General features: G+C 46.7%; 8 protein-coding genes and 2 long non-coding RNA genes across 36 annotated transcripts in view; 6 read left to right on the top strand and 4 right to left on the bottom strand.

Moving 5' to 3' along the window:
* Positions 1-12,016: 12,016 nt before the first annotated feature.
* On the bottom strand, positions 12,017-16,313 carry FZD2 (frizzled class receptor 2). The gene has a single exon (XM_045489184.1). It carries the CDS (start codon positions 15,367-15,369, stop codon positions 13,672-13,674), a length of 1,698 nt encoding a protein of 565 aa, XP_045345140.1. The 5' UTR covers positions 15,370-16,313; the 3' UTR covers positions 12,017-13,671.
* A 19,577-nt stretch (positions 16,314-35,890) lies between these two features.
* Positions 35,891-45,667, bottom strand: LOC123603827. The gene is made up of 2 exons (XR_006715060.1): positions 45,438-45,667; positions 35,891-36,371 (listed from the first exon to the last, which is right to left on the bottom strand). It is a non-coding gene; the product is annotated as an uncharacterized LOC123603827 (long non-coding RNA).
* A 10,052-nt stretch (positions 45,668-55,719) lies between these two features.
* GPATCH8 (G-patch domain containing 8) lies at positions 55,720-157,554 on the top strand. 11 transcript variants are annotated; one of them, XM_045489176.1, is made up of 12 exons: positions 55,798-55,816; positions 82,598-82,672; positions 88,708-88,725; positions 91,039-91,111; positions 110,794-110,838; positions 112,857-112,924; positions 115,624-115,710; positions 133,170-133,313; positions 136,093-136,129; positions 146,246-146,295; positions 147,463-147,593; positions 151,312-157,554. In XM_045489176.1, exons 6-12 carry the CDS (start codon positions 112,898-112,900, stop codon positions 155,198-155,200), a joined length of 4,365 nt encoding a protein of 1,454 aa, XP_045345132.1. In that variant the 5' UTR covers positions 55,798-55,816; positions 82,598-82,672; positions 88,708-88,725; positions 91,039-91,111; positions 110,794-110,838; positions 112,857-112,897; the 3' UTR covers positions 155,201-157,554. The 11 variants fall into 11 exon arrangements, with proteins under 11 accessions (XP_045345129.1, XP_045345130.1, XP_045345132.1 ...); XM_045489178.1 differs by lacking the exon at positions 55,798-55,816 and adding an exon at positions 83,683-83,717 and having other exon boundaries at positions 82,599-82,672; XM_045489175.1 differs by lacking the exon at positions 110,794-110,838.
* A 4,958-nt stretch (positions 157,555-162,512) lies between these two features.
* Positions 162,513-176,902, top strand: ITGA2B (integrin subunit alpha 2b). Its single transcript, XM_045489172.1, has 30 exons — positions 162,513-162,816; positions 164,363-164,484; positions 164,573-164,670; positions 164,785-164,950; positions 165,226-165,275; positions 165,351-165,396; positions 165,490-165,618; positions 165,994-166,041; positions 166,196-166,239; positions 166,389-166,442; positions 166,580-166,632; positions 166,827-167,038; positions 169,811-169,993; positions 170,243-170,288; positions 170,388-170,492; positions 170,576-170,631; positions 170,725-170,876; positions 171,021-171,146; positions 171,539-171,606; positions 171,768-171,915; positions 172,918-173,010; positions 173,279-173,358; positions 173,677-173,757; positions 173,879-173,975; positions 174,079-174,231; positions 174,342-174,467; positions 174,943-175,056; positions 175,288-175,389; positions 175,603-175,719; positions 176,643-176,902. Exons 1-30 carry the CDS (start codon positions 162,629-162,631, stop codon positions 176,697-176,699), a joined length of 3,114 nt encoding a protein of 1,037 aa, XP_045345128.1. The 5' UTR covers positions 162,513-162,628; the 3' UTR covers positions 176,700-176,902.
* A 3,031-nt stretch (positions 176,903-179,933) lies between these two features.
* On the top strand, positions 179,934-189,947 carry FAM171A2 (family with sequence similarity 171 member A2). Its single transcript, XM_045489166.1, has 8 exons — positions 179,934-180,184; positions 183,481-183,708; positions 183,942-184,034; positions 186,490-186,648; positions 186,733-186,912; positions 187,030-187,146; positions 187,268-187,394; positions 187,934-189,947. The coding sequence occupies exons 1-8, from the start codon at positions 180,067-180,069 to the stop codon at positions 189,411-189,413; spliced, it is 2,502 nt and encodes an 833-aa protein (XP_045345122.1). The 5' UTR covers positions 179,934-180,066; the 3' UTR covers positions 189,414-189,947.
* A 97-nt stretch (positions 189,948-190,044) lies between these two features.
* GRN (granulin precursor) lies at positions 190,045-197,179 on the bottom strand. 5 transcript variants are annotated; one of them, XM_045489169.1, is made up of 13 exons: positions 197,055-197,179; positions 193,977-194,121; positions 193,726-193,851; positions 193,533-193,617; positions 192,936-193,048; positions 192,704-192,839; positions 192,489-192,601; positions 192,150-192,273; positions 191,763-191,860; positions 191,427-191,672; positions 190,940-191,173; positions 190,619-190,849; positions 190,045-190,522 (listed from the first exon to the last, which is right to left on the bottom strand). In XM_045489169.1, exons 2-13 carry the CDS (start codon positions 194,112-194,114, stop codon positions 190,385-190,387), a joined length of 1,782 nt encoding a protein of 593 aa, XP_045345125.1. In that variant the 5' UTR covers positions 194,115-194,121; positions 197,055-197,179; the 3' UTR covers positions 190,045-190,384. The 5 variants fall into 5 exon arrangements, with proteins under 5 accessions (XP_045345125.1, XP_045345126.1, XP_045345123.1 ...); XM_045489170.1 differs by having other exon boundaries at positions 192,489-192,583; positions 197,055-197,178; XM_045489167.1 differs by having other exon boundaries at positions 192,489-192,583; positions 192,704-193,048.
* Positions 197,180-213,901: 16,722 nt separating this feature from the next.
* Positions 213,902-218,309, top strand: SLC25A39 (solute carrier family 25 member 39). Of its 5 annotated transcripts, none has more exons than XM_045489161.1 (12): positions 213,902-214,056; positions 214,913-215,012; positions 215,146-215,205; positions 215,332-215,376; positions 215,610-215,743; positions 216,087-216,154; positions 216,298-216,422; positions 216,604-216,777; positions 217,120-217,229; positions 217,455-217,536; positions 217,616-217,696; positions 217,789-218,309. In XM_045489161.1, the coding sequence occupies exons 2-12, from the start codon at positions 214,928-214,930 to the stop codon at positions 217,902-217,904; spliced, it is 1,080 nt and encodes a 359-aa protein (XP_045345117.1). In that variant the 5' UTR covers positions 213,902-214,056; positions 214,913-214,927; the 3' UTR covers positions 217,905-218,309. The 5 variants fall into 5 exon arrangements, with proteins under 5 accessions (XP_045345117.1, XP_045345119.1, XP_045345118.1 ...); XM_045489163.1 differs by having other exon boundaries at positions 213,910-214,056; positions 215,634-215,743; XM_045489162.1 differs by having other exon boundaries at positions 213,936-214,811.
* Positions 218,310-218,959: 650 nt separating this feature from the next.
* RUNDC3A (RUN domain containing 3A) lies at positions 218,960-228,417 on the bottom strand. Of its 5 annotated transcripts, none has more exons than XM_045489156.1 (11): positions 228,087-228,417; positions 224,331-224,446; positions 223,814-223,950; positions 223,539-223,624; positions 222,505-222,594; positions 222,324-222,404; positions 222,014-222,179; positions 221,749-221,906; positions 220,867-221,004; positions 220,625-220,731; positions 218,960-219,585 (listed from the first exon to the last, which is right to left on the bottom strand). In XM_045489156.1, the coding sequence occupies exons 1-11, from the start codon at positions 228,191-228,193 to the stop codon at positions 219,443-219,445; spliced, it is 1,329 nt and encodes a 442-aa protein (XP_045345112.1). In that variant the 5' UTR covers positions 228,194-228,417; the 3' UTR covers positions 218,960-219,442. The 5 variants fall into 5 exon arrangements, with proteins under 5 accessions (XP_045345112.1, XP_045345111.1, XP_045345114.1 ...); XM_045489155.1 differs by having other exon boundaries at positions 223,814-223,962; positions 228,087-228,416; XM_045489158.1 differs by having other exon boundaries at positions 223,814-223,947; positions 228,087-228,416.
* LOC123603821 lies at positions 224,623-230,154 on the top strand. The gene is made up of 3 exons (XR_006715055.1): positions 224,623-225,691; positions 225,987-226,086; positions 228,015-230,154. It is a non-coding gene; the product is annotated as an uncharacterized LOC123603821 (long non-coding RNA).
* Positions 230,155-253,584: 23,430 nt separating this feature from the next.
* Positions 253,585-266,230, top strand: part of SLC4A1 (solute carrier family 4 member 1 (Diego blood group)) — a 15,191-nt gene continuing 2,545 nt past the window's right edge. Inside the window, exons 1-17 of one of the 5 annotated variants that reach the window (XM_045489154.1) lie at positions 253,585-253,694; positions 257,239-257,321; positions 257,447-257,537; positions 258,581-258,642; positions 259,509-259,689; positions 259,791-259,926; positions 260,375-260,501; positions 260,641-260,725; positions 260,878-261,080; positions 261,549-261,753; positions 262,178-262,390; positions 262,570-262,718; positions 262,811-263,005; positions 264,340-264,513; positions 264,955-265,044; positions 265,506-265,672; positions 266,180-266,230. The exon at positions 266,180-266,230 is cut by the window's right edge and continues 203 nt beyond it. In XM_045489154.1, the coding sequence (XP_045345110.1) occupies positions 257,307-257,321; positions 257,447-257,537; positions 258,581-258,642; positions 259,509-259,689; positions 259,791-259,926; positions 260,375-260,501; positions 260,641-260,725; positions 260,878-261,080; positions 261,549-261,753; positions 262,178-262,390; positions 262,570-262,718; positions 262,811-263,005; positions 264,340-264,513; positions 264,955-265,044; positions 265,506-265,672; positions 266,180-266,230 (2,144 nt within the window). In that variant the 5' untranslated portion in view covers positions 253,585-253,694; positions 257,239-257,306. Of the gene's footprint in view, positions 253,695-256,718; positions 256,936-257,218; positions 257,322-257,446; positions 257,538-258,580; positions 258,643-259,448; positions 259,690-259,790; positions 259,927-260,374; positions 260,502-260,640; positions 260,726-260,877; positions 261,081-261,548; positions 261,754-262,177; positions 262,391-262,569; positions 262,719-262,810; positions 263,006-264,339; positions 264,514-264,954; positions 265,045-265,505; positions 265,673-266,179 lie in introns of those variants that run through there. The other 4 variants (XM_045489153.1, XM_045489150.1, XM_045489152.1 and 1 more) reach the window with 4 other exon arrangements.

Here is a 266,230-nt window from a genome sequence, read left to right as displayed (position 1 = left end):
TCCTCCTTCACTTTCCTTTCGATTTGACAGACAGTGCTTGGGCTAGGCCTCATCTGACCCCTCTCTTGGATCAGAATCAGCATCCTGCCTGATTTCTCTGACTTTAGACTCCTCTTTCCCGCCATCCTCCTTATTGCCTCCAGAGTTCTCTTTCTAAAACACAAATCTGATCACAGTACTCACTGAGCTTAAACACCTCTACCTGTTATTTCCTGTAGGATAAAAACCAAAAATCTGAGGCTGGCACCAAGTACCCTGATTAGTCAACCTACCTTGCCAGTCTCCCCTGCCACCTAGTACTCTTAAGATCTAGCCACATTGGGAGCATCTGGGTGGCTAAGTCAGTTGAGTGTCTGACTTTGGCTCAGGTCATGATCTCATGGTTCATGAGTTTGAGCCCCACATAGGGCTCACTGGTGTTAGTACAGAGCCCACTTCAGATCTTCTGTTCCCCTCTCTCTGCCTCTCTCTCTCTCTCTCTCTCTCTCAAAAAAAAAAAAAAAAAATCCAGCCACATGGGATGACCAGTGAGTCCCCAAACATACTAGGCTTTCTTGGCCTCTCAGTACAGGTAAATGTAGATCCTACTACCTGGAAAGCTCTTCCTTCCCTTGTCTTCCTGGAAAATTCCCACCCCTTTTTCAAAAACCCAAAGTAAATGTACTCTCAATGAAGCTTTATTCATAAAGCCAGGCAGAATTATTTTTATCCCTCTTTTGTGTTGCTCAGAAACTCCGGACCTTCCTCTATTTGCATTTATCACTAAATTTTAAGAATCCATTTACAAGTTCGCCTCTCCCACTAGGCTGGAAGCTCTTCCGTGGTAGAAATGGTATCATTCATCTTTGTATTCCTAGGGGCAAAGCAGGTAGAAGTGTATTGAAAGAATGAGTGAATAAGTAGATGGATCAAGGAAAGAATTCTTTTATATCTGTCTCTTACTGTTTACATCATTTGTACCCTAGAATTTCCTCAATGTGCAGTACATTGGTTATCTATTGCTGTGTAAAAAAAAAAAAATTACCCAAAACTAAGTATTTTTACTTAAAAAAAATTTTTTTAGTGATTTTAATGTTTATTTTTGAGAGACAGAGACAGAGTGTGAGTGGGGAAGGGTCAGAGAGAGAGGGAGACACAGAACCTGAAGCAAGCTTCAGGCTCTGAGCTATCAGCACAGAGTCTGATGTGGGGCTCAAACTCACGGACTGCAAGATCATGACCTGAGCCAAAGTCGGACACTTAACCGACTGAGCCACCCAGGTGCCCCAATTTTTAAAATTTTTTTTAATGTGTATTTATTTATTTCGAGAGAGAGAGAGAGCACACACACATGCTCATGTGCAAGTGGAGGAGGGGCAGAGAGAGAGTGAGAGAGAATCCCAAGCTGGCTCCACACTGTCAGATGGAGCCTGACACAGGGCTCAATCCCACAAACGGTGAGATCAAGACCTGAGCCAAAATGAAGAGGGGGATGCTTAACCGACTGAGCCACCCAGGTGCCTCTAAAACTAAGTATTTTTTTTAAAGATTCTTGGGGGTGCCTGGGTGGCTCAGTCTTAATTAAGCATCTGACTTTGGCTCAGGTCATGATCTGGCGGTTGGTGGGTTCAAGCCCTGCATCGGGCTCTGTGCTGACAGCTCAGAGCCTGGAGCCTGCTTCAGATTCTGTGTCTCCTTCTCTCTCTACCCCTCCCTCGCTCATGCTCCATCTCTCTTTCTCCCTCAAAAATAAACGTTAAAAAAAATAAAGGTTTTTACAAAGTGTTTATTTATTTATATTGAGAGAGAGAGGGAGGGGCACAGAGAGAGGGAAGGAGAGAGAATATCCCAAGCAGGCTCCATACTGTCAGCCCAGAGCCCGACGCAGGCGGGGCTTGATCTCTTCAACCGTGAGATCGTGATCTGAGCTGAAATCAAAAGTCAGATGCTTAACCGACTAAGCCACCCAGGGGCCCCTAGAACTAAGTATTTTTAAACAACAGGCATTTATTATCTTGCATTTTCTGTGGGTCATAACGGCGAGCGCAGCTTAGGTAGGTGCTTTTGGCTCAACAAATCTCGCGAGGCTGCAGTCAACTGCCAGCTGGGGTTGGGGTCTCATCCAAAGACTTGTCTAGAACAGAGTGGGGGGAAGGGAATCCGCTTCCAAGCTCACTGACATGGGTGTTGGCAGGCCTCAATCCCTTACCACGCAGGGAGGAGATTACATAAAGACGTGAACACCAGGAAGCAGGGATCACTGGGGGCCAACCCAGAAGCTGCCTACCACATGCAGTCATGCAGTTTTTCCACTTTAAACGACATGAGGAAAAGAGAAGGACCAGACAAATTCCTAGTGCAGGATCTTGAGCCAGCCTAATACCTTTGAAAGCAAAAATCCTAACCCCTGAGAGGGTGTCAACAAAAATTTTACCTAGCTCTGATGAAAACGGATGTATATGTGTGTATGCACACACCCATGCATTTGTGTACCCAGAAGTCCTGAGAGAAAGCTAGTCATTTTTACACATGTACAGTAAATGGCAGAGATTGAAATCAAGGACTTTGTATGGTGACCCTGAGACAGAAGGCAGGTATGGTGGTCCAGAAGGAAGGGCAAGTTGAGATAGAAGGATGTCCCATTCTGCTTTTCCCCCTAGACTGAGAGTCAGCAAACGTAGGATCTGGACTTGACGTGGTGCAAAGAGACTGTGGGATCCCAGGGCTATTTGTCTAACCCTCCTGTTGCTTCACTTCTTTATCTGTAAAATAAAGGGGTTCGGTCATATGATTTTTTTAAAGATTCTTTTGTATTTTTTTTTTTAGTGATCTCTAACACCCAACATGGGGCTTGAACTTACAACCCCAAGATCAAGAGTCACATACTCCTCCAACTGAGCCAGGTGCCCCTAAATATTTTTATTTTATTTATTTATTTTTAAGATTTTATTTTTAAGTGATCTCTACACCCAGTGTAGGGCTCAAACTTACAACAGTGACATCAAGAGTTGCGTGCTCCACTGACTGAGCCAGCAAGCACCCCCAGTCATGTGATCTTGAAGAGCCTTTTAATCTCTATTATTCTACAGTATAAGGTAGAAGTTAATAGCATGAGCTCTGGTGTCAGACTACCTGAGTTCAGGTCTAAGTGATCACACTTACAAGCTGTTACATTGAAAAAAATTACTTAACTGCTCTGGTTTCCAGCCCATTCTTAGGAATAAATGAATTAATGCATGTCAAATACTTAGAATAATGCCAGATACATAGCAAGTACTTAATTAACTGAAATATTACTATCCATTTGTTTCAGTTCTCTAGTGCTGCATAACAAAGTACCCCAAAACTGAGTAGCTCAAAAGAACACCCATTTTATTATATCCCATAATTTTATGGGTCAAGAATTTGGATAAGGCTTGGTTGGGTGATTCTCCTGTTCCACAGGCATCGTTGAGGATATTTAGTGATATTCAGCTGCTAGGTGGGCTGGTCTGGAGGATTTAAGATGGTTTCACTCACCTGTCTAGTGTGTTAGTAGGGATAGCTGAAAGGCTGGGCTCAGCTAGAAATATTAACCAGAGCATCTCCATGTGGCCTCTCTAGCATGGTGGTCTCTGGAAAGCCTGACTTCTTAGATGGCAGCTCAGGAATCCTGAGGGTGAGGGTTCCCATGAACAGGCGGAAGCTACATGGGTCTTCGTGACCCAGCCTGGGATGTCATGTAGCATCACTTCCACCATACTCAACTGGTCAAAGCAGCCCATATTCAAGGTGAGGAGACACATACTCCACCTCTCAATAGGAGAGTCAAAAAATCTGAAGTTATGTATTATAGCCACCTCACTTTCTGACCCCCAAGGAAGTTTCTCATACGAATCCTACAGGGATGTCAATGGACCAACCTATCCCTCTTTCTCTGTCAAGGAATTCGGATTATCTCTCCCTTCAAGGCAACAATTCACACTCCTCCCTAGAGATATGCATGTATACACTCACACATGTATAGCCATACACACACACACACACACACACACACACACACACACAGTCACACAGGTCTGGTACATACATGTAGCCAAGGGTGCCTCCATTTGTAGCCATGTCTTAGGTCAGGGAGAGCCCAAGTACTGCCCTACAGTTCTTTACCAGGAAGTTCACTGATTATTCCTACTCCTATTGGTGTGAAAGAGGGCATTAGTAGGGATGGAGTCCAGTCATTGATTAGAAAGAGACCATGTGTGTGTATCTGTGAGTGTGTGTGTGTGTGTGTGTGTGTGTGTGTACATGGCTCTTGCTTCTGATTGGCTCAAGTCAGTAAAGAAATGAGATCTGCTGTTGAGAACAGGCAGGGGTGGCTCAGATGTGTGTTTCAGGGCCAAGCTAGCGTGAGATTGAAATTTTGCTGGGGCTCAACCCAAATCCTCACTTAGATCAGCCCTGCCACTCTCCTCTACACTCACCCTATGTTCCAGGCATGCTTCACTTCTCACTGTTCCCTGACTATGCCATGTTCTTCCATGGCTTTGCCCATGGGGTTCCTTTTGCACAGAAAGCCCTTGTCTTTTTCCCAACAGCCACAGTGTCTGTCTTTTGTATCACATGGTATTGTGATCATCTGCTTATATGGCCCCTTTCTTCAAGAGCAGAGACCATGCTCTATTCTTCACTGTACCCCCATGCCTGGCAAAGAATAGTTTTCAACACTGGTTGAACCAATGGCTGAATACCCAGCTATTGCTCCCAGATTCAGCAACTATTCCTCCTCCACATCTGTGTGCTGCCTGATTCCACCCCAACTCCCTGAGCCCCTATGAGAAGGGGTGAAGGTCTCAAAAGCTAGGGTGGAAAGTTGGGGCTGGATTCTTGAGGCCCTAGAGAGACTCTGCAAAGTCTCAGAAAACAGGAAAGGACATGGCGCTGAGCTGTAGAGGTGTGGCCAGCAGACCCAGAGGCACTCACATTCCTAGTGGGAAAAGCCAGAGAATCCTGCAAGGTTTTTCCAGTGTGGAAGAGGATGTCTTAAAGTTTTCAAGCCTCAGTTGAAATAGTCCGGAAACACACCTGGTTCTGCTGGGTTAAGTGTTAGGGTCTGTAGGGAATACTCAGACCTGGACCTGAGCCAGCACCTTCCTGGAAGATGATTCTGGCTGCTGAGGTGGGGGCAGGTGCAGCTGAGAAAAGAGGTCCCCTGGACCAGTGCTCCTTACACTTGAATGTGCAAACAAATCCCCAGGGAATCTTGTTAAAATGCAGCTTCTGATTCGGTAAGTATGAGGTCAGATCCAAGACTCTGCTTTTTTAACAAGTTCCCAGGTGTTGGCACTGCTAGGGGGCAGGGGGATGGGTAGAAAGCAGATGGAATCACACTTTGAGTAACAAAGACCCAGAAAACTGGCATTAAGATCCAGACATTGAGGGCTCAGGGCTTGGGCCTTAGAAGGAGAGGCCACCATCAGCAATGTTACAAAAATGTTCAGGAGATGATGCAGGAGATGATATAGTATAAAGTCAGCCTGACCTTTATCTGGTATGGGTGCCAACCTTTACATTCTTTGAGTCTCTGACCATGACAGACATCACTAGTGGATTCCAGCACTATCTCCCATTAAACCAAGAGGAAGCCTCAGAATCCATCTTAACACAGTGCTCCTGGGTAGCCACTACCAACGCATTACAGCTGGCATGAGAAATGACCCCATTTGCTATTTCTGGTATTGTGGTTAAAAGTCTGACTGCCTGCGCTCTTCTTGGGCTGGCTAGATGCCCTCTGAACAGCTGTTTCCACGAAATTCAGTTGCTTTAATATGCTGTAATTTGAGGTAAAGACAGCACTCATTTCGTAGTTCTTTTGAACATCAGATGCTATTATGAATGTATAGTGCTTAGCACAGTGTCTAGCACATAGAATGTCCCCTGTAAATGATGGCTACCACAAGGAGGCTGAAAGGATTGACTGCATAATTGGGGGAGATGCGAGTGGTGAGGCGGGAGAGGAAAGCAAGGGAGAGAAGCCAGAGAGCTAAGAGTGGCGAAGGTTAGGTGGACAAAGGCTGTGCCAACCCTGGGAGGGCTGGGAGATTCCTAGCTCTCTCTGGATGGAAATGGGCCCCCTCCTGGCACAAAAGCTGTTTGATCAGAAGGGTTGCATGGCTCAGGTCATCTTGAGGTATCTGAGTTCAGAACTTCTTGTCAAGGAAAATCGTGAAAGGCTTTGAAATGGTTAAAAAGATTACTCGGGGGGGGGGGGGGGGGCGAAGACTACTGCGTGTCCTTGCAGGTTATCTTTGAGTTTTATTGTCTTTCAGTTATTTTACAACTCCGGCAACTGTAATCATGGACACTATTTTTGTCCATAAAATGTAAACCGTGTCTGGTGAAGATGTAACTGATATTACCCAGTGAATATTGCCCAGTTTTACATTAAGCAAATTTATTCCAACATTCTTTTTAAGTTTGCTTGTTGTTTGTTTAGAGCGGGCACAAACAGGGGAGGGGCAGAGAGGAGAGACAGAACCCCAAGCAGGCTTTGCGCCATCAACACAGAGCCTGATGCAGGGCTCGAACTCAGGAACGGTGAGATCATGTGAGATCATGACCTGAGCCAGATGCTTAACCAACTGAGCCCCCCAGGTGCCCCAACACTGTCTTTTTTAACACTTTTATTTTTAAGTACTCTCTACACCCACCGTGGGGCTTGAACTCATGTCCCCGAGATCAAGAGTCACACACTCTTCTGACTGAGCCAGCCAGGCGCCTCTGTTTCAATGTTCTTGATGGCCTAGATATCTTTCGGTTCTTTGGATTCTCCTGAACATCTTGCTGATTACTTCATTAATTGATGAGTCAAATGGAAATTTTGATGTATTTATTGTATCTTTGTATAAGAGTAATGATTCTGTCTGGTAGAAAAAGAAAATTTTTTTAGCATTCTCATTAGCAGTGAAGATTGAGCAAGAGGCTTCCAGGACCCTCTGTCCTAGACAAGTTTTCTCATGTGCTTCAAACAACACGTTACACATGTTAAGTTTATAAGGGATTATGTCCAATTTCATTACTTGTTTTATACTATCCAAATAGATACATCATGATTTGATATTTGAACACGGACACATTCTCAAACGCTTATTTAGAGAGCTTGTTTAACAAAACATTAAAAACTCAGAAGCACCACAAAAGTACCATCTATCCATTCATTCGCTTAAACTAGATGGTTGTCTCCATGTGGGCAGGGACTGAATTTGTGCCTCTCTAGAGCTTAGCAAGTTCCTGACTTGTGGTAAGCACTGAACACACGAAATACTAACTACTGAGCCAACGCAATGAACGAATAAGCTTAACTAGCATTTATTAAGCACTTGCTATGTGCCAGGCACTGCTTTAAACATTGTACCTGAATTAGTTTATTTAATTCTCCAACCAGTCTTGCAGTGTAAGTATTATTACTATTCCCATTTACAGATAATGTACAGAGAGGTCAACACCTAGCAAGGGGCTAAGCCAGATTCAGGCCCAAGGAGACTGGCTCGGAGCCTGATGTTGGACACCCGCTATGTGCCAGGCATATTGCTAGGCTCAGGGAGAGAGAGAAAAGACTAAACACAGGCTCTCCTTCAAAGAGGTCATAGTCAAGAAAGGAATGACAAACAATACTGTGATGTGCTGTGACCATTGAGAACACAGTGTGGGGACAGGATTGGCCAGGGGTATGGCTGTCTGCAGAGGGGCCACCTGACCTCAGGGACATTCTGAGTCAACGGTAGTTAATATGTAAAGCTAGGAAAAGGGAAAGGCATTCAGGCCACAGGAACAGTACATGCAAAATCACGGGGCATGGTTGGTCTGAAAACACAAGAGTTCCAGAGGATGGCACACAGAAGTGTAGGGGAGAGGACAGTGGGAAGTGAGACTGGAGAGCTAAGAGCCAGATCCAGACCTTGGAAAGCCTTCTGAGCTGAGTTGCTGAGGGAGGGAGGGAGTTGGGACACTCTTTGGAGGACTTGTAGGATTTTAACCAAAAGACATTAAACCCAGTACACAGAATTCCCTTCAAGCCACATCCCACCCCAGAGAGTTCCCTAGGAGACCTAGACCAGTTGGGAAATGCAATAGGACTGTGGGTCACACCCAGTGCCACCTGGGAGCAGTGGCTGGGAGTACTCCCTCCCTCACACCCACAACTCCTGCTGCTGTGCTCACCCCCACACACAGCATGGCCACTTCAGGCCCACTCCCTGTCACATTCCCCCTAGAGGGTGAGGCCAGAGAGATGAGAATTAAGCACCCTCCCTTCTTACATCCCTTCCTTGCCCACCCTCTGACTCCACTATCCTAAGCAGCTGCAGAGCCTGGCACACCGTAGGCCCCAGTCAGAGGAAGAACGGGAGACTGGCGCTTCCTGGGGGGGCCAGGGCTCTGGGCTGTACCCTCCCCTCCCAGCGGGCTGAGGCTGGTGATTAGCTGGGTTAATTATATCCAAGCCATTTCCGATTGGCACAAGCCCACCCACCCACAGAGCCTGCCCAGAAGGCGTGCAGGCCGGGCCGAGGGTCGCAATGCCAGGGCGCCAGCGACCCTGGGAGGGGGTCCTGACCCTTGCAATGGCCAAAAGGAGGGTGGTTGTCCTCCCAGCTCCAGGACCTCCTGCCCTCCCCTCACCCTGAACACTTCCTACCCCATCCTCCCTTTTGCATGTCCCCGCACAAATCCCTTTCCTGCCCCTCCTCCTCCAGGTTTGGAATGAAATCATGGGGCTCTGAGTTCCGCACGAGGCCCCTACATAAACACTCTGATTGGGGCTAATTATAAGGGCCAGGTTGGGAGGCTGGAGCCTTCAGAAAGCTTGGCTCTCAAACAAAGGGCCCAGGGCTCAGCCTTCAGCCCAGGCCGGCCCCTCCCCAGGCTTCATTAGGAATAAGGAGGGTCCTGGGCCACAGGCAGTCCTCTCTGAACTCAATCAATAGTTTCTGGGCTTGTTCCATGTCCCAAGTCCCATCTTGTCCTTTCTCCAGGCATCAAATCCGGGCCCTGCCCAGATGGTTTGGAAAGGCTGCAAGCCTGCAGTGGAAGGCAAGGCAGCTGGGGAGGGGCTCTCAGGCAGTGAGGCTGGGGATGGGGCAGAGCAGGGGGGTGGGGGGGGGGAGGCGCAGGGGAAGCCAGCTGTGACAGCCCTAGCCCTAATTAGCCAGCTTCAAAGCTGGCTGGAGAGAGAGCCCGCCTGCGTGTGTGCCCTGCTCACTCAGGCGGGTAAGACATTTCTGTCCTAATCAGAGGAGAGGCCGGGAGAAAAACACTGCCCACCACCCCCAGGAGCCTCTAGACTGTGAGCTCGAACCCAGAGTCAGGTGCAAAACCTGGGAGCACAGGAAATCATTCTGTTTTGTTAAAATTATCAGCAACAATAGAGTAAAAAGCCCTGAAGAAATGCACATCCTTTGATCTAATGATTCTTTTAGGAATTAGCCTAAGTATCAGGGAGATGCTACAACTTATTGAACTTTTATGTGCTGGCTTTGTGTATACCATCTGATATAATCTTCATGGCAAGTTGCCAGACAGGTACAGCCACCTTTTTACAGATGAGGACAGGGGCTCAGAGGTTAGGAGACTTCCACAGGGCTCATAGCTGGCAATGTCTCATGCCAAAGCCTGTACTCTCTATCATGATCTGCCTGTGTGTCTCTTTTTTGCCTGCTTTTCTCCCTCTACAACAAAGGTATTTACACACTCATTCCACTCTGCTGCACTTGATAATTTGTTACCTTCCAGAGAGGCAGGAATGAGGGAATAATCTGGTTTGGGGTGTTTCTGGTTTTGTAGACCTGATGGTTTTCCCTCCTGAACTCCCCCCGCCCCCGCCTTTCCATAACATAAGTGATTAGACACTTGAGGGAATACCAGAGTTCCCCCAAGAAGGTGAAGGATGCCCACTGAAGAAGTGGAGATACCCAGTCATCAGGACTAGAAAATGTCTAAACCAGGAATTGGAAAACTAGCTTGGGGATGGGGCCATGGAGGGGGGCACAGAGAGTTCACCAGCCCCCTAAAGTTACATGCAAAATTGTTTGTTCACTAGAGTGTGCCCATTTTCTCCCAGGAAAAGCTCCAAAGATTTTTTAGGTTCTCAGATGGGTCAGTGGCCCCAGTTTAAAATTCGTTTTGAGGAAAGGAAGGGGAGTCCAGAGAAAGAAGGGACCATCTACAGTGAGCAGGTAGATGATCAAAGGCACGATGCCTCCGATATAGCAGAATCTGGGCTCAGCTTCCCCAGACATGGGCCCCATGGCACCCTGGGACAACATCTCCCCACTTCTGGAATCCAGTCCAGATCTAGGGCCCCAACACCCTATAATACAGAAGTCATCAGCCCCAGATCCTAGTGATCTTCATTCTCTGGGGATGTTCAGAAGAATTTTGTCTTAGAAAACTTTACTGTCCTCTTCTGCGGCTAGTTCTTAAAGGACAATGAGTTTGTAACTAGTAGAACCATCTTTAGGAGGGGAGGCTGGGAGCAGGTGTGGAAAAGCCAAAGTCTGATCCACGATCAAGGAGTCTGGAGGAGAAATGCCCTGAACCTAGAGAGCCTGTTGCTCCTTTGTGGGATGGGGTGAGGGTGGGAGAGCAGGTAGAAAGCAGCTGCGTCTGTGATGTGACTGGCCTCAGGTGAAAGGTCTTCCTTTGGGCCCTTGACCCTCCACCAGACAAAGCCTCTCTCTTCCAGAGGGAGGCCTCAACCCACTTACAACTACTCATAGGGTGGCCCAGAACTCTGCAAAAGCAGACCTCCGAGCCCATGTGTTTAACTGTGTTTTCCAATCAAGGCAGTGGAGACCCCTCTCCAGATATGGCAGTGAGCTCAGGTAATCTGCCTTTGGGTCTCTGCTCCAGGCACGCTCTCTCCTAAATTCCCTGCACTTTAGGGTAACACTTCCCTTCCTCTGAGAGCTGATTCATTAAAGCAAGGAGAGCAGCCAGGTGGGACATTCCCCACACTTTCCATAAGGTAATTAGCCCTTGCCCCCCTCCCCAGCCTTTGGGGAAGGGGAGGGCATCTAGAACTGTCCTGTCCAAAGGAGGCCATTATCATCTACCCTGCCCCCCCCCCCCCCACCATAAACCTATTTTTTCCACTTTCTTGGGCCCTCTTCTGCGTTGGCAGGAGACTTTCAGGGAAGGGGGTTAAGAACAGTCTTTACCAAAATTCCCTCTCTCTCACCCCCACTCAGGGAAGGAAAAGAGATCATTGCTGTTAGGCCACCAAGTGCTCCTGCTATCAGCGTGAGGGTCCACTGACAAATGTACCCAAAGCACTAAGAGCTGGGCTCCTGGGCCTTGGGGGGTGGGGATGCAGGATGGGCTCTTACCCAAATCTTCAAGAGACCAATTCTCCTCTTTCCACTGGGTTCCATCTCAGCCACTGCAACCCCCCTCCCTTTCACCATTCTTTCCAGGAAAGGCACTCACAATTTGTAATTTAACTCTTTCCTGCAGCCCTTGCGGGGTTCCTTTAGAATTTTGCAGCAAACGGAGCTCCGGGAGTGACTCCCCTGCCTGCTTCTTTGATAGTTGAGAGAATCTCATGTTGGGCCTTCACACACATCATCATTTGAGAAAGAGTTTTAACATATAAGGTTGACCACCCGCACAAACCATTTGGGGGAAGGTTATATATTTTGGGAAGGGGGCTCTGCTGAAATCCCCAGGCTTCATACAATTCCAAACAAAGCCCAACATACGACTTCAATTACCACCAAACATTTCCAGATCCCCTCCCCCAACATAAACTAACACACACAAACACATCAAAGTAGGGGTTCTAACTTACTTTCTCCCTTGTCCCAAAGACTGCCAACAAAGGGTGGTAAGGCACCATTTCCCCCATCATCATTTAGCTAAAAAAACAAGGTCTGGGGGCAGGGAACCTCTTCTCCACCCCACCCCCAACCAAGTAGGCCAAGGGGAGAGGGAAAGAGGGGGTGTGGTTTGGTTAAACTAATAAAATGTTACAACCCTGTTAAATACAATTAAAGGGCTAGATCTCTAGAAGATAATTAAATGCGCTTTATTATGATTATTACCTTTTAATTTGCACTATTATCAAGAAACAGGCGATGGTGAAAAACTGAGTTATGTGGCATAGTTGTTCCACCCTACCCTTTGGTCTTCAATCCTTCGGAATTAAAATTCTAAAATATTCCAAATAGTTGAGGGAAATGATGTGTATTGGATACGGCAATTCTCTTACCAGCGTCAAAAATACTTTAAGAAAAGTGTTGCCTTTTATTTTGGGGGGGGCTTAGGGGGAAGATAAGAAACATCTGTTATAAACATTCTATCAATCTTGTGATATAGAATGTCATGTAAACACTCAACCCCACCCCCACAGCACAAAGAGCCTGCCCAGAGCCTCCTTCCAAAGCAAAGATACCCACCTTTCCCTACCCGGCCTTTCTGGACAAGTTTGAAAAGAAACGTCTTTTGTTAAAGGAAAACTAAAAATCCCACCAGTCCATCAGTCCCCTCCCTCCAACCCAACCCATTTTTATTGCTTTTGGGGAGGAAAATTGAGGCAAAACAAAAAAACAAACAAAAAAAACCCAAACCCCACACAGAACACACAAACCAACCCGCAAACTTCTAATCTGAATGCGAGAGAAGATATTCGGTTTGGGGGAGTTGGGGGGGGTGCCGCGGAAGGGGCCGACTACAGGGGAGACGGGGGAGAGAGGCAAGGGCATCTCCAAACGGTTGACTTTTGCGAACTAATGCTCCCCCTGAAAATGGAGGCAGTCAGGATTGATACTCAAGGTAGCAGCGGGGTGGGGTGGGGTGGGGTGGGGGTGAGGGGTCGGGAGTGGTTTTGTTTCAAAACACTTTTCACAAAGCACTACAAAGCACTTTCTGCCCACTCCAAGCGCCTGGGGGCAGCCAGCTGAAAAGAAGTAACGTCAAAGAGGAGAAAGATCTTCCGGCTTGCAGGGGAGCAGGCCACAGGGGTGAGGGTCATTCCACACCCCATCTCGCCCTATCCATCCCCACCGTCCCAGTCCCACTGGCGGGTTTGGGTCCCCCCCCCCCCCCCCCACGTCTTCATCTCTTTTAGGAGTGCTCCAAAGATGGAGTGAAGGAGACAGGGCACGTGGGGAGAGAAAGGGAAAGGGAATAAAACAAGAAGAATCCGAGGCTTGTTCAAAAATACCCAACAGCTTCCACAGGCCCAGCGTCAGCGAGAAGGCTCACGTATCTGGCTTTGGGAGTTGAATGTAACCAACTTCCAACTCCTCGCGGCACACACCTCTTCCAGCAGGCCCAGCCCTGCCAAAACACCACAACACTAACCCAAGTAGGAGATGGTGTTTGCAAGGGCACTGAAGAAAGGCGAGGGCCCCCTTAAACGCCTCCCTCCCCTCATTCCTCAGCCCTGGCGCCCCTTCCTGCTCCTTCTCCGCCCCCCCCCCGTTTTTCTTTTAAATAGAAAATATATAATTAAATTTACAGACTATTTACAGTTTTAATTACAAACCTGATGGGGGTGTTGAACAGAGAATTCTCTTTAAAAAGCAACCTAAAAAAGAAATGGTTTCGATTGTTCTTTATTTAAAAAAATAAAATAAGGAGTCTGTAGGAGGCCCCCCCGGGCAGAAGCAAGCGCGGCGCGGGTGGCCTGGGGACGCGCGGCGGCGCAGGGACACCCCCTCACACGGTGGTCTCGCCGTGCCGGCTGTTGGTGAGACGGGTGTAGAACTTCCTCCACGAGTGCAGCGTCTTGCCGGACCAGATCCAGAAGCCCGACGTGATGCCCACGATGAGCGTCATGAGGTATTTGATCATGTAGACGGTGAAGTCGGGTGACATGCGCGGCGTGTAGTGCGCCGGGCACGGGATGGCCAGGCTCTTGCAGTGCTGGCTCACCCACGAGCGCTCCCAGTGCTCTCGAAAGGCCTGCTCGTAGAAGTAGCAGGCGATGACGATGGTAGCAGGCACGGTGTAGAGCACTGAGAAGACGCCGATGCGCACCATGAGCCGCTCCAGCTTCTCCGTCTTGGTGCCGTCGTGCTTCATGATGGTACGGATGCGGAAGAGTGACACGAAACCAGCCAGGAGAAAGGACGTGCCTATGAACAGGTACACGAAGAGCGGCGCCAGCACGAAGCCCCGCAGCGGGTCCAGGCTGTTGAGGCCCACGAAACACACGCCGCTCAGCAGGTCGCCGTCAATCTGGCCCATGGCCAGGATAGTGATGGTCTTGACCGCCGGCACGGCCCACGCGGCCAGGTGGAAGTACTGGGAGTTGGCCTCGATGGCCTCGTGGCCCCACTTCATGCCCGCCGCCAGGAACCAGGTGAGAGACAGGATGACCCACCAGATGGAACTGGCCATACTGAAGAAGTACAGCATCATAAAGAGGATGGTGCAGCCCTCCTTCTTGGTGCCCTGCACCACTGTGCGGTAGCCGTCCTCGGAAAAGCGCTCGTTACACACGACGCGCTCCTGGAGCACGAAGCCCGCGATGTAGGCCACCGAAACCATAGTGTAGCAGCCGGACAGAAAGATGATGGGTCGCTCCGGGTAGCGGAAGCGCTGCATGTCTACCAGGTAGGTAGTGACGGTGAAGAAGGTGGAGGCGCAGCACAGCACCGACCAGGTGAGGATCCAGAGGCGCGCGAAGCGCGTCTCCTCCTGAGAGAAGAACATGGAGCCGTCGGGCCGCGCCGGCTCACAGGGCGCCGCGCAGTCGCGCTCGCCCAGAAACTTGTAGCTGAGATAGGATGGCACCTTGAGGACGCGCGGGCAGTGGAAAGGGTGCTCCAGCGTGGCGTAGCGCGGGGGCGAGCCGCCGCCGCCCGGGCCGCCCGGGGTGCCCCCGGCACCCGGCTGCAGGCCGGGCGGAGGCGCGGTAGTGAGCAGCGCGGGCGTGCCATCTTCGGAGTGGTTTTGGCCCACGCAGATCTGCTCCGCGCCGTGGCGCGGAAAGTGCTCGCAGCGCAGGCGCTCGGGCCACTGGAAACCGAACTTGTTCATGAGCGCCTCGCAGCCCTGGCGCGCGCGCTCGCAGATGGAGCGGCACGGCGGGATGGCCTGCTCCAGCACGGTGCACACGGGTGCGTACATGGAGCACAAGAAGAAGCGCAGTTCGGGGGAGCACTGCACCTTCACCAACGGGTAGAACTGGTGCACCTCCAGGCCCGCGTCCTCCTGGTTCGTATGGCCCAGAAGGTTGGGCATGATGGTCTGGTTGTAGGCGATGTCCGTGCACAGCGGGATGGAGATGGGCTGGCAGAAGCCGTGGTCTGGGATGGAGATGCCCTTCTCCCCGTGGAACTGGGCCGGCCCGGCGGCGGGCAGCAGCAGCAGCGGCAGCAGCAGGCGGGGCAGGGCGCTGCGGGGCCGCATGCTGGCCGCCGCCCCCCACTCGGCTCCCGGGCGCCCCCCCGCCCCCGCCCCCAGGCCGGAGACCGCGCGCCTTCCCAGCCGCCGCCGCCGCCTCGCTGCCGCCTCCCGCGCCTCTTTGCAAAGTTTGCTGGCGGCTGCAGAGTTGGGGAGGCCGGGCGGGGGAGGGGGGCGGCGCGCCTGCCGGCTCGCTAGCCGCGGTCCGACTGAGCCGCCGGAGACACCGCGCGCTGCTTGCCCTCTCTCCTCTTCTTCCTCCTCCTCTCGCCTCTCCCCTCCCTTCTCCGCCCAGCGACTCCTTTGTGCCTTCCTCCAGCCCTCACCTCGGCCTCTCCGATCCCAATTAGTCGGTTTCAAGGGGGCCCCCGCCAGCGGCCCCGCCCTCCTCTCAGCCCCCCAAAAAAGGGATCCTTGAAACCGCCCCGTCGAGCGCTAAGCACCATCCCAAAATGTGCTCTCGGCCAATCAGATTTAAACTCCAGGACCAGCCCCGAGGGCTGGATTGGTCGACCACAACATAATGAGATCAGAAACCAGATGCCAACAAAACTTCCCCCCCCTTTTTGCTTTTTAAAGAGACAAGCTATTATTATATTAAGGGCTGTTTGCCCAGCACGGGATTTCTCCGGAGTCGCGGCGGCGAGATCCGGAGACACACATTCTCCAGAACTGCGGCAGACTCAAGCCACTCAGCCCTGGATCATTCTTCTTCTGGGGGGCCAAGGCGGTCTCCGGCGTAGGGCCACTTTAAATCCTTACCTCCGCCCCTGCTCCTAGAACCCCACCTATTCCAGTCCAATTTTTCAAATCAACTGAAAAATCTCAAGTTTAAAGTGTTTAAAAAGAGAGAGAAAAACTTAAGAAACTAGCAGTTCACAAAGACTTTTCTCTCAACCCCGTCTCAAGGAATCCAGACAAAAGTTTCACTTCACGCCTTACGTAGACCCCAAGGAGTTTGCCTTGCCCCTCCCCCCCTTAAACACACCCTTCAATAACCCTCTGAAAAATGAGAGCCTGTCTCTTTAAGAGGCTCTTAAAGGGGCCTGGACTCCGGGGCGTAATTGCCCCGTAGCGAGCACAAAGGAGCCCATTATGGTTCTTTGTGTTCGGTGGCACCTCAAAGTGAGAAAACTCAGGAACTTAGAGGCCCAGAGCTGGAGGATTGGGGCGGGGGTTGAAGGGGGCGAGGTGAAGGAGAATGGCCCAGAGCTCCGGCTTCTCCCTCCTCCTTCTTCCGAGGCAAATCTTAATTATGCAAAGTAAAGTTTAGTTGCCATAACGAGGAGGTCTTAATCGAAAGTTAATGGTGGGGGTGGGGGGTGACGGGCAGTTTTGAGTGAGGAGATGACTCTCTTAGACCGTTTGGGGGAATTTTCCTCCTTTCTCCCTACCTCTGCCTCCGCCCCCTAAAAGCTTCCAGATACAGTCTCCTGGGAGAGAGGGAGCTTTACCCAAACCTTAAGTGATTCCACACTAGAAAGAGGTGGCGTGTGTGGCGAGAGAGAGGCTGGGGGCGGAGGGGGGGTGGCGTTGTGGCGGATTACCCACCCCTCCCCCCATCTCTCACCTGGTTGGGGATGTGTAGTAGTAGGCTAGAAGGGTTCCTACTAGTTTAGCAAGGTCTTTTTTTTTTTTTTTTTTCTCCTTCTAGGATGTTAAATTTGGGAAGAGGTTTGGGGGAGGATAGGGGGGATTTGCATGTAAATCTCCAGGGCCTGATGCTGGATGATGGATCAATTATTTCTGTTGTCTCTCCGGAGGGAAAGGCGGGGCGGGGGGGGGGGGGTGGCATTTAAAAAGAAGAAAGAAAATTGAGTTTTGGAAACCCTTTTGCTTCTCAGTACAAACCAAATCCTCCCAGCCTGGCGAGCTGTTTCCTGCTCCGTTCTAGAAAGGGATTGCTTTAAAAACAACAACAAAAGAAATTTGAGAGACGGAAAGAAGAAAGGAATAGGTGGGCAGAAGAAAAAAAATTCTAAGTAGATACATACAACACATCCAGGTCTGACAGGATTCTTTTTTTTTTTTTTTTTTTTTCTGGATTGAATGATAAACAGATTTTCAAGTTATTTACAACATAAAAGTGTTCCTTATCGGACCCTGGAGAAGTTGCCTTTTCGCTACTTTAGGAAGAATATTTTCCTTCAGAATCAGAGGCATGCACCTTCACTCTCCATTCCATTTCCAGTCCCCCCCACCCCCCACCCCAAGACCACTTGGTCGCAGAGCTGGCTGGGGATGGGACAGTTGTACTCTAGGAGACCGGAACCACGCCTGAGGCTCTGCTCCTTCGGATCTCCGCTCCTAGTGTACATCCCAGCACATCTCCAGAGCTGGGACCAAGCCTGTGAGCAGAGCAGTGAAAACAAAAATGAGTTAAGACAGGTTCCTACTCTCCACTCAGGAAGCTCACCGTCTGATAGGAAATTGAGAGTAAATCTCCAATAGAAACGCGGCATCTTCAATTTCCTTCCACGACAAACTTGTTTTCCTGCCCTAGGGCCAGTTTTGAGTGACAGTTATCCCTTCGCCAGCCGCCCCCACAAAGGGGGAGCTGGAGGTGGAAAAAAGAAATAATAATAGACACTCTTTCATTTACCCAGAAAACCAGTCATCCCTTCAACACACTTTTATCGAATCTTCTAATTTCAAACCACTGTGGGAGGTGTTGTAGGCAACACAGGAGAAAATGGCAGCAGCCCTTTGCCCTTCAAGAGTTTATGGCGTCTCGAAGGAAGAGTGATTCTACTAAGACCTTACATGTAGCTAGCATTTTTCCATGAAATAAGAAATCGCGACAATTCATGATTACTCTTGCCTTTCTCCTGAAGGTCTGGAGTGTGAACAGGACCAGAACCTGTATCTTCAGATTTCAGGTGTGTCCACAGCACTCTCCCGTCTACCCACGGGTCTATCCGTACAGCACTTACTATATACAAACGTTTACACAAAGCTACCTTTCAACTACAGGAGATTTGTAACTAAAAGAAATTAATAGATTCTCTCAGTTTAAACACTATATGATGTCATTTGATAGATACAGCACTTAGTTCTGATTGCTTTTTAATTAGCTTGAGCGTGGACCTGATCCCTAACTCAGATAGTCATTTTACTTTTTTGAACCTTAGTTTCCCCATCTGCAAAGTGGGAATGAGTCAACAGATTTTTAAAACATGAGACTACACATCCAAAGCAATTTCAGAATGACAAGAATACATTTTGTAATCATTAAGAACCTTTCAAAACAAGAAGTTACATGAATTAAATGTTTATTCAGCAAACATCCTTGGAGACACAGGGTAACTGCTACCATTTATTGAGCTCCTACTGAGCACTGCACATACATTATGTGTATCCCTACAAAGTAGGTATTGCATTCTTTTTATGGATGAAGAATCTACAATTAAAAATAAAATAATTGGGGCACCTGGGTGGCTCAGTCGGTTAAGGGTCAGACTTCAGCTCAGGTCATGATTTCATGGTTGTTGGGTTCAAGCCCTGCTTTGGGGTCTGTGCTGACAGCTCGGAGCCTGGAGCCTGCTTTGGATTCTGTCTGTCTGTCTCTCTCTCTCTCTCTCTGCCCCTCCCCGGCTTGTGCTTTGTCTCTCTCTCAAAAATAAGTATTAAAAATTGTTTTTAATTATTAAAAAATAAAATAAAATAATTAATTAATTAAAGATGAAGAATCTGACCTTAGGTGAGATTTGACAACTTTCTCAAGGTCCCACAGTAAGTGTCAGAGCTGAGATTTAAATCCAGGCCTTCTTGGCTCTTAAAGCTGGCTACTGTCTCCTACACCACACAGCCCCTAACATGTATAAGAATTGTGTGCTTTTATGCACTTAACAACTATGTATGAAAAACAACAACTCTGTATTGGTCACCAGGCCCAACCCCTGTTCCTGTGGAGCTTCCGTTCTAGTGGTCAGCACTCACATTTATCACATAGTCTCTTACATGGATGCAAAATTGCCACAGGATTCACTGCTATGGAGGGAAAGTCTATGCTGGGATAGCACCATGGAGGAGGGAATCTGAGTTGGGGAGGGCAGTGGAGGACTGTGTAATTGTGGGGAGGATTAAATAGGATGAGGTAAAGACAGCCCAGATCTGCAGGGCCTTGCAGACCATACGTAAGGTGCTAGGTGTAGAAATGTGAACCCACCATCTCAAGGCAGGGATAGGCATTGCAAACAGAGGGAATGGCGTGTCCCAGAGCGTGGTGGAGGACATGGCAGGAGCACAAGTATGCACATATTTTGGCCCTGTTAGAGCCCTGTGTACATCTGTGTGCATCACATCTGGGAGAGTGATGGCAAAGGAGATAAGCAGGGACCTTAGATATTGTGCACCCAATCTGGACTCCTGCCGATGGAGATGCTCTGAAGTGTGGGGAAGGGAGACAGTCACGCTTAAGCTTTAGATAGTGCATTTGGGCAGCCCTGGGCAACATGACTTGGCTGAGTCAGGGATACCAGTTAGGAATAGATTGCAAAGTCCAGGCAAGAGATGGTGAGGGCATCATTTGGACCGAAGCGGTGTCATTGGAGAGAAGTAAGGGAGGAGGCCCACCAAGGTTTCTGACCTAGATGCCCTGATGTCGTTAAGGAGGCTCAGAAATGCAGGGACCGGGTGGATAATGAGCATAGTCGAGCCAGTCCAAGCTGATGGTCCAAGGGAAGGTGTCCAGAATGCAGGTGGATATTCTAAGTCAGGGCCCAGGAGGGAGCTCTGGGCAAGATTTAGATCTGGTGGCTGTAGCCTATGATTGTGGCTGTGAGAGTAGTTGAGATCACCTAGGGGAGGCAGATTGGATGGGAAGACCGAAATTTCGGAGATGCCAGCGTTGAGGACCATGGGCTGAGGAGGAGGGAGACTGAGAAGGAGTGGTGGGGCCAGAAGAGAGATTCCAGCCAACATGTGAATGTCACAGATTTGTTTCTTCTGAGCCTGAGAGCCTCAAGTCAGAATTTTTGTTTACCTTGTTTCAGTTGTGACAATGAAATGAGGTAGAGCATGGCACTAACTTGACCTGGTGCTAGGCTACAAGCTTGAAAAATAATAGCGATTGTTTTTAATTCAACAAATTATTGAGCACCTACTATATGTAAAGCAGCCGATGTCTGTAGAGACCTATGCTCCTGCTTCAGGAAACTTTGAGTCTAGGGGGCAACAGTCTGTCTGCCATCTGCTGCTGAGCGGGACTGCTGTTCAGCCCTGAGGAACATTCTGGTTGGTCTTGGGCTCCTCCTGTAGGCCGGGAGCCTAAGTGTCCCTAGTGCACAGTGCCAGTGCCGCTTCTCCAAATCTTGAGGCACTGCTGTGCCTCAATCGTCTCTCCACCTACAAATCTGATATCTGGAATGATTGTTGAGTGCCCCCGCTGCAATGACACCGTGCACCCCGTTTCGCGGGATGGTATGCTAGAGCAGAAATCTCAGCCTGGTGGGAGAACAGAGCACATAGCCAGTGGAAAGGAAAGAAACCTGGTCTGGGGCTCAGAATGTCTGGGCTCCAGCCCATATCTGCTGAGTGACCTTGGGTAGGTCACCTTTCCTTCCTTAGCTTCAGCTCCCTCATCTGTATAAAGGGATCATAAAAACATTTCTTGATTTTACCTTTGAGCCAGATATGGGGAGCTGTGGGAATAGTATGTTCGGATCATGGAAACTGCCCTCACGCAAAAGGCTTGTGTGTTACAGACAAGTGAAAGACAGCCAGTCGGCAATATCCAACACACTGCAGGCCTGCTCAGAGCACAGGGATCTTCTCTCAGCTAAGGAAACCTTAGCTCATCGGCCCTGGTAAGGTTAGGCATCTTTTCCTTGTTTCCTCAATCCTGTTTAGGAGGGAAGGGCTGAGGAAGAGAACACAATTTTAAATACTTTGAATCCTCAACGGTTTTATTCTCTAAGCAAAAATACTCCCGATGGGGAAAACAGGTTTGAGCTATCAGAGTCTACTTGGCCACCCCTCCCCCAACCCACAAAGTATTTGTCTCTGCTGTGCAAGAATCTTCCTTTTCTTCCTTTCTCCCAGAGTCTGGCCACCAAGACCTGGAATCCACCTTCAGGTGAGACGCCAAATTTCCTCTTCCAGAACTTTGTTCTCCATTTAGCTCTTAGGGAACCAGCCCTTAGAAATGGGCCTCAGAAAAAATCAGGCCTGGGACTCCCAGAGCCCCCATTCCCTGCCCACTTGGAGGTCCCCTTTTGGGGTACTTCTCCCCACCCCCTGCCAATTTCCAAGGCTGCTCCGGGCTCTGGGGACAGAGGAGGAGGGCGACATGGCAGAGTATAGCTGTTATGCCCTTTATCTCTCTAGCACCCTTCCCCAAGGTCTCTGGATGGCAAAATGGACCATAAAGGATTAAACAGATATAACAGATGATCTATTAATTAAGGACTTTAATTCGCCCAGGCCTAGGCCAAGCAAGAGTAAGGTGCCGGCGGCTGCTCAGAGCAGACTGGGGAAAATGAAGCTGAAAAATCAGTGCTGAGTTTGGTTAGTGCGGTTCTTGGGGGAGACTCTGCCTTCTCGGTCCAGGAAATAAGTGTCCCTGGGAATGAATGAGTCAGATATTTTGTCTCCTGGAACCTTCTAGAACCTAATGCCAAAAGGAGAGGAATGGGAGTGCCTGAATCATAGACTTGTGGATGTGGAGGAGTCAGTCATCAGGGTGATGGGGGTGGGGGATGCTCACGTGGGGAAGGATGACCAAGATAGGTTTGCTTCCCAGGTGGGGTTCCCTCTTGTTCCCATAGGGCACACGTTTCTGTTACTGGCTGCACCCCATCTCCTAACTTCCTCTATCTTTTCCCTCTCATTCTTCCTTTCTTTTCACTCTCCCTTGCCCCCTTCACTTCTCCCAGAATTTCTCTCATTTTCCTCCAGGCTGGGCCACCTCACCCCCTCCCCCTTCTCTTTCCTGTAACTTAAGCTGTAGTTGGGAGTTGGAGGAGCTGGGCTGGTTTGAAAGGAGGCCCCACTGCTTTTCAGGGAGGAATTGAAACCGTGGAGCTGGGGGTGAGGGGGTGAGGGGAGGCAGAGGGGGAGGGGGCGGCTTGAGAAATCAAAGCGGCTGCAGCTCCATCTGGGAAACCAACTTTGATTTACTAGCAAGGACCTGGCTCTCTAACACCGCCCCCCCTTTCCCTGGACTTTGCTCTGTGGTGATGACTGGGGGCTGGGAAGTCTGACTCCCTCCCCCAGCCTGAAAGCCTGTTCTTCTCCTGGGAGAACCAGCCCAAGGAGGAAGGCCCAGGGGACCCTGGCTAAATAGGGCTGCTGAAGCTTCTAAAGGGGGCCCTGTGTGTCAGGAGCTGGGTGTGGAAGGGTACCCCTGGGGAAGAAGGAGGAAATGTCCTCAGTGCAAGCTGTGAGCCCCACAGACTTGGCCCCGCTCTGGCTCGAAGTGACACTCTCCCCAGAGATGGGGCGCTGGGCTGGGGGCACTGCCAGGAGAAGGCCAGGTCTTCTTCATGTCTGTGGCCTTGCCCTCTGAACTGGCTGGGGGTGGGGGTGGGGGGGAGGCTGGGGCCTGGGAGTGGTGAGTAAGAACCAGGAAAAGAAAACCAGAAAGAAAAGGAAAATCTATTTTAATAGATTGTTTTGTGTTGAAATTCAGTGTGGGTTATGGACACTGGCTTCGAGTGGGGACTCCAGGCCACTCTGGATGGCAGGGCCAGCCAGCTCTCTCCTCCCTCTCCTGTCCCCTGTTTCTGTTTCAGCTTGCTCCTTTTCTGTCAAATCCTTGAACCCCCCAGGGTTTAAGGCACTGTCTGACCTCTGCTATCAAAATAGGGTCCCAAAGGTCCTGAACACCAGTGCCGGGGGCTGCAGGGAGAACACAGTGAGCCACAGCTCCAAGAGATGCTTGTGCTTGTCACTGACTGACCACCTAGTTCTTCCTGGGTGGTTTTTTTCGGGGGTGGGGGATGCGTTAAATCCCTAGACTCCTGGGTTCCAGCAGAGCCCCCTGCCCCTGCACTCCCACTATCACTGGTATTTTTCAGGGTTCAAGCATCCAGTCTTTAGAACTAGCTCTCAGGAAGGAGAAGAAGGCGCTAACTGGGCTAACTGTGCCCCAGACAAATGGAACCTTTTCAGAGCTCACTGTACTATGTGGAATTGCCCATCAGAGCTCCTGTCCCAGGACAATGTTCCTGAAAGCCTAGGGTCCACGTGCATCAGAATCACAGAAGAAGGGGCACTGGGGCAGGATTTGCCTATTAGAAATACAGATTCCTGGGTCCTGCCGATGATCAGAATTGATAATCCCCAAGTGATTCTTATGCACACGCCAGAGCTTTCTGCTTTCCAGAGCCCTCAATTAGCTTTCAGAGCCTTGCTTCATCTTGGCAGCTGCCCAGTCTTGCCCCGTCCCCCACTCCAAACTCATTCAACAACCTTTCAAACTCTAACCCCAACGTAGCTTTCCAGCATTAACTTCTACCCCCACTGCCCCAGTGTGTGGACAAGATGGACCGGCCCCCAGCATCCATTCCCACCTCCTTCTAGTACCTTCCAGCACTTGCAGAGGTTGGAAAGCCAAGAAACTCATTTCTTAGCTTTCCTCGCAGCTAAAGGTCTGGATGCAAAGTGCATTGTTCAGGACTTGAAAGTTGGGAGGGTGATGAGACCGCGTTCTTGTTGCTCTGCTATTTCTGCTGGCAGGCCAGCCCCTGGAGATGGGGTCTTCCTGCGGCAGCACCCACAGTGTTCAGTGTCTGGGACGGTGGTGGAAGCCTGGCACCGATTCCTGTGGAGCTTTGGGGTTGCATCCATGATATTAGTTCCAGCCGTAGCCTCTTCATTCTCCCTCCCCCGCGACTGCGGCAGAGGTAGGGGCTCCTACTGGACCATCGTTTCTGGGGCTTCATTATAAGGTCCCGCTTTTCCAGTCCATCTAACAATTTGGCAGGCACCTATTTCCCCGGGGTCTTCGTCTGCTTGGACCGCCAAAACCAAATGCCATAGACCAAATGGCTTAAACAACAGAAATTTATTGTCTTTGTTCTGAAGGTCCCAGATCAGGTTGCCACATGGTTGCGTTCTGATGAGGTCTCTCCTCTGGCTTGCAGGTGGCTGTTTTCTCCCTGTGTTCACAAGGCCTTTCTCTGTCAAGAGAGAAAATTTAAACTTAATTACCTCCTGAAAGCTCTGTCTCTAAATATACTCACACTGAGGGTTAGGGCATCAACATACGAATGAGGGGGCACAGGTCGGTTCATAGCACCTTCTACATAAAGCACCTAGGGGCACCAGGGTTGCTCAGTAGGTTGAGCATCTTTTCTTTTTAATTTTTTTTAATGTTTATTTACTTTTGACAGAGAGAGAGAGACAAGAGCATGAGCAGGGGAGGGGCAGAGAGAGAGGGAGACACAGAATCCAAAGCAGGCTCCAGGCTCTGAGCTGTCAGCACAGAGCCCGACGCGGGGCTCAAACTCACAGATCGCGAGATCATGACCTGAACCGAAGTCGGACGTTCAACCGACTGAGCCACCCAGGCGCCCCTAGGTTGAGCATCTTGATGAGGTTTTGGGGTGAGGACGGGGGGCGTCCGGAGTCGAAGGCCAAGAAACAATTCTTGAAGACGTCTTTGGTGCAAAAAGGTGATTTTATTAAAGCTCGGGGACAGGACCCATGGGCAGAAAGAGCTGTGCTGGTGTTGTGAGGGGTAACTTGTTGTATACCCTCAGGTTGTTAGGTTGGGTCCCTCAAGGTTAGAGACACCGTAAGTCTCTAAGGAATTTTGGAAGCAAGGTTTCTAGGACCTTGAGGGTCTAGCTGTTGTAAGGAAGATGCCATTTATTACCGTTCAGTAAAACCTCAGTCATGAGACCCTTCAGACGTATATCAGAGTGCCATAAGCTTGGAGTATGATTGCCAGCATATATCTTGGGGGAGTTGAGATAAAGGAAGTTTCCAGAGGAATTTTTATATGTTGATGTAGACTTACAGGATCCTGGGGGAGGGGGTTCAGGATAATGTTAAGCCAAAATTCCCTTTTGCCCTTGCCCATAGCGAAGTGTCATCATTGAGGCAGCTGAACTCCTAGAGGGAGGTCTCTCTGCCTGTTTCAAGGACTCGTCAGGGGCTGTAGGCAGTAAGGGAATTTAATTTTTCCATTACCTTTGTTTCCCACATCACCATGGCAAGCACTCCAACCCCCTTCCATCTTGATGAGGGTGATATTGGGGCTCTAGAAAACAGAGTCTATAGGTTTCTGGAGATTAGGCTATGGATAAGGTTGCCTTTCTCTTACTGTTTACTAAGTGATCTGTAAACTGAAGGAGACTCCTGTCCTGCATGACCGTGATCTCTATCAGTCAACCATTTGCTATCTTTCCTTGCTCCTGTTCTTGGGCAGCCAGGGGTGTGCCACATATGACACACATCCCACGGGGCAGGGGTGGAGGTGCTGTTAGCCTGTGCTTTGCCCTCAGCTTGCTCCAGACTCCCTCATCAGTCTGACTCTTGATTTCGCTCAGGTCATGATCTCATGGTTCATGAGTTCCAGCCCCACCTTGGGCTTTGCACTGACTGGGCAGAGCCTGCTTCGGATTCTCGGTCCCTCTCTTTCCCTGCCCCTCCCCCACTCATTCTCCCTCTCCCTCTCTCTCAAAAATAAATAAACATTAAAAAAAAAAAACCCTCCTAAAATGGTCTTTGTTTCTTGCACCAAATCCTGCCTTCACCTATGAACTAGACAGAACAGCTGGAACTTTCATACTCTAAGTACTCGCTCCACTGGTTCCACCCTTGTAAATCCTTTAAGATCCCTTCCTGTAGCACTTCTCTGGGTGACTGTTTATCTTGTGGCATTTAGCACTTGGTATGTCTGACTGCCCCCAACTCACAATAAGACAGTCTCTTGAGGGCAGAGACTGTATCTTAGTTTTTGTGCATACCCTAGTGCTTATAAGAGGTGGCATATAATAGGTGCTCAGTAAACATCTGTTAAGTGAATCGATGCCCTCTATAAATAGGACAGGGACTGAAGAACTCCCTAAGGTGGGCAGTTGAGAGATCCAAGCATCCTGCCTGGACACCAGTCCAATGCCCATAACCCTGACTGCTTTGCCCATCTCTGGAACCCACATTTAGGGAGGCAAGAAGCTAAGCTCTGAGGAGAAGTAAGCAAGCCAGGTTTCTAGGTCCAGGTTTCCATCCTCCAGTTTTGGCAAGATTATCCAATTTCTTGAAGCCATACTGAATTGTAAATATGTTCTGGTCCCCAATCTGAGAAGTGAAGGTAAAAAAACAAATTTGATATAATGGTGGGAACCCATGAAGCGGCCCCGGGGAGACGAAAGTGCTCAAGTCCTGGCCTTGGTACTTACTACCTCTCTGGCCTTCAGTGAATCATTTTGCTTCTCTGAGTGTCAGTTTCTCTATCTGCAGAACGGGTACAATAAATCTGCATTGTTCCCTTGAGGCGAGGATTGAACAAGAAAATGGATCTGTATTGACAGCTGCTTTGGGAAAGGAAGTTTAGGGTGGTACGTGCTATTTTGTAACCTGGAAGCAAATGTCAAACATAGATCACCCAGAGAGGCCTGAACACAGGCACATGAGACAGACTTACTCATGGGGCAGCATGCTTGGGGCCGAGCACTGGATTCCACAGGCGGAGAGAGGAGGTTTGAATCTCAGCTCTCTACTTCATTACTACCTTCCCTGGACAGGCCACTTGAGCTTTCTGGAGCTCAGACTCTTCATCGGAAAGAGAGGGGTGTGAATCTGCTCTCTCAAAGGGTTGGGAGGACCAGTCATAAGTGAGCAGTAACTTCACTCAATGGACACTCAATACAAGTCTTTAGTATTTATTTTCCTCCTCTCCCTAGATGAGGTAGAGGCGGCCAGGAGGAGAAAAATTGGGGCAGGTGTCAGACTCCTAAGACCTGAGGGGTTTGGGAGGCTTCCTCCATGGCTGGGTCATCTCTGAGTAACCCGTGAGGAATTCTGTGGCCTAAGATCTGGCAGTAGGGACACATACTGGAGGGACACATACACTGATGCTGGATTCGGCAGAAAACCTACGGCAGATTTCAGTTTGGGGGACAAAGTAACAAGTCTTCTTTGAGGCTGGTTCTGACTCAGTCACTCTCCAGGCATCCCTCTTTTGATACTCTCCCCAGCTCTTCCGGAGGGTGAGCACCCCAAAAGGCAAGAAACTCATTAGGAAGCAAAGAAAGAGATCAGACCTCAGCTGAGCCCTCCTCTGAATGTCTCCTTTTGTTGGGAGGGGCACTAATGTGGAGGCAGCTTGAGGGAGGGGGGACCCCAAGGATGGAATTGGGAGGGGCAGGTCCTACCTTGTGGATGGGGGTCATTGGGAGGAGAAACAAACACTTCCCTCCTCTCTCCAGGAAGCTTCCCTTCCCCGCAGCTGGTGCCCCAAGGATTCCCCCCGCTCCACCCCAGGCCCTTCCCTTAGAGAGAGCCTGCTGAGCCTGGAATGAGAAGAATCTGAACTACAAACAGACCTCCCAGAGGCACCCCCAACTCTCCCCTAACCACTTCAAGCCAGCGAAAGCCTGGCTTCCTTGAGTGGGAGGCTGACTGAGAAGGAGGGCTGGGGTTTGGGCTACAGGGAGGGGCTGAGGTGGTGGTGGTGGGGGGGGCAGGGGGACTCTTCCTGGACAGGGAGAGGAGGGAAGGGTTGAGGGCAGGGGAGGGACTAGGCTATATAAGGACTATATTTTCCAAACCAAAAATCAGAATTGGTAAGAGTATACTTGCAAGGGCCATGGGATTGGGGGCGGGGGGGGGGGTAGGGATTGAAGTCAAGCCTGTCCCAGAATAATGCAAATTCTGAGGCCCCCACTCCAGTCATCCAAATATAACCCTGGAGGAGAGAAAAAAAACCCAGTCTGTCCCCTCCCCCCAGTGCTCTCTTCCCCTCGATTGGCCTCTGTCTCTGCTTATCTGATACAGTAGGTTATGGTGAGCCAGGGAGGGTCTTTAGGCTCTCCAGGGGTGAGGTTCTCCCAATCCTTAGTCTGGGCTGCAAACTGAGTCCGTGGAGGCTGTAAATGAACTTGGAGAAGTGGAGGGCAGAGGCTAGAATCAGAGGAAAGATGGAGGGACCAGCCAAAAGGACCAAAGGCAGAGGGGCCTCTCCTGTCTGCCACACTTCCCCAGACCCTGGCCTCCTGCCCGCTGTCCCCCTAGCATTCCTACCCTCACCTGGACCCAGCCTGGGGCTTTGATGTGAGTTAGCAGGGGCTGTCCATGTCCATGGATGCCCAGCCAGTGAATCAGATGGGGTGAAACCCTTAGGAGGTGACCAGGGAGGAGAGGCTGCTGGAGCTGGAAGCTGCCTTAGGCACGATGACCTCTTTGCAGGGGCGCTCTCTCCAGCTTGTATAACACAGCTCCTGCCAAGGTTGGTATAGAAAGGCACAGAGCCCACAGCGGGCTGGGGAAGGCCGCTGAAAAGGCAGCTTAAGGGCTTCCTGCTGGGTGAGAGGGATTAGGGGCCTGTGGGGAGGGAGCCAGGCAGCAAGAAAGGCACTGGCCCAAAGCCAGAGCCCCTTGGCTGTAGGCCCTCTGGGATGAGGATCCCCAGGGTGTCTAGCGGGCTGGGGTCAGCGCTCTCCACCTGGATGAGGTGCTGGGAGAATAGGGATTCAGCCAGGGCAACATACTGGGATGAGGAGATTCCATGGAGCCCCCAAAAGGAAGGGAGGAAGGAAGGTTAGCCAACACTCCTGGATGAACTAGCACACTTTTAGTCAGAAGGGGGAAGGAGGGACCGAATGGACTACCCAGCTATTTTGTCCCTTGTCCCCTCCTGGGCTGCCTCCCACATGCAAGGTTTCATCTCAGAGGCTCCCAAGCTAGGAGGGGACAGCTCTCTTTTTCTCAGGACCTCCAATGTGGAAGAGAATGAAGGGGCCCCACATGGTCCGAAGTTCCCACAGGAGCATGGATTTAGGGGAAGAGCCCAGGAGGGGCTCTTGTCACCTAGAGACCCTGGGCAGAGGCCTGGATGGGGACAGCCAGGGCTGGTCTCACCCTGGCCCTGGGCTCCACTGTCTAATGTGTGAGTTGGGATCTTGGAGGCCACACTGTGTGGGGGAAAAGACCTGTTCCACTTGTGCTTCTTGTCCGAGAGCTGACACATGCATTCTGGAAACTGTAAAGTGCTATATAAATGTGAAGTACCCAGACCCCATCATCCCTGGAGTGTGTGTGTGTGTAAAAGGATGGGTGTTCCCATTGAGAACTGGGCACTGCCAAGCCAGGTGCTTTGCATGTCTACAACCTCAAAAGAACTTTAAGAACATTGTATTATTGTTGCCCCCATTTTATAGATGAGAATACTGAGGCTTATAAGGTAATGCAATTTCACATCCAAGTTTATAGAAGTTTATAAAATGGTGCATCCAAATTAGAAGGCAAGATTCTCTGGTCTTTAAAAGGTTACCTGGCCCCAGGGTTCCTACATTTAGAGGATTTCTTCAGAGGTTTGAATCCTTCTCCTCCCTGGTTGGGCTCAGGCTTAGATCCCCAAGACCTTTCCCACTCCCACTCCAGAACAAGACCTTGAGAATGCTGGAAAAGGGGATGAAGTCTGAAACAGGGCCCAGCTGACCAGATAAGGTACACGTGGCTACCAGGGCTATTTTCTGGGAAGGGGCTCCAGCAATGGGTACTTCAAGCTCAGGGCATCCCTGGATCAGAGCTGCCCTGTCTCCCAACTCAGCTGGGCCAGCCCCCTTCTTTGTGCTCGGTTTTTTCCCACAGCCCCGCAAGGGGGGTGCTGGGATCCCAGGCCCACCCCCTCCTGCTGGGCAGCACCCCATCAAGCCCCACCATAAAAAGCTCGGCCGTGGAGGAGGAGGGGGTGTCCTTACTCGGAGAAGCCATCAGTGCCCTTCTCCCTTTCTGGGGAACAAGAAGCTTGCTAATGGCTTGGGCCCCTTCCCCAGCCCCTGGCCCCAGCCCTGGCTCCCCCAGACAAAAAGCTGCTTTACATGAGAAGAGCAGGCTGGCCTGGCCTTCCCCGGGCACTCAAAGAGGCGGTAGCCCCTGACAGCCGAGAGACTGCCCCTTCCCCCACTCCGAGGCCTCGTTTAGTTGCAATTAGCAATTCTTTGCAACCCACGGGGCTGAGGGGGGACGAGCCCCTCACCTCCCAAACCCGGCCTCCACGCCTGGGCTCCCTTCCCCTCCTCCCTCCCCACCAGTCTCCTCCTCGCTGCCCCACCCCCAGCTCACGGCTAGTCTGTCGGCTTCCTTAGAGTTCTCCAAGGAACCCAGCAACCAGAGGGGTGCTTTGGGGTGGGACAGGGTTTGTGAGGGCTGGAGGACCCCTTTCTCAACCCACACGGCCCCTTGCCTCCTCTCTTCCCACTTGCCACCCCTCTCCGAGTCAGGCTTAACTCTTGGATCAGTAGGAGGGGTGAGAGATGGAAGGAAGAGATTTTAGGACCAGGAGAGTGTGAGCTGGTGGCGTAGGGCACAGGGTGCTGAGGGAGGGGAGGAGGCCCTGGCTCCGGGAAAGTCTTCCCTGGTTGACCTGACCCTTGACACTGCAGTGGGCTCCCCCTTTCACTCAGGGCACCGCCATGTAGGGCTGGGAGCCCAGAGCCTGGACTCACCTCCAGCCAGGCAGTGGGAAGATGGTGCCATCTGGAAAATGAAATGGGGAGAAAAAGAATTTCAGGGCCCTTTTCTAGGCTCACACAAATCCACTGCTTGGTGTCCGGTCCCTGTGAAGGGTGGGGTTGGGGTACGAGTGAGAGAATGGGGGGGGAGAGAGATCTCCAAGCCTTTTAGCCCCATTAGTAGTTTCTTCCAGGGTAACTACTTTCTGCCCAAGTCTCTGGTAGTCTCTTCCTGACGCCACCAGGGGGAGCCCTAGGCACAGTGGGCGCTCCAGACTGGGGAGAGGTGGTGATGTTGTCCTGCTGGGTCTGCACTATAAGGCCTGTCCTTCCCTGAACCTACAGGACCTTTCCTCCTCCTTGGATGGAGAGTGAGAATCCCTGGAAGAGAAGACTGATCCTCTACGGGAATTCTGCTTCCGGCTTTAAAGAGTATGTGGAGGGTGGGACAAGATACCAATATTGTGGTTCAGATGGTGATCAAGGGACAAGGCCAGGTAAAGGGACTGAGGCTCCCCTGGGGTTCTCAGCTCTCAGTGCAGCTGCTTTGGAGGAGTGCAGGATTTCTGGCTGGTGTGGTCTTTTAGAGGTCTCCAGGATTTAAGAAAGCAATAGGACAGGGGTGACTTAGACGCAGAGCCCAAGGTTTGCAGCAGAGATGAGCTGGGTTGTTTTGGGGCTCCTCCATTTTAAGTACTGATATTACACCACCCACACAAATGTGTGGGGAGGGCATGGTTTAGGCTTGGGAAATAACAAAGAAAAATCTGGCCCCTTTTACCAACCTTCAGTGGACTCTCAAAACTCCTATCCTTGGATCCTGGTCTCACATCACAACCAGGGAGGAAACTGTAGACAGAGGCGCCAGGTGTTCTAGGGAAGGAATCACTTAGGATTATTTCCTGTGGAATTTGCACGTAGGCCCCTTTTGCATTCGAATCCCCCAACTTCTGTTTGGGGCAGGGGGTGGGGGGGTGGGGGAGAGTGCCCCATAAATGAAGAAGAGATGTGAGTTCCCACTCAGAGCTGAAGGGCCCAAAGGAGTAAACAGACCAAAAGATAGGAAAGCTGGGTCCTTGCCCCCAGGGGAGGAAGGCAGGGTCAGCCCCTCCAGAATCTGTCCAGGAGATTCACTGGGAGACCTGAAATCCAGATTCCTCAGAAGGGCTGGGGGAGGTGAAACGTCGGGACACCTGGGATCTTGCCTCTTCTTGCTGCTGAGGTGCTTGGGTCTCTGGACCTGAGAAGCCTGTGAGGTCCTCCTGGCCACCCACTGCCCCTGGGAGGAGGAAAACATTTAAGGGAGGTCAAGTGTTGGGATCTCTGGGCAGGAAGCCTTTGCGAGCCAAGCCGGAGGCAGGAAATGCTCCCCAAGAGTTATCCTCCCACAGCGACCTCCTCTGAGGAGTCGGGTCACTGCATTCCCCTCGGGGAGCAGCAAGGCGGAGGGTGGCAGACCTGCCATTCGCTGCCCTGCCCCCTTCCTCCCCCCACCCTGCCAGAGCCTCCCTGCTGGCCATTTCCCCAGTCCCCACAGGCCCTCCTCAGCTTTCAGTTTTTGGAGCTCCGTGCTGCCAAGAATCTTGGCCCCACAGTCAAAGCCCCTCCCCACCCCCACCCCCAAGTCGGAGGTCCACTGGCCTTGGCTCCCCCAGGAGCACTAGATGTCCCAGCCTCCCTGGTGGACTTGGGGTTCCCTCTGCTTTGCTGCTTTGGCACTTGCTGTCCCCACTGCTTCTCTCTGCGGGGTGGAATCCTGCACACCTCTGGAATTGTCACTCTGTGCTGGAAGCCTCCCTGGGCTCCTATACCACCTTGATCTCACTTCTCAGAACACACACCGCGTTTTCGCTTGGTTTTGAATTGTTTGAGATCTTGTCTGTCTGTCTGTCTGTCTTTCCACTGGGCTGAGAGATCTTATAACTCTGCCCTACAGAAACAGAAAGTGAGCTGGCTATACCATTTGAAGTGTTCTTGTAACTGTGTTAAAAAGTAAAAAAAGGACGCCTGGGTGGCTCAGTCAGTTAAGTCTCCGACTGACCCAGGTTATGATCTCACAGTTCGTGGGCTCGAGCCCCAAGTTGGGCTCTGTGTGGACAGCTCAGAGCCTGGAGCCTGCTTCAGATTCTGTGTCTCCTGTTCTCTCAGTCCCTCCCTGGCTCTTGCTCTCTCTTTCTCTCTCAAAAATAAATAAACATTAAAAAAAAAAAAGTAAAAGAAACAGGTGATGTTAATTTTGATATATTTTATTTAGCTCAATATATTAAAAAAATCACTTCTATATGTAATCCATATAATAATTTTTTAAAAATATTTATTTATTTATTTATTTAGAGACAGAGACAGCACATGAGCAGGGAAAGCACAGAGAGAGAGAGGGAGAGAGAGAATCCCAAGCAGGCTTCATACTGTCAGCTCAGAGCCCAACACGGGACTCAAACTCATGAACCATGAGATCATGATCTGAGCCCAAATCAAGAGTCGGATGCTTAACTGACCGAACCATCCAAGCACCCCTCGATATAATTATCAATGCTATATTGTATATATGTATTTTTTTTTCAAAGTAAGTCTTTGGAATTCAGTGTGTATTTTACACTTATAGCACATCTCAATTTAGATGAGTCATGTGCTCAGTAGTCATGCGGTTAGTGTTACCATATTGGACAGTGAAGCTCTAATCAGAGATGGAGCCCCATGTCTGTACTAAAAGTAGAGATAGCATGTTGTTTAAGAAGCCCAGTTGTTTGAACCAGACTTCTTGGTTGAATATTGGCTCAGCCACTAGCTGTGTGACCTTAGACCAGTCCCTCAACCATTCTGTGCCTTGTCTCATTTGTAAAATGGGCCTAACAAGCCTTATACGTTATTGTGAAGAGTATGTAAGTGCTTAGGACAACATGTGGCACATAGTAGTATTTGCTCAATCAAGGCTGGCTGTCTGGATCTCTGCATGATGAGAACCTTGGCCCCAAACAATTGTTAGCTGAGAGATTGAATGAAAGAAATAGTCCTTTGCCCTGCAGCAGAATGAAGCAGAAGCTGGTTGGGGTGAGTGAGTTTTGTCTGGAGAAATTGGAACAGGACTGGAGAAGAGAAGGCTGTGGGTGGCTGGCAGAAGGCCCTTCAGAGGGCCAGACGGAGGTTTATAGCTGTGCTGCCATGGAATTTGGAAACAGTAACAGAGCAGCATAAGGCCGATATGATTCATTGCTGAAATGAAGCTTCTGGGGTTCTAAGAAGGGAGGTCTAGAGCTCTGAAGCCTTCAAAGAGCAGGGTGAGGTTTAGAAAACCAGCCAGCAGTGGGTGATGGGGAGTTTGCTGAGTGCTTGGAGAAAGGGACGAGTTAGGGCAACTAGTCAGGCCCACCCCTCCAGCAGGTACCCTCCCTCCCTGGCGTCTGGCCTCTAGAAGGCAGCAGTTAACGGCTGCGGGCTGCATTTTGAGGCCACAGCGCCCTCTGCTGGATCTGGGGGACCTGGGGCAGCAGCAAGAGTAAAGGGTACTGGAATTTAGGGGAAGGGGTGACAAAATGCTGTGCGCGCCAACTTCTGTACCAGATAGAGTCCTTCCTGATCCCCAGATACCCCCGAGGAGATCACACAATCAGAATCCCTTGACGAGGATGGAGGAAGTTTATGGAAAATGATCAACTTCTGGGACACCTGGGGGGGCTCAGTCGGTTGAGCGTCCCACTTTGGCTCAAGTCATGATCTCGCGGTTTGTGAGTTCAAGCCCCACATCCGGCTGCTCTCAGCCTGTAGCCCGGAGCCCCCTTCCCATCCTCTGTCCCCCTCTCTCTGCCCCTCCCCGCTTGCGCTCTTTCAAAAATAAACATTAAAAAAAAGAGAGAGAGAGAGCAACTTCTGAACCTCTGAATTGTAAGTGTCCGTCCTTTATTTGCTCAGTTGGTATAAATGTGTACTATATTAATTTCTAGGGCTGAGAGTTAGAGGCAAGTAATAGTAATAATAGTATAATAATAATAATAATAATAATAATAATAATAGAGGCAAATAATAGTAATCATCATAATAAAATTAAAATAATAATATTGCTTTTGCAGCTAATGCTTATATAGCCCTACTATGTGCCAGGTGCTATTCTTCGACACAGCTGACAGACAGCGGAGCCAGACGGAACTGAGCAGCATAAGGCTCACCATAAGTCTGACACCAGTGTGTTTACTGAAACTCCATGAGATCTACTGCTTCTCAGAAATAATCAAGACTAGTTTTCTCCTTTATGCGAGATATAGTGAGGCCAAGCGCTTCAGGTATCTGGACGTTTCTCTTTTGGTTTCTGATTCTTTGACGACTGCTAAATAATTTTGGAGAAATTTGAGTTAACATTTATTGATTTGTTGTGCACTAAATGTATGCCAACCACTGTGCTAAGCCCACTGTTGGATTATCTCACTGAAGCCCCACAATAGCCCTATGAGGTGACTACTGTTATTTCCCCCCTTTTACAGATGGGGAAGCGTATTCGTTTTCTATTGCTATAAAACAAATCGCGTCAGGGGTGCCTGGCTGGCTTAGTCAGTAGAGCATCTGACTCTTGATCTCGGGGTTGTGAGTTCAAGCCCCACATTGGGTGTAGAGATTTCTTAAAAACAAAATCTTACCATTTTAACAACAACAACAAAAAAAAACCCTGCAAACCTCATGGCTTAAAACAACACACATTTAGGGGCGCCTGTGTGGCTCAGTTGGTTGAGCATCTGACTTCGGCTCAAGTCATGATCTCGCAGTTGACGAGTTTGAGCCCCGCACCAGGCTCTGTGCTGACAGCTCAGAGCCTGGAGCCTGCTTCAGATTCTGTGTCTCTCTGTGCCTCTCTCTCTGCCCCTTCCCCGCTCGTGCTCTGTCTCTCGCTGTCTCAAAAATAAACATTAAACAACAACAACAACAACAACACACATTTATTATCTTATAGTTCCTATGGGTTAGAAGTCCAAACATGGTTTATTGGGCCATGGTCTCACAAGACAGCAGTCAAGATGTCTGCTGAATTGTTTTCTCATCTGGAGGTTTCACTGGAGAAGAGCCTGTTTCCAAATTCGATCAGATTGTTGGCAAAATTCATTTCCTCCAGGGTACAGTACCGAGGGGCCCGCTTCTTGCTGGCTGCTGGCTGCAAGCCACATGGGCTTTCCCAATGTATCAGTCAGTGTCTTCCGGAGAAATAGCACCAGTAGGATGTGTGTGTGTATGTATGTGCGTGTGTGTGTATAAAGACATTCATTCCAAGAAATTGGCTTACATAATTGTGGGGGCTGGCAAGTCTGAAATCCATAGGACAGACTGGCAAACTAGAAACTCTCAGACGGGAGCTGATGCTGTAGTCTTGATGCAGAATTTCTTCTTTATTCCTCAGGAAAACTGGTTTCATTTTTAAGGATTTTCAACTGATTGGATGAAGCCCACCCAAATTACCGAGCTTAATCTTTACTTAAAGTCAACTGCTTGTTGGTATTAACCGCACCTACAATTTACCTCCATAGCAACACCTAGATATGCATGTGATTGAGTAACTGGGGACTATGGAGCCTAACCAAGCTGACACATAACACTCACCATCACACCTAACGTGACTGCTTGCTTCACCAAGCCAGCAAAGAGCGTGGGTTGGCTAACAAGAAGTCATTTTGTATGACGTGATCAACCATGGGAGTGACATCTCATCCCCTTTGCCATATTCTATAAAGTAAGAAGCAAGTCTTGGGTTCTGTCCACGATTAAGGGAAGAGGATCACACAAGGGTGTGAACACGAGGAGGTGATCTTAGAATCTGTCCACCATGGAAGCTAAGGCTCACCGAGGTTAGGGGAAAGGCCCAGCATAAGGCAGTGGTAAAGCTGGTGGCCTGTAAACCAGAAGCTACCCTGCTCTGCTCTTTGCTGGTTCTGTTTCCATGTGCTAGCCCAGACGTTGTGCCCAGGTTCCTAGCTTTGCCACATACTCTTTCCACAAAGAACTTGGCCTCTTGTATGTTTAACCATCACATACAGGCTGAGGATGCCAAATCTGGGCCTCCCGGCTCCAGATTGTCTGATTCTCATCTGCCTGTATTTCCACTTGGGTGTCGGCATGTCTCAAACAGTGTGGTGGAAAGACCCTGGTCTGGTCTCAGCCTTGGCTCAGCCGCCAGCTCTTTGAGGACGCTGGCAAATCCCTGGACCTCTGCCTCTCAGTTTCCTGGACTCCTCCCTTCTCACACCCCCAATTACTCTCTCTCCATTTACTGTCTCTCTCACATCTGGCCACCATGCTCCAGCCTCACTGCCTTTCAGTGAAAACCCTGGAGAGGCTCTCTGCTTCCACCATCTCCTTCCAATCCATTATGCTCAGCAGCTGGCATGATCACGTCCCATCCTGAAAACTTTTCAATGACTTTTCCCCGCTCTTGGCATCAACAGTGAGCTCCTCAGTCTGACCTGCCAGTCCCTGGGTGGTAGGCTCTGGTTCGTATCTCCACCCCCTTTCCTGGCCACGCAGTTCCACGAAAGCAGAGACTATGCACCCCTGTGGCCCCAGCACCTAGCTAATCACATCTTACAGAAATTATGTATGAAAGAGTAGGGTGAATCAGGCAACCCTTAAGGTTCTGTTTGTGATTCTTTTCTTCTTCTTCTTCTTCTTCTTCTTCTTCTTCTTCTTCTTCTTCTTCTTTTTTAAGTTTATTTATTTTGAGAGAGACAGATAATGAGAGAGAGAGAGAGAGAGAGAGAAAGTGAGGGGGGGCAGAGAAAGAGGGGGACAGAGGATTCAAAGCGGGCTCTGTGTTTAGAGAGGCTGATGCGGGGCTCGAACTCATGAATCGAACCATAAGATCATGACCTGAGCTGAAACCAAGAGTCGGACACTTAACTGACTGAGCCACTCAAGGGCCCCTGTTTGTGATTCTTCTAATCTGCCTGCTTCATCGAATAACACTAATCTCAAGTAGCCAGGTGTTACTGTAAATAGATTTTACTGGATCCCCAAAGGGGCCACACTAGGCCTTATTGCCATTTCTGTGACTTTGTTTCTATTCTTTTAGTGATGACGCTACAAATTACATCTTATATTTACATATAGGGCATGTTGTTTGGACCCGTCTCCTGAAAGTTTCAGTGTGCATCAAAGTCTGAAGTTAATCAATACCTTTAAAAAAAAATTTTTTTTAATGTTTATTCATTTTTGAGGGACAGAGAGAGACAGAGCATGAGCGGGGAAGGGGCAGAGAGAGGGAGACACAGAATCCGAAGCAGGCTCCAGGCTCCGAGCTGTCAGCACAGAGCTCGATGCGGGGCTCGAACACACGAACTGTGAGATCATGACCTGAGCTGAAGTCGGATGCTCAACAGACTGAGCCACCCAGGCATCCCTAATCAATACCGTTACTTACCTTTCTCCTGGACCGTGGAATACTTTAATTTCATTTATCATTTATGTTGCACATATATATATTTTTAAATTTACATCCAAGTTAGTTAGCATACAGTGCAACAACGATTTCAGGAGTAGATTCCTTAAGCTCCTTACTCATTTAGCCCATCCCCCCTCCCACAACCCCTCCAGTAACCCTCTGTTTGTTCTCTATATTTCAGAGTCTCTTCTGTTTTGTCCCCCTCCCTGTTTTTATATTATTTTTGCTTCCCTTCCCTTATGTTCACCTGTTTTGTATCTTAAATTCCTCATAGGAGTGAAGTCATATGATATTTGTCTTTCTCTGACTAATTTCACTTAGCATGATACCCTCCAGTTCCATCCATGTAGCTGCAAAGGGCAAGATTTCATTCTTTTTGATTGCCGAGTAATACTCCATTGTATATATATACCACATCTTCTTTATCCATTCACCCGTCGATGGACATTTGGGCTCTTTCCATACTTTGGCTATTGTCGACAGTGCTGCTATAAACATCGGGGTGCATGTGCCCCTTCGAAACAGCACACCTGTGTCCCTTGGGTAAATACCTAGTAGTGCAACGGCTGGGTCGTAGGGTAGTTCTATTTTTAATTTTTTGCGGACCCTCCATACTCTTTTTTCCAGAGTGGCTGCACCAGTTTGCATTCCCACCAGCAGCACAAAAGGGATCCTCTTTCTCCACATCCTTGCCAACATCTGTTGTTGCCTGAGTTGTTAATTTTAGCCATTCTGACTGGTGGAAGGTGGTATCTCATTTGTACTTCCCTGTATTTAATTTGTATTTCCCTGATGATTTATTTTTTTATTTTCTAAAAGATTTTATTTTTAAGTAATCTCTACACCCAACGTGGCGCTCAAACTTATAACCCCAAGATCAAGAGTGGCATGCTCTACCGACTGAGCCAGCCAGGCCCCCTATGTTGTACATTTTAAATTCTCCTTTTTAACCTCACTGGGCATTAGTATTATTGTTTACCCCGTCAATGCTTTTTTCGATTATGTACATATCTTTTCACTTTTTTAAGATTTTTATTTTTTTATTGAGATATCATTCACCCCTTAATTAATTAATTAATTAATTTTTTGAGAGACCGCACACAAGTGGGGGAGGGGCAGAGAGAGGGGGAGACACAGAATCCGAAGCAGGCTCCAGGTTGCAAGCTGTCAGCACAGAGCCCAACGTGGGGCTTGGACCCAAGAACCTTGAGATCATGACCTGAGCTGAAGTCAGACGCTTAACCGACTGACACACTGAGAAGCCCCTCATTCACCATTTTAAATGTGCAACTCAGTGATTTTTAGCATATTCACACAATTGTACAACCGTCACTGCTATCTAATTCCATAATATTTTTGTCTCCCCAAAATGAAATCCTGTACTCCTTAGCAGTCATTCCCCACTCTTTTCTTCCTGTAGACCCTGGCAACCACTAACCTACCTTCTGTCTGTCTCTGTGGATTTGCTGGAATCACATGATATGTGGCCTTTTGTGTTTGGCTTCTTTCATTGAATATAATGTTGTCAAGATTCATCCACGTCATAACATGTATCAATACTTAATTCTTTTTGTGACCAATTCCTTTGTATGGACAGACCACAATTTGGTTACGAATGCATCAGCTTATGGACATTTGGGTTTTCACTTTTTGGTTATTATGAAAAATGCCGCGATGAACGTTCATGTGCAAGTCTTCACTCCTTGCGTCTCGGACCTTCCATGTTTGATCACTTCTGTCTGAATTGCATCCTTTAGAATTTCCTTCTGTGAAGCTCTGCTAATGGCAAATTTTCTTAGTTTTTGCTTGTTTGAAAATTTACTCTTGATCTCTCGGTCAGAAGTTACTTATTATTTTTTTTAAGTAATCTCTATGCCCAATGTGGGGCTCGAACTCAGGACCCCAAGATCAAAAGTCGTGTGCTCCAACTGAGCCGGCCAGGTGCCCTAGAAATTATTTTCTTTCAGCATGTTCAAGATATCATTCCACTGTCTTTTAGTTTCCATTACTGCTGGTGAGAAGGCTGCTCTTAAGATTTTCTTTCTTTCTTTGTCATTCTAAAGTTTCACTGTGATATATCTACATGTGCATTCTATTTTATTTGCTCTGCTTGGGATTCTCGGGGCTTTCAGGACTTGTGGATTGATGCCTCATCAGTATTGGAAAATTCTTTGGCATTACCTTTCAAATCTCGCCCTTGCCACATTCTCTTGTCATTTCCTTCTAGAACTCAGATCAAGTTTGGTTAAACATTTTCAATGTATCCTCCACGTCTCTCAACATCTTTTCTCATTTCGCCTCTCTTTTCTGCATTCTGGGTCACTTCTGCTCCATATTCTAATGCCTTTCTGGGATCCCACTCTCTCTTAGGCTTTGCCATGGAAATTTATAACTCTCTTGTCATATATTTGTGCTATTGTTAAGGAGATTTAAAAAATATTTTATAAAGCATTTGCAGTTGCTTTCAGTGGGAAGGTTGGTCTGAATAACTTAGCCCATCATTACTAGAAATGGAAGTCCCACTGGCCTCTTTATTCCCTCCACTTGGTATACGTTCTCCCTTCCCTGCTGACTCAAACTGGAGCCATTCCCCAAAGACGGCCTCCAATTCCATGTCTTCCAGCAGCCCCGTTCTTTCCTGCCCCCTTAGAGCCTTCTTACCCCACAGCCAGAAGTGATTGTCTCCCGTTCAGTGGCAGCACCTTGGGGCTTCTCCTGAATTGTTTACTTATCAGATAAATTTATGGATTGATTTATGTCTCCTACACTAGATGACTGGTTCAGGAAATGCAGGAATTGCCCCACCACAGGCTCCAGATCCTGGCAAATCAGGGTGTGTGGTGGGGATGGGAGAAATTCAGGTTCAGAAGGGTTGAGGTAGTTTCTGATTCTGACCAGGCATCTGGGGGTGCATTCTAAGACTCCTCCCTCCATGGAGCACGTGGGTGGCTCACTTGGTTAAGCCTCCAACTCTTGGTTTCAGATCAAGTCACCATCTCACAGTTCCTGAGTTCGAGCCGCTTGCTTCGGGCTCCGCGCTGCCTGTGGAGAGTCTGCTTGGGACTCTCTCTCTCTCTCCAAATAAATAAATAAACTTAAAAAAAAAAAGGACTCCTCCTACCAACTGCTTCATTAAACCCCTGTTGGCCCTTACACATCTCCTCCTCAGAGTTGGAGATTGATTGGAGAGGGAGCCTGGGGTCTGGAAACCAGGATCTGAGATCAACTTGGGGCGGGCCAGGAAACTCGAAGGTGACTGCATTCTCTCATCACGTCAGTAGGTGGCAGCACACACATACCCATTTGCAGCCCTAGTAGCTGCTTGCACACTTCCGGGTCCACCGGGACCTAACTGGGCACTAGGAGTGTGACTGCCCTAAGTTGGACATAACTTAAGTGCCAAAACAGGATACGGTAAAGAACCTCCCCTCCAACCCTCTCCCTGTTCCCTCTCCCCTTGGGTCCCCAGCTACAGGATACCCACCACACTCCAGTCCAGTGTTTCCTGCCGGCTTAGTCTTTGCCCTTGCTGTACCTTCTGAAAGGCTCTCCCTTTCAATCAGCTCTTCTAACCATTCTCAGCTCAAAAAAAGTTTTTTGAATTGGGTTACAATGATCTTAAACTTTATATATGATAACGAGAGCCAAGGAATGTATGGAAAGAACAGAGTGAGGAAGGACTTGTGTGTGACTACCACAGTAGTGGTAGTCTTGGTAGGAAGGACTACCAAGTGTGAGAAGAGACCATGAAGGCTCTGTAATTAAATTGATACTGCATTGATATGGGAGTAGACAAATCGATCAGAAGATCAGAACGGAATAAAGAATCCAAAAATAAGTCCCACAATATATGAAATTCTAATATATAACATAGGGGGTGGTTTAGTTAATTGGGAAAAATATAAAAATGATTTCCCAATAGCATGCTTTCCAAATGGAAGAAAATAAAATAAGAGTTTCATCTTATATACAACAATGAGGCTTAGGTGGATTAAAATTTTAAATGTAAACAATAAATTCATCTCACAGCTAGTAGATAAGTTCTGGAGATCTAATGCACAATATAGTTATTATAGTAAGTGGTACTGTATTATAAACTTCAAAGTTGCTAAAAGAATAAATCTTAACTGTTCTCAACTCAAAGAAATGATAAGTATGTGATACGATAAGGTGTTAGCTAACATTGCTATAGTAATCATATTGCATACATAAATGTATCAAACCAACACATTGAATGCCTTAAATAGCATGTCTGTTATATCTCAGAAACATCATAAAATCTTGTATGAAAATCTAGGAGTCTGCATGCATGATGTAGAGTGAGAAAATATTGGGGCCCCTGGGTGGCTCAGTCAGTTAAGCATCTGACTTCATCTCAGGTCACAATCTCACAGTTCATGGGTTCGAGCTTCACATCAAGCTCTGTGCTGACAGCTCAGAGCCTGGAGCCTGCTTCAGATTCTGTCTCCCTCTCTCTCTGCCCCTCCCCAGCCCACTTGCACTCTCTCTCTCTAAAATAAATAAACATTTAAAAAAATTTTTTAAAAAGAGTGAGAAAATATTAACCAAGATTGAAAAACCTGGAAGCTGTAATAGAAAAAAACAAATAAGGGTGCCTGGGTGGCTCAGTCGGTTAAGCGCCAACTCTTGATATCAGCTCAGGTCATGATCTCACAGTCTGTGGGTTCGAGTCCCACATCATTGGGCTCCGCGCTGATGGCACAGAGCCTGCTTGGGATTCTGTCTCTTCTCTCTGCTCCTATCCCACTTGTGCACATGTGTGCATGCTGTCTCTCTCTCTCAAAATAAATAAATAAACTTAACAAAGAAAAAAAATAAATTGACTATGTAAAAGTTAAAAAGGAATCGTTTTGCAATTATATGTATAGCAAATCACCATGTCATATACCTTAAAATTATACAATGTTATATGTCAATGATATCTCAATAAAGCTGGAAAAAAGTTAAAATGGTTTGGGGATGGGAAAATAGAACATAAGCACAGTTGTTAGGTAAATGGTAGATTTACTTATTTTTTTCTAATAAATATTTTTATTTGTCATTACTTTTGAGAGAGAGAGCGCGCGCGTGCAAGTGGGGGAGGAGCAGAGAGACACACAGAATCCGAAGCAGGCTCTAGGCTCTGAGCTGTCAGCACAGAGCCTGATGCAGGACTTGAACTCGATAACTATGAGATCATGACCTGAGCCGAAGTCGGATGCTTAACCAACTGAGCCACCCAGGCGCCCCGGTAAATGGTAGATTTAGAAAAAAAATTGTAACACAAATGGCAAATCATGGGTTAATAGTTCCGCTATGCAAAAAGATTTTACAAATCGACAAGAAAAAGACAAACAACCCCATAGAAAAATGGCAAGGCCAAGAATAGGTAATTCATGGAAAAATAGTAATTTTTTTTTTCAACGTTTATTTATTTTTGGGACAGAGAGAGACAGAGCACGAACGGGGGAGGGGCAGAGAGAGAGGGAGACACAGAATCAGAAACAGGCTCCAGGCTCTGAGCCATCAGCCCAGAGCCTGACGCGGGGCTCGAACTCACGGACCGCGAGATCGTGACCTGGCTGAAGTCGGACGCTTAACCGACTGCGCCACCCAGGCGCCCCGGAAAAATAGTAATTTTTAAAAGACTCAGATTCACAAGTACACAGGGAAATGAAACATTAAGTAACAATAAGTTGTCACTTTGTACCCACCACACTGACCAAAATTAAAGGGAGCAAAGACACTTCCTGGCAGGAATATGGAGAAAGGTGCACTCTTGGGTATTATTGGACACTATTGAATGAAGGAGGTGGTGCAGCCTCCCTGGAAAATAACCCAGCAACATTTATTAAAATTAAAAAAAAAAACCCCTCCTTTAACTGAGCAATCCCAGCCTTGGGAATTTGCCCCATGGAAACAGGACCACCCATACATAGGAAGGAGAATACAAAGATGATCAATGTAGCATTAGTTGCAAAGACACTGGAAACAATGAATGCCCATCAGTGAATGGTTGAATAAATGTCCATCAGCAAATGGTTGAGCAAATGGTGACATGGCCATACAATGGCATATTATGCAGTCTTTAAAACAAAAAAAAAATGAGAGCCGTTCCAATAGTCTTGGAGAGATTTTCACAAGGTATTGTTGAGTAAGATAAGCAAGGTGCAGGTGTGAATAATAAGATACTGTTTCTTTAAAACTAACAACAACAAGGGGTGCCTGGGTGGCTGAATCAGGGTTGAGCATCTGGCTCTTGATTTCAGCTCAGGTCGTGATCCTAAGGTTGTGAGACTGACCCTCATGTCAAGCCCCATATCGGCCCCACTTACGATTCTCTTTCCCAGTTCCTGAGTGGCTCAGTCGGTTAAGTGTTCGACTTCAGCTCATGTCAGGATCTCACATTTCCTGAGTTTCAGCCCCGAATTGGGCTCTCTGCTGTTAGTGTGGAGCACACTTCAGATCTTCTGTCCCCCCTCTCCCTGCCCCTCCCCTCCACTCTCTCTCTCAAAACTAAATAAATATTTTAAAAAATGATTCTTCTCCCTCTCCCCCACTTGTGCACGTGCTTTCACTCTAAAATACAATTTTTAGATTTTGGAGACTGTGGGGGTTTTATCGCCATGTTCCTGTCTGTGGTCACCTAATCTTAGCGGATCCCTACAACTAGTTACTTGAGTGACAACCCATGGCATACTTCATGACTTACGTATTTATTACAGAGATTTATATGAACTTTGCATAAGAAAGATAATAAATTGATACTTTCTTTTCTCTTTCAACCTTTCCTCTCTGAGAAAAAGTTGCCAAGAGCAAGTCACGAACCATTCTGGTGGAAATGCTGAGCCAAGCTGGGACGGGTTACTCCCTCAACACTAAGAGAAGCCGACTCCGGGAGAAACTGACTCTCCTACGTTATGATCTGATTGTGAAAACAAAAGTCCTCTTTGTGGAACAGAAAAACATACACTCCCTCTAAACAACAGATTGAAAATGAATTTGATTTGTAAATGAGAAGACTGAGGGCGGGATACTGATTCAGAAATTCTGCAGCGTGTAATAGAAGAAATGGCAGGGAACCACTGCCTCCTGTGATTTGAAGGCCACTGTGAAGGAAAACAATGTACTGAAAGTTTTTCATATTAGGACATATATCATTGCATCACATTCATTTATCTTTCTGGATATTTTCATAGCCCTTAATAAAAAATATTAAAATAAAAAAAGGAAATAAAACACAATTTTTAAAAATTGCTTTAAGGGACCCCGGGTGGCTCAGTCGGTTAAGCCTCCGACTCTTGGTTTCGCTCGGGTCATGATCTCGGGGTTTTGTGCGTTCGAGGCCTGCATGGGACTCTGTGCTGACAGCTCAGAGCCTGCTTGGGATTCTCTTTCCCTCCCTCTCTGCCTCTTTCCTGCTCCGGGGCATGCAGGCTCTCTCTGTGTCTATCTCTCAAAATAAATAAGTAAACTTAAAAAAATAAAACCACACCAAACTTGTGTGCATTAAAAAATTGTTTATGCTGATATGTGGAAAAAATAAGCAAAAATAAAGAGAAAAAAGAGGAAAAAATCTAGTTCAGATCTTCCATGTTCTTTCACATCATCCCCTGTAAAGGAGAGTTGGCCTCTTCAGAGTTGCACCCTGAACCCACACTGTGCCCCTTACAGGCTCCTTCCTATCCCTATACCTGACTGGTGGACATTGACAATTACATCTACTATCTGTCTCCTTCAACGTCTGGTTGGTCCTGGGGGTCACAGATCATTCTTACTAAATGTCCTAGCATGGTAATCCCCAGGTTAAATATTCAAGAAGTCTCACTAAGTGACTGTTTCGTCACTCAGCCTGAAGAATCTGCAGAAGGAAAGAGGATGCCTTGGCCCCTTTCCTTGAAGAAATTCTTAGAACAGTTGGCCTCAAATATTCATGAGCATCAGAATCATGTTTTGGCAGGTGGGTGTGGTATTTTGATTTGGCAGAACTGGGGTGGGGCACTGTAATCTGCATTTTTAACAAGCACTCCCGTGTTATTCTGACCCCATTTTGAGAATCTCCTCTAAAGTCAAGATCTGCATAGACAATTGATTTCATTTCCATTTAAATTCTCAGAGACATCTCAGACTTAGCAGGTCTAAAGTGCAACTCTTGGCCTGCTTAGTTGGTGGAATGTGACTCTTGATCTTGAGGTTGTGGGTTTGAGCCCCACATGGGTGTAGAGATTACTTAAATATAAAGTCTTAAAAAAAAAAAAAGTAAAGTGCAACTCTTGATACCCTCCCAAATTTTTCCACCACCCACACAACCTTCCCAATCTCAGCAAATGATTCCACATTCCACCTAGTTACTCACACCAGGAATCTTGAAGTCATTTGTTTCTTATTTTATTTTATTTTATTTTATTTTATTTTAGGGAGAGAAAGAGCACGCAAGCAAGGGAAGGAGCAAAGGGAGAGAGAGACAATCTTTTTTAAAAAATATTTGTTTCATTTTGAGAGAGAGAGAGAGCCCGTGCACATGAGCACAGGGAAGGAGCAGAAAGAGACGGAGAGAGAAAATCCCAAACAGTCTTTGCACTGACACAGCGTGGAACCTGACCCAGGGCTCAAACTCAGGACCATGAGATCATGACCTGAGCTGAAGTCAAGAATAAGATGCTTAACTGACTGATTCACCCAGGCATCCCATCACTCTCTCTTTTTAAAAGTTTATTTATTTATTTTGAGAGAGAGAGAGAGCACACTCTCATGCATGCTCGAATGAGTGGGGGAGGGGCAGAGAGAGAAGGAGAGAGAGAGTATCCTAAGCAGGTTCCGCACCATCAGCACAGAGCCTGATTTGGGGCTCAAACTCACCAACTGTGAGATCATAATCTGAGCCGAACTCAAGAGCTGGACGCTTAACTGACTGATTTACCCAGGTGCCCCCCCACCCCGCCCCGCCACCCTCTCCCTTTTAAAGTAAGCTCGATATCCAGTGTGGGGCTTGAACTCATGATCCCTGAGATCAGAGTCAAATGAGTCACATGCCCTACCAACTGAGCCAGCCAGGCACCCCTGAGGGATCTCTTGGAAATGTAAACAGGGTCACGTTGCTCCTCTTCTTCAAATCTATCAAAGCTTTCCCTCTGTGCAGAGTCCAGCTCCTCGCTGTGACTTCACGGCCCTCCTTGGTGAGTGGTTCCTGCCTCTCTTTCCACTTCACTTCTAAATCCTTTTCCCTACCCCTTGTGGTCCCTCTGACCTGGACTGGCTACAGAACATGCAGGGCCCAGTGGAAAGTGAAAATGCAGAGCACTTGCTCAAAAGTTATTAAGAATTTCAAGATGTAACAGTTATACCAAGAATGGAGCATCAACCCGAGGGTGGAGCCTTTCCGAGGACAGAGCTTTGTGCTACAGGCCCTGCCTCTGCCTGGAACTGTCTGCCCCAGTTTATAATACCCAGCTCTCAGCTCAAATGTCACCTCTTCAGAATTGTCCGCTGAATTTAAAGTAACCTCACCCAGTTCCTCTCAATCATATCACATCACTGGGTATTATGATCTTCTCTGCACGTGGCCCTATCTGAAATGATCTCATTTGTTTACTTGTATATTTTCTGTGTCTCCCTGCTTCCCTCCGCGCCCCCCCCCCCCGACCAGAAAAAAGAAACTCAATGAAGGACTTTTCCCGCCATGTCACTTCTGTATCTCCAACACCCAGAGCAGGGCTGCTTCAAGACTAGGCACATGATAAATGTTCGGTGAATAAAACAAATGACTATGCTGAAGAATGCACTCCAGGAAGCTGGTGAAGCATACTGGCCATCTACCACAGGGGCATCCTACAGCCAGCAGCATTTTTGCTTTTGTTTTTTATTTTTTTTTTTAAAGATTAAAAAAAATGTTCATTAAGTAAACTTTACTCCCACCGTGGGGCTCGAACTCACAATCCCAAGATCAAGAGTCGCATGCTTCACTGACTGAGCCAGCCAGGTGCCCCTATTTTTTTTTTTTTTTTTTATTTGAGTCGCATTTGAATTCCTTCAGGCATCCTTCCCACTGTCTTTTTTTTTTTTTAATGTTTATTTTTTGAGACAGAGAGAGAAAGAGCACAAGCGAGGGAGGGGCAGAGAGAGAGGGAGACACAGAATCTGAAGAAGCTCCAGGCTCTGAGCTGTCAGCATGGAGCCTGAAGCTGGGCTTGAATTCACGAACCATCAGTTCATGACCTGAGCTCAAGTGGGATGCTTAACCGACTGAGCCACCCAGGTGCCCCTTCCCACTGTCTTAAATCCTATCCCAATTTACACACTTCAGTTCCTGTCTTTTCTGTGGTTGAGCAGGGATGAACACATCACTTTCGAATCTTTTTAGTTATGTGACCAAGAACAAATTACTTGATGTCTCTGAACCTTTCCTCTTCATCTGCCCAATGAGGACAATTGTGCTATCAGCTATTTGAATTGAGATTAAAGGAAATAACACCCATACATTGCATGTAAACACTAAAATGTGTATAAGTGCTGCTGTTACAAGTTTAAGAGAGGCAGTGGTGAAATGGGAAGGACACGGCATTCTGGTTCTAGCTCTTCACCTACTACATGTATGACCTTGGCCATGTGACACTACCTGCCTTAGCCTCCGTGTCGTCTCCCACAAAATGGTTGTGTTAGCAGTGACAGCTATGTTACAGTATTGTTGGGATTATCAGAGAAGGTTCGAGAAGAAAGTAGGAGTTACTCTTACCTTTCCCTGAAAGAGCAGGGGGAAGGAGCCATTGGAAGAGCCCCGGGACAGTCCCTCGTGTAGCCAGCAGGGGTCTGCTCTCCCTCACATTGTACCCAGGACTCCTTGGGAGACACAGCTGGGTCCACAGGGCCCAAACAGAGGCAGCTCTTGGTTTCACCATCCCAAATGCCTGTCTCCATAATGAGAAAGGAACAGAAATCTGATTTCACAGATAAGCAAGGCACCTCCCCCAACCATGCAAAAACAAACAAGTAAATAAATAAAATAGCTACCCTTTGTGCCTTCCAAAATGTGCGGGTTCCAGCTGATGGAGTTCAGGACATGCAACCCCCAAATATGGCACTGTGACATGTTGAATGTTTCAAGCTGAAGAAATTTAAGGAATCATAGATGCAGAAAGGGCTTTCTAACTCCCTGAAGCATGTCAGAAAACTGTCATGTGAGAAGTGCTCTCTCTATATCTGGAGAGAAGAAGCACCCTTATCTCTGAAGACTGAGGGATACAGGGAGGAATCTGAATGAACAGGCCTTGCTACATTTCTCCCAGTTTACTATATTGTTCTATCCTATCTTTCTACAGTTGGGTCCTCATTTCCTTATGAAGGCTCCCATGTCACTTAAAACTTATACTAAATAAATCTGTATGCTTTTCTCTTATTAGTCTGTCTTTGGTTACAGGAGTTCCAGTGGAGAACCTAAAAAGGTAGAGAAAAAGGTATTCTCCCTCTCCTACACAGTCTCTATCATTACTTACTGACCCTACACTCTTGCAGGCTGGGGCTTCATAGATCAGTCCCACTTTTGCTGCTTGGCTACCAGGAGTCTGACCTTGGGTGAGGGTGGGATTGGGGAGGTCTGGAGGAAAGGAGGGCCTTCTAAGACTGTCCCAGCTCCTTCCTCCTTTGCCTTCAGTGCCCCGCCTTTTCCTGTTCCCATCAGCTTCAGCCTTCACAGTGCCGGCCTTTCCCTATGCTGGTTCCCACTGGACAAATGTCTAGTTTGGCATCTGGGAGTAGAGGTTTAGAGGTGGGGCTCTTGACCCAGGCAGACCCAATTTGAATCCAGACTCCACCTCTTACTAGGAGTTTGGCCTTGGGTAAATTCATAGAAGCCTCAGTTTCCTTACTTGGGAAATAGGAAAAAACCTAATCATAGTACCTACTTCATAGGGTGGCTGTGAGCACCAAATGAGATAATGCACGTGGAGTTATTAGCTTGCTGCAAGCACGGCCCATAGTAAGCCCCACCCCAAAGGCTGCTAAATAGGGATAAACTTTCAAAATATCTAACAACTGTTCTCCTTGGCCAAGTATAGAAAAATCCGAGGGGCTGCTGGGTGGCTCAGTCGGTAAAGTGTCTGACTCTTGCTTTCGGCTCAGGTCATGATCTCACAGTTCATGGGATTGAGCCCCGAGTAGCGCTGTGTACTGACAGCATGGAGCCTGCTTGGGATTCTCTCTCTCCCTCTCTAACCTCTCCCCTGCCCACAAACATCCTCTCTCTCTCTCAAAATAAATAAACATTAAAAAAAATCTGAGTTATGTGATACTCTTTTCTATGTTGTCTTATCCCTGCAAGAAGTGAAAGAATAGAGAATTGGCTGGTATGGACCTTTTTTTCAATCACTAAATTGAATTTTTGGTTTTAATTGAAGTAATATTATTTCCATAGGCTAAAAAGTCAAATTATTCTGCATGACTTTTTATGAAAAAAGTCATCTCACCACTAATTATTATTTGGAGGCAGCTGCTTTCAACTCTTTTAGCTCTTTCTTCCTTATTTTTAATCATGCCTCTGTCCAATATTTCTTCATTCTAAATAATATGCTCATACTAATATTTCTTGATTTTTTTTCAAATGTAGACATTACCTATTGAGTTCCCATTATGGAAGAAGACTTATATCTCCCAAACTAGCCCCCTTTCCTTTCCTATAATCTCACTATATACTTTTGTTAAACATTTTTATTAGATCAATATTCAGGTTTTTTTTTTTTTTGGTTTTTTTTTGGTTTTTTTTTTAGAGAAAGAGAGGGTGCAAGTGAGCAAGGGGCAGAAAGAGAGAGAAAAGTGGGGCTCAAGCTCACTTGAAGTGGGGTTCCTGCTCACCAGAAGCAGGGTGCAACCTCACCCAAGCAGGGCTCGAGCTCATCAGATGTGGAACTTGAACTCACGAACTGGGAGATCATGACCTGAGCTGAAGTCAGATGCTTAACAACTGAGCCAGCAGGCGCCCAATATTCAGTTTTTATATTACTGTGATTGTAGGTATTTTTCACAGTTAAGCCATGTTACAGAGTAGAATTACTATCTTTAAATTTTTTCCTTATAGGGGGTGCCTGACTGGCTCAGTCGGTGGAGTGTGTGACTCTTGATCTTGGGGTTGTGAGTTCAAGCCTCATGTTGGTGTGAAGATTGCTTAAAAAACTAAAACCTTAAAAAATTCTTTTTCCTTATAATATTTTCCCTTGAAGTTTTTTGTCTTTCTTTCTTTCTTCCTTTCTTTCCATGGTTTTCTATATTCTTGTCACTGACTTCCCCTGTATACACTTTGGAGAAATGAAAATGTCCCTTTCAGATCCACTAGTATCCCAGCAATATTCTTTCTGGCTTGCCCCTTCTTGGGGCCTCTGTCCTCCTGTGTCCTCTTATTTTCATCTGGATTGTGTGTTTTCAGGCCTGCTGCACACTAGTCATCCTGGAGTGTCTCCACACGGTTACCCTGGGAATCCTTTCGCTTCTTCCTCAGGCTGGATTTGATTTCTGGACCTCAAGTCTCCCTCTTTATTGTTTTACTCCTTTGTTTTGCTGTAGAACTTCCCTTAGTGTCTTCCAGAGAAAGAGTCCGTGGAAAATAGATTTTTTTTTTTTTGACAGCTTGCAGGTTGAAAAATGTCATTCTCCCCTTTTACAGTTGAGTAATGATTTGGGTGGATAAAGATTTTTTTCTTTCCTTTTTTGGGGGTAGGTGGGTAGGTGGATATAGATCTCTAGGTTCAAACTCTCCTCTCAGAATTTCTAGGGAATTACTCCTTAGTCTGGTGTTTTGGAGAGATCCAAGATCATTCCAATTCCCAATCCTTCATTTGTGACCTATTTTTCTTCTTTGGAAAGCTGTAAGACCTTCTCTTTATCCCATGTGTGCTGAAATTTCACAACGCTGTACCAGGCAGCAAGCTATTTTTTCATCCATTGTGCTGGGCCCTCTCAACTTGGACATTCAGGCTCTTAGAACCAGAAAATGTTATTTCTTCAATATGCTCTTCCTTCCTTTTTTCCCCCATTCTTTCTGGAAATTCTGCTATTCAGATGCTGGACTGACACTTACATTTTCTTCTCTGTTCTTTCCTATTTTTCTTCTCACCTATTCAAAAAATCTTTCTTTAGTGCCTATTATGTGTCATTCATTATTCTAGGTGCTAGGGATATAGAAGGGAATAGAACTGGAAAAAAAAACACCTCTGCTCTAATGGAGTTTACATTAAATATTAGAAAGTGTAACTACTATGGAGAAAAATAAAATTAGGGAAAGAGACCAGGATGTTCAGAATACTAAGCTCCGTGATTTTAAATAGGGTTATCGGGGAAGATCTTACTGAGGAACTAACATTTGAATAAAGCCCAGAGGATGAGGAGACAAACCACATGGATAAGTTATCTTGGGAGGAATGAGGCAAAAGGAACAACATATACATTAGCCCCTAAGTAGGGCAGACTGAGGCAGGAACAGGTCTGGAGGATCAAGGTATAGCCAAGAAGCCAGTGTGCCCAGAGAGGAGGGGCAGAAAGGAATGAGGTCTGAGAGGTGAGGTGATAGTGGTGAATGACAGGGAAGGCCACTGAATGGTTTCAGCAGAGGACTAATGTGCTCCAATTGACCTCGTAACCTTATCACCATGCTCCTTGGAAGACGGTAGGGGGTCAGGGTGGAGGCAGACACTTAGTTGCTATTGCAATGATGAGGGAGAAAGTAAAGATGGCTTGGACCAGGGTGTCTTTTTATTGTTTTCTGGGAGATTTCTGCAATTATTTCCTAACTCTTCTATTGAATCTTTCATTTCTGCTTAAAACATTTTAACTTTCAAAAGTTATTTCTTAATCTCTGAATATTCTTTTTTTCTCTTTTTGGCATCTGATGCTTCCTGACGTGGTCCCTTATTTCCTGAGGTAATATTACATTTCTGTGGCTATTGATTGCCATTCTTTTGATGGTTTCTTTTATTATTTCCATTATCTCTGGTCCCTCTGAATTCCCCTTCCTGTTTTTTGTTTTGCTTTGGGGTGGGGGTGTCTCTGTCTTACAGGTTCCCTTCAATGTCTGGTTATCTTTGGCTATCCATTCATACATAAGAGCTAAGTGGAAGCTCTGTGTGGATGGGGCTTCTGGAATGATGGACTTCTCTGCAGGATATCTGGGCTGGAACATGACCTTTATATGTTGGGGAGACCTCACCCCTACTCCCATTTTTTTCCACCAAGTCTGACCACAATGTTAGCTTCTACCAACTCTTCTCACTTTCGGCATGGTACTTCTTTCCTTATCTGTGCCAGATATGTTAAAGTCTCTTTGTTCAGTCTTTCCGGAGGACAAAGGAATTTATAGAGTCCATTTCTTAAACTGCCTTGTAACCAGTCCTGTTTTCAACTCTCTCATCTTGGTACCTGGTGATTCCAATTCCTGAACCTTTCTGGTACACCTTAGCATTAGTCAACTAGTTTCCTTGGCTTCTCCACTCCAGTAATTTGTTTCTTCTATTCTACTAAAGCCATTTCCATTTAAATTTGTTTCTTCTATTCTACTAAAGCTATTTCCATTTAGCTATGCTTTCCGGCTTCCAAAATCTTTTCTTTACTTTTTTTTTTTTTTAATCTTTTCTTTTTTAAAAGATTTTATTTTTAAGTAACCTCTACACTCAATGGGGGCTCAAACTTACAACCCCGTGATCAAGAGTTGCATACTCTACATACTGAGCCTGCCAGGAACCCCTCCAGCTTCCAAACTGTTGTTTACATCTCTTGCTTGCTGTTGTTCCTTCTTCAGGCCTCCTTGTCTATGTGAGTTTACTGCCCTTCTCATCCTCTTATTGTCATTTTAGTGGGATTGGGAGAGAGAGAAGGGGTGTATCTGATTCAACCTGCAACATTTTAACTCTCTAGTCTCTCTACAATATTTACATTCTGTGTTCTGCCTCTCCTTAGATAGAGAGTTCTTTTCACAGCTTAAAATTGTAATTTGCTTGGACTGGGGTTGGGTGAGGCACAGGGTAACAAAGGAATGGAAGATACACATCCTTCTTCCAAAAACTTATATTCCACTTGACTCTCTCAGGGTTGGGAAGGGCTATTTTCCATTTTATGATTTCTGTCAACTACTCTTTTCAAAAGCAGGGAAGTTTTCATGTCTCTCCTACATTTTGTGTATTTTGGCTAAGGGAGCTGGAGGCTGGGTGGGGTCCTCAGGAAAGCCATAGGATGGAAAAACCTGATTCATAACCCACACGAAGTCATTGCCGGTCATGGGCAGTAGAGATTACCAAATTTAATTTCCTTATTTTATAAAAAGGAAACTGAAACCCAGAGAGCTTTAGTTGATTTTGATCAACTTTGGTCTCCTTAAAAAATATTTAATCTCTTAAAAATGCCAACTCTTGGGGCACCTGGGCGGCTCACTTGGTTGAGCATCCAACTCTTGGTTTCAGCTCAGGTCATGATCTCACAGTGTCATGATCTCACAGTTCATGGGATCGAGCCTCAAATCCGGCTCCAAGATAACCGCACAGAGCCTGCTTGGGGTTCTCTCTCTGCCCCTCCCCTGCTAGCCTGCACTTTCTTTCTCTTGTTCTCTCATTATAAATAAATAAACATTAAGAAAAACAAGTCAACTCTTAACAGTTAAGGGGCCTTTAGGTCTAACTTTCCCTTCCCTTTGCTCCAAGCCTGCGGGCGCCTTGCTGTTCCTAAAGGTCAAAGGTCATTTTCGAGGTCTCTGAAATGCACTGTACCTTGTTTTATTTTTTGTAGCACTCGTTAATTTTTAAAATTATGTAAATATTTTACTATTTATCTGATTTTCTCCACTGGAACTTAAGTCCTATGAGAGAAGGTCTCATTCCTGTCTCGTTAGCCGCTTAATCCTCAGAGCAAACCAGGATTTGAAAGGAGCTAGTCTGGTTCCAGATCTGCGCTTTCAACCACGATATTACGTTGCTATTCAGTGAATAAAGCTGAGGATGAGCTTCTACACACACATGGAAAGAGGGTAAGAAAATATATCTCACTCGTAGAAGCGAGCAGGTGGAAAACATCCGGACCCAAGCGCATTGTGCCCCCGTGACCTTTCTCTCCGGAAGCGCTTGCTGCTCTCGGGCGCGAACGCGCACGCGCGGCCGCCGGGGTCGCTCTGGGCCGCGAGAGTGGAGGGGACTTAAGGGAAGGTTCCGCCTCCAGGGCCGAAAGGCGCCTGCGCTGGAGGGGCTCCCTTCTGGACGCGACTTCTCGTTTCCTCCCTCCCTGCCTGCGCGCGCCGGGTGGGCGTGGGAGGAGGCGGGGAACTGGGGAGGCGAGCGAGGGGGCGGGTGTCGCGGGAGGGAAGGAGCGAACCCGAGAGCTTCGTCCTGAGAGGAGCGAAGGCGGCAAAATGGCGGATCGCTTCTCCCGCTTCAACGAGGACCGAGACTTTCAGGTAAACACGGGCGTCGCCGAGCATCCGGGAAGGCGCTGGCCGAGCCGGGACCTCCTCACCCCCCGCTCCCAGCTCTTTTCCTTCAGGCTCCGCTCCGGATTACGAACCGGCTCGCTCTGCTCCCGCCTCCCAATTCTTCAGGGGGCCTCCCAGCTTGAGGCGAGGCCGTGTCTGCTCTCACTTCTTATTCTCTTACCTGTTAAACTTAGGCCGCGGGTTTGCGGCTTCGGCCTGCTTGGGCGGGTTTCGGAAGCCCGACCGCACACTGGGGTCTGTGCTCCCCTCGGGTCCGCCCGGCTGCGGAGGCGACGGGCGGGCTCCCCGGGGGAAAAGAGGGGTGGGTTGGGAGGGCTTCGGGCGGGTGTTGCTGAGACTACCGCTTCCGAACCCCTGGGTTTTGCTCGCTCGGCTCTTCTTGGGGTCGTCCTTCGTCCATCCTCACTAGGGTGAATCCCTTTCATTGTCTTTTCATTTCTTCCCATGGAAAGGGTGCTTTAGTTACCAGACGCCTTCTTGGTTGGTCCAACATTGAGATTTCTCCGGGCGTGAACGTTGTTGTTGTTGTTGTTGTTATTAGGCCGTTAGTTTTGCTTGGCAAACCGTAAGTTGTAGGACTGTGGTCGACGTAAGGTTGGCCCCCACCTACCTCGAAAGATTTTTAAGAAGCGTAATGATCATGGACTTCCTAAGCGTTTGATAACTAGCGCCGCAAGCTTTTTCTTTCTTTAGTTGCAAGTGTTGTAAGGAAAAATGTCCTCGTGATAGCAGGCATTATTGAGCAAAAAATAAAGGCCAAATTAGAAGAACTCGTCTTTCGGGTGTTTAAAATACCTTCCAGTTGAGCATTATTACCGCAGAAATCTCGGCCACTAAAAGGGATTTACTAGAGATTGCCTATTTCTAGGGTAAAGTACATCCTTGGAGTCTCAGAGAAACCACTGCATTACTACCGCATATCCTGGCAACAGCAATTTGGGTCAGGGGATGAACATCAGAACTCAAGTTTTTATCCCGCTGCAGATCTTTCTCTGAATATCAACATGGGAGACTCTAGACATGTTTCAGAAGGCGATTTGAAGGGTTTGAATTCCCCGAAATGATTGGGTTGGTTAATAAACAGGTAAAGCAGTTAAACCAACACTGTTAACAGTGTAGTGCATAGAACGCTTGTGAGAAGTTTTGCAGCAGTAAGGGATCTGGGGGCTGTTAAAAAGCCTTGTAATCATGCGCCTGCTGTGTAGCTGCAGCACAGAACTGGATCTCAAGGTGTTTAAGAATATAATGCAGGGCCTGGGAAGTTGAAGCAGTTCCTGTATAACCATTTGCTTCCTGAGAAAGATTGTTTTTTAGTGAGAACTATAAAACGCGTGTAGGCTGAAAGATGCGTGGGCTTTATTGGTAATTTTTAAAGAGACATGTCGTTAAACTAAAATCCTCAAGTGCTTTTTCAGAGGAGAGAATTTCAAGGTGACCTAATAAAATTGAAAATAGATAATGTGGACAATTAAGTTTTGAGGGAAAATGGCTGTCAACCCCAGAAGTTCAGCAGGCTTAAACAAAGAGCATTTGCAGAGCCCTGAAAGAAGAATTTGAAAACTGGATAGCAGATTATAAGTGCTGTCACTTGAAAAAAATGAGAAAGCCTCTACCTTTCAAGTAAGAGTTCTTTCTCTTAGGCTTTGGTTGGGTTTATGTAAAACCTGGTTGCTAGTCCTTTGAGGAGAGTACGTTTATTTGAAGTTTGTTTCCTGCTTGTATGTTGGAATAACCAACTCCTGCAGTATTGGGTCAGCCAGGAAAATGTTGGTTTTTAAAAATTCAGATGTCCTAATATTAAGGGTAAAATAGGGTGTTGGGAATGAAAACCTTTTAGACAATTATAAGATGTTACAACTTCTGTAAATTATTGTACTACATTTCTAAAAAGCATCCATTTAAAAATATTTAATTTTTTTTTTTCAACGTTTATTTATTTTTGGGACAGAGAGAGACAGAGCATGAACGGGGGAGGGGCAGAGAGAGAGGGAGACACAGAATCGGAAACAGGCTCCAGGCTCTGAGCCATCAGCCCAGAGCCTGATGCGGTGCTCGAACTAACGGACCGCGAGATCGTGACCTGGCTGAAGTCGGACGCTTAACCGACTGTGCCACCCAGGCGCCCCATTTAAAAATATTTAAATGGGGCGCCTGGGTGGCTCAGTCTGTTGTGTCTGACTGCTGATTTCTACTCGGGTCATGGTCCCAAAGTAATGGGTTCAAGCCCAGCGTCAGGCTCCATGCTGAGCGTGGAGTCTGCTTAAGATTCTTTCTCTCCCTCTGCGCCCCTTTGCTGCTCTCTTCTTTCTCTAAAATAGAAAAAAATACATAATAAAAATACTTAAAGTAGTAATTTTCTGGATATTATGGTAAAAGGAAAAATAAAAATTGATTTTCATTAATATGGTCTTTCAATTAAAGTTACTGAGAGGAAGTGTAATAGCATGCTTCTGAATATAGTATATCTGAAACAAATTTCAGGGTTGGGTTATTCAAAATTAAATGTGGCCTCCTTTTAAGGTTTTAAGTGATAAATGAGGTGAAGGCATTGAATACAGTTGAAAACAAATCCCAAGTAGGTTTCCAAACAAAGTGCATAGATCCTGTTGCTTTAAACAGATCTTCTTACAGCAAGAGAAAATTTTCTGTGCTGTCTTCTCTGGTAAGTTCTAGATGAGTATCATTTTCTTTGCCTTTAATTTGGCAAGATAATTTAGAAGTATAAAATTACACTCTTTGCCAATTTATCATCAAGTGCAAATTTTGAAGAGTTTGTGGTATCTTGAACTTAGTATTGAGTCAGAAGTGGGTTCACTTATTTGTAAACACCTGAAGTTTAAAGGTGTTTTGTGTAATACGGTGAGGAGCTTAATTAACTGTGGTATGCCACCTGGAGCACTTATGACTAGAAGGGGTAATCATTATCAGGGACATTTAAACATTTTCAGTAAGTTCATTTTATTTATTTTTGTTTTTTAAAAGCTTATTTATTTTGAGAGAGTCAGAGAGAGTGTGCACGAGTAAGCAGGTGAGGGGCAGAGAGAGAGGGAGAGAGAGAATCCCAGGCAGGCTCTACGCTGATGGGGGCAGGGGGAGGCTTGAACCCACGAACTGTGAGATCATGACCTGAGCTAAAATCCAGAGTCTGGTGCTTAACTGACTGAGCCACCCAGGTGCCCCTCGATAACTTCATTTTAATAATAAACAGGTATTACTCTACAGGCTTTATGTGTATTATTAGCTAATAATCTTCACAATAACCCTATGAGGTAGGTACTATTAATGCCCATTTTCAAATGAAGCAGTTAAGGCACAGAGAAATTTTTTTTTTTTTTTCAACGTTTATTTATTTTTGGGACAGAGAGAGACAGAGCATGAACGGGGGAGGGGCAGAGAGAGAGGGAGACACAGAATCGGAAACAGGCTCCAGGCTCTGAGCTGTCAGCCCAGAGCCCGACGCGGGGCTCAAACTCACGGACCGCGAGATCGTGACCTGGCTGAAGTCGGACGCTTAACCGACTGCGCCACCCAGGCGCCCCAAGGCACAGAGAATTAAATAGCTGGCCAACCACATACAGTGGATAAATGGCAGAGCCTAGATTCACACTGGCTCTTAGACTCTTGAACCTGTGCTCATAATCATTGTGTCTACTGGTAATTACATATTTTCTGTATCTGTAATTGAGTCATCAAATATGGAGGATAAACTTCTAGGTCACAAAGAGTAAGTGAGCTTTTAGAGAGATTACACAAGTACTTTTTACTGTGTTCTCTTTTGTCCAGATCTGTTTCTTGGTCTCTCAAGGACTTCTAAGGAGACTTCTGACAGTGATGAGTTATACTCTCATAGAGGATATATTAACTTAGTTTAGGCATTCTTTTGTGTAGTCTTTTTAAGTGATATTTTTTAATCTTTGGAAATCTTTGTGATTTAGGCTGATGTATTTATTTTTTTTAATGTTAAGTTTTGACTACAGCTTTAAGAATCTGACCTCAATTTCTGAATGAGACATGACTTCTGCCTACACTTACCAGGTTAAGGCATATTTGTTCACAGTTTGAAATGTTAACACAAACTAATGGAAAATATATAGTATAATTTAAGATATAGATGTATTCAGTACTTTGGATTACAGGTTCTCTAAAGAAAGTTTTGTTTGTACAGTGATGTGCAACCATAAGATCTGCTCAACATTTAGTGGTTGTGCAGCTATTAATGGTGACACTGCTGAATGCTATGAGGAAATACGTTCTTTAGTTTGTGTTCTTGCAGAGGACTGGTGATTTAAAGTAGCCTCTCGTTACTTTTTGTTCTAAATATATTCTGCATTAGATTTCTTTTTCAAAAAAATTCATTTAATGTTTATTATTGAGAGACAGAGACAGAGCGTGAGCAAGGGAGGGGCAGAAAGAGAGAGAGAGAGAGAGACAGACAGACAGACAGAAAGAATCTGAAGCAGGCTCCAGGCTCTGAGCTGTCAGCACAGAGCCCGACACGGGGCTCGAACTCACAAACTGCGAGATCATGACCTGAGCCGAAGTTGGACACTTAACCGACTGCGCCACCCAGGTGTCCCTCTGTATTAGGTTTCTAGTGAAAAGGAGCTATGATAATAGATAGTTGAGTAATAAAAGAATGAGAGAAGTATCTTAAAGTTCATAATAGAAATAAAATTACCCAAGGATTTTCTATAATCTATGTAAGTAATCATAGTGGTAAATAGCAATAAATCATGTATTACTTTTATGTAGCATGTTGGTAGGATTCTTCTAGGTGTTTCACATGATACCAGGATGTGGCCTTCACTTAATTCTGAAGTTGACCATTAAGTGAGGAGGTTAAAGTTTTAAAGTACTTAGGGCACAGAAGCATGTAAGTATATTTTCTGTGGTGGTGTCTTGTAAAAAAGTTTGCATTCTAATGCAGATATGGCAGAGACATGGGCAAGTGTTCTAATCTCTGTTTTCTAGGTCTCCCATCATCTGGAAGAGATGCCACTAGCTATGAGAATGAATGTCTGCTTTGCTTGGGATACTGCAACTTATGCAAAATTATTACTGTTCCTTTTCTCAACATATTATGTGATAGGTGGAAAGGATTGGAACCAAGGCAGTACCAGTTTCAAAATACTGATGATAAATTGGCATGGTTATTAGCAAATGCAAAATTATTGGTTAGTATATTCTCAGGGGATCAAGAATTACCATGTCAGGTCAGCTTAAGGGAAAGCTCTCTGGTGGTGATTTGAAGGATACAGGGTATATATTCAAGATAAAAGGTATTTGAAAAGGGATATTTTAAGGAAAAAAAAATCACAGAGAAAGACATTTATGAGTTTCATTGAAGGGAGAATGGGTTTGACAAGAATTGTGATCACAGGGTTTTGTGTGATGGTATGCTTATTTGTTTTAAAAGTAGGCATGGGAGACGAAGAAGAAACAGATCTAGAGGAATATAGTATCAGGCTGATGATTTACAGTGCTGTTCTAGTACCATGAACATAGAAAAACAGGTGTGTTGTGTTCTTTTATCCTATACGTATCACACAGTTCTCATTAGCGTACTACAGAGGGATTCTTTTATCATGTTTTATCAAGTCTTTATGATAAATTATATAACCAGGGTGCTTGGTGGCTCAGTCAGTTAAGCATCTGACTCTTGATTTCAGCTCAGGTCATGATCTCAAGGTTCCTAGGTTCTAGCCCACTGACGGTGCAGAGCCTGTTTGGAATTCTCTCTCTGCTCCTCTGCTCTCTTCTCTCTCTGCTCCTCTCTCTCTGCTCGTGTGTGCATGCTCACTCTCTCCCAAAATAAATAAACTTAAAAAAATACTATAAATTACATAACCAGAACTAAAAACTGTGACTTAAAAATTTTTAAAGATCTATATCATTAATTATCCTGATTCTGCTGCTTTGTAGCTGAGACACATTTCCATGTCCTTTCCATCTGTTTGGGTACATGATAAAATGAAAAAAAGGACAGTGTTTTCTTGGCAAGATTTCCATTTTCTGGGGCACCTGGCTGACTCATTTGGTGAAGCGTGCAACTCTTGATCTCAGTGGTGACTTCAAGCCCCACGTTGAGCGTGGAGTCTGGTTAAAAAAAGAAAAGGAATAGAAGTTCATGAGATCTTGAATTATGTATTTGAAACCCATGTAGAGATTTCATCTTTTTTCTTATGACTTGATAAATTTCTAATATTTTATTAGTGAAAATGGGTTCCAACTTGAGGTTAACATCCTGTTCTTGAATTCTATTAAAATTCCTTCCCTGAAAACTGCTTGGTACTTTTGCTTGTGTGTCTGGCATTATATCTCTTTTTCATATTAGCATTGCCATTTAGCATTAAGCAAAAGCTGACTCATGTTTAATTACCAGAGGAATTACAAATGAGCACCACAAATACTGAAAGAAGTCATTGATTTGATATTGCAGCAAATACCAGAAGATGTTGTAATGATTTTCCAGTTATAAAAAGTGAATTGTCTGTTTAACTGTAGAAGTCTAACCGAATGTGCTTAATGCATTGTATTAGTCAATGCAAAAGTTTAAATATATCCAGCTGAAAGAACGTATCGTATTGTCATGCTTATACTAAATGATTTCTTTGGGATTTAACAAATGCATTTGGTATCTTATACTTAATATAGGAATTTATGGAAGGAAAAGCAGCTAAAGTTGCTTTGGCATTGTACATAGGTTATAGCATGTATTTTATTTATTTTTTTTATTAAAAAAATTATTTTAGTTATGTATTTTGAGAGAGCACAAGAGCTTGATCCGGGGAGAGGCAGGAAGAGGGGGAGAAGAAGAACCCCAAGCAGTCACCACAGAGCCTCATGCGGGGCTTGAACTCATGAACTGTGAGATTATGACTTGAGCCAGTCAAGAGTCTTGACGCTTAACTGACTGAGCCACCCAGGCGCCCCTTGTGACTGCTATTTTAAATAACGATCATTGGAGAAATCAGTACTCCTGTGTTTTGTTTTGGGTAACCTTTTTCCAGTGTTGATTAGGGAGGAGAGGCTTACTTTTTCACCCATTTTGTAGGTAGTACTGATCAAAAATCAAGAAATTAATTTGATGTTTTAGATCTGGACTATGCAAGAAGCTAAAGTTGATGCTTACGGGGGCAACTGGATGGCTCAGTCGGTTAAGTGACTGACTTCGGTTCAGGTCATGATCTCACGGTTCGTGGGTTCGAGCCCCATATCAGTCTCTGTGCTGACAGCTCAGAGCCTGGAGCCTGCTTCGGATTCTGTGTCTCCCTCTCTCTCTCAAAAATAAACATTAAAAAAATTTAAAGCTGATGCTTGTGGATTATATGCTGTAGTGTCAGTAATTTCCCTTGTTATGAGTAAACCTAGAAGTAAAATTATGAGATATCTTAAAAGGAGCAAGAGTGGTTGAAAATTTAATTGGTTTAATAACTACTTTAGGATATCATCTACACAAGAGATACCGAGGGGTATGTTTACCTTCAGAATATTTTCTAGTATATACTTATTTTTAAGAAGGTTGTTAATAAAATAATATTTGAATAGTGGCTGTGCTAAAGAGTATGTGTATATTTGTGGAAGAAGCTTTGTTAATAAGTGGTGGTTTTCAAGGAACTTTTGTTCCAGATTGAGAGATAATAAAGAAAATAATATTTATTACTCATAAGACCAGCATGATTATCAGATGAATAGTATACTAAATAAATACAAAACTCAAAGTAAATGACAGAACCCTTAAAGTGGGATAGTTGGGCATGCCTTTATGAAGAAATTAGCATTTAAGCTATATCTTGAAAGATGGGATTGCATCTTTGCAACGAAAAGAATGGGAGGGATTCAGTTGGAGAAAACAGCCAGGGCAAAAGTTTGGAAGTGGAATAAGCAGAATTGTTGGGGTGTGTGTGTGTGTGTGTGTGTGTGTGTGTGTGTGTGTGGTTTTTTGTTTTTTTGTTTTCACAATGATTAAACTATTGAGCATAGGGAAAAAAGTAAAAGCTAAGGCTACAACAGCAAGTTTTATTTTAATGTTCTATGCTGGAATATTCTACCTATTTAAGATGTTTAAATGGGGGATAGACATCAAAACAGTTTTTCTTATTTGAAGATTAATTCAGTTACAATGGTGTTAGATGTGCTATACATACAGTTAAAGCTGTGATAACCAGTCTCCATTAACCAGAGTTAATGTGGGGGGGGGGCAAGAGAGGGGTTATAATGACTGATTTTAAGCTTAGTAGGGGGATAAGTAAGGACTTTTGGGGTGGAGGGAAAAGTTGGATCAATGGATTATAAACTGATGGGATTTAAAAATTGTTGGAGAGATGGGAGGTGGGTGGAGGGTGGGGAAAATATAAAAAGCATTAAGAATATACTTACCCTGATGAGCACTGAGTAGTGTATAGACTTGTTGAATCCTTGTACACCTGAAACAAATATAACATATGTTAATTACACTTTAACAAAACAAAAAAGAATTTTTGGAGTAGAGGTACTGGAGTGAATGAGTGGGAAAGACAGAACGTTGTGGTTGGGAGAGCACAGTGTTTGAAATAGAGATTATGGAAGGGTTGAGATTATTGGTAATGACCATGAGAATGAAATGGCTAAAGTAGTTTGGAGGACAAGATCATAGGAAACGAAGTTAGGGAAGTAAGACACCAGAGTTTTGTAAAATCATCTAACTTGGATGTTAGAATGGTAATATTGTGTAGTTATATACTGCATGGTTTAATAAGTGCCCTCATACACACTCTTATGTAATTCTTTTGGCAACTCAGGTAGATGAGGTAGAAATTCTGTTTTGGAGATGATGAAACAGAGGTCCAGATATTTTAAGTATTTTGCCTAATACAGAGCTGGATTTTGAACTTTAATCTTCTGATTCTTTTGGTAGTATTCTTTCTGCTGTGTTATATAGATTGGCCACTTTTTGAGACGAGTGTTGGTATTGTCTACAGTACACAAAGCATTGTTTTGTTTTGTTTTTAAATATCTTTTTAATGTTTATTTTTGAGAGAGACAGAGACAGAATGCGAGTGGGTTAGGGGCAGAGAGAAAGGGAGATACAGAATCAGAAGCAGGCTCCAGGCTCCTAGCTGTCGGCACAGAGCCCGACATGGGGCTCAAACTCACGAGGTGTGAGATCATGACCTGAGCCAAAGTTGGATGTTCAACTGACAGAGCCACCCAGGTGCACCAGCCTTGTTTCTTTTTTTTTTTTTTTAATTTTTTTTTTTTTCAACGTTTATTTATTTTTGGGACAGAGAGAGACAGAGCATGAACGGGGGAGGGGCAGAGAGAGAGGGAGACACAGAATCGGAAACAGGCTGCAGGCTCCGAGCCATCAGCCCAGAGCCCGACGCGGGGCTCGAACTCACGGACCGCGAGATCTTGACCTGGCTGAAGTCGGACGCTTAACCAAGACTGCGCCACCCAGGCGCCCCAGCATTGTTTCCTTTTAATACAAGGTCGCATTTTCTACCAGTTAACTGGTAGGAAATAGTTGGTATGTTTATCATTAAATATTATATTTTTTTTCTGGAAACATCTTGGTGTTATAAACTTAATTTGGTTATTTATGACTTCTTGCTGGCCTATTCACTGTGTATATAGGTCTACCAGACAATTCCATTTCCCAAACATTTATTGAGTGACCATGTGTTAGCATCATAAAGAATAAGAAACGAGATAAGAAGAATAGATGGGGAAAGAGAATGGTACTTTTACTGGATACTGTCAAATTAGGGTACTATAAACTTATCCTTGACCACTACACCATCAAAAGTTGACTGCTGTGATATCTAGTGATGGTACTATCAGCTGCTATTTGTTGGGTACTTATTACATTCCAGGCCCTGGGCCAAGGCATTTTAGAGATATTTATGTAATCTTAAGTAACCTTTTAAACCAGGTGGTGGTATCTCTATCTTTTTTACAGGTGAGAGAACTGAGGATCAGAGAAATCGAGACCATATAGTTAGAAAACTCAAATTTGAACCTTGAATGCTCCTAAGATAGTTTTTTTCTCTTGTTTCTGATTTCTCAAGTATCTGATTCAAATTCACTAACTTATGTTTTAAGACTTTTTTTTTTTTTAATTTTAACACTTAAAAAAAGTTTTTGTTTATTTTGAGAGAGAGAGAGGGAGAGAGAGAATCCCAAACAGTGTAGAGCCAGATGTGGGGCTTGAATTTAGAAACCTTGAGATTATGACCTGAGCCAAAATCAAGAGTTGGACACTTGGGGCATCTGGGTGACAAGGTTGGTTAAGTGTCCGACTCTTGATATCAGTTCAGGTCATGATCTCACGGTACTGAGGATTTAGCCCCATGTCGGGCTCTGTGCTGACAGTACAGAGCCTGGAGCCACCCAGGTGCCCCAGGTGTATATCTTCTTTTCCCTTCTTTGTCCTGCCATCCTACAGTTTCTGTTGTTATCTGGACATGCTAGGCTCTTTTATTATTCTTGTTTTTGCATATACTCTAACCTGCCTGGAATTCCTACTGCTGTACTCAATTTTGTACTCAATTTTGGTGTCACCTCTGACATATTCCTTAGGCAGAGTTAGTTACTCCATTTTCTGTGCTCCCACAACACTTTCGTAATATTTCAGTATTACATTTACTTGTAATAGTAGCAGCTAACAGTATACAGTGCTTCCTCTGTTGTGTGCACCATTATCTCATGTAATCTCCCACTAATGCAGGTCCTATTACCCCCATTTTATAATGAAAAACTTAGCCAGATCTCATGGCTGGCAAGTTGAAGAGGTAGCTTTCAGGTAGTTTTTGAACCAGTCGCAGCCTTTAATCACTGTGCTTTTATCTCTCCTGCTGTATACTTCTTATAATTTATCTTATCACACTGGACTTAGAATTCCTTGGGGCGCCTGGGTGGCTCAGTCGGTTGGGCATCGGACTTGGGCTCAGGTCATGATCTCGTGGTCCGTGAGTTCGAGCCCCATGCCAGGTTCTGTGCTGACAGCTCAGAGCCTGGAGCCTGCTTCAGATTCTGTGTCTCTCCCTCTCTCTCGGCCCCTCCCCCGCTCATGCTCTATCTCTCTCTGTCTCTCAAAAATAAACGTGAAAAAAGAATTTCTTGAATGCAAAGTCTTTGTTTTATTCATTTTTCTAGCATTGAGCCAGGGTATGGCACCTAAAAGTTGCTCAGATATTTGAATTAATGGTTAAGTAAAGTCAGGTATGTTAAGGAGAGGCTTAGTCTGAGAAGAATGTAGACTTGGGGACTTAGCTTCCTGCTGTGCTGTGGATTATCTAGGTTGAACTGTTATTTTCTGTGGTATCTTATAGAGCCAGTTGAGAGATATTTCAGGTATGGAGGCTGTATTATGGTCATTTATAGTTTCACTTTATTACATATTGTATATAACCACACCAATCATCTTTTAATTGTGAGTTTAGTTTCCTTTTCTGTGACACATTGTACGTATACTTGTTTTTCTGTGGACTAGGGCAGAAATTCTTTCAAACTTCTGAAAAGAGATCTATCATACCAGCCAATGGTAAAAGAAATAATATATGTTACTGTGGGTCCCAGATGAATTGTTTATTATCTCCCTATCTTTTTGAATGCCTCAAGAATTGTTTGTTGTATTTTCATGCATTTCTGAAAAACCCCTATGGGTTTTTTGTTTTTTTTTTAAGTTGGTAATTTTTCTGTGTTGTGCTTTTTTTTTTTTTTTTTTTTTGGAAACCATTTCTTTCTTGTTCTAGTTGAATTATCCAGAAAATTTGATATGTCAAACAGGTGTGCATGTATTTTTAGACTAGTATGTGATATGCTCATACCCTTAACCCAGTGTAATATGTTTTCAAGTTCTTAGTTGTTTGCTGAGATTGCTAGCCAAGTAGCTTTCCTACCAATTTATGTAGAATTAAGTTTAATAAATGAATTTTTCTCTGGGTATTGACTGGTCTCAACAGTGCTTTAAAATAATTATAATTTTTTTCCTCTTTAAACCTCACAATCTATGTAGTAATGCTGGATTTTACAGCTGAGGAAACCAGCCTAGGCCTGGACAGAGGTTTAGTAATATGTCCAAGGTGATACAGCTAGCAGATGGTTGTGATTTGATTTCTGGTGTCTCTGATATCAGACAGAGATCTTTGGTTTTATAATTGCATACTGGAAGCCACTGTACATTAGACTGTATGATTATGAAAACAATACTAAAGAATTGGGGGTTTTGAGGAGTTGACCACAATGATGTTTCTGTCGACTAAGTGGAAATAGACTTTAAGTATACTAATAAAATGATACAGTAATTCCCTAGAATGTTCATTTCCTTTTGGATAGGGTTTTTCCTCCTAAGACATTTTTATTCTGAATTGTTTAGGATAATATTAGAATTAGTTTTTTTGGAATGAATAGAGAGGGGGACGGGGATGATGTCTCTTATTTATTTGGTGACAGAGGAGGACTGGTTGTGTTCATAGATGGAATATGAAGCTATCCTGTATGGCTCTGTCTGCTAAACATACCATTTTTTGTCCATGGTAGGTGAAATCAGCATCATTATGTGTTTTGAAATTAGAAGGTCCAAATTATGAACAAGTATGTTGCTTGAGTTGTAAGGTCGGGCTATGATTAATATTTCCTCTTAGTGACATTAGATTATCTCTAAGAGAATAATAAGTACAGTACAACGGATAAGTTTTGCTTGGGGACATTTGAAGCAGAGAGAGACAGGAATGTCTATAATATGCAGCCTAATAACCAGAGCCAGGTGCTAAAAGATAGGGCTAGCATTGAGTGGTAGAATATACTGCCAAAGATAAAACTACTTTAAACTTGGCTCATACCTAGTTTACATGGGAAAAGTCAGACAGGATTTAAAACTTTAGTTTGCATAATCCTTGTGTTAAATAATTGATTCATCAGAGATCTTGGATCCAGTGACTTTGACTATGAGTAATATTTTTTCATTAGTTTTTTGGGGGAAATTGTGTTAAATTTTAATAGTCATTGTCAGATGGAAGAGAATATCACCTCTTTATGTCTGAAATATTGTGTTTTGTTATTTGAGATTGTGATGTTTATTGTGATGTAAACAATTTTTTTAATGTTTATTTTTTGAGAGAGACGGCAAGAGTGAGCACGCATGAGTGGGGGGAGGGCAGAGAGAGAGGGAGAGAGAGGGTCCAAAGCGGACTCCATGCTGACAGCAGAGAGCCTGATGTGGAGCTCGAACCCATAGAACCATGGGATCATGACCTGAGCCGAAGTTGGATACTTAACCAACTGAGCCACCCAGGTGCCCCTGTTTGTTGTGATTTTTAAAGAATTGTCCTGATAATTTCCTCTTCTCTAGTTTTAATTTTCCCTATGGGATTGTATAAATTCCAAAATAGCACTGGTTAGCAAATAACAAGTTTCCATTTATATGGATAAATTTAGGGCAGTCCCTGTCTCTATTTATATTTAAATGATCATCACAGCTAAATTTGTAATAGAGAAGTTTCCACATTTGTCCTGTGCTTGGAAGCAGAATCCTTGACCTATAAGGAACTAGAGCTACTGTGTATTTTAATGACCTGCAAGTCAGCCAGGTTCTATTCATTTATTATTAGATCTACCACAAGTTGAAGCTTTTTTTTTTAATTTTTTTTTTTTAAACATTTATTTATTTTTGGGACAGAGAGAGAGCATGAACGGGGGAGGGGCAGAGACAGAGGGAGACACAGAATCGGAAGCAGGCTCCAAGCTCCCAGCCATCAGCCCAGAGCCCGATGCGGGGCTCAAACTCACTGACCGCGAGATCGTGACCTGAGCTGAAGTCGGACGCTTAACCGACTGAGCCACCCAGGCGCCCCTGAAGCTTTTTTTTTTGAGAGAGAGGCAGTTGAAGGAAAGTCTGTTGGGTATATGTATACATCTGTGTACATTTTAACATCTTTTTTTTTCTTTAAAGTGAAATTGCTTCTGAGGTGGCGGGGTGGCCTGTGTCTCCCTCTCTTTCTCTGCACCTATCCCTCTTGCACTCTCTCTCTGAAAAATATATAAACATTGGGGCGCCTGGGTGGCGCAGTCGGTTAAGCGTCCGACTTCAGCCAGGTCACGATCTCGCGGTCCGTGAGTTCGAGCCCCGCGTCGGGCTCTGGGCTGATGGCTCAGAGCCCGGAGCCTGTTTCCGATTCTGTGTCTCCCTCTCTCTCTGCCCCTCCCCCGTTCATGCTCTGTCTCTGTCTCCCAAAAAATAAATAAACGTTGAAAAAAAATTAAAAAGAAAAAAAATATATAAACGTTAAATTTTTTTTATTTTTTAAATTTATTTTTTTTAATGTTTATTTTTGAGACAGGGAGAGACAGAACATGAGTGGTGGAGGGTCAGAGAGAGAGGGAGACACAGAATCTGAAGCAGGCTCCAGGCTCTGAGCTGTCAGCACAGAGCCCAACGCGGGGCTCGAACTCACAAACTGCGAGATCATGACCTGAGTCGAAGTCCAGCACTCAACCGACTGAGCCACCCAGGCGCCCCTAAAAATTTTTTTAAAAAGTGAAATTGCTTCTAGTCCGATCCTTTTGAACTTAAATTTCTTTTATTTATTTAAGATTTTATTTTTAAGTAATCTCTACACTCACGTGGGGCTTGAACTCACAACCCTGAGACCAAGAGTCGCATGCTCTACTGACTGAGCCAGCCAGGCACCCCTGAACTTAAATTTCTGATCACCATAAATGAAAAACTATATTTCAACTATGAAAGCACATAATACATAGAAAGGAAGAGTTGATTTCGGCATTGGAAGTGTTTCAAGCAGTCATTAAAAGTAAATTTTAGGGGGCGCCTGGGTGGCGCAGTCGGTTAAGCGTCCGACTTCAGCCAGGTCACGATCTCACGGTCCGTGAGTTCGAGCCCCGCGTCGGGCTCTGGGCTGATGGCTCAGAGCCTGGAGCCTGTTTCCGATTCTGTGTCTCCCTCTCTCTCTGCCCCTCCCCCGTTCATGCTCTGTCTCTCTCTGTCCCAAAAATAAATAAACGTTGAAAAAAAAAATTTAAAAAAAAAAAAAAAAAAGTAAATTTTAGGGGGCGCCTGGGTGGCTCAGTTGGTTGAGCATCCGACTTTGGCTCAGGTCACGCTCTCATGGTTTATGAGTTCGAGCCCCCACATGAGGCTCTCTGTTGTCAGCACAGAGCCCACTTTGGATCCTCTGTCCCCCTCTCTCTGTACCTCCCCTGCTCCTGCCCTCTCTTGAAAAAGCAAACAAAAAAAAAAAAAAAAAAAGAAAAATTTTAGGAATACTGTAACATAGTGATCTGTGATTTTTCGCTAGGATAACTATGTTGTGGTTTATGTCTTTTGTCCTGGCATATTTAGTCTCAACACTCCTTTTTACTCTCAAAGTGCCCTGGTTTGCTTGATAACATTTTGTGATCATCTTAATTCTGATGGGGTTTGAGAAGTCTAAAGGAGATTTTGAAAGTAGGGTAAAGCAGAAGAAATACTTCTCTTAAAATCCCTGTTGAGGCCTTCACATAATCAAAGGCCATATTGACTATTTTTGGAAAGAATGATTTTTTTTTTAAGTTTATTTTTGAGAGAGAGAGCATGAGCACAAGTGGGGGAAGGGCAGAAGGAGAGGGAGGAGGAGAGAGAATCCCAAGCAGGCTCTGCACTGTCTGCACAGAGCCCATTGCGAGCCTCAAATTCACAAACTGTGAGATCATGACCTGAGCTGATGTCAGAGTTGGGTGCTTGGGGTGCCTGGGTGGCTCAGTTGGTTAAGCCCCAACTTCAGGTCATGATCTTGGGGTTCATGAGTTTGAGCCACATGTTGGGCTCTCTGCTGACAGCTTAGAGCCTGGAGCCTACATCAGAATTTGTGTGTGTGTGTGTGTGTGTGTCTGTATCTCTCTCTCTCTCTCTCTCTCTCTCTCTCTGCCCTTCCCCTGCTTGAACCCTCTCTCTCTCTCTCAAAAATAAATAAAAACATTAAAACATTAAAAAGTCGGATGGTTAACCAACTGAGCCACCCAGGTGCCCCTCTTTTTCTTTTTCTTTTTCTTTTTCTTTTTCTTTTTCTTTTTCTTTTTCTTTTTCTTTTTCTTTCTTTTTCTTTTTCTTTTTCTTTTTCGCTTTTCCTTTTCCTTTTCTTTGCTTTTCTTTCTTTTTTTTTTTTTAAACGTAAACTCTACCCGTAACATGGGGCTTGAACTCAAGACCCTGAGAACAAGAGTTGCATGCTGATGGGGTGCCTGGGTGGCTCAGTTGATTAAGCCTCTGACTTTTTTTTTTTTTTTTTTTTTTAATATTTATTTATTTTGAGAGAAAGAGATAGAGTACAAGCTGGGGGAGGGGCAGACAGAGAGGAAGAGAATATCCCAGCAGGCTCTGCACTGCCAGCCCAGAGCCCGGTGTGGGGCTCATGAACTATGAGATATGTGACCTGAGCCGAAATCAAGAGTCATACTCTTAACTGACTGAGCCACCCAGGTGCCCCAAGCCTCCATCAACTCTTGATCTCATCTCTGGTCTTAATCTCAAGGTTGTGAATTAAAGCTCTGCGTTGGGCTCCGTGCTGGAGTGAAGCCTACTTAAAAAAAAAAAAGTCTAAGTCTTAAGTTCATCAAGATGACTTGGGGCGCCTGGGTGGAGCAGTCGGTTAAGCGTCCGACTTCAGCCAGGTCACGATCTCGCGGTCCGTGAGTTCGAGCCCCGCGTCAGGCTCTGGGCTGATGGCTCAGAGCCTGGAGCCTGTTTCCGATTCTGTGTCTCCCTCTCTCTCTGCCCCTCCCCCGTTCATGCTCTGTCTCTCTCTGTCCCAAAAATAAATAAACGTTGAAAAAAAAAATTAAAAAAAAAAAGATGACTTGAAAAAAAATTGAGGGGTGGGGGGTGGGAGGGAGGGGTGGGTGGGTGATGGGTATTGAGGAGGGCACCTTTTGGGGTGAACACTGGGTGTTGTATGGAAACCAATTTGACAATAAACTTCATGTATTGAAAAAAAAAGAAAAAAGTTGGGCACAAACAGGGAAAGAAGCAGGAAATAAAATATTTATTACTGTTATCATAATCATCACCACCACCACCACCGTTACTATTATTACTTATATTTAAACCCTTGGGGGTTTAAAGTCAATTTTATATTCCTTCCTCTCCCCCCCTCCCTTTTTTTGCTTTTCTAGTACAACATTTAAAAGGGACAAATGGATTCAAAGTGAAAAGTAAACCACTTAATTTTCTCAAAGACAACCACTATTTCCAATTACATGTGGGTTCTTTTAGACATACATAATACGTATACATACAGGCATTCTCCAGTCTTCTCCTTCCCCAAAGGGTAGCATGTAAACACATCTTTCGGCACTTTGACGTTTTTTTCTCTTAATGCTAATATGCTGAGATTATTGCATAACTAAAAGGTTTTTGTTTTTTATTTTTAAGCAAGGGGTTTTTTTATGTTTATTTTTGAGAGAAATCGAGAGCAAGGGGGAGGGGCAGAGAGAGAGGGAGACAGAATCCAAAGTGGACTCTGTGCCAACAGCAGAGAGCCTGATGTGGGGCTAGAACTTATGAACCGCGAGATCATAAAATCTGAGCCGAAGTTGGATGCTTAACCGAGTGAGCCACCCAGGTGCCCCTATTTTGAGCATTAAGTTTTATTTATTTTAAAAAAATGTTTATTTTTGAGAACGAGAGGGAGAAAGAGCGCATGCGTGAGTGAGGGGCATAGAGTGGGACAAAGGATCCTAAGCAGGCTCTGTGCTGACAGTAGTGAGCCTGATATGGGGCTGGAACTCACAAACCAGAGATCATGATCTGAGCTGAAGTTCGATGCTTAACCTGACTGAGCCATCCAGGCATCCCAAGCATTAAGTTTTAAATTCATGGAATAGTTGTAAATATAGAGTTTTGGATTACTACTCACTCAGCTTTCCCTATTACAATAGTTGTACAGTAACCATAATATAATTATCAAAACTAGAAAATTAACATTGGTACAGTAATATTAACTAAACCACAATCCTTATTTGAATTTTACCACTTTTATCCACTAATGTTCTTTTTCTGTTGCAGGATCCCACCCAGGAATTTGAATTGATTGCATTTAGTTTTTCTTCATCTCCTCTAATCTGTAACATTTCCTCAGTCTTTTCCATGTCTTTTGTGATAGGAAGCAGGTTTTGACTAACTGTTCTCTTTATGGAATATTGTTTCAGAATTACAGAGTCAAGGTTGTTTATTTTTAATCTTTTGAGTTTTGTATAGTATAATACATTGGCAGAAACATGGGACTAAGAAGATGCATATCACTAGGTTGCACACCTGAAACTAATGTAACATTGTGTTTCAACTATACTCAAATAAAAATAAAACAAAATTACATTTATGCCTACCATCTACTCCCCCACCCCCAAAGAATCAGAAGCCTTTAAGAATTAAGGACAATCTGTGTGTCGGTTTTCTTATTTGTGAGATAGGGATGATTAAAAAAAAAAATCACCTAGGGTTGCCTGGGTGGCTCAGTCCGTAGAGCTTACAACTGTCTTCTTTGTTTTTGTTTTTTTATTTTTTATTTCTTTAGTAGGCTTCATGGCTAAGCGTCTGACTCTTGATTTTGGCTCAGGTCATGATTTCATGGTTCACGAGATGAAGCCTCTCCCCCACTTGCGCACATGCTCGCGTGCTCTTTATCTGTCTCTCTGTCAAAATAAATAAACATTTTTTTTAATCCCCTAAATTCAACTGATTGCCAAATCCTGTGCTATCTAATAAGTTTGTTGCGATAAGGTTTCTGAAGATATTTTATAAAACTAAAAGAACCTACACATGTCTATGTATATGGGGTGGTATTAGCCATTCTCAAAACTTTGTTTTAAATAAACCTTTTAGGGGGCGCCTGGGTGGCTCAGTCGGTTGGGCGTCCGACTTCAGCTCAGGTCATGATCTTACAGCTTGTGAGTTCGAGCCCCATGTCGGGCTCTGTGCTGATAGCTCAGAGCCCGGAGCCTACTTCTGACTCTGTCTCCCTCTCTCTCTGCTCCTCCCCTGTTCACTCTCTCTCTTTCAAAAATGAATAAACATTAAATAAACCTTTTAGGACAGTTTTAGCTTAAAGAAAGATCACTAAGATAGTACAGAATTCCCATAGATATGCACCCAGTTTCCCCTGTTATTAACATCTTACATTAGTGTGGCACATTTGTCACCATACTAATGGACTCATTGATACCTTAATATTAACTCAAGTCTATAACCTATATCCTTAGTACTCCCCTCATGTCCTTTTCTGTTCCAGGGTCCTATGTAGGATACCACATTACATTTAGTTGTCATGTCTCTTTAGACTCTTCTTGGCCGTGACAGTTTCTAAAAACGTTTAAAGGGTAAAACTTTAATGTTGTAATTGCTATTAATTTGGGGTCTAATTTACTATTTGTTTATTGTAAGAACTTATATATGTTCTATAGCACAGAAGGACCCTATGTCTAATTTTTATTATATATTTGTTTGATTTTTAAAAATTTATTTGAGAGAGCGTGTGAACATGAGCTAGGGAGGAGCAAAGAGAGATACCTAAGCAGACTCCATGCTGTCAGCGCAGTCGTGCTTGATCCCACGAACTGTGGGACTATGACCTGAGATGAAATCAAGAGTCGGATGCTCAATGGACCGAGCCACCCAGGCACTCAACTCTTCTTTCTTTAAGGAAGGAGCTATTTAGTCTTTAAGGCAATTTCCTCCAAATGTCTATTATCTTTGATCTTTTCCAACAGTTCTCCCTTTGTTTTCTGTATATTTGCCCCCCTTTATATCCTAATATTTATTATTTTTATTATTTTTTAAATTTACTTTTGAGATTGAGAGAGGGAGCATGTGTGGGGGCGGGTGGGCGGGGTACACAGAATCTGAAGCAGGCTCCAGACTCTGAGCTGTCAGTGCAGAGCCAGACACGGGACAAACTCGTGAACTGAGATCATGACCTGAACCAAAGTCAGACACTTAACCAACTGAGCCATCCAGGTGCCCCTATAAGCAGTTCTTATACTTTTCACATGTTGCTACTAATTGATTTGTTTATTGTGGCAAATCAAGCAGACACTCATAAATGTTAAGAAGTAATCTCTGTTCTGGATGCCTGGGTGGCCTAGTCGGTTAAGTGTCTGACTTCCGCTTGGGTCATGATCTCACGGTTTATGAATTCGAGCACAGAGCCTGCTTGGGATCTTCTGTCCCCTTCTTTCTTTGCCCTTTCCCCAATGGCACGCATGCTCGCTCTTTCGTTTTCTCTCTCGCTCTCTCTCACGCTGTCTCTCGCTCACTCGCTTGCTCTCTCTCTCTCTCTCTCTCTCACACACACACACACACACACAATAAATAAATAAAAAGAAAAAGTAATCTCAGTTCACTAATTTAGTTATGGTTGTGGAATATTTCTAGGCTGTTTAAAGTCAACTTCTATCACTAAAATAATATTTAAATTAAAACAATTAACTTTAGATGTTTGTTAGATGTTTCTTCAGATGTTTATCAGTTCCTATCACATTTTCAGAACACCACTCAGTTCTTGTCCACATAGTCTTACACAGTTGTAATTAGTGAACTACCTTTTTGATTTCTTCCTCCTTCCATTTAAACGTAACCTGTTTCTGCATAGTTTTAAAACTTTTATTGTAACTCCCTAATTGTGTTAATAAAATAGAATTAAATTAAACTCTTCCTCTATTGGACATTTGCTTCTAATTTTTTAAAAATCTATTAGAGAAGTGCTACAGTGAATATTATCTGCATTTAAAATTCGCAGAAGCTATGGAAAATGTGGTATCTGGAACCCTGTCTCCCAGTGTTCTTCCTCCTGCCTCTTCCTCCTGGAAAAAAAAAATCACAAAGTAGCATACCAGAAAGAACATGGACTTTGAAGTTAATAATGACTTTGGGTTTAGAATTTGGGCTTCTTTACTTACTGTTTAAGTGAGTAGATTTTGTACTTACACCCCTGAATTCTTCATCTGAAAATGGAAATAATGATACCTACCTTGTTGGATCATTCAGAGGATTGAGATCATGCCTGTGAAGCACACAGTTCCTGATACTTATTAATAGGTTCTCAAAAGATAGCTGGTACAAATGTACTGTTTAGCAAGACCATGGGAGTAAACTGTTAAAAATGAGTTCCTGAGTTCTTCTAAACAGTATCTAATTTAGACGGTGAATTAGTTATACCAGCAGAGTATTTGTATTTTTTAATGTACATATTTGTTGGTTTCATTGAAAAGATCATTTGGTTATCATTTTTAAATTTCTGAGTTCAAGATGGGAGCAAGGGGAGAGTGGGTGATGGGCACTGAGGAGGACACTTGTTGGGATGAGCACAGGGCGTTGTATAGAAACCAATTTGTGAATAAATTATATTAAAAATTTCTGAGTTCACATAGCTTGGTGTCTTTCATGATTATTAATTTTTTCTATTTAAACTAGTTTTTTAAAATTGAAATGTATTACAGTTGGGATTACATTGTGGATGATTAGTCGATGTCTTTTTTTTTTTTTTAATAGTCAACCTCTCAGCAGCAGAAGAGCAACTCTGGTGTCAATAACTGAGAAGACTGGCAAAAAAAAAAAAAAAAGGAGCTGAGCTTATAGCCTGTTATGTCTGATGTATAAGCTTTTTTTTTTTTTTTTTCCTTTTTCAAGCTTATTTATTTATTTGGGGGGAGGGAGGGAGAGAGGGGCATAGAGAGAGAGAATCCCAGGCTCTGTCAATGCAGAGCCTGACTTGGGGCTCAAACCCACGAACTGTGAGATTGTGACCTGAGCTAAGACCAAGAGTCAGATGCTTAACTGACTTGAGTCACCCAAGTGCCCCTGATGTATAAGCTTTTTAAAAAAAGTTTCAAATATTCAATTGGAAATCATGATTTCATTTTATGTTTATGCTTAAACATTTAAAATTAAAGTTAATATTTTTGAATCAACACCACTTTAAAATGTGTTAAACATTTTAAAATAAATTCATCAGAAATTTATTTTGAATGGCATTGATTAAGCATTCAAAGATAAATACAAAATGGTTGTGATTTCTATTAAATACAAAATATGTATGATTTCTATTAGAGTATTTGAGTATTAGGGAATTTAAGTATAAAATTCAAAAGGAAAAAACACACAGTTAAAAACAGAGCCTCCCAGGGGCACTTGGGTGGCTCAGTGGTCGAGTGTCTGACTTCAGCTCAGGTCATGATCTCATGGTTCCTGAGTTCGAGCCCCACACATGGGGCTCTCTGCTGACAGCTCAGAGCCTGGAGCCTGCTTCAGATTCCATGTCTCCCTCTCTCTCTGCCCCTCTTTATTTGTGCTCTTTCTCTCTCTCTCTCTCAAAAATAAACATTTAAAACAACAAAAGAGCCTCCTTCTCATTCTTGTCTCTTAAGCACCCGGTTTTCTCAGAGTTCACCGCTAGTGTCAGCTTCTTATGTATTCTAGAGCTGTCTATGCATATTTTTTAGTTTATTTTTATTTAATAAGTCGTACAGTAATATTGACTTCTATTTTGGTGTTTAGTTCTATAAATTTTAAAACATGTATAGATTCCTGTAACCATCACCATGTGTTTACACAATAGGATTTAAACTTTCTTAATGCTTAAAAAAGTATTTTTAAGGGGGGAGATGTAGAAATATTGGCTTTTTCCTTTTTTATTAAAAAAAAGTATGATTAAGATACAGGGTAATTCATTTTAGTGTACAGTTCTTCGAATTTTAACAAAATATAGCGTAGTCACCAGTGCGATCAGTATATAGCTCCTGGCAACCGCTGATCAGTTTTCTTTTCTCTGGTTTTGCCTATTCCAGAATGCCATATAAATGGAATTATACAATGACTTTTGAGTATGGCTTCTTTCACTTAGTGTAATGCGTTCGAAATGTTACTGCTTATATGAGTACTTTTTATTGGTGAAGAATGGTTCGTTGAATGGGTGTATCACAGTATTTTAATCTATTTCTCAGTTGAGGGACATTTGATTGGTTTCCATACATTCACAAGACAGGATTTTCTGTGAACACAGGTTTTCCTTCTATGTGGACAAATACCCGGGGATGGAATTGATGGATTTTATAAGAACCTGCCAAACTGTTTTCTGAAGTGTCTGTACCATTTTACACCCCACCAACAACCTATGAGAGTTTCCATGCAATTTCTGCAGCACTTGTTAGTTGTTTTGGTTTTTGTTGTTGTTGTTGTTGTTGTTGTTGTTTTAAGCTGTTTTAATAGAGGGGCAACTGCATGGTGCAGTTGCTTAAGTGTCTTACTCTTGATCTCAGCTCAGGTCATGATCTCACAGTTTGTGAGTCTGAGCCCCATGTCGGGCTCTGCACTGATGGCACGGAGCCTGCTTGGGATTCTGTCTCTCCTCTCTGTCCCTCCCCAGCTTGTGTTCTCTCTTTCTCTCAAAATAAATAAATAAACTTTAAAAAAAAAAAAAGCTATTTTAATAGATGTGTAGTGGTATTATCTTGTGGTTTTAGTTTGTATTTCCCTAGTAATGATGTTGAGTGTTTACTTGCCATCTATGTGTCATCTTTGGTGAAGTCTGTTAAATCTTTGCCCACTTGAAAAATTGGGTTTTCTTATTACTGTGTTTAGAAAGTTTATTGTATATTTTAGAAATACAAATCCTTTATGAGATATGAGAGTTGTGAATACTTTCTCCCAGCCCAGGTTTTTTTGTTTGTTTGTTTGTTTGTTTGTTTTAATAAGTGTAGGCTGTGTGCCCAGTGTGGAGCCCACTTGGGGGGCTTGAACTCACAACCTTGAGGTCAAGACCTGAGCTGAGATCAAAAGTTGGACACTTAACTGACTGAACCACCCAGGCGCCTTGCAGCCCAGTTCTTCAATTTTTTTCTTTTATAGATTGTGCTTTTGGCAGTGTAGCTTAAGAAAGCTTGGTCTAGCCCAAGGTTACAAAGATTTTCTTCTATGTATTTCCTTCTAGAAAAGCTTGTAATTTTAGGTTTTATATTTAGGTCTGCGATACATTTTTAAAAAATTTTTATTGTGTGCAGTATGGATTGAGGCTCATTTCTTTTCTTTTCTTTTTTTTTTTTTTTTGCATATGGATACCGAATTCTATGCCATTTATTGAAAATGCTATTATTTCTCTATTGAATTGTCTTTGCATCTTTGTTGAAGATCAGTTATTCATTAATATATGGGTCTTTTTCTGGACTCAAACTATATTATTAATCCTGTTTTGTATTGTGTGTGATAGATCCAGAATGATTTGACAACTTAGGCGGCTAGTTTTAGCAATTTGTAAAGCATGGGGCACCTGGGTGGCTTAGTCACTTGAGCGTCTGACTCTTGATCTTGGCTCAGGTCTTGATTTCAGAGTTGTGAGTTTGAGCCCCGTGTCGGGTTCTGCAATGACAGCGTAGAGCCTGCTTCGGATCCTCTCTTTTTCTCTCTCTGCCCCTTCGTGCCCTCTCAAAAATAAGTAAATCAAGCAAACAAACAAACATGGTTGTCCTAAGTTTAATACTCTAAAGATTTACTTTCAAAATAGTATCCAGTTATTGTTGGTATTAACACCAATAGTGGTAGTGGTAGAAACGATTAAGTAATTGTTTCTAAACTTTTAAATGTTGCTTTAGAAGTTAAAATAAGAGGCAAGTGTTAAAGAGATTGTTGGACAAAATATTGGAGATTAAGAGAGACTTTTAGAGATTGTACCTATTTTTCATTTTTAGTATTTGTTGATGATTGCTTTTCCTCATTTTTTAAAAAAGTTTTATTTAGGGGCGCCTGGGTGGCGCAGTCGGTTAAGCGTCCGACTTCAGCTCAGGTCACGATCTCGCGGTCTGTGAGTTTGAGCCCCGCGTCGGGCTCTGAGCTGATGGCTCAGAGCCTGGAGCCTGCTTCCCATTCTGTGTCTCCCTCTCTCTCTGCCCCTCCCCCGTTCATGCTCTGTCTCTCTGTCTCAAAAATAAATAAACGTTAAAAAAAAAAAAGTTTTATTTATTTTTTGACAGAGATAGAGACAGTGCCAATGTGGGAGGGGCAGAGAGGTGGGGGAGAGAGAGAATCCCAAGGAGGTTCTGTGCTATTAGCGCAGGGCCCAATGTGGGGCTTGAACCCATAAAACTGTGAAGTCATGACCTGAGCCAAAACCAAGTCAGATGCTTAACTGACTGAGCCACCCTGGCACCTCTGCTTTTCCTCATTCTTGGAATGCCTGCTCCTCCATTTTTAAGATTTGCTTTTTGTCTTTGGAAAACCTATTCCTGTCCTGTTACTCCTTTCTTCTTTTGGATATACTCTACTACACAATTTTATTTTTATCATTTTTATTGTGCTAAGATACATACAACGTACAAGTTACCATTTTAATTATTTTAAAGTATACAATTCAATGGCATTAAGTATATTAACAATGTTGTACAACCATTATCACCACCACTGTCTAATTCCAGAACTTTTTCATCACTACCACACAATTTTAGCACCTAATTGTTTTCTAATGTTTAGCCACCGAGTTAAGTTTTAGGGTTGTAAGAGGTAAACAATATTTAGTTCTTGTTCTTAAGGACTTTACAGTCTGATGAAGGAAATAAGTAACCTAGTAGTTTTGATACAGTGTGGCAAATTATATGTTTAGGATCTCTATGATTAAGATTTATTCAAGTAAAATTTTACCTTGAAAAAGTAAAATAACTTTTTGTTAACATTCACGTTGTCCTACCACTCCACACATTGGATTAACATAGGCTAGACTGAAGTCTTTCCTCTTTTGATTTAGGTCAGGTCAGGACTTACAAATCATCACGCCCTCTATTTTGTAACATAAAGGGAACCAGAAAGTTGGTATTCTGTTTTAAAGCCAAATTATGAACTATTATTTGCTAATAGAGTAGGGAGATCAGAGAAAACCATGATTAGAGAGAATTTCCTAGTTGTCTCCTCCTATCCTCAGTTGAACTATTTTGACTTACTCTGGTTGCAGTGACTGCTTGCTTATGGTCAAATATGGCATTATACAGACATGTTTATCTCTTGGCAGATCATTTGAGGAATAGCTGTATTTAGAATACTGTGTCAAGAGATTGTGTTTTTAGATTCTCTGAAACTTGGGAGTTAGCAACTTGATTTAAAGTCCAGTGTTTTAGCAGTTTTAATTTAAAAGCAATGTTACCACCATTGAACAGTATTATAACAGATTTTTATTTGCATTCTTCTATTATTATGATTTATCTTCTTTAGTGCAAGATTGTTTATGAAAAGCTAAAAAACATGGCTTTTTTTTGTTTGTTTATATATTTATTTTGAGAGAGAGAGCATGCACAGGAGGGGCAGAGACAGAGAATCCCAAGCAGGCTCCACACTGTCAGTACAGAGCCCGACGTGGGGCTCAACTCACGAACAGTGAGATCATGACCTGAGCCAAAACCAAGAGTGACACTCAACCCACCGAGCCACCCAGGCATTTTTAAGATTGTGGAGTCTCCATGATACCATCAGTCAGATAAGGAGTTGATAATCCCAAATGGTTGATAGTATTTTAGTTAGCAATTTCAATGTGTATCAAAGGGAGAATTCCTATTACTAGGCCTAGACTTCTGATAAATTGGTTTTTTTATAGATTTAGAAAAGTCTGAAATTGTGGCACAGTTTTGATTGTCTACTGAAAAAGAACGAAAAGTTAAAAATAACCCCTAGCTGGATTAGATTATTCATATTTTGGCATTTATTACTTTTGAAAAATAACTGTAGTCTTGTTTTTTCAGGGTAATCACTTTGATCAGTATGAAGAAGGACATTTGGAAATTGAACAAGCATCACTTGACAAGCCTATAGAATCGGTAAGCCTATAGATCAGTGCTTAATTTTGGGTCATAGTTAGTTAGGTAGTGTTCGTGTGACACTTGATGTGAATGAATTTAAACTTATTAATAAGTTATAGTACAGTTTAGAGCTGTTTTATTGCATGCCCTACAGTAATCAAATAGAATTTGGGATGTTATCTAATATTTAATATTTTGGGAAATCAGTCTGAAAGATCTAGAAACCACTTAGAATTTGATGGAAAATATCATTTTGGCCCATACTGATATTCTGTTAAAGATAGCAAGTTAAAGTTCAGTGTTTTTGTAAATTGAATAAAGGAGTAAAATGTATTTTGATCCTTTAAAAGCTACACCTTTCCTTGGCAGCACAATTACGTGTGAAATGTTCCATTAGGAATAGTTAAGGACTAATATATTTACCAGACACTTATGAAACATGATAAATTTGGTAGCTTAAGAGATGTCTGGTTTTTGTGAAAAGCTGATTCTTTCTATCCCTTTACATGACTTAGTTTTGGATATTGATATAAAGCAATAGAACAAGGAGATTTATTTTCCTGGCTCTTAATTTTTTAAAAAAATCTTAATTTTTGAACACCATTTTCATTTTGAAAAGCTCTTTATTTTTAAATTACACAGTGCATTGTTAAAATGTCTAAACTTGTCAGTATTGTCAGTATTTAATATTTGTGCTTAAGTATACATATTTAATTAGGGTCTCAGTGAGTTATTGGTAAACTTGAGTGAAAATGATCGAAGAGGAAGTCTTAATCTTAATAGCAGTGAAGACATCTCCCTTCTTCTTTAAGAAACACTAGCTTCTTCTCCTCCCTCAGGAAAATAAGACAGTTTAGAGAGCACAGACATTTTAACTTTAGCTTTTATTTTCAAAACTATAACATAGTAAAGGATCAACATATATTTATGTTCCTAATTAGGTTGGTGTTGTGTGTGTGTTTGTGTGTGTGTTTAGATGTTTACAGAAATTTACACAACTTGGGGTGTTCGACATTTTTCTTCCACAGCAGTTGGCCCATATTAGCTAAGCAGCCATGATCTGGTTTGTATTGCACGGTCTGCCTTTTTTTAATTTCTTCTCTAGGGTTTCTTTCTCCCCCACCTCCCCTTCTTATTTCTGTTCTTCTGGTCCAGTGAACACTGCATATAGTACCTTCTGTCTTAATGTGCTGGCATGATGCTAGACTTAGGCATGGCAGTAATTGATGACGCATGTGATAATGCTGCAGAGGGAGAATTCACATCTGATCTTGAGCTGAAAGCCCAATCTTGTATTTTGACTTGAGGATAAAATGCCAAGCCCACATTGCTAAGTTAAAAATCACTGAAGTTTGTGCCTTGTTCTATGTCATCTGGGGAGTTACCACAAAGCAGAATTTTATAATGAAGTCTGTAGGCTGGCTAAGCTAGCATTTTGTACTTGAAAAATGATTCAATTTTTTCATTTTATTTAAATGTCTCTTTGGGTCATAGTTTAAGAACAGATAGTTGTCAGAAGCAAGACCCAAGTACCATATCTACAAGGTACATGATTAATATTCTTAAATAAGCTATAAATCTGTGGGTACTCTGATTCAACAGTAGTAGGGAATTTAATTAGACTAAATTTGCAGCTTAGTATTCATTATTACTATACTCAAAAGATTTTTAAAAAGCTCTAAAGTAAATAATATTTAACATTTTTAAAGCATTTTAGGGCTGTATTTTAAGGTTTTTGGAAAATTCATTCCTTCGGCATGTGAGACTAATGCTATTTTTCCTCTCACACTGTCCAGGATTTTTTCTAGCATATGTCATAGAAAGAATGCTATCAGAAGACCGTCTGAGTGATCATTGTTAAGGAATCTCAAAGAGTAGGAGTGGAATTGATAATATGCCTTATTTATTGAATCGTATTATCTTCTCCACTTAAAATAGTGAATGACATAGTGCTCAGACTGGATATTTAATTTTTTAAATAAATAAGTGTATGTTCAGAGATGTATATTAATAAATTATATCTCTAATGAAAATTTACTCCTGAAACATAAATAAATATTATTTGCGTTGTGGTAGTTTAGGTAATAGGAGGAGGAGCTTCATAGCCTACATTGCTTTAGGTAGAAGTGGGACACACAAGACAGGAAGGATTTTATTTCTCTTATGAATCACTTGGGAACAAATAGAAAGTTTTTAAAGGTTTTAAGGAAACTTTTACTAAAACAATTGGCGTGAAAGTTGGTAGTGCGGTATCAATCTCCCCCTCCCCTCCAAAGGGAAGAACCCTATCATCTAAGGAATTCCCACCAAATAAATATATATTGTATCACTGGCTGGCTATATTGAGCTCTCTTGTTCTTAGGGGGAAATGGCATTGCTTTTCACACATAGAAAGAGTCTCTGCTGAATTAAAATCTTTCTCTGCAGCAATATCTATTGAGAGGTGCTGACTGTTTTGCTACAGCATGCAACTCAAAAGTGGCTGGAAATATGCAGCTTTGGGAGTCTACAGATCACTGCAGGAGCTAAAGGTCTAGTCATTTTTTTTTTTAAACAAAGGTAATCTGCAGCAGCTGGTAACCGTGGAAATCTCTGCACAGGTTTGTGCCAAGAAATATGCCTGTGTGAAGGGTTATTGTGAGTATAGGATTAAGGTCTTTTCCTTTGGTAATAGGGTAAATTTGTTGTAAACTGGCAAGATGGGGAATGAAATACAAAGACTCAAGTACAAAGATTCAATAATGCATTATGCTTTAGTAAACTTCTGAAGCCTAGACTTGTTGGTGAGATAGATGATCCACATTTCAGTTTCAGTCAGGAAGTGTTGAAAACACCTCAAAATCCAGCATTTGTAAAGTATTTCATAATCTTTGTTGCAAAGTTTTATTTCCCCTGCTTTATTTCAGTCAACCAAATATCTTTCAATGAAATTTTTGGTCAAAAATAAAACTGTTCTAAGAAAATTATGAAAGAATTGCCAGACAACTTGATTATCTGAATTACAGAGAAGATGGAAAGTATTAATGTTTTCCCTTATTACAAAAAGAAAAACAACTTTATAGAACGTGAATTTTAAGTTACTGTTTCATGATTTTTTTAGGTCGCAGCCATTACATCCTCTACATTTTTTAACGACAAAGTATTTAGAAAGCAAACCTTAAGTCTAAAGCCAAAGCTCACTTTAGAATTCCACCATAGTTCGAAGAACTGTTTGGTGTGATTTATGATATATGGTTTTTTATGACCTTTGTCATACAATATGAGAGGTGAGATGGGGGCATGATTACAGCTATACAGAAGGCAAAACACCTACATCATAGTAAAATATGTTGTCACTGTTGCAGTTGGAAGTAAAACTACCCATCAGCCATTAGTTGGTCTTTGTTCTACCTGAATAAGATCCTGTCTTTATAGTTGTTAGGTTGAGTGAGAGATTTTTAAAAATTAATGTAAGTTTTCAAACTCCAGTTGCTGATGTTTACTTTGCTTCTCTTGGGATTTAGAAGTATATGTATAATTGAGTTCATGTTGCATATCTGTTTAGATCTGTGGACTCCACTAGTTCCAAACTGTAACTATAAGACTGCTGATTTGACATTTAGCAGTGACCATATGTGGACTGCACTATAAATAATGTGCTTCTTGGAGCTGAATGGTGTAGCATTACTATATGGCTTTTCTCTCTAGTCTTCATTGTGTCATCTGTAGTGAGCTATAGATTTTTTGTTTCGGGAATTTTTACAACTTGTTGTTTGCATGGGTTCACCTAGTAGCATTTGGTTTTTGCTTATAGAGTCTTTAATACACAATCAGCAAAGCTTACAATCCACTCAAGAGACCTACCATTTTTGTCACTGTTGAAAATGGGCAAATGGTGTAAATTGAATGTGGCTGTCAACTAAAACAAAATTCATTGTGGAGTTAATATTCATCCAGTCACTGACATAATTGTAATACAGTTTTCTCTGGAGACAGAATATTCTGTTTCCTGCTATAAAAACTGGAATCAGCCTCATACAATAAAGTAAATTTTAATCTATGTTTTGGCAGGCTCCCACTGTACAGATTGGTGGTGCTATTGCCAAAATGATCATTGTTACTATGACAGAATACAGCTTTATAGAGCAGAGAAAACTTCTTGGGAAAATTTCTAGTTGATAGTTAATAAGTAAAAATGTTGAGGAATGGCTGAAACAATAATGAGGCTTTTTTTGTTGTTTTTGTTTTTTCTGGTATTGTGTTTTAGCATGTTGATAGTTTATAATACTTACATTTCTTGCTTTCAAAGATTTTCCCATTTAAAAATTATATTTTCCTTTCTTACACATGTAAAAGAAGGGAACAGAGGGTAAAAATGTAGCATTTTAATTATATATTTAAGTTTAGAAATAGGGGGGAAAAAAAAGGCCAATTGAGGTAATCTAGGTGTAAAAAAGTTCGAGTTTTCAGCTCAGCCTTGTGGTTTGACCAGAATTAAAGAACTTCATGCCTAACCAAAGAAAATGCCACACTGCCACCATTTTGGTCTTAAGAACATAGAGTAACAAATAGCTTGTGGGAACTCTGTGAATCAAGTGGAAAACTAGTTTGTTTGCCTGTTTCCCTTGGGCAAAGTTTAGTTGGTTTGTCAATTAATTTAAAATTAGTATTTGTCTTGGGGCACCTGGCTTGTCCATGCTCTGTTGGTAGAGCGTGAGAATCTTGATCTTGGGGTCGTGAGTTCAAGCCCCACATTGGGAGTAGAGTTTACTTAAATAGGTAGGTAGGTAGGTAGGTAGGTAGGTAGGTAGGTAAGATGGGTAGAATTTCCCTGCAGTTCTTCCATGTGCATTTAATTTATAAACAGCCTGTCATTGTCGTGCCCATTTATTAGTTATAAACCAGACAGTGTTAAAAAGTTTTTTTCAATTACTTACTTTTGGTTCTACGAAATTAAAATATAAAGTTTGAGGTTGAATTATATTTTAAAATAAAAAACAAAGGTTTTTTAGTTACGACTATAGTGACTGAAATAGTAAATTGTTAAATAGTAAATTTACTTCAGAGGTAAATTTAGTTCTTGTTACCCTCATAATGTCTAGATTACCTGTTTGGGCTTTACATTACTCCAATTTACTGTTATAAATAACATCCATGGGAATAATTTGCAAAATCACAATTCCAAACAGAGTAGATTATTATTTTCACAGGCTTATGAGTGACTCCCTTGTTCTTTCACAGTGACTGTTCAGTGAACATTTTGATCATTTCAGGGATAGGCAAGGCTACTTTGTTGTACTTTGTTGTGAGGTATTTTGCTGTGCCTTCCCTTGTGTTACCCATCATCCCTAAGCCTATTGAATTTTTGACAAGTGTTTATAAAACTTTTTTTCTTTTTTTGGTAGGAAAAGGGACCATACTGAATACTAGCCCTTTCTGCAGAGTCACAGAGGTGCCTTTTTTCCTACAAAAGCAGGTAGTCTGGAATGATAGGAAAGGTCCAGATTTTCTGTTATTAGTCATTCACTTAATCTCTGAGGTTGGTGAGGGGAAGAGGTTCTGGGAGGTATGTCTGTTGTTTCTGTTGCCTTTGTTATAATCATAAGGACATAAAGTGGCATATTAATTTTAATACAGACCCTGACATTTCATTCCTTATCCATACTTAGGAAAGTAGAGTTAATTAAAGGACAGCTTTCATCTAAAGTTTGAAAAATGCCACTACCATTTTGTATCAGCTTGCTTTTTTTTTTTTTTTTTTTTTTTGAGAAGGTGACAGCTATCTTGAGTGGTTTTGTAAAAGTGGTGCTAATGTGTATAATCCTAAAGTTTTCTTTTTTCTTCCTCTCCCTTTAACATTTGCTTTTCCTTTCACTGTTGTCAGTCACAACACGCTGCTCTTGAATCTCTCAGCTGGTCTTGACTCGTGAATTTACTTATGCTTTCACTCTTCTTTAATAAATACATTAATTGCAAGCAGTGAATTGAAAACAAGACAAAAAAAAAAAAAAAAACGACCATTAGTGATTGGACAGTTTCTTACTTTGTGTTACATTTAACTGTTCTTTTGACAGCCCAGTTTTTAAAGCCAGGTTCGTATGGAAATGCTTTCACTCCACTTGCACTGCTTTTGGAAATAGCATACTGCTTCATCTGTCTGTTTATTTTAGTGCATTCATAATATAACACAGTCAGCATAATGTCTCATCTCCACTTAGCCAAAGATTGAATTTTCTTAAATAAAAAAAGGGAGCAACAGTTTTTGTCAGCATGGTTTAATATCCTAAATCTTTGTGCCAAGTAGAGTTATAACATTAGCCTATTAAAAGATTAAATGATAATTTAGTCAACTATATAACCTTAGAGTCATTCTGCTATCCGTGTCCTATAGTTCTTCAGGTGTAAGAGTTATGATATAAAGTAAGGATTTTATGTACAGGTAAGTTTATATTCATAATAGTATAATAAAGTCCTCTTTTTCATTTTCTGCTAACATTGCTTATAGTAAGACTTTATCATTTGTTTTTAAGTTTTTGTGATGTCTAGTAATATGGAAGTTACCGCCTCAGATTATACATAACCATGGCATTTTCTAATTCAGTTCCTGGGAAAAAGTAATTTCTAGTGACCTTTTATTTCATTTATTTATTTTAGAGAGAGAGAGAGAGAGAGCGCACAAGTGGGGGAGAGGGGCAGAGGGAAGAGAGGGAGAGAAAACCCCAAGCATGGAGCCCAATTCAGGGCTCTATCCCACGACCCTGGGATCATGATGACCTGAGCCAAAATCAAGAGTCACTCAACGGACTTTGCCACCTGGGCGCCCCTATATATGTTTAAAACAGTAGTATCTTTTGTTTTAGGAACAGGTTATTTTCCTCCTTCTCCTCCTCCTCTCCTTCTTCTTCCTCTTCTTTTTTAGAAACAAATTTTCCATTATTGTTTGCCTCATTTTTGTTTTTAAAAAGGTATCCTGATCTTTATTCTGCCCTGATCAGTGAATAATCAGTTGCTCAGCTGAGTTTTCCAGTTTGCCTGCTGTCATAAACTTGTGGAAGGAAATTGTCCCCCCACCACCTCAAAACAGAACGTTGGAAGGCTTAACCTTCCTCTTATAACTTATTGTCAGAAAAGATAACAGTAAAATTAATTGTTTTCTTCTATAATTCTAAAGAACATTTTATCATTGAATATGGAACTAGAAGATAAAAAGCAGTTTAATAGGAGATGTTTGGTTTTAAATAAGATTTATGGCTTTAGCTTTATAGATTGATTTCAGGAAATAATGAGATTATTTTCAAATGGTGATAACTAGATTACTACTGTAAATTACATTTTAATGCATATAGAACACTTTGTGTTTATAATTTTAAAATGTTTCTCTTTGGAGGAGTATAGCAGCATTTTATCTGACGTAGTTAATGGTTATTTTAGTTTTGTCTTCATATTTCACAACGTTTGTAAAAAGCGAATGGGACAAAGATATGCAGAGACTTCTAAGACCTTGAACCCTTAAAAGCTGACATTAATTGTTGTTTCTGGTGTCTTTATGTACAGTTTTCATTGAAATGCCTTTTCTGGTGTGCTCCTAGGAAGATGAGACATTATGTATATTGGTTTTTCCCCCTACATGCACTAATGGTTCTTTACTGTTAACTTATTGCTAGGCCTGTTTCATTCTAACATTTTAGCATTTTTGTTAGATTACATGTTGAAATGCATCACTCAGTCTGTGCTTGAGCTCATTTTATTTTTCTGTTTAATCAATTTAATTTCTTGTTTTACTAACCTCACTGTTTTTTCAGTTTAATATTGGCTGCATGCTAGTTAAATATTTATATTTTATATATATATACATATATATTAAAAAAACCAATCAAGTCTAGCCTGGATTTTGCTCTGATTGTGTTTTCATTTCTAGTGGTGGGGCAGTCTTACATTTACAACTTTGTATCATGAAAGCCTGACACATAAGCAAAATAACTAAACACAATGTAGATTTTCTTTAAAACAAAAAAACTTCAAGTGGTGCTGTCTAGGTGGTGGATATGATTGTATAAGTACCTTGATTTTATGCTTTTTAATGTTAGTTTTAAATTTCATAAATGTATTCTTCCCCCTTTTCCCCCTTCCCCTTTTTCTCCTTTTTAAAGTGTTATGTACAAAAGTTGCCCAGCACACCATCAGAAAGGACCCTCACCCCTATGTTCTTCCCATATAAAATACTGGCCAGCATTTCTTTTTACATTAATGCCCCTTTTATTGGGCACATTTACCCTATTATTAGCACTTTTTTGCATGCATATATGTAGAATTATCTCTTGCTCATCACCTGTTTAAATGTCACTAGGAAGGGAAGAATATATTATTGGAATATTTTTGGTTTGTCTCTCTGTTCTGTCTGTCAGGATAATATTGGACATCGCTTACTCCAGAAACATGGGTGGAAGCTGGGCCAGGGATTGGGAAAATCTCTTCAGGGTAAGTTTTTTAAATGTACAAAAAGAAAGAAAGAAAGAAAACAATGTTTCTGATTTGATCTTATACCTGAATATAGTTGTTATCTTTTTAAGAAAAAAGTGTTTGGGCTTTCCCCCCTGCCTTTTCTCCCCTAGAATAGTCTATATTTTTCCTGTAACTGTATTTTAAGTCACTATTAAGATCATAAGTTGCAAGAGTAAGCTGCTGTGTCATGAATACTTTCAGGTCAAACATATTGTGTGTGTATGGCTCAATTGGTTTTAATTTTTTTGATGGGGGTGTGTCATTTAGCAATATTGTATTGTGGCTTCAGTATTATAAAGGGAACCATTCAGTGGCAGAATTTAATTTTTGCCCTTCTGAATTCTCCCTGAAGCTGGTGATTGCCCTGGCTCTTTTTCTCTATGGTCAGAACCCATGTAGTAGTAGAGAGAAGAATTAACCCATATAAAATGTAAGATGAAAGCAGAGGATTGTTTCCTAGGGCTCTCTGAGCAGAGAGGTCATTTCTCAGGTTCATATTAGGCTCTGGAAAATATATGGCTTGAAGTTTCCATTGCATTCATTTTTCTTTTAACTATAGTAATCATTTGGGTAAAAACAAAATACTAATATTTCTGCTTTTGAGGCTCTGGAAAATATATGGTTTTGTTTCCATTGCGTTCATTTTTCTTTAATCATTCCAGTAAAAACAAAAATACTAATATTTCTGCTTTTGAGTTCTTGCTAGTTGGAAACGCAGCTTCATTTACCTTTTAGCTCCCTCATGTTCGAGAGCTACTTACTATTCTCGGTAGTGTTCTGTGAACACTGCCTCAGAAATGATGGAAATCATTGCACTTCTACTTCTGGTCACGGAGGGTCTCATATAAGGGGATCTTTGGGGGAGAGGTGTGCTTCTGTTGACTAATTCTTTGATTTTTGGAAATAGATTTCCACAATGGGAATGGGAATCTAGCCAATTCCAGTGTGTGTGTTAAAGGGGATAGGTCAGGGCATTAAGCAGTTCTAGTTAATGTTCTAGTCTTTAAAAACGTTTGCTTTTTAAATGATAATTCTACAAGTTCTATTTAGTGGTGACACAAAGGAGATGCTTAATAAATATATTTCAAATTAGTATTTATTAATAAGCACTAACCTATTTTGGGGGGTAGGAAAAAGATTTGATTATCTTTAAACTTGTTTTCTGGTGGCACAGGAACTCATTGCAGTTGATACAAAGAGCTGTCTATAATTAAGAGCCACTTATTTGTATGGTGTAGCCCATGGATTTGTAAGAGTCCAGAAGAAGGGTATGGGTAATCAGGACTGAAAGGATAAAATTTGCCCCAGTAGGTTATGTAGTTGTGAGTGTGGGGTTGAATTGAATGCAGGTGATTGCTCAGAGGATGGTCTCAAGACTGCATTTGATCTTTCTCTATTATATTTACCCTCCTATTCAGAGATTCCCAGGAGCATTGTTGATTCTTTTTTTTTTTGTTCAGGCACACAAGGGAGTAGAATTTGGGGGCATTCCATAGGAGCTAGCAAATCTGTTTGAATCCCAGAATTTTTCATTTGTAAGCATCAGAGTTTTAAAGTACACCTAGCAGAGGAAGAGTGAGAAAGAGTGGCTTTAAGAAAGGAGAAGTAATTGGATACTCACTTGTTTTAGGGTGATAGAAAAATTTAATTTTATTTTAAGAATATTTAGAATTTTGGTTCTGTTTTTATCTTTGAGCTCTTTGAAAAGAGGAATTAGGTTTTATCCATATTTTAACTCCATCTCCATGGTTGCAGACATATAATAAGCATTCAATAACTCATAAGTCCTTTATTCATCTAAAATATAAGGGGAATTTGAAGCCTATCCCTTTTTTTCTTTTCAATGGTGATAGAAAACACATAACATAAAATTACCATCTTAACCATTTTTAAGTGAACAGTTTAGTAGTGTTAACTAAATCCACATTGTTGTGTAAGGCCCATCTGTTTTGAATGGCTGGTACAGTATCTTTACTCTTGAAAAGAATGGAACCTTATTCTGTTGCCAACATTAAAGGCCAAGTTTAATTGTCTTGTCAATGGCTCTTTATTTTTTTAGTGTTAGATTCATCAGTGTGCATGTTTCTCTTGCATAGTTCTTTCTGTAATACCCACATGATCTGACCTAGAATGTAGCTACATTTATGGCATGTTGAGGTCATTCATGACAGATTGTTTTCATTGTACCAAACCTTTGCTATAGATAACCACTGAAGAAAGTCCTCGTGATCTGATGAAAATGAAAATGCCTTTTTAGTATTTTATAGACTAGTCACTGCATGTAATTTCTGGGCTCATAGCTTTGTAAATCCTTTCAGTTCTCCTTTTTATTTGCTTTTAGGGCTCTAACATCTTTAACATGCAACCATCCACTAAAATTTAAGCCTCATCTCTTTAGATTTTTTTAATGTTTATAAATGATTTCAACCCATCCAAGGTTTTTACAACGAATGTCAGTCCTTGGAGGCTACGGTGCAACTATCTTGTTACTATATAGATTGGGGAATAGGGTATGCTGACTCTAGAATGAGATTATCTGTGGCAGGATAGAAAATTGTACTTTGTAAATTGGGTTTATTTTTGTACTTGAATTTTATTTATTATTACCATTTATTCTCCCTTAGTATTAAAATATTTCAAAAGTTAGAAAAGAACTTTAAAAAGGACTTTTATTGTGTATGGCAGATAAGTGATTGCTAGTGGTTTAGAAAAAAAAAAAAAGACAGGGTTGCCTGGGTGGCTCAGTCAGTTGAGCGTCCGACTTCGGGTCATGTCATGGTCTCGTGGTTTGTGCATTCGAGCGCCACGTCAGGCTCTGCGTGGACGGCTCAGAGCATGGAGCCTCCTTTGGATTCTGTGTCTACCTCTCTTTTTCTCTCTGCCCCTCTCTCTCCCAAAAATAAATTTAAGAAAACATTTAAAAAATTGTTAAAAACAAAAAAAAGACTTGTAGTGGAAAAGATATGTTGATAAGGTGTCTGAAGGGAACAATACAAAGACCTGTTGATGAGAGATATTATGGAGCATTGCTTATTATAGAGGCAGAGGATGTATTTAAATTGGAATAAAGCAACAGTGAATGATAGTTGTATTTTGTGGAAGTTGGATTAGATTTGGTTCTTGAAATTGTTTTATAACCTTCTAGCAGCTTTTCTTTTTTTTTTTTTAGGTTTTATTTTATTTTGAGAGAGAGAGTAAGCACAAGTGGGGGAGGGGCAGAGAAAGTGGAAGAGAGAATCCTAAGCAGGCTCTGCTCTGTCAGTGTGGACCCTGACGCGGGCTTGATCCCATGAACTGTGAGATCACGATCCCAGCCGAGATCAAGAGTTGGATGTTTAACCAACTGAGCCACCCAGGTTCCCTGTGGCAGCTTTGAAATGAAATGTAGTTCAAAGTCTTTATTTTGCCGTGAAATGTTTAGTCAGTAGGTGTAGCCTAGAAGTGGAGTACCTAAACTTTGTTACATTGTCTAGGTGCTTTTTGATGGTTTGGCTGCTTTTTTTTTTTTTTTTTAAATCATAAACAAAAGTTCAGCCTGTGGAAAAAATGGATGGGGTCTGATACTCTTTCATATCTCACCCTGTCTAGAAGATTCAATCAATAACAGACATCCAACAAATATTTACTGAGCTATTCAGGCTGTAAATAAGCATAGCAAACCATGGACAAAGTAGGTAAGACATTGTCCTGTTCCCCAAGACTTGCAGGCTCCACACTGTCAGCATGGAGCCCAAGGTGGGGCTTGAACTCCCTAACCATGAGATCATGACCTGAGCCAAAATCAAAAGTTGGGCGCTTAACTGACTGAGCTATCCAGGTATCCTAAGTCTTGCTTTTTTAAACTGCTGTAGACCTTTGAAGATTTCTTGAAGCCAGGGTCTACGTTTTATACTTTTATGTATTCTTTCCATACTTAGAATTAAGTATGTGATCAATCTGAATATATAATTGACAAATCACTCCAAGTTCCTCGAAGGTAGGGATTTTTGTCTAGTTTTTTGTAAAAGTACTTGGTGTAGGATGTGAAGGAGGTGTGAGCAGCATTTAGAAATATAAGATACAGGGGCGCCTGGGTGGCTCAGTCGGTTAAGCGTCCGACTTCAGCTCAGGTCATGATCTCGCGGTCCGTGGGTTCGGGCCCCGCGTCGGGCTCTGGGCTGATGGCTCAGAGCCTGGAGCCTGCTTTTGATTCTGTGTCTCCCTCTCTCTCTGCCCCTCCCCTGTTCATGCTCTGTCTCTCTCTGTCTCAAAAAATAAATAAACGTTAAAAAAAAAAATAAAAAAAAAGAAATATAAGATACAGATAAGAGTTTGGCTCTGCCACTAACTTTAAGTAAAGGGACAAGTTACCATCACTGAATTTTTTTTGGTCCAATAAATGGGAATTAAAATCTCTGCTCATTTTCTCACAGTTAATGGGGATGAAGTAAATTAAGTGAAGTCACTTTATAAAAACTATAAAATGCTGTATAAATGCTTATTGCTATTAATATCTCTTGTGTATATTTAGATATTTTAACTAAATTGGAGATAATCCATCTTTAGGTCTTTTTCCTTTTTTTTTAAGTTTATTATTATTTTTACTTTTTTTTTTTCACTTTTTTTTTTTTTTCAACGTTTATTTATTTTTGGGACAGAGAGAGACAGAGCATGAACGGGGGAGGGGCAGAGAGAGAGGGAGACACAGAATCGGAAACAGGCTCCAGGCTCTGAGCCATCAGCCCAGAGCCCGACGCGGGGCTCGAACTCACAGACCGCGAGATCGTGACCTGGCTGAAGTCGGACGCTTAACCGACTGTGCCACCCAGGCGCCCCTATTTTTACTTTTTAACGTTTATTCATTTTTGAGAGACAGAGCGTCAGTGGGGGAGAGGCAGAGAGAGAGAGGCAGACACAGAATCTGAAGCAGGCTCTGGGCTCTGAGCTGTCAGCACAGAGCCTGGCGTGGGGCTCGAACTCACAGACCAGAGCTGAAGTTGGACACTTAACCAACTGAGCCACCCAGGCGCCCCTGTTAATTTTTGTAAAGATGATTTTTTTAAGTTTATTTATTTTGGGGGGAGAGAGCACAGTAGGGGAGGGGCAAAGAGAGAAGGAGACAGAGAGAATCTCAAGCAGACTCTGAACTGCCAGCACAGAGCCCGCTGCAGAGCTTGAACCCATGAACTGTGAGATCATGACCTGAGCCGAGTCAGACACCTAACCCGTCCAGCAGACTTTATTTTTAAGTAATCTGTCTACCCAACGTGGGGCTCAAACTCCCAACCCTGAGATCAAGAGTCACAAGCTCCATCGACTGAATCAACCAGGCACCCACCTTTAGGTCTTAATAAACCTAAATTTATGGTCATAAAAACCATAAATTCAGAAGCCCTGTCTTGTTGCTGTTTCCCAGAATTTACAATATGGTTCTTATATGTGCTCACTCTGTGCTAGATAACTGACTCCTGGATCTGTGTTTTTAATGCTGTGTGCATTTTAGGGGTTCCTAAACCCCTAATTTTCGTGTATTTTTCAATGATTCTGAGGTCTGTAGTTTTTGCCACTTCTGAGCCTAATTTACAATACCTAACAGTCCCAATCACTAAACTGTGGCATTGGGAAAACTGGATAGCAACTCAGAAACGAGGTTGGATCCACACTGTCATTTCTTACCCCAACATATATTCCAGATGAATAAAATATTTAAATGTTAAAAAAATCTTAAGATCACTAGGGTGAGCAATGAGATAATTATTATTTTAAAAATAATGTTGATGGGGCGCCTGGGTGGCTCACTCAGTTAAACGTCTGATTTCTTGATCTCAGCTCACGTCTTGATCTCAGGGTCATGAGTTCAAGCTATGTGTTGGGCTCTGTGCTGGGCATGAAGCCTACTTAAAAATAATAATAATAGGGGTGCCTGGGTGGCTCAGTTGGTTAAGTGTTCAACTTTTGGTTTCGGCTCAGGTCATGATCTCATGGCTTTGTGGGTTCGAGCCCCACGTTGAGCTCTGTGCTGGCAGCAGAGAGCCTGCTTGGGATTCCCTCTCTCCCTCTCTAGCTGCCCTTCCTCCACTCATGCTGTCTCTGCCCCTCTCAAAATAAATAAATAAACTTAAAAAATTAAAAAAAGAAATAATGTTGGAATGAGAACATCTTTTCTAGATTTTACTGCAAGCCCAGAAGTCTTTAAAAAGGATACATTTTACTATTTCATTGCAAATAAAAAAGAAAAAACAAGTAACAAACTGGGGGAAATATTTGCAATATCTCCTTATAGACAAAGGAAAAATTTCCTTCATGTGTTTATTACCTAAAAGAACTTACTACCTAAAGAGAAAAGGGAACATGATATGAACACTGTTTATAGAAAAATAATGCAAATGACCTTTAAGTGTATGAAAATATTTTCAGTCCTTCTTATAATAGAAATATTCTTTATCTAATTATTCATCTATGTATTTTTAGAAATATGCATTTATAACCACAAATACAGTTTTTCACTTTTGCTTTGGAAAGGTTAAAAAAAATTAGCCTGGTCATATTTTGGGAAAACAGGTATTTGCATCATAGCCAATGACAATGTAAATTGGTAAACCACTGCAGAGAACAATTTGAATTACTTTAAGATTAAAATGCATGTTTCCTTGGGGCCAGCAATTCTAATTTTCTGTTCTTCGTTACTCTTTGAAATGCACAAAATAATGTATGATTGAGATTATTATATTATTTCACGATAATTTAAGATTGGAAACAGTTGGCCATATTTTATTGATTCCAAGACATTTTTTGCATATTTTAATAAAGATAAAATCAGATGCATCTTCTTAATGGCATTATAGTTATAATTGGAAGCTTTTAAATTTTTTTGTGGCACATAAAATGTGTTTTATGGTTAATGACCATTTTGGATTTGAAGAAATAGACCACTGAAATTGTATAAAGGGAAACCATGCAGCTTTAAAATGATTGAAGTACATTAGTATGTATTCAGTATGTGTAGAACAATTTCCATGGTACCTTAAGTAGAAAAGGTACAGAACAGTGTGTGCTATATGTTAAAACTATCATTGGTGTTACATACATAGATATATATAGATTGTGTTATATACATACTTATACACATATACATATGTGTGTGCATATATAGACCGATAGATACACGCCTCCTGCTTAAAATCAGTATTTTGTTTCCCAGATCAGATGATCTGTTTGAAAGCTTTACTTGAGCACCTATTTACATTATTTAAAATGAGTTACACGTCAACCCCTAACCAATTTTCAAAAACACAGCTGCCTATCTGTGAATTAAAAGAAAGTTGTTGGGATATAAAATACTTACACATTTCTTTTTTATTACAAAATAATTAATATGGTTGTTAACGAACAGTTGCTTTCTGTGTAGGAACATGTCTGTCCCTTTTGTTGATATGTAAGAAGCTTCTCCAAAGTTCTACTAGTGTATATGGAATGTATTTCTAGATTTCTCATGTGTCTTTTTCTGAAAAATATTGAATTAGATTTTTGAGAATGAAATATAAACATATTACTGTGCAAAACCTTTGATTGAAAAATATTGTGTCAAGAGCCATGAACTAAGGTATTCCACTGTGAAACTTTAAATGGGCACACTCTGAGATATGCCTATATATTTGTTTGTATTTGCCTATATATTTGTTCGTATTTGCTTGACTATGCAGAAAAAAATCCTTGTAAAGGTAGATTCTGATGGGAAACTGAGTTACTTTTCACTGTATTCTCTCTTTTTTTTCAATGTTTATTTTTGAGAGAGAGAGAGAGAGAGAGAGCAAGTGGGAGAGGGGCAGAGAAAGAGGGAGACACAGAATCCAGAGCAGAAGCAGGCTCCAGGCTCTGAGCTGTCAGCACAGAGCCTGACACGGGGCTCGAACCCACAAACCACGAGATCATGACCTGAGCTGAAGTCAGATGCTTAGCTAACTGAGCCACCCAGGTGCTTGGCTTTTTACTATATTCTTTTAAAATTTGATACAGTATACTTACATTGCTATTTAAAAATACAGAAAATTATTTTGAAAAAGAGTAGGCGGAATTAAAGCAGAGTAGAGCAGGGTGTGTTTCTTTGGTTTTATATATATGCGCCCCCCATACCCTTTGGCTTGCAGTTTCGGTTAGCAAATAAATGATGAATATAGTTGGGTAGGGCCTATATTACCTAGTAATAACAGTGTTATTACTACTTTTATGAGTGAAGGAAAACTAGACTTGGATTGAATACAACAGAAATATGTAGTGTTATAATTTAGACTTTATTGTTAAATTAGAATGTTGATCTTTATTTATTTTTTTAGTGTTTATTTATTTATTGTGGGGGCAGAGAGAGAGAATTCCGAACAGGCTCTGCACAATTTGCAAGGAGCTTGACGTGAGGCTTGATCCCATTAACAGTGAGATCATGATCTGAGCCAAAACCAGGAGTCAGATGCTTAACTGACGGAGCCACCGAGGTGCCCCAGAATGTTGACCTTTTAAAACTTCACTAACGTCCTAAGAAAAATCATTCTTTGATTGAGAAAAACGAGCTTTCCTTTATTTTATATTTTAAGTAAACTGTACCCCCAACGTGGGGCTCGAACTCATGACCCTGAGATCAAGAGTCATGTGCTCTTCTGACTGAGCCAGCCAGGCGCCTCCATAAATTTTCCTTTAATATTGTAATGATATAGGTAAATTTTATGGATAGGGTCTTTGTAAAATCTAAGTTGCTATCTTTCTATGTTAGTTTACTTTTGAAATTTATTTTCCTTTAGGAAAAGGAAATTACATTGAGTACACATTATATGCAAAACACTGATATAGAATCTAAATGTTTTGTATGTTGCACTTAATGATATAGGTATTAGTGTACTCATTTCATAAATGAAGAAACAGTTTTAGAAAGGGCATACAGCTACAGAGTTTCTGCCATTCAAGTATAAGCACAACTTTGAAATCAGTGGTTTTTTATGTATACCTTTGCCTTTCTCAGAAAAAGCTGATAACTGAAAATAAGAGTAGTTGGGGGAGGACAGACATGTAGCTCCCCCAAATCACAAAGGTATGGATTGCCATACTTGAAGTGGGTCTAGCTGAAGGAGCCTGTAGCTGAATTACCTCTTTTTCCTGCTAATTAAATGATCTTCTCAATCTTTACACAGTTGCCAAAAGCAAGCATAATTTTTAGTAGTTCATGTATCACATTTAGTAAGATAAAGATTCTATAGAACCTATGACCTTCTGAATGAAATTTCATTAATATAAACAAAAGAGGAAGCCCATTCAGTAAATAAAATTAGAATTGGCAGTCTGCAAAAAGAGGTCTGGGTTTTAAGGCTAGACTAAAAAGGAAGAGGGATTAGGGAGAGAAGAGGAGATCATGAGCTCAGTTGCTGTATAGACTGTCTCAGTATAGAGATTGTCACATTTAAAAGATACATCATAAGACATTAAATATATGTTAAGTTTGTGGCAAAATAACAGGAGAAAAGTGGCAAGTTTTTCAAATGAATATTTGGAACAGATAAGTTACAGAAGTCTATTTTATCATTCGCGTCCCTTTTTTTTTTTTTTTTTTTTAAACTATGAAAAGATAGAGTGAACCAGTTACAGAAGCAGATTGGACATTATCAAGGAAGATTACTTTACTTTTTTTTTTAATGTAAAAAAAATTCATTTTTGAGAGAGAGAGCATGAGTGGGAGAGGGGCAGAGAGAGGGAGACACACAAAATCCAAAGCAGGCTCCAGACTCTGAGCTGTCAGCACAGAGCCCGACACAGGGCTTGAACTTGGGTACTGCAAGATCATGACCTGAGCCAAACCTGAAGCTTAACCAACTGAGCCATCCAGCATCCCAAGGAAGATTACTTTTTTTTTTTTTTTTTAAAGGAAGATTACTTTAAAAGAGGAACTGGTGAAGAATTACATGGAATTATTTGCACGTTATTGAATACTTTGTTCAAGAAACCATATAATGAATATATATAATACTGTAAAGACACTACCCTTACTCCTAGAGTTTGCTGTTTATTTTCGGAGTTAAATGCGGGAAATCTTAAAGAGTAAATGCTGTAAGTCCTCAGAAGAAGGAATGACTAGGGAAGACTTCACTGTGAAGTCTTGAGGAAGGAGGAATGGATATTACTAAAGATAGGAAATACTTGTGTACACAAGATGATTGCAGTTGGCCAAGAGTAGGCATGACTGGTTGGAGTAGAGAATGCCCATAGAGCAGTGGATTTTTTACTTTTTTTTTTTTTTTTTCTTTTAAAGAAGAACCTTTCCACGTATTTTTTTCATGTTGAACCTTAATATATAAAGGCAGGGGTCACCTGGGTGGCTCAGTCAGTTAAGGGTCAGACTTCAGCTCAGGTCCTGATCTCACGGTTTGTGAGTTCAAGCCCCACATCAGGCTCTTCACTGACAGTGTGGAGTCTGCTTGGGATTCTCTCTTTCCCCTCTGTCTCTGCCCCTTCCCCCCTCCCCACCCCTATATAAATAAACTTTGAAAGGATAAAAGGGGGGGGGTGGATGACACAGTTGTTTTGGTTGAAGCAGAGTCCTGGGTCTCCAGAAGCAGTTTGGAAACCATAAGTAGACGGCAGTGATAGGAAAGTGGTTTGAATAGGCACAAATCAAATACTTATTGAGTGTTTACCATGTGCCAAGCACTTAAATAGTTAATTCTTACAAGTCCGTGAAATAATTATTGTTATTTTCAGTGTGCAGGAGGAGAAACTGAGGCTTAGAGAAGCTTAGTAAATTGCCCAAGAATAAGCAACCAGTAAACAACAGTATCAGAATTCAAACCTTGGTTTTTCACACTCTAAAACCATGCTCTTAACTACCCACACTGAATGCGAGGCTTTAATACTATACCAATCTAGTATACCAATATAGTATACCAATACTATACCAATTTTGTAAACCAAAGGCAGTTTTTGATCAGAGGAGAGACTTTCATAGCAAAAAGAGATATTAAAGATAATTTTATCTAAAATTCATTTTACAGATGGAGGAATTTAGGCTTAGGGTTCTAAAATGTCTTTGTAATAGTGCTGAAACCCAGCCCCAATTCTCTGATTTATGATCTAATTTTCTTCCCAGTATACCAGCCAGGATATTTGTGGTGGAATTTAAGTACTAGAATGTTCATGATATGTCTGAAGATGAATGGAAGACCATTTAGAAAGTTGTCACGGCATAAGATGATGAGGACTTAGAGTGATAGCAATGAAGAAGATGTAGGTATGAAGGATGATAAAACATCAACCAAGAAGCACAGTGTACAGTTAGTTCATGCATGCATCTGACTAGCAAGCCCTTGTTCACTGGGTTTAGTGATACTCCTTTATAATAGCTACTAGCATTTTATTAAGTGTTCAATGAGTGCTTGCATATGGATTCTCTAATTTAAATGCTCTTTGAGGTAGATATTGTTCCTGTGTTTCAGATGAGATAATTCACATTCTGAGCCATGCTTTACCCAAGACCTGGTAGTAAATAAGTGGTAGAATAATGGTGCCAAAAGTATGCTTTTAATCAGTATACTATAATGTACTTAAAGTCTATGTGGTGGCTCACTTCTCTGTTCTGGAAAGATACAATGGTGGTGAGAAATGCAAGTATTACAGAATTGAAACATGTAGTGGTTATTCTGGCCAAAAAAATTCACAGGTAGCTGTGAATGTGGTATTTTTTTCTTAGGGCACTTTAAGGGATGGTTGTTTATTGGTTTTTATAACTTCTGTCTTATTACTCTAATTTTCTCCCGTATTATTCATATTTCTCTCCTGTAACACTTTTAATATTCTTATAAATAGTGTTTTTGTGTCTCTTAGTCCTCATTAGACTATAAACTTTTGAATGATAATAATTGTGCATTTACATGTTCTCTGTTTTCTTTTTTAATTCTGCATAAATTTATTGAATCCTTAGAATATGCCAGATTTGTACTAAGTCTTAAGAGTTCAAAGATGGGGTGCCTGGGTGGCTTATTCAGTTAATCATCCAACTCTTGATTTTGGCTCAGGTCATGATCTCATGGTTGTGAGGTGGAGCCCCACATCAGGCTCTGTGCTAACAGCACAGAACCTGCTTGGGATTCTCTTCCTCCCTCCCTCCCTCCCTCCCTCCCTCCATCTCTCTCTCTCTCTCTCTCTCTCTCTCTCTCTCTCTCTCTCTCTCTTCCCCACTCATGTGTGTTCTCTCTCTCAAAAAAAAAAAACTTAAAAAGTGTATTAGTGATTTGGGGTCTGAATTCATATAATACTGTTTATTTTTCTTTGTAGTCTTTTTTTCTTTTGAGAGAGTGCATGTGAGTGGGGGAGGGGCAGAGAAAGGGGGAGACAGGATCCAAAGCAGTTTCCTCGCTGCCAGCAGTGGGCCTGATGCGGGGCTTGAACTCCTGAACTGCGAGATCTTGACCTGAGCAGAAGCTGGACACTCAACTGACTGAACCACCCAGGTGCCCCTATTTTTTCTTTATAGTCTTATTCTTAGCCTGATTTTATATTGTTTCCTACTGCATTACTTGTGAACTTCTTTGACTAGGTTAATTTGAATGATTAAAATGAAACTGGTTTATGTAGAAATTGGGTTACTTATTTAGGCAAGAAAGTGGAGTGTCCAAGAAACTTTTTAAATGAGCAATATAGAGCATACAGTGATGATGCTGTTTTTGTAAATAGACTAGTCCAACCAGGTAGAAATACTTGAAATTATAAACATTCACTAGTGAACCAGTATTTGATAAATAGGAACTAAGAGGAAACAAAATTGCTTTCAATGCTATATGGATTCATAGAGTTTAGGACTGTAAAAAAAAATTTTTTTTCTAGGGATGCCCTAACATCTCTGGACTCTTAGCAGAGAGTCCAAAGGAAATAAGGGAGAGTTTTGAGTAATTTCAATCTACTTGACATTCTGAATTCTTATATTCCATGCAGAGTTCATCTATTATAAATGGGACATACCATGGATTAATATCTTGCTATTCAGTACACATACATAGCCACTATTGTCTTCCTCCACATGCCAATAAATAGTAAAACATTTTGACAGTGTTTATTCAATTTTTCATAAGCTGAATAATTTATTAGATGATTTGAACTATATGTTTAATTTGGAGAAGTTCTTGCTAAAATTATGCTTCTTTAAATTTATACTTTTGGCTTGGATTTAATATTTGTGTAACATTGCTTTTCAAACTCAGTCTCATTTTGTTAACAGAATTATATGTGGGAAAGATTTTTGGGTAATACTTGGGTTATTGGTCCTGGATAATCACTTTGTCCCATCTGTAAATAGGATTGTTTCATTATCACCAATTTGTATGTAAAACATTACATTTTTGTCACAGCTTCTATTTTAGAGCATCATTCATTTTATTTTGGAAGTGAAAGGAAAACAAATGATTTTAATTTTCTGAAGCCTTAAGGAGGTAAATGGTTTAGAGTCCAACAACATCCTACATGGTGATTTATGGTTTCCAAAGCTTCTTCTGTTTGTTATATCTTGATCTGCATACCGATCCTGAGACCTTAGGGGAGGCTGTGGAGACTCAGGCTCTGGTTGTCAAAGGTGACACAAATGCTTAGAAATGATCTCTTATTGGAGAACTGAGATTTTTTAGCCCAGCTTTTTTTGGGACTACCTAGAAAAATATAGAAAGAAAAAAATTAAAGATGAACTGAGGAGAAGGTAATGTGGAAAGTAAAGGAGGAGAAGTTTAAATGAAGGTGGAAAGTCTTTTTTGGGTTATTGAGTGATCCTGGAATAGTAAAAAATTCTCAGTGTAGTTATGGAAAAATAACCAATAGTAAGAGAATATAACTCCAATAGGGTGTTGGATTGTTGGATTATTAGAGTGCCATAGGACTCGCTACTATCCACATAACTCTCCGAAATATTTTCTACTCAGATATTTTCCACTCCTTATAGCTTAAGAATTGAAGTGAGCCGTGGTGCCTGGTGGGCTCCATCAGAAGAGCATGTGACTCTTGATCTTGGGGTCATGAGTTTGAGCCCCACATTGGGTGTAGAGATTAAGTACTTAAATAAATAAACTTGAAGTGAGCCTTAGAGAATATTAAGTCTAACTCCTTAAACATGTAATGCCTGTTTCTCCCTGACTGCTAACGAGCGACAGTAGATAAAACAAATTGAACAAGCCTCTCATGAACAGTAATGCAAAATTCAAATATTTCTTTGTAATAGCTTACATATCTTTTGAGATATGGAAACCTGTATAATACGGCCGTGTGTTCTATTTGATAAAATAATTACTTGATTACAAGACAGTAAATTATCAGTATTTTGTGCATTAAGCAGAAAGCACCATGATGACTAAATATATAGACCTGAACAAGTCTTAGACCCACTATGAACATGTTCATTCTTTTGAGTCAACAAATGCTTTTTAATTGAACACTGCTCTATCCCAGATCCTGTGTCAGTTATTCAGGATACAAACAGAAGTAAAACTCAGGGCATAGAAGTGTTACCTAATTTTATTTTTTTTAATGTTTGTTTATTTTTGAGAGCGAGAATGAGAGAGAGTGAGCGCGAGCAGGGGAGGAGCAGAGAGAGAGAGGGAGACACAGAATCTGAAACAGGCTCCAGGCTCTGAGCTGTCAGCACAGAGCCTATCCCGGGGCTCAAAAACTCACAAGCTGTGAGATCATGACCTGAGCCGAAGTTGGGCACTCAACCAACTGAGCCAATCAGGTACCCTTAACCTTTTTTTTTGTTTTGTTTTAAACTAAGGACCTAATATTCTTTCTCCCTCTTCCCCCTGAGCCCCATGTTTTGGGTTATTTTAACCTGAAATTGTATTTATTAAATTGATTTTCCCATTTAAAAAATTTGAATTGATCATAATGGTTAGCATGAAACAACCTTCAGTGAGTCAAGAGATTTTTAGCCCAAACAGGGGTGCCTGGGTGGCTCAGTCTGTTGAGTGTCCAACTCTTGACTTTGGCTCAGGGCATGATCTCACAGTTCGTGAGTTTGAGCCCTGAGTCCAGCTCTGTGCTGACAGTGTAGAGCCTGTTTGGGATTCTCTTTTCTCCACCCTCTCTCTGCCCCTTCCCCACTCACACTCACAGGTGCGTGCACATGCTCCCTCTCCCTCTCCCTCTCCCTCTCCCTCTCCCTCTCCCTCTCCCTCTCCCTCTCCCTCTCCCTCTCCCTCTCCCTCTCCCTCTCCCTCTCCCTCTCCCTCCCCCTCTCCCTCCCCTCCCCCTCCCCCTCCCCCCTCTCCCCCCTCTCCCCCCTCTCCCCCCTCTCCCTCTCCCTCTCCCTCTCAAAATAAGTAAACTTTAAAAAAAAAAATTAGCCGAAGCAATCTTACCTGGAGTAAAAGTTTGATTTTCTTTAGGTGACTTTTTTTTTAATTGAAAGCATCTCACAGTTCCCATTTATTAATCTTTTCTAAGGGCTTGTGTATCTCATGTCCTATGTGGATGACATGTCCTTTTCAGGTTTAACATTCTGATTCCATAAAATGTTTACTGAACCTTTTTTTTTTTTTTTTAATTTCTTTGTATTGTTTTTTATTTATTTTTGAGAGATCAAGCACTAGCAGAGGAAGGGCAGAGAAAGAGGGAGACACAGAATCCGAAGCAGGCTCCAGGCTCTAGGCTCTGAGCTGTCAGCACAGAGCCCTATGCAGGGCTCAGACTCACAAATTGTGAGATCATGACCTGAGCTGAAGTTGGGTGCTTAACCCACTGAGCCACCCAAGCACCCCACTAAAGCCTTTTGCCCTGTCTTTGTCCTCATTTACATTTTTTTTTAATTATTAAAAAATAATAATTTTTTTACAATTTATTTTTGAGAGGTAGAGAGCAAGCAGGGGAGGGGCAGAGAGAGAGGGAAACACAGAATCCAAAGTAGGCTCCAGGCTCTGAGCTGTCAGCACAGAGCCCAATGTGGAGCTTGAACTTACGAATTGCGAGATCATGACCTGAGCTGAAGTCGGTCATTCAACCAAGACACCCAGGCACCCTATGTCCTTGTTTAGTAACATTTAATAGTAATAGTAATTTTTATATTAATATATATTTATAATATATTTTAATTATTAATACTAAATTATTAATCACAGGCTATGTGATTAAAATTTAACTACTTTATCTTGTAAAGCTAGCCCTGATACTTTAGTAAGATGGAAGGATGGGGATTCTTTTAGGTCACAGTTAAATTTCTGTGCTTAGAAAACATCTGTATTTGAAAATCAAAATAATCTGGTTGTTGTATAGATCACTAAACAGGCTATGGCAAGAATATAGTTAGTTTGGTAGTATTGGAGAATTTGAATTCTGTTGAGTAGGAATTCCTTTTCTTTTTTTTAACGTTAAAGTCTATAGGAATAATATGCTTGATGTTTCCAGTTAATGTTTGCAGGGAGATGGCATATATCATATTAGAGTTTAAATGATGCTGAAAGTAATCATTCTTTTTATGATACCAAAGACTATTCTTTTCAGAAGAAATTTGCAAAAATGAAACTTTGGCTTGGAAATAGATATACCATTTTTTCTCTGTTTCTGAAAGCTGTATGTATCACTGTTTTAATAATGAAATTATATTTAAATACATTAACATAGCTTAGTATATAGAGTCCTTTTTTTTTTTTAAGTTTATTTATTTTGAGAGAGAGAGAGAGAGAGAGAGAAAGAGAGAGAGAGAGAGAAAGAAAGCATGGGAGGGGCAGAAAGAGAGAATCCCAAGCAGGCTCCTCAGTGTCAGCTGTCAGCGCAGAGCCTGAGAACTAGGAGATCATGACGTGGGTTGAAACCAAGAGTCATACACTTAACTGACTGAGCCACTCAGGCACTCCTAGAGTCCTCTATTTTGAATAGTTTCGCAAATCAGAAAATATTTCATACATGTGTTTGAGTTGCTTAAAGTAAGAAAGATGTCAAGTTAGGTTCTTGGTCTTAATCAGTTTAATGGCCCTTTGGAAGTGAATATTGTGACTTTTGATGGCTTTTACTTATTTCTGCTTTATTAGGGTCAGTCTTTAAAAACAATTGTAGATATCTTAAGATAACTTAAGATATTTTTAAGCTTTTTCAGATATATACATTTAAACTTTTTCAGATATATATATAAATGTTCTGTTCCCCGCCCCCATGCCAGAAGTTTAAGTTGGTAAGATAATTTTGTTTAATTATAGGTAATTACTGGGGTTTAGGACTTTGTTGATCATTGCCATTTGCCCAGTGCCTTCCAACAGTGTAGTAGCAATTCAACAAATATTTGTAATTAATATTTGTTGTTGAATGAATCTTAGTAAGGGGAAAGACAGCAGAGAGAAATTGAGGTGTTCTTGTATCTGTTGACTATCCAGCCAGTGTTTTAATCACTTTGGAAGCTTCTTCATTTCTAATTTGTTTCTGTAGGGAAATCCTATATGTCTTCTGATTCTGATGTGTGACTGATTACCAAATTATGGTTGTCCTTTAATATTTTCTTCTCAATTGTTCTATTCCTTGAGTTTTTCTCTTTAAAAATAGTGTTTCTCAAAAAAGTATTTCTCTTCAGTCCAGTTCTTTGGGCCAGTTTTGTAGATTAATATATCTTTAATTATATTAAAATCAAAAGTGATTCATGAGGGATTATTCTCAGAAACAAGGTGGCTATAGTTAATCAGTGAATTTTTGTATTTGGCCTTATTCTCTTCTCTCTCTTTAGTTATGATAAGTCATAAGAGCTTCACGTTTTTTAAACGTTTATTTGTTAGAGCATGAGTAAGGGAGGGACAGAGAGAGAGAGGGGGATAGAAAATCTGAAGCAAGCTTTATGCTCAGCATAGAGTCTGACACAGGGCTCGATCCCAAGACCCTGAGATCATGATCTGTGCCGAAATCAAGAGTCCGATGCTTAACCCAGGTGCACATTTTAGCAAGAGATGCTTATGTGCACATTTTAAAGTTTGATTTAGAAAATATGAATATCAATTTTTCCCCATCATATGAATACATTAGTTTTGGCATATTCTAGATCTGGTAGGGTTCCCCCCCCACCCCGCCCCACTTCTCCATTTGGCCGGATCACAGAGTATTTATTGATCTTTGGCTGAGGAGGACAATTTCTTTTATAGAAAATATTTAGTGTTCTGATTGAAGTTGCCTCCTTTGGAGTGAAATAAGTAACAAAATGTTAATTTAATGAATCTTAAGAGATATTTTCTCCTTTAAAAGAAACAAAGAGTAGGGAACCTGGATTTAGTTCAGTTTTTAAAATTTTATTTTTATTTTTTAAACATTTTATTTTTAAGTAACCTCTACACCCAACATGGGGCAGGGACTTAAAACCCTGAGATCAAGAGTCACATGCTGTACTGACTCAACCAGCCAGTAGAACCCCTAGTTCAATTATTTTAAAAAAGAAGTTGAGTTTTCCAGAGAATATCCTATCAGCAAACATTTGGTTGCTACCTACCTTTTGAAAAGTCATCACTATAAGTTGTTATTCGGGTGTTCCACAGTAGTGTCTTTATGATGGGATTTGTCATTAATCACGAATGAATGGAGAGGATTTTTTCCTTGGTTTGGACCCTCTTTAATAATGGAAAGAAATTGCTGCTTGGCCCAGGCAATAAAGTCATCTTCAGACTGTTTTTTGTTTTGGGTGTTGTTGTTGTTGTCACATATATGTATAGATATTTTTTATAAGTAAGCTCTACGCCCAATGTGGGGCTTGAGCTCATGACCCCAAGATCGAGTTGCATGCTCCACCGACTGAACCAGCCAGGCACCCCTGTATTTTTTTTAATTGAAGTGTAATGAACACACAGTGTTATATTACTTTCAGGTGTGCAGGATGATTCAGCAGTTAAGTGTAGTTCCCTGCTGTCACCAAACAATGTTCTAACAATACCTTCAGATTATTTTTGAAGCCAGACTGTTTGTTTTCTGTGATGAGTTACCTCTGAGGGGATTAATTGTAAATGTGACAGCCATCTTGATGCCACTTTCTGGAGTCCTGGTCTCCTTCAAAGCTGGGCTTTGTTGTATGCAAAAAGATGTTGGCAAGCCTGGGAACACTTCATTAAAAGGAAGCAAATTTCTGAGGAAATTTACTTGAAGAGTTTTATTCATTCATATCAGAACTCTAATGCACATAAGTTTTCTAAGCACTTAGTGTACAAGGTTATTTTCCAGACCTCTTATTTATTATATATTTTTTAACCAAGGTCTTGATGATTCCCCTCCCAACCCACAGATCCTCTTAGAGTTCTTTTACTGAAGGAAATGACTTGATCACTGTCCAGTTGATCTGTCTTTGATGTTATTTCTTCAAGAAGTCTGAAGTTGGGCCCTGAATACTGATTTACCAGAATGAATAGTTAAGTGAGAGATTGGAAGCTAGAGCGAGTTCTCGCTGTAACATGCCCCCCTCCCCCCACTGCTCCCTGCATTATTAAAGAGGAGGTTGGACATATTCCCAAGTAACAGCGCAAAAATCTCACACCCTGGTCAGACCAATGTGAAAACAACTGCTGGAGCTGGAAGTGTCCTTCCTCTGTCTGCAGCTGAAATTGGGGGAGGGACAAACCAATAATTATTTTACCCCTCCTTATCTGCCTGCTAGAAGGCCTGTTTCCTGCCCTCATGGTTTCTGCCTAACAGATGGTGTTTCTTTTTTACAGCATTATGATCCTGGACTTGTTGTGGTGATGGTAAACTTAGCAGTGGTAATTTTTTATTTTCAGACTGAATTACTCCTTTTGTCATCAGTGCACCAATATGTTAGGCTTACTTTCTCTGTTGTAGCCTTCATCCTTCTGCTTGGTCTTTTTCATTTTCCTTTCCTTTCCTTATGCAACTTGTCTGATCCTTGTTCATTAAAGGGTAATGTTAAGAAGGGATGTATCTGTTTGTGTTAGAACTGCCAAAAAAATCAGTTAAAACATTAAATTCTAATACTGTCAAAAACTTGATTTCCCCACAATGTAATGGGCACTAGCACTTGCTACTGCAATTTATAAATAAATTAAAACAAACTTTGACTGCCTTAGGAGGCAAAAGTACTAATGCAGAGTTTATAAACAGGGGTTTACAGAGGTAATGAATTTGTACCAAAACTTTCTTGATTCTTGCAAAACAAATTCTGACAGACTGAAAAAACCAAAACAAAACAAAAAAAAAAAGGAAATTTCTTTGACATTTCTTTTCAATTCTTTCATTGGACCATTTGTGTATTTTACCAGTAAATCCCTGATTGAGACGTTATGAAAGTGATATTGCACCTAGGAAGTCATTTTTATAACCTGTCTTTAATTTGGTCCTTTTGCTAAAGATTGCAGTCACTGCTTATTTATTATACCATTGGGCATAAGGTAGTAATGCATTTTCATTTTGTTTAACTGGCAGTCTTTAACAGTATCTAAAAGAAGTCTGTATTTTAGAACTTTTTTCTCTTTTTTTTTTCTGGCATGAAATGGTCTTTATTAACTTCAACTTTCACTGTTAATTATTCCTAATTATCTCCTTATTTATTGTTTGAAAACAATAATGAGATATTGGTGATAAGTAAACTTCTGAATTTGTTTTTCATTATGTTTTAAAGACAAAAATTACAAGTATGGAGCAACTGGATATGAGTTATTTATTTATTTATTTATTTATTTATTTATTTATTTTTAATTGGTTTTGGTAATACCTCAGATTTAGCCTGACAAAACTCATCTTTTAGCCCAAAGGTATAATACATATGTGTGTATAACAACAACAAAAACACAAAAAAACAAACAAAAAAACAATTGTTTACACCAGCCTGAGTGAAATGATGAGGGAAGTAAACATTGTGTTTTTTCACTAAAGGTGTGCAACGGATAAGGTAAGTAAGTCCTCTTTTCAGTGGGCTTACATCACAATAAAAAGCGCAAGTTGTGATGTAAAACAGCTGTGGTAGTAAAGTGCTTGTCTGCCCCATTTTGCTTTGTTTGGCTGGTTATGAGTGGATTAAATATACATTAAAAAAAATCTCCAGCATAGATTGATTAGTTAAAAGTCAATTTTCTTCGCAACTAGTCCTTTTCACAGCTTACCAATTGCTATAGCCAGTGTTAAATCCACTCTGGAAAATGGGATCTCAGAGCACCAGTTTAAAAGTAAAATTTGTCCCTAAGGGCAACTAACTGTTGCTTTTTATTTAAAAAATTTTCACAGCCCCAGTTAATGGTAAAACATCTTTTGAAAACAAAAAAATACTAAACATGCTGAGTTGCAGTTACCTAGTTGCAGGTTTCCTGTATCATGTTTGAAACAGTGCCCTTTTATTTAAGCATGTAATTTGAAGTATTTATTACTGGGTTTAAAAGTGTATGTGGGGGGATGTCAGTAGATAGTAAGAGTGAAATGATTCTTAATGGAAAGTTATTTGGGGGTCTTTTTAAAAAAGCAATTTCTAAAGTTTTTGATTTTAAATCTCCTGGTGCCATTGCTTAGAAGTGCTTTGCATTATTTATTTAATTTTGCCATAGTAATCTGGAATTATTTCCAACTGGAACGTCAACCAAGGTGGTTAGTTGGGCTTAAACTGGGAGAGGTAGGTTTGGTCGTAAGCTGTGAGAATGGCTTGTGTTTGGTTCACTGTAGCTTTCTGGTCTCTGCACTCCAAGGCAAGATCTCTAACCACCCAAACCCAATGTATGAAGTGAACTGTTGGCTTAGCTTTGCCTCTTACCTTGATTATGTGTTCCTATTACAGGGAGAACAGATCCCATTCCGATCGTCGTCAAATATGATGTCATGGGCATGGGTCGCATGGAAATGGAGGTAAATTGATCTCGTTAGTTTATTTTTTTTAATGTTGTATTTGTTGATATTCCAAATTCAGATGCTAATGCAAGAATACATTTATCACAGTACCCCAATGTTTATAGCAGCACTCTCAACAATAGCCAGATTATGGAAAGAGCCTAAATGTCCATCAACTGATGAATGGATAAAGAAATTGTGGTTTATATACACAATGGAGTACTACGTGGCAATGAGAAAGAATGAAATATGGCCCTTTGTAGCAATGTGGATGGAACTGGAGAGTGTTATGCTAAGTGAAATAAGCCATACGGAGAAAGACAGATACCATATGTGTTCACTCTTTTTTTTTTTTAATTTTTTTTTTTTTTTCAACGTTTATTTATTTTTGGGACAGAGAGAGACAGAGCATGAACGGGGGAGGGGCAGAGAGAGAGGGAGACACAGAATCAGAAACAGGCTCCAGGCTCTGAGCCATCAGCCCAGAGCCTGATGCGGGGCTCGAACTCACGGACCGCGAGATCGTGACCTGGCTGAAGTCGGACGCTTAACCGACTGCGCCACCCAGGCGCCCCATATGTGTTCACTCTTATGTGGATCCTGAGAATCTTAACAGGAACCCATGAGGGAGGGGAAGGAAAAAAAAAAAAAAGAGGTTAGAGTGGGAAAGAGCCAAAGCAATAAGAGACTCTTAAAAACTGAGAGCAAACTGAGGGCTGATGGGGGGTGGGAGGGAGAAGAGGGTGGGTGGTGGGTATTGAGGAGGGCACCTGTTGGGATGAGTACTAGGTGTTGTATGGAAACCAATTTGACAATGTATTTCATATATTTAAAAAAAAATACATTTATTAGAATGTAGTTTTAATATTTTTCTTTGGTCATCTAAAAATATATTGTACATTCTGGGGTGCCTTAGTGGCTCAGTTGGTCGAATGTCTGACTCTTGATTTCAGCTCAGATCATGATCCCAGAGTCACAGACTCAGCACTGAGCATGGAGCCTGCTTAAAATTCTCAGGGCACCTGGGTGGCTCAGTCTGTTAAACATCTGACTCTTGATTTCAGCTCAGGTCATGATCTCACAGTTACTGAGTTCAAGCCCCGCATCAGGCTCCTTGCTGACGGTGTGGAGCCTGCTTGGGATTCTCTCTCTGCCCCTCCCCACTCACATGTGTGCTTTCTCTCTCAAACTAAGTAAATAAACTTAAAATTTCTCGTGGTACCTGGGTGGCTCAGTTGGTTAAGCGTCTGACTTCAGCTCAGGTCATGGTCTCACAGTTTGTGAGTTTGAACCTACATCAGGCTCCCTGCTGTCAATTCAGAGCCCGCTTTGGATCCTGTCTCCCTCTCTCTCTGCCCCTCTCCCGCTTGCACTCTTTCTCTCAAACATAAAAATAAACCTTTAAAAAATAAATAGAAATTCTCTCTCCCTCTGCCCCTCTCCCGCATTCATGTGTTCTCTCTAAAATAAAAAGTTAAAATATATATATTTTTAAATTTTTTAAAAATTGATTTATTTTGAGAGAGAGACAGTGCAGGTGGGGGAGAGAGAGAGAGAGAGAGAGAGAGAGAGAGAGAGAGAGAGAGGAAACCCCAAGCAGGCTCTGGACTGGCAGTGCAGAGCCTGATGTGGGATTCGAACCCATGAAACCGCGAGGTCGTGACCTGAGCTAAAACCAAGCTTTGGATGCTTACCCGACTGAACCACCCAGATGCCCCCCAAAATATATATTTTTTTTTACATTCTCACCTACTGCTGCTTTTGAGGCAGGTAGATGACAGATAATTCCCCTATTTTTTTTTTTTTTTTAATTTTTTTTTTTTCAACGTTTATTTTATTTTTGGGACAGATAGAGACAGAGCATGAACGGGGGAGGGGCAGAGAGAGAGGGAGACACAGAATCGGAAACAGGCTCCAGGCTCTGAGCCATCAGCCCAGAGCCCGACGCGGGGCTCGAACTCACGGACCGCGAGATCGTGACCTGGCTGAAGTCGGACGCTTAACCGACTGCGCCACCCAGGCACCCCAATTCCCCTATTTTAACAGAGGCATAAAGAAGTTGGATGTTGCGGTTTCGTTTTGTTTTGTTTTTTGTTTTTTTTAGAAGAAAGCGCTTGCAAGCAAGGGAGAGGCAGAGGGAGAGGGAGGGAGAGAAGCCCAAGCAAGCTCCATGCTCAGCACTGAGCCCTACGCAGGGCTCAATCTCATGTCCCAAGCTGAAATCATGCATTGGATGCCTAACTGACTGAGCCACCCGGGCGCTCCACGAAGCTGAATGTTTTGCCCAGGGTTGTACCACAAGGCAAGATCAGACTTCAGACCCAGACCCTGGTGCTCATTTCATTAGCCATTGTTGTTCAACTCTAAAAATGTTTGTTGTGGTAGAAGCTTTGCCCATGTGTACAGCTGTCATCTGTGATACCTTCTTTTCATTGCCTAAAATCTTTTCTCCATTCATTCCTAATTCTTTGGCATTAAACGTTGAAGTAAAGTCTGTTATTATCAAAAATGTGCCTGTTGGGAACCACCAGCACAAAAGGATTAATTAGCTATTTTGCACACATATTTCTTGTGAGGTGACAATAAAGCAAGAGGTGGCTGAGTATAATATGAAGTTTTTAATTTTCATGCAATACTGTAGTTGTACAAATGACTTTTTAATAGTTAATTGGGGGGTTCTTTAGGAATGAAGACTAATTATATCTATTTTTGTGAAGCTTGATTATGCTGAAGATGCTACCGAACGGCGCCGTGTCCTAGAAGTAGAAAAAGAAGACACAGAAGAATTGAGACAGAAGTATAAGGTACTTAAATGAAGCCAGTCTTGCATGTTGGGTGCTCACACTGAAAGAGGTACTTGTTTCGGTGAAGAGGATCTCTTTTGATTACAGCATTTATTTGACATTTGGTGATGATTAGTAGTAGGCCTCAGGTTTCTGTTACTTGCCTATTTGTTGCCTTTGTAAAAACTATAGAGCTAACACTCTGTTGGGATGATTGCATTTGTATTTGAAAACACAGTGCCTGGTACACAGTAGGTGGTAGTAGCAGTAAAAATTGTTATTTAAGATTCCTTTGGGAACTTGAAAGTATTGCTAAGCCTTTTATTTTTCAGCGGATTAGGTATTTTAAGAATAATAAATTGAGAACTTTAGTATTTTCCTTTTTAAAGGATTAGTTATAGAAAACTGCAGTTTAAACCATATTGTAAGTTAGCTTTCAAATAGACTGGCCAGGGAACATGCCTTTCAAGATGTACTATGCCCAATCCTACCAAAAAAATAGGTAAATTTGAAGATAAGAAACAAGATTATTGGTCATGATCCTTAAAGTGGGAAGAGGGAAAAAGGATTTATTTTTAAAAATCTGTTCTACCATACAAATATATACAACACAAAAACTGACAACTGTAAGGAGCAATTTTATATTTACCACAATAGTGGGAGATTTTAATGTATCTCCTTCAGTAACTGATTTAAAAAGTAGGAGAAAAAAAAAATCAACAAAAGACATTTGAAAGATTTGAATAGTACATTAACAAATTTCACCTAATGGTTGGTATAGAATCCACAATCACTGAAAATCAAAAATTTTGAACATATATGGAACATTTATTTAATCAAAATTTTCTACCATAATCTGTGTCATAAATAAAGTATCAACAATTTTGAAGAATTGAAATCAAGCAAGCCACAAAGCAACCAAGTTTTAAAAAAAAGGTATGATTTTAAAAAAACAAAACCAAACCCTGTTATATTTTGAGAAAATTGTTAGTTTCCAGTCAGTGGAAGAAAAATTCACAGTGGTAACTGGAAAATATTTTGAACTGAAAGATACAAATACTGTATTTCACAATTTATAGAAGTAGCCTTAAGTAACATATTTTAATTTTTTTAATTTTTGATGCATTTATTTACATATTGTTATAAATATGTGCTTCATTCACTAATTTACACACTCTTTTTTAATTTTATTTTTTTAGTTTATATCCAAATTAGTTAGCGTATAGTGCAACAATGATTTCAGGAGTAGATTCCTTAGTGCCCCTTACCCATTTAGCCCATCCCCCCTCCTGTACCCCTTCCAGTAACCCTCTGTTCTCCATATTTATGAGTCTCTTATGTTTTGTCCCCCTCCCTGTTTTTATATTATTTTTGCTTCCCGTCCCTTATGTTCATCTGTTTTGTCTCTTTAAAGTCCTCATATGAGTGAAGTCATATATTTGTCTTTCTGTGACTAATTTCACTTAGCATAATACCCTCTAGTTGCATCCACGTAGTTGCAAATGGCAAGATTTCATTCTTTTTGATTGCCGAGTAATACTCCATTGTGTGTGTGTGTGTGTGTGTGTGTGTGTGTGTGTGTGTGTGTGTGTATCTTCTTTATCCACATACCACATCTTCTTTATCCATTCATCCATCGATGGACATTTGGGCTCTTTCCATACTTTGGCTGTTGTTGATAGTGCTGCTTTTAAACATTGGGGTGCATGTGTCCCTTCGAAACAGCACACCTGTATCCCTTGGATAAATACCTAGTAGTGCAATTGGTAGGTCATAGGGTAGTTCTCTTTTTAGTTTTTTGAGGAACCTCCATACTGTTTTCCAGAGTGGCTGCAACAGCTTACATTCCCATTTAATTTTTTTTTAATGTTTATTTATTTTTGAGAGAGAGGGAGTATGTATTTTGAGAGAGAGGGAGGGGCAGAGAGAGAGGGAGACACACAGAATCCGAAGCAGATTCCAGGCTCTGAGCTGCAGCACAGAGCCCGATGCGGGGCTTGAACTCATGAACCATGAGATCATGACCTGAGCTGAAGTCGGTCACTTAATCAACTGAGCCACCCAGGTGCCCCCATCAAGGTAATATATTTGATAGCAGATATATATCCTTAAATGCTGTGTTAGAGAAAGCAAGAAATGAAGTAAATGTTTCTCTCAGGAAGTCAGAGAAAGAATAGCAAAGTAAACACAAAGAAATAATAAAAGATTAAGAAAACAAAAATGAAGCATAAAACAAAGCCAAAAGTTAGCTGTTTGATGTACTTGTGATATTAAGAAAGAAAAGAGCTTAGAAAACCAGTATCCATAATGAAAAAAGACATTATTGCAGATGTAGTAGGCAGCACTAAAAGATAAAAATATTATGAATAACTTTATTCCATTGAATGCAAAAATAAGATTTAAATGGACAAATCCCTAAGAAATAGAACTTGCTAAAGTATACTAAAAAAAAAAAAGAAAAGAAAGAAAACTTCAGTAGTCCTGTACCTATTATATAAATTGAATCTGTAGTAAAAAAGTCTTTCCAGAAAGCCCAATTAACTTCACTTAGTGAATTCTGTCAAAATTCATATAGGAAGTCACTTCAGTCTTAACCAATAATTTCTAATCTTCCAGAGAATTGAAAATGAAGAAAAAACTCCCCGCTCATTTAGTGAGAGTCTAGTACCACCTTGATGCTAAATCCTGACAAGGATACTTACATGATATTCTGATTTATAATACAGATGCAAATCTTAAAACACGAGCAATTACCGAACCAATTTAGGATGTATCAGTTATGCCAGGAATGCAAAATTGATTTAATGTTAGAAATACAGTCAGCCACATTAAGAGATTAAAGGAAAAAAAACTATATGATCATCTCAATAAATGTAAAAAAAAAAAAAACAGTATATAACATTCTTCATTCACGCATGATGAAAAGTCTTGTCCAAATTGATAAGAAAGAACCTTCCTTAACCAGATAGAATGCTTACAAAAACCATATAGGAAACATCATACAGTCTTTAATTGGCGGTCTCAAAATATTAATACCTGACCTAGGTGTTCGTGCTGTGAATAGAAAGTGTAAATCCTTTAGGTCCACCAGTGAAACTGGTCTGAAATTCCAATCTCTTATTTGTTTATATCCTGATAGATGGCGAGTTTCTTGATGCGTTTAAGAGACAGCAGGTAATGATAATAGTGAAATTTTTTTAGTTCCTGTTTCAAGGATGAAGACAGCTTTTTTTTTTTTTAAATTCTTATTACTATTTTTTTTTCTTAATGTTTATTTTTTGAAGGAGAGTTCACACGAAGGAGGGGCACAGAGAGAGGGGAGACACAGCATCTGAAGAGGCTCTAGGCTCTGAGCTGTCAGCACAGAGCCCGATGCAGGGCTTGAACTCATGAAACATGAGATCATGACCTGAGCCGAAGTCGGACACTTAACCAACTAAGCCACCCAGGCGCCCATATTTATTTATTTTTTTAAGTAATCTTTACACTCAACATGGGGCTTGAACTCCCAACCCCAAGATCAAGAGTTGCATGCTCTATGTTGGGTTCATGGGACAGTGCATACACTGGTGCTATTACTAATATGTTCTCTGCTTTTCTATATGTTTGAAGCATCTTATAATTAAAAACTAAAAATAAATAGATAAAAAGAATCAACATACATGGAATAAAAAAAAAAAAAAATTGCATGTTCTATCAGCTGAGCCAGCCAGGTGCCCCATGCAGAGAACTCTTCCTATTTCTGAACTTTTCGCAGGGAGAGCTTAATTAGCCTCTTACCATCAAGGTCCTGAGGCCTAATCTTCAAGCATCTAGGGATTTCTCTGTCTTGTTGAGCTCAGCTCTATGTTAAATTTTTTGTGTTTTGGGGTGTCTGGCTGGCTCAGTCGGTTAAGCGTCCTACTTTTGGATCTTGACTCAGTTCTTGATCTCAGGGTCAGAAGTTCATGCCATGCATTGGGCTCCAAACTGGGCATAAAGCCTACTTACAACGGGGGCGCCTGGGTGGCTCAGTCGGTTAAGCGTCCGACTTCAGCTCAGGTCATGATCTCGTGGTCTGTGAGTTTGAGCCCTGCGTCGGGCTCTGTGCTGACCGCTCGGAGCCTGGAGCCTGTTTCAGATTCTGTGTCTCCCTCTCTCTCTGACCCTCCCCCATTCATTCTCTGTCTCTCTCCGTCTCAAAAATAAATAAACGTTAAAAAAAATTTTTTTTTAAAGCCTACTTAAAACGAATGAATGAATGAATAATTTTTTAATGTTTTGTTTTATCCAGAATTATAACATGGTGAAATCATCTTCATTCCCTTCCTTTTTTCCTCTCGTAGTCTCTTATCCCTACCCTTTCCTTTATGCACTAGTCAACCCTTTTGGACTGGCTTTAGCACTTTTCACTGAACCACTTTATTCAAGGCCACAAAACACCTGTTTTTGCTAAGTCCAGTAGACTTTTTCAAACTTGTATTACATATTTAAAAAAAAAATTTTTAGTATTTATTTTTGAGAGAGAGGGGTGCAGAGTGGGAGCAGGGGAGGAGCAGAGAGAGAGGGAGACAGAGAATCTGAAACAGGCTCCAGGCTCCAAGCTGTCAGCACAGAGCCTGACGCAGGGCTCAAACCCATGAACCATGAGATCATGACCTGAACCAAAGTCGGACACTTAACCAACTGAGCCACCCAGATGCCCCCAAACTTGTATTCCATTTTGTTTCTTGGCAGCATTCAATACAATTGACCATTTTTTCCTCTTTAAAGCCTTTTCTTTTCTCTTGTTTTTGAAGATTTTATACTTTCCTAGATTCCTCCTTCCTATCTCCCTTACTGCTTCTATATAGATTCCTTTTTGGTCCCTTCTTTTCTGCCTGAACTTTAGATGTTAGAGTTCTTCATATTCAGACCTGGGCACTCTTTTTTCCTTTCTAACACTGTCCTTAGGCACTGAATGGTTATGACATTATGTTTCGTTATCTTTCATTTGGTTCTGTTTTCATCCTTTAGGTTCTTTTTTATCTTTAGGTGTTAGCTTAGAAATCTTCCCTCATCACCCAATTTAAATAAATCCTCCACTGTACCTCATTCTCTTGTAACGCTCTCTTTTATCATTTATAATTATAAAATTTTGTTTGTTCACTTTCTTATAGTCTGTCTACAGTACTGGGCAGAAGGGGCCTTGAGGAGAGAGACTGTGTCTGTTTGCCCGTTTATATACTGTATTCAACATAATGCCTGACACATAAGTAGTCAGTAAATATGAGTTGAATAAATAATTTCTTTGAAATAAGGGGAAAAGCCAGATTTATTTGGTATACTGTCCGAAATAGAAATATTCTAGGGATGTCTGGGTGGTCAGTACATTAAGTGTCTGACTCTTGGTTTTGGCTCAGGTCATGATCTCACAGTTTCATGAGTTCAAGCCCCACATCAGGCTGTGCTGGCAGCACAGAGCCTCCTTGGGATTCTCCTTTCTCCCTCCCTCTCTGCCCCGCCCCAACTTGCACTGTCTCTGTCTCAAAATAAAGAAACTTAAAAAAAAAGAAATTCTAAAGAATACATTTTATGTATTGTTTTCAAGTAGAAGTCTTAGGCAGATGTATCTGATGGGAAGATCATATGTCTGAACCCTGGGTTTTTGTCTTTTGGGTTTTTTTTAAGTTTATTTATTTATTTTGAGAGAGGGAGAGCGTATGTTCGTGCACACAGGGAACGGGCAGAGAGAGAGGAAGAGAATCTGAAGCAGGCTCCTCACTGTGAGTGCAGAGCCCGACATGGGGACATGGGGCTCGAATTTACAAACCCTGAGATCATGACCTGAGCCAAAGTTAGATGCTTAACCAACTGAGCCACCCAGGTGCCCCAGAACCCTGGTTTTAAGGGAGGTTGAGAAAGTGAGTTTTCTGATTTCTATCTTGGGAAAACCAGCACTGATAAAGAAGGCTATCCACAAGTTGCTTAACAGCCAGACAACATGAAACTACCCAGGCTGCTTAGCAGAAATGATGCTGAATGATTGAATATGGCAAAAATTACAGTGTGCTGTATGTTCACTTTGTAGTTTTAATAAATTTATCCAAACTAGTTCAATACTGACATTCTACAAAATACAGCAACCTTTTCTTGTTTACTGATTAAGTAGCTTATGTGAGAAATGGTAGATGATAGAACTGCCTTAAAAATGTATCCAGAAGTTGGGGTGCCTGGGTGGCGCAGTCGGTTAAGCGTCCAACTTCAGCCAGGTCACGATCTCGCGGTCCGTGAGTTCGAGCCCCGCGTCGGGCTCTGGGCTGATGGCTCAGAGCCTGGAGCCTGTTTCCGATTCTGTGTCTCCCTCTCTCTCTGCCCCTCCCCCGTTCATGCTCTGTCTCTCTCTGTCCCAAAAATAAATAAACGTTGAAAAAAAAAAAAATTAAAAAAAAAAAAATGTATCCAGAAGATACGAAACTGAATAGAAGGCCAGTGTCAGAAGGCTTTGAAATGAGACTTATCTTTAGATCTGTTAACTAGAGGAGCTACTAATTGTGAGACTAATATATCTACCCTTGCTGTAAAAGGCTAACAAGTAATCATTTGTCTTTTTTTTAATTTTATTTATTTTAGAGAGAGAGTGAGAGGGAGAGAGGGGCAGAGGGAGAGACAGAATCCCAACCAGGCTCCACTTTCAGTGCGGAGCCTGATAGAGGGTTCAATCCCATGACCGTGGGATTATGACCTGAGATGAAATAGAATCAGATGCTCAACTGAGTGAGCCCCCCAGATGCACCAGTAGTCATTGATCATTCCTTATCTATTATATATTCTTAAAGTAAGCTAGAGAAAAGAAAATATTAAAATCATAAGAAAGAGAACACAGGTGGCTCAGCCAGTTAAATGTCCAACTTGGGCTCAGGTCATGATCTCATGGCTTGTGAGTTTGAGCCCCATGTCGGGCTCTGTGCTGACAGCTCAGAACTTGGAGCCTGCTTCGGATTCTGTGTCTCTCTCTCTCTCTGTCCCTCCCCTGCTCACTCTGTGTTTGTGTGTGTGTCTCTCTCTCAAAAATAAATAAACATTAAAAAAATTTTTTTAAAGAAAGAGAAGATACATTTACTGTACTATACTGTATCGGTACTATGAGTTGATGTTATCTGTTTACAAGATGAATAATCTGTCAGTACCTACCTCAATATTGTCTTATATGACACACAATGTTGTAGCTGTTATACTTATTATTAATACTGTAATCAAAAATAAAAAAGGTAGAGGAGCCTCGGTGGCTCAGTTGGTTAAGCCTCTGACTCTTGATTTTCGCTCAGGTCATGATCTCATGGTTCATTAGTTCAAGCCCCACATTGGGCTCTGTGTTGACAGCACGGAGCCTGCTTTAGATTCTCTCTCTCCTCTTCCTCTGTCTCTGCCCTGCTCTGCTCACACTCTTGCTTTCTCTCAAAAATAAGCAAACATTTAAAAAATGAAAAGCTAACATGAAAAAGAAATTATAAGGATTCATGTATTGATAATGAAGAAGCAGTAGTATGATTGCTTTATGGTGGCCTAATCAGTGCAGTTACTTCACAGTAGCCTAGACTATACACTAATGAATGCTTATAAAATTTTTATGGCATACCACATGTTCATAATACATTACTGAAACATTGTTACATTAAAAAAAATATATATATATATATATGTATGTATATATTTCCCTGAGTTGATAGGTTGATACTCAGCTTCTCCAGCTATAAGAGAGCCATACAGTACATAATATAATTCTTTGAAAGCAAAGTTATAAAATAGTTAAGAAAACCAACACATTATTACTTTCCATCAAGTGTTACTTACCTTATTCCTAAGTAAGGATAGGCTGTCCACTTCCATACAGTCTTGCACAGGATGTCCTACATTATGAGTACTTGGGAAATGATGATGACATAAAAACGTCTCTCAGAATTCTTGTCATATAGTTACTAGATTTTCACACAAAGACAGTAACACACATACACAGCAGATAAGTTTATTAACTATATGGCATGATGATTATATTACTGTTCATTAAGTGGAAGTGGATTATGATAAAGGTTTTCTTCATCTTCACATTGAGAAGGCTGAGGAGGAAGAAGAGGGGTTGGTCTTGTATCAAGGGTAGAAGGAGGTAGAAGGGGAGGTAGGAGAAGCTGGCACACTTAGTATAACTTTATGGAAATACGTCATTATTTCTTATTTATTCATTCATTCATTCATTCATTTATTCATTTATTTATTTTGCTTTTTCATTTTCAAAAAAAATGTTTCTATTCATTGTCTTCCGCCATTTGCTTTAATTTCAGTGCCTGTGTCCTAGATGGGTCCATGTGGTAAAAGAAGTCAAAAGCAGTCTTGAATAATCAGAACCCTTCTTCCAGATAGATTACTGCCAACTTGTTCTCTCGCACTGCTGCTTCTACATTTTCTTCCTTATTGTCTGGCTCTGGTGTGGAAGCAGTTGTCTCCATTGAGTTGTCTTCTGTTAATCCCTCTGTTAGCTCTTGAATTTCTTCAAGATCCATATATTGCACCCTTCCCCACCACCATCACTTCCCCTCCCCCCCATTTACTATTTCTTCTGTGATTTCTGTGATTGGCTCTATTATAAATTCTGTGAAATCATGCACAACATCTGGACACAGTTTTCTCTGGCAGGAATTTATTATTTGGAAATGTTATGGCTTTCACGGCTTTTTCTGTAACAACAATGGCATCTTCAGTGGTGTAATCCTCCCAGACTTTCATATTCTCTCTTTTGGGGTTCTCTTTCATAGTGTTCACAATCCTTTCTGTAGTGTACTGTGTATAATAACCCCGTGATCTAGAGGCTGAATTAAAGACCTTGTGTTTGGGGGCAGAAAGACTACTTCAGTGCCTTTGCTGAATTCACCAGGTTCTGGGTGGCTGAGGGATTGTCCAGTATCAGAAGAACTTTAAAAGGCAGTCTGTACTGGCAAGGTACTTCCTGACTTCAGGGACAAAGCACTGATGGAAGCAATTCAGAAAAAGCATTCTTCTTGTCCAAGCCTTCTTGTACAACCAAAAGACTGATAGCTGGCGTTTATTTTTTCACTTTAAGGCTAGGGGTTGGGGTAGGGGTGGAGGTGGAAGTTAGCTTTATAGGTAAAGGCAGTCCTGATCGTAAACCCAACTGTATTTGCATAAAACAGTAGTGTTAGCCTCTCCCTTCCTGCCTTAAATCCTGGTGTTTGCTTCTCTTTCTTGCTAATAAATGTCATGTGTGGCATCCCATCCCCAGAGTAGGACACTTTTATCTGCATTAAAAACTTGTTCAGACAGATAACCTTTTTCCTCAGGGATTTTCTTAATGGCATCTGGGAACTTGTCTGCTGCATCCTGGTTGGAAGAAGCCGCTTTTCCTGTTATCTTGATAGGTTTTGGCCAGACCTCTTTATAAAATTATCCAACCATCTTTTGCCTGCATTAAATTCTCTAGCCTTAGATCCTTCCCTTTTTGCTTTAAGTTGTCATATAATCACTTCACTGTTTTTTAACCGTATCAGTGTCCGTATGTATTCCTTTCTTATAGCAATCCTAAACACACAAAAGCTTCCTTTTCAATACGAGATTGAAAGGTTTTGCACAAAAAGTGCAAGGTTTTTGCACCGGCTAATTCAGCTGCAGTGGCAGCTTCACAGGTTTCCTTTTTCTTCCTTCCTTCCTTCCTTCCTTCCTTCCTTCCTTCCTTCCTTCCTTTCAATGGTCCTTACATTGGATTCATTTATCTTCAAATGTCAGGCAACCACTGTTGCTTATGTAAATCTATGGTATTTATCTAGCAGTTCACCTTTTTCTTGTAATGTCATGACTTTTTTCTGCTTGTGAGCATTTACAGCATCACTAGTGGCACTTTGTGTGGGTCCTGTGGTGTTATTCAAGGTTTACAGTATTGCACTGAACATGATGAAAAATACACAAGAACTAGGAGAGATCACTTTTTACTGCAGTACCCAATTTGCTAGAGAGATGAACTGCTCATGCAGAGATGATTAACATCACACAGCATTTTAAGTGGATATTCTCAACACTTGAGCTCACCCCAGCAGCAACAGGAGATAGCTGTGAAATTATTACAGTAGTACAGCATGTACTACAGTTCTTTATGCAGTTATGATTTAATACATCATCTTTACATTTGTTCACATTTCTCTCTGCCAGTGGTACCATTTAAGGTCTGTAAGTGTGTACATAAGTTTTGATAAATTTTAACGTTTTGTAATAAGTTTGCATGTGTTTTATGGTAATAAATGATAAACTAGTATCTACAAGTGTTTTATGCATTAATGACACACTTTTTTTCTTTTTTCTTTTTTTTTTTTTTCTTTTTGGTATTTTTTAGACTATGTGGTTTATCTGCAAATTTTTTCAAATTGTTGCAGATCTCCAAAAACTTTCCAATACATTTATTGGAAAAAATCCTCATGTACGTGGACCCATGCATTTCAAATTCATTCAAAGATCAACTGTACTCAGCTTGTTTTGAGATGTCTTTTGATGTCTAGCTTTTAAATGGAACTGCTGAGGCAAATTGGACCACCTTTTTGGGTCAGTCCCACAGTTTTGAGCCAAAACCTCATTAAGACCAGTGGATAACCAACATGTCTGTGTTGGCTTTTCAGATTAGCAGTGCAGCTTATTTGGAGAATAGCCTCTTAATATTTAATTCCATAACTGGCCACAGTCTCAAGTAATGCTTTTGCCTTAAAGTCTAAAAAAAGATGGGGTGCCTGGCTGGCTCAGTGAGTAGAGCATGTGACTCTTGATCTTGGGGTCATGAGTTCAAGCCCCACATTGCTTGTAGAGATTACTTAGAAGAAAAAAAGTTAATTAAGTTGAGTATTGATATAGTTGCTCCAGCTTTATTTTGGCTAGTATTTGCCCGACATATATCTTTTTCTGTCCTTTAACTTCCAACTTTCTGAGTTGTTTCTTGAGTTTGGGGATATCTCTTGTGATCAACATGTAGTTGGATTTTGTTTTTCTGGTGATTTTTTTTTAGTACATCTACATTTCTTTTTTCTTTTTCTTTTTCTTTTATTTCTTTCTTTGTCTGTCTGTCTTTCTTTCTTTCTTTCTTTTAATGTTTATGTATTTATTTTGAGAGAGGGAGAGAGAGAATCCCAAGCAGGCTCGATGCTGTCAGTATGGAACCTGAAATGGGGCTTGAACTCAACAAAACCATGAGATCATGACCTGAGCCAAGATGAAGAGTTGGACGCCTAACCAACTGAGCCACCCAGGGGTCCCAGTACCTTTACATTTCTTGTGATTTCTTATCTGCCTTTTTACTTTATATTTTGCTGATTTTTCTGTCCTGTCTTACCTTTATAAAATTGAAGTTTTCTTATTTTTTTCCCTTCACTATTTCTGTTCTTCTAATAATTACCCTTGGGAGTTTAAATTATGCTTAATTTAACAAAGTCTAAAGTTAACTCCATCTCATTAGAAGGACTCGAGAACATTTAAACTTTGAATGCCCTCTTCTGTTACATTTGGCTATGTCAGCTAGCATTTTGGTTTTTATCCTTTTTCAGTCCTGCGAAGTAGGTATTGTTTTTGTTATTATGTGTATATATATGTGTGTGTATATATACGTATATATGTATATATTTATATAATTTTTGTTATAATGTATTTTTTTGTTTTTGTTATATATTGTGTGTGTGTGTGTGTGTGTATATCATATATTTTTATTGCTTACCATTTACTTTCAGTATTTCAGACCTTTTTACTGGCATCATTTTCCTTTTTCCCTAAAGTATATTCTTAAGGAAACCGTGACATTCAGGTCCACAGTTAGAAACATGTTTAATACAGGGCTGCCTGGGTGGCTTGGTTGGTTGAGTGTCTGACTCTTGATTTTGGCTCAGGTCATGATCACAGGGTCATGGAATCGAACCCCGCTTCGGGCTCTACACTCAGGGTGGAGCCTGCTTAAGATATTCTCTCTCACCCCACTAAAAAGGACAACTATAGACTAATTTCCCTGATGAACATGCATGCAAAAATCCTCAACAAGATATTAGCCAACTGGATCCAACAATGCATTAAAAAAATTATTCACCACAACCAAGTGGGATTTATACCTAGGATGCAGGGCTGGTTCAATATCCACAAAACAATCAACGTGATTCATCACATCCAATAAAAGAAAGGACAAAAACCATATGATCCTCTCAATAGATGCAGAGAAAGCATTTGACAAAATACAGCATCCTTTCTTGATAAAAACCCTCAAGAAAGTAGGGATAGAAGGATCATACCTCGAGATCATAAAAGCCGTATATGAACGACCCAACGCTAATATCATCCTCAATGGGGAAAACTGACAGCTTTCCCCCTATGGTCAGGAACAAGACAGGGATGTCCACTCTTGCCACTGTTATTCAACATAGTATTGGAAGTCTTAGCCTCTGCAACCAGACAACACAAAGAAATGAAAGGCATCCAATCGGCTAGAAGAAGGTCAAACTTCCACTCTTTGCAGATGACATGATACTGTATATGGAAAACCCAAAAGATTCCACCAAAAAACTGCTAGAACTGATTCATAAATTCAGCAAAGTTGCAGGATATACAATCAATGCACAGAAATGAGTTGCATTCCTATTCACCAACAATGAAGCAACAGAAAGAGAAATCAAGGAATCGATCCCATTTACAGTTGCACCCAAAACCATAAAATACCTTGGAATAAATCTAACCAAAGAGGTAGAAAGTCTATACACTGAAAATTATAGAAAGCTTCTGAAAGAAATTGAAGAAGACACAAAAAAATGGGAAAAGATTCCATGCTCCTGGATAGGAAGAACAAATATTATTAAAATGTCGATAGTACCCAAAGCAATCTACATATTCAATGCAATCCCTACCTATCAAAATAACACCAGCAGTCTTCACAGAGCTAGAACAATCCTAAAATTTGTGTGGAACCAGAAAAGACCCTAAATAGCCAAAGCAATCTTGAAAAAGAAAACCAAAGCAGGAGGCATCACAATCCCAGACTTCAAGCTATACTACAAAGCTGGAATCATCAAGACAGTATGGTACTGGCATAAGAACAGACACTCAGATCAATGAACAGAGTAGAGAACCCAGAAATGGACCCACAAACATATGGCCAACTAATCTTTGATAAGGCAGGAAAGAATATCCAATGAAATAATGACAGTCTCTTCAGCAAGTGGTGCTGGGAAAACTGGACAGTGACATGAAGAAGAATGAACTTGGACCACTTTCTTACACCATACACAAAAATAAACTCAAAATGGATGAAAGACCTAAATGTAAGACAGGAAGCCATCAGGATCCTCGAGGAGAAAGCGGGCAAAAACCTCTTTGATCTTGGCCGCAGCAACTTCTTACTCGACACGTCTCTGGAGGCAAGGGAAACGAAAGCAAAAATGAACTACTAGGACATCATCAGAATAAAAATCTGCACAGCGAAGGAAACAATCAGCAAAACTAAAAGGCAACCGACAGAATGGGAGAAGATATTTGTAAACGACATATCAGATAAAGGGTTGGTACCCAAGATCTACAAAGAACTTACCAAACTCAACCCCCAAAAAACAAATAATCCAGTGAAGAAATGGGCAAAAGACATGAATAGACACTTCTCCAAAGAAGACATCCAGATGGCCAACTGATACATGAAACAATGCTTAACATCACTCATCACGGAAATGCGTATCAAAACCCCAATGAGATTTACCACCTTACACCTGTCAGAATGGCTAACATTAACAACTCGGGCCACAACAGATGTTGGCGAGGATGCGGAGAAAGAGGATCTCTTTTGCATTGTTGGTGAGAATGCAAGCTGGTGCAGCCACTCTGGAAAACAGTATGGAGGTTCCTCAAAAAACTAAAAATAGAACTACCCTACGATCCAGCAATTGCACTACTAGGTATTTATCCAAGGGATACAGGTGTGCTGTTTCAAAGGGACACACGCACCCCCATGTTTATAGCAGCACTATTAACAATAGCCAAAGTATGGAAAGAGCCCAAGTGTCCATTGATGGATAAATGGATAAAGATGTGGTATACATCTACAACGGAGTATTACTCAACAATCAAAAAGAATGAAATCTTGCCATTTGCAACTACGTGGATGGAACTGGAGATAGTATTCTAAGCGAAATTAGTCAGAGAAAGACAAATATATGACTTCACTCATATGAGGACTTGAAGAGACAAAACAGATGAATATAAGGGAAGGGAAACAAAAATAATATAAAAACATGGAGGGGGACAAAACAGAAGAGACTCCTAAATATGGAGAACAAACAGAGAGTTACTGGAGAGGATATGGGAGGGGGGGTGGGCTAAATAGGTAAGGGGCATTAAGGAATCAACTACTGAAATCATTGTTGCACTATAAGCTAACTAATTTGGATGTAAATTTTAAAAAATAAAGTTAAAAAAAAATTCTCTCACTCCCTGTCCCCCCACTGTGACTCTTCCCTGCTCATGCTGTCTCCCTCTCTCAATAATTAAATATGTTTAATATTGCAACCACTTACAACTGAAACAAAAGTTTTACAAGACAGAATTTACCCTTATGTGAACTATATTCTGTATTTTTCTGGTTTTGGGTTTTTTTTTCCTTTTCTGTGCCTGCTATAATTTACTAAACTAATGTCATGACTTACTGGTGAATTACAATCTATGATTTCAGAAATACTGCTTTATTAGGAAGGGTTTTTTTTTTTTTTTTTAAATCTTTTTATTCATTTTTGAGAGAGAGAGACAGGCGTGTGAGTAGGGGAGGAACAGAGAGAGAGGGAGACACAGAATCCGAAGCAGGTTCCAGGCTCTGAGCTGTCAGCACAGAGCCTGATGCAGGGCTCGAACTTGTGAACCGCGAGATCATGACCTGAGCTGAAGTCGGATTCCCAACTGACTGAGCCACCCAGGTACCCCTAGGAAGGTTCTTTTTAATGAATCTCTTGGTGGTAAAACTTTTTTATCTGGAAATGCCTTAATTTAATCACTTCTGTAAAATAGGTCATTTGGTATACATGTGACATGTATTTTCTCTAAGCACACTGTCTTCTACTTTACATTGCTTTTGAGTCTGCTGTCAGTCTGATTGTGGGTAATCTTTAAATTTTTTCTGGGTATCTTAGGATTTGATGGTCTTTAGTCCTTTTGTAGTTTCATTGCAGTATATCTAGGTGCACATTTTTATTTAGCCTGTGTGGTATACTTTGTGCTTCCTGTATCTGTGGAGTTATGTCTTTAACTAGTTTGGAAAAATTCTCAGCCTTTATATCTTCAAATATTTTTCTCTCATCTATGCTATCCTGTTTTTCTGGGATTCCACTTGTACATGTGTAAATACTATATACTCTATGGCTTCTAAACCTCTTTTGCATATTATCTGTCTCTGTACCTCATTCTAAGTAATTTCAAACTAACTTCTCTACCTCTTTTAGTTTACTACATCTTTTTTTTTTTTAATTTTTTTTTTTTTTTAACATTTATTTATTTTTGAGACAGAGAGAGACAGAGCATGAACGGGGGAGGGGCAGGGACAGAGGGAGACACAGAATCGGAAGCAGGCTCCAGGCTCTGAGCCATCAGCCCAGAGCCTGACGCGGGACTCGAACTCACGGACCGCGAGATCGTGACCTGAGCTGAAGTCGGACGCTTCACCGACTGAGCCACCCAGGCGCCCCTACTACATCTTTTTTAAATTGACATATAAATTGAATACTATAAAATTCATCTTTTTAAAGTGGCTTTTAGTATATTCCATAAGCTTGTACAACCATTGCTACAGTCTAATTCCAGAACATTTTCACTTCCCTACTGCATCTTTTTTGAGGTGTGTCTGGCCTGTTTTTTTCATCCATCCTCTAGGTAGCTGATGAATTTTTTGGTTTATTTTTTACGGTTCTTATTTGGTTCTTTCTGCAGTCTGCCTAGGTTTTTTTGTTTTGTTTATGTTTTGTTGTTTTATTTTGTTTTAAGTAGGCTTCATGCCCAACATGGGGCATGAACTCACTACCCTGAGATCAAGTCACATGCTCTACCGACTGAACTCGCAAAACCGCGAGATCAGGACCTGAGCAGAAACCAAGAGTCAGATGTTTAACCTACTGAGCCACTTAGGTGCCCCACTGAGAGGATTTTTTTTTTTTTTCCCCTCTGCCAAGATGCAGAGGTCTTAAGTACTCTCCAGCCCACTCACAGGTTCTTTCATTTATTAATGAGGCTTCTGTGATCTAGCTCCCCCATCTTGCTCAAACCCCAAGTTCCTGTGTCACTACCCACATGTCCTAAGGAGAGCCTTTGCCCATCACAGCCTGATACCAATTTCAGTTATTTGATTTATTTTCTATTGCCTCTTTTTTTTTTTTAACTTTTTTTTTTTTTTTTAACATTTATTTATTTTTGAGAGAGAGACAGAGCATGACCAGGGGAGGGGCAGAGAGAGAGGGAAACACAGAATCCGAAGCAGGCTCCAGGCTCCAAGCTGTCAGCACACAGCCTGATGCGGGGCTTGAACTCACAAACTGCGAGATCATGACCTGAGCCGAAGTTGGATGCTTAACCGACTAAGCCACCCAGCCGCCCCTCTGTTGCCTCTTTTGAGGATATTTCTATGGTTCCTTACACTGCAGTACAAATTGTGTTTTTTATTTCTGGTTGTTTGGGGGGTTTTTTAGCCAGGGGTAGGAGTAGGGGATGCCACCATATGCTAAAAGGCAAAGTAAAATTAAACTCTTTTTGGGGGTGTCTGGGTGGTTCAGTTGGTTAAGCATCCCACTTCATCTTAGGTCATGATCTTGAAGTTCATGGGTTCGAGCCCCGTGTTGACTCTGCTGACAGCTCAGAGCCTGGAGCCTGCTTCAGATTCTGTGTCTCCCTCTCTCTCTGCTCCTGCCCTGCTGTGCTCTCTCTCTCAAAAAATAAACATTCAAAAAATTTTGTTTGTTTCTCATTTCTGGTTGCTTGGGTTTTGTTTGTTTGTTTGTTTGTTTGTTTGTTTGTTTAGCCAGAGGTAGGAGTAGGGGATGCCACCATAATGCCAAAAGGCAAAGTAAAATTGAACTCTTTCAGGGGGGCGGGGGGCCACTGGGGTGGTTCAGTCAGTTACTCATCTGGTTTCGGGTCAAGTCATGATCTCATGGTTCCTGAGTTTGAGCCCCGCATCGGGCTCTGTGCTGACAGAGCTCAGAGCCTGGAACCGGCTTTGGATCCTCTTTCGTCTCCCTTTCTCTGCCCCTCTCCTGCTCACGCTCTGTCTCTCTCTCTTTCTCAAAAATAAATAAACATGGAACTCTTTTTGAATGTTTATTTATTTGAAGACAACTATTAGTACACACAAATTACCCACCTAATTGCCACTTGTGTTCCATCTAGTTTTTACTAGTACCGCTAAATAACCGTCTTTATACCATTCACTTAAAATTCTAAGTTCATTTTTAGTTTGTATTTTGTGGTTCTTACAGGATTATGTTGACAAAGAGAAGGCCATTGCCAAAGCACTGGAAGACCTCAGAGCCAACTTTTACTGTGAACTCTGTGATAAGCAATATCAGAAACATCAGGAATTTGACAACCACATCAACTCCTATGATCATGCACACAAGCAGGTGAGGAATAGTTGCTTGCTAACAAAACAATACTTTATTTGTTAGAATTATTGAATTTTATAAATGTACCCCAAAAATCTTGGTGACTATGGTTTCTTATATCTGCCAGTCTTTATCTGAGGTCTATCTGACTTACTTTTTTTTTTCAGTGACAAGTCCTGACATAGACCTCCCTCTTCCAAGAATTTATGTAGAGAATTGTGAGCTTCATAAATCTTGCATAAAGTTTTTGGCTTTGATTATTTTCTGAATTTGTATTTAATTTGGTAGTTCAACTGAGGATCACTAGGAGTTTTATTTCCCTTTCTCTCTCTTTGTGAACATGTTAAACTTTGAATAGTTATCCCAGACTGTGGGTGCTTCATCTTCTATATACAGGAGTTCATGCTTTATTGGCTACTATTTCCTATCAGTAAGTTATTTTGTTATTTGGTATACCTTGGAAACTAGATAAATCTTGAGAAGGAAAAAGAATTAGATGCTGTCCTAACTTTAACAAAAACCTCTGATGCTGCATGTTGGAGAGCTTGCTAAAAAGTGAATTATACTTTCTTTGCAGTCTTTTTTGCTTTCACTGACTTAGAAAATAAAATTGTACCTAACTAGATACTGGCATAAAGAAGGTGGCCCAGGGGGGATTTCAGAAGAAAAAAATGGATCGTTAAATTTCTGGCTTATTGAATAATTTTGAGCCATTTGATGTTGGGTGATTTTAGCAGAATTTACTAGGTCTTTGAAGGCATAATAGTTGTATTTGTTAAACTTGTAAGATTTATGAGCATTGCTGGAATGCTGTCTTAAGGATCTGTTGAACCAACTTTTTTTTTTTAATACCTTTGCTTCGTCTTTCAACCAGCCATAAGATTTCAGTGCACAAGTAAAGAGCAAGCTTTAAGCTTTACTAGCACAAGGATAGTTTGTAAACTGTTACACTTTTTGCAACAATCTCTCTCATGTTTAACCACACCTAACCAATATAAGATGCTTCCACTGATAGAATTGTATTCAAGACAGCTTTTGAACTTTTGATACACCTTTGGACATTGTGTATTATCAAGGTTTGCTTAATTTGAAGAAGAGAAATATAGAGAGGATATATATGGACAAGATATATACTGGAGTTACTTTACTTTTTCAAAGAAACATCTGTCAAGAAAGAGTTACAACAGCAAATATTGCTTATCCAGTAATTTTTCTGGCTTCTCAGTGTATACATAATTCAAATTTGGGGGTTATTTTTTATGGAATTGAGAAAGACTTGTAGCATCTAAACACACAACCACCTTTTTGGGCTCTAAAAATTTCTTCAATTAAGAATTGTCTACGGGGGACAAAATTGTCTATGATGGGGCGCCTGGCTGGCTCAGTCGGTGGAGCATGTGACTCTTGATCTCAGGGTCGTGAGTTCAGGCCCCACGTTGGGCTTAAAGCGTACTTTAAAAAAAAAAAAAAAAGAGTTGTCTGATAAATTAGGACTCCAGAAGAAACTTTAGGCACCAAAAGGACATTTAGAAAGGTTACATTTTTAGTTGATGAGAAGTCTCTTGAGTAAAGTTTCTATTAGAAAAAAAATAAACCAGGAAAAGTATAATTCAGACTTGAGCAATGTTTAGATTGCTTTTTAAGGGAAAATATTCTATCCAAGCAACAGAATTACAAATGAAATCTGAGCAGAAATGCAGAACTAGTGAAATTCACATCAACAGCATTAATGTGAGGGATGATAATGTTTTAGTGATGCTGCTTTCAACTTGAGAGTAGTAGTAATTGTTACAGCTCTGGTTCATTCGAATTTGACATGTCTGTTCTGTGCACCTTGGGATGACTTCATTCTCTCTCCATGTTTCTCTGTTGCAGTGGTTTTCCACATGGGGAGTTTTGTCCTCTAGGGAACACTTGACATTGTTGATTACCACAATTAGGAAGATGGTGCTACTGGCATGTAGTGGGTAGAGGTGCTTCTAAATATCCTACAATGCACAGGAAAGCTCCTTGCAACACAGAATACCTGGCCCAAAATGTCAATAGTGCTGAGGTTGAGAAACCCTGTTCTATTAAGACTACTGAAAAACTTTCAAAGACATATGATATTGCAAAATCATTTGGCCTTTCCTTGGTACAAACAAATCACTGTCATTTTAAGTCCCTAGTTATGTTATAAACATTTGTAAAGTGCTCATCTAGATGATCCCAAATACTCCTATTTTTTAGATTATCATTTCATTTAAAAATGAAAATACAAAATTAAGGGTTTCTTATAAGGAACTTATGGACTACCTTTCTCCATTAACATAGAAAAATGTCTGCAGTCCTTGGTCTGGGAAGAAATCTTTAGCTGGTATGGTTAATGAATGCATGTGAGCCTGTTTCTTCACCATGCTCAAAAGCCCATCTTGGGTATTAAAAAAAGAATGAATGTAGTGTGAGTTTGTTTTCTTTGGTTTTGGCGGAGTGTTCTGTATTTGGTTGAAACAGGCTTTTTCATCTTTCTTTATACTGCCCTCTTAGTGCAGATAGAGTAGAATCTTGAAACAATGCTATAAATATATAAACAAAAAAGTGCACAGTACTAAATTTTTTTATTGTTCTCTTCCCTTTACTTAGAATTTCTAAAGAGCCTTTAATTGCCCTTGGTACAACACAGCTAAATAACCCCTAAGAGGAGCTATGTCCTGTTTTTCATTCCTCTTTGAAGGACATGAACTTACCATACAAATGGAGCTACCATTTTCCAAATTCATGCTCTAAAATCATAAAGACACCCTGTCTTGTCTTCCAGGAAGGCACACAGGATTATTATGAATCTGAGATAATAGGTAAGTACATTCAACCCCTATATTAGTAATCCCTAGTTTGCATCTTCCATCAAATTTTTACTATTAAAATTTCCAGAGAAATAATCTATCCTGTTAGTGGTAAAACTAGTAGTATAGACAGGATTCTGAACACGCCCTTATCTTTATTAAGCACAAATAATCTCTCAAAAAAGGGCTGTGTGGTCACCCACGTTTTGTGGTGATTTTGGGGGGTTGTTATGTGCCTCTCCCTATTCACTAGTTTTCTCAAAATTTCCAAGATTTTTGTGAAGAAAGTCACTAACCTGCAAATATGAAGACCCAGCTTTTTTTAAAGATGAAAAAGCTAATTAGACATTTTGGCTCTTTTCAGCAGTTTAACTCTCATTTTAAGGTGATAATTTCAATACATTTTGAAGGGTAGTTCTCTCCATTCTTCAAAAGCTAGCCCAATCTGAGATTCCTTTTTATGTAAGTTAGTCCTAATATGCCTCAGAGCTTAATAAACATTAGTATCCATCTTGTATTCCTCTTGGCTTAATTACAGTACAGTTAAGGTTACTTTGAAACTAAACATTTTTCATCTCTACCTCCTTGCATCTTTGATTATTTTGCATAGCTAAAAACATATCTACTAGTGGATATGATCATGGAAACCATTTTCTTGAGCTTTTCAGAGGGCCTAAATTTCAAACTACAAAGAACATTGTTTCCCAGAAGTCAATTTGTAGCAACACAGTAATAATAGTACCTTATTTTAACACTGGTTTTTTTTGTTATTGTTTTGCTTTCTTTGGTGCCTTGCTACCTAGTCAGGATTCTCCCAATCTTACTCTCTTTTATTTGTGCCACTAAGGGTCCTCTTCACCAGCCTCCAATACATAAACCAGAGGTCACAAATTGTCCCACAGATGTATTTTGTCTGGTCTTTGTAGTGTTAGATTTTTCCCATTTAATTTTGATTGGTTCTCTGTCTTTTAAAAATGAGATTTTATAGAATTCAGGCTTTGTCTTATCTTGAAAAATTGAAATACCTAAGAACATTGGGCCTGCATTTTAACATAACAGTTGGCTAAAGCTGAATAGTTGCTATCTCTTTAGAAAGTCACATGCTCACTCTTCAATTAGATGTCTCTTACATCAACCTGTGTGATTCACTATATTAACTGCCAAATCCTTCTAAACATTTGAGTTTGTGACCCAGGCCCAGACCTTCCTTTTCTCTCCACACACACGGTTCTAATTGACAGTGGAGAAGCAGCACATTGAAAAGCTGCCTCCTTATTCATCTTTAAGTGTTAGGTCCAACTTCTTTGCAATTTCAAAACCATCTGCAGTAGTCGCATCCAGTTTATCAAAATCTGGTACATATAAATTAGCAGCTTTGAGAGATTCTTTTTAGAAAGAATCAGTGTCTTGGTCAGAGGAAAGAATGCTTTCAACCTGCTAAAATAGCTTCAGTGTGAAAACCCCTTTTACGTTTCTTGAAAAGACTGAAGTTTCATTTAATACCAAGGTCTGTTTCAACAGTAAAAATAGTGGTTTTATGAGCTTTAAATAGCTGAACTAAAACAGATGAAGCCTATAGTAAGTACCCCTCGATGACTGCTCTGTTCTGAATTGTACACAGTGGGATCTGTGACTGTGTGATTTAGTTAACTCTGTCTAAACTGTTACAATTATTTTTGGGCAGTATTGCTTACTTTTCGTTGACTGTTGTGTATATCTGGTATTACCAAGGAATAGAAGGCTTAGTTTTCCTCATGACTCAGAAATGAAATAGGTTCTGTGTTGAAGTATTTTCTGAGAAATTCCTTGGTGATGGAAGGAATGATCATCTTTGGACTTCACATGGACTTTGTTCAGATTTGGACTGGCCACTCTCCACTTGGAGTTGCACTGCTTACTGTTGCAGTTTTGCCCTCAAGATATTCTACTGTATTTGCTCCTCTGTGTGCTTGGCACACGGGGCATCAGGACAATAAGCACATCAAAACCAATTGGACCTCTGGCAAGCCACTACAGGTTTGAGGAGCTTCAGACTGGGTTCCCTTTCTTCAGTGCTACTTTGATACTCATTGCAAGGGAAACACAAATGGAAATGTTTAAAAGGCAATAAAAAGTAAATAAAATAAGAGAGAAATAATTTTAGGGCTAAAATACAAAAGAAACTGAACTCTTCTAAAAGAAGTGTAACCACAGGGGTGCCTGGCCAGGTTAGCCAGTGGAGTGTGCACCTCTTGATCTCATTGTTGTGAGTTCAAGCCCCACATTGGGGCGTAGAACTTACTTTGAAAATAATAATAATAATAATAATAATAATAATAATAATAATAATAGAAGCGAAACCACTTAGATACTACTGAAGATAATCTACACATATAATCTATATTTCATGTGTTTCTGGAGTGTTTATCCTTAGAAAACCGTAAATTGATTATTATAAACAGATTAGGAAAGCCGTAAAGTATTTATGAATCCCAAAGCTTTGTAGATGTTGACTTAAACAGCATAATTAGCTTCTGAAGAGATTATGCCTGGAGAAGCAAAGCAGATATGAAGAGGAATGCATCCTAAGAACTTGAGACATTGTAGTTTTATTTTAGTAACCTGTAGCAGAAAGATCAAAGTTTGTTACTGCTGTGTGTGTTATTTTCTTTGAAACTGTTTTGCTTAATAAAAGAATGACATTATTTGGCTAGTCCTCCAAAAACTGAGCATGTTTTGAGTCTGTACACTTGTTGAATCTTATGTACTCACCGTCTCTGCTCTTGTTGGGAATAGACTTCTTAAATCCAGCTATCACAATCTAGTCAACCTTAGAAAATTCTTGTTTCTGTTTAGGGAAACCATCTGCTTTTGTGAGCAGGCAGGGATAACCCTAAACAGACCCTTTGGGAACTTCATTTGCTGGTAAACTCTGTATTCTCTTCCTGTGAATTTCTAACTCTGTTCTTCATTTTGATACACATTCCCAATATGAATTAAAATGATTCTACCTTATATTCTGCAGTTTTCAACCTGTTTTCTGGCCCTGCACATTTACATTTATTACAGTGATACATTGTGGTGGAGATTCATATATGAGGCTATATGTTCTGTTGTAGTCTGAAAAGGTAAAGCAACCTAAGAAATAATGGTAGTCTGTGAGTGACAGTCCTGAAAAGAGAGCTCTGAACTGAGATGCTGCTATTGCATTTGCTTTAGGCCTAAGCAGTTCTTATGAATTATGCTCCTTTAAATTTTACAAAGAGGTCAAACCTTTGCCTCCAGATATGATTTTGAGGGCTATATAGTTGTATCTATTTTTTTTTAAGTTTTGATTCATTTATGTTGAGAGGAAGAGCAAATGCGAGCAGGGGAGGGACAGAGAAAGAGGGAGAGAGAGAATCCCAAGCAGGCTCCACACTGTCAGAACCCAGTGTAGAGCTTGAACTCATGAACTATGAGAACATGACTGGAGCCGAAATCAAGAGGTGGATGTTTAACCAACTGAGCCACCCAGGCACCCCTATATAGTTATATTTAAGACTCATTATCCACAAAACCACAGTAGTTTACCACTTCACACATATTAGGATGGCCAAAGTTAAAAAGACATCGTAACATATGTTGGAGAGGAGATGGAAAAACTGGATTACTCCTACATTGCTAGTGGAATTGTAAAATGGTGTAGCCCCTCTGGGAAACAGTTTGGCAGTTCCTCAAAATGTTAAATATAGAGTTACCATATGACCAGTGTATACCCTTGAAAAATGAAAATATGTGTCCACACAAAAATTTGCATAAGATTGTTCATAGCAGCGTTATTAATAGTACCCCAGAAGTGGAAACGGTGCATATATCCAACAACTAATGAATGGACAAACAAAATGTGGTATATCCATACCATGGAATGTTATTTAGCAATAAAAAGGAATGACTTAGTGATAAACACAACATGCACAAGTCTTGAAAATATGCGAAGTGAAAGAAACCAGTCGCAAAAACCCCCATATTGTGTGATTATATTTACATGGAAAGTCTAGAATAATCATATCTATAGAGAACATATATTAGGTTTCCAGGGACTGTGTAGAAAGGAGTAATAGGGAGTGACTGCTCATGAGCATGGAGTTTCTTTAGAGGGTAATAGAAATGTTCTAACTAAAATTAGTAGTGATGATTGCATAGCTCTGATAAACCCACCAAATTTTACACTTTAAATGGGTGAATTTTATGCTATGTGAGTTGTATCTCAATAAAATTATTTTTTTAATCTCATGATCCAGCTTAAATTTTGGTGATGGTGACTGTGTGTACATATACATACATGTATGTGAAAAAAACATGTTACAGCAGGCACAGCTTGGTACTGTAAAAATATACCACACTTTGAAGGCTTTTTGCTGACTTCTGAAAATACCAAAGCAAGTATTTAACAATAATTTTATGACGTATTAATTTGATATTCACCAAATGATAAGTATGGTCATAAATGACTAGGACTACTCTTAGCAAAAAGAATGACTATTTCTGTATTTCCCTCTGATTTTTTTCAGTATCTATAGTCGGCATTAATGTTTAGTTTTCTCTGTTACTGAATAAAATTTATTTTCATCACTTACTGATAAACATGTGCTAAAAAGAAGGACTTTACATCCAATGTCCAGTAACTTTGTTTCCTTAACCATTCAACTGTAATCTTCCTTCCCTGAGTAGTTGAATGCTGAGGCTTTCTGTGTTCTTTCCTGGTACTTTTCCTTCTTCACCACATGGTGATGTTCTGGATGGTCTCATTCAGAAGCATCAAACACCAAGACTTGCACCCAGGTAACCTGGCCATGTAATAGCTAGAGCGTGATTACTCCAGTTTGGGAAGGGAGAGGAGATTAATGTTGTGTTGTGAAAGAGAGGCAGGAAATGGTGGGGAGAAGAGGCTATGGATTTGGGGTATGCAGGATTGTTGACATAGGGGAAAGAAAGTGGTTGAGGTTCAGAGAAGGCTGAATTAGGGACACCTGGCTGGCTCACTTGGTGGAGCGTGCAACTCTTGATCTTGGGGTTGTGAGTTTGAGCCCCATATGGGTGTGGAGATTTACTTTAAAAAAAAAAAAGGTCGATTATACTTAGAAAAAGAGAGTGCAGTACAGTTTCTTTACTATTCCCTGTCACTGTTCATTATCAACAGATAATACATGAAGTATTTAGATGTGTTCCTTCTCCCGATTTATTTTAAAACTGAAATAAGTTATTGAGCATCTCTTGTGCCATAGACAACTGTATGTGCATTGCAGGGTTAGTTACAAAGACTAAGCTTTAGTCTCTGTTCTGGGAGAGGAGCGTTGTTGTTGGTGAGAAGAAACCGTGGACAGTCTTTTGACCCTACAGAGACAAAATCAGGTTTTCTCTTGAGAGTTCAGTAAATATTAGAACATAGGATTGTTAGTGGCAGTAGGAAATACTCTGCCTGTTTTTTGATGTCTGAAATTCCCTTCATCTGGAAATAATAGCATGTTTCTTTAAATTGAGATAAAAGATTTAAAATACTTGAGAAAAAGAATAATCAGATTTATTCCTAGTAGAATATACCCAAATATAAACTTCTAGCATCAATTTTTGTTAGAAAAGAGTAGTACCAAAAGATAACAAATATTTTACTAATTCAAAAGCTTATTTTGTTATTAGGGAAAATTATGTGGAGATGTATCTTTGTCTCATTCATTCCCAGGTCAAACGCCATGCCACTCCTTGCTAGTCACACTCCACATTATTGATAGTGTGGGCAAATTTATCACTCACATTAAAAATCTGGTAAGATTTACCAGATTCTCAATTCTCTGGTTTAATTTGTTCAGAGTTGGGTAGTGGTGCAGGAGTTTGCAGAGTTGGGTAATCGTGGAGTAGATATTTTGCTGCCAACACAGTGCTATTTAAGCTGCGTTTTAAGAACTGGAATGTCCTGGGGCGCCTGGGTGGCTCAGTCGGTTGGTTACGTGTCCGACTTCGGCTCAGGTCATGATCTCGTGGTTAGTGAGTTCAAGCCCCGCGTCAGGCTCTGTGCTGATGGCTCAGAGCCTGGAGCCTGTTTCAGATTCTGTCTCCCTCTCTCTCTGCTCCTCCCCCGTTCATGCTCTGTCTCTCTCTGTCTCAAAAATAAATAAACGTTAAAAAAAATTAAAAAAAAAAAAACAAACAAACTGGAATGTCTTTACATTGAAGTGGTCTTTAGCACAAAGAACATGGTTATGTGGGTGGGTATTTCAAGCGCTGGATTATTTCTTAAGGTCTCTCCCTATATTGGTCTTTGGGAAATTTAATGGAAACTACAGCTACCATGTGATTGAGAATCAGTGAGAAAGAAATGGCCACTGTGTTCTATGCCACAAATGTATATGCTTTTTTGGAAACATGCCATTGGTTTTTCAGAACAGGATCTTCAAACCCTTTGATTTTGAATGGGGTTCAGTCTCCTTTACCTTGAATGAAGTTCTGCCCAGCTGAAAAATGTATTATATGACTTAAATTGTTACTAATAAGCTTAAATAGTTCAGTGAAGAAACAGATTTACTAGCAATACTTCAGAAGGCATAATTTATAATTTTCAGAGACAAGGACATAGTAGCTTTGGAGTTAGCTTAAATGATTAATTATATCCACTCAGATCAGACTGTATCCCAGTTTGGAATAGTCTAACTTGAATTTTTATGTATGGAATGGAATTTGCTTGGCCTTTGAAAAGTTTTTGGATTGATGACACGTCAATAAATATTTTTCCTTGCATAAGCTCTGTCTCTTCATTTAAAAAAAAATGGGGGAGGGGGCACCTAGGTGGCTCAGTCGGTTGAGTGTCCGACTTCAGCTCAGGTCATGATCTCACAGTCTGTGAGTTCGAGTCCCGCATTGGGGCTCTGTGATGACAGCTCAGAGCCTGGAGCCTGCTTCGGACTCTGTGTCTCCCCTGTCTCTCTGCCCCTTCCCTGCTCATGCTCTGTCTTGCTCTCTCTCTAAAAAAAATAATAATAAACATTAAAAGAAAACTTTTTTTTTTTAACATTTATTTATTTTTGAGAGACAGAGACACAGAGAATGAGTCAGGGAGGGGCAGGGAGAGAGGGAGACACAATCCGAAGCAGGCTCCAGGCTCTGAGCTGTCAGCACAGAGCCCGATGTGGGGCCAGAACCCACGAACCATGCAATCATGACCTGAGGTGAAGTCAGACATTAAACCGACTGAGCCAGCCAGGCACCCCGAGCTCTGTCTCTTCTTTGACAGGCAGGTATGTTGCTCCTCTGTTCTCACCTTGAAGAAGTTACCTGAAGTTGTCTTCCTCTTTAGAATTTAAGAGGAAAGTAAAAGTACAGGACACAGAATTTCATATGAGCATTTAGTTGCAAATGAGCCAGGCTTTTCCATGGACTAAAATAACCAACTCTGGAAAACCTGACTCTGAATTAGGGACTTTTGCCTTTATAAAAATTACTTTTTAGGAGCACCTGGGTGGCTCAGTCTGTTAAGTGTCCAGCTCTTGGTTTCAGCCCAGGTCATGATCTCACGACTTCCTGGGTTCGAGCGCCACATCAGGCTCTATGCTGGCAGCATGGAGCCTGCTTGGGATTCCCTCCCTCCCTCTCTCCTTCTCTCTCTCTCTCTCTCTCTCTCTCCCTCCCTCCCTCCCTCCCTCCCTCCCCCCCCTTCCCCTGCTTGTGCTGTCCCTGTTTCTCTCAAAATAAATAAACTTAAATTTTTTTAATTACTTTTTACATAGGAAATTGAGAACTTTCTGATAACCTTTTTGCCATTTGACCTAATTCTTTTTTTTTTTTTTTTTTTTTAATTTTAAGTAATCTCCACACCTAACATAGGGCTCAAACTCATGACCCTGACATCAAGAGTGGTATGCTGTACCAACTGAGCCATCCAGGCACCCATGGCCTAATTCTGTCCAGAAGTAAGGGGCTTAACATTTTAGGCTTTTTGATTCTCTAAAGAATGAGACTTCTTGCTGGATGAGAGTAATAGCTAGGAAAACCATATATCTCATATAACTTGACTATGTCCCTAATAGAGATAGGAAAATATTTATCAAACTTTTCTACAAGTGGTAAAGAATTTATTTGGGAAAAAATCAAGGATCCAGTGTTTCAGCCAAATTACTCACCAAGCATTTACCAGATGCTTTCTGTAGACTTAACTACTGTTCTGTGCACTACGGTGTTGATTACAAAGATCAGCTACGTGAGCCCCACATTGAGTGTAGAGATTGTTTTTAAAATAAAAATTTTTAAAGGAGGGGCTCAGCTGATAAAGAATGTGACTCTTCATCTCGAGGTTGTGAATTCAAGCCCCACATTGGGTGTGGAGATTACTTAAAAAATAAATAAAAGTGAAGTTTAAAAAAAGAGCAGCTACAGTCTCTGCCCCAAATAAAAGAACAGAGACAATATTGAACTTTTTTTACTTATGTTTGAGAGAGAGGGAGAGAGTGTGAGCAGGGTGGGGTGGGCAGAGAGAGAGAGGAAGACACAATCAAAAGCAGGTTCCAGGCTCTGAGCTATCAGCCCAGAGCCCAGTATGGGGCTCAAACTCACAAACTGCGAGATCATGACCTGAGCTGAAGTCGGATGCTTAACCAACTGAGCCACCCAGTTGCCCCAGTATTGAACAATTTTGATACATAAAGTGCTTTATATTTATTTTGACACTTAACCTCATAAACCTGCTAGAATGGCCCTATTTTTCTCATGGGGGAAACTGAAGCTCATAGAGATGAAATCATCACTTGCTTGGTAATTAATGGATTTGAGCACAAGTCTTTCTGACTCAAACTTTACACATACTGCTTTTCTGAAAGGCGAGAATAAGTATAGACAGAGCAAAGTATGATGGTTGCTAGATGAGTACTTAACAAAATACTAAGTTCAGAAAGAAGAAAAAAATTTTATGAGGTATCAGTAAAGACTTTGGAGGGGGATTTAGTCTGACCTTGGGTAGAATCTGTTTTTATCATCAAAATACCCTCACCTGAAAGACCTCAAACATACATTTTGGGTTTGGGAGAGTTGCCAAGCCCTATCTCTAAGGTTTGGGTTAGAACTCTGGGGTTCCCAATTTTACATTTGAGACTTCAGAGTTTGTAAAGGTGATTTAGGAATGTTTGCTACACCCTGTTTGGTGTATAGCTTCACCTAGAATGGGGCTGCACTCAGATTTGTTTTACTGACCTCATCCCATTTTCATCCCTCCCTACCTCCAATTGTGTTATGGTAAGAATTTGAGATACAGCGTCTTCAGGATGATGTGGACATAGTCTTATCCCTTCAACTTCAAGGTTGCACCAAGTGGTTGCTGAATGATTGGAAAGCCTAACCTCTGTCTGATTTAGCTTGGAAACTCCAGGCTTTGATAAAATGCTCATTCTTCTAGAAAGTATCCTGTAGTTTGGGAAATAACTCCTAAAAGTAATCAAATATTTGTAGGAAGGAAGGAAATGACCAGGCACTGGGAAATTTTGCAGGCCTGTGGGGTGGCTAGAGTGAAGATGGCAGATATGAGAAAAACATATGTTCTATTTAAATTTTGGCTAGAGCGCCTGGTAACTGTTTGGGGCAGAAAAAAACTAAGTTTGTAGCCTGAAATAATGATACAATAGTCCTGACAGGCTCTTTCCGTCTCATTCTCCTTGAAAGGAAGAAATTGGAATTCATATTTATTCAAGATAGTTGATCCACCGTCTTGAAGTGGTTTTTATAAAATTCTTAATTCTGGATAGCCAGCTTTAGGAAAACATTTTGCCAGCTGTTGGTTACTTGAACATTCCCAAAATAAAGGTAAATGAAAATAAGATAGACGGTTTCTAGGTAGCAGTGGTCTTTCCTGAAGTTCTGTTAACTATTTTTCCTGAATGTAGACAGGTCCATGTATCCAGGAGAGATTATTACTGTGTCAGTCTCTGTGTATGTACACATATATGTGTTGTACAGGTGCTTCCCTCTCCCCCACCCTTTTAGAGTTGATGGCTTTGTCCCTGATTGTTCAGTATAATAGTTTGCAGATTCACTAAGAGAGCCTGTGTAGTAATGCTTGCTTTATTTTTTTTTTCTCTTCCACTCTTGTTTTATTTTTACTTTTTTTTCTTTGTGATGTGACATTTTCAGCTGATGTATTGAAAGCAAATCCTTCTAATTTGGGAGCCCAGATCACAAGAGTGAGTTTTTCTACTAGTGTCTTTAGCTGTATATCTTTTTTTGTGTGTGTCTTTCCACCCTTTTCCCTTCCCAATTCAAAAATATTCAAAACACATTTCATAAATATTAGATATGAAAATTCCTCTGTCTGTTGAACATCATGCCCTTCCACAAAGCAATGTCCACTTTATATCGGGTCAAATTCCTTTTCCTAATGCTATCGTAAAAGCATAGGCTAATGTATGTGTTTTGTTTTGGTTTGTTTTTTATATTATCTAGTGTGTTGGAAATAATTTTAGTTCTGTCTTCATTGCAGATATGTCTGGACTTTGTCACCAGTGTGTCATCAGCACTGTTCTTTTTTGGTTGTTGTTGTTTTGTTTTGTTTTGTTTTAAGGAAAATTATATACTAGTTTCTGAGAATAAAAGATTCATTCTTTTATCAGGATTTTAAGTAATAAATCCTTTGACTTATCTCTGTTCTCTCCTCATCCCCTGGATGTTCCTCTCAGGGCCATGAAGGAATGGAAAAGCTATACATATTACTCTCTAATTTCAGCAGACTGACCAGACGCAAGTGGTCAGACTGGTGAGCTCTGAACATGCTAGCATTGGAAGATGGTTTGTGTGATAGTCACAGGAAAACTTCATGCTGAAAAGAAATAGCACCTTTTTATGGTGAAATAAAAGTATGCTTTCTATTTGTTTTGATTCACGTAACCTCCCCATGTAAGCTGTACATTGCTTTTTAAGATCTTACTCCTGGGTAATTTTCTGTACTAGCCTAACCCCTTTCTGTTCTCTTTGGCTTGTGTTATTACAATTTATCTCATGTTCTGTTTGTTTAGTTTTGCATCCTGGAGGAGCAGGTGATTAAATAGTCCCTTTTTTTTCCTCCTAATGTTCTAAAATGTGCTTGTTGTATCTGAAAACATTTAATTTTGCCCAGTAAAGTAAATGGTATGCTGTCCTAATTAGAAATGCAGGTACTCCAAGTGTTTTATCCAAAGTAATCTGCCATTGTGGTTTCAGTTACTGAGAGTATTAAACAGTGTGTTCTACGCGAGCACTATAACCATTGATTGAGGGTAAATATTCTAAAGGCCTTGTTTTCAGGATCCCCAAATTATTCTAAATCACCCACCCTCTGTTCCCTTTGTTTTTGTTTGTTGTTGTTGTTACACCAGAGATTGAAAGATCTCAAGCAGAGAGAGTTTGCTCGAAATGTCTCTTCAAGATCCCGCAAAGATGAGAAGAAACAGGAAAAAGCCCTTCGGCGGCTCCATGAATTGGCTGAGCAAAGGAAACAAGCTGAATGGTGAGGATATGTTCCTTTCTTTTCTTTTTTTTTTTTTTCCTCTCGAGTTTTTATTTTTATTTATTTTTTTGAGAGAGCACGACAGGGAGGGACAGAGAGAGAGGGAGACAGAATCCCAAGCAGGCTCTGCACTGTCAGTACAGAGCCCTCTGTGGGGCTCAAACTCACGAACTGTGAAATCATAACCTGAGCTAAAAGTCACGAGTCAGATACTTAACTGACTGAGCCACTCAGGCACCCTGAGGATATTTTCTCCCAGAGGGTTCTACAGATAGTTATAATCCTTAAGATTTTAGATTATAATTTAAGATTTAAGAATTATAACGCTTGGGGCACCTGGGTGGCTCAGTTGGTTAAGCATCTGACTCTTGATTTCAACTCAGGTCATGATCTCACAGTTGTGAGATCAAGCCCCTTCTGGGGCTCTGTGCTAGGCATGGAGCCTGCTTAAGATTCTCTCTCTCCTTCTCCCTCTGCCCCTCCCTCCTGCTCACTCTTCCTGTCAAAAAAATAAAGGAATTACAATACTAATTAGTGTATCTTTCTTTCAAACTGAAAGCATATCTGTAATTAGAGTGCAATATACTGATGAGGAATATGCACTTCTGAGGCCCTATCCTACCTTCTGTCCAACCTTAGTTATCTAAGCTCTATGCCTCAGTTTCCTTATCTGTAAAATGGAGATGATAATAGGAACAATTTACCTCTTACAGTTGTGAGGAGTGATTATCTTTTCATCAAAAGTGCATTATAGGGGAGCCTGGGTGGCTCCGTCAGTTAAGTGTCCAACTCTTGATTTCAGCTCAGGTCATGATCTCATAGTTGTGAAATCAAGCCTCACATTAGGCTCCACACTGGGCATGGAGCCTGCTTAAAATTCTCTTTCTCCCTCTGCCCCTCTCTCCTGCTCATGTTCATTCTCTTTCTCTCTCTCTCTCTCTCTCTCTCTCTCAAAAAAAAAAAAAAAAGACCTTAGAGTGCCATGCCATAGAAGATGCTCAGTAAATCGATAAATTCTACAAATATTTTTCCCATTTTTCAGCATTCTTGTGTAGAAAAGCACATATATTACAGTATTCTGTTTTATAGCTAAAAAGTACTGGCACAAAGATTCAAGTGTTATAACTTCCTTTTAAGTACTATACAGTTAGTAATAACCACTAAAACCTAAGTATTCTATCCATTTATTTCTCTGCAGGTTCCTACCTTCTTGAGTGCTCTTTTTAATCTTCCTTCATGGTTCTTGATGATTATCAACTTGGGAGTTGGTATTTAGCGTTAGGTGGAATTTACCCCACCTGGGGCGGAATTTCCAAGCAACTAGACTTTGGGGACCCAAAGCATCTGAGGATTCATGCAGTATGTGCCCTGATCAGAAAGACTTAGGCCCCCATGTTTGTTTGTTTGTTTGTTTGTTTGTTTGTTTTCAAGTTTATTTATTTTGAGAGCACAAGCAGGGGAGGAGCAGAGAGAAGGCAGACAGAATCCAAGCAGGCTTCGCGCTGTCAGCGCAGAGCGCAATGTGGGGCTGAACTCATGAACCATGAGATCATGACCTGAGCCAAGATCAAGAGTCAGACGCTTAACCAACTGTGCCACCTAGGTGCCCCCCATGTTTGTTTTTAATGGCTGTCCAGGATCAAAGGAAGTAACTGGTTACAGTAGAAAGAAACTATGACTATGTTTTTTGTTTTTTGTTTTTTTTAACGTTTATTTATTTTTGAGACAGAGACACAGCATGAACGGGGGAGGGGCAGAGAGAGAGGGAGACACAGAATTGGAAGCAGGCTCCAGGCTCTGAGCCATCAGCCCAGAGCCCGACGCGGGGCTCGAACCCGCGGACCGCGAGATCGTGACCTGAGCTGAAGTCGGACGCTCAACCGACTGAGCCACCCAGGCGCCCCTGACTATGGTTTTTAAAAGTTTACAGCCAAGTTGGGGCCACAGATACCAAGTTCCTGGACTTACTAGGTTCATTTTGTCTCTGGATCCTTTTTTTACTTACTTCTCTGAGTGTTTTGGGAAAAGAAGGAAGGGAGAGAACACATAGTATAAGTTGTGAAACAGAATTAACTGCTGAGCTCTAATGTTGAGTTAAACTGCCTATAAACTGGTTCTGATTCCTTCTTTGGGCAGCTTTTTATATAGTAACATGTTACTCTTGGGCATATCACAAAGCTATCTTCTCAAAAAGTATATACCAGGTCATTTTCTAATTTAGGACATATTTTAAGACATGTTTTTCTTCAGAAGTGTCTTGGTAGTTGTCAGTTTCATAAGCAAACAGTTAAAAGATGCCAAGTAATCTCTTGGGAGAATAAAAGAAGGTTTGACCAATCATCAGGTATTTCATTGTCCCAGAATTAATAATGCATGACCCCATCATATGTATTATTGAATTGACACGGTAAAGAGTAAGCAAAAGAACAAAATAAGATCCCTTCTTATTCACCTAGAGGGTCTCTTTGCCATGAGGTAGGTTTCGTGGCACAACATGTCTCTTGCTATCTAAATCTTTTGGGTTCCTGTCTTTCATTAGCAAGAGTTTTTAGAGAACAAGGGATAACATATCATCCAAATATATGTAGCCCCTGAATTTAGGATAGCTTGTAGTTAGGGATCAGATAACAAGACTTCATCTAAATAGATACCTGATAAGTTTACCTTAAGTTTGGCTTGAAAGGTACCTCAAGTGTATAGTCCACACACTGTAAAAATTTCAGACATGACATGAGTTTAAAACACTGGCTTTGAAGCTTCTCTGTGTTCCTTTTTTCAGAGCTGAGAAAGTGTTAGGTAGCATCATGATCATTGTACAGAATGTCCAGAAATCAAAAAACCAAAGCAAATGCCAGACATACTAACCAGAGACTACCATAGAGTAACACAGTGGAAGTTTCTGACTGTGATAAACTCAGAAAATATCCACATTTTAAAAAGTAAAATTTGAGGAGCAACTGAGTGGCTCAGTCGGTTAAGCGTCCAGTCTTGATCTTGGCTCAGGTCATGTGGGTCCTAGCCTCGAATCGGGCTCTGTGCTGACAGTGTGGAGCCTTCTTGGAATTCTCTCTCCTCTCTCTGCCCCTGCCCCACTCAATGCTCACTCTTTCTCTCAAAATAAATGAATATACTTAAAAAAAAGTATAATTTGAAAACAGGAAATTAGAGGGGTTTTTGAGCTGAATGAAATACAATCTTTGTGAATAGATGTTCAGCCACCCATTTGATGGCATACTGATGGGTGGGATGATTCAGTAAGAAATGAGAACAGGAGTGCCTGGCTGGCTCAGTCAGAAGAGCACACAACGCTTGATCTTCAAGCCCCACACTGGGTGTAGAGATTACCTAACAAAATAAATAAACTTAAAAAAGAAATGAGAACAAATACAGGATGGGTCAGCTGTACCAGGTGGTAATGACAGACTATTTGAATTGTGTAATAAAGCTTTACTTTTTAAATTCTAGACAGCTTAGGAAGAGATAGTATTAACTGGCTGGCCCTGGGAGTACAGCTGATTAGTATGTTAACAGTATGAGACTTTGCCTAAACCCACTGAGCAAGTATCTCTTTTTGGCACAGGGCTGGGAAATGACCACCACTCAGTGTCTTCGGGTCCAACCTGCAGTGAATGGTGGAACATGAGAGAGAAGTGTTATATAAGAAGTATGAAGTGTATACCTCTAACCTTTTTTGTTATTTTTCTAAACCCTTGTGCAGTGCACCTGGAAGCGGTCCCATGTTCAGACCAACCACAGTGGCTGTAGATGAAGAAGGTGGAGATGATGATAAAGATGAATCAGCTACAAACAGTGGCACAAGTGCCACAGCCACTTGTGGCCTGGGATCTGAATTCTCCACAGATAAAGGAGGCCCTTTCACTGCAATACAAAGCAGTAATACCTCTGGACTGGCACAGGCTCCTGGGTTAGCCTCCCAGGGCATCAGCTTTGGCATTAAGAATAATCCAGGAACTCCACTGCAGAAATTGGGAGTGTCATTTTCCTTTGCCAAGAAGGCTCCTGTCAAACTCGAATCAATAGCGTCAGTGTTCAAGGACCACGCAGAGGAAGGACCCTCTGAAGATGGAGCTAAAGCTGATGAGAAAGGTTCTGACCAAGGATTGCAGAAGATGGGAGAATCTGATGGTAGCAGTAATCTTGATGGTAAAAAAGAGGATGAAGACCCTCAGGATGGAGGGTCCCTAGCCTCAACATTATCTAAGTTAAAAAGAATGAAGCGAGAAGAAGGAGCTGGGGCTGCAGAGCCAGAGTATTACCACTACATTCCCCCAGCACACTGCAAAGTAAAACCAAATTTCCCCTTCCTACTCTTTATGAGAGCCAGTGAACAGATGGAAGGTGATAATAGTATGCACCCAAAGAATGCCCTAGAGAGCAAAAAAAGCAGTTCTCCCAAGCCTAAAGGCTGTATCAAGGTGATAGCAAGCCAAGGAGCAGAAAAGACAGTTGATGAAGTCTCTGAGCAACAGACAGAAACCAGTACCGCAGAGGCCTCAGAGCCTGGAAGCAAAGCTGAGACAAAGAAGACCTCAGGAGGGGATGTAAGTGAGCAGAGTTTAGAGAGTCCATGTCAGAAGGCTTCAGAGAATCAAATATGTGAGTCTAACCCCTCTAAAGAAACCTCTCAGATCACCCCAGCAGGGAAAGAAAGCCAGGAGGGACCCAAACATCCTACTGGTCCCTTCTTTCCAGTTTTGAGCAAAGATGAAAGCACTGCCCTCCAGTGGCCATCGGAACTCTTAATTTTTACCAAGGCAGAACCCTCCATTTCATACAGTTGTAACCCTTTATACTTTGACTTTAAACTTTCAAGAAACAAAGATGCCAGAGCTAAAGGGACCGAAAAACCAAAGGACATAGGAGGCTCCTCAAAGGACCATCTCCAGGGCCTTGATGCTGGTGAGCCAAATAAAAGCAAAGAGGGTGGAGAGAATGTAGAACATTCCTCAGGAGGCAGAATGGATGCACCTGCTTCTGGGTCTGCCTGTAGCAGTCTGAACAAGCAAGAACCTGGAGGCAGCCATGGGTCAGAGACGGAGGACACAGGGAGAAGCCTTCCTAGCAAGAAAGAACGATCTGGGAAGTCCCACCGACACAAAAAGAAAAAGAAGCACAAAAAATCCAGCAAACACAAACGGAAACATAAGGCTGACCCAGAAGAGAAAAGCTCTAAGACAGAGTCTGGGGAGAAGTCTAAGAAGCGCAAGAAACGAAAACGAAAGAAGAACAAGTCATCAGCCCCCGCGGATTCTGAACGGGGACCCAAACCAGAACCCCCTGGGAGTGGTAGCCCTGCACCACCAAGACGACGGCGGCGAGCTCAAGATGACTCCCAGCGGAGATCCCTCCCAGCTGAAGAAGGGAGCAGCGGCAAGAAGGACGAAGGTGGAGGTGGTGGCAGCTCCCAGGATCATGGTGGGAAGAAACACAAAGGTGAGCCTCTAACTTCATCCTGCCAGCGAAGAGCTGGCACCAAACGGAGTAGCCGGTCCAGCCATCGAAGTCGACCCAGTAGTGGAGATGAAGATAGTGATGATGCTTCGTCACACCGGCTACACCAGAAGTCTCCGTCCCAGTACAGTGAGGAGGAGGAAGAGGAGGAAGACTCAGGCAGTGAGCATTCCCGGAGCCGTTCCCGGTCGGGCCGGCGCCATTCCTCACACCGTTCCTCCCGGCGTTCTTACTCAAGTAGCTCCGATGCTTCTTCAGACCAGAGCTGCTACAGCAGACAGCGCAGTTACTCTGATGACAGCTACAGTGACTATAGTGACCGATCTCGAAGGCACTCCAAGCGCTCCCATGACTCTGACGACTCAGACTATGCCAGCTCCAAACACCGGTCCAAACGGCACAAGTACTCCTCTTCTGATGACGACTATAGCCTCAGTTGCAGCCAGTCCCGAAGCCGGTCTCGGAGTCATACCAGGGAGCGCTCAAGGTCCCGGGGCCGCAGCCGCAGCAGCAGCTGTAGTCGCAGCCGGAGCAAACGGAGAAGCCGCAGCACCACGGCCCACAGCTGGCAGCGGAGCCGAAGTTATAGCCGTGACCGCAGCCGCAGCACCAGGAGCCCTTCCCAGCGATCAGGTTCCAGGAAGGGATCATGGGGTCACGAAAGCCCTGAGGAGAGGCGTTCTGGTCGTCGAGACTTCATCCGCTCTAAAATCTACCGCTCCCAGTCTCCCCACTATTTCCGATCAGGCCGGGGAGAAGGTCCTGGGAAGAAAGATGACAGCAGAGGAGACGATGGTAAAGGGACAGGCCCGCCCTCCCAGAACAGCAACATTGGTGCCGGAAGGGGGTCAGAAGGTGACTGCAGCCCCGAAGACAAGAACTCCGTTACTGCCAAACTGCTCCTGGAGAAGATTCAGTCAAGGAAAGTGGAGAAGAAACCCAGTGTGAGTGAGGAGGTGCTGGCCACCCCTGCTAAAGCTGGGCTCAAGCTCAAGGACCCCCCACAAGGTTATTTTGGGCCCAAGCTCCCCCCATCTCTTGGCAATAAGCCTGTTCTTCCATTGATAGGGAAGCTCCCAGCTACCCGAAAGCCGAACAGCAAGAAATGTGAAGAGTCTGGCTTAGAAAGGGGGGAAGAGCAAGAACAGTCAGAGACAGAAGAAGGGCCTCCAGGGAGTAGTGATGCCCCATTTGGACATCAGTTCCCCTCAGAGGAAACAGCTGGCCCCTTATCAGACCCACTCCCAGAAGAGCCAAAGTCTGAAGAAGTTACTGCTGATCACCCTGTTGCTCCACTAGGCACCCCAGTGCACTCTGACTGCTATCCTGGGGACCCCACCATCTCCCATAACTACCTCCCTGACCCCAGCGATGGGGACACCCTAGAGTCCTTGGATAGTGGCAGTCAGCCAGGCCCTGTGGAATCCAGCTTGCTGCCTATAGCGCCAGACCTTGAGCACTTCCCCAGTTATGCACCTCCCAGTGGGGATCCTAGTATTGAGTCAGCTGATGGGGCTGAGGATGCTTCCCTGGCCCCCCTAGAGAGCCAGCCCATCACCTTCACCCCTGAGGAGATGGAGAAGTACAGCAAGCTCCAGCAGGCCGCACAACAGCACATCCAGCAGCAGCTTCTAGCCAAGCAAGTAAAGGCCTTTCCAGCCTCGGCTGCCCTGGCCCCAGCCACTCCAGCCCTGCAGCCTATCCACATTCAGCAGCCAGCCACAGCCTCTGCCACCTCAATCACAACTGTTCAGCATGCCATCCTGCAACATCATGCAGCGGCAGCTGCCGCCGCCATCGGAATTCACCCCCACCCTCATCCCCAGCCACTCGCCCAAGTGCATCATATTCCCCAGCCCCACCTGACCCCCATTTCCTTGTCCCACCTCACTCACTCAATCATCCCTGGCCACCCGGCCACCTTTCTCACTAGCCATCCCATCCACATCATTCCCGCCTCAGCCATTCATCCTGGGCCCTTCACCTTCCATCCTGTCCCACATGCTGCCCTCTACCCTACCCTGCTTGCTCCGCGGCCTGCTGCAGCAGCTGCCACCGCCCTCCACCTTCACCCACTACTTCACCCCATCTTCTCAGGTCAGGACCTGCAGCACCCACCTAGCCATGGCACATGAGTTGGGGGATGGGAGCCCAGGTAGGGCCAGGGAAGGTGACCCATATATCTTCCCTCGGGGGTGTTGAGCCATTAATACCAGCAAGTAGAAGCTGGGATGGGCAGTGTCTGACAGCCAAAGAATCGAGTTTTGGCTTGCAGGGGTGGTTTTAGATTTGAGGTTTGCTTTGGGTTTACTATCAGGGATTTTTTTTTTCCCTTCCCCCCTTTCTGTTTGTCCCTCCCTCTCCTGTGTTTCTAAGCTAGGGAACACCAGTAAGTGCTACCCGCCCCTCTGCGGCAACATCTCCAAACTGTCAAGTTTGGATATTCCTCTCTTCCCTCTACTTTTTATCCTCCACTCTTCCCTTCTGTAAATTTTAAAACATTTTTTCCTCTCTGGCCGGAGGTTTGTCTATCTGGTCCTGCCCTCTCAGTGTCTTTGACCATCCCTTGGTGACCTTATGCTATCCCGGGTGAGGTGGAAAGGGAGTCTGACCTGGAACCAGATGCTACTCAGGCTGTTACTCAATCAGTCCACTTCCCACACAAACAGAAAGCCACACATTTGGCACTGTTGTCCTCATATCCCTCATCCCAGAAGAGGTATCTGCATATCCCAGAAAAGAAGATCCTATCATGAATAGAAGCTATGCGGAACATAGAGTCGCCCGTGTGCTTCCCCAGAGAGGAGCTCATGTGTCTGAAGGGTGTATTTTCTTCTGTCATGTTGATGTTTCCTTCTTAATTTATAGGATTTTTTTTTTAATGTAAAAAATTGCACTGAACTCTATAAACGTAAATGCTGCTTTTTGTAGCTCATATTAAAAAAAAAGGTTCCATATTTGTAGTATACTGCAATAATATTTTTTACATCCAGCTCTTTAAGTGATCCTTGTTCTGGTGGCTTTGTGTAAATATGTTTGCCCTAGTTGAACTAAGAAACTTTAAAGGTTATAAAATGAAAACAAAAAATAAAGTATCTGTTTTCTGCTAGATGCAAAAATGACTAAGCATGTATATTTTATCAAGCTCATGTATTTTTTGAAGTTATGAACTATAAAAATGTTAAAACAAAAAAAGAACAATTGTTTAACATTTTTTGCTGGGACAGAACTTTTAGTTAATTTGCAGTAAGTGGTGCCCCCAGCACTGGGATTTGGTTGTTTTTTGTTTTTTGGGTTTTTTTTTTCCAACTAATGGGCAGCAGTCAGCTGGGGGTGTCAGAGGGGTCTTCAGTTATGACATCTCCCTCATGTGCTTTGCAGTTTTATACAGAGAAACAGGTGAGCCCACAGAGGAGGAGAGAGAAATTTGAGAGCTTTGTTCTCTGGAAGCAGGGAGATTCAGAGTGATTGTCTGGGGGATTTCCTGGGTTTTCTGGGGACCTTGTTCCGGGCAGTCCATTTGCCTTCCTAGTACTTAGCCCCCCTCTGACAGTTTTTGTTGTTGTTTTTGTTGTTGTTTTTTGTTTTGTTTTGTTTTTAATGTGCCTTCTGGGTTGGCTAGAAACAGAGGATGATGAGAGTTGGGACAGTTTCTTCCCCTCTTGTTGGGAGGTGAGCATATTTATAGATACTGCAGATTATTTTGCTTCCTAGTTTCCATGCCTTCTGCCCAGCTTAGTTTAAGCAGTGAAGTTTTTTTTTTCCTTTTCTCCCATGACACCTACCAGAGGAAGTACCACCTTCATTCCTCTTCTTCCTCTTGCCTTTCACCAGGGCTCTCAGACCTAATTCACGTACTGGCCCAAAGGTGTTTATATTGCAGGTCTCATCTTTGGTGTAGTTAGCAGTTCTCTATCTGGCATTTCCCTACCCATTCCTGTGGCTGGAATTGGTTGGGTGGTTACCGGACAGGAAAAATCAAACCCTACTCACTTGGGCCAAGGCTCTGGGTTCTGCCTTTCTTCTCAGATTCCCAAAAGAAAAAGGTTTTGAGTTTATGAGAAGCAAGTGCTGGGCAAACAAGGCTCCTGCCTGAGCCTCCTACCTGTTCAGTGCTCCTCCTCTGATTCAGAAGCATCACTTTGGATAACTAGCACTGGAAAAATGAAATCATCTGTTTGAAGTGAAGGGACTCATTTTTCTTTGCTTTCAGCCCATGTAAATATTTAAATAATACAGTATTAACATTTTTGTGCTGCTTCCCATTAGCTTGTAGATAGAGCCATACTCTGGCTGCCTCTCTACCTTCCTGGGGGCAGTTTTCTTTAACTTTCAGAATAGTGATTTTAAAACTTAAAAAACAAAATAACCTATCCTTACTTACAAACATTACAGATTGTATTTAACTTTATCACATATGATAGAGATATATATGCTGTAAAATTAGGGAAAGGAACTTTCTAATAAACCAATGATTTGTGGAAACTTAGCAGAGTCTGTCATGATTGTTGCCCCATCCACTCAAGTTGGGAAGGGATGGAGTTGTGGGTTACAAATAATACCTTGTTTGAAGTGATCAAGGAATAGAGTCTTGTGAACGAGTTACTTATGATGTTTGGAATTGAGCTTCTCAAGACAGGCTGCCCACGTAGCAGCAGATTGTGCTGTAGGAGGAAATAATAGTGGTTAATTTTCTTTTAGTCTTAGGTGGATGTCTTGGAATATGCACCTCGTTTCCACACTTTCCCATGAGAATTGTCTTCTATGTCTACTTTTTTGCTCAGTTGAAATACAATCTCTGTGTAGTAGAATGTGTGGCATGTAGGTGCTCACTAAACGGCATTGGAATTTCTGGCTTCAATTTTCAGGATTTGGAAAGCACTTCAGGGGCAGTGGGATTACAAGTCATCTGCCTGGACTTTGCCTTCCTGATGGAGTTTTGTATACCCGAACCAGACTTGAGTTATTCTTCTTAACCTCATAATAATAACAATGCTTCAGAGCTGCGTAGTAAAAGGAAATGTGCCCTAATTGTTACAGCAGATAAAAACCTCTATCTACTCTTCTGTATCAAAAAAATGACAAAAGGCAGAGGAAGTTTAGTTTCAAAAGCTAACCATAGATTTGTAATAATAAATTGAGATTCCTCTCTTTTCCTCAGACTTTCAGGAAGGAGGAGTACAAAGTCTGTTTCTTTCCTAATCTCTCATGCAGCTGTGTTCTCCCTAGACAAAAGAGAAGCTATTCAATTTGAACCTTGGGTTGGATGCTCAGATCTTCCTACTTTCCTAACTGAGCAAAATCCCTGCCCAGAAAGAAGGAATGTTACAAAGTGAAAGTGAAGGACGCCTGGGTGGCTCAGTCAGTTGAGTGTCTGGACAACTCTTGATTTCGGCTCAGGTCATGATCCTGGTTAGAGTTCGAGCCCCACATTGGGCTTGTTTGCGCTGAGGGCACAGAACCTGCTTGGGATTCTTTCCCTCTCTCTCTCTCTGCCCCTCCCCCCTACTCATCCTCATGCGTGTGCTCTTTCAAAATCAATTTAAAAATTTTTAATTGAAAAAAGTGACTTTCTGAGCAGGCAAAGGTGTGCCTACTGGCCTGTAGAGAGTGCTATGTGAGGGCATGTGCAGCCGATTCCAATAAGGGTTCTTTCAACCACCTGCCTCAGCCACCTATACTTGCAACCTGGAAGTACTCCCCTTTCTACACCCTGATGACTAAATCAGGCCTTGTTGACCTTCCTATTCTTATTTGTCAGAAATACCTTCACCTCCCCCCACCCCCTTATCAGCTCATGTCTGAATTATTGCAGCATATTTCTGGCTGGGCTCAGAGTCCTATGCAAGCTTACTGGCTTTTCAGAATCTGTGTTGGGTTCATTTTATGTACTGCTTCCCAGTAAAATGCTAAGCTTGGAGAGGACACAGACTGATTTCTATACCTCCTTTTTTTTTTAATCCCTTAGAATGTTTTACATAGAGTTGAACGCATAGTAAACATTTTTACTATATGTTGAAAAATAGGAACAAAAAATACTGAGGATTATGCAAGGATTAAACAAGGAAGCATCAAAGATAATGAAGGATTTTTCTCTATATATCCTCCATGTCACCTACCTCAGTGCCAGGCACATATAAGTTCAGTCATTGTTGACTGAAGCCTTAACAGAACTCTGGATTCATTGAGGAATTCTAGGACTCAGGGTTGGTGGGATGGGAAAGTGGGAGCAGTGTGTCAGCACTCTGCCTATTATCTCAGAAGGGACATCAACCCAGCTCTGGCCCCAAAGGAACACCCGTGAGAAACAATTCTTGAATACCAAACTCTTTCGTTCCCAAATCTGATCCTTCACCTATTTCTAGTTGTAGCTGATGGTACAACTGTCCTGACAGCCATGCACCAAAGCTGTAAATTACTTGTGACACCTCCCTACCCCAGTGTTACTGATTGTGTAACCTCTGCTCTCTCTTTTGTTCCTATCATCAGTATCCTGGTTCAGACCTCACCACCTTTAACCAAAAGGATTGCAGTGGCCACCCATCTATCTGACCTTCCCGCTAAGTCCTGCGTTTCTCAGTTCCTTCTATCCACAGCCAGTGTAATCATCCAAAAGGGAGCACAATTGGTCAATGTATCTCTTATTCCCTGACTTTAAAAATCTTTGGTTCTCCAACTCCTACAGATTAAAAATTCAAATTCCTTGAGGCATTCAAGGACTTTCAGTGATTTGATCCTAGCCTTCCATTTCATTCTCGTGCCCCAGTCCTCCCCTTTGAACATCGTACGTTGAGTCGACTACTTGCCTTTCCCTATAATTGACCTCTATGGTCCGCAGCTCTCTTTTCTCATGTTATTTCCTGTGCCTAAAAAACCCTCATTCTCAGACAAAAGGCACCACGGTGTACTGGTTAGGAACACGCAATAAAAACAGGTGGGGCAGGGGGGGGCACCTGGGTGACCCAGTCGGTTAGGTGTCCGACCTCGGCTCAGGTCATGATCTCACGGTTAGTGGGTTCGAGCCCTGCATCAGGCTCTGTGCTGACAGCTCAGAGCCTGGAGCTGCTTCAGATTCTGTCTCCCTCTTTCTCTGTCCCTCTCCCACTCGTGCTCTCTCTCAAAAGTGAATTAGGTGTTTAAAAAAAAAAAAAAAAAAGATTTTAAGACTGATGGATTCAAGCCAAACATGTTTGAATCCTTGTTTTGCCACCCTTTGGCCATATAAATTTGGGCAATTTACCTAAAACTCTACCACGGTTTTTGCATCTATAAAATGTGCATAACAGGGGCGCCTGGGTGGCTCAGTCGGTTAAGCATCCGACTTCGGCTCAGGTCATGATCTCGCGGTCCGTGGGTTCGAGCCCCGCGTCGGGCTCTGTGCTGACAGCTCAGAGCCTGGAGCCTGTTTCAGATTCTGTGTCTCCCTCTTTCTCTGACCCTTCCCTGTTCATGCTCTCTCTCTGTCTCAAAAATAAATAAATGTTAAAAAAAAAATTTTTTTTAATGTGCATAACAGTACTTATTTCATAGGGTTGTTATGAGCAGCAAAGATATAAACGACTTCAGTTAGGCATAATGTTAGTCTACCCTTTCAAGGCATTCTTTACTGTCCCTCTGCTGCATATGTGTGTTCGTGTCCTAATTCTGGGCTAAGTTCTTTAACGATCCCTGACAGTTATCTTTGTATCCCTCATCACTCAGTGCCTTGAACAGAATAAATACCCATTAAAGACTTCAGTGGGATGTGACAATATTGAGCTATGCAGTCAGTATACCGCAGTAATGTAATACCATTTGGTTGAAGACCAGAAGAGGGTAGAAGGTAAGTATAGGACAGGGTTAAGTATTCATTCCAGCAAATGTATGCCTATCGTGAGCTTAGCACTGGGGATTCAGCAGTGAAGAAGATCCAGACTGAAGTTCAAGGAGGTTCCTCAGGGCGCCTGGGTGGCTCAGTCGGTTAAGCGTCCGACTTCAGCTCTGGTCATGATCTCATGGTTCATGGGTTCGAGCCCTGCATCGGGCTCTGTGCTGAAAGCTCAGAGCCTGGAGCCTTTTTCAGATTCTGTGTCTCCCTCTCTCTCTGACCCTCCCCTGTTCATGCTCTGTCTCTCTCTGTCTCAAAAATAAATAAACGTTAAAAAAATTTGTTTTAAGTTCAAGGAGCTTCTAATCTAGTAAGGGAGAGGACTTTGAGTTGTGGGCCAAGGTGGTGAATTACAAGGGGAAGGGAGGAGCTGGAAGGATGGCACAGGATAGTTGGGCAGGATAAGATAGATGGTGGTTAAGTTTGATTAGAAAATATAGAGCAAAAGGAGGACGTGGCAGTCTTCCTTTACCCCTAGCAGATCTTTTGAATTTCCTTCCTGAGAGCCTGCTTTTTGGGGGAAGACCTACAGTGCCAATAAGACTTGGCACTACTCTTCCTGTCATCCAGAGAAAATTGCCTTGCCTTTCTGCTCAAATTATTCCTTCTCTCCACTGTGTGACTCCATGTTTGCATCTTTCCTCCTCAGTGCATGCTTCCATTCAGTCTGTCTGTCAACGACACATACTACACGTTAGGCTCTTGGCTAGGCCCTGGGGCTGCAAAAAGGAACCTTGTTCTCAAGGGAGTCATGGACACAATCCAGTGAATGGACCATGACTAAACAGTGTGATCAGTGCTGTTCCCATGTGTGCCAACTCCAGGGTGCCAGCCTGAGGAGTTGAGGGAGGCGTCCCCTAGGCAGGGAGCCCACTAGAATCAAGTCTTGATTGGACAAGAGCTCTGTCGCCCAAGAAAGAGGGAGGGTCTGCCTTCAAATGAATAGCTGGCATATAGTCCCAGAGCCTGTGAGCCAGAATATCCTGGACTCCACTCTTTCCCCATCTCCTTTCCCCTTTGGCCAAGATCCATTGGCCACACATTTCGCCAGCACCAGCTGCACTGCTGTGGCCACATTAAGATGTGGCCTGAGATGGAGGGAGAGTGAAGAAGCTTGCTACACCAATATGGCTGACCAAAGCTCTGGAAGCAGGAAGTGGGTAAGTGCCTTATCCAAAAGGATATAAAAACCTCAGTTCTTATCAGGAGACAGCAGCTTCCTTCCTCCTTCCTCCACCTCTGACCAAGTCACACTGGGCGATTACAATGTAGACAGTTGTGGGGGATGGGGGAGGAAGGGCTGTAAAACAGTTAGAATGGAGGCATATGGATCAGTTAGTTCATGATTACCCCAAGCAGATAGGAATGGTGGCTCAGACTAGAATGGTGGTAGTGCAAATGTGAAGACTCAAGAGACATAGTTGAGAGGCAGAACCAACAGGACTTGGTGATAAACTACTCTCAGGAAAAGGGAGGAGTCATGGCTTTCAGCCATTAGCATCCACCCCCAGGGTGGCTTCACCCCCTTTCTGGCAATCCAAGAAACCATATGTATCCAGGGCTTATAGCCCTTTCCTCTGCCCACTGCTCAGCAAGTGAGTTCCAGTTTGATAAGAAAAGCTTTCCGGTGGTAGAGACTGAAAGGAAGAGGAAGAAGCTAGCCCATTCCTGCCTAGGAGGTGGTGGGAGAAGGAAGATGGCCAGAGCTGTGCGTCCACTTCATGCCCTCTGGCTTCTGGAGTGGGTGCAGCTGCTCTTGGGACCCGATGCTGTCCCTCCAGCCTGGGCCTTGAACCTGGACCCAGTGCAGCTCACCTTCTACACAGGCCCCAATGGCAGCCACTTTGGGTTTTCGCTGGACTTCTACAAGGACAGCCGTGGGAGGTGAGCCCGGGAGAAGTTTGAGTGTTGGGAGAGAGAAGGATTCTGTGCCCCCGTCACTGCTTCTGTGAACCTCAAGCTCCCCATTTGTGATAGAGGTTGAGCAAAGCGATTTCTAGGCTCTATTCAGACTGAGTTCTTTTTAGGAATACTGGCAGAACTGGCTCAGGTAAGAGTGTCAGGGAGGGGCACCAAAGGGGAGGTGGGCACCAAAACTACAGCAAGAACAAAGGCAAAATTTGATGCCGTAATTTTCCCCCCAAGGGTCAGTTGTATGACCTACTCCACCCTCACCCCTTAAAACACATTTATTAAATTGACTTGCAAAACCGCGAAATTGTCTACCCACTCCACCTTGCTTTTCTACTCTATCCACCCCCATCCCCATCAAAAGTATAGATATTTTGAAAAGAAACAATAGAGCATTAATGGTTGGAATTAATCAGCTGCAAAATCAGACTTCCAAGATTAGAGTCCTGGTTCCTTGTCTTTATAGTCACTACCCTGCACTAGTTACTTATTGTGTGTAGTAGATGCTGTGATGCTCACCTTCGGGGAGTGGGGATGGCAGATGGCCTTCAAGTATCTGCCTCTTGGGGAATTTTCTCTGGTGAAGAGTCACCTCCCCCCAAAGTCAAGTCCCCTTTCCAATGTGGCCTATAACCAATGACTGATCATGAGGAGTGTGGAGGGAGGAGAGAGGTGTAAGGGTCCGATGTTCTCACCTCAACTTGGGATGGTTCTGAAGGGTCCTTGTAGCTCCAGAGCTCCCAGGGTGCTGGCCCGTGACTGTCACTGGGCCTGAATCTGCATTTGACTCCTTTCTCTTCCCATTCTTGCTTCTTTCCCTTTGTTTCTACAGATATTGGCTTCATAGGTATTACTTAATAAACATCCTACGAGATGAAAGAAAAAAATTAATACTTTTTTTTTTTTAGTACTTGTTATGTGTTATTTGGCTGGCACCATGCAGAAATGTCCCTCATACATTTATTTCATTTACTTCTCCTGACATTGATTGGTAGGTATTGTCCCCAGTTTATACATGATAGAGTTGTTATTTGAACCTAGATCTACTAAGGTCCTCAGCAATATCAGTACCTCACTTTAGAGGTGCCCAGTAGCCTCCCTAATTCTTCACCATTGAGACTACTTGTCAGGTAAAGGTCTTAAGCTCTAGAGGGCATGGAAATCCCTGGCTTTCGGTGTGGGGCGTAGAGGTGGGGTATATGGAGTTTGGATGATGTGCAAAGCTTAGGAGGTGTTTTTCAGAAAGGATAACAAACTCCTCATATTCAAATCAAACCAAACGGTTATAGTACCAGATTTACCTTTAACTCACTAGGTTACTTTAGGCACGTGATTTCTCCCACTGGGAGGCAGTTTGGCCATAAAAGGTTGGGCTCCACGGTCTGTGATATCTCGTTGAGGAAAGATGACCCAGTGCCCTCCAAGGCACACAGCCCTTCCAGGTAGTGCTCTCAGCGCAGGTGCCGGGGCGTGTGGTGCCCGGGAATCCGCGCCACACTCACCCAGCTTTCCATCGCAGCGTGGCCATCGTGGTGGGCGCCCCGAGGACCCGGGGCCGCAGCCAGGAGGAGACGGGCGGCGTGTTCCTGTGCCCCTGGAGGACCGAGGGCGGCCAGTGCACCTCGCTGCCCTTCGACCTCAGTGAGTCCTGCTCAAGGAGGCAGAGGGAGGGGTTACAGGGAGCGTGGACAGCCGAGCTTCAGCGCCCCATCCTTCTTGCGCCCTCCAGATGATGAGACCCGACACGTAGGCTCCCAAACCTTCCAAACTTTCAAGGCCGGGCAAGGACTGGGGGCGTCGGTCGTCAGCTGGAACAACAACATTGTGGTGGGCGCCGCGGAACGGGGAACAGAGAGCAGTCGTGGGCAGGGACACGTGGTGAGGGGCGGGGGGGGAATCCGAATCCCGCCGGTTCCCCACTCTCCTGTGGCCCTGCTCCAGGCCTGCGCCCCCTGGCAGCACTGGAACGCCCTAGAAAAGACAGAGGAGGCTGAGAAGACGCCCGTAGGTGGCTGCTTCGTGGCTCAGCTCCAAACCGGCTACCGCGCGGAGTACTCGCCCTGTCGGGCTAACACCATGAGCCGGGGTTACGTGACAAATCCCTTTAGTGAGTTCAGCTCTCCGTTTTGTCTCCATTCCCTCACGGCCACCTAGCTCCCTCCTTCACCTGATACCTCCCAAGCGCCCTCCAAGCCCGGCTTCCAGTCCGGCATCCCCGTGGGCCCAACTCCTGGGCCCAGCTTCTAGCCCCGCCCCGCCTGGCTCAGACTCAAGGCCACGCCTCCATATTAACCCCGTGGCCCCGCCCCTACCCCGCCCCAGGCTCCCACGCACAATTCTTGACCCGCCCCTTCGCTGACCCCTCCTCTTTGCCTTCTCTAGCCCAAGACAAGCGCTACTGCGAAGCGGGCTTCAGCTCCGCGGTCACTCAGGCGAGTAGGGAGCATAAGCGGCGTGGGGGCAGCTCCCAAACAGGGCCCCTCTCACCTCCAGGGTTTCCCTTTCAGGCTGGAGAGCTGGTGCTTGGGGCCCCTGGCGGCTATTTTTTCTTAGGTACGTGCCCATCCGTACACCTCCCTCCCTCCTCTTGGCCTGGGGAGACCCCAGTCGTCACAGCCCCCACACCCGCTGTCCCTCGCGCCCTAGGTCTCCTGGCGCGAGCTCCTATTGCCGATATCGTCTCGAGTTACCGCCCAGGCACCCTCTTGTGGAACGTGCCCACCCAGCGCTTCTCCACAGACTACAACAACCCAGTGTACTTCGACGGCTACCGGGGTAACCCTGGCCCCTCCCTTCTAGACTTCTCAGCCCTCTAAGTATCACCGCCCCCTCCGCCGGTCAGGTCCTGCCCCTGCGGGAGCGCCCTCAGACCAACCCCCCTGGCCAACTCCAACCCCAGAGGCATCGAAGGCGCCTCCACTCTCTGCTCCCACAGTTTCCCCGCCGACCGCCCAACTCCCATATGCCCCACCTCGCCTTCCCCGCCCTGGATTCGCTGGGCCGCCTAGGGCAGGTCTTGGCCTCTCGATGGCCTCAGTTTTCCCATCTACGCGATGCAGGGTTTGGGTCTCTGGGTCCCCTTCTTCCTCGCCCTTGGCCCCTCTCCCTGCTTCACCCTCCCAGAAAGAATAATTCGTGCCGTGTCTTCAGGGTACTCGGTGGCCGTGGGCGAGTTCGACGGGGATATCAACACTACAGGCAAGAAATCCATTTAGGGGCAAAGGTTGGGGAGCCCAGCCCGGGGAGGAGCACCTCCACTCCCCGCCACGAAATCTCCCCTGGGTGGCAGAATGGCGGGCGGGAGGTGGGTAGGTTGGAAGGACCTCATTAACTGGGGTCCGGCTCTCCCTAGAGTATGTCTTAGGCGCCCCCACCTGGAGCTGGACCCTGGGAGCGGTGAGTGCCCCCTGTCCCGCCACCGGGCATCCCAAAGCTCTCGGCCCCATTCCTCAGCCTCACAAGCCCCCTACGCCCCCCCCCCCCCCCGCCCTTTCTGCCCTGGAGCGGGAGCAAGAATGATGAGCGCCTGGGCGTTGTCCGTGCAGGTGGAAATTTTGAACTCGTACCACCAGACGCTGCACCGGCTGCACGGAGAGCAGGTGGAAACCGGTCCCGGTGGGGGGTGGCGGACGCTGGGGAACTGGAACCCTAGAATATTCCGCGGAGCGTGGAGGGCAGTGTTAAGAGCAGGTGTCGGCCTGGGGGCAGGAATTAAGCAAGTCTCGTCTTCCTGCAGATGGCTTCGTATTTCGGGCACTCGGTGGCCGTCACTGATGTCAACGGGGACGGGTGAGGGGCGCCCCATCCCTACGGACTTGAGTCCCCTATTACCAGAGAGGTTGACTGCTCTCGGTCCCCTCCTTTCCTCGCCCGTTCCCATGTGACCACCGAGGGGCGCGGAAGGGCGAGAATGAGCGAGATTTGGCCCAGGCCCGCAGCATCCCTCTCACCCACCCCCACGGAACCGCCCGTCTGGCCTGCAGGAGGCACGACCTGCTGGTGGGCGCGCCACTGTACATGGAGAGCCGCGCTGACCGCAAACTGGCCGAGGTGGGGCGTGTGTACTTGTTCCTGCAGCCTCGCGGTCACCACCCACTGGGCGCCCCCAGCGTTCTGCTGACGGGCACACAGCTCTACGGGAGATTCGGCTCCGCCATCGCGCCTCTGGGCGACCTCGACCGGGATGGCTACAACGGTAAGGGAAGAAAGGTGCCCCACTTGCTGCAGAGGGGTTAACAGCCGCAACAAAGACTGTGGGTTTAAGAGTTGAAAGAGATCAGTTAGGATTTGTTTGCATTGGTCTAGGCAAGAGATGGTGAGCACTTGGGTGTGGATTTCGGCAGTGGAGTTAGAGACAGGGGTGACTTCACAGGTATCCAGAACCTGGACTATTGGGACTTGATGGGTGACTGGATGTGGAGCTAAGAGAGAGGGAGTCATTGGTGGAGAGGGGTATTGGTGCCTTCACTGCCTGGAACTCAGACCAAGCAGCAGGTCTGGCAAGGTGAAGTGGGGGGCAGAGATCAGCAGCTCAGCGCTGGGCCTGTTTGACCTTGAAGGGCTTGGGAGCAGTAGGCAGACTTCCAGAGAACAGTTGGGTTCCCCATTCCCACCAGAGCGGTCTGAGTGAGAGACAGAGGCCTGGGGAGGCTGGATGAGGTCCTGGGCACCTGTGAAGTGAGAAGAGGCAGAGGACAAAGCCCTGGGGAGCAAGAGCATTTAGGGGACTCCCAGATGAAGTGAGTCTGGAAAGGAGACAAAGGAGTGTCCAGAGAAGTAGTAGATCCAGGAGGTCTGATGGCCCAGAACTCAAAGGAAGAGAGCCCTTTGAGCAGGAGGAAGGGGATCGGTGATTTCAGATGCTGCTGAAAGGCATACTTAGATGGAGCTGGAGAAGTATCCATGGACTTTAGCAAGAAGGTCATTGGTGACAGCGGTAAGAACTGATTCAGGGCCGGGTAGAGACAAAAGTCAGAATGCCAGGGGGCAAGGTATGAATGGAAGTGAAGAATTGGAGGCAGCCAGTGTAGACAGCCCTTTCAGTTTGTGAAAGGAAAAGAAAGAAAGAGAGAAAGAAAGAAACAAAGAAAGAAAGAAAGAAAGAAAGAAAGAAAGAAAGAGGAAGAAAAGAAAGAAAAGAAAAGAAAAGAAAAGAAAAGAAAAGAAAAGAAAAGAAAAGAAAAGAAAAGAAAAGAAAAAGGAGAGTCCTGAAAGGAGATGAGGGTCAAGGGAAGGCTATTTTAATTTCAAAGCATATGGAGTAGGTTGAATGTGGAGGGAATGATCTTGTGGGGACACAGGGTGGGGAGGGAAGTGAGCTGGAGGAGGGTCCCTATGATGGGCCACAGAGAAGACCGGGCTGAGATGTTTAGCCTGGTGGCAGGGTAAAGGAAGGCAGAAAAGCGGGTTTGGACTGATAGCACAACAGTTGGGCTGCTTCTCTTTGTGAAGGAAGTGGGGGGCTGGGAACTTGACAGAATGAAGAAGGTTTGAAATAGGCGCTGAGCAAAGTGGGGGAGGGGGCTGAGCAGTGCCCCCTCAGAACAGTTGGGCAGTACCTCCATCTTCCACCTTCCTGGTGGTCAGGAATCCCTGGGGCCCAATCTGGTGAGGTCTGGCTGAGGACTGGCAGTGGGGCAAGATGGCTGAGGATATGACAAGGGTGATCGAATGGTCGGAAGGAAGTAAAGAAAGGAAGGTGCTAAAGATCAAGAGAGAATGGAGGCCCAGAGTCTGGGCATGAGACTGTGGTCAGAGTGGTCTTATATGGATGAATTCTGTGTAACTCAATCAGAAAAATCGATAGAAAAAAAAAAGAAAGAAAAATCAATAGGTTTTTTAAAGTTTATTTATTTTGAGACAGAGAAAGCATGGGAGGAAAAGAGAGGGAGAGAGTGAGGGAGAGTGTGAGGGGGGAGGGGCAGAGAGAGAGAGAGAGTGTGTGTGTGAGAGAGAGAGAGAGAGAGAGAGAGAGAGAAAATCCCAAGCAGGCTCTGCACTTTCAGCGCAAAGCCTGATGCCAGGCTCGAACTCACAAATCATGAGATCATGACCTGAGCCCAAGTAGGACCCACTGAGCCACCCGGGCACCCCAATCAATAGATTTTTAAAAGAAAAAAAAAAAAGCTGCATAGAAAACAAAGTCAGAAGACAAAGGAAAGACAGTTACAACATATATATAAAAGATCTTAATTCTTGTCACATGTAAAGAACTCCTACAAATTAATAAGATTATGATGATTAACAAATACATCTTCAAGAGTGATCTTACAAGTTCTTAGTGATGACAAGCCCATAGTGTGGCTCTGAGTTTGCATGGTGGAATTGAAATGGGGTGAAGGTCCCTAGGGGAAGAGGGAGCCATTTCTTCATTGGTCTTGATTATTTACTCTTCTGGGACTCAGTTTTTCCATCTAAAATTAGAATAATAATGCCTGGGGTGCCTCGGTGGCTTGGTTAGTTAAGCATCCAACTCTTGATTTTGGCTCAGGTCATGATCCCATGATTCGTGGGTTCAAGCCCCCCATCAGGCTGTGTGCTGACAGCTCGGAGCCTGCTTGGGATTCTCTCTCCCTCTCTTTCTGTCCCTCCCCTGCTTGTTTGTGCTCTTTCTCTCCCTCTCAAAATAAATAAATAAACCTAAAAAAAAAAAAAAGTAATTTCTCATAGTCTTTAAAAAATAATGGGAATAATAATGCCTAATTCAGGATTAAATGAAATCATGTCAATAAATTTTCTCAATAGCTATCAAAGGCTGCTACTGTGTTTATAATAATCCTAGTTGATGGGTCTCTTTTGTACTCACTCATAAACTCCTGGAGGGGCAGGACAACTGCTTCCTTGCACCAGACTTTTGTATCCCTCTCACGGTCTCCTGCCGTCTGCCCAGAGAAGGAGCTCAGGGCTGCCTGGATAAGAAACAAAAATTGGAGAAAATTGTAACAAACAGCCCCTCCCTTTCTTCCAGATGTTGCAGTGGCCGCCCCCTATGGGGGTCCCAGTGGTCGGGGCCAAGTGCTGGTGTTCCTGGGTCAGAGTGAGGGGCTTAGCTCACGCCCCTCCCAGATCCTGGACAGCCCCTTCCCCACAGGCTCTGGCTTCGGCTTCTCCCTGCGAGGTGGCACAGACATCGATGACAACGGATACCCAGGTGCCCCTGGAATGCCTCCGGCTAACCAGGAAGGGCCCTTGGGCATTAGCTGGACATGCTGAAAAATACAGTCAGGGGCCTGTGCCCCACTGAGCGTCTGACCCCTCTGTGGGGCTGGGAGGCCAGGGGAGGCCAGGCGAGGCCAGGCCAAAACTCAGTGGAGGCAGTGGTGTGGGAAACTCTGGGAAAGAGGTGATGAGCACCCTTGCCCCCTCTAACTGCTGATTCTGACCCCTCCAATATCTATAGACCTACTGGTAGGAGCTTATGGGGCTAACCAGGTGGCTGTGTACAGGTGAGTGCTGGCTCTAGGGGCATGGTGGCGGAGGGCCCACACCATCAGAGGATACCAGTTCAGGAGGGGATAATGGCAAGCATGCCCCCATCCCACCAGAGCTCAGCCAGTGGTGATGGCCAATGTGCAGCTGCTGGTGCAAGATTCACTGAATCCTGCTGTGAAGAACTGTGTCCTGCCCCAGACCCAGACACCAGTGAGCTGGTGAGGAGACGGAGGGCAGGGCCCAGGCAAGGTCTGGGACCTTGAGGGATCCTAGCCCCTGAGCCCAACTCACATCTTTGCAGCTTTAACATCCAGATGTGTGTAGGAGTCACTGGGCACAGCATTCCTCAGAAGCTGCGTGAGTGTCGTGGTGGGGACAGGAGGGAGGTGGTCCGGGGCTCCCCTGGAGGCTGGCCAGGGAGACTCTGACCCTCCCCGCTCGCCCTGCCAGCCCTACTCGCTGAGCTGCAGCTGGACCGGCAGAAGCCTCGCCAGGGCCGGCGGGTGCTACTGCTGAATTCTCAACAGGCGGGCACCACCCTGCATCTGGACCTGGGCGGGAGGCACAGCCCCATCTGCCACTCCACCATGGCCTTCCTCCGGGTACGCCAGGCTGGGGATGGGCCGGGCTGGGTGCGCCAGCCTGTTCGTCCAGCCCCGGGGCACGGGCTGAGCGCTGTGGGTACGGGGGTGGTCAGTGGGACACGTATAGCAGGGTGCACAGTCTGACTCTTGTCCCCTCCCTAGGATGAGGCTGACTTCCGGGACAAGCTGAGCCCCATCGTGCTCAGCTTCAATGTGTCCCTGCAGCCGGAGAAGGACGGAATAGCCCCCGAGCTCGTGCTTCACGGGGACACCCATGTCCAGCAGCAGGTGGGGGTGGGCGGGAGCAGGCAAGGGAGGTGCAGGACCCCTGCTCAGGGTTAGGGTTAGTGTCGAAGTCATAATGTGAACCCCACAATCTTGACATCACCTCTCATCTGTGCTGTCACGCCAAACCCTAATGAAAAACCTCCAAATCTCAAAATTCCCTAAACCCCGACACAGGTCCCAAGTGTTGTTGATGTTACCTCTAAACACTGACAAACACATGAACCTTGATGTCACCATCCTGACATCGTCCCAAACCCTGATGCAAATCCCCAAGCCCTGACGTCAGCTCCAAACTCCTTTTCATTCTTGGACCTAATTCCCTAAGTTCCGATGTGACCCTCAAACTTCCCACACCCCCAGCTCACCCACACATCTTGACATGCCTCTTTTAGACCCGCATCATCCTGGACTGCGGAGAGGATGATCTGTGTGTGCCCCAGCTCCAGCTCACCGCCAACGTGTGAGGAGACCGTCTGCCCCGTGACACCCCTTCACCCCCCCGCCCCTGGGGGGCCTGATACTCTGTCCTCACCCCTTCCCGGATCCTGGGCCTGGACCTAGCCTCCTCTGCTTTTTTTTTTTTTTTTTTTTTTTTTTTTTGTAACTCCTTTGTCCTCACAGGATGGGCTCCCCACTCCTCATTGGAGCCGACAATGTGCTGGAGCTACAGATGGATGCAGTCAATGAGGGAGAGGGGGCCTACGAGGCCGAGCTGGTTGTGCACCTGCCCCCAGGTACCCACTACATGAGGGCCATCGGCAACATTGAGGTGAGGCCCCACCCAGGGGCACTGCTGGGGACCTGGGAGGTGCAAGAGCCTTGACTCTCATTTTCCACCTGAGACCCCCCCCTACACTTCTCTTATGCATTGCTGTAAAACTGATTTTTTTTTTTTTTTTTTTTTTTTTTTTTTTTTTTTTTGCTAATGGCATAAAATCCAAGGGCTCTATTATAAAACCCAAACCCCAAAATGGCTCAGGTACGAAATGTTAGCAGAAACTTCTGTTAACATTTGGTGGATTTCCTTTCAGTCTTTTTTCTTAGCATCCACAGGCACTTAACATGGGCATGTATTTATTTTTTATTTTGTTGATGTAGTTTCTAGCAATGGAAGCATCCTGTATGTAATGTTTTTGTATTTTTATTTCCCAAAATTTCATTAAAAATAATAAGTTGCCCAGGGTGCCTGGCTCATTCAGTTAAGCGACCAACTCTTGATTTGCACTCAGGTCATGATCTCATGGTTCATGAGTTTAAGCCCTGCATCAGGCTCTATGCTGACTGTGCAGAGCCTGCTTGTGATTCTCTTTCTGCCTCTCTCTCTGTCTCTCTCTCAAAAATAAAATAAGTAAACTTAAAAAAAAAATGATCAGGCGCGGGGCGCCTGGGTGGCTCAGTCGGATAGGTGTCTGACTTCGGCTCGGGTCATGATGTCATGGTTCGTGAGTTCGAGCCCCGCATCAGGCTCTGTGCTGACAGCTTAGAGCCTGAAGCCAGCTTCAGATTCTGTGTCTCACTCTCTCTGTCCTTCCCTCACTTGTGCTCTCTCTTTCTCTCTCTCAAAAGTAAATAAACATTAATAAAATTAAAAAAAAATGATCAGGTGCTACTGTGAGACACAAGGAAGAACGTGACAGTCCCTCAGACTCCCACCCCAAGGCACCCCTCTCTGCACCCTTGCACACAAGTCTCTTCCAGACTTTCCAAGGGAGCTTAAATATATATGGGATGCTCTGCAACCATCTTCTTTCTTGAAACTACCTTCCTGAAGGGCTTTGAGAGACTCATCTGTAACCAGAAGAAAGAGAATGAGACCAAGGTGGTGCTGTGTGAGCTGGGCAACCCGATGAAGAAAAATGCCAGGGTGAGGCACAAGTCGTGGGTGCTTGGTCTGCTCCACCAGAGGCTCATACACAGCCGAGCTTTAGGGGCTGGGTTTGGAGTCATATAGCCCCGGGCTGGAATCCTGGGCCTCACACTCCCTGCGTTCTTGGGTGAGTGACTTTCCCTCTCTGAGTGGGCTTCTGAGATAACAATGGTGACTTGGAGGATGGAAACTGGAGGCCACATTCAGGACAAGGCTGCCCAGAGTGGGCATTTGGGCCGTGACTTTGGCCCTCCCTCTCTCTCAGATAGGAATCACGATGTTGGTGAGCGTGGGGGACCTGGAAGAGGCTGGGGAGCATGTGTCCTTCTGGCTGCAGATCAGAAGGTATGGGCAGGGGAGCATTCCTACCCACCACCCTTCCCCTATCTGATCCCGATGCAGAGACCCTGAGATGCTCTCCTTCCAGAAGGGTCTTTTGGGATGCCTGCTCTTCAGACGTCCTTGTTCCCTTTCTTCCCCCAGAGACTTGTTTCTGAGTCTTGGAGCCCTAGAGGAAGTTCTTACCCAGGTCTAACCAGTGTGGCATGCTGCCTGTGGAGTTAGCGCTTCCTGAAGCTTCTGAAATTCTGGCCCCGTCCAGAGAGTTCTGATGTTCACTGGGCTGGTGTCCCTGACATGCTTCTCCTGTCCCCTCCCCTCCAGCAAGAATAGCCAGAATCCAAACAGCGAGGCTGTGCTGCTGGAGGTACCAGTCCGGGCAAAGGCCCACATGGAACTGCGAGGGTGAGACCAGGGGTAGATCAGGGAGATGGCGGGCAGGACCCGAAGGTTCAGAGGGCCTGGGGGGAAGCCCTACAGGCAAGTCAGGTGCTCAAGCTCACCCTGGGGGCTTGGGCCCCTGCAGGAACTCCTTTCCAGCTTCCTTGCTGATGGTGGCGGAAGAAGGCAACGGGGAGAACAACTCGGACAGCTGGGGCCCCAAAGTTGAGCACACCTATGAGGTACCAAGGACCACCTGGGACCCAGGCTGGGGTGGGGGGTACCCAGGAGCTACGCACTCACTAGGTGCTGAGCTACCTAACATCTGCCATCACCACCCACCAGCTCCATAACAATGGCCCCAGCACTGTAAGTGGCCTCCACCTCAGCCTTAGCTTTCCCAGCCAGTCCCAGCCCTCTGACCTGCTCTACATCTTGGATATACAGCCTCAGGGGGGGCTTCAATGCTCCCCACAGCCGGCTCCTAACCCCCTCAAGGTGAGAGCCTGGGTGGAAGGTGAGGCCCCAGCCCAGCAGCCAGGGACCCTTTGGGAGGGTGGGGAGATGATCGGTGCTCGGGACCGACTGACTGCTCTTTGCCTCCCCAGCTGGACTGGGGGCTGCCTACCCCCAGCCCTTCCCCCAATTACACGGGGCATCACAAGCGGGACCGCAGACAGGCCCTCCTGCCAGGGTCCAACCAGCCCTCCAGGCTTCAGGATCCCGTTCGCCTGGTGAGCAAGCTCTGTGGTCTCCAGCTGGGGCTTCTTCCCTGGGGCCCAGGGGACAGAGGCTCTGGGAAGCAGGGAGAGCGGCTGGCAGTGTGATGTGGGCCTTGGATGTGCCACCTTGGTCCCACGGAACACTCCAAATGAATATGAAGGGTTGAGCTGGTCTTGTGTCTGGGCCGGGTGGGAATATTTGAATTTTCAAAGGTTCCTGGTACATTAAAGAAAATGGAGAAATGCCAAAGTAGAGTTACAAAAATTCTGGGTATTGAACACTATATGATGACCCACTTCTTCTCGGCCCTTCCTCGCATTTCTGGAACGATGTGAGCAACCCCATTTAGAGACAACGTCAGACGCTTGAATCTGAGGCCCTTCCTGAGAGGGAGCCCGGAGCTCCCTGCCCCCCTGCCCCTTCCTGTTGTTGGGTCCTTGGGGTGAGGGATCAGAGGGGCTGGGAACTAATGACTCATCCCCTTAGAGCTGCGACTCAGTGCCCTGTACAGTGGTGCAGTGTGAGCTACAGGAGATGGCACGAGGGCAGCGGGCCATGGTCACGGTGCTGGCCTTCCTGTGGCTGCCCAGCCTCCAGCAGGTGGGGGCAGATGCTGGAGGGCGGGGCTTTCTGGTGGTGGGGACCAAGTTCTGGGGAGAGATAGGGCACGAGGTGGGGGGGGCGGTGGTGAAGAGAGAGGGAAGGCAAGGCTTATTTTCGAGGAGCCAGGCTTAGGCCAAGGGCAGAACTCCAAGGTAGAGGGGAGGCTGGGGCCAGGACTCCTACAACCAATAGACTCATGTAAATGGCTTTCACCCCCACCCCATTCAGAGGCCACTGGATCAGTTCGTGATAAAGTCAAAAGCTTGGTTCAACGTCTCCTCCCTTCCTTACTCTGTGCCCGCCCTCAGCCTGCCCAGTGGAGAAGTTGCGGTGAGTACAGACCCATGGTGACAGGGGACAGGAGCCCTGAGGACCCACTGTCTTCCCAAGTGTCTGCACCCTGCAGGATGGGGGCAGGACACCCCTGGGTCCGAGGGGCGGCACAGGTAGGTGGCTGGCTCAGAGACGCGCATCCCACAAGTTTGAGTCTTTGGGAAAGACAGGTGTCAGAGTGACTGAGGAGACACGTGGGTTTGCCCTCAGGTCGAGACGCAGCTGCTTCGTGTCTTGGAGGAGAGAGACATTCCAATCTGGTGGGTGCTGTTAGGCGTATTGGGCGGCCTGCTGTTGCTCACGGTCCTGGTCCTGGCCATGTGGAAGGTAAGTCCTGAAGGGAGAGTGGGGTCCCCAGGAGGGCACACAGTTGGCCCTGCCCTACCTCACAGGGAGGCAGAGAGAGATGGCGACTTAGGGTCCATTCACATCTCTACCATTAGAGTCTCATTCTCCAGAGGACCTCTTCCAGGGCACAGACCTCTGGGAGAGGTGGCCCCTGAAATCCTAAGGCCTTTTCAGTCTGTTCCCCACTGACAGGAAGAGTCACAGGGAGTGAGTCCTGCCTTCAGGAATTCCCTGGCTGCTGAGGAAGACAGGGCTCACCTCCTCCTGACTCTGTCCTTCCCCCTGACTGAGGTGGGAGACCCGGGAGGCCCTGGTGGGTCACTTCCTCCTCTGTGCCAGGAGGGCTGTTCTCAAACTCGCTCAAGTGTTCAAGCTCTGGGAAGCCATGGTACTTTTAGGGAAAATCATGCATTAAGACTTAAAATCATCAAATACATATTGTGTGCTAGAGTCACAGAGAGATACACAATCGCCAATATTTAAGAAAAAGTCAAGAGTGGGGGTGTCTGGGTGGCTCAGTTGAGTGTCTGACTCTTGATTTCAGCTCAGGTCATGAGGTCACAGTTTGTGGGAATGAGCCCCATGTCAGGCTCTGAGCTAACAACACAGAGCCTTCTCGAGATTCTCTCTCTCTCTCTCTCTGCCTGCCCCCCTCAAAATAAATAAATAAACGTTAAAAGAAAGGATAAAAAGTCAAGGGAAAAAAACAAAAAAGCAACTCGTTACATGTATTCTCTCTGAGTGGGGACGGCGGCCATCTGTGTTGGCAGTGGGATCCGATTCTGTGCTGGTCCAGGGACAGGACCTCGTGCCTGGCTGCTTTCTGGAATTCTTCCTCAACTGCTGCTCTGGGGCCCACCCATCATTTTTACACCCTGTCCCCGGCCCTTGTGCGCCCCCAGGTTGGCTTCTTCAAGCGTGTTCGGCCACCACTAGAAGAAGATGAAGAGGAGGAGTGAAGGGGCAGCGTCGCTGTGTCCTGGGAGCGTCCTGGGAGGGAGGCGGCAGGCGTGCCCGCCCCTCCCCTTCTTCAGGGTGCACCCCCAGCTCTAGTCACCCATGGGTTGGAGCTGTCCCCTAGAGACCCGACATTCTCCCCTCCAGTGAGAGCTGGCCACTCCCTTCCCTGCTGGCAAATAAAGAGGCTGAGCCCCAACCCCCAGCACGCTGTCTCCTCTTGGCTCAGTGAAGAGAAGGGACCGGGCATGAGGTGATGTTTGGAGTGAGGGGCTGGGGCTGGCAGAAGGGTGAGTGGAGAGTGTCTCTGCCAGGCAAAGGTGGCATATTATCATCTTTGGGGAGTGCCTGGAAGTGGAGAGTGGGGTGGAACAGGGGAGAAAGGGTGACAGAGCTTCCAGGTGATACTGGAGAAAGATGGGATGTCTGAGGGTGGCTGGGTGGCGTGGAGATCGGGGGCATCGGAGAAGGCAGGCTGGTCTCTGGTGGACAGCTTTAAACAGTATTTTTTTTTTTTTTTTTTTTGAGGGATAAGACTCAAGTTGACCTGAGATTGGGAACATAACATGCTCTTCCCACTCCTGTTAAAGAAAAGAAAAGAAAAGAAAAGAAAAGAAAAGAAAAGAAAAGAAAAGAAAAGAAAAGCCTTTAAAGCCATGTTCAGATTGCGGAGGGGCAGGGGAGGCTGACTAAACCCTCAGCCTGAGGAAGGCAGCATCACACCAGGGAGAGGAGATTAGGCATTGCTGTCCAGCTACCCTTCCTCCTCATCAAGGAGAAGGCTCTTCAGTTAGGAAAGAGGCCCCAGGCAAGGAGTTCACGGGCCTAGGAATGGAAGATAGCTCTCCCTCCGCCCGCTGAGACTGGAATCCAGGGATAGCCGTCAGGATCCACCAGGAGTCCTGAGAAACATGTTGATTTATGGGTTCAATAAATATTTATTGAGCGGCCACCATGTGCCCAGTGCTCTCCCAGTGCTGAGACGGGGTAATGAACAAAACAAAGTACCTGTCCTTTTGGAACTTACATTCAACCTGGGGTAAAGAGGAAACAAGTGAATAAATGTATGGTCAGTGGTGGTCAGTGCTGGGAGTAAAAATAAAGGTAAAGAGATTGTGATAGAATTCTGTGGGAGAGGGCTGCCATTTTAGGTAGAGTGGTCAGGGAAGGCCTGTCCGATGAGGTGAGGAGAGAGATGGATGGAAGAGACAATGGCTGCACAGGAATAACATGTTTTGGACAGAAAGAGCAGCCAGTGAAAAGGCCCTGAGGTGGGAGCAGGCTTGACGTGTTTAAGTAAAAGCAAGGAGGCCCATGGATTGGAGGCAGGCATGGGTCCAGTTGAGGTCAGGGCTGGGGAGCAGGCAGGCAGCATCTTTCAGCCATGGGTAGGACTTTGGACTAGATGCTAAGTGTTGGGGGAAGCCATTGATGAACAGGCTTACTTCACAGGAACTTCTGGCATTTGATTTTACCCAAATAGGTAAAGGTAAATTTTGAAAAGAAAACAATTTGACATCCATGCATGGCAAGTTCCAGAACAGGTTTTTAGTTGGGTGACTGTGACTGCTTAGGAAAAGATTAGGCTGCTGTGATCCTTAAACACCAGCCAGACTCCCTCTCCACTCCACCACTGCAACTGGATGGGCCCAGACAGTTTATCTTGATCCAGCAAAGCGTTTGGCAAGACAGAAATGTGAGCTGGATTTAAAACTGAAGAATTTTGATAAAGCTGAAGAAGATTTCTAGAAGGTTGTTCCTTCTACAAGCCCCATCCTGGTTCTGAGCTGCCTGGTATTGTCATGAGACCCCCGAAAGGAGGCAGGGAAGCTGCTCTCCACCCCGCAGGTGGCTGCTGGCTGTGAGGGAGCCCCAGCACAATGGGTGACTGAAGCCCATTCAAGGCAGCCTTGACAGATTGTAAAGTTGGGTGGAAACCAACAAGATGAAACTCACCAGGGACGAATGCTAAATCCTGTGTTGAGGTTGTGAAAAATTGGTTACATAAGAAGACTGGGAAATCTGGTTAGATGGAAATTTCTGAGAAAGAGGGAGGAAGGGGGAGAGGGAGAGACAAAAGGAGGGAAACAAGAAAAGAAAAAGAAAAAAAAGAAGGAAAGAAGAGAAGGGAGAGAAGGTAGGAGGAAGGAAGGAAGGAAGGAAGGAAGGAAGGAAGGAAGGAAGGAACAAGGAAGGGAGGGAGGGAGGAGGGAGGAAAAAAGAATCTGGTATCACAAACTCATAACAAGGTTCTTTAAGTCAGAGGATCAACTAGGAGACCCAATGAGGAGAGAATCCTGTTGTCCTCTGGGGGACAATGTCCTTGCTCTAAGTATCCAATCCCTTTTGGGACACCACACTGTGAGAAGGAGAAGGTGAAAATCAGAGAAAACAAGAGAGGGATACCAGATTAGTGAGGATTTGGCCACCCAGAAACTACATAATGATGACAACCAGAAACTGGAAAAAAATAGAGCTTGGCTGTGAGGATAGGGAAGGCTTCAAATGTGAGGTTCAAATGTAGCTAAGGAAGAAGGAAAAGACTGCCATACATGAACCAGTGGGGCCGATTGGTGATTCCCAGAGAGAAACTGCTTGCGCCTCTAGAAGAAATTCCTAAGCATTATGACTGCCCAACGATGGATCTTATCTGAGTGGAGGTGAGCTTCCACTTCACCCTGGGCCAACAATAGCACCATTATCGCGCCCTTCCTCGTCAAGCATATGCTAGATCCTTTATATCATTATCTCAATTAATCATAACAACAGCCACACGAGGTAGAGATTATTACAATTCTCACTTTAAAGGAAGGCTGAGGACCAGAGGCGAAGTAACTTGCTCATGGCTCAACAAGCAGAAGCTAGAGACCAGGACTGACTGATTCTCATTGCGTGGGTGTTTGTGCAGGTAGAACTGGGCAGTTTCTACACTTTTTGGAAACACTCGTGACGGTCTCACCTCTTTGAGTGTGTGGTGAGCCTTTCTCCCTCCCAAATTTTGCACCAAATTTCAAGGGCTCTGGACCTCCAAGAACCCGGGTGATTGGACCCTCTTCGTTGCACTCCCTTGCAGCTCTAGGTCTGGGAGCGCGGGGTCGGGGCTGCAGGGTGAGCGGAGGGCGGGCAGGGCGGGCGGGCGGCGTGCGGAGCTGGGCGGTGAGGGGGCGGCGCCCCAGGCCCGCGGGGTGGGGCGCCGCCTGCAGGGGGCGCTGGCGGCGGCTCCGGGCGGAGACAATCGCGCTGAGCGGCCGCCGCAGCCAGAGCGGGAGCCCGAGCAGCGCGGCGCGGCGCAGAGCTGGGGCTGAGCGGGGCCGGCCGAGCGGGGCCGGGCGGGAGCCATGGGCCGCTAGGGCCCCGCCGAGCCCCGCGATGCCGCCGCCGAGTGGCCCCAGCGTCCTCGCGCGGCTGCTGCCGCTGCTGGGGCTGCTGCTCGGCGGCGCCTCCCGGGCTCCCGGCAAGTCGCCGCCGGAGCCCCCCAGCCCGCAGGGTGAGTCTCGGCCAGGAGGGGCAGCGATCGCGGGCCTGCGCCCCCTCCATCGGGCCCCCGCCCGCCAGCCCCCTCTTCGCGGCGCTCGTGAATTGGGGGGGTACTCTGTTCCGTGGGTTTGGGTGGGGGGAGCCAGGCGACTTCGGGTCGGCGCTTACGGGGGAGAGGAGGAAGGGAGAGGGAGACTGCCAGGGCGGGGGTCTCGGGGAGACACAATGGGGAGAGCGGGGGTCCCCAGGCTCCGCGCCGCCTCCCCCTCTTGCCTTGTTTTTCTCTCTCCTGGTCCGCGAGGCGCTGCTGCCTGAGCCATTGTCTACCGAAGACACCCGCCCAGGGGCGGGCTGGGGCGGGCGCCCGCTCCGCAGCCCCCTGCGGGTTCCTCGCTCCCGACGCGGGCTGGGTGGGGGCGCCAGCATCGGCTGCCACCTTGGACCCGGACGGGGGCTGGGCGCCTGGAGCTGGGTTGGAAGGGGGGAGGGGAGAAGGGGGAGTGGGTGAGGCGGTGGGCGGATTGACTGCTCGAATGGGGTTCTTCGCTCTGGAGCCTGACAGCCCCCGGCCGGCCCCCCAGGTTCAGAATTGGGGGTGTACCAAAGAAACGCTGTCAAACATTGAGGGGGGAGGGCATGCAGTTTGGGGGGATCTGGAAAAAGGGGTTCGCGGTGATTCCCAGCCAAAGCGCATGGCAGGGCTGTGGTGGCGGAGCCATGCTGAGCTGGCTAGCTGGCTGTGGGCTGTGCCGGCTAGGAGGGCAGGTGCCTGGGTTCCCGTCCAGCAGGCCTCCGGCCACTCCTATCCCCAGCCCTCCCCCAGGTCACCCCTCCTCATCTAACCTCTCCATCGCGGTGGAGGAGAGCCTCCCGGCGCCTCACGGGCCCAGGTGGGTGTGTGAGGTGGGGGGTGGGGTGGTCTCCTGCAGCGGGAGAGGGTGGGAGAGCTAGACCATGACTCCCTACCGACGCCTGGGTTCTCGGGGCCTCGCCCACTCCAGCCCTGCGCCCACCTTCCAGCCTCCTGCCCCACCACCCCAGCTACTGTTCCCTCTATCGCCTCTGGGCCCCGTCCCTGCCCGAAACGGTGCTCTCCATTCCTCATCTCCCCACCAAGGAGCTGACAGGAAAAACGGGGGGTGGGGGGGGGGCGTCTGGATGAGGGAAGTGGGGTCCGGATGAAGGCAGGGGGTCGGATTTCCTCCTGGAATGAGGCAGGGCTGAAGCCTGGAGAGGCGGATACTGTATGGAATGCCAAGCTTGAGAAATGGGGAAGGCTCACCTCTGGCCTCAGTCTTCCCTGCTCTCTGCGGGAGGAGAAGAGGGTTTGATGGATAGGAAGGGGCCCTGGCTTCTCAAGAAGCCTCTCCTTCAAGTCCTGTACCCCAGGGCAGGGGGCCCAGGGCATTGGCTGGAATAGAGCCAGGATAGAGGGCTCTCCCAGGCCACTGGCTGAGAGCCCAGGTTGAGGGGAAGCGGGGAGAGAATCTGCTAGGCACCTGCCCACCCCTTCCCACCAATGTCTCCTTCAGGCCTACCCACCCACCCCCGTCGTGTTCCTTGGGCCCCTTCCCCTCATCTGAGGCTCTGGCCCTTGAACCCAAAGCATTCCCTCAAATGACCATATTCCAGACTCCTGGGTCCCTTCTTCCCAGCTGCTCCATCCAGCTGCTCCTAGCCGGGGGTAGGGGTGGGGAGTAGCCAAGCCCCTCTGGCTTCTCAGAATTCCTCCTGAGTGGTAGTGGAGGAGGGGCAGGGAGACTGTCAGCTACTGGGAAAAGCAGAGTAGGAAAGAGTCAAGTGTGTGCACCCACCCTGCCAAGTTGGGCTTTGGCCTGGGAGGGGTGAGGGAGGTGGGTTCAGGAGAACAGCTGGATGGGATGCCAGGGCCAGGCGTGTCGCTGGCCTTGGGGTTGGAAGCCTGAGATAAGACACCTGTCACTGTTGAGTGTCAGGCTCCACCCATGAGTCCCCCTTACCTCCCCATGCCCTGCTGCCCTGAGCTTCCAGGGCACTTGGACTCTCCTAGGTTGGACTCTCTAGCACCTAACCCACTCCCCACCCATCTTCTGGGCCCTGCAATGAGGCCTCTGTACTTTCTAGGTATGGAAACCTCCTCCCATTATTAGCAGCAAGGTAGGGGTGAGGTATGTTCTTGAGGGAGGGACCTTGCAGAGTGGAGAGAGGTAGATGGTAATACGGAGCAGAGAGGCTGCCTGGGGAGTCCATGACGACAACTCCAGGCCTGGTCCCTACCGGGTCACTCTGTCTGAGCTCAGGACACCTGCAGACCCACCCTGGACAAGCTGTCCTGGGTCCAGGGGCAGAGGTGGCTGGAAAGCAAAAAACTTGGACTTCCCTTCTCAGCCCTCTCCACACCAGTTTCCCTTGGGCCTGGGTCAGCCCCCCCAGATCTCCTTCCCCTTGCCAGGGCCCCAGCTCTCTGCCCATCTCCTGGGAGGAATGAGGGCGTTGCCATGGTGACTGACTTGTAGCTGACCAGTTGGGAGGGGGCAGGCAGTACTTGTGAGGGGGAGGGGGTAGGGAGGTACTTGGTTGGGCTTAGGGCTTGGGGTGAGTCCCTAAATCTGAAAGGAAACAAGCTTTTGCAAAGGATTCTGGGAAGAGAATGAATGAGGGGAATGACCAGCTCCCTAGTGTCCCCTTTCTCAGCTTTCTCTTCAGAACCAAAACTCTGACCCAGCCTCCCTCCCTCCCCTTCTCATTGGCTGAATCTTGGTCTCTCTCCTCTCCATCTGCAGACCCTTGGTCTTCTGCTTAGTCCTCCTTTCTCAGCCCTCATCCCTCTCCCCTCCCTGACATGTGCCCCATAGGGTCCAGTGGTTAAGAACTTGGGTCTAGAGTCATACTTCCAGGTTTGGATCCCAGGTCTCCCGTTAACTGCAGTGCAAGTGTCTAAACTTTGAGTCTCAGCCTCTTAATCTGTAAAATGGACTAAGAACATATTTGATGGAGTCTAATACATCATTGACTGTAAGATGCACCATTATTTCATGTACCAGTAAGAAAAGAAAAAATGCTGCCTATTGCAATTATGACATCATCAATCGTAGGCATAATCTGAGTTCAGAAATGTTAAAATGTGGGAAAAGTGCATGTGTTAGCACCCCCTACCTCACAGGCTGGTGTGAGGTTTAAATGAGGGCCCTACCAATGCCGACTCTTAGGAAACCTTGTCTCACCTGGACCCCAAAGCTGCTTCTAACCCACAGCCCCCTCCTCTGATCTTGGGGCTCCCTCCAGTTCTCTTTCCCCCCGTTCCTCCTCACTCTCCTCACCCCACAGAGATCCTGATCAAGGTGCAGGTGTATGTGAGCGGGGAGCTGGTGCCCTTGGCCCGGGCCTCAGTGGATGTGTTTGGGAACCGGATGCTGCTTGCCGCTGGCACCACGGACTCAGAGGGCGTGGCCATACTGCCCCTCAGCTACCGTTTGGGCACCTGGGTGCTGGTCACTGCTGCTCGCCCTGGCTTTCTCACCAACTCTGTGCCCTGGCGTGTTGACAAGCTGCCCTGTGAGTGCAGGGGCAGGTGGAGGGGGGGTGGGCAGCAGCTGACCCCATCAGCCCCTTCCCAAAATAGTCCCTGGGGGTGGAGGGGGCAGACTTTCCAGCAGCTGCTGCCCGGGCTGGGGTACACAGAGGGGGCTGAAGGAAGATGAAGTCACTGGGATTCAGATGGAAGGAGTGCCCGGCCTTGGGGTTTGGGGGGAGCTTTCTCTGGTGCTGACAGGCCACCCCTCCCACAGTGTATGCATCAGTCAGCCTCTACCTGCTTCCCGAGCGGCCGGCCACCCTCATCCTCTATGAGGACCTGGTGCACATCCTCTTGGGCTCTCCTGGTAAGGTTCCTCTTTCCCCCCTACCTCATACCAGCTCCTCTTCCTCCCCCCCTGACCTGGGTGTAGAGAGCTCCACTCTTCCACAGATTAGCTGGATGCCCTTGAGCAAGTCCCTTAACCTCTCTGAGCCTTAGTTTGTTCCTCTGTAAGATGTGGATATTGATAGTATCTATGTGATCAGATTGAAGTAAGGATTAAATATCATCAAACATGCAAAAAAAAAAAAAAAAACAAAAACAGCACAGAAGGTGGTCAATAAATGTTTATTATTACTGGGGCTTCTCGTGATTTCTATTCTCCCTCTACTCCTACCATTAGAATCCCCACTCCCTGCCACCTGTTTCACTGGTGGATCTATATGTACTTCTTGTGCACCTACTGGGTGCTTGGTTATGTTAGAAGGCCGCGAGGGGGTCATTCCATAGCTATTGGACAACTGTCAAGTGCAAGGCCTGGAGAAATCCCACAGTGGTACCTGTCTACTCATGGCTTCAGTCTCTGTGCTGCACCAGGCATTGTGTCTGGTGCTGGGGAACAATGGGAAGAAAGAACCCGCTCCCTGCCTTGTGGAGTTCACAGACAAGTAGGAAGACAAACAGATCCCTGCTAACCCTGAACTAATTACAAAGCAGGTAGCGCAGTGGAGTAGAGGGCAGCCGCCTTTAGTATTGAGACAACTCTACCCTGTGAGTGTAGCAGGGCAAGAGAATTTGGGGACGGGAGCTATGGACCATGTGGGCTTGGGAGTTGAAGGAAGAACAAGGAGGTGCCCTCACTGGAGAGGAATCCAGATGCAGGGGCAGAAGTGGGCAGTGAGGGTGCAGGGAATGCTCTGGTCTGGCTCTGCAGGTGGTGTGCCTGGTGCAGACTGGTTGATCTGGCTCGTACCAGGGAGCCACAGTGGATTTTGGAGACAGAGGACACCCACCCCACCCCCCTCCAATTTATATTCTTAGCTTGTGCCCTTGTTCCCAAGTTACTTGTTTGCTTACCTTCATTTCCCTGGTCCTGAACCAGAGGCTCCTAAAAACTGTCTTTGGAGGTTTGTAAAATGCACACAAGGGGCATCTGGCTGGCTCAGTCGATAGAGCATGCAACTCTCGATCTCGAGGTCGTGAGTTCAAGCCCATGTTGGGTGTGGAGTCTACTTTAAAAAATAATTAAAAAATAACAAAATGCCAAATTATCTCTTTGTTGCCCCCTAGTTTACAGCCCTCCCATGGCTCCCACTGCTTTCAAAGTCAAGCCTCAAGTCCTTCACAAAGCTGACTGTGCCCTGTGGGGCCTACGTGCCACTCAGTCACCTGGGGTCCCCAGCCAGCACACTGCCCCATGCCTCTGGGCCTTTCTCTTGTCCGTTCTCCTGGAGGCCCCTTTATATCCTATTGCCTGGTGGAGTCTTACTCACCATGCAAGACTCCACAGGACCTACCCCAGCTGGGTGGGCCGAGTGGCCTTTGTACCGTATTTTAATAGCAAGGTATGATGTTAAGGGGCTGAGAAGTTGGGCTGGCACCATGCTTCCTGGGCTTCAGTTAGGCTCCAGGATTGTGACCTTGGGCAAGTCACTAAACTTCTCCTGCCTCCATTTCTGCATGTATACAACAGGGTTGATAATGAAAGCACCTACTTCAGGGGCTGTTGTACTAATTATAGGGGTTAACACTGATTAGAACAGTGTCCAGTATATCTTAAAGCTTAATAAATGTTAGCGACGACCACACTGTACTGGAATTCTGTTTATATGCCCCCTCCACCCCAAAACAGGCAGACAGACGCGTGCACGCACACACACACATACACACACACACACACACACGACCTAAGCTGTGTAATGTAGTAGTCAGTAGCCACATGTGGCTCTTTAAATAGATTAAAAATTCATTAAATTAAAAAAAATGAAAAATGAATCCAGTTTCTCAGTCACACTAGCCACCTTTCAAGTGCTTAATAGCCATGTGTCTCTAATGGGGACTGTAATGGGCAGCACAGAGAACATTTCCATCCATCACAGCAGAAAGTTCTAATGGGTACCAAAATGGACAGTGCTGCACCAGACTGTGAACTACTTGAAGGCAGGGAATTGCGGATTGTGTTTTATTCAACTTTGTATCTCTAGCACCTAGCACAGTGTTGCCACACAGTAATCAATAGTAACTGTTTGAGGACCTGAACCTCAGCATTTTATGGGTTAATGAGGAAATAGTGTTTCAGAGAGAGCAAGTAACTCGCTCAGGGTCACACAGCCAGGACTAGATTTCAGGTCCGTATCCTTTTTCCTTTCCAGGTTAACATTCTATGAATGCCCAGTTCTCTCCCCAAGTCACAACCCTCCCTGACCTTCCCAAGTGGCCTGACCCAATAGCTCCCTTCTCCTCGGATACTTGCTTTCTGCTCTGGTCCCTGGGGAACCTGGTCCCTGGCCAATCCACAGGAGGCCCCCCTCTCCATCCAGGTGCCCGCTCCCAGCCGTGGGTGCAGTTCCAGCGGCGGGCTGCCCGCCTGCCGGTCAGCTCTACCTACAGCCAGCTCTGGGCCTCGCTCACACCCGCCATCACCCAGCAGGAAATGCGTGCTTTCCCTGCCTTCCTGGGCACCGAGGCCTCCAGCTCAGGTATGCTGGGTGTCAGCATGGAAGGGATGTCCTCCTCCCATCAGGACTCACCCCTCAGCCCTTGTGTCTCCTTCCCCCACCCAGGCAATGGCTCCTGGCTAGAGCTGATGCCGCTGGCTGCTGTCAGCGTGCACCTACTAACAGGCAACGGAACAGAAGTGCCACTCTCAGGCCCCATTCACCTGTCCCTGCCCGTGCCCTCCGAGCCTCGTGCCCTTACTGCGGGCACCAGCATTCCAGCCTGGAGGTTCGACCCCAAGAGTGGTGAGTGCCTCAAGGGGTGCAGCTGCTGGAGTTTGGGGAAAGAAAGTGGGACTTAGCTGGGGCGGGGGGGGGGGGGGGGGAGTGGCATTGAGTTTCACGAAACTCCCGCCTCTCCAGGGCTGTGGGTACGCAACGGCACTGGTGTGATCCGGAAGGAAGGCCGGCAGCTTTACTGGACCTTCATTTCCCCCCAGCTGGGGTACTGGGCAGCTGCCATGGCTTCCCCCACCACTGGTGAGAGATGGCGGGACAGTGGGGACAGGGGGCAGTGGGGGAAGGGGAGATTGGGAGCATAGACTCCTGAAAGGCAGGAAGGGCGTCCATGCCTGGAATGCTAAGCCCTTGCCTGGCACAGGACTGGTCACCATCACATCAGGCATCCAGGACATCGGCACCTACCACACCATCTTTCTGCTCACCATCCTGGCAGCGCTGGCCCTGCTGGTGCTCATTCTGCTGTGTCTGCTCATCTACTACTGCCGGTGAGTGCCTCCCAATCCCCCAACCTCCCCTCATCCCATGCGGACAGAAGCCTGCTCTGTGCCTGGTGTTGGGCTGGGCGCTTGGGCCCCAAAGATGCATAAAATACAATTCCAGTCTTCAAGGCACTGACAGGAAAGGACCGCCAATGCACATGCACAGACCTGAGAGACTGGTGGCTGAAGAGACGTGGGGGGGGGGGGGGGGGCGGGGGGAAGGAGGCAGGACCCACAGGCCAGACCCCTCCAAAGGGATGGTCGGCAGCCGCTCCCGCCTCAGGCTAGACGTGGCCCTGGTTGGCTTACGTGCTCCCCCCAGGTTCCCACAGCGCCTCCTACAAGCGAAGGACACCCACAGACACCCAAGCTCTTTCCACAGACCTCTCCCCAGGCCCACCTGGGTTCCCCAGCATTTCTCCTGAGTCTCAGGCATTCTCCCCACCCCTCCAACTATATTCAACCCTCGCCTTGCAAATATGGGGTGAGGGAGCAGCTCAGGCCCCCAACGCTTTCCTGAGGTCCCGCCCCCCCATACCTTCCAGGAGACGCTGCCTGAAGCCGAGGCAACAGCACCGCAAGCTGCAGCTGTCCGGGCCCTCTGATGGGAACAAACGAGACCAGGCCACCTCGATGTCCCAGCTCCACCTCATTTGTGGGGGACCCTTGGAGCCCGCCTCGTCGGGAGACCCTGAGGCTCCGCCCCCAGGCCCCCTGCACTCGGCCTTCTCCAGCTCTCGGGACTTGGCCGCCTCCCGGGACGACTTCTTCCGCGCCAAGCCGCGCTCCGCCAGCCGCCCGGCAGCCGAGCCTGGGGGCGCCCGCGGGGGCGAGGGCGCGGGGCTCAAGGGCGCCCGCTCCATCGAGGGTCCCGGCGGGCTGGAGCCAGGCCTAGAGGAGTACCGGCGGGGGGGCTCGGCGACCCCCGCCTTCCTGCAGGAGCCGCCCTCTCCGCCGCCGCCCTTCGAGCACTACCTGGGCCACAAGGGAGCAGCCGAGAGCAAGCCCCCCGACTTCCTCCTGTCGCAGTCGGTGGACCAGCTGGCGCGGCCGCCGTCGCTCAGCCAGGCCGGGCAGCTCATCTTCTGCGGCTCCATCGACCACCTCAAGGACAGCGTCTACCGCAACGTCATGCCCACCCTGGTGATTCCCGCGCACTACGTACGCCTCGGCGGCGAGGCGGGCGCAGCGGGGGCGGGCGACGAGCCAGCCCCGCCCGAGGGCACGGGCCCCGGCCCCGCGCGCCCTTTCCCCCCGCCCGACCCCCAGCGCCCGCTGATGCAGGGCCACTCGAGCGCGGGCGGCGAGGGCGGCGGGGGCGGCGGCGGCGAGGGCTGGGGGGGCGGGCGCTCGGCTCCGGTCAGTGGCTCGGTCACCATCCCGGTGCTGTTCAACGAGTCCACCATGGCGCAGCTCAACGGGGAGCTGCAGGCGCTGACCGAGAAGAAGCTGCTCGAACTGGGCGTGAAGCCTCACCCGCGCGCCTGGTTTGTGTCCCTGGACGGGCGCTCCAACTCGCAAGTGCGCCACTCCTACATCGACCTGCAGGCGGGCGGGGGCGGCCGCAGCACCGACGCCAGCCTGGACTCGGGCGTCGACGTCCACGAGGCGCGGCCTGCGCGCCGGCGGCCCCTGCGCGAGGAGCGGGAGCGGACCCCGTCCGCCGCCCCGCCGCCACCTCCGCCGCCGCCGCCGCCGCCCGCGCCCCCGCGCCTGGCGCTCAGCGAGGACACGGAGCCGAGCAGCAGCGAGAGCCGCACGGGCCTCTGCTCCCCCGAGGACAACTCGCTGACGCCGCTGCTGGACGAAGTGGCGGCGCCCGAGGGCCGGGCGGCCACGGTACCCCGGGGTCGGGGCCGCAGCCGCGGGGACAGTTCCCGCAGCAGCGCCAGCGAGCTGCGGCGCGACTCGCTCACCAGCCCGGAGGACGAGCTGGGGGCGGAGGTGGGCGACGAGGCGGGCGACAAGAAGAGCCCTTGGCAGCGCCGGGAGGAGCGGCCGCTTATGGTGTTCAACGTCAAGTAGCGGCTCCGCCTGGGCCGGCCCCGCCTCCGCCCCCGCCCCTTCCACCCGGGCCCGCCCCCAGGGTGCGTGCCCCCGGGGCCCGCGGGGGCCCTCGCTCTTAGTCTTCAGTCCCCTTCCTGGAGAGGTGCCCGGGGGCCTGCGGAGCTGTCCAGTGGTATGTACTGGGTAATGTTTCGGGAGGGACCCGTGTCGACCTCCGACCGGGAGGTGGGAGGGGTCCAGACTCCCATTGGGAGGTGCTGGGGAAGGAGGGCTGGGTGGGGGGAAGCAGTGCCTGTATAAACGTGGCTGTACATAGAAAGATCTATTGTGGGAAAGCAGGAGGGGCAACCGGCCTCAGCAGCTAGTGTGAGGGCTGGGAAGGGAGGGGGCCTTCTCTGTGGACCCCAGGGAGGGGAGGGGATGCTGCTTGCTGACTAGCCCACCTCTGGGCTACGAGGTCACAGGGCTGGTGGCGGGGGCGGCTCTGGGGACTAGGGGATAATGTGATGGGATTGCTGTGGGTAACGGCAAATATAAAACTGGTGAGATTAACTCCGTGTGGGTCTTTCTGTGGGGTTGGGGAATGTGGACAGGGGATGGGGGCCCTTGCTCATGGTGGGGCAGGCAGGGTGGCCAAAATCAGACACTATTAAGAAAGTGTACAAACTTTACTGCAGCGCGCGCACACGTACACACACACAGACACACACACACAAACACACACCTGTGGATAGGGAAGAGCACCTGGCCACAGGGTTCTTGGAAACTGGGGGAGGGGATGGCAGCTTGTAACATGGCTTTCGCCACAGCCCTCCCCGAGACAGGGAAGGCCTTAGATTGAGGCCCCACCTCCCATGATGGGCGGGGGACTCAGAATCGGGGAATCGGGAGAATCTGGTGGGGGAGAGGTGCTGGGGAGGCCTGAGCAGTGGGTACTCTCTGAGCAGGATCCCGAGGGCTGCAGAGTGTCTTCAGTCCTCAGTCTCTCCTCACAGAAGCTGTCTCGGGGCTGGGTCCTTCAAGGGCATGTCCCAGCTCAGGCTCTTCCTGCGCAGACACTTGATTCCCTTGGCCCCACATCGGAAGCCAGCAGGGCAGCAGTGACGCTGATCTGCACAACAGATTCCCTGGACGGCCAGAGGGGGGAGTCAGACTTGGACACAGCAGGACCCAGCTCCCGTGGATACCCAGCCCCGTGGGGGCAGGAGGGGGCTGGCACTGACCTGGCGATAGGGACAGCAAGCCCAGCCCCCTCGGCTATCTCGGCAGCAGGTCTGGTTATTGTGGCAAAAGCGCCGGGCCCCACATTCCACGTTCCCCACACCCACGTGAGGGCCACGGGCCAGGCGGGCAGCAAGGTGGGCAGAATCTGCCTCCTTCTCACAGGATCGGGCCTTCACGTTGCAGGTGTACCCAGCCGGACAGCAGTGCTGGCGGTCCTCACAGCACACGGCCTGGGAGGGACAGAGTGGCTTTAAAGGCTCTCCCCCCTCTCCCCAGGAGGGCTCTGCTCCCCTGTCCGAGGTAGGCGGGAGGGCACTCACGTGAGGCAACTGGCAGCAGGCCCAGCCCCCACTCAAGCTTGGGCAGCAGGTCTGCCCCACTGGGCAGCTGGTGTGCTGGTCACAGCCCATGTCTCTGTGGTGAGACAGGGAAGCCCGGCGGGCAGGCATCTTCTCCAATCCAGTCACCACCTTGTTCCCCCTCTGACACTGCCCCCCAGCCAAGCACGTGTAGCCATGGGGGCAGCAGTGCTGGTGGTCTGAGCAGCAGACAGCCTGTAGGGGGATAAGGGGAGTGGCAGATAAGGATGGTCTAGGAAGCTACTATGTGGGACGGGAAGCCCCCTGCCTACCCGGACTCCCTCTCCTACTCCCAGCTCCTCCGGCTGGGACACAGTCTCACAGAGCTGGTGTGCCACCTGTGGGCCAGACAGGCGACAGAAGAACAAAGCCAACAGGAGTCTACCCGCCCAGGCCAAGACACTGTCCCCCCCCCCCCCCCCGCCAAGCTATCCCCCTACCCACACACCTCTGGGGCAGGACAGCAGCCCCACTCCCCAGACGTGAGTCGACAGCAGGTATTGAAGGAGGGACAGCTAGTGATGTTATCACAAGGGACATCGTTCTCCATGGCTTGGGGTTTCGGCAGGCGGAGGCGGGCTAGGGCCTGCATCATCCAGGGCACCTGCTGGGCCCCCTGTTCACAGGTACCCTTTGCTGTGTCACATTTGAAGCCAGCCGGGCAGCAGTGTACGTGGTCCTCACAGCACACAGCCTAGGGCAGATGGACAGGGGACGGTGGGCACCGGGGCCTAGCTGGCTGCCACCTTCTGCTCAGTCCAGCCCACCCACTACTCCTGGGTACCTGGGCAAAAGGGCAGCAGCCCCAGGCCCCCGACTGTAGGCGGCAGCAGGTGTAGCCGTCTGGGCAGCTCACCTCCATGTCACACTTCACCTCCTGCACTGTGACGAATGCAAGGAGAACAGGTCAGCAGTGGCACTGGGAACCCTTGGGGTACCCAACCCTTTGCTGGCTCCGTAGCTAGAACCAGATGCCGAGGATGGGGAGTACATTTAGGATCACAGCAGTGATCCTAAGGCAATAGCCAGTGTGGGGGAAGAGGCCTGTACCTGCCCTGTGGCGCCCTGTGGCCATCAGCCCCCCACCCCCGTATCTGTTGCTGGAACAATTTGGTGGAGAGCTCCTGCGCACGGTGCAGGCGGAATGGGGTCTGTGGCCAGACTCTGGTACCTGCGTGCGCCGGCAGCTTGGTGAGGAGGTCTGTAGCGTTCTCCTTGGAGAGGCACTTGCTCTGGACCAAGTCACACACAGTGTCCTGGGGACAACAGTGCAGGTGGTCCGAGCAGCAGACGGCCTGGGTGGGGGTGGGAGAAGGTCTTTGTGACGTGGAGTCTCCGTCAGCTCGGGGAGCAGCCAGGAGACAGCGGACGCTGCCTCAGTCTCCCACTAGGGGGTGGCATGCGTCCTGAGCCGCCAGGCTCCCAACAGCCTGCCGGCCGGCCGGCCCCACCCCCTGGAGTGCTTAGGTGTCCAGGCCAGGTGGCTGTGGGCACACAGCCCCTCACTCACATTAGGTATTGGGCAGCAGCCATACTTCCCACTAGGCAGCTCACAGCAGGTAGAACCATCAGGGCACTGGGACTGTGCATCGGGGCACAGGACCACTGGAAGGGGAGAGAGGCCTGTGGGCAGCCAAGGCGGTGGGGAACTTCTCCCCAGCTGGGAGCCAGATGAGGCCTTGCCCCACTTCCAACCCCCAACCTGATGCTCTCCCATCCCCTAACCTGCCCGGTTACTCCTCTGTGCAGGAATCTTCTTTGCCAGGGGGTGGGTCCCTGTGGCCGTGAGGCAGCGGGCATGAGCCAGGTCACAAGAGGTACCATGGGGACAGCAGTGCACCTTGTCTTCGCAGCAAGAAGCCTGATAAGAGATGGTTCTGATTCTGTCTTGGCTCCCTCCAGTCCCCTGCTCTGCCCCTACTGCTCCCCGCCGCCCCCCATCTTCCCAAGCCTGTACCTGGGGCATGGGGCAGCATCCCCAGGAGCCATCTAGCATAGTGCAGCACGTGGAGGAGTTGGGGCATTCGAACCGGCCATCAGGGCACTGGATGGCACCCAAGGGGTTGGTATCTGTGGACAGGATGACCCAGGATTCCACCAACCCAGTCAGTGAAAGCCATTATCCCATCACTGAAGGAGTGGCTGGCACCAGGGCCTGCGGGCTCGGGGGGAGGGAGGGGACTAGGGGGCCGGCACTGGGGCTGGGTGTTCTCCCAGGCACTCCTAACCCACTCTCCGCACAAGCCACTCATTGCCTCAGCAACACGGCACAGGGCAGGGGCATCCACTGCCTGCGTTGGCCTTAAACCAGCCCAGCTTGGCGTCTCTCCACCCTCACAATGCCTGGCCCTGGGCCTGGAGGCTGGCATTGTCTCCTGCCCCTTCCTAGCCTAGTGTGCCCTTCTGTCCAGAGCAAAGGCGTTGCTTAGTACAGATGCCACAGGAATGAGGGCACAAGGTCAGGAATCAGGTCACCCAGATGGCTGGGTTCCTGGGCAGTCCAGCCTCCACAGACCACCCATCTGCCCACCCTCCACCTCCACCCCTGCCGCACCTGGTCTTCGGAAGCAGGACTGCCCGTCAGCGCTGCAGTGGTAGCCCCGTGGGCAGCAGTGGCGGCCGTCACCGCACGACACAGCCTGCGGGACAGAGATGCCTGCATTGGCGAGGACTTTTTACTTGGGGTGAGTGGAGGAAACGTCTGTATGCAGACTTGAGCCCCTCTTTTGGGCTAATAGCACCCTCACCTCTGGGAATGGGCAGCAGCTGGAGGTCCCCAAGATGGTGAGGAGGCAGGAGTAGCCAGGAGAGCAATGGGCATCTACCTGGCAGGGTCTGCCCAGATGCCTGCTCAGCGCTGTGGGCCCCTTGCCCTGGAAAGTGAAGAGGAGGTGATACACTGAAGGACCCAAGCTCGGCCCCCTCCTCTAGCCAAGCTAAGATGACCCTTTGGGAAATCCCAGGCTGCCAGCTCTCACCTGGGCAGAAGGGCACTCACCAGAACAGGACTGCAGCAGCTATAGCCGACTCCTCCTGGGTCCAGGCAGCAGGCCACAGGGCAAAACTGACCATCTGGGCACTGTGTTCCAGCTACCAGCCCTGCCACTAAGGCCACCCAGCTCACCAAAGTCCACATGGTCTGCCTGCAAAATACCAAGAGGCATCTGGCAACTGGCTTGAGCCCAGGTGACCCTTGATTCTGGGGCCAGTCCAGCCCAGGCCAGATACTGCCTGAGCTTCTCCAACAATTCCTTGTCCAGGAGGGAAAAAAGACGTGCGCCCTATATGTGTCCTGTGTATGTGTCACACGTGCACCAGCACACGTACAGCGATGAGCATGAATACTGATGCAGGTACATGTGTCAGCCTGTGTCCCCTGGGGCACCCGGTGGCTCAGTCAGTTGAGTGTCCGACTTTGGCTCAGGTCATGACATTGCGATTTGTGAGCTCGAGCCCTGTGTCGGGCTCCGTGCTGACAGCTCAGAGCCTGGAGCCTGCTTTGGATTCTGTGTCTCCCTCTCTCTCCGCCCCTCCCCCACTCACACTCTGTCTCTCTCAAAAATAAAAACATTAAAAAACAAAACCTGTGTCCCCCAAACGTGGCCAGATGCCTCAGTCTCTGTGGGTAAGTGTGTAAAGATGTAGGTGTGTGGGGGCTTAGTCGGTAGGGCATACGACTCTTGATCTCAGAGATGCAGGTTCGAGCCCCATGTTGGCTGTAGAGATTACATAAAAAAAATAAATAAATAAAGTCTTAGGAGAAAAAAAGATGTAGGCATATGAAAGGAAAATTTGGGGATCTGATGGGTCACCTCCAGGGGATAAGGAGGTGTCAGTAGTCATGGGAAGACTGAGCTGGGGAGCAAAGAGGGAGTCCCCCCTTGAAGAAAAGCAAGGGTTCCACTTCCCCAGCCAGACCCTCCAGATGCCTCCTTGTCTGATGCTGTGGTCACACCTGCCAAGGCCTGTTGGGGGCAAGGGAGGGGGGTCACATGATGACATGGGAAACCAATGAGTTGAGAAAGTTGTGAAACGGGAAGTGTGGTAGCCAGTGTAATCTGAGCTGCCTTCCCCAGAGGCCACACCTGCCCACTGACTGTCTCCACCCCACCCAGGGAAGGGGATGCACAGACTGGGCCAGCCTTTGAGACACCTGTGTTCTAAGGGGCCACACAACACCACTGGACCCTTTCAGGCTCCTCAAACATACCACTTCCAACCCCTGCCTCTCCCCCTACCCCAAAGCCGAAACTCAGCAGTTTGTGGAAAGGACCCCATGTGCCCACCCAGCTGCAACAGTGGAAAAAAACGATCATCGATCTCTGCGGGGCCTTTCACTTCCTTAATGACTTTTCCCCAAGCTCAGCCAGCCCTGCTAGGTCAATGGGATGGGCCCAAGAGATGTTACCCTGCCTAGAGGAGCAAAAACAGTAATGTTTGTTGACCCTCTCGTGCACCAGTTACACTATATTATTTTCTTTCTTCTTTGAAACCACCATCCAAAGTAGTAATTATTTCCTTTACTTTTCAAAGGAGGAAACTGAGGCTCAGAAATGTTTAGTAACATGCCCATGTCATATGTCAAGTCATGGAGATGACAGGCTTTGATGGCTCCAAAGCATACTGGACCTGGGTTTGTTTCACAAAGTGGCACCATGGACAGTGCCCAGGAATGGACCCCCCCCCTCCCCCCCAACTCCCACCTCCAATCCCAGGAGACTAGAGGCCTGGGGTCCAAGCAGAGGAGGGAGACAAGCATTTTCTGAGCAGGAGGACAAGACAAAACAGAAACGACAAGTGCAGGGGCTGCCTGGATACTGCACTTGAATGCTAGTCCTAGAATTGCCACCACTGATTGTGAGAGCCTCAAAAGTAGCTTCCTGCCTTTGGGCCTCAGCTTCCCCATGAGTCTGTGAGTGGACATTGCACACTATGGGTGGCAAGGACTTACACTCGCCCAGTCACTGGCACCCTCTCTCCCTCACCTGGCTTTCCTCGGTGCCCCATTCCCAGTTCAAAGACCATTTCCAGGGGGCCATTATCTGGCTGATCCTGGACCTTGGCCCCTTTCACCCTCTCACCAACACCCACAGCTCCCAGGCAAGGCATCCATAGCTGGTCCCACCTGCTTCCTGGGAGTCCAACCTCAACCCCTCATAGGCCGTCCCACTACCCTGGCTTAAGCCAAAAGGGGTGCTGTCTGCACAGATCTCAGACCATTGAACACCCTAGTGATTTATTTACACATACTTTCCGTCCTTGGTATCCTAACGTTAGGGAATATAGCGAATGCTTCTAGTGAATACAAATGTACAGACGCGCGTACACACTCAGGATCAGGGATGGGGGAAGAAGGGGCCTAACTCGTCTCAGTAGGGTTCTGAATGGCAGCCTCTCTCACCCCCAGCCCACAGTAGAGAGGGAGGACAGGAGCCTGCCTCTTCAAACCCCCAGCTCTGCCATCTTCCACTAGGTGGCAGCCCCCAACTCCGAGCGTCAGGAGAGAGATTCCCAAAAGGTGAGGGAACCCAACTGCGAGCGAGCAGGAAAAGTGGCCGAGAGAGGCGGAAGTTAGCTGGTTCCACCCCGCTCCAGAGGAAGTAAGGGAGAGTCAGACACAACCCAGGGGTTCAGTCACCATTCCCAAGTCCATGCTATCTTTGAAGGAACCAGGGTCTCCAGCCCACTCGCAGCTCTCTGAGCTCCCGGACCAGGGACCGACGCCTCTCTCATTCCCAGGCGCCCAGGGGCCACCCACCAACACCACCACCAGCCCCGGGACGCGGCCGGAGCCGGCTCAAGAATAGAGTGGCCCCAGCTTTGGGGGAAAGGGCTGCAGCTCCCGAGGATGCTGGAGAGGGAGAGAGCCCCATTCTCACGTGGGTCACTGCAGTCACTGCTTACTCCCACCCCCTAAAACTGTCTCCAGTGCATCGGAAATCCCCAAAGGAGTTTCTCTAAGCCAGTCTTCTCTTGCCTCCCGGCTGAAACTCTGGAGGAGTCCCAAGCCTCTCGTCCGCTTGGCCGAACCCCTGGGAAGAAGCAAGCGAGAGATCTGCGCGGCCGCCCTCCTTACCTGCGACTCGCTCCGCGCTCTCTGGGTAGCCGCGGCCGGGAAGCTCCCGGACTTGGGCCTGGCAGCGCGATGGCCCGCCCACCTCAATTTCCATTGGCCAGGTGTCCTGAATGTCGGGCTTCTACTGGCTATTGGTCGATGTAGAGGCGGGGCCAGCCTGGAAAGCTGTGCGGCTTTCTTACTCAATTCTCTTTCCCCCCTCCCTACGTCTCTCTTCCCACCCTCCCCCACTTTTTTGCGGGATCATGTGATTGGACAATCATGTGACGGCCGGGCCCGGCTCGGCAGGGTTGCGGGCGCCTGGTAGAGTTTGCCCCAAGGTGGGACAGTGCCTGTCTGAAGACATTGACCAACAAGGGAGCTACCCCTTACACAGTGCGTTCAAGGACGTTTACGGGATGTCAGCTTCTGGATTAGGGACGTTCGTGCACCTGTTTCTATTCTGTTCAACAAATTAAATGCTGGGCAGCCAGGCCCCAAAGGAGTTGAAAGAGAGTTGAGAGGGCAAGGATAAACAGCTCTCAGTCCCCTTCCCTAGGGCGCTGGCAGCGGGATGTGAGTGGGTGGAGAAGGTGAGACAGGCTCACGTTAGATCTAACGTAAAATGCAAAGTCGTGTGCCAGGTGTTACAGATGTGTGTAGGGAAGAGGTGATAGGCTGGCTCTCGGCAGGGAGGAAAAAGATTTAATTCCACCTTAAGGGCACCTTTTTGAGCTGAATCTGGGAGGATTTTAACTGGCAGGTGGGGAGGGGTTGGAGAAGTGCCTAGACAGGGGTGCGGGGGTGGGGGTGGGGGGAGAGCTTTAGGAAACCAGATGGGAAGAGCAGCCTTGGGCAGGGATTAAATGCCAAGTTCAACGTTGTGGGCTCGAGGAGCTGTTGGGTGCCTGGCACAAGGCTGGGCTGGGGGTGGGTGCATAGTAGAAATGGATTCCTTGTTTGAGTCAGCCCTGCCTTCCAGGAACTGACATGGCCCGTGAGGAGAGAAGTGGACCACATGGAACAGATTAGCCAGCAAAAAAAGCCAGGCGCCCAGTGCCAAAGGACCTGGCTCAGGCCGAGGCGGTTGATAGATGCACCAGGGGAGAGGAGAGGCCCAGAGAAAGCCTCGTTCCAGGCCTGGGAGGAAGGGCCATGTTTGGTTATACAGAGTGGGGCACTGCAGGGTAAACAGCTTGAGCTGAGTGCGAGGCAGGGAGAGGGGACAAACAGCCCAACTTAGGGGTGGTGGCAGTCTGCCGTGGGGGAGTGGCAGGGTGGAGGGATTGTGTAGCAGCGGTGCTCAGCCTGGGGCTAGAGGTCTGGGGAACGATGGAGGCTCCTGCTGAGAATCAAGACTACTCTTTGCCTGCTCGTGGCCTTTGTGCAGTTTCCTCCCTGTATATCCTGAGGCAAAGGAGTATAGCTCACGCTTCCATTAACAAAGCACGTGCACGCACACTTTTCATGAAATGTTAGGCTACTCAATAAATGAGCCTCTTAATCACAACTACACAGAACCATGTAAAAAATAAACGCGGGAGGGAAAAAAATAGAGTGATTGAAACGAGTCTCACGAAAAATATCCTTAAAGGAGCGATTTGCACACCAGGGTCATTTGGCAGCGTGCGGAGACATTCTGGGTTGTTACAACAAGGGGGAGGTGCTCCTGGCATCTGGTAGGCGGAGGCCAGGGATGCTGCTAAACATCTTCTAATGCAAAGGACGACACCCATCACAAAGATTATTCTGCCTGAAATATTAGTAGTGTTGAGGTTGAGAAACCCTCTCAAAAGGATCATAAACCGTCTCCATGAAAGAGCTCAAAGTTTCCTTCACACAGCTTCTTTTGTCTTATTTTATATATGTATATGTATACATATATACACATACACATACACATACACATACACATACACATACATACACACATACGTGGGGCTCTACAGCACCCTAAGATCAAGAATTTCATGCTCTACCAACTAAGCCAGCCAGGTGCCCCACTTATCTCATATATTTTTAATAAATGTTACCCGACTTCCCAGAAACAGTAGATGACAGAAATACCAGGGGATGTGTGCACGGAAGTTTCTAGAAGGAGTCACTTGGAGTTGAGCATGGATTAAAAGCATTCAACAGAAACAAAATGCAAAAGACGGACTGAAGGACTTAGAAGCTTAACATCCTGGAGACACTGGGTGTAGGGGCAAACGGTCCTGGATAAGTCGGTGCGCCCTGTGGGTATCACTCTCAAAGGACAAGGTAATTAATAATCAACGTATGAGTCCAAGCTTTAGAAAAATCTGATCACATGCAGTTATTGTGATTACTATGGCAAAGAAATGTGAAATATATTTACTATAAGCAAAATGCATTTACTTGTTAAAATGGGTGCAGTGAAATTCCACTTCAGTGGATAGGGTACAGTTCCCCCCAAAACTGCAGAACATCTTTCACATTCTTCAAGAAATACTCCAGTGTCTTTAAGCCCTCCAATTTAGGAATCTCTCTCCCTCTGCTTTTTGCTTTTAAGGAGGGTGCATCATTTTTTGAACAGGGAAGACTGAAAAGAAGCAACTGAAAAGAAACTTCCAGAGTCACAAAGAGATATGACATCAAAGAGATATGACATTTGTCCCGTTCCCTGAGCGCTCCCAGGCCCCTTTGGCCAGACTTTGTGATTTTTAATTTTGATAAAATCAATTGAGGGGCGCCTGGGTGGCTCAGTCGGTTAAGCGTCCGACTTCAGCTCAGGTCACGATCTCGCGGTCCGTGAGTTCGAGCCCCGTGTCGGGCTCTGGGCTGATGGCTCAGAGCCTGGAGCCTGCTTCTGATTCTGTGTCTCCCTCTCTCTCTGACCCTCTCCTGTTCATGCTTTGTCTCTCTCTGTCTCAAAAATAAATAAACTTAAAAAAAATTAAAAAAAAATAAAATCAATTGACTGTAAATGTGAGGGTTTATTTGTGGACTCTCAATTCTATTCCATTGGTCTATACATCTGACCTCATGCCAATACCACATTGTCTTGATTACTACAGTTTTGTAGCAAGTTTTGAAATTGGAAGAAGCGGGGGTCTTCCAACTTCTTTTTCAAAATTGTTTTGGCTATTCTGGGTCCCTCAAATTTCTATGTGAATTTTAGAATCTGTTTCTGTTCTGACAGCTGAGATTTTGATAGGCAATGCACTGAATCTATAGGTCAATTTGGGCTGCATTGCCAACATAATATTTACTAAGTCTTCCTATTCATGAACATGGGATGGCTTTACGTTCCCACTATAGATGCTACATAGTTTACTTAACCAGTCTCATTTAAGGGGACTTTGTGTGTTTCCATTTTTTTGCAGTTACAAATAATTATGCAATAAATATGTGTGAACATGTTTCCGAGTGCTCGAATGGAGGTTGAATCCCTAAAAGTAATATTGCTAGGTAAAGGATGTGCACATTTGAAATGTTGCTGCCAGATTGCTTTAATTCTTTTCCCGTTTACACTCCCAGTCACACTATTTGAGGGAACTTATTTTTGAGATACTCACCAACATTGAATATGCCAGTTTAAATTTTTTTTTAACGTTTATTTATTTTTGAGACAGAGAGAGACAGAGCATGAACGGGGGAGGGTCAGAGAGAGAGGGAGACACAGAATCGGAAGCAGGCTCCAGGCTCCAGGCTCCGAGCCATCAGCCCAGAGCCCGACGCGGGGCTCGAACTCACGGACCGCGAGATCGTGACCTGAGCTGAAGTCAGACGCTTAACCGACTGAGCCACCCAGGCGCCCCTGAATATGCCAGTTTAAAAGATGTTTTGCCAGGCACCTGGGTGGCTCAGTCGGTTAAGCATCTGACCCTTGATTTTGGCTCAGGTCATGATCTCATTCACGGTTTGTGAGCTTGAGCCCAGCATTGGGCTCTGTGCTGACAGTGCAGAGCCGGCTTGGGATTCTCTGTCTCCCTTTCTCTCTGCCCCTCCACTGCTTGCTCGCTCTCTCTCTCTCTCTCTCTCAAAGTAAATAAATAAACGTTAAAAAAAGATGTTTTGCCAATCTAATGACAAAAGATATTCCATGGTTGTTTTATCTGCATTTTCTTGATTTCTAGGGAAGCTGAGCATTTTTTTCATATGCTTATTCTGCATATGTATTTCTTCTGTGAATTGCCTGTTCTTATTTGTATTAGGTTCTCCAGAGAAACAGAACTGATTGATGTGTATATAGAAAGAGATTTAATATAAATTTATATAGAATTGACTCACGTGATTATGGAAGCGAAAAGTCCAAAATCTGAAGTGTGGGCCAGCACTGGAGAATTTCTCGTTGTTTGGAAAGGACAGTTTTTTGTGTTCTATTCAGGCCCTCAACTGATTGGATGAGGCCCACTCACATTATGGAGGGCAACTGGCTTTAGCCAAAATCTATCAATTTCAATGTAAATCCCACCCCAAAATATCCACCAAGTTGACACATAAAACTAACCATCACATTATTCTTTGTTTATTTTTCTTCAGTGTTTGTCTTTTTCCTGTTGAACTGTGGGAGCTCTTTATGTATTCTGGATATTTTATATGTTGCAGATATCTACTCTCAATCCGTCATTTGTCTTTTATCCTTGTTTATGGTTTTTTTTCTAATGTTTGTTTATTTTTGAGAGAGGGAGAGAGAGCAGGGGAAGGGAAGAGGGGGCGGCGACAGAGGATCCGAAGTGAGCTCTGCGCTGACAGTAGAAAACCCGAAGTGGGGCTTGAACTCACGGACTGTGAGATCATGATCTGAGCTGAAGTCGAACATTTAACTGACTGAGACACCCAGGCACCCCGGTTTATGTTTTCTTTTGTGGTCACAAGTTGTGTCTTTGTTATGTCATCGGAAATCTAGTGATCGGTCTTTTCCTGTGTGGCTTCTGCCTTTCCCCTTTCCTCTTGTTTAAGAAGTTATAGATATGTTCTATAAATATGGTCTGTTTCTATTCTTACTACAGCCCCAGCTGGATGACCTCAGGTGCTAGTGTTGAGGCACCGAAGGTGACAGGAGGTTCCACTGAGAAGTCTGGCATGGAGAGGTCCCTGGGTGTATCTCCCTGGTGAAGAGGTTCCTCCAGGCCAGGCCCATGGCTGTTTTCAGAGGCGATGGTCTGGATAAAGGACTGGGCGCTTCCCTCTCTTTCCTTCCTTCCAGTTCTCTCAGTCTCTCCCTGATTCTTCCAATCACCCTGCAGGATTTTCTTCATTTAGAGTTACTGTTCTGCCCCCACAGAAGAGCCACAAGGGCCCCAGGGATGGGGCCTTTCACCCCCAAGCTCTTGAGTTGCCAGATAAAACATAAGATTCCCAGTTAAATTTGAATCTCAGAGTATAAATGAAATTTTTTTATTAAAAAAAAATTTTTTTAGGGGCACCTGGGTGGCTCAGTCGGTTGAGCGTCCGACTTCAGCTCAGGTCATGATCTCGCTGTCCGTGAGTTCGAGCCCCGCGTCGGGCTCTGTGCTGACAGCTCAGAGCCTAGAGCCTGTTTCAGATTCTGTGTCTCCCTCTCTCCCTGGCCCTCCCCCCTCATGCTCTCTCTCTCTCGCTCTCTCTGCAAAAATAAACTTTAAAAAAGAAAAAATTAAAAAAAAATTTTTTATGTTTATTTGTTTTTGAGAGAGAGAGAGACCGAGTGTGAGTGAGGGAGGAGCAGAGAGAGAAGGAGACACAGACTCTGAAACAGGCTCCAGGCTCCAAGCTGTCAGCACAGAGCCCAACCTGGGCCTTGAACTTGCAGCCCACGAGATCACGACCTGAGCCGAAGTCGGACACTTAACCGACTGAGCCACCCAGGTGACCCAGAAATTTTTTTTAGTATAAGTACATCTCATGCAATATTTGAGACATACTTACACTTAAAAAAAATAATCACTGTGTGTCTGAAATTCAAGTTTAACTGGGCATCTTACATTTTTATTTACCAGATCTGGCAGCCCTGAAGATTAAGTTTGGAGTGAGGGCACAGAAACAGCCTCTCCTCCCTCACACCTACTCCTTCCCCTTCCTGCCTGAGTCACCTTGGAGTGAGCAGTTGTTGGCGCCTGCCCTCATCATCAGGCACCTGACTGGTGAGCCTATGGAACTCTGCTAGGCCCTGCAGGCTTCTGGATAGTGTGGGGGAGGGGACCTGGGACCGGGTCAGTGGCCAGGCCAGAGACTGTGGCAGGATGTTTGGCAACAGAGCTACTGGAGGAAATCAGGAGACACGGGTTCCTGTCCCAGCATAGGCATAGGCTGTAACTTGCCCAGTGCCAGTGGGCAGGTCACTTTCTTTGTTGCTGTGTTTTAATCAGTTACTATGTTTTTAAAGTAATCTCTACATCCAACTTTGAGCTCGAACTCATGACCCCAAAGTCAAGAGTTGCACGCTCCACCGACTGACCCAGCCAGGCGCCCCAAATCAATTATTATTTTTAGCAAAAAGTAGCATGCATATAAATGTTAACCAAATGGTAGCACAAAACGGTCCTCTTGTCCTGTTTCTTTTCCTGCCCCAGACATCCACTTTCAAACCCTTTAAGTTTCTTCTGTGAGTTTCCCTTGCATTTCTTTTTTTTTTAATGTTAGTTTATTTTGAGACAGAGAGAGAGAGAGAGAGCACGCGCCTAAGTGAGCATGAGTGGGGGAGGAGCAGAGAGAGAGAGAGAGAGAGAGAGAGAATCCCAAGCAGGCTCAATGCTATTAGCACAGAGCCTGACTTGGGGCTCAATCCCACGTACGGAAAAATCACGACTTGAGCTGAAACCAAGAATCGGAGGATTAATTGAGCCACCCAGTCCCCCACCCCACCCCCGTATTTCTAAATCAGTGTGCATTTGGGAATTCTTGCTTCGCCTCTGGGCTCAGTATAGCCATCTGAGCAGTGAGTGAGCACTGCCCTGCTCCCTGTCCACTGCGAGATTCCAAGTCTACAGGGAGCTGTGACGGCCCCACTGACCCTGGGGAGAGTGATGCTAGGTGGTACCCTCAAATCCAGTTGTGGGGTGGATGCAGGATGGGTGGGGGGAGGGGAGGGATGAATGGGGGAGGGGAAGGCCGGTAGAGGAAGTGGATTCCTTAGCTTTGCAGGGGCCCTGGCTGGAGGGGCCTTCGGGGATCCGGGGATCGGGGATCCTCTAGCCCGTGTTCTCGATGCCAGCTACCCTTTGGAATCAGCTGGGGAGCTTTTGCAGCTGAAGATGGCTGAGGTCTGAGACCCGCTTATCCTGCTCAGCCCCCTTTTTATGGAACGAGGAACCTGGAACTCGGCGAGGAAACTCTTCTCCACTTCTTCTTCCTCTTATGAACTGCGTGACTTATAAGCCCGGCCACAGAGTCCTGATGTGCACATTGCAGACACTGAGACTGAGGCAGTTCCCCCATCAGAGTCAAGTAATGCCTGCAGAGCGCTCAGCGCACAGCCTGAACCAAGTACGCGCTCAGTTAATAGAACTGCCCCCATTGTGGGGATTCTTCCCCTTGGGCCCTCCCATCGCACCGCCACCCCCACCCCCACTTTAGCTTGGGAGACTGTCGCCTGCCCCTCAGCCCACCTCACTCTCTCCTCCCTAGTCCTGGCCCCCCCGGGGTTTCTCCTCCCAGAAACCCACCTGGTTCCCCACCGGGGCTGCACCCTATCTCATCCTGCTGGCCCCGTGTCCGAAACTCCATCCCCCTCCACCGCCCCCCGGGGCATCTGGTCCTGACTCCTGTGCAATCACGAGATTGAAAACCATCAGGTTCCCTCAGCCAGACGAGGGCAGAGGTGGCCAAAGAAGAATCAGTCCCTCCGAGATGGGGTCAGGGTGGGACGTGACACGGGAGAGGATGGGCTGACTTCTCTTCTCCTATCCAGATATGGAAGCCAGCATCTGCCTCCTACAGGAGAGGAGGGGCACATTCCTGGGTTAAAGTTTCGGTTTTGTATATCCTGAGAGCATGGTATGTTCTGGAGGTGAACTTCCACGGCAAGGACTGGTCCCGGGAGTCTACAGGAAGCCAGAGTGGCCTCTGGGACAGGCGGGTGGCCGGTGCCAGGGGACAAGAGTCAACTCTTTCCTGGAAATCAGGACAATGGGTTGGGATCTGAGCAGCGGCGGGCGGGAACTTGTCACCGTCTGCTGATCTCGGGTTACAGCTCTGCCTCCTGCCTGTGGGGTGACTTTGGCTTACTTCTTTGACCCTAAATGTGAAAGATACTAACTGTAGTTACCCAGTAGGGAGTTCAGGAGGATCAAATGTGTTAACACGTCCATGTAAAGGGCCAGGCACACAGTTGTTCCTCAATAAATTGTCATTTCCTTCTCCATCATACCTATGTTCGAAAGAATTTGGACAACCAAACTGCATTTATCTAGGACCAAAGAGTTCATTTTTCTGTTAAATTTTACAAAATCAGGGGCACCTGGGTAGTTCAGTCGGTTACACGTCCAACTTCAGCTCAGTCATGATCTCACAGTTCATGAGTTTGAGCCCCATGTCAGGCTCTGTGCTGACAGCTCAGAACTTAGAGCCTGCTTCAGATTCTATGTCTCCCTCTCTCTCGCCCCCTCCCCTGCTCGCTCTCTCTCTCTCTCCAAAAAATAAACATTAAAAAAAATTTTTTTTTAATTTACAAAGTCAGTGATGTAAAATCTGACCCCACTAGAGTGAAAAAATTTAAAAATGCAGCCAAAGCCAAGAGAGGGGCTCAGGTCTTTCAAACCCTTCCCCAGCTCCCCTGGGCCCACATGTAAAGATGTCCAGTCCCTGCCCTGGGAGGGGGTGGACCCTGAGCTGCAAGGCTTGAGAGAAGCTGGACCCCGTTGGTGGTCCGGCCACTGTCATGCCACTCAAGGTACGTGGAGTGCCCTTCCCACCCTGTGCCTTTTTCTGAACTTGAGAATCCCCTGGGGGCAGCTGTGCTGGGCGCACGGCTGATGGCCTCCAGGAGCTGGAGCCCAGAGTTTGTCAAGGGCAGCAACTGAACAGGTTGGGTGGTAGACATGGAAGGGCAGTTTGGGTTGTTGACTCATTGACCACTAGAGCTGGGAGGATAATGAGCTTAGAGACCCGGGGGCAGAGTGGAGCCCAGAAGAATCAGGACAGTGTTTTGAATGCCTGTAGCCCATCACTGAGTTCCTATAACAACACTGCAGAGTGGTATCTCCATTTCACAGATACATGACACGCTAAAGGCCTTGTCCAGGGTCACCCAGTCCCAAGTGGTGGGGTCCGTGCTGAGTCCAAGTCAGTCAGAGCTTTTGCCCGTAGCACCAGGCTCTACTGGATGTTAACACCAGCTCAGCCCAGTCCTCCCTCCCAGTCCTTCCAGCCCACTGAGCACTGCTGGCCCTTCTCCAGGCAGACACCGTAGAGGCCAAGAAGTACCCGCTTAAAGTCACTTGGACAGGTCACTTCATTCCTCCAAGATTCAGTTTCCTCATCTGTAAAATGGGTCCACAATAACCCCGACATGTGAGATTCATGTCATGTGAGGTTCAACAAGAATGATGGGTTTGAAGAGGCCTTGTAAACTGCCACATTAAAAATGGGAGGAATTCTTTTTAGGACATCAGAGGGATTCCTCTTGTTAATCTGATGATCTAGCTCTGAAGCACCAGGCCAGGGCCTAGGTGAGGAAACCGCTCTCCCCAAACAGCTCAGAGAGGTCAAGTCACAGTCACCTCCAGGAGCCTAAGGAGGGGCAGAGAGGAGGCGGCTGCAAGGAAGGAAGGCGGGAGGGTGGAAGGAGCCACCCATCCCCAACCCCAGCACCCTTTCCTGGTAACAAATCCCTTTTACACATTTCATCTGTCTTAACCACTCAGGAGTCCTGGGAGGGAAGTAGGGCCCGGAATATTATTCTATTATAAGGATGAACGAGCCCAGGCCGAGAACAGAGACAAATTCTTCCAACAAGTAAGCAGAGAAATCTGTACTCAAGTGCCCTTCAGGGGACTTGCATTCAATCTTGTATGCTAGGATGGTCGCTGGTGTACTTGATTTCAGTGTTTTAAGAAAGCAGGTCCTGTAGGGGCGCCTGGGTGGCTCAGCCGGTTGAGCGTCCGACTTTGGCTCAGGTCATGATCTCACGGTTTGAGAGTTCGAGCCCTGCTCCGGGCTCTGTGCTGACAGCTCAGAGCCTGGACCCTGTTTCAGATTCTGTGTCTCCCTCTCTCTCTCTGCCCCTCCCCCACTCACACTTTGTGTCTCTTTGTCTCAAAAAATGAATAAACAAAAAAAAAATTTTTTTTAAAACAGTGGATCCTGCTAACGTTCTGTCGAGTTTCACACAACCTCTATCGAGGTTCTGTACAAGCTTCTCTTTTCATCTTTAACATAACCGTGCGAGGTAGGTACAGTTATTACCCCTGTCTTACAGTGAAGAAAGGAAGACTCAGATGTTAAGCAACTTTACTGGGGTCATGTCGTTGGGAAGGGGTGAAGTCAGAAACTGAATCCACGGCTGATCCAGAGCCTGTGTTTGTAACTATCACAATATTCTTTCCATGGAAGTTACTGCGACATCCCTGCCCCCCACCTGGGCACTTCCTTTCATCCCAGCCTGCTCCACCTTCCCTCGGTCCTCACCCGGGGTCAGTCTCCACTGACCCCCTAGTTCTCCCTTTCTTTGGACCATCTCTGGCCCTCTCTATCACGTGACTTGTTGTATTGCCCTCAGGAGTTACTCACTGTCTGCAATTGTCTTAATTTACTCATTTGTGGGGCGCCTGGGAGGCTTGGTCGGTTGGGCGTCCGACTTCGGCTCAGGTCATGATCTCACGGTCGTGAGTTCGAGCCCCGCTTTGGGCTCTGTGCCAACAGCTCAGAGCCTGGAGCCTGTTTCGGATTCTGTGTCTCCCTCTCTCTCTGCCCTTCCCCTGTTCATGCTCTGTCTCTCTCTGTCTCAAAAATAAATAAACGTTAAAAAAAATTTTTTTTTAAATAAAAAAAAAATTTACTCATTTGTTTGTATCTCCTGCACCAGAAAGTGTGAGCAGGGACTTTATGTGGCTTGGTCCCTGCTGTATCCCAGTGCCTACAACACTAGCTGGCAAGAAACAAATACACAAAAATAGCTAAAAAGAAAAAAAAAAAGAGAGAATAAATAAAAAATTTTAAAAAGGAGATGCACACAGTCAGCCCTTTGGTCCAGGCCCCTCTGGGATGGCTCCGCCTCCGTTTGGGCTCAGCTCTGGCGTGGCCACTCTGGTCTGGTAGCCAGTGTACCCTAGATAGCATTCGTCACACTGAGAGGCAGAACATGCGGCCCCCAGAAGGCGATGATACCACATGAGGCCGGATCGTGCTTGGTAAGCTCTCAGGGTCCTTTCTGAGGTTCTCGGTAGAAACAGATCCAAAGCCTGCTTTTGGTAATATATGTTTTGCACCCTCCTTTAACAAATTTTCAGAAATGAAATTCATAGATAATACCATTTTCCTAGGCACGGTGTCGTTAGAAGTGTATATAAAGTTCAAAGTGGAATACAGAGGAAAAACAAATAATTAGCAACAAATAATTTAGAATAAAATAATACGCGTTTCTGCGTGTGAAAGCTCAGGCTTGACTCCATGAGAGAACAGAAGCTTGTAAATGCACAGGAATCCCTGGCAATGAATCACTGGCAACTGTAAATGGAGACTCAGTGCTGGAGTGTCCTGTTAGCAACTCAGCTCACACAGGCCAGGTGGCCAAGGAGACAAGATTTTCTGAAATGGCGAATTACCCTTGATAAAGTTCTAATGGAGACAAATAAACGTTAAAATGATTTTATATAGCCAAATCTTCTGTAGGATTGCAGGGTAGTTTTATTCCTGGAAAACTCAATATATTTTAAAAGCATTTACAAAAGGGGCGCCTGGGTGGCTCAGTCGGTTGAGCGTCCGACTCCCGCTCAGGTTGTGATCTCGCGGTCTGTGAGTTCGAGCCCCGCTTTGGGCTCTGTGCCGACAGCCTGGAGCCTGTTTTGGATTCTGTGTCTCCCTCTCTCTCTGACCCTCCTCCCTTCATGCTCTGTCTCTGTCTCAAAAATAAATAAATAAATAAATAAATAAATAAACGTTAAAAAAATAAAAAAATAAAGCATTTACAAAAGATGTGGGTGAGGGGCGCCTGGGTGGCGCAGTCGGTTAAGCGTCCGACTTCAGCCAGGTCACGATCTCGCTGTCCGGGAGTTCGAGCCCCGCGTCAGGCTCTGGGCTGATGGCTCAGAGCCTGGAGCCTGTTTCCGATTCTGTGTCTCCCTCTCTCTCTGCCCCTCCCCCGTTCATGCTTTGTCTCTCTCTGTCCCAAAAATAAATAAATGTTGAAAAAAAAAATTAAAAAAAAAAAAAAAAAGATGTGGGTGAAATAGGGCTGGCCTCTAGGTCAGATAATTATGAATGTGTTTCTAATGTATGTGGGTGGCCAGAAAGACAAAGGAAGATTGAGTGGTGTGCAGGACAATTCCTGGTTGCGTCAGGATATCCTTCCTACACTTTATAGGACATTTAGCATCTCCCTCCTGCCTTCTATCAAACTCCAGGAGCCCCAGTCTTGTGATAACTACAAACGGCTTCATAAATTCACAAGATGTCCCCTAGGGGGCGGTAGCGCTCAGGACGAGAACAACTACCCAATACATTCTCCAGCCCTGCTTTTTAATTTAACTCTGTCTCTGAGCTGAGCAGGAGAGAGCCTGTCCCTAAGAGCTCTGGGAGTCGGGCTGGGATAGGGGTGGAGGGAGGCAATTCTGGAGGGTCTGTCAGGACTCTTTCCCTCTGGGGCCATTTCCTCAGACTACACCTAGGGTCCCTTCAATGAAGCCTTGGGTGTCCAGAAACTCCCCAACTCACCCTCTCGGGCATGGGTGCTGGAGACGGCAGTGGTGGGGGACGGAGAGGTGTTGTGAACAGATGCCTTTCCCCGGGTGGGTTGATCCTAGCTATTACGGGTATCTTTTTAACCTCCAAAAAAAAAAAAAAAAAAAAAAGACAGCTTTGGGGCACCTGGGTGGCTCGGTTAAGTGTCCGACTTCAGCTCAGGTCATGATCTCACGGTTCGGTTCGGCTCATGAGTTTGAGTCCCACACTGGGCTCTCAGCTGTCAGCACAGAGCCCACTTTGGATCCTCTGTCACCCTTTCTCTCTGCCCTTCCCCCACGCGTGCTCGCATTCTCAAAAATAGAAAACAGTTAAAAAAAAAATAGATACTGTTAAAAAATTTTAAAAAACAAGGCAGGTTTGCTGCTTTCTGGCCCTTTAAGTATTTCAGAGGGAGAAATCCCTTTCCCCACCAACTTTTTGTTTTGAAAACTTCAAAAACTTCAGAAAAAGTGCCTGAATGGTACAATGAGGACCCATATGCCCTTCGCCTTGCTTCACTGGTTCTTCCCATTCTGCTACATTGGTTTTATCTCTCTTTATTCTTGCTGAGCCGTTTGAGACTACATTGCACATGTTCACCCCTAAACACTTCAGCGTGTGTTTCCTAAGAACAAGGGCATTTTCCTACGAAACCACAGCACGGTTAGCACACTCAAGAAATTTAACACCGATGAGGTAATATCTACTATACGGGCCTTACTCAATTTTCTCCGACTGGCCCAATATAGTTTTCTGCAACTCACCCACCCCTTCCTGCCCTCAAGGTCCAATCAAAAATCTGACTTGGCATTTAGCGCTGAGCCTGGAGTTTGGATTTCTCTCCAGCTCAGTGGGCCTGCAACTGTGGGCCCGGCCTCCAGGAAGACAGCTCCAGGTGGAGATAGGTGCTGGCTATGAGCTCATAGGTGCTGGTGGGGTCCATGGGAAGGACATAAGCATGACTTAGGCCCCACAAATGTCTTCCCAGATGCCGGGGGTGGGGGTGGGGGGGTGGAGTGCAAGCTTGGGGGGTGTGTGGCACTGTCCCCCTGCAGGGCTTGTATGGAAGAATTCAATCTCACAATAAACTACCTTCTGTTGATGTCACTCCCCCAGGGCCAGGCAACGACTTATCCTTCAGTCCCCACAACAGCTCCTAGGGCTGTTTTCTTTCCTTTTATGATTGAAAGGAGTTTCTGTTTCTCCATCTGATGAGGAGGCTGGTGATGGCCATGTGGGGCCACATGCTGCCTCTGGAAGGATTACTGCGTGTGTGGTCAGTGTGAACTGTGGCCAAGTCAGCCAGGACAATGGCTGCTTCCTCCTCAGGTCTCTGGGCAGGTGAGTCTAGCCAGGGCCCCAGAGCTTCATGGGCATCTCAAGGCTCCTGATCCGCCCTGCAGCTGCCACAACCATCCTTGGGAGATGCATCCAGTAGCTTGAGTGGTGCCTCATTGCCCCCGGATAAGCCCTCCCACCTGTCCAGACTGCCGCCACTGCACTGGGCTTTGCTCACACCAATGATGTCCCAAGGTTTTCTCCGGCTCAAAGCATTTACCGGTGGGGGAAGGCAGGGACCGTGATCTGATCAACTCAGGGATCCTGTCAGGAGCCACAGAACCATTTGTCGACTCTTCACAGGGCTTTCACAGATGTGACTTTAGCTAGGAGTCTGTAAGTTAGGCAGGACGAATGACATCATTGTTATTTTCAGATGAAGAAACTGAGGCATAGCGATATATCTCACAGGCCTCCTCTTGCAAGAAGAAAACCAGAAATGGAATGCAAGCCCCTTATTCTACTGTGGGTGGAAACTGAGGCTCAGAGGTCACCAGGTTTGGTTCTGACTGCTACTTTGCAGCTGTATGATTTTGGCTCTGGGCAAGGAGGTGTTTCAGGAATTATTACTATCTGTGTCTGCATTTGGAGGCAGAGGTAGAACCAGAACTTGGATGCTCTAAAGGCTCTTTCTAGAACATTCTATGCCACAGGTCCTGGGGATGGGCAATCAATAATAATAGTCATTGAGTGCTTGCCATAGGATAGGCAAGGGTCTAAGTATTTCACAGCTATTAACTTATCAACTTACTATTAACTTATTAAATCCTCACATAGTGTATTATGAGGTGGGTGCATTATTATCCCCATCAGCTCATTTTATAAAGGGGAAAGCTAAGGCACAGAGGCTTTAAGATATTTGCTAGAGGTGGCGCTGGCCCCTGCCTCCCACGTGCTCTGATCTTGAGGCACAAGCTGCATTTCTTGGATTTCTTGAGCCCAAGGCCTGAGTAGATAAAACCTCCAACAGGTGAGCAGGTCACTGCAGGGAGCAGAGAAACTTGGTTCTGAACGGGGTGGGGTGAGAGCTCCTCTGGACTCAGGCAATTGGGGGTTTGAATTCTGGCTCTTTCATTTGAGTGACCTTGGTGTGATTTTGACCTCTCCCGCCTCCATTTTCTTATTTGCAAAATGGGAGGTTGCTGAGAGAAGTCTTGGTTCTACTCCACGGTAGGAGCCATTACACACAAGGCCCTCAGTTTCTTCCTCTGTATCATGGGAGAGTAATCTCTTGGTTGTTGGCTGGGAACGTGTTTGGGTAAACCGTAACTTGGAGGCTGTGAAAGACCTTAATAGAAGCTTGGTTCTCGCCTTTACATACATACAGTTTATAAAATGATTTTGTGTAATTTCAGACCTCCTCTTGACGGGGGGTAAGGGAATGTAAAGGCACCTTCTCCCCTGCCCTTTCGACCGGCGGCCACTTCACCCGTTAGAGTTTGCACTCTCCCGCTCCTAAACGTGAGCTTTCAAGCCTCTCGGAGCCCCAAAGCCAGTTTCAGGGAAAGCTGATGGTTGGCCCCTTCGAATCCACGTGCTAACCTCGCGTGCGCTGGCTGGCTGGGCGGCTTCAGGTCCAAGAAGCTGGTGACGTCAAAGTCACGGACTGCCCTTCTTAAAGGCGCAGGTTTGCACTCCGTGTTCATTTTTCTGTGTTCGGACAAATAATTACGACTGCACAAAAGTTTTAAAGGCAAGGCAGGTGGTGGGGGCGTCTCAGGTGCGGGGCTTGCAGGGGAGATACGTGTCTCTCTGAGAAGCGGGATCAGAGACGTCAGCGCAGGATTTAAGCCTACCTGTCACCCAGTGCGGCACCCCCCAGTGCAGGGGGAAAGTACCTGGAAGGCACTTAACTTTGAGCCCCAGTTTCCTCTTCTGTCAAAAGGGCCCAAATAATAATACACTTCTAAAAACTTGGGGACTTAGAAAAAATAACGTGACAGTAGCCAACGCAAAAATGCCGGTCCCCTTCTTTCCTACTCAACCCTTTCATTGTGCGAAGGAGGAACCCGAGACCCGGAGTGGTGGTGTGACTTGCCCAAGGTCACACACGGTGGTGGGATGCAGCCTAAATGGAGTCCGGCGGACCCTGTGTTTCCTGGCTCCCGGGCCAGCGTTTTCTCTGTCCAGCCTGCCTGGTCCGAGTCACAGCTCTTCTAACCCCAGCGCCCACGCGCACGGTACCCAGCAGTCTGGCAAGAGGTTGTGGAGCAGCGCCTCAGTCGATTATCTGTAAAATAGGAATAATGCTAATTTCTGTTCCGTAGGTCATCACTAAATTGGAAAACTTCGCAGGGAGCCCGGCGGGTAAATATATGCCATCACTATCTGATCGCCCCGTGGCCTTGGAAGAACTGATTCAAATCCCTGCCGGCTCCGCAGATGAGGACACCGAGGAAGAGCGGGAGAGCGCGTTACCCACGCTGGTCTGGAAAGTTAAGGGAAGAGCTGGGACTCCCCGGGCAGCGCTCGGCCAGCGTACTGGTGGGATGGAGTTTGTAAGACCACGCTGTTAAGTGCGGTGCTGCCTCCGTCACGCTCGACGTGGAGACCCCGCGACCTTGGGGCGCTGGTCCGGCGGAGAACCTGCGGCGCAGCCTCCCTCGGCTGGGGGACTGGGGCGCTGCGGGACCCAGAACCTCTGCGGGTGGGCGGGGCCGGCGGCACTCCGGGCGTGCGGCAGGTCGGCCGGCGGGGGGCGGGGCCTCGCGGCGCGGTCCGGAGGCGGGGCGGGCTCTGCTGCTTTTCGAGTCGGCCTTGGTACGGGTCGAGCGCGCGCGGACCCTGCACCGGCCGCGGAGCCGCCATGGGCCCGCTGGGCCCTGGGCGCCGCGCAGCGCGAGCACCGGCCTGGAGCCAGGTGGGCGGAGCTGGACCGGGGTTGAGGGCCCGGCTCGGGGCGGGGGTGGAGGTGGGCCTTCCGAGGTCCCGGGGAGCCTGAGCTGGGCTGGGGGCCTGGAGTCGTGAGCGGTCGGGCCGACCTGCTCGGTCCCACCGGGCGTCCGCTGAGCGCGGGACCGGCGTGCCCGAGGAACAAGGAGAGATCCTGTCTCCCCAAACCTACTTTCCGCCCTCTCGGCCGAACAACCCCGCCTCTGTCTTGGGAAGAGAGCAGAGAGATTGTCCTTCCCATCTAGGCCTGGGGACTGGCCCTTCCGGCCTCGGGGGGAGGGTGCGGGGGAGGGCCTGGAACCTCGCCTGCAGTCCCGAGAGAGCGGACGGTCCTTTCGTGACCATCAGATTTGTTTACACGTTTCCCTCATTGCTCGGCCCCACCTTTCAGGCCCGGTGACTCGGAGCTCCCAAGTGCCTGCCTCGAGAGGCAGGGGCTTTGGGGATCGGCTCAGACGTTTTGATCTTTGGGTCCCCAGGGCCAAACCAGGTGCCTGCCCCGAGGAGGGGGCACGGTAATTCCGTGTTGCTTAGATGAGGGAATGGCAGTGGGCCATTATTGCCTCTTAACCAGTGAGTAACTCCCCAGGCTTCCCTCCTAACTACTCCCACAGTGACCTTGGTCAGGTCACCCTACCTCTGTGAATCTGTTTCTCAATTGACAAAGTAGAGCTGACAACTGCTTTAAAAGGTTATCGTGAGGATCGTTTGAATTCATGTTAAGTGAGTGAATTGGGATGAAGGGCTGGGTCAAATCCCTTTCTTCCCTTCCCACTGACTCGTGTTTTGTGAGTTGGGACTCCAGTTGACTGTTTATTTTTCAGAATTGAAGCTACAAGATGGCTGACCAGAACCCTGGGGGCATTAGCCCCCTCCAACAAATGGTGGCCTCAGGCACCGGGGCTGTGGTCACCTCCCTCTTCAGTAAGATCTGGGGAGGTGGGGTAGGGGCAGCTGGGGACTAGGGCAGACCAAAGATTGGAGGGGACCTGGTCCTGGAGGAGGGGTCAGGGTTGGGGTCCTTAAGGAGACTTCAGACCTGCTGTCTTCCCCCCAGTGACACCCCTGGACGTGGTGAAGGTACGCTTGCAGTCTCAGCGCCCCTCCGTGGCCGGTGGTGAGTGCCCGACCCTGGAGCCAATATGGGGGGTGGTGCCTGGATAAAACAAGGGTCTTCCAGGGATGGGGTCCCTGGAGCGGGTGGGGGGGTTCTCCTGACTTAAGGGACTGCCTTGTATTTTAGAGCTGATGTCTTCCTCCAGACTCTGGAGCCTCCCCTACACCAAATGTGAGTTCCCCAAGCCACAGGGAGCTTGTGAAGGTCCAGGGGAGGGAGTGTCCCCAGGGGACCCGAGAGCTCCACAGCCCTAGCACACACTTCCAGGTCCTGTTAGCGAGCCCTCTGTCAGGAATGTCCACCCAGGGACCACGGCCTCTGCTGGCCCTCTAGGCACGGGGGCTCACCACCTCCCTGCAGGGTTCCAGAGCATAGTCATCCTAACACCCCCTCCCCTTTCCCAGTGCCCTCCTCTCTCCGATCCACAGGGAAGTGCCTCCTGTACTGCAATGGTGTCCTGGAGCCCCTGTACTTGTGCCCAAATGGTGCCCGCTGTGCCACCTGGTTCCAGGACCCCACGCGTTTTACGGGCACCTTGGTGAGTTGTGCCCTCAACCGTGTCTCTAGGCATTCCTGAGGGCTTTGCATTGGTCACGCTGCAGACTCAGAAAAGAATGAGCGACGCAAAGCAAGTAGGGGTGGCCGGTTCAGTTTGGGAAGGGCTTCCCCGAGGAGGTATCGTCGCTATGAGGTTTTGAAGGGTGGGCAAGAGTTCACTTGGAGCTAAGTGGGTGATTGAGTGTGTGGGGGCCTGAGCGACTACCGCCAGGACTCCGGGCAGTGGGCAGAGGTGAGGGCATCAGGCTGGGGCCAAGTATGGGCTAGCCCCCTCATGGAGCTTCTTCACCTTCCTCCTTGCGGACTGGTGTCTGCTTGGCCAGGATGCCTTTGTGAAGATCGTGAGACATGAAGGCACTAGGACCCTGTGGAGCGGCCTCCCAGCCACCTTGTGAGTATCCCAGCTTGTGTATTTGCTTTTCCTTCCTGGACTCCTCTGACCCGTTCCTCTCCTGTTGGCTGACTGGGGCAGGGGAGGCCTGGGAGGTTTGGGAGGCTTTGGGAGTCCCAGCTAACCTCTGTTCACACTCCCAGGGTTATGACTGTGCCGGCCACTGCCATCTACTTCACCGCCTATGACCAACTCAAGGCCTTCCTTTGTGGTCGAGCCCTGACTTCTGACCTCTACGCACCTATGGTGGCTGGCGCACTAGCCCGCTGTGAGCACAGCCTTGGGCCCTTGATCTCTCTCTCTGACCCCCACCTGCGCTTGAGTCCGGTTCTGGCTTCCAGCTCCAATGTCTGGCAGCTTAGGGGTAGAGGGATCTCTTGGGCCCCCAGATCCTGGGACAGGTTGCCGTTGGGCCCTGTGAGCTGACCTCTCCCCACTATTCCCCCCAGTGGGAACCGTGACTGTGATCAGCCCCCTGGAGCTGGTGCGGACAAAGCTGCAGGCTCAGCACGTGTCATACCGGGAGCTGGGTGCCTGTGTCCGAGCTGCCATGGCTCAGGGCGGCTGGCGCTCGCTGTGGCTGGGCTGGGGCCCCACTGCCCTTCGGGATGTGCCCTTTTCAGGTAGGAATCAGGGGTGCAGGGGCTGGGGTAACGGAGCCTTTGGATGACTCACAAGAGTTCTGCAGTTAAATCCCAGTTGTGCTATTACTGACTTTGAAGTCACCTGACTTCTCTGGGCTTTGAATATCTCATCGGTGCAATGGGGCCAGCAGGCAGGGTATTCACCCAAGTTTTCAGAAGTAAATTTCTGCAGAGGGCCCGTTACAGAAACTGGCACGAAACGAGCTGTCTTGGTTACCAGGAGGGAGGGCTTGTCACATTGTGCGGCAGTGGAAAATGGGAGGTCTGGGGCCACCCTGCTGTCCTCTCCAACTCTAATGAGCGTATCCTTGCGCCCCCAAGCCCTGTACTGGTTCAACTATGAGCTGGTGAAGAGCTGGTTGAGCGGGCTCAGGCCAAAAGACCAGACATCCGTGGGCATCAGCTTTGTGGCTGGCGGCATCTCAGGGACGGTGAGTTGATCGGACAGGGAGTGAGGCCAGTGGATGTGTCCTTGGGAGGCCTGAGGGTTGTTGGAGGTGCTCAAGAGAAGAGTGCTCGTGTAGCAGCAGGTGGCTGCCTGTTGAGGAGCAAGCTCGCCCTCCTGGTGAAATCCTAGTTAAGGTTGGCAGACCCTGGCTGGATGCGAGGGATGGGGGTCCTGGGAATGGAGACCAGCTCTCTCCCTACCCCACCAGGTGGCGGCCATCCTGACTCTACCCTTTGACGTGGTGAAGACGCAACGCCAGGTCGCACTGGGAGCGGTGGAGGCTGTGAGAGGTGAAGGTTCTGGCTGGTGTGGGGCCAGGCAGGTGGGGGCCCAAGCGGGGTCTTACTGGGCTGTGCCTTACGTTTGCAGTGACGCCCCCACATGCCGACTCCACCTGGCTGCTGCTGCGGAGGATCCGGGCTGAGTCTGGCACCAGGGGACTCTTTGCAGGTGAGTGTCTGTGTGTGTTTGTCCAAACTTGGAAGGATTGGGCCCCTCCCAGGACCCTGACCTCTGACCCTAATCTCCGTCTCCCATTGCAGGCTTTCTCCCGAGGATCATCAAGGCTGCCCCCTCCTGTGCCATCATGATCAGCACTTACGAGTTTGGCAAAAGCTTCTTCCAGAGGCTCAACAGAGAACAGCCTCTGGGCTCTTAAAAGGAGCCAGGGGACAAGGACCCTATCTCTTCCATGGATGGGGGTGGGGCGGAAGGAGACTGAGCCAAGTGCCTTGTCCTCAGCACTGAGGGGAAGGGCCTCATTTCCCTTCCCTCTCAACTATGAGCTCCAGGGGTTGGGGCTACCCCTCTAGGTCTGCCAAGGCCCCCCTAAAACAGCTTTCTTCCTGCTGTTCCTCATTCCCAAGTCCCAAGGATAATCACTTTTCCAGCCCCCCTGCCCTGACCAAGTTCAAGACCAAATCTGATAACTGCCCCCTCCCTTCCCACCATTTCCCTGTGTTTGCTGTAGCTGGGTCTGCTTCTGGGAGCCACAAAACCCTGGGCCTGGTGTAGTCTGCACCCTTCCCTGTTAATTCCTTGAGTCTAAAGATGATGAACTTCTCTCCAGTGCCTGTGAGTGCAGGGGGGTCGGGGTGGGGAGGGAACTGGAACTTGGTGAGTGATTTGCACAGAGGGGGCCTGGAAGGGACCTTGACAGCGGCTTTTACTGCCCAGGTGGTACCCATATAAAGCACCCCCCTCCTTATTTAGTGAGAGCTGGGTCAGTGCAAGGACCCAGAGTTGGGGGTGACAGGTAGTGTTAGGGCCAGGGTAGAAGGTGGTGCAACCTCTCCCCAAGGGCACACTTCAGTGACAACAGAGGAGGGAGGTTGCTTCTTTGGGTCTGCAACTCTGGGCCAAAGCTGAATTGCTCAGGGTGCCGGAAAGAGAATAGGGCCCTGCCAGGGCTTGCCTCCTCCACTTGCCCCCAGGATGTTCAGTGTCTTCTCTGCTTGGGGCTAAGCAAGTTATTAAGAGTATTAGGCTGAATGGGGGCATTTACATGTCTGCTGGGGAAAGGCCTAACATTTAGGACCCTTCTCAGGAAAGCCACCTACTCCTGGCATTCTTCTGACAGGTCTGCTCCCGTGGGGCACGCACCCATTCTGTCTGGTCTAGCATCACCTTCATTATGGGCCCGGCACCGGCTCTATCAGATTATGCCACCTCAGGACAGTGTCCAGTCCCAGCCCCCCACAGACAAAGTTGCCCTCAGTCTTCTGGTTTTTATTTGCCTGATCCCCTCAGAGCCCCTGCCCTGGGGACTGGGAAGGGAGGGACTCCAGGGAATACACAAGGACAGACTGAAGAGGCATGGGAGGTGGGGGTGCTGAGGCTGGGCCACCAGCTCCTGAGGAGGGTGGTGGGGATGAGCGAAGAAGAGTCCAGTGGGAAGCCAGCCAGGCGTCAGGGTCACCAGAAGAATGGAACAAATTTTCCCAAGGATTCCCTGTGGCTGCAGTGCCCCTGTAGCCTGGCCCAGCCGACTCCCCTTTGCAGCTCCTGCTCCCTTGGGCAGAAAGCTAAAACTGGCGAGAAGCAAAGGGTGCCTTTCGCAAGAGACCCATGGCTGGGTGGGCAGCGTTCCCTGGAAAGGTGGCCTGGACTGGGGGACTCAGGAAAGGCGGCAGGTGTCTGTGCCCCTGGCCAGGGTGGGGGTGGGGGGGCTGGCGTTGGTGCTGCCCACACCGCTCCTCAGCTGGGGCTCAGTGCTGGGCTGCCCTCAGGACTGTCGCTCACCAGGCACTCGTTGGATTTGAAGCTCGCCAGGGACTTGCAGCTGGGGATGGAGGCCAGGGAGCCGCAGAGGCCCAGCATGGAGGGCGTGGGGTCCTTCCCTGGGGAGAGAGGGCAGGTGAGGCCAAGCCAACTGGTCTGCCTGTGTGTGAGTTGGGGAGGGGGGTACAGGTGAACGCAGTGGAGGGGCAGCCCTCAGGTGAACCCCCCCTCCCCCAGGAATTTTTCCTCATTTCTGGAGCATTTGCCATTTTCAGTTAAACCTTGATAAGCATCTGCCCATGCCATGCACAGTGCCAGGGACACTGTATTGTAATCGTCAGTTTATGTCTCTGTCTCCCCCTGAGGTTCATCCTCTCTGTCTGTTTATTAAACACGCGGTGAGCACTTGTTCCGTTCCAAGCACTGGGGATACAGAGAACGGACGAGACACGGTCCCTGCCCTCACGGAGCTCACAGTCTGGTGGGGAGACAGACACACGGACAATCACAAACACAGTGTGGCGGGGTTCCATGTCCATAGCCTGCCTTGTCTCAAAGAAGATCTAAAATCATCCAGTACAGTGTGGTTTTTAGAAAGAAAAGGCAGAAGTCCAGGCACCGGGAAAACTAGGGCGGGGAACCAAGGTGAAGCCAGGGGAGGGCAACACAAAATGCATGCGTTGAAGTCCTGGACATTCGCTTGAAGAGAGCCACTAATTTGGCTCTGAGCTTCCTGGCAGCCAAAGAAAAGGGGGAAACAATGGTCAGGCAAGCGGTTCGCAGAGTGCATGAGATAAGAGCAAATCAGTTAGGCAAAGAATTCCCCAAGAATCTGTGAGCCCCTTGAGGATGTCATCATGCCAAAAAGCCATTGAGCCCTCACCATATGCCAACATAGGTGGTTATTTTAATCAGCATCCCCATTTTACAGATGGGAAGTGCTCAGCCAGGTGAAGTGACTGACCGAGCTGGCAGGGGAGGAGGCACAGCTAGTTTGCCCTAGGGTCTGCCCAACACCCCCAAACCAAACTTAATTGCTGTGCTAAGCTCTCTGGAAGGGCTGAATGAAAGAGGGAATTGGCCAGGGCCAATTCCATAGGCCCTAAGGCCTGGCCTCAGCCCTTCTTGGAAGAGTTGGGTGCTGGATCGGGGGCTCACCGATGGGGCCCCAGGGCTCCTCATCCCGTTTGCCCTCTCCCAGGCGCTGGGAGTCCGAGCTCAGACTGGCTTCAGCTGACAGTGGCTCCGTGCTCATGAAACTGTGTCTGTGGCAGAGCAGAGGGCTGGTGTGCAGGCAGAGGCCTACAGCTTCCCCCCCCCCCCCCCCCCCGCCCTCCCAGTGCCCCTCTTCCCAGTAAGGGCCAGCACTCGGGCCCAAGCTGAGCCTGGCTGAGGCTTACCTCCGGTAGAGCTTGGGGTTGTTGGCACCCTCTGCCCCATTGAGCGTTCCTAGTGACGGCCATTGGTTGACCAGGGGAGTAGTGAGCTCTTTGGAACCCTGGGCCAGGGGAACGTGGTCACCGGGGATCAGACCTGTCCTGGGATGGGGAGGAGGGGTCAGGACTGGCTAGGAGAGGGAGTAGAAGTGGGGAGGGTGGGGCGAGCTCAGAAAGAGGTGGTGGTGGGGTTAGGAATGAAACCTGGGTAGCAGAAATGGGGATAGAATGTTGAGGATCAGTAGGGCAGATCCTGGGAGTCAGTGGAAGGTACTGGGGGTTAGAGAGGTGACGGGGATTTGGTGTGCTCCTACTGGGGGATGGAGGGGACAATGGGGTGTTTGTGGGACTCGAGTCAGTGTGGAGTGGATAGAGAACAGAGTGGGAATCCTGAAGGTTAATGGGGTATCTTGGGGACTCCTGCTGGGAGGTCACAGGGTAATGAAAAGGTCTAGGGGGGGAGCTATTGGGGATGAGTAGCAGTGAAGTCAGTGGTCACCGTGGGGATGATGGTCAGTGGTTGCGGATCAGAGGGCTGTTGAGCAGAGGGAATAACGGGATCGTGTTGAAGGTTGCTAAGTAACATTTGAGGTCCTTATCAGTAATGTTGGGGTCCCAGGAGTAATGTTCTATAACCATGCTAGCTGACGGATGAAGTGGGGCGCCCAGGATCTTACGTTGGGGGTAATTTAGTTCGCTGGGGACGGGAGCCTGGGGTGGAGGAGGTGAGGGGATCAGTGGTTTGATGCTGGCGGTTGGTTGCTGTTATCAAGGAAGGTGACGTTAGACTCTGGGGGCGATGTGGTCGGGGTGGCCGGGACGGGGAAGGGCGGCGGCGGCGCTCACAGCTGCTCCTGCAGCTCCAGGATCACGCCTTCCAACTCCCGCTTCTCGCGCTGGTTCTGCGCCGCCGCCTCCTCCAGCTGCAGCTGCAGCCGCCGGTTCTCCGCCTCCAGGTCCTTCAGCTGCGACTCGCGCAGGCGCACCAGCTCCTCCAGGTAGCCCTGCGGGGCGCCGGCTCAGCCCGGGCCGCGGGACGCGGGGGGAGGGTCCCAGCGGCCGCCCGCCCCCCCTTCCCCCAGCCCGCAGCCCCCGCCGCGGCATCACGCACCTTCTGCGCGTAGACGATGCGGAACTTCTGTTCCATCTTGTGCCATTTGCTGTACCAGCTGTCCTCGTCGGTGACGAGCGGCAGGTACGGGTGCTCGGGCGAGTTGTCCTCGCTGGTACTGCTCTCGGCGCTGTGCCGCTCCTCCTCGTCCGTCAGGTAGTCATAGCTTGGGGGAAGGAGCGGTGGGCACGGCCCGCTCTGCCCGCCCGGGCTTCCCTTGCCGGCCCCCTGGGGCGGAGGGACCCGGATGCCGGCGCAGCCTGCCCCCTGCCCGCCGTCCCCCACCCATCACAGCAGTCCTGCTTCTCACCTCTGGGTGAACTTTAGGTAGGGTGTGTAATCGATGACCACGGGGGTCTTCCCGTCCAGCACTTCGCCCTTTAGGCAGAAGCTGGGGGCAGAGGAACCACAAGGTTGGGGGCGGGTAGGAGGAGATGGGAATGTGGACGTTCGCGGCTAAACTCCCTCCGCCACCTCCATCCAGACCCCACCTGAAGTCTATGGCGCTCAGTCCGATCAGCATCCCGGTGAGGACGGTGGCTTCCTCCCGAAGCATGATGGCTCCCGAGTCATAGAAACGTCTGCGGGGCGGGGGAGGGAGGGACTGATGGTGCAGCATCCTCCCGCGGGGGTGGCGGGTGGGGCACCCCTCAGGACTTCTCTTGTTAGCTTACTACAGACCTTTCCTAGAGGAAGGAGGGGTCTTTTTCCTGCTCACCTCTCAGATGTGGATCTGGTCTCTCCCTCAGAGTGGGGCCCACTGTGTCTCCCACCTATTAGAACGTGTGTTCCCTGAGAATACTTTCCTCCATCCTCTGAACTACCCCTTTCCCGCAAAGCCTGGAGTCATCCAGAACGGTAAAATCAGGAAACCAGTTCTAATCATTAGTGCTTGGCATGCAGCAGGTGCTCAAAAATATGGTGATGTAAACTCTGACATGTGAGGACAGACTAGAGATAGAATGGAGTAAAAACATTGGGTTGTATGTGACCACTGGGTTGGTGGGGAGAGAGACATGACCCTGACCATACTCAGCTTCACGCACAAATTCTGCCTGTGATCCCTGCCCCTGAGACTCATTCTCTCTGCAAACCCACGGTGCAGGGACTGAGGCTCGGCACACTGGGACTCTGTCGTCCATGGGTAGCAAATACAGACTGCTGCCACTGTTTGCGGAGTAGGTAGGGCTCTGTGTTATAGGTCATGGAACAAGGTTAACATAGTTGAGGCTTGTTCAGAGGTGTGTCTAAGGTTAGGGCTGTGCATGAGGTCAGTGCTGCCGAATAGTGGAGAATAATTAATCTGACTTGGAAGAGATGGTGGTGGTGCTAAAGGTGTGTTCCAGGAGGGCAGGCGCTGTGGCAGAGGATAGTCTGGGAGAGGGAAACTGGCAAGCTAGCAGTGCATGCTGGGAGTTGTAGTCCAGGTACCGAAGGTTGCTCTAAGAATTGAAGGATCAAGTATGTTTAGGCAATGAGCGTGCACACTGGGATCTGTGGTCCGAGCTGACTGAGAGGGTCTGACCTGGTGGTCCGGGTGTCCCGCAGAGCTGTGGTGATGTATTCCGACATTCGCTTCTCCATCAGTGCCACTCGGATCCATGCCCGGCCCTGGAAAGCACACTCACCTTTATTTGTTGCCCTGAAGGGACCCATGAGTGCACTATTGGGTCTAGACCTCCTGTGGCTCTTCTACCCAGTGCCTGTAGGCAGGGGTGAGGAACAAGGAGCAGGCAATCCCCCCCTGTATTCCCCTGCAACCAACAGCTGCCCTCGCCCTGCCCATCACAGGCCCCTCACCTTGGCTCGGGCTGTGCTGATGTTTTCCATGTTCTCAATGCTGCTCACACAATTGTTGGGCACTTTGCTGCAGGCCAACCGGATATAGTCCCAGAAGCCCCGCTGCCCGTCTGAGCTGAACCAGCTCACCGGACCTGCTGGGGCACAGGCTGAGCCAGGGCAGGGAAGCGGCTCAGCAAAACCAGGGAATTTGTACAGGATCCATGTAATGGGGTATACACATGCATAAGTATAAGCAGCCACACCCACACATGGTGCCTCCCCCAAACATATGTGCACACACATGCATGTGCACAAAGGGCTCGCTAGCATAAAACTGCATGCCCGTTGATTGGGCTTGTGGGCACCCACTCAAGTGGCCAGAAGACCCCGTCCCCTCTTCCCAGCTCTGTGCATGGCCCAGAGTCAATGATGGGGTTCAGAAAGCCACAGGGGAGATCAGAGTGGGTGGCTGGAAGCTAAAGGCTGGGAGTTAGGAGGGCTGGACAACAGGGGACAGGGAGCTGGGCCCGCCCACCTTTGAAACGGTGGCTGAGGATCTGCTCTAAGATGGCTGCAAAATTCACAAACTCCTCGGATGAGTCATCGATGGGTTCTGCCGTATACTTCTCCAGCAGCGTTTTCACAGAGAACCTGGTGAGGGGTGGGAGAGGGGGAAGTGGGGGGTCCAGTGAGACAACAGGGTAATGGCAGTAGAGGAGGGGTGTTAGGCAAAGAGAGGGAGAGAAGGACAGAGAAGAGGTCATGAAGAGCATGGGTGTGGTGGGAAAGGGAAAGAAGGTGAAATACGGAGGGATACACAGTGACCACAGAGGTGCTGTGACCTGGGAGTGATAGAGTGGCAGGTGGGAGACTGATTGACATATAGGTGATAGGAGAGGTGACAGCTAGAGAAAGGAAACTTCAGGAATAAAGTATGAGAGGGGATAGAACAGGTAAGAAGATGAGACACCCGGAGTCAGGGGTCTTTCCCAGAGCCCCTTCCTTCTTGCCCATCCTTTGGAGTTGCATTTTCTATGTGTGTGGGTCAGAGGTCAGCTAGGAGTTAGAAGTGGGTTTGTACCCCTGCCCTGTGCTGTCTTCTGCTATTGCTGGAACAAACTTCAGTCCCTTCTGGGGGCGGCGGGGGGTCACCTGTGCCAGGACATGTGAGTTGGCACTGAGCACATGGAGCGTGGGCATGCAAGGGTGGCCAGGTGGGCTTTTAGCACACGGATGCCCCCCTTTCCCCTTCTCCTTCCTAGCCTGGTCGCCCACACACCAGCTGCCCAGAACCAGGCAGTGCAGAGCTGGGCTGGGGCGTTGTGTGTGTGTGTGTGTGTGTGTGTGTGTGTGTGCAGGTTGTGGGTCTGACACACATTGGGTGTGTGTGTGCGGGACATTGGCAGCAGATCTCTGGAAGGGGTCTTAGAGGTCCAGACACCTGGCTTCTCAGAGAGGAAGGGAATCAAGGGAAGCCAACAGGGCTGAGAAACTGGAGCCCAGCAGCCCCCGTCCTTCTCTGCAATCCTGCTCAGAGCCTCAGCTACCTCTGCAATCCCTACCCCTGCAATCTCCACCTGCCATCCCTGCACTGGGATGGGGTAGGAATGAGGACACAGCTCCCAACATCCCATTATTACCCTATTGTGGGTAGCAGAGCAAGAGTGGGTGTTGGGGGATATGGGGGCTGCTTGGAACTGCCCTTCCCCCGCTAAGCTTATCAAGCTCTGTATTGTGTCAAGCACTGTAGTTTGCATGTATTAGCTCATCCATCTTTACAACAGCTCTGGGAGGTAGGTCCTCTTACTATCATCATTCCCATTTAACAGATAAGGTAATTGGAGATTCAAGAGGTGGACTGATCTGTTCAGAGTCACACAGCTAGTGAGGAGTCAGGTAAGTATGTCTGATTCCAAAGCGCTTCCTCTTTCTGCTACATCTTGTGGCCTCCTGGTGGCCATCACGATTCCCAAGGCCTGGGAGCAGCCCCTGCCTCCTCTGCCTTCCACTCTGCAAGCTCCAGCCCTTACGCACTGTCCTCTGAGGCTCTCAGACCAATGGCAGAACTGAGCCAAAGGCCCTCCCTCCCTCTCTTTGGGCTTAGAGCTGGTCTGGCCCGAAATCAGAGCCAGGTCAGTGTTGGGGTCGTAGTAGATGGAAGCAGCCTGATGGACTCAAATCCTGTTTCCAGGTGATATCCATGTGGCCTTGGACAGGTCATTTAATCTCTCTGAGGCCCAAACAGGAATAATAGAGTACCTGCCTCGGGCTCCAGGAAGGACTGGAAGAAGGTAAGTGTGTATAGGCCATTGGGCAGGGGTGGCGAGGAGCAGGGCCATTAATGGTAAGGTCGACCCTGCTGGAAGGAGCATGTGTTTAGGGCATTAGCTGGGCTTCATTATGCAGCACGCTTCATCCCCTGTGATATTTTCTGGTCATCTGGGTCAGCCCTCAGTGGGGGCCTGGGGCTCGTTTCAGTGTGGCAGCCATCTGCCATCTATCCTCAGGGGTGTCGCCGAACTGGTCATTGCCCCCGGGAGCCCCATGGTGTGTTCCTTGTTAGGAGGTGCAGTGGCTGCTGCAGGTTACCATGGAGATGGGGAGGCCAGGGCCCGGGGGAGCCCTTGGCCTGCTAAAGGGAACTGTTCTGGGAGCTGGAGGCGAACCACATGACAGTGATGAGGTGGCAGGGGCCTGAGGGGTTTCTAAGTCTTTGTCATGCCCCCAACCCCCTCCAAAACTCTGTCCCTCACACCCCAGCTCTAAGCCCACTTCTGAACCTCCAGAATCTCTGCTTCTCCAGCCTAGGCCAAAGGGAGATTCCCCGCACCACCCCCCCTTTCCCCATGCACTCAAGAGGCTCAGTTGTCCTAGCAGGCAAAGGAAAGAAGAAGAACCTTCTTCTCAGAGACAGGAAGGGTTCCATCAGGAGAGGGCTATTTTCATGTGCCAGGCGTGTGGTCCTACATAAATTATGCCATAACTATTCCTTGGTGTGGCTGTTACATTGACAGTGGGGATGATGAGGCACCCAAGGCCCAGAATGGTTGGGAGACTTCCCATGGTTGTACAGCAAATAACTGATGAAGTCAGAGCTTGAACCTAGGACCCTCTGGTCCCAAAGGCAGAAACCTTTGTTTTATACCATAGTGGCAGGGGCTGAGAGGTGAGGGTGGAGGCAGCAGCCTGCACTTTGGGCTGGGGCAGATGCAGTGTGGTTGGGTGTGTGCTCAGGAACCTGGAAGGAGCTATGGCGGGCAGGAGCCAGGGCATCAGGTGAGTGCTGATTCCTGGGGGGAAGGAGCAGGGCCAAGGCCTGTGTGTAGGCAAGGTGGGGGCGGCAAGGCAGGACAGCTGAGCCCGGCACTTGGAGTGCCTGCCCTCAGAGGTGGCATGGGGGGTGGGGAGGTTGCAGATGGAGAAGGCAGCTGGTGGGGGGTCCTAGAGGGAGAGATGAGGGCAGGTGAGGCTGAGGGACAGTGGCTGGGCAACTGGCCACTCCTGGCTCAGGGCAGGGCAGTGAGGGTGAGTCACTGCAGGGCTGAGGTGGGAAGGTTCATTTCCTGGGCCCCCCAAAAGCAGATGAATCTTCCCAACACTGCGACAGCCCCACCCTCAGGGACACATCTGCCCTCCCAGTCTCCTCCCTGGAACCCAGGAGACCCAGGCTTCTGTGGTCAGACCCCCCCTCCTTCCCACGGCAGGCACAGCGTCCCTCACCCTTCACTGGGTGGATTCAGGGGCTTTGCCCACACCCCTAGTTGATCCTGCCACAGGCTGCAGCTGCCCAGAGATGGAGGAGGGCACCATCTCTGCTCCCGGATTTAAGCCTGGGAAATCTCCCAGGAAAGCCCCACCCCTGAGAGGCCAGGATGTCAGGGGTGGGAGTGAGGGTATGCTTGGAGGGCGTTCAGGCCGCTACCTGTCAGTTCTTCTCTGCCCACCTCGCCCCCGCCCCCAGCAAGGGAGCCAGCCATCCCCACCCCTCCCCCTCACACACAATGTCACTTCCTGGTTTTCACAGGAAGCTGCAGTGCCAATTAAACACCCCTCACCCCCAGGCCCCGGACTGGGCATAGGCCTGACTTGGCCTAGAAGGATAGGGACCAGACCTCCAAACCCCCTCCTGGTCTGGGCCTGAGAGGAACAGTGGACGCGCTCCTCTTAACTCTGTGCTTCATCCCTTTTCCTCCGTGGCTGCTGTGCACCCTCCCCGCAGGCACGCTCGGTCCGTATTTCCGCAGCCCGCCCCGACGCCTCTCCCTGACCACCCCCCGCCAGCGGCGCCCACCTGCACACGGTGATCAGGTTCCTACGCTCCACGGCCACATTGCGGGAAGACGCTTTCTTGGAGGACAGCCCCAGAGCCATGGTGGTCTGGACAAAGCTCGCTTCCATCCAGATGTGCGGCCACTGCTGCCGCCACCAGCTGCCCCCCACCCCGCCTGGAGCCCCGGCCCCCCCCCCGCCGGATCACGGCTGGGCCCTCTGCCCGCCGGGGCCCCTCGATCCCTGCTCGGTCATCCCCCTGCCGCTGCTCCCGGTGCCCGGCCCCCTGGCACCCTCCCCCGGCGGCGATTCCACAGCAAAACAAGGCCGGAGGGAGCTCTCCGAGGTGCTGAGCCGGGCCCGTCACCCCCCTCCCTTAGACGCCCGCCCCCCTCGGCTGGTGACGTCAGGGCCCTCGGGCCCCGCCCCTGGCAGGCCGGGCACCAATCCGCAGAGGATGCAGAATTTGGGGGTGGGGGGGGGGAGAGGGCTGGGTCAGAGGGAGGGCGGAGGGGGTCCCCGGAAGAAGCAGCGATTGGAAGGAGGAAGAGGGGGTATCTGGCCTGTTGTCCATTCCCACACTCAGGGCCCTGGACCCCTCTCCTCGCGTCTCTGAGTTCCAACGACTGAACTCCCTGGTTTCTGAGCTGTGATCGGTGGTGTCTCAGTTTTCCTCCTGCTGCCGGGGAAAGGAGGTCCTCACTTCCCATACCCTCATCGCAGCCCCGTCCCACACCCAATCAGTATCTTCGTTCTCAAGGAGGCCGGGATCAGGTCTGCCTCCAGAGAGCGCAGGTGGCCCTATGCGGTAACCTAGGAGGCCAAGGAGCAGTCGGAGAGACTATGTATCTGGTGTTTGGCTTGTCAGCACCGGCTGGTGGATTCAACGGCTCCTAGGGTGGGGGATGGGAATCCAGAATAAGCCGTAGGAGCCTAGCGGCTTGAACCACTCAGGACTGTGAGACTAGACTGGCAGCTAAGGGCCAAGGCACTGCTCTCTCTCTCTCTCTCTCTCTCTCTCTCTCTCTCTCTCGGAGTCCTACTACACCCTCACACCATCCCAGGGCAACTGGCTTGAGGGTTAACCCCCTGGCTATCAGCACTGCTGCATGGTGCCATCAACTCATTCTGCAAGGCTAAGAGAGCCCCCAAAGCTGATCACATCTTTTAGGGTAAAGTGAAAGAAATGGATGCATTGCCTGGCTTTCCTGTCACCCTCTGCCTCCCAGTTGTTCTCTCATCCCTGCTTGCACCTGCTCCATTCCTCTACTCAACCTGTTCTCTTTCACACTCCGAAATCTCCAGCTCCCACAGAAATCCTTCTGTGTTAAGGTGGGGTACACCCAATTTTCCCATTTGGCTTTAGGAATGTCCATCCTAGGGCTCAGCTTATGTGTATTCACCAACTCTGTCCACCTCCTGGATTTACTCCACTTTACTAGTGTATGGTCATATGTCCCCACATGGATTCATATGTGCACCAACATCTGAATATGATCAGCAGGCAGGGACCCTCTGTTAGCACAAACAGAGGAGGAAGAGATTAAAAAAAAAAAAAAAGGCCTATGCAAGCTCACAACCCCGGTCTCACTCCCTGGGCACTCCCAGCAAAGATCTCATGTCTACTCAACCTCAGCCTCAATTCTTGGCTTCCAGGACCTCAGACTTGGTCTTTTCTGTTTCTCCTTTGCCGTTTCCCTCTTCCCTCGCTTCTAGAAGGCCCTCTTGTCATCCTCCTGCCTCCAGCTAGATAGCCAATGCCAATCATGATATTCTTTTGTTTTTCAGTTGCAGGGTACGTCATGTGAACAAAAGAGCATGTAAAACACATAGGTGCAGTTTAAAGAATATTTACAAAACAAACACCTGTGTCATTTCCTTAAAGATCAAGAAATAGAAAGTTGTCAAGAACCCAGGACTTCCCAAACACACACAGATCTTCTCTTCATCCATCCCCCCAAGAAACAACCACTATCCTGACTTTTGTGATAATCATTTCCTTGCTTTTCTTTATAGTTTTATCACCTATATGTCGATCAATAAATATATAGTTTAATGTTTCTTTATTAAAAGAAAATTTGTTATTTTTCTATTCTTTCTGCATTATTTTCCTCGTATATGATTCCAATACATGTCAATACTACAGTTTATCTATTCTGTCACTGAGGGTAATTTTGTGTATCCGAAAGGGCCTAGTAAGAAAAATGGAAACCACATTATGTATTTCAGATAGAAGGGATTTAATACAGGGAATTGGTTACACAGGAGTTAGAAGACTAAAAGCGAAAAGACAAAGAGAACACTGGGGCGACATGGAACTCATAACCAGATGAAGCAGCGAGGGCTGAGGGAACAAAAGAGAAGAGGTGGGATTGCTACACCCAAAGAGACCACAGGTAGGGCCCTACTGAGTTGGGGCTCAGATTCAGGCAAAGTCACCAGCAGGCTGCTGCTTATTCCTCAGAGGAGCTGTTTACAAAGCTGGTTCTTGGCGTGCAGAATGAAGCTGAAGCCTGGAGCCAACTTCCAACGACAGAGCAACTCTGAAAAAAAAACAGAAATATGGGGAGATAGTTCCTTCTTTCTTCCTCCTGCCTTCCATCTCTCTGTAGTATCTCTTATTAGCAGAACCTAACAGAACGCCAATTAGTAACGGAGACTGGGAAACAAGTTTGCAGAGTCAGATGCACTCAAATCAGACAGCAGAGACACAAATAATGGATTTAGAGCAGAAAGGCAAGAAATGAATAACTGACATTAGTCTGCCTCTCTACCTGCTCAACATTTATATACGTCTTTTTTTTTTTAAGTTTACTTTTATTTATTTTGAAAGAGAGCTAGGAGCAAGCGGGGGGGGTGGGGGGTGGGCAGAGAAAGCGGAAGACAGAATCCCAAGCAGGCTCTGCGATGTCAGTGCAGAGCCCCATGCAGGGCTCGAATTTGTGAACCAAACCATGAGATCATGGCCTGAGCTGAAACCAAGAGTTAGATGCTTAGCCACCCTGGCGCCCCTGTACACATCTTTACGTATTTGAACAGTAACAGGGGTGACTGGGTGGCTGTCAGTTAAGCATCAAGCATCTGACTCTTTGTTTCATCTCAGGTCATGATCTCATGGTTGGTGAGTTCGAGCCCTGTATCAGGCTTTTCACTGACAGCTCGGAGGCTGCTTGGGATCCTCTCTCTCTCTCTCTGTCTCTCTCTCACTTTCTCTCTCCCTCCCCCACTCACTCACTCACTCTCTCCCCCTCCCCACTCTCTCTCTCTCTCACTCAAATAAATAAACTTAAAAAAAAAAATGAACAGTATGGGGTGCCTGGGTGGCTTAGTGAGTTAAGCGTCTGACTTCAGCTCAGGTCATGATCTCACAGTTCATGGGTTTGAGCCCTGCATCAGGCTCTGTGCTGACAGCTCAGAGCCTGGAGCCTGCTTTGGATTCTGTGTCTCCCTCTCTCAAAAATAAATAAACATTAAAAAAGAAACTTAAAAAAATGAACAGTAATGAACTTCATATGTTCGCCTCGCAAGATGCAGTTGTCCTTTGTACAAACGAAGATGCTCTGGTTCCCACTCCCAAAAGTGGAGCTGCAAAGTCACTACGGTAACAGTATCCATTTCTGGGTGATGCTAATACCTCACCTAGTTCAGCCACATTTCCTCTAGAGGATTCTGTAAACCTAAAGGCTAAATTATGAAGTTCATTATCAACAAAAAACCGCCTATAAAATAATAAGGGAAAGAAAGGAGGGGAGAGATTAATGTGTAGAGATTAATATGTAGATTAATATGTCATTATTACATACATAATACTATGTATTATTAATATGTATTAATAATACAAAACAAGCAAGAAAGAAAATACCTATGGCTTCTACAATCCTTATTCCTGTAACTGTCACAAGTTTACCTTTATAACTCTCCTCTTCCGTTACTCATTTCATTTTCACTTTGCCTGTAGCCATAACCTCAGCTTGTCAATTGTTTTTTTTTTTTTAAACCAGGTCAAGTGACCAAGCCTTCATTCTTGATGATTCTAAATCCTCAGAATTGAGTTCCTGCGTTTTTTCTTTAACTTTTGCTATTGGACATGGAAGAAAGGAGAGGCACACCAGAGAATCCCATGGGTCCTAGGCATAGTCTTCCCTACCTTCATGGCATAGCTGCAACCCAATATCCCTTGGAATTTGGGATAGTCACCCCATAGTAACCTTCTGTGCTCTGAGCCCAGGCGAGCCTCGATCTCCAGTTTAGTGGACCCACTGTTGTATCTGGTGAAAGGATTCCTCCCTAGGTGTAGTAAATGTTGTCAGAGCTCCTCCCACATTCGCTCAGCTCTTGGGTACAATGGAAGAACTGCCAACTGCCAAAAAAACCCCTGCAACTCTTTCCCCAAGGGCTCTCTCTGGCCACTGGAGTCTGCTCTACTCCAACAAACACTGGGCAGGCTGAAAGTTCTGGGGAATTATACTTCCATCCAGAGCAACCCTGAGGAAATAACTGATGGGGATTGGTGAATAGATACCCCAGCTCCCACAGCCCTCACTTGGGATGGTCCTGAGGCTCACATTATTATTGGTTCCCTGAGTGTCCCAACAGGATTTTAAGCTCTAGCTGGTAAACACTCTTAATATATATATTTTCTAATGTTAGAAAGAGAGAAGACATGAGTGAGGGAGAGGAGCAGAGAGAGAGACAGAGACAGAGAGAGAGAGAGAGAGAGAGAGAGAGAGAGAGAATATCAAGCAGGCTCCACACTTAGCACAGAGCCCAATGCAGGGTTTGATCCCACGACCCTGGAATCATGACCTGAGCCAAAAGCAGGAGTTGGACACTCAACCGACTGAGCCACCCAGGAGCCCGTAGCTGTTCACACTCTTAACTTTCTTGAGGGCACGCCCTTATTAGCCTCCTCTCCTTCCCCGTGTTGCTTTCTCACTTGCTTCCTGGTGGTTCTTAGCATCATTTCTCAAATAAAAACTTGCCTTTGAATCCTTTCCCTAGGTTCTACTTCTAGGGCAACTCCCCAAAATACAGCTGGTATTTTAAGTGGTCCTAGGAAGCAGGTTCTCAGGATAGGATTCTGGAATTGTATTATGCACCATCCATATGGCAACAAGGGTTACTTTGCTGAGGTAAGTGGAGTCCTTAGATCCACTAGAGTGCTGCACATCATGATTACTTTCCCCTTGGTGAATACAGGGTGTACGGCCTGTGAATATCTCTAGTACTTGAGACGTAGGAGGGAAGTGGTCATTATAAGGATGGCAGAGTTGGCCGGTTGTTAAATGACATCAAAGTGCTAAAAGACAAAAATGAGAGACTCACAGCCAACTATCAACTCAGGGTTCAGGGTGAGAGCAGGAAGGCCTCTATGGCAGCATTTAAGGAAACTCATCTGCAGCCTGTGCTGAAAATCGATCCCATAATCTGATTGTGAGAATAGCAGAATTATGTCTTTAAAGACGCAACAAGTCAGGCCCCTGAGATCTGGTATGGGATCATCTGTCCTGGGACCCTCAGATTTTTTCCCTGAACCTTTTGGGGCAGCAGAAGTGGCCTCTCCTTGCCTGGATACTATGCAAAGTCCGCATCTGAGGCAGATGCCCCATAAGATGATACCTACCCTCTTCAAGATCTGACTCTTGACTCCCTCCATGATTCTAAAAAAAGTTTCTTAACATTTATTCATTTTTGAGAGTGAGAGAGACAGAGCATGAGCGGGGGAGGGGCAGAGAGAGAGGGAGACACAGAATCAGAGGCAGGCTCCAGGCTCCGAGCTGCGAGCTGCGAGCTGTCAGCACAGAGCCCGACGCGGGGCTCGAACTCGTGGACTGCGAGATCATGACCTGAGCCGAAGTTGGACGCTTAACCGACTGAGCTAGCCAGGGACCCTCCACGGTTCTAGACCCATAACTTCGGTTAAGTGTCACCATGCACCAAGAACCAAGCGGGGAAGTACTATCCCAGCGACAAGAAAGGGATTATTCATCAGAAGACTGCAGGATCTGACTGGCTAACATGTCGCAGAAATTGGGAGAACGTGCCTCTACTTACCCCATGAGAGTGCTGGATGGGGGCCAGGGGGTGGAATATAAATAAGTCTGAATAATGGAGAGTTTATTGATCTGGGATACTCTCCCAGAGCCGAGGAGTTAACATTTTAAAGCCTTGGCAAGGACAGCTGAAGCCAGTTGCAAGATGCTACTGGCATAGATCTTCAAAGTTTAGGAAAATCTACGCATTACGGCAAATGAGGTGGAGAGGCCGGAACTGAGTGGCAGAATACTGGGGAGGGGGGTTCAAAGGCAGAGAGGTGGGCACACCAGAATGAAACTATAATTGTATGTGATCAGGGAACCCTCCAGCCCGCTGTATTCTTCATGGAGGCCCAGAGATACTTCCTCAATAAAGTGATAAGAAACGGGCTAGATGTTAGGGGACCCTGGCACTCTTTACAACTCGGTAGTGGTTCTGCTCTGCAGGCGAAAGTCGGTGGTAGCAGAAGCTGCTGTGGAAGGGGGCTTCCCAGAGTCAATGTGTACGACGGGAGCCCAGAACACAGGCCAGGCGATGGCACTTAGTCAGCAGGGTCAAGGTGGACCCTGTAATGGGCAGAAAGGCCAAAATGGTCACCTGGGATCTACTGTGAGTGTTCGCAATTCTTCCGAATTGCTGTGTCGTATGGTTGGTTATTCTATGCTTCACTTGCTGAGGAACAAACTGTTTCCACAGGGGTCGAGCAATTTTACATGCCCACCAGAGATATACGAGGGTTCCAGTTTCTCCACCAACACTTGTTAATTTTCCTTTATTTTATTTTGTTTTTTTTTATTTTGAGAGAGAGAGAGAGAGCACAAGAAGGGAGAGGGGCAGAAGGAAAGAGAGAATCTTAAGCAGGCTCCTCACTCGGCTTGGAGCCTGATCCAGGGCTCGATCCAACAACCCTGGGATTATGACTTGAGCCAAAATCAGGAGGCAGGCACTCAACTGACTGAGCCACCCAGGCGCCCCACTTTGAACATTTTTTAAATGAGTTGTCTGTCTTTGTGCGATTGACTTTTAAGCCGATTCTACTGATTTGCTGAAAATTTCTATACGCTGAAGTAATTAACCTGTAGCTTCTTTTGGATTTTCTTGATACACGATTAGGTCATTTGCAAAAACAGGTTTGTCTTTTCCTCACCAAATAACAAGCATCCTTGTTCTGTTTTTGACCTCAGAGGGAAAGATTTCAATATTAAGTGTGATGTTTGCTATAAGTTGTTTTTTTTTTTTTTTAATTTTTTTTTTTCAACGTTTTTTTTTATATTTATTTTTGGGACAGAGAGAGACAGAGCATGAACGGGGAAGGGGCAGAGAGAGAGGGAGACACAGAATCGGAAACAGGCCCCAGGCTCCGAGCCATCAGCCCAGAGCCCGACGCGGGGCTCGAACTCACGGACCGCGAGATCGTGACCTGGCTGAAGTCGGACGCTTAACCGACTGCGCCACCCAGGCGCCCCTGCTATAAGTTTTTTGTAGGTATCTCTTACCAGGTTACAGAAGTTCCCTTCTATTTTAGTTTGCTCAAAGTGTTCATCATTAATGGGTGACAAATTTTTATCAAATGCTTTTTCTGTTTCTGAGATGAATATTTGGTTTTTACTCTGTCTTTACGTTCATGTGGAGGATTACATAAATTGATTTTTTCTAATGTCATCAAATTCCATTTCTAGGGTAAGCCAATTTGGTCATGGTATATTACCTTTTTTATATATATTATTGGCTTTAGTTTGCTAAATGTTTTATTCATTTAGGCTTTTAAAATTTATGTTCATGCGTGAGATTGACCTATTATTTCCCTCCCTTGTACTATCCACGCCAGGTTTGGGTATTAAGATTATGCTGTTAAATGAGTTAAGACATGCCACCTTATTTTTTATGCTTCATCACATAATTTGTGAATCTTTGGAAGCATTTGCTTCTTGAATATGTGACTGAATTTAGTGATGAAGCTATCTGGTCATGGAACTATCTTTGCTGATTCAATTTCTTTAATCGTTGTGCATCATTTGGGTATTCTATTTATTCTTTTTTTTTTTTGTCTTAGTTTTTTTATTTTGACTTTGCCATCTGGTTCTCCATTTTTATTATTATTATTTTAATTTTTTTAATGTTTATTTATTCTTGAGACAGAGATAGAGCATGAATAGGGGAGGGGCAGAGAGAGAGGGAGACACAGAATCTGAAACAGGCTCCAGGCTCTGAGCTGTCAGCACAGAGCCTGACGTGGGGCTTGAACCCACGAACTGCGAGATCATGACCTGAGCTGAAGTCAGACGCTTAACTGAGCCACCCAGGCGCCCCAGTGGTTCTCCATTTTTAAAACTCAACAACACCGAAGAATAATTTACACACAATAAACGGGCCCATGTTAATTTTACAAGTCAATGAGTTTTGACAAATGCATACACCCACTATCAAGATATGGAATATTTCCATCACTAAAAAGATTCCTTTGTGGGTCTTCCCAGTCAATCCTTTGCCTCACCCTTGTCCACAGGCAACCATTTATCTACTTTGTCACTGTAAACTAGTTTTTTTTAAAGAATTTTATTTAAATGTAATCATATAGGATGTATGTGTCTAGTTTCTTTCACTTAGCATAACATTTTGGGAATGTATTCATGTTGTTGCAAGTATCATTAATTCATCCCTTATTTATTATTATTATTATTATTATTATTATGTTTATTTATTTTTGAGAGAGAGACAGAGAGCAAAGGAGGGGCAGAGAGAGAGAGGGAGACACAGAATCCGAAGCAGGCTCCAGTCTCTGAGCTGTCAGCACAGAGCCTGACGCGGGGCTCGAACTCACACACTGCTAGATCATGACCTGAGCCAAAGTCGGGCGCTTAACCGACTGAGCCACCCAGGGGCCCCAATTCATCCCTTATTGTTGCTGATGGGGATTGGTGGATAAATACAGTGGATAAAATGTAGTATCCCACTGTATAGATATAACACAATTTATTTGTCCATTTACTTACTGATGGATATTGGGATTGTTTCGATTCTGTTTACTATTTCGGCAAAAGCTAGGACAAATGGTATTGTATAAATTTTCAATACTTGTAATCAAATATTTTCATTTCTCTTGGGTATATACCTGAAAGTGGACTTACTAGATCACATGGTAAGTATATGTTTAACTTCATAAGAAATTTCCAAAGTGGTGGTACCATTTTACATCCCCATCACCAATGTATGAGAGAGCCACTTGCTTCTTATAGTAGACAACATTCAGTATATTTATTCTTTTTAATTTTAGCCACTCCGGTGGGTGTGCGGTGGGACCCCAATATGGTTCTTCTTTACTGAGGTGGAATTTACATACGGCAAAATGTTTAGATGTCAAGCATGGCATCACTAATTTAGTAGATACGTGCACTCATGTATCCCACATAGCAGTTAGGGAACAGAACATTTCCACAACTCCAAGGACATTCTCCTGTGCTTTGTCCTAGTCAGACTCCTCAGAAGCAACCACTGACCCGATTTCTAGAACCATAGATTCGTTTTGCCTACTCTAAAACTTTATAGAAATGGAATCACACAATAAATACTCTTTGGCACTGGTTGTTTTTCGTTCAGCACGATGTTTTTGAGATTCACTGATGTTGAAGCGTCTGTAAGTAACTATTTACTTTTATCGATGAGATAAGAAGTATATTACAGTTTGTTCATTCTCCCGTTGATAGACATTTGAGCTGTTTGTAGTGTTTGGCTATTATGAAGAAAACTTCCAAGAACATTCTCATTCAAGATATATTTCAGATCTCTGGGATAAATATCTAGGATTGATTAAATGAATCATAGGATAAGTATATGGTTAACTTTTAAAGAAACCGCCAAGCCGATTTCCAAAGTGGTTGCGCAATTTGTACGATATATAAAAGTGTAAGATTTCCAACGCTCCACCCCCTTTCCAACACTCAGTGCTGTTGATCTCTGCATTTTATTTTTTTTAATTTTTTTTAAGTTTATTTATTTATTTTGAGAGAGAGAGAGAGAGAGCACAAACAGGGGAGGGGCAGAGAGAGGGAGAGACAGAATCCCAAGTGGGGCTCGAACTCACGAATTGTGAGATCACGACCTTGGGCTGAGATAAAGAGCCAGGTGCTTAACCTACTGCACCACCCAGGCACCCCTGTTGATCTCTGGATTTTAGCCGTTTAACTGGGTAGGTAGTGGTATCTCCTTGTGAGCTTAATTTTTTTTTCATTTCTCTAATGACTAATGATGTTGAGCTTTTCAACGAGCTTATTAGCCATTTGTGTGTGTGTGTGTGTGTGTGTGATGTGTCTGTTCAAGTCTTTTGCAAATTTTTTTCATCGAGTTGTTTGCCTGTTTCATCATTGAGTTGTAGGAATTCTTTACATAGTCTAGATGCAAGCCTTTGTTCAGATATGTACGTTGCAAACATTTTCTCTCAGACCATGACTTACTGCATTACTCAAGGTGCTGAGTTTTGTTTCCCAAAATGCTGGACTTGGCCCTATCGGGCAATTCGTTAACTTACTCATGAGAAACTCAATTCTTTTGAAACTTATTTTTAAGGTGTTAGGGGAGGTCTAAATGTGCCTTTACTCTAACGCTACAGTAGCCCTCCTACCAAGGTGTTTGTTACCTTTCTAGAGCCTCTCCTGAGTGCCCTGGGTGTTTTAACAAGGATTCTCCACTCTGGGTGGCCGGAACTTAACTACGTCCTCTGGCAAGTCTTTCGCTTACAGCCTGCCACTGCCTTTCTCAGATGGGTGGAATTTCACAATCACATACATGGCTTAGTATTCAACGGCAGTCTCAGGGACACTCTGATGCATATTTCTGGAGCTCTTTCTATACATAGCTCCTTTATCTGTAATATTCCATTTTGCAAATTCCAGTCGTGAAAGCCTCCCTAACCTCTGACCTCTTGTCTCAACCCCGGCAAACCCCGCTGCTTTGGGACAACTTCCCAGCGCCGAAGAGGCCGTGCCTCCGGGCAGAAACTGGGACAAGCATGGGGCTTACTTTGTTTGTTCCCCTTGTCTTAGAGATTTCAGCCCTGCACCGCCCATCGTCAATGTCTACAACGGTTGTTTCATACGACTCGTCTAGTTTTCTAGTCGTTTACAGCAAGACAGCCAGTCCAGTCCTTGAAGCTCCATCATGATGAGGTAGAATTCCCTTTTGGCTTCTGGAGAGGGTATAAGTCATAGTTTTCTAAGACTCTGCCCATTTTATTGAAAATTTTAAATTCTTGGCATAAAATAAATTTATCCATAATATACTCTTATTTTTATTTTATTTTTCTTAAGTTTATTTTTTTTTTAAGTTTATTTATTTTGAGAGAGAGAGAGAGAAAGAGAGAGCATGCGAGCGGAGCAAGGACAGAGAGAGAGAGGGGGACAGAGGACCTGACGTGGACTCTGCACTGACGGCAGCAAGCCCCATGCGGGGCTCAAACTCATGAACTGTGAGATCGTGACCTGAGCTGAAGTTGGCCGCTCAACTGACTCAGCCACTCAGGCACCCCCTCTTATTTGTAATGTCCTTAAAAATGGTAGTGAAGTTCACCTTTTGATTTACTTCTTAAAGGTTCTTTATTTTAAGTGATCTCTACACCCAACGCAGGGCTGAACTCACAACCCCAAGAACGAGTCACATGCTCTTGCGACTGAGCCAGCCAGGCGCCCAGTCACTTTTTCATTCCTGACGTTTGCCGAACGAGATCTTTGTTTTCATAAGTCACACTAGAGATTTTTAAATTTTATTAATCTTTTAAAAGAAGTAACTTTGTTGTTATTGATTCTATGATAATTTATTTTGTGTTTTATGTATTTTTACTCTTACTTTTTTCTACTTTTTTTTTTTTTTTAATAGTCAACTTAGTTAACATACCGCGTAGTCTTGGCTTCAGGAGTAGAACCTAGTGATTTGTCTCTTATATATAACATCCAGTGCTCCTGGATTATATGAAAATTGCCCTCCTTAATGCCCGTCACCCATTTAACCCACCCACCCCACCCTCCCCCTCCAGCAACCTTCAGTTTGTTCTCTATTTTTTTTTTTTTTTTAATTTTTATTTTTTTTTTTTCAACGTTTATTTATTTTTGGGACAGAGAGAGACAGAGCATGAATGGGGGAGGCGCAGAGAGAGAGAGGGAGACACAGAATCGGAAACAGGCTCCAGGCTCTGAGCCATCAGCCCAGAGCCTGATGCGGGACTCGAACTCACGGACCGCGAGATCGTGACCTGGCTGAAGTCGGACGCTTAACCGACTGCGCCACCCAGGCGCCCCTGTTCTCTATTTTTAAGAGTCTCTTGGGGCACCTGGGTGGCTCAGTGGTTTGGGCGTCCGACTATGGCTCAGGTCATGATCTCACAGGTTTGTGGGTTCGAGCCCCGTGTCGGGCTCAGTGCTGACAGCTCAGAGCCTGGAGCCTGCTTCAGATTCTGAGTCTCCCTCTCTCTCTGCCCCTCTCCTGCTTGTTCTCTCTCTCTCTTTCTTAAAAATAAATAAATAAAAGGTTAAAAAAAAGTCTCTTATGGTTTACCTCCCTCTCTGTTTTTAAAAAAATTTTTTTAATGTTTATTTTATTTTTGAGAGAGACGGAGCATGATCAGGGGAGGGGCAGAGAGAGACGGAGACACAGAATCCAAAACAGGTTCCAGGCTCCAAACTGTCAGCACAGAACCCGACGCGGTCTCCAACTCAAGAACCGTGAGATCATGACCTGAGCCGAAGCCGGACACTTAACCGACTGAGCCACCCAGGCGCCCCAGGTTGTTCATTTTCTTATTGTTGAATTTTATGACTTCTTTGCATATTTTCGATAATAGTCCATTATCAGATGTATCTTTTGCAAGTATTTTCTCCCAGTCTGTGGCTTGTCCTCTCGTTCTCTTGGCATTGTCTTTCATTCGGTTCAAAATTTTTTATAATTTCCATTTTGGTTTCTTCTTTAACCCTTGGGAACCAGGAGGGCAGATAGAGACATACAGAGATGTATAAACATATATGTCTCTCTGTGTACATATGTATGTATATATATGTTTATATATTTATAAATATATTTTAGACTTGTATAGATAAATGTTTATTAGTAAATAATAATAATAAATTATAATAAATAAATAGATAATAAATAATAAATTGCTTTATTGCCGAGAAATTGGCTTACTCAGTTGAGGGGGTGCTGATTAGCAAGTCCAAAGTCTATAGGGCAAGTGTTGACACTTCAGTCCACAGGTAGAATTTCTTCGTCATCAGGGAACCCTTACTTTTGCTCCATAAGGCCTTTCAACTGATTGGATGAGGACCATCCATATTATCTTTTACTTAAAGTCAACAGACTGTAGATGTTGATCACATAAAAAATACCCTCAGAGAACACCTAGATTCGTGTTTGATTGAATGACTGAGCCCTGTAGACTAGTCAAGTTGGCATGTAGAATGAACCCATCACCCTGCTTTATCGGCTTCTGATGTTTCTCTCATGATGAGACCTGAGGTTATGAGTTGCAGGAAGGGAGATCATGGAGTCCCTGATTCATCCCACCATATCAAGTGTACATACTGTTAACATAACTAACAATGGATAATGTTGATCCTGCTCCCTGGCTGAGGTAGCATTTATCAGGTTATTCCACTGTAAAGTTATATGTGTCCCTCCCCACACACACACTTTCCAAATTGTACTCTTTTGAAGGGAGTCACTAGGCATAGCGTACCCTTGAGTAGTGGAGGGGGGTATCAATATGTAGTCTTTAGAATTCGTCCGTATGGGAGATTTATCTCTTCTCCTCCATTTATTAATTTATTCAATCATTTAAATATATCAATATGGACTCATGGATATTTAGTTTCTACTTTAGGTTATAATCCAATTCTACTTTATCTATTTATTTATTTTGCTCAAATTGTTCTCGCTTTGGCCATTGGGAGCTGCATGATCTGCGTTTTCCCATCTTCTTACCTTCACCTTTCAGCATTCACAATCCACAAGCGTTTATTGACGTCTACTGTGTGCCATGCCCTGCGCTAGTCATTCACGATCTACATGTGGTTTAGTGCGTAAGTGGAGAGAAGGAACAGGAAGAAGGACACTCGAAGTTAGAACTGTGAGATTTGAACAGGAGTAAGGAGCAATAGGCTCCGATTTGGGCTTTAGAAAGGTCATCAGTTATGGGGAAACCTATGAATGGCTCCTTGGTGATTGGCCAGAGAAGGTGGAAGTTTTGCAGTTACTGCCAGGGTTTCTGGCTTGAGCTATGGGTGGATGGGGGTGTCACTGGCTGACAGAGGGCAACTTGGAAAAGGACCAAGTTACAAGAGTGTGCACAGTGAAAAGAGAAGATAGGAAAGACAGACTTTGGGGAGCACTGACATGGGGGGAGGTGATAGGAGGAAGGTGAACCAGCCTAGAAGATAGAGAAGAAACCATCAAAGGAATAGGGGAGGGGAACTGAAAGCAGATATTTCCAAGAAGGGAGAGAGGCTGCACATGTCAAATGCTACAGAGAAGTCCAGCTGGGGAGCTGGAAAGTGTCCATTAGATTTAGCAACTAATTGGTTATTAGTGGAAAGGGGAGACAGGGAAGAGGCTGGACAGTCTTGGGCAGAGGAGGGAACAAGAGGCAAGGAAGAGGAGTTGAGCTGTGAGGGGAGGAGAGCAACAGGGCAATCATGGTCAGGTCAAGAGAAGATTGGTTATTTTAATGGGATAGGCTTGAGTTCATTTAGGGCTGTAGGGAAGGAGCCAGTGTGTGCGTTGGGAGAAGTGGGCACACAGTGAGGGAGGACGACGGAAGTGATGGGGGCCAGGTGGAGGGCTCAGGAGAGGTAGGGAGTCACTAGGAGCAGCCTGGGCCCCCTGGAGGGCAGGCGGTGTCACTACAGACAAGTTTACAGGCGTCGGGGTAGGAGAGGCTGTTTACTAAATTCTTTAAAGTCCAGGGGCCTTTACTGAGGAGAGAAATCCTCACTACTTTGCGAACTTGGTTTCATGTCCCTTTTACTAACTTTCTGAATCTACTGAGTAACTGATACTGCTTTAAGCAATCAACATCTCTAATTAATTTGCCCAGCACATCCACCCCAATGAGGAATTTGACAAACTAAATTTCTCTAAACATTTTAAACTTGAGTTGTCTTTTGACAATGACAGTAAAAAAATAAGTGGGGCGCCTGGGTGGCTCAGTCTGTCGAGCGTCGGCTCAGGTCACGATCTCTCGGTCCGTGGCTTCGAGCCCCGCATCGGGCTCTGTGCTGAGAGCTCGGAGCCCGGAGCCTGCTTTGGATTCTGTGTCTCCCTCTCTCTCTCTTGCCCCTTCCCCACTCACACTCTCTCTGTGTCTCAAAAATAGATAAATAAATAAATAAATAAATAATTTAAAAAATAAAAAAAAAATAAAATTGCTTCCGAACATACTATGTCTGGTTACCAGGCAAACCGAGGCTTCTTTGCAATGGTTATTTTCCAATGATCTAAAGTCTCTCTTTCTTTCTTTCTTTCTTTTTTTTCATGTTTATTTTGTTTGAGAAAGAGAGCATGAACGGGGGAGGGGCAGCGAGAGAGGGAGACACAGAATCTGAAGCAGGCTCCAAGCTCCGAGCTGTCAGCACAGAGCCCGACGCGGGGCTCAAACTTGCCACCGACGAGCTCACGACCTGAGCTGTAGTCGGACACTCAACCGACTGAGCCACCCAGGCGCCCCTAAAGTCTGTCTTTAAAGTACAAAATGAGGAGAGGGAACTTAAAGCCACTGTGTGGAGGCATCTCTCATGTCCTTGCTTATTTTTTGCTCTCATTTTCTGCCCCTTTGATCACACACGAGGATGGATGGCCACTGGGGCAGAGGCCTGTCCCCGGCCAGGAGCACATTCTGACTCTCTGGACTTTCTGTTCGTGTTGCCCCGCCTCTTTTGCACACCTGGCTTGTTTCAAGCTCGCCTAATTACCCTTACTTGCCTGGTGCTCAAACCACGCCTGCCCAGCAGAAGGGCTTCTCGGCACTGCCCTGAATGTATTCCTGCTTCTTCAGGACATGAAAGCCGCTATCATCCTGGGATTCTTATTCCCTTTCCTCTGCTACATCACAGGAAGGAATCCCTGCTCATCCTGAGGTTTAGAGGCCAAAATGATGTGACTTAGTGCCTGCGAGGCTCCTCCCATGGGTTCTGGGCTGCTGCCTTTGCACTGTCCCAGGATGGGGGAGGGGAGTTACTCTCTCCCAGACTTGAAGGCCCCGGGACCCTCAGCATGGGTTTCAGGCTTCTGTATCTCCAAGTACCTAGCATGGTAGGTACTTACCATACATTAGTAGGGCGAAATAAATGTTATGGACCTACTCCTTGGATGAATAAAGGAACTAACGCCCCATCTTTTCAGAGCTGAGGCTTAGGAAACCCCATTTCATCCAGCTATCCAAAAGATAAACTGAGGCATAGACTGGAAACCCTTCCCCCGTCCTCCTCCTCCTGCCCATATCAGACCTAATATTTTTTCTCCCAAGTCTCCCAGCTGTCAGCCCTGGATTCTGAGATAGGGGCCTGGGCCCTGCAGACAGGCTCCCTACTCCCCACCCCACCCTACCCCACCCAGGGCCCCTTCTGCACCACTGGCCAGGCCCAAGTTGAAATCAACCAGTGTTGGGGCAGGCCTGAGGCTCTGGGTCCTGATTGGCTGCTCCAAGGCTTATTCAAAAAGAAACAAAGCACAGTCAACAGGGGGAACTTGGACTTGGGGACTCCTTGTCCTTCTCCAAGCTCAAGAAGGGACAGTTGAGTTACTAAGCTGAGTCTGCTGGAGCTTGTTGGCCTCGCCACCCAGGGAGACGGAGCACATGGGAGAAAGAGAGGGTTCTGAAACACCCCCCACGAGGTCTTTCCAGAGCTCAGCCTCGCTGTTGGGATTGGAGGTGGGCAGCTCTAGGTCTCCTGACTGGGACAGTCTACAGAGGAGGAGAAGCTAGGGTTGGGGGTTTGGGGACCCAGAGGCCTTGCTCCCCTCCTTCTCCACCGGCCAGGCCTTTGGGCATCTACCCCCACCTGCTGGGAGTGTCACATCTCAGGGTCCCACAGATGGAGGCCTCCCCTCAAGGGATCCCTGTGCTGACTAGGGTTTTCCCCTAACCATGGCAATAGCTACTAATCATCAGACGTGACCGTGTGTGCCTGGAGCTATGTACAGGGCCTCCTGTACAATACCTCACACTACCTGCGCAATGTTATGGGCGAATGTTATGGGTAAAGACTATGAGACTTGGAAGACATCTGGGAACTTACTCAAGGTCACACAGCTAGTAAGTGCAGATACAGTTGGTTTGACTCCAAAGCCTTTGGCTGAACCACAACTCCCCTGAACACACACACACACACACACACACACACACACGCACACAGTGGGGGACACACCCATAGGCCCAGGCCCTGAGACAGACCCTGCCATCAGCTGTCAGGCGGAGGCGCCAAACATCTGGCTCAGCAGATAGGAGGGGTGAGAAGAGAGGGAGCTGTTTCTGGAGGGAGGAGCCATCCGCCATCTGTCAAGTCAGGCCTGGCCCTCTCCCGGAGGAAATGTCCCCTCCTCCGGGAAGGGTGGTGAGAGAAGGGGCCCCCACGGGCTGGGAGGGGAGGCCCAGACTGACAGGGAGCCCCCTTCCCTGCTTCCCTGAGGAGGGGTGAGTCAGCCACAGAGACCCCAGGGGATGCTTGTGAAAGACAAGTCAGGGGCAAGACCTGAACGGCAGAGGGAGGGTGCCCTGCCCCCACCTCCTGCCCAGCTCAGGTGCACCAGCAGCTGTCTCCCCACTGGAGCCACGGACATGCACTAAACAGGAGCAAATTCCTGTGCATCATCCCTCTCCCCTCCCCTCCTTCCCTTCCTTCCCCCTTCATCGCCCTGCCCAGGCCCAGCCCAAGAAGTGTGGAGCTCCGGCCAATGCTGGCTGTTGAGGTTTCACGTGGAATCACGACTGCAGCGACATGTATGTTATCTTCACTTTATTTAAAAAAAAATTTATGTTTATTTATTTATTTTGAGACAGAGAGAGACAGAGCATGAGTGAGGGAGGAAGAGAGAGAGGGAGACGAGACACAGAATCCGAAGCAGGCTCCAGGCTCCGAGCTGTCAGCACAGAGCCCGACGCGGGGCTCGAACCCACGAACCATGAGATCATGACCTGAGCCGAAGTCGACGCCCAACCGACTGAGCCACCCAGGCACCCCTATCCGCACCTTATTTTAAAATAAAGGGCCCAGGGGAGGGTGACTGAGGAAGACCATGCTTAATGCTGGGGTTCCTCTCACACAGTGCAAGTTGCCCTGGGGACCACAGATGGAACCTTCCAGATGTGGCATCCTGCTACCTTGGCTCCTGGCATCAGGGGCCCTCTGAGCCCAGAGGGATAGTGCCTGGAGCTGACCCTCCCCCCCCCCACTCCCCCCCCCCCCCAACCTCCCTGACCTGCAAAAGAGGCTGTTCCATGCTTCTGATATTTCAAAGGGTCAGGCATGGAAAGCAGGGAGGAGGGACAGGCAGCTTCCCAGCGGTGGTTGGTCGCCTGATAATGCATGCTCAGCCTCCATGCCACCTTGTTCTGAGCTCCGACTGGGGGCAGGTCCACCCTGAAAGCAGAGGGTGACCAGGTCACAAGGAAGCCCTTGGGAAGGGGAAGAATAGTGTGGTGGAGGTCCCTCCAAAGGGGAGGTGGCTAGACTGGAGAGGGACTGAGCTCAATTTTTGTTTAAGTTTATTCATTTTGAGAGAGTGAAAGAGCAGGGGAGGGAGAGAGAGAGAGAGAGAGAGAGAGAGAGAATCCCAAGCAGGCTTCACACGGTCAGCGCAGAGCCTGACACGGGACTCGAACTCACGAACTCTGAGATCACGACAGATCACGATCGGAGCCGAAATCAAGAGTCAGATGCTTAAGCGACTGAGCCACCCAGGTGCTCTGGGACTGAGCTCAATTTTAAACAGTTAACCAGGGGAAGGGAGAGTGCAGAGACCTGGACTAGTAGGGCGGGACCTGGGACCAAGAGCAAGTTCAAAGCCAGGAGGCCCGGTCTGGAGGTCAGCAGAAACTGGGTCAGAAGGAGGAATTTGGACTTTATCCTGAGGCCGCCCGCCAGGAGCACCAGGAGCGGCTGGGAGTAGGGTAGGGAGTACAGGGTCAGTGGGCCCCTGGCGCCTGCGCGTGGCTCACTGTGTGTGCCCTGGCCGCCTAGCCCTTCTGGAAGGAAGAGGGAGCCTGCTTTTCATACTTCCTCCGCCCATGCAAGGTTCCCATCATCCCAGGCAGGTCGCCTGGGCCCTAAGTAGGCAGGGGCAGGGAGAGGGGGTATCTTCAGCTGTGAATCCGGGCAGTCAGAACCGAGGGGCAGGCCTTCAGGCCTCTGTAAGCCTATGGGCTTCTGCAGCCCTGCCTGAGCCTGAGGGACCCACCTACATCTGGCTCCCGGAGGCGGCTTGACCTTGAACTCTCACTGACTGAGAAGAGCCATTTCCTTGAAGGTTTTCCCTCCCCGTCCCCATCCCAAGCATTGTGCCCTGGCTGCCTGCGTGGGAACCCAGTTCCAGCTCCACAGCTTATGAGCTGTGTGACCTCTGGGAAGTTACCTCACCTCTCTGTGCCTCACTTTGTTCAAGTATTGTGAGGATTAACAAAGAACAGCCTGTAAGACAGCCACCTTATTGAGGGTGGTCTTTGTGCCTTGTGATTAAGTCTTTTTGTATGGCTGAGGAAGCAGAGGGTCAGAGGTTGCTGGTTAATAGGCAAGAGATGAGGTGGAAAGGGCCTAGATTTTAGCCTCCTGGGCTGGGGTTTGTCCCAAGATTAAACTCTTCCTCATTCCAAAGCCCTTTGGTCTCGGGGACTTGTGAGCCATCCTATAGCTTCTCTCTCCGCCTGTGAGCTGTGCTTTACCCCTGGGGACAGAGCTAGACCATGGGGTTGGTGTTAGATGAGACAGTACCAGAAAGGATGATTTGGACCAGGGCCCGCCAGGTTGGGAAATGGAAGCGGGCAGCACTACAGGAGACAGGGACAGCACTATCAGCGTTCTGCACCAGAGGGTCCTACTTGTCTTGAAAGAAGCCTCCTCCTTGAAGCCTTCCCTGACCACTTTGCAATCTTATCAGAGAATTCCTGGGGCCTGAGAAGTTGCAGCTTAGCCTAGGCAAGCAGAGTGCCCTGTACGTGGTAAGGGCCAACCATCTATATATCACTGAGGCACTTCTAGAGAGTCATCCCATATATTAGCTCATTTCATCCTCCTAACAGCCCTGGGAGGGAAGGATGCTACGTTTACAACCTCAGGTCTAAGGTTCGGGGACGTTTGAATGTCTTGTTCATGGAGCATTGGCTGAGACACAAGTCCTGGCCCCCTGGTTCCAAGTCACACGCAGTCTGTGCCCTACAGCACTTCTCCTGAGGCTAGGGCTGTCTCTGAACGCGTAATTTAAACTCCAAATTTCCTAGCAGCCAAGGTAAAAAGGAAGGTCTGATAAGACAGGTAGTTCTCCCTCCGCTGAAACAAAGAAACCGATCAGTTTGTCTGAAGTTTCAGACCTCTTCCTAGTGCTCGATGCCAGGGGGAATGAATTCATGGCTTCTATGTAACATCCTCACCCGGGGACTTGCAGAAGAGTTACAGAAACTTGTCCGAAACAACCATTTCCTCTTCTTTGTTTTAAGGTTTATTCATGGGGGTGACTGGATGGCTCAGTCGGTTAAGCGTCCACCTGCGGCTCAGGTCATGATCTCACAGTTGATGGGTTCGAGCCCCAAGTCAGGCTCTGTGCTGACAGCTCAGAGCCCGGAGCCCGCTTCGGATTCTGTGTCCCCCTCTCTCTCTCTGCCCCTTCCCCCACTCACACTCTGTCTCTCACTCTCTTTTTCTCTCAAAAATAAATAAACATTACAAAGTTGGGGAAAAAAAAAGGTTCTTTATTTATTTGGGGGTGGGGTGGTGTGAGAGGGGCAGAGAGAGAATCCCAAGCAGGCTCCACGCTGTCAGCATGGAGCCTGAACCCACGAACTGTGAGATATGACTTGAGCCGAAATCAAGAGTCTGATGCTCAATCAACTGAGCCACCCATGAACCCATAAAGCAACCATTTCTTGGGGGCACCTGGGTGGTTCAATCGGTTAAGCGTCCGACTTCAGCTCAGGTCATGATCTCACGGTTCATGAGTTTGAGCCCCGCGTTGGGCTCTGTGCTGACAGTTCAGAGCCTGGAACCTGCTTCGGCTTCTGTGTCTCCCTCTCTCCCTGCCCTACCCCCAACTGTGCTCTGTCTCTCTCTGTCTCTCAAAAATGAATAAATGTTAAAAAAAATTTTTTTAAACAACCATTTCTTACGTTGATCCCACTGGAGGCCAAAGGCAAGCCATTGGTGAGAACTTGAGGTAGAATTTACCAGGGAGAGGACACTAACAGACTCCAGGTGAGGTTTCCCGGCTTCTCACTTGATTCAGGGTGGAGCTGAGCCATCAGCACAGCCAGCACCTCAGGTAGAAAGAGCTGGAACAGAGCTGGAGCCACAGAGAGCAAGGTTCAAACCTTGGCCCTATTACCTGCTATGTCACCTTAGGCAAGTTACTTAATCTCTCTGAGCCCCATTTTCCCCCATCTGTAAGATGGGAATGAGAAGGCATTCCTCAAATAATTATTGTGGGGGAGTCGTTCATTCATTCAGTACAAATTCATTACCTTTGCCTGTGCCAGGCACTGTGCTAGGCCCTGGAGATACAGTGATAGACACAAGCCCTTGCAAAAAACTTGCCCTTGTGAAATTGATGTTCCGGTGGAGAGAGAATAACAAATAATGAAGCAGGAAACCATCAGCTGGTAGGAAAAAGAAGAGTATTTAGCAGGTGACATGATTCTGGCAGATTACTGGACACCCTCTAATTTTCATTTGCCTTTTCTTCCCGGGTAATAGAGCTCTGGATACACGACTTCCCCAAATAAAGACTACATTTCCCAGGCTCCCTTGAAGCCGAGTATAGCCATGTGACTAAGTCCTGGCTAATGGGGTGCGAGCAGAAAGTCTCCAGGAAATAGCCTGCAAGAGAAGGGGCACATCCTTCCTTACCCTTTCCTCCTCCCTGCTGGCTGGAATGCAGAAGTGATGGCTGAAGCTCAAGCAGCCATGATGAACCATGAAGAGAAAGCCACATGCCAAGGATGCCACAGAATAGAAGGTACCCGGGCGGGGTCCCTGACACTGCAGAGCACCATGCCAGCCGGGGAGCTCCAACCTCCAGATTTTACATCAAAGAGAAATAAACTCCCATTTTGCTTTAAACTGCTGAGATTTGGGGTTGTCTCTGACACATAGTCCACACTGATTTTCCTTGACGCAGTAAGAGTGGCTGGAGGTTATCTCAAAATGGATGGTCAAAGAAGGTCTTTTGCAGGGGGTGACATTGATCTAAGGCCTGAATGGTGAGAAGGAGTGGGGGGGGGGGAGGAGCATCCAGGCAGGGTGGGGAGAGACAGGCAGGAATGATGCAGGTGCCTCGATGGAGCAGCAAAGGGCCGGAGTGGTCTGTAGCAGGGGGAGTCACGACGGGGGAGTCACGGGGGAGCACCCCTCTGAGTGCTGGGTGGCACCTAGGGGGCTCGAGTGAACCAGGAGACCAGATGGGAGGCTCCTGGGGTGATTGAGGAGTGGGGCGGTGGGGTTTAGGACTCCGAGGGAGGAGGGTTGGGCTGATTCATCCCTGAACACCTTTCCAGTTCCAGTCCCATCCCCCACCTCCCCTCTCCTCCCCCCCTCCCCCCACAGCCCTCACCTGCCCTAATGGCGACTCGTCCAGTCATAATGTGCAGGGATTACTGCCCCACTTCCATTAACCCCCAAATGGCTCTGCACCCCCAACTCACGCGGTTCCTTATACCTCTGGTCCTTCCACATGGGAGTCCTTGCTTGCTCTTCTGATGCACTTTCCTAAGACTCAGCTCAGAAGACTCCCTGGGGACATCTCCACTTTCCAATCACTCGTCCCTCAGGCCCCCCATCCTTTTCACACACCTGTGATTGCACGGCGTGGTTGTTAGGTGCTGCCAGCCCCACTGGGTGTGAGCTCCTGGAGGGTGGATACTCTGTCCCCGCGGCTCCTTCTCCCTCCACAACTCAGTCCCTTACCTGTGCCCCCGGCAGATTATGCTTCCCATTTTCATCGCATTAGGTGTTCACAACAGCCCAGAGAGGAACACCAAGAGTGGAGAGATGATAGGCCAGCTCAAGGTCACATATCCACCGAGGTCCCAAAGCCTCCTGCCCCTACAGTTTCCCTGAACCCAAATGTCCCAGCCATGGGGTGCTTCCGCATGGTTTGAGTCCCCAGTCCGTGAGGGCATAGGAAGTCATATCTTCACCGGGGAATACCCATGGACCCCTCCAGGTCAGCTGGCCAGACCCTGTCCTCTCTGCCAGCCTCCCGGCTCCCTTCAGTGGGTCACCCCATGCCATCTGGATGCCTCACCTCAGCAGCCCCTGCAAACCACAGTCCTCTTTGCCCCGAATGTGGGCCCAGATCTTCCCTTCAGTGCCTGCAGGGGACTGTCCAGCAAGGCTTTGCTGGGGACTTGGGGAGAGCAGCCAAATTCATCCAGTGGGTACCGAAGAGCAGGTGTGAGACTGTGACACGTGTCTGCCTTCAGCGGTCATGGGCCCACGCTGCTCCACCTCATTGCCAAGTCCACGGCAAAGGACAGCTCACCAGGTTGCCATGACACCCCTCCTTCTCGTGTGGCATCTCAGCCTCTGCTCCTTCAGGCCAAGAAAGAGAAGGCAGCCTCCTTTCTGTGGCCGCTGCCTCACCTCTCACTGAGGACAGGTGACATCCAGGACGACGGGAAATGAGAAAGTCCCATCCCCCTTCAGGAGAACAGCGCTCTCCGCCCGGAGGTTCTCCCTCTGGGACAACCCATCCCAGCCCGTGGTCTTGGGCTGTGTGGTCTGGCATAACATCGTATAATGAATGTAACCAAATCACCGCTCGCGGTGCACCCCCCAGGCCCGGCCTGGGGGTCCATCCTTGGCTTCCCTTGTTCCTGCTGACACTTGGCCTTGGCTCCCAACCTTCCATGAGCACAGACTTGGACAAAGACCCCATGGACCTTGGGGAGGGCTCTTCCCTTAGCACTAGGAAGTACCTGGGGGTTGGGGGGGGGGGCGGGTAGGGGTAGGGGGTGGCAACAAGGACTCCACTTGACATTCTATCACTCTCGTTGCCTTCTCTGGGACCTGTGGAGGCTGCAAGGATCCGGTGTGACTGCCAGGTGAAGCCCCCAGCACTGTGTTCGTACGCAGGAGGTCGGCTCCGTGTTCCTGCCCCTTTCCCTCTCCTCTGGGCTGGCGCAGTGCAGGTTTGCGGTCGAGACCCAGGAAATGGCAGCGAAATTGCTAGATATGCCAGCTCTCTGTCCCTGTCTGAGTCTGAAGCAGGGAGCCCCCGGGCTGGTAGCCCCAGAACTAGGTACTCTCACTTTACTGTAAGGACACTGAAGCCCACAGAGGGCAGGCACTTGCCCAGGGTCCCACGGCCGGTCAGTTTTGGTGCTGGGCTAGGATGGTTTCCTCTCTCGGCGCCCAGAGCAGTATCTACAAACGCCCCTTTCTGTCTGCTTCCAAGCCTCTCTTCATTCGTGCCAATCTGAACTCATCTTTCAGTCTCTGCTTCTTTAGCAACCAGAGCCCGGGAACAGGTGACTGGCCCCAGCACCCCCAGGAGCAGAGGCAGCCCTGCTGGGGGGTGGGGTGTGGGCAGGGGCACGGCGGGGGCCGAGAATGCAGGCTGCTCTGGCCTGGGGGCCTGGGCCAGGCTGCCGACAGAGGAACCAGTGTGCCCAGACATTGGGGCTTTGTGAGCTAGGAGCTCTGTGTGGGGAAGGTTGTTTTTGTTGACCTGACATTGTTTCAGGTTGACTGAATGGCAGAGTTTTAGCATCCAGGGGCCGGCTCTTCAGTGCCATCCAGGGTCTTGGGGAAAGAGGGTGGCTAGGGAGCCCTCGTCCGGGGCAAGAAGGGGAGGGGGCTGCCTGGACCCTGTGTACACTGAGCAGGTCCCCGTGGGCAAGGCCATAGAGCAAGAGCAAGTTCTGAGCCAAGAGAGAAGAGAGAAGGCGCCCATGCATCTTGGGGCCGGAGCAGAGGAATCTGGCCAGAGCGAGGGCGGACAGATGCAGGACAGGGGCATCCAGAAGCTGGGGCAGACCTGCCATGAGGCTGGGAGCTCGAGAAGCCAGCCATCCGACCTTGGTCCACGAAGGAAGACCCAGGAGAGTCCTTGAGAGCCAGGAGGGCAGCCGGCGGCCCTGGGGGCTAGCTGGCTGGGGTGGGGTGGGCCAGACTCACAGCTGTCCAGATGTGTGTAAGAGATAACTCTGTTTACTGGGCACCCAGAAGGAGCCGGGCGGGGGGTGGGAAGGGGCTCCCGGGACCGTGGGGCGGGCAGATTAGGAGGCGGGGGCATGAGTCAGGGGTTTGGGAGCCAGGACCTGGTGCTGTTAGAGCAGGTGTGAGCTCGGCTGGTTGCAGAGAACACCGGTGGCTTCAGGAGTTCGCTGAGGGACCCCGAGGCTCGTGAGCAGGTAAGCAGGGCCGGGAGGGGCTGGGGGGTGGCCTGCGGCACCTGTCCCGAGGGCTTCTGCAGGTGCACAGCCTGCATCTGTGTCTAGGTGGGCACAGGCGCCCAACCTCCAAGGGAGGGGGGGGTGCGGGTGGGTGGGTTGAGAACGTAAGATGTGTGTTGTTACCCCTAAGGGCACAAGCCCATTGGCACCTACAGCTGGAGAGCACAGGGCTGCAGGTGTTAGGAAAAAGAGACTGGCACGTAGCAGCAGAGGTGTGTGGCTGGAGTGGGGGTGGGGGGCAAATCTGATCCACCCCCAAGTGTGGGTCCTTGTCAGGCTCCTATTTACCAGTCCCACCGGTCTTACAGCCCAGCTCCCTCTTTCCTCCACGTGTGGGGACGTACGGGCCATCCGATCTCCCTCTTGCGAGGAAAGTTGGCCACTGACAGTGCTTCCCGTATGGGATGCTTGCAGGGGAGTTGACCAGGCAGACCCAGCACCGGGCCCATCCTAGAGAGTGTTTGGGGGGGAAAGGAGGAGTCCCCCATCACCCAAGGATCTCAAAGCATTTAGGCTAATTCCATGGGAATTGAAGGAAAATCAGAGACATAGGTGAAGAAAGCAAGTCTGACCTTGATCCCCAGTCTCAGTGATAATGACGGCAAACTTGTACACTGAGCTCTTTGTGCGTCAGTCGTTATTCTAAGTGCTTTACTCAGTGCTACAACAGGCTTATAAGGTAGGTATCGATATCACCCCCACTTTACAGGCGAGGAAACCAAGGCACAGAGAGGTTGAGTCACTTGCCCGAGGTCACGCAGGCAGTGGCAGGGCTAGGATCTGAACCCAGGCAGTCTGACTGCGGGGTTCACGCTCTTAACCACTAGTGCTGAACAGCTTAGAGCTGTTTTCTCTTCTAGGAGGCAGCTCAGCATGATGGCTAGAGATGTGGCTGGAGTCAGCTGGGCCAGGGTTTAAACCCGCCTCTGATACCTACCTACCACAGGACCAAAACAAGTTAACCCTCCTGAACCTCAGCTTTCTCATCTGTAAAACGGGGTTAATGACATTACCCATTTCACAGAGTAGTTTGGGGACTGTAGGAGATAAGGCAGTACAGCTCTGTGCGGTGTGGGGGCGATTACACAAAGGCAGTGCTATGCCACCAGGGAGCCCTCCCCATCATCTGGTCAACCCCCTCCCCCCCCCCCCCCCGCCCCATCCCAGACCCCAGCCTCTGCCAGCTGTGCTCCACCTCTGGAGCCTCTGCCATCTGGGCTCCAGATGCCCTGCTCACCGTTATCTGGCCTTGCCCTGGCTGGTTGGATGGCCAGGTGTTTGGGGAGTTTCCAGACACAGGGCAGGGATCGGGTTCCAGGCTCTTATCAGTGTGAGGCCCGCAGCTGCAGGGGGTGACTGGGCCTAGTGGGACCAGCAATCTGGGTCATGGGTGCACCCTGTAAGGCCCCAGATGCGTTCAATATCCCCCGTTCTCCTCTCTGCTGTCTCACTGAAGTCTCAGAACCCTGGCCGGAAGGCCCTCCCCATTGTACAGATGGGATGACTGAGGCCTGGAGAGAGGCTGGGGGCTGCCCAAGGCTATTCGGCCAGTCAGTGGCAGACAGGCTGCTTCCTGTGGCTCTGCACGGCCCCTCGGACCAACCCACTTCTCAGAAATGGAGGCCACAGTCCCAGCCTCACAGGTGGGACTTTTAGCCCCTAAGGCTTAATACCCTTGAGACTGCTAGGGATCTGAGGCCCAGGCCGGGGCAAGGCCAGAGAAGGGAGGAAGGAAACAAAGACGGGAGAAGAGGAAAGAGAGGGACAGGAGAGGGAGAGAAAAGGCTGTGTGACAAGGGTCCTCAAGGGCCGTGCCCTAGTCTTCACTTCCCCTACCACCACCGCAAGGCAGGGACCCCTGCCTTTCTCAGTCTGGCGGGCCTCTGTCATGCCCTCTCCCTATCTCTTGGGACCCCAGCACCACCCACTCCTCGGAAAGAAATTTCTCTGTCCCGTTCTCTCTGTGTACCCTCCCTGCCCTCTTCCCTCAGCCTTGTCTGGCGCGGTCCCACCTCTGCCCTTTGGGCAGCCACTCCTCAGACCCGGACTGTCCTTCCCCACTTCTCAGCCCTTCAGGTCCTTCAGAGCTTCTCGGCCCAGCCCCAGGGTCCCCCTCCTTGGAGCCACCCCACCCCCAACCCCACCTGTAGGTCCTTCCTACCCTTCGTCCTGCCCTACGATCCTTGGCCCCCAACACGTTCTGCTCATCTCTTGTTTGTCTGGGGGACTCGTTATCTCCCGGCGCCCTCAGCCTGTCACGCGTTCCCAGTTTGCGGTCCCAGTCAGGGCCGGGAGCTTCTCGAGGGGAGGGACAGTTGTCTTGTTCATCTCAGCTCCGTGCGGGCACGGAGCGGGCATGTTTGTCGACCTGACCCGAATCGCCGTTGTCGCGACACCCAGGGCTTCAGTGGGTGAGGGGGAAAGGGAGCCCCTCCACGCCCAGTCCGGGGCCACCCTAGGGGACCTCTGTGCTCCCCTGAGGCTGGTCCTCATGTTCCTGGAGTGACCATGCCTCCCTCTCTGCCAGAGCCGCAACTGAGCAAATGGAGGCGAGGGGCTCAGCCGTCTCTTGGCCGAGTCCCAGGCATCCTGACTCCCCAGTCCCAGAGGCACAAGCCTGCAGGGCAGAGCCACGCTTTACATTCATCCAAAACATATTTATTGGTGGCAACCATTCTTCTAGGAGTAGGGGATTAGTGGAGACTGAGTAGGGAGGGACTGAGACATAGATCTTGGCACTCGAGCGGCTTCCCTACTAGAGGCATCCTCAGATGATGTATACATAAATGAATCAAACAACCAGAAAACGACTGATCGGGTCAGTGAATGGCAGGGCGGTCAGGAAGGGAATCTGAAGAGCTGAGATGTGGGAAGGGATGAGGTGTGGGGGAGGGGCACCTGGGATGCGGGCAATTGCATGTGCAAAGGCCCTGGGGCAGGAAAGGGCTCGTAAGGCCAACGGGTTAGGTGGGGAGCGAGTATGAGAGATGAAGTGGGGGAGAGAAACAGGGCCATGTCATTCAGCACCTGTGAGCCACTCCCAAGGACGCTACAGCCCCATGCCCAGCAGAAAGTAGCTGTTTCTGGCAGAAGAGGGTATGTTGTGAAGACTGTCAGGGGAGCTAAGCTCCTTGAAGAAGAAACAGGTCATGTCCCCGGAGTTGGCTAAGTCCTGAGGATGGACAGGAAAAGAAGCCAGGTGAGGACTGGTGGCCGGAGGAAGGCGTTGAACCTGAAGGCCCTCCATCCTCTCAAACGCCCTTTGATCAATGCCAGCCAAGCTTCCTCTACCTGCCCCATCTCTCCTGGCCCCCGTGCACCCGCCCTCAACCTACAAATCTAGCTCCTTCCTCCAGGCCCCTCCGACACTTCTTCCCCTGAGCCCACTGTCTCCCAACACATGGGATCCCTCTCCACTCAAATGTAGCCTCCTCTGGGGGCGGGGGATCAGAAGACTCCGGGATGCCCTGTGTCTCACTCAGCTTGTGCTGCCCCACTGCAGGGACCAGCAGTGCGGGTTATGTTGGGAGCGCGGATCACCGCAGACAAATAGGAAATCTGGACAGCACCATGGGGGACCAGCTGGTGAGTCTTTCGTGGTACCTGCGGGGCTCCTATCTCGGGGCTCTGGGAACCCCGCCCTGGACCCCTGCCTTCGTGGTGGCTGGAGAAACCCTTCACAGCCCAGCCCTGATGGCCACTTCCCACAGGATGACTATGAAGAGGAGCTGGAGATCACTCTAGAACAGGAGGAGTATGAAGACCCAGACGTCCCCGTGTTTCAGGTGGAGGAGCCAGTGGGTGAGCCCCGTCTCTCTTTGTCTTGTTGGGATGAGGGGCTGAGCCCCAGACAGAGACGGATGGGCAACACGCCTTCTCCCTTCTCCACTACCTCCCCAGCCCCAGGGCCAGTTTCCCCACAATCCTGGCTGATTGAAGGATAAACAGAGTTTTGTTTGAAATGATCACAGGGGGTGACTGCGGGGGCGGGGTGGGGCGGGGGCCGGGCAGAACCAGTCACCCATGGCCAGGCCTTTCGATTTGGGACAGGGCAGCCAAGCCTGTCTGGGACAAGGGCAGGAGCCCACAGGCCACCTGTGCCCATCCAAGGCTGACTTCTTGGCCAGGCACCGGGTCTGTCCTGAGAGCATCGTTCTGTTTGGGGGTCTAGAGGTCCTGAGAAATGGGGGGGCCGTGGGGACCCTCCCAGGGCAGAGAGACATCAGGAAACCTTCCTGGCCCTGCCAAGGTCTCGGTTGGGGAGCCCCAGGTGGGGACCTGTTTACCGTCAACAGGACTTAAGTGCTGGCAATTGGTGTGGAAGATAAGAGGCCCCTCTGAGAAATGCGGGCTGGGAGAGGGGTGGGGGGTGGGGGCTATATAAGGTAGAGCCCACCCTGGCTCCCAGTGCTCCACCTGGAGACGGTGAGGAGTTTTGGGGCGGGTGGGATTGCTGAGGCTGGAGGGAAGAAGGTAGGGAATCTGGTCCCAGAAGGTGATGGGAGAGGAGGGCGATCCTAGGAGAATCCTGAGATTTGCTGCTCAGGACCCTGTACCTCGGAGGTGACCCTCTCTGTCACCGCTGAAGATGAGTCTCCAGGGTCGTCCACCATGCTTGGACGGGGCATGACAGAGCCAGGCCGGGCCAAGAACGGACACACGGGGGGCCACAGCCCATGGAGCAGCAGGGGTGGGGTGGGTGGGGTGCGGGCACCCCGGTCCTGCCCAGCGGCAAAGGGAGGGAGGCTTGCTGCGCTGAGGCTCACGGGCGGGGGGGGGGGTGCAGGACGACCCCGAGGGGGGCATTATCTGGGGGCAACCCTAACTGGCCTCCGGGTTTTCAGCTCACGAAGCCGAGCCGACAGCCACAGATTACCACATCACATCGTACCCAGAGACCCACGAGGTGAGGACCCCTGGGTTCCCCCAATTCTCTTTTCTGTGTTGCCCGTGGGGCCTGCCCTTCTACCAGGGGAAGGGAGGTGAAGAAGGACAGACACAGCTTTAGCATCGGCGAACCCCACCAACAGGTAGAGAAGGAGTGGGCACCCCGGGAAATAGGCAGAATGGGAGAGGACACCCCTCGCTGATGGGGTGCCCGGGGCCTTCTTCCACTGAGCAGGGAGAGCCCTGGGCAGAGATAAAGTAACTTCTGGGGACCTGCCCTCCCAGACCCTCTGGCCAGGCTGTCATGTGCTCCCTGGGGAAGCACAGAATGACATACGTGCCCCCTCTGCCCCGGCCCGCCAGGCCCCACACTTCCCTGCTGGGCATCAGACTGTCTAGCTGCTTGGGAAGTTGGGTCTGCCCTCAGCGAGGCTCCAGGGAGTGGTTCTCTGGCCCCAAGGACAGGGAAGGGCATGCCGAGCCCGCTCAACAGTCTTGAAGGCAGGAGATCCACCCGATGACCCCGAAGTCCTCCTTTCTCCTTTTCCTCCCAGGTGTCCTCTCTAGCACCCCTTTCGGTCCAGAGGTTCTCCAAATGCCTCTGAGATGGGGTGAGGAGGCCGGTCAGGGAGTCGGGGAATAGAGCCAGGGGTGTGGGCTGTACCCTTCCCCACACTTGCTGCCTCGCTCGACACGCCCAGGCTGCTGCTCCTGCCGGCCCCCCTCCTGAGCTCGGGGTCTGCCCCGAGTGCCTCCCAGGACCCCGGGCCTCCCCCAGACATCCCTCAGAGCCTGCTGAGTGTCCCCCATGTCCCGGGCTGCCAGTCTTCTCCCCAGGGCGCTGCTCTGGGCCCCGGAGACGAACTCAGGCCTGTGGGGCTGCAGGTCTACGTGGAGTTGCACGAGCTGGTGATGGATGGGAAGAACCAAGAGCTGCGGTGGGTGGAGGTCGCACACTGGATGCGGCTGGAGGAGAACCTGGGGGAAGACGGGACCTGGGGCTGCCCGCACCTGTCCTACCTGACCTTCTGGAGCCTCCTGGAGCTGAGGAAAGCCTTTGCCAAGGGTGAGCCCTGCCGGGTGCCTCTGCGACCCTGCACCTACGGCTCGGTGGAGGGGAGGAGGGCCAACGCCCGGCCGCCCGGCTCACCCCGCCACCCCTTGCAGGTGCTGTCCTCCTGGACCTGCCAGAGACTTCCCTGGCGGGGGTGGCCAACCAGCTGCTGGACAGGTTTATCTACGAGGATCTGATCCGGCCTGACGACCGAGAGACACTGCTCCGGACCCTGCTGCTCCAGCACAGGTGCCCCTGTCTGCCAGGACCTGGACTCCACAGCCAAAAGGCCCACCTCCCCAGCCTGCCTGCCCCGAGCTCTCCCTAGAGGCCCGGGTGGCCCCTCCCCCACCAGGCCAGGGCCCACTTTTCTCCACGATGGCTCCTGCCTCGGACACCTCTTGGGGGGTGACCATGTCTCCACGCTCAGATCTGGGGGGCTACTGGTCCTCAGGAGGCGAGACTCTCAAGGCCCTTCCCTCCATCCCTCCTGGCCCCACCTCGTCCTTCCAGACGGAGGCCACCTGCTGGCATCCACCCCGTCCTTCCACAGGAGGCCAATTGTCCTCCCGTCCCGGGGTTTCTCTAGTCTGGTCACTGGGGAGCCCTGCTTGATCCCTGCCACCACGGGTCTCCACCCTATTAACAGCCCGGCCCGAACAGCTCTCTCAGTCCGCATCCCCTGTGTTTCCTGCAGCCATGCCAGAGACCTGGAGGACTTGGGGGGTATGAAGCCCACAGTTGTGACGAGTTCTGGGAACCCCTCAGAGCCTCTGCTTTCCCAGCAGCAGCCCTCGTTAGAGACGAAGCTCTTCTGTAAGAAGGTGAGGCTGTACCAGGGGTGAGGGGAGCGCTGGAGAGCTCCCAACCTGAACATGCAGAGACATGACAGTGGTTAGGGAAGGAGGGGGCTGGATGCTCAGAGTGGCCAGAGGCGTCCCCTCACCACCCTCCTTCCAACAGGGAGAGAAAGACATAGAAGAACACTCAGCATCTGGAATTCTGGAAAAGATACCCCCAGATTCGGAGGCCACCCTGGTGCTAGTGGGTAAGGAGCTGGTGCCCCCTTTCCCTCCGCACCCTCTGCTTCTGCCTCCCGGCCCGGCCCAGCCTTCCTCTCCCTGAGCCCGGCCCCAGCAGCCCCCCCTCAGCCTGGCCTGACCACCCCACCCCCCACCCCGTCACCCCTTCCCCTCGCAGGCCGAGCGCAGTTCCTGGCGCGCCCCGTGCTGGGCTTCGTGCGGCTGAAGGAGGCCTCCTCGCTGGAGGAGGCCCCGTTGCTGGAGGAGGCCGTGCGGCTCCAAGTGCCCGTGCGCTTCCTCTTTGTGCTGCTGGGACCTGAGGCCCCCCACATCGACTACACCCAGCTGGGGCGGGCTGCTGCCACCCTCATGTCCGAGAAGGTGAGGAGGGGCTGGCGAGGGCCGGGGGAGCCTGAGGCGGGGCGGCCGCTGACGTCACTCACTGGACCGGCCTGGGCCACTTTAGTTCTGCTGGTCTGGCACATGCGGTCTAACCCAGCTGCTTCCACCCTGTGTGGCCAGGGACAGGTAGTCCAGGGCTCCTGTGCTCTGGCCCAGCCCTGCCTGATCTGGCCTGGTCTGGTGTGGCCACTCTGACCCGGTTCCGGCGGGTTAGGTCCGGCCTGGTCTGGCCCAGCCTCCTTTCTCCTTTCCCCACTCGAGGCCCTGTCTGCCTCCCCAAAACCCTTTTGTGGTGGGCATAAAGGTGAGGGGGGCAGCAGGAAAAGCAGTTCCTGGCACGAAGGAGCTGGGGGAGAGGGTTCTGGTTCCTGGAGGCCCTGAATGTGGCCTCTTGGGTCCTTTCGTCTAGCAGGTGCGGGCAGCCCTGACCCTCTCTCCGGCCCCCAGGTGTTCCGCATTGAGGCCTACCTGGCCCAGAGCCGGGACGAGCTGGTGGATAACCTGGAGGAGTTTCTGGACTGCAGCCTGGTGCTGCCTCCCTCCGAAGTCCCCTCTGAGAAGGCCCTGCTCAGTCTGGTGCCCGTGCAGAGGGAGCTGCTGCAGAGACGAGTAGGCACTGTCAGGCAGGAGCCCAGACTCTACAAGGGCCTAGGTACCTACCCTGCAGCCCCCACAGACCCTCAGCTCCCCCGGCGCAGCCCTGCGGGACCCTGCCTCCCCTCCTCTCTGTCTTCGTGTCTCCCAGCCTCCTGGGAGGCCACTCCTTGGCCACTCCCTTCCCATCAGAAGATTCTCCCCTCAGGGCTCCTGGGTCGCTCAGCTCAGTCGGTTGGGCGTCCGGCTCTTGATTTCAGCTCAGGTCATGATCTCACAGTTTGCGAGTTTGAGCCCCTTGTTGGGCTCTGCGCTCACAGCTCGGAGCCTGCTTGGGATTCTCTCTCTCTCTTCTCTCTCTCTCTCTCTCTCTCAAAAAATAGATAAATGAGCATAAAAAATAAAGATTCTCCCCTCGATTCCTCTCTCCCCACACATCCTGCTGTTACCCCCTGTGACCACGGTCCTGTCCTTGACTGCAGATTTGAATGGGGGTCCAGAGGTCCCTGGTGGCCAGGAAGACCCTCTACGGCGGACAGGCCGGTTCTTTGGGGGCCTGATACGCGACATCAAGCGCCGCTACTCCCACTACCCGAGTGACATCACAGACGCGTTCAGCCCCCAGGTCCTGGCTACCGTTATCTTCATCTACTTTGCTGCCCTGTCACCGGCCATCACCTTCGGCGGCCTCCTGGGTCAGTGCCTCCACATGGCCCCCCCCACCCTCACCTCTGACCCTTTGGCCTCCGTGTCGGCCCTGTCTTCCATCCCGATCTGACGGTCGGGGCCCCTGCACCAGCCTGCCCGTGAAACGCTCTATTGGCCCTTGGGAATGACCTCTTGACCTTGACCACACTGTAACTTCTACCCACAGGAGAAAAGACCTTTAACCACATGGGGGTGTCGGAGCTGCTCATCTCCACTGCGGCCCAGGGCATCATCTTCTCCCTGCTCGGGGCTCAGCCGCTGCTGGTGGTTGGCTTTTCAGGACCCCTGCTCGTGTTCGAGGAAGCCTTTTTCTCGGTAGCTCTGTTCTGGCCCTGACCCCACCTGCCTGACGCACGCACGGTGCCTGGGCCCGCCCGCTGACCCAGCCGCCTCTCCCGCCCTTGCAGTTCTGCAGCAGTAACAACCTGGAGTACATCGTGGGCCGCGTGTGGATCGGCTTCTGGCTCGTCCTGCTAGTGGTGCTCATTGTGGCCTTCGAGGGCAGCTTCCTGGTCCAGTTTATCTCCCGCTACACCCAAGAGATCTTCTCCATCCTCATTTCCCTCATCTTTATCTCTGAGACCTTCTTCAAGCTGATCAAGGTAGGGGCCACGGGAGTGTCGACAAGCACGTGTGACTCTGTGCACACGCCATGTGACCGTGTGTGTCGCTGCGCACATGTCCCTATGGCACTCGTGTGGCTGTACCTTCACAGTGTGTGGCCGTGACCGCATTCCTGTTGACTCCTGCTGCCTGTGGGCCGGTGCTCTCTTTTTTGAGAGGGAGGGAGAGAGGGAGTGTGAGCAGGGGAGGGGCAGAGGGAGAGAGAGAATCCCAAGCAGACGCCACACCCAGCACGGAACCCAACATGGGGCTCAATCTCACGACCCTGGGATCATGACCTGAGCCGAAATCAAGACTTGGATGCTTAACACATTGAGCCCCCCAGGACCCCTGTGGGCTGGTACTCTTGCTGTGACTGCATAGTGCCTGTGCCTCTGTGCGCCCATGTCCAGTCCTGCATGCCGTCTCTACACTCACCCCCAAGAACCACAGGGCCTGTGGTTGGAGCACCCTGCCTCCTCACCTCAGTCACCTTAAACTATGCCCACCTCTGCATCTGCATTTTATATGGAGGAAGGGTGGACGATGCGTGTCTGCCCCTGATTCTGCTAGTTGGTGGGGCTTTCTGTTTCCAAGTCTTTGAAGCCCTTTTTAGGAACCTCCTTGGCATTTGTTTCCTGCCCACCAGCCTTCTCAGGTCTCCCAGTCCCTGAGTGCTCACGTGCACACAAACATGTACTCATTGCCACCATGGCTTAACCCCACCCAAGCTGAGCCTGCTCTCTACTCCTGAAAACTAAGCTATAGAATCCCATTGTCCCTCTGTTACCCTGTCAGTTGAGGAAGAAGATAAGTGGATGGATGGATAATAGATGGATGGATGGATGGATGGATGGATAGATAGATAGATGATGGACAGATTGATGGGTGGATGGATGGATAAATAGATAGATGATGGACAGATTGATGGGTGGATGGATGGATAGATAGATGATGGACAGATGGATGGATGGATGGATGGATAGATAGATAGATAGATGATGGACAGATTGATGGGTGGATGGATAGATAAATAGATAGATGATGGACAGATTGATGGGTGGATGGATGGATAGATAGATGATGGACAGATTGATGGATGGATGGATAGATGATGGACAGATTGATGGGTGGATGGATGGATAAATAGATGATGGACAGATTGATGGGTGGATGGATGGATAGATAGATGATGGACAGATTGATGGGTGGATGGATGATAGATAGATGATGGACAGATTGATGGATGGATGGATGAATGATGGACAGATTGATGAATGGATGATGGACAGATGGATGAAAGGGAATAGGATGCCTTGGTTTTCTGCTGCAGATCTTCCGGGACCATCCACTGCAGAAGGATTATGACTACAACGTGACAACAGTGCCCAAACCTCAGGCTCCCCTGCCCAACACAGCCCTCCTCTCCCTTGTGCTCATGGCTGGCACCTTCTTCTTAGCCATGATACTGCGCAAGTTCAAGAACAGCTCCTACTTCCCCGGCTGGGTGAGCACACCCTCCCCTCACCCTGCCCTTGCCTACACTGCCTTATCTCAGTCCAAAGCATGCCTCTAGGTTCCTCAGTGTCCTTAGCTCTCCTTCTTACCCTAGATTCCCGTTCCCCATTCCAAGCCTCCCTGGTCTCCTCCTCATCTAGGCTGCCACTCTTCAGGCAAGACCATCTCTCTTTCTTAGCATGTCCAGGCTGAGAACCTAGTGGGGAGCCAAGGACAGCTCTTAGAAAAGGGGTGGAGAAGCTGTGGGGCCAGAGGTGGGGCTGGGCCAGGGGCAGAAGAAAGGAAGCAGGTACATTGAGGTGCAGGACAGGGCATTAGATGTTGATGGACTCCCTGGGAAAAGCAAGGCGCCCTGGGCGAAGAAGGGGCAGGAGTGGGAGGCAGGAGGTAGGGAAACAACCAGGTACTGACCACTGATTTCTGCCTTCAGCTGCGACGGGTCATTGGAGACTTTGGGGTTCCCATCTCCATTCTGATCATGGTCCTGGTGGATTTCTCAGTCAAGGACACCTATACCCAGGTGACCCTCTCTCTCCACTGTTATTTCATTCTCCCAGTGTCCCCCTCCCAAGAATAGCTTTCCCAAACCCAAAGCCGGCTAGAACTACCCCTACCCATCCCTGCCTCCCCTGAGAGCCCCAAGTCCTTCCCACAGCCCTACAGGAGCCCTCTGACTGAAGCGAGGGTCTGGGGCAGATTCCCTCTTTACTCCAAAGAATCTGCTTTAGCCAGGCAGATCTGGGTATGAATCTCACTTCTGCCACCAAATAGCTGTGTGATGCCAGGCAAACCACATAACCTCTCTGATCCTGTTTCCTCATCTATAAAGCTGGGAATGAGAAGATGTACATAAAGGGCTTAGTGCAGTGACTGGGTACAAACCATAAGTAAGTTCCCAAGTGCCCAGGACCCTGGCTGGCCCTGCCTCCCTGCCCCCAGCCCCCTGCCCCCGGTGTTCTCACCAGCATCCCCCTCCCACAGAAACTCAGTGTGCCTAAAGGCCTCTCGGTGTCCAACTCCTCGGTCCGGGGCTGGATCATCCACCCGCTGGGCTTGTATTCGTCTTTCCCCATCTGGATGATGTTTGCCTCCGTCCTGCCTGCCCTCCTGGTTTTCATCCTCATCTTCCTTGAGTCCCAGATCACCACGTGAGAGCCAGGGTGGGGCCGAGCCTGGGAGGGTCCGAGGCGGGGAAAGCGACAGGCTCCGGGCAGGCATGACACCAAGGACTGAGCGCGAGTCTCAGTCAAACCTGTGGCCCTCCTGACAAGCAGGAGTGATGGATGGGCGGGGGAAGGTCCAGGTTTTGCGGGACGTGACACTGTATAATTTGGGGAAGCCTTTTTAAGAGGAAAAGGAGACAAAACGAGGTGCCAGAACTCAGAAGGGACCTGTACCAGCGAGGCTCCCTGAAGTTCAGCTGCATCAGCTGCTTGTAGACGTTCTAGATGATATCTAAAGATACTTCTACTCTTAGAGTCTGGATTCTCAAGAGGGGGTGGGAAGGAGGGGAGCAAGGAACTCTAAGGGAAATGAACACAGCAGGATAAATAAGATACAGAGGGACACAAGTATGGAGAAGGAAGGAGGGGCAAAGAGGGTGGGGGTAAGCGAGAGCACTGCTCACCCCTGACCTCACCCCCACCCCCCGCCAGGCTGCTCATCAGCAAACCAGAGCGCAAGATGGTCAAAGGCTCTGGATTCCA

The sequence above is a fragment of the Leopardus geoffroyi genome, chromosome E1, assembly GCF_018350155.1.
Source record: "Leopardus geoffroyi isolate Oge1 chromosome E1, O.geoffroyi_Oge1_pat1.0, whole genome shotgun sequence".
Taxonomy (NCBI): domain Eukaryota; kingdom Metazoa; phylum Chordata; class Mammalia; order Carnivora; family Felidae; genus Leopardus; species Leopardus geoffroyi.
The sequence above is the reverse complement of the archived record's forward strand: the minus strand, read 5'-3'. Positions and strand labels throughout refer to the sequence as shown.

Excerpts from the sequence above, each read along its gene's own strand:
- FZD2 (XM_045489184.1), bottom strand. The coding sequence starts at position 15,369 with ATGCGGCCCCGCAGCGCCCTGCCCCGCCTGCTGCTGCCGCTGCTGCTG.
- GPATCH8 (XM_045489173.1), top strand. The coding sequence starts at position 55,772 with ATGGCGGATCGCTTCTCCCGCTTCAACGAGGACCGAGACTTTCAG. Across the intron at positions 82,673-91,038 it reads TTGACAAGCCTATAGAATCG|GATAATATTGGACATCGCTT; the intron begins GTAAGCCTATAG and ends TCTGTCTGTCAG. Across the intron at positions 136,130-146,245 it reads TTATGAATCTGAGATAATAG|CTGATGTATTGAAAGCAAAT; the intron begins GTAAGTACATTC and ends TGACATTTTCAG.
- ITGA2B (XM_045489172.1), top strand. The coding sequence starts at position 162,629 with ATGGCCAGAGCTGTGCGTCCACTTCATGCCCTCTGGCTTCTGGAGTGG. Across the intron at positions 162,817-164,362 it reads TACAAGGACAGCCGTGGGAG|CGTGGCCATCGTGGTGGGCG; the intron begins GTGAGCCCGGGA and ends TTTCCATCGCAG. Across the intron at positions 175,720-176,642 it reads TGGTCCTGGCCATGTGGAAG|GTTGGCTTCTTCAAGCGTGT; the intron begins GTAAGTCCTGAA and ends GTGCGCCCCCAG.
- FAM171A2 (XM_045489166.1), top strand. The coding sequence starts at position 180,067 with ATGCCGCCGCCGAGTGGCCCCAGCGTCCTCGCGCGGCTGCTGCCGCTG. Across the intron at positions 180,185-183,480 it reads GGAGCCCCCCAGCCCGCAGG|AGATCCTGATCAAGGTGCAG; the intron begins GTGAGTCTCGGC and ends CTCACCCCACAG. Across the intron at positions 187,395-187,933 it reads CTGCTCATCTACTACTGCCG|GAGACGCTGCCTGAAGCCGA; the intron begins GTGAGTGCCTCC and ends CATACCTTCCAG.
- GRN (XM_045489167.1), bottom strand. The coding sequence starts at position 194,114 with ATGTGGACTTTGGTGAGCTGGGTGGCCTTAGTGGCAGGGCTGGTAGCT. Across the intron at positions 193,049-193,532 it reads GTCCTGCTTCCGAAGACCAG|ATACCAACCCCTTGGGTGCC; the intron begins GTGCGGCAGGGG and ends TCCTGTCCACAG. Across the intron at positions 191,673-191,762 it reads GCTGCTGCCCTTTTGCCCAG|GCTGTGTGCTGTGAGGACCA; the intron begins GTACCCAGGAGT and ends CATCTGCCCTAG.
- SLC25A39 (XM_045489161.1), top strand. The coding sequence starts at position 214,928 with ATGGCTGACCAGAACCCTGGGGGCATTAGCCCCCTCCAACAAATGGTG. Across the intron at positions 216,423-216,603 it reads GGCTGGCGCACTAGCCCGCT|TGGGAACCGTGACTGTGATC; the intron begins GTGAGCACAGCC and ends TATTCCCCCCAG. Across the intron at positions 217,230-217,454 it reads CTGGCGGCATCTCAGGGACG|GTGGCGGCCATCCTGACTCT; the intron begins GTGAGTTGATCG and ends CTACCCCACCAG.
- RUNDC3A (XM_045489155.1), bottom strand. The coding sequence starts at position 228,193 with ATGGAAGCGAGCTTTGTCCAGACCACCATGGCTCTGGGGCTGTCCTCC. Across the intron at positions 224,447-228,086 it reads AACCTGATCACCGTGTGCAG|GTTCTCTGTGAAAACGCTGC; the intron begins GTGGGCGCCGCT and ends ACCCCTCACCAG. Across the intron at positions 219,586-220,624 it reads GGAGCCCTGGGGCCCCATCG|GGAAGGACCCCACGCCCTCC; the intron begins GTGAGCCCCCGA and ends CTCTCTCCCCAG.